We start from the raw sequence: 238,457 nt of genomic DNA, 5'->3' as shown, positions 1-238,457 counted from the left end.
GCGAGTGGGTACTTCAGTGTTTGCCGTGTGTCTGCTGTCAGTTACTGGGAATTGCAAACATAGGGTGGCTGCTTTTCCTCAAACACGGGATGAAACAGATCAGGGGTATGGACATAAAGATGGAGCAGGCTTGTAGGCAAAGACATCACCAGTCCATCCCCAGGTGTACATGACAGTGCTTTACTGAAGGGAATTTCAGCTTCTGCTCCATTTGAGCTCCATTTGTTGTAGAATGGTGGGAGAAAAGCAAACGACCACACCTGTCATTGACATATGATCAGCTAATCTCGTTTATTCCTTGGCTGCATGTACATTTATAATATGGATAATTAGCTCATACATATTGCAAAAGCAGAGCTCATCATTGGTTCCCAATTACATACCATCCCCGAGTATCTTTGCAACTTGTAGTTATCATCCTGAAAGTTACTCCCTTGCTGAGGTCACAAAACCATGGCTAGTTTCTCACCATCACAGGGCATCCTGTTCTTGCTGTCCTTGCAGGTGGTATGGCTGCTTACTTAGCTGCACTCTGTTTACGACCCTTCTCAGCTAACCAGCTGTAAATAACACTCTCTACATTTCCCCCGTTTTCTTTTAGGCTGAAAAGGCTCCATTTACCGACCGACTAATCATATTTCACAAGCAATTCAGTTCATTTGTTCAATTAGTTCTCATGTTGTTTATCCTGCTCCGTAGCAGCTCTGTGAACTCCTTATCTCGATCCATGGCTGCTGCTACATAGAATTCTTCTTGTATTACAACAATTCCAAGATATTGCCTATGGAATAACAACCCTACTTATATTAATAACATAACTATGATAACTCAATCAAGGCCTTGATTGACAATACTCTAAAAGTGAAAAAAGGAGACAAGTCAAATACAACATAACAACATTACTGTTAAACCTACTAAAAAGAACAAACACGTTTCTACTGCAACCTAAGTTTCTGCAACCTGAAAATCAATCAGTGAGTGTCCCATTGTGTTAATCTGTAACTGATTAGGAAAAGTCTTCAATTTTCATATACTCTGATATATTGATTTTTAGTGACCACTAAAATTTGTGCAATAAATGTTTTTAAGATGTTCATAACCATGCTCTACGAACTGAGTTATCCGGGCTAATAATTGAGTAATGATCACGCAATTTTATGAAGTAGCATGTCAAATAGAACCAATTTTAGAGGACAAATGTACTAAAGTATCACTAGGGGCATTATTACTTATTGACCCTTGAAAAACAGCAAACCATGTTGGTGGTGGATGCGACAGGTAGTGCCAGCAGGGCGTCCCCTGCTTCAAGGTGCACATTTCCTCTCTCACCCATCACAGATTCTCTCCTGCATTCAGGGTCTGAAGGATTTCTTCCAGTTGTACACCACATCCGCATGGCCAGTGCGTGATATAGAGCCCAAGTGGAACACCTGCTTGGAAAACAGAATAAACTATCAAATTTAGTTCTATTAGCATGCACTTTTGTCTAAAATGATGCATGGTTATATTTTAAAAATCCCAATTAGTTGGATTTAAAAGAGGTATCTATTCTATGATACAGGCTCATCTCTTTGTCTGGGATTCCTTTCCAGGTTTTGTCTTTGCAAATTAAGAAAAGCTAATTAATAGGCTAATAACATCATAACCAAACAGTACTAAAACATTAAAAGAGCTATTCCTGTAGATTCTAGCATTGATTACAACAAATCCTGTTTAATACACATCTGATCTATTACTAAAATAGAAGAAGCACACAACATCCTAGCTAGTGCCTTAAACTCTAATTCTTGAGACTGCATTGGTAAAACAGAAAATCACACACTATGTCAAACTATTACTAATATTATCTATAACACGGCAAGTTACAAAGCAATACCACTAAGTAAGAAACACACAATTACAATTACTATAAAGGCTGGGTGCTATTTTCTGCCTTCAGATGAGACCGAACATACCATGCTGGAACCCACGTAGGGCCAGTCCCTGTGGAAACACGAGCATATTCATGACCCCAAGTTGTCAGTGGTAGGGGACAGTCCCAAAGTCCTGTGGCCTTATTCCAAACATTAACCATAGGCTGTTCCTTTAGCACTGGGGAAGCCTCAAAATGATGATCCACATAAGCTGTATCTCTATGAACACAATTCAAAAACTTCAGCACAAGCAAAACAAGCAAAACCTTGCATATTTCTTGTAGTGTGTCTCCCATATCCCCCCTTTTTTGTTTAATAATAATAAGAATGGATTTCAATGTTTGATAAATGTGCTCAGTAATAGCTTGTCCAGTGGGAGAATGAGCAATGGCTGTAGTATGTTTAACACCCCTTTCTTGGAGGAAAGTTTGAGTGGCCTTAGAGGTATACACAGGCCTATTATCTGCTTTTGTAGTATGTGGGATTCCCATAGCAGCACAAGCAGATAACCAGTGTTTACGGGCCTTGCAACTGTGTTCACCTGTATGTGCTGTGGCAAATACGTAAGAAGAGTGAGTATCTATCGTTACATGCACATATTTTAGACGGCCAAACTCAGGAACATGAGTGACATCTGTCTGACACAGCTGAAGAGGTGCTGTGCCACATGGATTTGTCCCCATTTGAGGCAAAGAGCTATCATTCAAATTATGTAGCCGGTATTCAGTCATAAACACGGTGTATTGCATAGGAGAGAGGATCATTCTTAACACAGTTTTCCAGTCGTGAGGGGTCATATCTTAACTGTCACTGTTTGCAACCAAAAGATTGTATGTAAAGGCTGACTGAACTCCGTATGTTCTCACTGACTTCCTTAGCTCCTTCACTGCCTCATAAGGCAGGGATTCCCAACGGGGGACCTGATTCGGCTGATACAACACAGGAAAGGTTTGCAACGTGTCAGCATCACCCCTTAATATCGCTTCTTTTCTGCACTGCTCTGAGACACCGCAGTACGCTGTAGGGAAATGTGTCATTCCTGCTCCCTTCAAAGTATCACCAGGAGGAAATGCGTCCGATTCGCTTTCTGGATCTACTGGACCGGGGTCACAACGTTCCCCTGGTCTCGGTCCGTCCGTGTCTTTAACCACGTTCCACCACGAGGGGGGGGCGGCACGGCGAGGCGCAGAGAACGACGTGGGCGGAGCAGAGGGCGGGGGCGCCGTAGAGGCCGACAAGGCGGCGAGCGACGTGTGAGGGGCGGCGGGCGGCCGCGCTGTGGTAACGGCTGCTTGTGTCGGAGCGCGGCCGCTGTTCTTTTGTGCGCTGGGCTGGATGTTTCCCGACCGGCGTCGGCAGGTGACGGTGTTGTGGCTGTCCGAGCGGCAGTTCTGGCACCACACACCGTCGGCTTGGCAATTCCGTCGCAAATGTCCCTTAACGCCGCACCGGAAACACTGAAAAGAGGTTCTTGGGCCTGCACTGGTTACCGCAGACGCTTGTAAGGGTGCAAGAGCTGCTAACACTTGATTCTGAGAAGCCTCAGCCTGTGCCTTTAATCCTGCCCGTAGCTCTTTAATAGCCTCAACTATGAAAGCCTGAGCCCCTGTGGGCACACTCGATCATCTGTCTAACACTTACTCTATTGTCCAGTTACTCCTCAAAGTACTTAGAATGCCACGAGCTGTAGCATTACAGTTCTGAAGTGCACAATGTTTTAGCATTATTTCCCTCATGTACTCTGGTACTCCAGCCTTCTCTATGGCTCCGGCTACCTTATCTATGATAGTAGCCTGTGTGCTGCCTGCAGGATCAGGGGAATACACCCCTGGCAGCACCATCTCTTGCACCACTTCCAACACCTCACCGTCTCCTGCCTCTAAACACGCCACAAGGTTTCACAAAACCATGGCTAGTTTCTCACCATCACAGGGCATCCTGTTGTTCTTGCTGTCCTTGCAGGTGGTATGGCTGCTTGCTTAGCTGCACTGTGTTTACGACCCTTCTCAGCTAACCAGCTGTAAATAACACTCTCTACAGAGCTCTGCGCAAATCACAAATGCCGCCCTTACACATACAGGAAAAAATGCACATCTTTTTCAGCATTTATTTCTCTAAGGAAAAAAAAAAAAAGAAAAACGGTGAAAAGCCCTCAAAAATGTATATCAAAGTAGAACCCCGGATTTACTGTGTTAGTAAGGAAAGCAGCGGCAAGCCTTGCAGAAAACCAGTGTTTACCAAGATGCTTTAATGACTGCTAGTAACCTAATGCCAAAGCAGATGATTCAAATTGGTTATTTACAAGAAAGCCTCCTGAGCACTAAAACAAGCAGTGTAAACTCAGTGGTGCTGGGGGTGGGAATTGGGATTGCTGGGAGCCTTGTGGTACCGCAGAGCTCCCATGCTCTTCTGGTGCCAATGTCGGCCCTTCCCAGTTCCCAAGAAACTTAGGCTTGCTGCAGCTCCCACCTACATGCACCTTGTACCCCAGCAGCCCCAGGAGGAACATCTCAACCAGAATGTTGCTAACGATGGGTTTGAGGTCTTACGACTCTCTGTCTCATCAGTTCTGGGTTAAACGTCTTTTGTCGTCGTTGCAAAGGTACCAGCTCATAATTGATGGTTTCTTGAATCGTCGGTTTGGGGTTTGGGTGCTCAGGGACACAAAACTCAGAGCGCCCAATGGCCTTGAATTCTTACATCAAAGAGCTAAAATACAGGAGAAGGATTTAATTCTGTAGTGAGTACAGAATATTAGCTTTCCTTTGCCTGTCCCACAAAGCAGCATTGTGTCCATGTGTGCAGGGAACAGCCTTCAAGTTCTGAAACCAGGCAATGGCCAAAAACTGAGTTATTGTGGAGCCGGCCTGCAGCAAGGGCCCAGCTCCTTGTCACTGCTCCCCATGGATGGGAAGATGGTTCATCCTTGCATGCTGCTCATGGCTTTCCTGAGAGGTTTGCTGCTTTGGCTGTGTTTTGAGCCACAGATGGGTTCTAAGAGCTGCCTCAGAGATAGCTCTTATCCTTCATCAGCTTGGCTCACAACATGCCTGGCTCCATTTTGCTGCATGGTGCTGAAGGTTTCACTTCCCTACGTGAGCGAGGCCTGGTGTGGCTTGTCAGGGCACAAAGAAGGCACATGTAGGGCCCTCAGTGTCCCTGCTTAGTCCTGGACACAACCACGGAGGCCAGCCCTCCTCCAAGGCAATCTTCAGGGTGCAGGAACGACGTCTGAAAGGACATACTAGATACCCCTCAGGAGACACTGGCTTACACAAGGATTTGGGACGAGGCAAGAACAACAGAGGAGGCCAAATGGGTGCTGAGGGTGAGTGAGTTCCTCACCCGCCGCCGCCCCAGCATGGCAAAGGACCAGTTGGAGCTGTGGTCCTGGCTGTCACCCAAAGGAGGAGCTTATTGTTACTTATTGTGGTATATTTCCCTTCTCATAATGCGTTAAAAAAACAATTAATGCAAAATTAGTTCTCATTCAAGCTTAATGATGACTGTGTAAGGATATCTCACCAGGCTCCTCCTTCTCTTTCTTCACTTTAGCGATGGTTCGGGGTTGAAAAATGATGAGAAAGGAGGAAGAGAATCCTCCTCGTCACTGTCCAGTTTTGTTGTATCTATAACCACAGAGAATGTTCAGAATAAGATTTGTTCACTGCATATTTTAAATCATCCTTATCGGTTACAGTCAAGATCAGTCTCACAGATACGCCTTTCTGATACTACAGCTAGGCTAAGCGTGTACCATGTGCCTACTATACAAGCCATGTTCCTCTAAGCATCGGAACCTATTATTTCTTTTCCCTGCATAAATCTCAATACCATTACTCTTAAGAGTTCTGCATTAAATTTCTATTTACGGCATAAAACGAGGACTTCTCTTTTGTTTTCTTCTATAAGGTGCGGAACGTGTCATTACGCTGAAAATGGAAATTCCTGGATCCATGCCGCCTCTTATTCTAGAAATGTTGGAGAACTCTGAAGGACACGAACCACTGACACCAACCTCAAATGGAAACACTGCAGAACACAGCCCGAGTATCTCACCTAGCTCGGTGGATAACTGCAGTGTCAGTCAATCCCCTATGGTGCAATAAGACATATTCCAGCGACTTCAGACATTCCTAACACCTTATGTACAGGGATGAAAAGCAAGAAGAAACATTTTTTCTGCTGCTTATTTTCTGGATTTAATATATATAATATATACATGTATATATATAGATAGGTAAAAACTCAACAAAAACCAAGACATTTTCATATGTATCGATATATACTCCTTGCTGTTTAAACTCTTTCAAATAGAAAATGCAAACTTTTGAAACTCTAAATCAGCCATTTCATGAAAAAAAAAAAAAAAAAAAGAAAAAAAGAAAAGAAAAAAAAAGAAAAAAAAGTAAAAAAAGTTAAGCTTCTGTTTTTTGAACATACAAGACTGCATGGTGACAAGACAGATCTCAGACTTTCAATTCTGGTTGCATTTCTGATGACTTTGTACATACAGATGTATGGCTGTATTTTCTGTACTGGATGTTTGGTGCTTTCCTTTTGTCTCTCGTACCTAAAACGATCAAGACACCAACCAGATGAAATGGACCTGCTGTACACATCCAGAAAAGGAAATTTCAAGGACCATCTGATTAGTTAATATGAAAACTACTCTTGGATGCCCTCAGTTTGCATCTCCTTCCTTGTAAAAAGTACACGAAAATCCCTGCACTTGCAGAAAAGACATCGGTGTCAGCGTTAACTGCCAGATCAGTTATTCAGATGTCACTGGTTCCACTGTTAACGTCACTTTAAAATGGAAAAAGTGGTTTATTACCTGGCTGGAGACCTACCTACACCATTAACTACTGCATTTCTACAGCAATGACAGCCTCTACTTCTCAGTGTTACCATGTTTTTGTTTACTTATTCACAAGCCATTAGGGAAACTTCATGGGATGATAACCAGCCGACTCATGTACAGCTTTCGAATGGGTGAGTCCAGGGTATTTCCTTAAGAGTCGACCACCAGGAATGAGCTGGGCTACGCGGCCTTCCTGGTGCTAGGGAAGTACTGACAGGACTTCCAGAAACACAAGGAGAGAATCTGCCTTCTTGGCCTTGTTAAATCACCATGAAGCAGAGCGAAAACTGTGGTAGAATGGTTAACAGATTTAAAGTGCCAGTTTCTTAGGTTTCATTTAAAGCAGTAGTGGATTTTTAATTTTTTTTTTTTTAATTTTTAAATGTTTTTAATTTTAATGTTAATTAAAATGTTAACATTTTTTAATGTTTAACTTTATTTCAAAAAGCAGGTTTTTGGTGGAGATTTAGGTGCCTTCTTCCCATAGTTGTATTCACCTTCATTTTCTGAGTCAGAACCTTTCCTTTTCCTTGCCCCTCTCCCTTTTCCTAGGGGAGAGAACATAATTTCAATAAAACATCAGAGTTCGGCACGCTGGAAAAAACAGCAGGGACAATGCTACATCTTCTCCTGTCTGCGTGTAAAGTTGAAGTTCATTTACAGCTCAAGCTTCTTCTCAACAGGCAGAAAATACAACAGAACAGTTGATTTTCTCAGTTTTATCTCTCTCTTTTATACTATTTCTGGAGTTACCATTCTTTCCAGCAGTATTTAAGCAATCTAAACTCAAAGGCTGAAATCTCTACATAGTAAGTATTGACATTATGGTAGAAAGAAAGAAATTAATATCATTAAGAAGCTGGAAGAAATTCACATCTTCTCCTGCAGTGCCACTGAATTTGAAATACATGAATGCTGTTCCCACTTTTAAGATGATGATGGTGAAGAGATGATGCAAAGATGGAAGTGAAGAATTTGAAAAAAAGGCTTGATTTAGAAGGTAATCCTACACTAACCTTTTTGAGCAGCTACTGTTTGACTCAGAATTTTCTCTGTTGGTTCTGTGTCGAAAAATGATGACAAAGGAGGAAGAGAATCCTCCTCGTCACTGTCGAATTCTGTTGTATCTAGAACCACAGAGAATGTTCAGAATAAGATTTGTTCACTGCATATTTTAAATCATCCTTATCGGTTACAGTCAAGATCAGTCTCACAGATACGCCTTTCTGATACTACAGCTAGGCTAAGCGTGTACCATGTGCCTACTATACAAGCCATGTTCCTCTAAGCATCGGAACCTATTATTTCTTTTCCCTGCATAAATCTCAATACCATTACTCTTAAGAGTACTGCATTAAATTTCTATTTACAGCATAAAACACCATACATATTCTGTAGAACTTGCTAATGGTAATCAGATCAGTGAAAACAATACATTTTTACACATTTCAGAATATTTATGTTACCGCATAAATATAAGAAAGGGGAAGTTACTCAGCAGGGCCTGCCGCAGATTACAAAGGAACTTGAGAAAAAAAAAGTCTTATTTGAATCTAGAAGAATGGAGGCACGTAACTGAAACTTCTCCCAAACATCAGAAGTTGTGCGACCAGCAGGAGCAGGGAGGTGATCCCCCTGTACTCAGCTCTGGCCAGGCCGCATCTTGAACACCATGTTCAATTTTGGGTCTTTCACTACATGAAAGAATCCAGGCCCTGAAGCACGTCCAGAGAAGGACAACAATGCTGTAAGGAGACTGGGGCACAAATCTTATGGCTGGGAGAACTGGGATTGTATGCTGTAAGTAATACAGAATTGTTTTGAAGTATTTCTACACATCTCTTTAGGGAAGAAAATCAGATGAAATACTTATTGTGGTATATTTCCCTTCTCATAATGCGTTTAAAAAACAATTAATGCAAAATTAGTTCTCATTCAAGCTTAATGATGACTGTGTAAGGATATCTCACCAGGCTCCTCCTTTTCTTTCTTCACTTTAGTGATGTTAAATGCTAAGGCTGCAGTATTTACTGCGTCATCCCCACCACTCTCAGCTTGCATATCAAATTCTTCATCAAACTCCATTTTTATTACTACATTATCAGCATCACCCTAAAAATATTAACAAGTTGGTCAAAATAAAGTTATACCTTTATATTTCAACAATAAACTGCAATACAATTTTTAGAAGAGAATAAATTAAAGTAGACTATTATATTGACAATTTTAATAGTATTGGAAGGGAAAAAAAAGCAACAAAAACACTCCAGCAATAAGTAGTCATAATGGACTTTCAAATATAAAATAAGTCCAGCATTAACTTCTTTACACATTGAGTTAGCAAAACATCATACATATACAATGTTGATGGTCTTGATCAGCAAAACAATGTTGTATGGGCACTGAGAGAGGAAAGGCAGTGATGATCCTGATGATGATCTTTAAGTACTTCTGCTTTTGGCATCTTTTGGCTTGGAGGAGGGTGTGGATGATCAGGGTGTAGCAAATAACCATGCCCAGAAGCAGGAGGAAGAAGCCTATAGTGACTTTCAGAGCCAGGACGGCAACTCTGAAGGCCATGACAACGTTGGGCAGGTACGTCATTTTGCAGACCGTCACAGCACCGATCTGCTTGCTCTGGCTGTACATGATCTCAGGGAGGCACAGGCTGACAGATGCCAGCCAGACAGCCATGCACATGAGTTTGCTGCGCAGGATCCGCCTTTTCTTGGAAGATTTAGCTTTTGTTGCTTGAACAATGGTGATGTACCTGTCAAAACTGATGCATGTTAGAAACAAGATGCAGCCGTAGAAGTTGATCTTATACATGCTATTGACGACTTTGCACACTCCTTCCCTATTCTGAACTTTCTACAGAGCTGGCATGCACTAGAACATGCACTGAATTTTAGTTGCACTTGGGAAGTACTGAACAGTTCCTTAACTTCAGTTCCATCAGATGTAAACAGGGTTTCTGTGTACTTTTGTGATGAATTAGCTCTAAACACCTGCAACTCTCAGAGAAGGCAGCTTCGCCAAAGGATCGCTTTGGCTGAGTTTCTTCTTTTATAAGACAAGGGCTTGTTGAATTCTGGTCCTTACTCCACAGTTTGCAGTGAGGCAGTATTTACTTCTAGCATTGCACTGCACCTGCTTAGCATGGAGCCCCCAACATTTTGCCCTCCCGCAGGCTTTGCAGATCCCATCCAGCTTAGGAATTGGGATGTACGTTCCAATTTATAACGCCTTTGTGAGCAAAGCTCAACAGTTCGAAAAGCCAGAACGTTAACAATTTTTGGCTCAAAGCTTGCTCAGTGGCAGCTGTCTGAGATATAACCTGCTCAACAAGCTTTTGGAGTTAATGGTTAATTAGCTTGAGCGCAGTGGTAAGAGGATGAATGTGCTGTTCCTCCTGATGAGCAAGATGCAAGTACCTCAACAGCTACCTGTCTGTGACAAACAGAGCACAATACCCCCGGTAACTAGGGTAAGCAGGAGTTACCCAACAAACAGCCGTTGCCCCGGTAACAGAAAGGATGCAATGGAGGTACCCCTCTGCCCAACTGCATATTAGTGAGATACCACTGACCAACTTGCTGCCTCCCTGCAGACCAACAAGATGCCGCTGGATCCCTGATGGGGACTATCCTTGCTCTGTAAATCATTGCCTAGAATTTTTCTCTTTTCTCGCCAACTTTCCCATCTTCCCATCTGTTGCTTAGAACTTGTAATAAATCAATTGGAAAACATTGGCTTTGTTTGCTGCCTTCATCTTTTTCTGGGTGTATATATATGTGTATTGAACCATCTCCTCCAATAATTGGAGTGAGACACAGACCTCTGAAGGCTTCAGCTTAAGCTTTTGTAAAAACACGTCTAAAATCCTACAGATTTATTCTGTGTCCTTTCCATATGTCTATATACCAATTGAGTGACAAATGACCAGAAGCATTACTAGGAAAATAAGTCCTTATGAACACTGAAGAATATAAAATAATATTTTTCTTGTCATGAGACCTGGTAGGGCCTACAATCTTCAACCCCATTATGCTTAAAGTTGAGCTTGGGGCTTGGATTATAGCTTGCAGCAGCAAAAATATGGATGGGAATACAAATGAAGTTTCTCTTAACAGCATTAGGAGTAGTCAGCAGTTCTTCGCTGACTAATTTAATACAGAATATTCAGGATATCACTTAAGACAATATGTATCAGTCTTAACAGGTTATATGGCCTCAGACATAATTTAAACTAATACAGACCATTCTGTACATAAATAGGCCAACTTTATACAGCCCTGGCATGTATATTAATAGCACCTTATTGTGGGGCTTTTTCTCTCCCTAAACTAGTATCACTTACTGGCTTGCAATCAGGGTAGTCAAATTTGCTCTTCATAAGACTTGAAATTGCACTGTAGTTTTAATTATACTCAGACACTTATACTGTAACTTGCTCAGAAACATCTTCTGGTTTTAGCTGCCAAAGAATTGCAAGTCCCGTTCACATAAAATTTCATGTTCCACATGGGGGAAAGAAGAGATCTGTGTATGCCAGCGTCTGCGCATTCACAGAGGTGTAGGCAGTTACGTACTGGAATGTTTCTTGATGCTTTTTTTTCCTAACTAACCATTAGTGGGTGAACAATCCAACGCTTGGTGAATTCTGCTTCACAATGATAGGAAGAGCCGACATTGAAGGATCAAAAAACGATGTCGCTATGAACGCTTGGCCGCCACAAGCCAGTTATCCCTGTGATAACTTTTCTGACACCTCCCGCTTCAAACCCGGAAAGTCGGAAGGATCGTGAGGCCCCGCTTTCACGGTCTGTATTCATACTGAAAATCAAGATCAAGTGAGCTTTTGCCCTTTTGCTCCACGGGAGGTTTCTGGCCTCCCTGAGCTCGCCTTAGGACACCTGCGTTACGCTTTGACAGGTGTACCGCCCCAGTCAAACTCCCCAAATTCCCCTCAGTAATTAAAAAAGAAAAATAAACTTTATCATCCAGCGTGTATGTCTGCTTTGTGCCTTGTAGGGAGAGCTTTCTCTTCAAGGTAAATCAGATCTAGGCTGGAAGAAAGGTTGGGAAATAAGGAAAAATTAGAAGGCTAGAAGATAAGTTTTGAGTCCATTTATACTGAACGACTGTGTGAGTCAGAGGCAATTCTTCATGTATCACCTCTGCTCCTTGCCTCGGGGGGGATGGAGAAACATCTATGTGCATTTGTGGACTCGACACCATGTAGGCTAACCTGAGCTGCTGGGCCTGTCAGAACAAGGACAGGACTAGGAGAGGCCTGTGAAAGACAGAACTGGTTTTCTTTTGTTGTCTCAAAGCTTGCTTCCATGAGGCCTTTCGGATGATAAGACTGACAGGCAACTGCTAACTAGCTAGGAGGGTGAATGGTGGGTGTTGTGCCACAGTACTTCTGCTTATGATTGCAAAGATAAGCAGAAGCAGGACTAGCAGTCTTCTTCAGGGGTGCTGCTCGAAGGAGCTGACCACTGCAGAAGGCGATAATGCTTGTGTCTGGCAACAGAGACCCCGCTCCTTGCTGGCTTATCTGTGGGCCAGGAATGTCAAAAAGCTGGTTTTAAACCCTATTACAAAGTGTGTTTACCTGCTTGTTTGGAAGTTCAGTGTTTGCTCGAGATACGTTCCCAAAAATGCTGAGTCAAACTTCAAAGAAGAAGAAAAACCCCCACCAAAATGGGGGATAAAAGGCCCTCGCTAAACTGGGGACTTTGGAGACAAACTCCCAAAGACACCTTTGACGGAGAATTCCCTGAGGGGAAAACCTCGTCGGAAGAGCCCCCCGGGACCGGCTAGCTGCGGAGCTCCCTGGCTGTCTCCCATCCCCTGCGGTGATCAGACGAGTTCCTGAGATCCACGGACCTACTGTGTACCTCGCTGGACCCACGGTGGTGACTATCTCTTTTGTTCTCTGCGAAGACTCCTTGCTTCTATTTCCTACTTTCCCTATCGCCTACCTTCCCTTCCCCGTCTCCCAAAAAATATGGCTAGGACTTTAATAAACTGGTTGGACCAACATTTGAACCATTGCTTCTTAATCTCACGCCGGGTATATACACATATCATAGAACCTGGCCTCTCTCCTGCAAATTGGAGCAAGACAAGGCCCCACCACCATCAGCCATCGCTTCTTTTTTTCAGTTGCTGCTTATTTCCATGTCCTCGTGGGAGATTTCTGCTGGGGGCTGCAAGCAGAAGCTCAGAGGCACCCCTGGAATCAAGTCTCAGCCGTGCCTAGCATGGAATACAAGGGAATTCCATGCTAAACGCAAGATGATCCCAGCCCTAATGCAGTCTTACATGGGATTTTAGCCGAGCGTCGATCACGTGGAAGTGGTGACTACGTGTACCAAACTCAGTAGTTCAGGTTTCAGGGTGAATCCAACCATAGCATGTTATTTACTGAGACTTCAAGTGATGTTTGCAGCAGCCATGTCTCCTGGCTGTCCCGTAGTTGCCCTGCTCCCTGGAAGAGGCGTTCCTGTAGTGCCCATCTGTTGGAGGTGGGAGCTGCTGTCAGTTGAGCAGGTTTGTCTGTGGGAAGTGACATTTCCTCCTCTGCTCTCATGTTGCTTCCATTCCTCACACTGCAGACAGGCTGCTGCGATGCTACGTGACAGCCAGACAGTCACAGCCACCTCCGGGGGCCTTTGAGACATGGAATTAATGACAGTTCAGCACTACTGGTGGCAGTTCCCATCATGGCACATCTTTGCGAATCTGAGGAATCTAGGAATGAGGCAGGGGGCTCCTGGCCTACTTGAGGCTCTCAGAAGCCTCCTGTCAGTTCACTCAGACCTCATTTTCTGCAGACAGATGTTTTCTGTGGGTGATTGAGGCAAAACCCGTCTGGCTGACTCAGAGGGCCTCGGGAGCAGCCAGCTGCGCTGCTCTGCTCTCTGGCTGATGAAGTGCCTCGTCCCCAGCTTGGGGCCTCTGGACTGTAACGCTGAACAGGTGCTGAGGGGTGAAGTAATGAGGATGGGGCCACATGCCAAAATGCGATGGGACACACACACAGCAGGGAGGCCTCCGAGGAGCAGCACCTCTAAACCGAGCCCCGCTGGGAGCGCGCACTGCAGGCACTGCCTGACTCAGAGCAGGATGTCGTGACCGGGGGATGACCCGGTGCCCTGACCTGCTGAAAGTTCAGCGTCGTGTCACCAGCCTCAGCAGTTTCACTCGCCGGCCCCACATGAGAATTTTCCACCTCGGTTCTGCTGAGTGAGGGCGCAGCACTCACCTGTGTGCCGAAACGTGAGCGACCCTCATTGCTGCTCACAGCCACCAGGAATTCAGTTCGGGAGCAGGGTAAGTCCTCTTGCTTGAATTAACGCTATAAAGAGCAATGCTGGAGTGGGGTGGGATCGTTTCCCAGGCCCTCATTTCCACCTTTTTCCCTGCAAGTGGAAGATCGGAAGGGGATTTTTTGGGCCTGCTGTATGTGTTTGAAGGAGCTGTGTGTGTTCAAGGAAAGACTGGATGTTGTGCTGAGGGACATGGTTTAGTGGGAGCTATTAGTAATAGGTGAACGGTTGGACTGGATGATCTTTTAGGTCTTTTCCAACCTTGGTGATTCTATGATTCTATGATTCTATGAAGCTGAGGTGGTTTGTGTGTTGCTCCTGTGTGACATCTGATGGAGACAACTCAGGGACACCTGCTGTCTTTACCGCTTACCCTGTGCGCAGACCTCCCAGGGCAGGGCAGCTCCTGGGGCAGTGCTGGGCAGGAGCATGGATGTCCCCATGCCATTGCCCCCCATTTGGGCGAGTGGGTACTTCAGGGTTTGCCGTGTGTCTGCTGTCAGTTACTGGGAATTGCAAACATAGGGTGGCTGCTTTTCCTCAAACACGGGAGGAAACAGATCGGGGGTATGGACATAAAGATGGAGCGGGCTTGTAGGCAAAGACATCACCAGTCCATCCCCAGGTGTACATGACAGTGCTTTACTGAAGGGAATTTCAGCTTCTGCTCAATTCGAGCTCCACGCAAATCACAAATACCGCCCTTACACATACAGGAAAAAATGCACATCTCTTTCAGCATTTATTTCTCTAAGGAAAAAAAAATGAAAAACGGTAAAAAGCCCTCAAAAAATGTATATCCAAGTAGAACCCCGGATTTACTGTGTTAGTAAGGAAAGCAGTGCCAAGCCTTGCAGAAAACTGGTGTTTACCAAGATGCTTTAATGACTGCTAGTCACCTAATGCCAAAGCAGATGATTCAAATTGGTTATTTACAAGAAAGCCTCCTGAGCACTAAAACAAGCAGCATAAACTCAGTGGTGCCGGGGGTGGGAATTGGGATTGCTGGGAGCATTGTGGTGCTGCAGACCTCCCGTGCCCTTCTGATTCTAATGTTGGTCCATCTGCAATACCCAAGAAACTATTAGGCTTGCTGCAGCTCCCACCTACACGTACCTTGTACCCCAGCAGCCCCAGGAGAAGCATCTCAACCAAAATGTTGCTAACGATGGGTTTGAGGTCTTACGACTCTCTGTCTCATCAGTTCTGGGTTAAACGTCTTTTGTCGTCTTTGCAGAGGTACCAGCTCATAATTGATGGTTTCTTGAATCGTTGTTTTGGGGTTATGACAGAAAACTCAGAGCGCCCAATGGCCTTGAATTCTTACATCAAAGAGCTAAAATACAGGAGAAGGATTTAATTCTGTAGTGAGTACAGAATATTAGCTTTCCTTTGCCTGTCCCACAAAGCAGCATTGTGTCCATGTGCGCAGGGAACAGCCTTCACTTTCTGAAACCAGGCAACGGCCAAAAATTGAGTTATCGTGGAGCCAGCCTGCAGCAAGGGCCCAGCTCCTTCTCACTGCTCCCCATGGATGGGAAGATGGTTCATCCTTTCATGCTGCTCATGGCTTTCCTGAGAGGTTTGCTGCTTGGGCTGTGTTTTGAGCCACGGATGGGTTCTAAGAGCTGCCTCAGAGATAGCTCTTATCCTTCATCAGCTTGGCTCACAACATGCCTGGCTCCATTTTGCTGCGTGGTGCTGAAGGTTTCACTTCCCTACGTGAGCGAGGCCTGGTCTGGCTTGGCAGGGCACAAAGAAGGCACATGTAGGGCCCTCAATGTCCCTGCTTAGTCCTGGGCACAACCACGGAGGCCAGCCATCCTCCAAGGCAATCTTCAGGGTGCAGGAACAATGTCTGAAAGGACATACTAGATACCCCTCAGGAGACACTGGCTTACACAAGGATTTGGGACGAGGCAGGAACAACAGAGGAGGCCAAATGGGTGCTGAGTGTGAGTGAGTTCCTCACCCGCCGCCGCCCCAGCATGGCAAAGGACCAGTTGGAGCTGTGGTCCTGGCTGTCACCCAAGGAGGAGCACTGCTCCTGGCCTCCAAGCCAGTAGCAGCCAGTGCTCTGCACCATCCTGGCCAGTGCCATCCTGAAGCGCTCCCCAGCAAAGACATAGAGGAAGGGGTTGAGGCAGCTGTGGAGGAAGGCGATGCTCTGGGTGACCTGCAGCCCAATGTCCAGCCCGTTGATGGTCTGGCAGCTGTACACCGCCCCGGTGTACATGTTGATGGTCTTGATCAGCAAAACTATGTTGTATGGGAACTGAGAGAGGAGAAAGGCAGTGATGATCATGATGATGATCTTTAATGACTTCTGCTTTTGGCATCTTTTGGCTTGGAGGAGGGTGTGGATGATCAGGGTGTAGCAAATAACCATGACCAGAAGCGGGAGGAAGAAGCCTATAGTGACTTTCAGAGCCAGGACGGCAACTCTGAAGGCCATGCCAACGTTGGGCGGGTACGTCATTTTGCAGACCGTCACAGCACCAATCTGCTTGCTCTGGCTGTACATGATCTCAGGGAGGCACAGGCTGACAGATGCCAGCCAGACAGCCATGCACACGAGTTTGCTGTGCAGGATCCGCCTTTTCTTGGAAGATTTAGCTTTTGTTGCTTGAACAATGGTGATGTACCTGTCAAAACTGATGCATGTTAGAAACAAGATGCAGCTGTAGAAGTTGATCTTGTACATGCTATTGACGACTTTGCACATGAAATTTCTGAAGATCCATCCACTGGAGGCAGCCGTGGCCCAGAAAGGGAGGGTAAAAAGGAGGAGCAGATCTGCAACAGCCAAGTGCAGCAGGTAGCGGTCCATCATGCTCCTCCTGAAGCGGTATTTGCAGTAGATGAGAACAACCAAGGCATTTCCCACTGTGCCCACAAAGAAGATGAGCCAGAAAAACGTGGGCAAGAAGGCACGAGCAAACTGCCAGACCTGCCTCCTGTCACACATCAGCTCTGTGTCGTTGGCGGGGCTCCCAGTGATGGACATCCCTGTGCTGTCATTCCTGTAGTAATCCAGGCTGGTCCTGCCAGGGTGGGGAACCTGCGGTGGGACACTGCGTAAATTCACACTGAAGTGGCCCAGGAGAGCATAAATTCACCAGATGTAGCTTAAGATCCCCAGCATCTCCAACCTTAGCTGGGAAAGGCCACCAGTAAAACAGTGAGTTTCAGATGGCTTGAAATGCACCCACTCCCAGGAGAAGGTTCAAATACATAAAAAATCCAGACTTGGAGAGACATGGGGAAGAAACTTTGTATCACTGCTATGGCGGGGAAACACAACTGGCTCTTGGGAGGAGAAAACTGATGGTGGGGGAAGGAAAAAATGAGATTACATAACAACATTTGTATGTACTCACTGTGCTTGCAAGTGCCATCTTTACCCAGTTTTCCCTTGTCTTGAAGGAGATATTGCAGCCTGGAGGGAAAAGATAGGAGCAAAACAACTGATTTGAAATGGCACTGAAATAGGACTGTGACTCTTCATTATTTTAATGTACACCTCAGCAGGATTCTCAGCTAGGCTTTCTGAACTGAAGCTTTTTAACCCTTTTAGATGTGTCTATCTGATAGATGAGCAAACCAAGCAGAAACCAACGTCTCTGAGATGTTTCCATTTTGCTAATAGATGGGCAGAAAAGATCCTTAGTGAAGGAAAAATTAAACTCGGGGTAAATTAAGTCTTCAGTCTGCTGCTGTGCTAATTACACCCTTTGCCTTAGTAGGGTCAGTGTGATTTCATTTTTAATAAGATGTACAGTCCCCTGTACGTACATCAAAAAGAAAGCCATCTGAAAGCACCGTAACTTCATGAGAAAAATTACCATGTCTCTCACAAATTGTCTAGCAACCAGCAAGGAAAAGCACCTGCCTTCAGGGGTGGCTTGCAGTGCTAAACCATTTGCATCCCCTCCACTCTGCCTGCAGCATCTCCTATCTGTGGGCTGCCGTGCACCTTGCTGAGCCCCTCACAGCAGCTTGTTATGCCCCCAGACATTAGGAAGCCTGTTTTCTGCTGCAGATTGCTTTGTACAGGAGTCACGCTGCCATCACAAAAGTCAGATGAGCTGGGTCACATGGCCACCACTGTGCTCAGGCTTTCCCTGGGGAACAGCTCACATTCAGGTGCTTTCCCATGGGTTTCTCCCATGCACCATCCAAAAGTACCATCCCCAGTGTTAACTGGGGCAGGAGCTGATGCAGCGAGCAGGTCACCTCCAGTCATGATGGTTGTGTGCTGCCCAGCATAAACAGGCTGAAGAGAAACGCATCTGTGTAGCACATACATTTAAATATTAAAGACATAGAAATAAAGGCCAGCTGTAGCTGTGTACATGCGAGTGAAGGTGGGCAGTGCTGCATTAACTGGTTGACAATGTTCACATCCCTATCGCACATGGCAAAGCCCTCATCCCCATCCCGTTCCCATCCCCACCTGGCTCCAACCGTGTTGCAGCCCACAGGCTCACTCACATTATAGAAAATGTAGAGGCTGTGGGAAATTGAGCTGGGCTTGTATGGTCTGAGAAGCAAAGCATTGCAAAGTCAGCTTCAAGGCAGAAGAAACACTGTGCTAACCACAGCAGTGGCCTCACACTGGGGTTTTGCCGCTGTGCTTGCTAGAGGTTATATTAATAGTAGCAGTCATTTGGTTTGGGGCATAATGACCATTCAGATGCTACAGCTAGCACTTGAATTTCTCCTGCAGTGATCACCTACTCGCTGCAGGCTTCAGAGTTCCTCAGCATGTCAAAATCTCCTTGCAGAACTGGGAGATTTCACCAAAACCCCCCATGACCAAGCCAGACCTCAAGAATTAAACTCTCAGTGCTCACTGTGCAATGGTGAGTGCAGGGAGCAAGATGCCATCCCCAGGTCTTGCTTCCAAAATGTTGCTCTAGCATCAGCTGCCAGAGATGGTTGGTTGGGGTCACTCTGGGAGCACTGCAAAATAACCGCGTTATCTCCTACTCATCTTCATTGCAATAGAAATTTGCCATCCTAACTTGACGAGGTCAGTGGCTACTTTTCGAAATTAAAGATCCCATTTGTAACATAGATTCCTGTCCACTGAGGAAAGCGAGTTGGCTGAAAGTGGGGCACTCACCGGTGGACGCTGTGGGGAGGTTGGCCGCACCGCTGCACGCCCTGCTCTGCGCAGCAGGCTGAGCCCCAGGCTTTGTAGGCTGTGTTGGGTGTGTGCTCCTGGATCCAGGCCCAATCAGACCTGTGAGCGGCTGTTCTCTCTGTGGTTTGCATGGTTTAGGCGGCTCAAACACAGATGGGTTTGGTGTTTTTTTTGAAATTTATATTTTTTTGTTGTTGTTGACCTTTCTGGTAAGCTCCTTCAATAACAAAGGGGAGATGACTCTATTATCGTGATTTCCAGCCAGCACAGGACAAAACAGGGGTTGATGCCAGCACAGTCGCATCCCAATGAAAAGAACATTCACTGTGAAGAAAAAAATCCCCAAACAAGAATGGGGTCACCCAGGGAGCCACCAGTGTGCCCGGGGACACATTCTTCTCCCTCCGTGTCAGCCCTTGGCCTCAGATGCTCAGTGATTTAGTGCTGCTTGCCAGTGGCACCTGAGTGGATCCAGAGCTTGTGTCTAATGCATCAGGGTGGCCTGGTGTGTGCAGGAGGGTGCAGAGTCACCTCATGAAACCAGGGAAGCATAGAGCAGGACTGCAATTAACAGTGGGATCCTTTTGCTGGTGGCACACTTCGTGGGAGAGCGCAGCAGAAATTGTGAAGAGGAGAGAAGGAATAAGTGGTGGATAAATGCATGAACCTGCACACTGTGTGTCTTCTTCTCTGCAAGCTGGCATGCAAATCACATTTAAGTTCCCTTCTCTATAGGAAGCCCAAACACCCCGATCTTTTCTGAACTGCTGTACGGCTGATGCTGGTTCTACTCTTCCTCAGCAAAATTTCCACAATGCCATTCAGGTCCAGCTTTAATTACCAGCCAGTAATTAAGAGAACAGCAACAACTGGGAAAGACTCTGGACTGAACTCAGCTGTTATTGGTACCATCCATCTGCACTACCATCATTGTGGCCTCAGGGCCAAGTGCGGCCACAGGGAATGACCCAGTGCTGCTGATGCCTTCCACTCAATAGCAAAACCTACCCCAGTGTTCTTCCATCACTAGAAGGAAGAGGGCAAGCACAGGGATACAGTATGTGCCTTAAAATCAGGCGAAGTGCTCGGCTGGTTTGTATCTGGGAGATGAAACCCCTCAGAAAAGCAAACAGAACCAGGGCAAAAATCTTAAATCTCAAGGACCAGAGCATGGACTGTTGTTAATTCTGTTGGTTATTTTTTTTCCTGCCACACCCCATTTATTGTCATTGCAAACGTGACATTTTTGACCACAACAGTGGAACCCGGGCCATACTCGCTTGAACATTACACATCTTGCCTCATATCTGCCGAATCGCATACCCTGTTCATACCCACTCTTAGTGCTGTCCACACATAATGTGCTTCAGAGCGAAACCCATGATTGCCCTTCAACTCATATCATTATGAACTTGAGAACCCCTGCTTTTCTCACAAACATGTTGCCAAACTCCTGCCAAAAGAACTTGAATTGCTGAATTTTTGTTGAACATAAGTTGGAAATAAAGGCCACTAGCATTTCTTACATCTTCTTTCTGACTCCAAGGTGTTTAATTGAAGACACAACATGGTAGAGATCTTTTAACTCCCTGTTTATCCCGCACAGTAGTGACAGAGATGTGCTCTGCTTTATACGCTCATCAGTGCTGGAAAGATGTTGCAGAAATAGAACATACCTTGGGGTTACACCCTGTTCTGGGGCTGACCTCAAAGTTTCATTTTTCACAGCCAAACCTGTGCTGTGCTCACACTGAATCCGAACTGAAATACACACACCTCTCTGGAAAAATATACTGATTTTGCGCCGTGCCCTGCTTGGTCTGCTTAGGTGTCTGAAATTGGCTCTTGGTGAGATAGATGTCCTCCAGCCAGCAGCTGTGCCGTGTCCAGAGCTTCCCATACAGCTCATGCCTGCTGCTGACCTCCACCATGTGCACAGAGTAATTAAAACGATCAGACTTGTTTGTGAGTTAGACATAAATTTTGACATGTTTATGACCTGCCTCTTTGGGTTTTTTTCTCGAGGATGCATCCTGTTTTCACCACTTTCCTCACTAACCCAGTTGCAGGTGGAAGTGCAGGCTGCCTTTCTGTGACTTTCTGTGTAAAGCAACCTGTACCATGTCCAAAAAGTCTCTACCTTCTTTCTATCTACGCATAACGTAGAAACATGAGACTCCTTGGCTGAGAACTGAGTTCAAAAGCCACTTGATGAGTCACTTTGGTTGTCACCACTTTCTCAACACTTACTCAGAACTGCACTCCTCTGCCTCTGCCTAAACTTTTAACCCCCAAGAAGCATTTCTTTTTAGTTTTTAGTAGCTTGGACCGCTATAATGTCAACAAGGAATAAGATAGCCTTCAGCTGGAAAAAAAACAGGTCAAATCTCAGAAAAGTCCATGTGTGGAGGCCAAGAAGAACAACTGCGACTGCCAACACACCTTGCCATTGGATGCTGTGGCCCTCAGCACATCAGCGCCTTGATGCAGTTAGGGATCAGAATAACCAGAATTATGAGGTAGATTCTCCACACTCACAGCTGTTTAAGATCTCTTATCAGGGAAGAGAGCACGTCAAAATGCTAATTTGTGTTGATTTTTTTCTTTCCCCTTCCTTAGAGAATTACTTTCACTGGGACAACGTACAAGTCTTTGGCTTCCTTTGGTGCTACACCATTACATTCAGCCATCATGCAAGACTCTGGAATGTGTAGTAGGTCAGGTGTACCTGAAGGGGCTTTGTCCTAACTCTGATAGCCCTGTTACACTGTGAAATACTCACCTGCTGATGGACCTCGTGTGCCCCACAGTAATGCTCAGATTGCATGATTCTTAAATTGGCAGGAGCTCATATAGTTCTCTGGGACAAGTTGTCTTCTGAAATACAGCCACAAGCTTTTGAACCCCAAACATTAAAAAAGTAGAACACCAGAAAATGTCAGTAAAGTATTTAGCACTGTGAGTGCAAGGAATTACATGGTCTTTAAATATCCCTTCCAATACAAACCATCCTATGAGTCTGCCTCCATGTCAGCTGAATCTCTAGGTGCAGGTATGTGGTGGCATCAGCACCACACTTCTCCCACCGTTGGTTGCTTGTTTCCAGCTCTATTCATTCTTTTTCTGAGAGCCAGATGCTGTAACCCAGATCACCACAAATAATAGATTCTCTTCCTATTTGTAGTGTAACTTTTATGAGAGGTCATCACCTTATTTACCCACTGAAAAAAGCAATTGTGAACTCCCAGATAAAAGGAGTGAACAATACTGAAAGTAAAGTTAACATCTGTGGCTGCATTGGCTGTAGGGCCAGCTCATTTTGCAGTTCATCACAGATTCAACTGCATCCTTCACCTGCTCATTAAGCCACAGTGTGGTTGTGAGATAAAAAGCTTGTGAAACTCTTTCTGTTGCAAGAGAGAAGTGGGGAGAGGGGAGGAAGAGCCCCATTTATGGATGAAGTGACATTTGCTATATTCACACCATCCAGCAGACACCCAGCATATAAAATGAGCATTTTGCTTGACAACATAGAAACCTTTCCAAAATGTTCTCCCTCAGCAGCATCTTCACATGTACCACAGTGAGCTAAAGAAACAGGCTTTTGCTTCTTGAGTCCCCAGGAACTCTGGGGACAGCAGTGTAGCTTCCCAGGTGCATCTATGTGTGGATCTACTCATGTCCATATATATCCTTCACTGTGCAAAATTTACCCAGCAGATTGCAGGAGAAAAACAGAAGAGCCAGGTAAGACTGGGCCAAGATATGAACCCTCCTTAGGATGCTGGATGTACACTTGTTGCCATTCTTTGTCAACATACTTTTGGAATACATGCATAGAGTTTTACTGAATGTTTTCACCTGGGAGTGGAATTGAATTTGGCATCCTGTGCCATCACAGGTACAGAACGGAGTTGTGAAGAACATTTATTTCATCACTGTGTCTTCCACCTGGTTGTAATGATCATCATCAACACGATTTCTGTTTGCCACTTTGGTTTCGTGTTTATTTTGTGGAAAGCAAGTAAAGCAAAGATTTTAGGAGTGTCCAGGTTTCAGTTTTAGTAAGCAACAACCACCACGTATGCATCTGTCCAACACAACATTATCAAGTTCCTTGACAGTTTGGGGTTCTTTCTTAAAAGAGCTGTTAATCCATACTTAAGAGTTACTAATCTTGTGGCAGTTATTCACTGTGACATCCCTCAGTGCCAGGGTCTTGGGCATCTCCAGGGACAGTGCCTGCACCACCTCCCTGTGCAGCCTGTGCCACTGCAGCACCGCTCCCTCTGAGGAGAAATTCTTCCTCATATCCAACCTGACCCCCCAAAAAACTACAGCAGAACATCTGGGGGAATAAACCCCCCCCAAAACTACAGCAGAACATCCCTATGGGCGCAGCACAGTGACGCTAAGGAGACAGCGCCGGGGGGCGGCTGGCGCTCGTGAGGTACACGGGCCGCAGCCAATCGGACAGCGGCGAAGGCGCTCGCGAGGCTTCGTCCTCCATGGCAACGGCCGGCCTGTGGTTCCAACCGCTACAACCGCCTCCTCGGCCGCCGCGTCGCCATGGTGAGTGCAGGGCTGCGGGGCTGCCGCGGGACTCGGAGCTATGGCTGGATGAAAGGCTGGATGGATGACCGACCGCAGAGCTTGCTTTGTCACCCCGCACTGCCTTTGCTCTCGGGCTCTGTGCTCCATTTCCAGCCCTGAAAGTTACGTTGTCCAGTTACAGACCTGTACATGCAGTTCGAGGATGGGCTTATCCCAGAGCTTCCTCTCCACAGAGGCCTTATGGTTCTCATCCCTTACTGCCTTTCTCCTCTGGCTCCTCTTATCCCTCTTTTATGTGTGCTTCCTTCGGGTGCTGATGCCTTTAAAGGAGAGAGCTTATCTGATTACATATGTGGAAATACGGTTATATTTTAACATACTAGTTAGTTAATATTATAACCCTCTGAAAGGCAACTCTTGGCAATACTTACATTCCTTTCTACTTATTTCAGTGTACATTATCTGAATGCTTGCATCCTTATCCGCAGGCAGAGTTGGGCCTTAACGAGCACCACCAGAATGAAGCCATTAACTATATGCGTTTTGCTCGTTTCAAGCGTGGCCTGTGTCTCAAAACAGTGGATTCGTGCTTCCAGGACCTTAAGGACAGCAGGTACCAGGGGGTCTGTGTTGTGTGATAAGATGGAAGGAGTGCAAATAGTACCAACTCTATTGGAAACAACCATAGGTTGAAATACTCTATGAGATGGCTTTTCTTCCCTTACATTTGTATGTTCTTATTGATGAAGGAATGCATTAATGGTTTTAAGTTAAAGCAGGGAGGATTGAGGTTGGATGTCAGGGGGAAGTTCTTTACCAAGAGAGAGGTGAGGTTCTGGAACAGGCTGCCCAGAGAGACTGTGGATGCCCCAACCCTGGAGGTGTTCAAGGCCAGGTTGGATGGGGCCTGGGCAGCCTGTCCTAGTATTAGATATGGAGATTGTGGCAGGGCATTTGGAGATAGATTGATTCTTGAGGTCTCTTCCAATTTGAGCCATTCAATGATTCTATGGTTCTATGATTCTATGAAGGAGAGCACAATAATTTTTCCAAATGTCAAAAATCAAGTCTTTTAAAAACTCAGTTGTACGAATTCTTAGAAATGAACACCTGTAGTTTGACATTTCCTTATACCTTACTTCTGGTGTGTGCATTTCATGTGAGACTGTGAGGAAGTAGCATTTATGATTTTAGTGTTACCAACAGAAAATATAAAGACAACAGCCAGCTACTAATGTTATTAATAACTGCTGACAGTGGACATCTTCAGAAGGACATTGCATTATATACAAGTGATATCTAATGTTGTGAGGTCTCATAACAGTGCAAAATCAATATCTTTGTCAGGGGTAACTTACCTTGACTTCTCTTTTCAGGCTTGTTGAGGAGACCTTCACAGTTGATGAAGTGTCAGACATGCTGGATGGGCTGCAGACCATTGTACACAGTGAAGTGGAGTCCGAGCTCATAAATACAACATACACCAATGTTTTACTTCTGCGCCAGCTCTTTTCACAGGCTGAGAAATGGTACCTTAAGTTACAGACAGACATCTCTGAATTGGAGAATAGGTAATGTATATTAGGCTGTATTTTCCATGCCATTAGATGACATTATCTATTGCATTTATTGCACCTGCGTGGGACTTCTGTACTTCTCGCAAGGATCTTATGTTCAACAAAAAGCATTAGCCTGGTTTGGTTCATTTATGAAATAAATGCCTCCCTTTGCTTTTGTTTTCAAGAGAACTGTTGGAACAGGTTGCTGAGTTTGAAAAGTCAGAATTTACATCTTCAAACAAGAAGGTAGAGTTCTATTTTAAAATACACTCATAATAATATGGAGTCATGGCAGATGTTTGAAACAGTGATTTAATACTGCTTCTTTATGCTTAAAATAGTAAAAAAGATGTTCAAAGTAATCTTAGAAGTCTTCAAGTAGCAGCATTTTACAGTTCAGCATCAAGGCTCACACTGAGTTGTCTCAGCTGTTTCCAGACTGCAGATTCTGTGCACTCTGGGCATGCCTCATAATCCTGATCCCAGAGTCGGCCAGACCAGGGATGTGCTGGAGCCTCTGCTCCTGGGTTCTCTTTCCCTGGAGACTGGGGTGAAACTGGGACAGGCAAGTGTCTGGGCTTTGTCCCAGCCTCACCCAAACCCTGCAATACAGGTGTGACTCTAGCTTATCTTGTATGATTGGCAAAGTGGTTTACTTGTTTTGTAGCTTAAGTGTATATTTGGTTAATAGATATTGTATTTGAATACTTAAAATAGTAATTAAAATTATTTTAACCTCTGAGAATATACAATTTTTTACTTACAAACAATAAAATATATTTTTTCTCTCTTCTGAATTCTTCTGTCCTTTGGTAGTTATGGCATCAGTAGTCTTTTGTACATTCAAGTTTGCATGTCTTCTTACTACATACAGTATTTGTGTTCAGCTTTAGCCGAACAGTGAATATGTGATTTAAGAGCCAAGGTACCACTAAAAAATTAAATTGAAATAAAATAAAAGATGATTCATTTGTTTTGTAAAAGAAAATTGAATGCATTATTTTGCAGACTAAACAAATAGTTCTCTTCCTCCTGCATGATGTAATGGTTTAAACTTTATTATTTGTTTAGCCCAATGCAGAGCTCATTAAACCAAAACTGGCTCCCATAAATGAAGGAGAGTCAGAGCTGCTAAACAAGGTAAGGATTTGTCTCTTGATTCATCTGTAGTTGATGACTTGTCTGTGTATTTGACTGACTGTTGAGGTACTTCTGGAAAGCACCTGTCACTGTTTTAGATGTCACTGTAATAAACCCCAGAGTGTAAAGCAAAATGCTAAAAAATAGATTTTGTAAAGCATCTTATGTTTATTATGTGATGGTGGACTCTCATATGTATTACTGTATTGAACTTCCTTTTACAAAGATGTTTTGGGCTCTTCAATGACTTATTTTCCAATTTAATTAGTGAAATGAGTAGAAATCAGTACATAGTTTATGTTTTAAGAGGCTTACATTGCAACAAGGAAGTAAATTAAAATTTGAGTCTGGCTGAAACAGTTCTGTTATCAAACATTAGCTATGCAAGTCAGTCCTATTTCATTCAGTCCAGCATCTCACCACTCTCATAGTGAAGAACTTTCCTCTGAAATCCAACCTAAATCTTCTCTCCTTGTCCTGCTGTTATCTACTCTTGTAAAGAATTGACTCCCCTTCTGTTTGTAGGCTCCCTTTAGGTACTGAAAGGTTGCAATGATCTGCAAAATATTTACATACCTACTGATTCAAAATACAAGTGAATAGCAGTAGAGAAAACTGTATGTCCAGATGCATAGTTTGGTATATTGGGAATCTTGATACTTACAGGAGAGTGACTGCACCAATCCCAATTCAGTAAACTAAGGAGTAAATTTAAGTGAGAGAACCTGCAGGTTACAGCAGAACTGGAGACTTAGATTTTTTGCTGACAGAGGCAGGAAACAATAATTTGTAAGGTAGCCTTTACAAACGAATCAGTAGTCCTTATCAGCAAGGCCTTTTTTATAAGCATTTACAAGCACAGTTGCTTTCCTATGCAGTGAAACACATTTTCTTACTGGAAGTATTTGGAAAATTCAAAATAGCACAAGTCTGTAAACTCTTTCTGTTTTATTTACCCAAAGACAGTTGCTTGTCTCCAAGAAGAGAATGAAAAATTGAAGACCAGACTTAAGACAATAGAAACACAGGTAAATTTCCTGTAAGCTCGGATGCTTACTGCTGGTGATATATCTTTACAAAATCTAAATTAGAATTGCATGGATATTATTCTCATGTTTTTAATTAAAACACATATACGAGGTGTTACATTTTCCATGTGTTACAGGCTACAGCTGCACTAGATGAAAAATCCAAACTGGAGAAGTCACTGAAGGATTTGCAGATGATCCAGGGAGATCAAAAGGTAAATATAACTAGGATTTGCACTCCAGTCGCTGTTCCTTTACGCTATTGCTCATGCATCTAAAATGTTGGTCTGCATGGTATGTTTCTTTTTCTGGCAGATAGAAAACTACAGGCTAGTATTGTGTTCCTGCTAACATTGTCATACACGTGCTGCTCTGTCAGTCAGCAGATACTGCAATCTGCTGGTTTATCTTATGACATACATTTTGTGTCAAATAGACCACGGGTTGTTCTAATCAGAAGTGTCATTCCAGGTACTGTCAGAAAATAGTATTCCAGAATACATATTCTTAAGATCGATGCCTGTATTAACAGATACAAATATAGCTGTGTGTTCCTTCCCACTTAATCTCTTATATGGCAACAATAAAGCACTAATTCAAGCATTATCACATCCAATATCAACATAGACTTACTTCATCTCAGTTCAGACTTTATAAACCTAAGAGCTTACAGATGTGTCCTGATCCCATATTCCTAAAGATTAGTTGGAGTTTTGCTACAAAAGGCAGTGAGCAGGGCTCAGGTGACAAAGCTTTGATCACCTTTTTACTACTTGAAGTTATTAACCTTTTGTGTAAACGTTGATTCAAACATGGCGATTTTTTTTGCTGCAGAAAAAAGCCTAAAAAGTCAGCACTCTTGTAAGTTATATTTTTATCCATACCCTTATTTTGATCATTAGAATTTTCCAAAGTGTGTCATTTTGCAGTTGTTTCTTAAATCTGAAACATTTCAGTGCAAACTTTTAGCAACATTAGAGCACTTCAATCCCATTGTTTTGAGAGTCTCTTGAATTCCAGCTGTATTTACATTTACAGACTTGAAATTCAGTATCATAAAACATTTCCACTTTGATTTCCTTATTTTAATCTTCATTTCTTTTTATTTTGCTTACTAACTGGTTTATGGTATGTACTTGTTTTTCTTAGTACTTATCACTTATATCTAGTAACTTTCAAAGTCTGTATTCAATAATACTGTTTAATAGGGAATTTGATTTATAATATAAATCAATATATTGAATATATTTTCTTTATGTGTTTCCCTAAGCCTTATATTATTAAAGGTTTACTACTAAAGGATTTTATTAAATCCTGGGCAATGGTACTTGTAGTTTTAAAAGATTGGAAGCAAATCTATTCCTGCTTTTCTGGTTAAATATGAATTTGCCTGAATGTCAGGGCAGCCAAGTACCTGCAGCTTTCATATTCAGACTTACTTCTTATCTGTCACTTTTTTGTCCAGCTCTCACTCTGTGTGCATGTGTATGTGGTTGAAACCAGCTAGGAAATATAGCTCTAATGTATACAACTTCATTTAATTAATGGATGTATTAGTTATTTGGAGAAAATGCTATATTTTATCTTGGACTCGATCTCAAAATTCAGAATTCACTTTCTTCTGTGCAGGTACCATTATCAGTTGGTTTCTTACACTTAATACAAAGGAGCAGAGCTTCCTTAGTTCTAGATTTCTCTTCTTTTTAAGGTGCCAGCAGTTGAGCCTCATCCTGACTCCCTGTGGTTTTGAGAGTACGAAATTTAGCTTTTGTACCTGGGAGTGGTTTTTAAAACGGAATCCACAGAACAGTTACATGAATATGTTTTGTTACCCAGGGCCGATTGCCAGAAGAGTTTGGGTTGTTTCATCTAAGAAGGAAACAAGAAAGCTGCTTCACAGGCTGTGAAGATTCCTCTTGAACAGTGCAGTATCAGTACCTGACTGATAACATAGTCCTTAACACTTCCATCCTTCCCTTCTTGTGAGATGCTTCATTGTGTGGTTTCACCTCACATCTAAAGAAGGGAAACACAACATCTTGAAACATCAGCTGAGCAGAGGAGCCATTTCATCTGTCTTTAAAATGCATTTATTAACAAGTTTTTCCTAGTTAAAAATTATTCAATGCTTTATCCAACTTTGTTAGTTAACTTCCTTTGTTAAATGACTTTCTCACTATAGCACTTCTAGGTCGTGCTTTACAGGAACAGAGCAAATGTAATTCATAAAAACTAAGGCATTCCCTTTTCTGTGGCATTTTGCATCTGATACTTCAAGTATTCGTTTTCATTTAACATATTTTAAATAATTCTTGTTTTGAAGACTGATGGAAACAAGGATATCGTTGAATTGGAGAATAAAGTGGCAGCTTTGAAATGTCACTATGAGAAGACTTTGAATGATTCTACTGCAAACCAAAAAATCCTGGAAGAGGACTTGGTGACAGCAAAGCATGACTTGCTTAAGGCTCAGGATCAGCTGTCCACAACTGAGAAGGTTGGCATTTTATTGTGATATAAAGTTCCTTACTCACTTTTTACCTGATCGATAAGTGAACAAGAACACAACAGAGTTTATTGGGTATCATTTGTAACTTAATTTTCATTGCTTACTGCCCATTTTTGTTACTTCATTGGGAATGTTATGTATAGAACAGCAAAACCAGAGTGAACATCATGATTTTAATGAAATAACATTTAATAATTGCCCCTGTGCCTGCCTGGAAATTTTTGAATGAGAACAGTGTTCTCAGTCTTCAGAAGATTTGTCTGATTTCCATAGAAAATGAGACTTGTGTTTGTCCTTCCCACTGAAGTCTTTTGAATCTACCAGCTGGTTTCTACCCATCATGAAAGGGTAGATAAACAGCAGGACAAAGGGAAATGGTTTTAAGTTGAAGGAGGGAAGATTTAAATTGGATATCAGAGGGAAGTTCTTTATTATGAGAGTGATGAAGTGCTGGAACAGCTGCCCAGAGAGGTTGTGGATGCCCTGTCCCCGGAGGTGTTCAGGATCAGGTTGGATTGGGCCCTGAGCATCCTGCCCTAGTATTAAATAGGGAGGTTGGTGGCCCTGCCTGCGGTGGGGCAGTTGGAGCTTCATGATCCTTGAGGTCCCTTCCAACCCAGGCCAGTCTCTGTTTCTGCATTTGAATAAGGAATAGAACCACTGTTCTGAAACTTGAGGAGGAAAAGGTCATTTAAAAAAAAAAAATGTATTAGTCAGTTTTCCATAATGTGTAATTAATATGTTGGTATTATTATGTAGGAATTAGAGAAGAAGTTTCAGCAAACAGCTGCATACCGCAACATGAAAGAAATGCTTACTAAGAAGAATGAACTGATAAAGGAGCTACGAAGAAGGCTTTCCAAGTAAGTGCTGTTCAGTTGGTCCAAACAAGATCCATACTCTGCTTCTATATATGCTTTTATAAATATAAAACTCTCTCTAAAAGCAGATTACAGACTTTCCCTTGGGTTCCTAGTAGGCTGTTCCCTGATTTTTGACAAGCCAGTCCTTTTAGATAGGTGTTAGGTGAATGGGATTGAGTTGTGCCTGCAAAGTATCAGTGAGTGTGGTAGTTAAGCCACAGCAGCAACACTGAGATACGGATAGGAGATGTACCGTCTACTTTGGCATGGTCTTATTTCTTCCACATATCTTTATGGGAATGATAAATGGCACAGCATGTAAGCAAGGTTAGGCTTATACATGATAAACAAGGATATGTGCTGGCTTTACATCATGTAGAAAACTATCCTTCTGCAAATGGCAAGTGGGCATTGGCAACATGGGTACCTTAGATGTAGATGTGGATGGAGAACAGAGAACAGAGGTAGAACTTCTGCTTGTATTCTGGGATTAGTGTGTAGATTCTTGTTGGTGCTTTCAGTCTTATCATTTAGTAAACTGTCCAGTTTTAAAAGCAGGAAGTAGTCTGGAAATTATATACTATAATATTGTACTGTCTGTGCCCTTAGGCATTTGTTGAATCTTGACAGGGTTGCACCACTAGTGGGAGTAATTCATTACGTGGGTTTCATGTTTCATTTGGAGACCAAGTTCCTCAGCTATTTTCTACTCCGTTTTGATTTAATTATTTTTGTTAATCCTCAGGTATGAGCCAGAAGACTGATCTATCGGAAGCTGACATAGGAAGAATGTGGAGAGTGGTGTTATTTTTTATCAGATTTTGTTTAAAATAGTTTACTATCTGCTCCTAGTGCTTAAAATAACTTCCTATTAATACTAAAAGGATGCTGAAACTTCTACCTTACTTCCTTATAAACCCATGGTTTATAGCTGTTAGTTTCTGCAGCCATGTTTGAAATGAACCATCAGCATTCCTTGAGAAATAGCAAGCAGCATCTTATTGAAGATGTGAGACAATTCTTTACAAAAAAAAAGGAGTTTATTTTTGTTAAGAAGAGGGGAAAAAAAACAAGTATTAGATTTTTAGTGATATCTTTGAGGTGAAAACTGGAGTGGTTGTATTAGTACAGTTCATGTAGCCTTTAAGTGCATTGCTTTTGAAAACTGCATTGGTAGCAGTAAGAAGTAGGAGGGGAGAAAGAAAGAAAGAAGCATGCTGATTCTGTGGCACAGAATTAATTCACACTGAATATCTGATCTCTCTGCAAAATGTGACCAGGAACATTTTGCTAGAGGCTATTCGTTAGGGAGCGAGAGAAATGTGCTTTACAGGAGAAGCAATGGACTCTAAGGGAAAAGAAAACAAACCAAACACTAGTTGGAGCTGTGCTTTTTCACCTGAATTTATTTGAAACAAATGTGAACATCAGAATACAGATTGATTCTTTTTCCAATACTTTTGGTGTTAGAGTGACAATCTGAAAAGGCATGAGGAAGTGGCTTATGGAGCAGCTTTCTTAAGAAATAAGTTATTATAGATACTTCCACATCCTTTCTTGTTGTAACCTCCCTAGGAAACAGTTTAAAGTCTTCAGAGAAGACCTTGTATTTACCTGGCAGCCTCTTTACGGTGCATTGGACTTATTCATTTTTTTTTTCTGTTCATATGTATGTTATATGTTACTCCAAATAAAAACAATACGTTTTAAACTATTGGATCTTTAAGGAGCTTCTTTTGAATAGGATTGCTTTAAATAGATTTTTAAATACTTTTAAATATTTGTAGAAAATAGCAGCAGAAATTGCTAGAAATGCTACAGCCCATCAAACAACTACAAGAAAAGCGTTCCAGTGGCAGGGCTTGGAAGAAGTCTTTGGGTTAGATATTAGCTGACGTTTACAGTGCTTGTCTCAGGAGCTGCTTGAGCTGCAATAGATCCTTTTCCTCACTCCTCATTGGGCAGAGCTGTTAAAGTTGCTCTTGTAGTCATGCTGCAGTCAAATCTGTCATGCGAGTTCTTTTGCTGCCCTTTTCCCCCCAGTGGTTAAGGAAGACAGGAGTGGGATGGACTCCTGTGTCTGCAGCTTATCACTGTGTGATCTCTTCAAATCATATGGAGAACTGTGCAGTGCAGAATGGAAACACCAGCTTTGATAACTTCTTATCTTGCAGATTGCCATTTTAGTGAGTATGAGATTAGTGTGATTGCTGTCATTTGTGTTGCTCAGCTGCTAAGGGAAAGGTCTCATTTGCAGCTCCTGATAGAAAAGTATTTATCTGTCTGCCTGCCAAAGACCCGAGTGTTACACAACAGCCATTCCCTTTTTGCTGAGATAGGCACGATATTCAGAACGTGTCTGACGTTTCTAAAACTTTGCTGCTTTTTCTACTACGTAAATTCCAGCGCTGCTGTTACCAGCCTTTGGAAGTTCATTATAGCGTTCAAGCGTGCACTGTCCATTTCCTCCACTCCAGCTGTGAATCCCCTGGTTATGCCCAAAGGAAATATTTAAGAAGAGAATTTCTCCATAACTGGCTGATCTGCAGGAATCGACTCCCTTTCAAGACAGTTGGGTTTTAATTGGTTTTTGTTGGTTGGCTTTGTGTTTGTTTTCTTCGTAGTCTATTTGGTTTTGTTTTGTGTTGTTTTGTTTTGTATTTTTGGTGTTTTTTTTCTTGCATATTTTCCATGGGAACAAAATCTTGGCAGCTCAGTTTTGCTAGTATTGACTGTGACAGCCAACAAATAACCCAGCGCTGTAACCATGACGTGAGCGCAGCAGTTGGTCATTAATAGATGAGCCAGCAGTGCTGCGTGCTACCTTCCTAATGAGACACTATATTACCCAATGCTCTTTAACTGTTCATAAAGTGCCCCTTAATCTGTTTCTCTCTTGGATAACGCACTTATTTCTTTATGTCATAAAGAGACTAATAGACTGATGTCAGAACAGCTACAACTTGTGCGTTTCCCACACACATTGCTTTGGGAAGTGTAGCAGAGACACAGTGATGAGCTGGAGGAATAATTGCAATCCTGCCATCCTAGTCACTGCCTGGGGGAATAACTGAAATCTCCAGCTACACAAGGGACAATCAACCAGCAGCTGTTGTGGCCTACAGGTTCTCAAAGATCTAGAAATCCAGCAGGATGCTTTCTCGCTCCTAAAGAAACATGGAGCTTAGAGTAGTAACTGTGAACAGTATATCCAAGCAGAAAGACAAATATTCTGGTGTATCCATTCGAGACTTACCTCTGTCCCTCCAGATAAAGCAAGAGTACTCACCCAACCCAAAGAAAGGAAACACAAAGACGATAAGATTTTGATTGCATAAGAAATAGCATCTAGATTATCTGAGGAGCATGTGGAAAGTCCTACAGCAAGATATTGAGCTCTGTTTATAATACTGGCATTCAGGAGAGAGGCAATGACACATTTTGTTGTATCTGAACTTTCTGATCTGGCCTGATCTGTGCCAAGGACACCACACCTCTTTGCCCGCACAGCTTTTCATGTAAACTAGTTTGAAATGTAATGGGGAGGAGGGACATGGCCAAAGAAATGTTTAACTTGATTGTCCTCATCAGCTGCAGTAATCTATTCATACAGAAGCATCCCAAGTGCTAGCAATGGGCTATTTTTAAGGCTCTCCTTCCTGCGAGTTAGTTATTAAATGCTGTAAGTTATTTATAAGCATCATTTGTAATAAACCCCACAGGCAGCAAGGAATGTTTTGTCTTAATCACTTGCAATAGTTTTCGTGGTGTGAGATGGTTAACTATATCTGGGAGTTTCTCAGCAACTCCTTCAGTTTAGTGGCTTTTGGACCTAAATTTGCCTCAGATTTTTCCTTTCAGCAGAATTTGGAGTTATCTACACGATGTATTTCCAGGGCAAGCCATCACCTTGCACATCTACAGGCAAAGCAGGAACAGCAAGGATGCTGCATGAGAAGCATGAGCTCCCTCAGACTATACTGTGGAAAGGCCTGGCAAACCCAGACACTAACCCAGTGACCACTTCCACTTCCAGCAGCACTGAAACACACCATAGAAACTGGTTACATTTATGTGAGATGCATAAATCTCTTGCAGTCATCTTTTGTGGTTGGCTGACAGCGGCCAAGAGGGTGTTGTCTGTAAAAAGGACCTAAAAGTGTCCCAGTCCTGCCCTGAGAGGAGACACATTTAGATATCTGAAAGGAGGAAGCTGAGTCCTTGGACTTGTTCAGCCCTTTTTTATTGCTGGAGACGCTGCTGGTTGTCTCCTTACTGCAGAGCTTGAGCTCAAAGTGTACCTTGGCAGGAGCCCAAGCACACAGGGTTCACCTCCAGGCCTGGCACCTTCAGGCAGCCCAGGGGCCTCCTCGGACCTTCTGCCTCCACTGTGGGCCACATTTTCCCAGCGGTCTCTCTCTGCTTAAAAAGTGCTTTAAATTAGCAGCCTCTCAGAACCATTTCTCTGCAGCAGAGGGGTTTGAGCATGTAGGGAGAAGAGCCTAGGCTATGGCTCAAGGAAGTGCTGGACTCAAGGCTGGGGACCTGCCTGGGTAACAAGGACAGTTCTGGGGCTGCTTCCAGGTGCCCAAGGACCTCCTGAGGACCACGGGCACTTTAAATAACAGCCAGCTCCGACAGCCTCTGCAACCAGCCTTGATGGTGCAGAAACATCTTCCCCGTGTCATCAGATCCAGGCACACAGACACACCCCACAGAGAAGGCAGCCATGTGGAGAAGCCTTTGCCAGCCCCACCATTGCTTCCTTCGTGTGTCAAGTCAGCGCGTGAGCAATGAAAATCTCTGGGCTCGCCTCCTTCCCAGAAGTGCCCATCAAAGCCCAGGCAGCTATTCACCCAAAGTACCAATTTTATAGTGCCGTGTGTGTCTATAATCTATTTACCAGCATTCCTACTTCAGTATGTGCCTGTTAATAAGATTAGTAATTAAAAAGCTTGATAGGAATTGGCAAGCATGCCTCCGCCTTGCCCTCCCCTCACAGCCGGGCTGGCGTGGAGGCGGTGCGGGGTTGGCAGAGCACCTGTGGGCCGGCAGTGGCAACAGGACGGCTGCCCACCTGCAGGACATGGAGAAGGCTCGGCCACTGTGGGACAACCCTTTGCAGTTTGTTTTCGCCTGCATCTCTTATGCCGTGGGGCTGGGGAATGTCTGGAGGTTCCCATATTTGTGTCAGATGTATGGAGGAGGTAAGTGCGGTTTACATGTCTGGCTTTCTGCCTCTGGAAGTGTGATGATGAGCTCCAGAAGCATTTCGTCCTTGTTGACCTCACCAGGGTCCGGAGCAGAGCAGGATGTCAGGTTTTTCTTCTGTGTGTTTCAGGAGGAAAGTTAGTCTATATAAGTATAGTTGTCTCTGGCTTTGTCTGCTTTGTTTTATGTGTTCTTTAGCATAAGATGTTCACCTGACCCTCCCACTGCCCCTACACAGCACTCATGTCTCAGAAGTACAAGGGAACAGTGGGAAGCCCCGTGTTTTGTAAAAGGAATGGAGCAGAGTGAGAACTGTAGGTCCATATGATATTTACGTATTGCCTTCCTGCCTCCTCGAGCCACTCTGAAGGCACCAGAAATGACTTCAGATCCTCACAAGTTCACTGAGAGATAAATGAATCAAGTAAGAGGTGGGGAGATGCTCACACTGAGTTGATTGAAGGATCGGCTGTAACATATCAAGGAGCTGTCATTAATGTGTTATCCTTGGTATGAACTTTACTCCGAGAGGTGATAACTTGGCTCCAAAGCTGCCTTGAGTTTGGATGAAAATCCTCAATCAGCAGGAGTTCCCGTGCTAATGTCCCACAGGGAGCTTTGAAAATAGGGAATGAACGGGCTAAAAATGCCCATCCCTCTCCTTGGTCCAAACTGGGGAAAGATAATATCCAAATCATATGGCATCTGTGGATGTTGTTCCATAGAAATTGAAAGTTGGTCAATTAGTTGACTGAAAAACACTAACAATCTCTTCTAGTATATAACTGCTTCTGGTTTACTGTCATTTACTGAAGAACTGCCTGTGCAGAAGCTGCCTGTTTTCATAAACCATCCCAGTTTTACACTGCTTCTCATGCTGTATACATTGTCAGAGCACTGAACCCATCTTACTCATGCATTAAGTGACATGATCAGTATCATTTACAGTGTGTCTGCTTCTGACTTTTGTTCCTTTCAGGAAAGAAGCACATAGAAATGTTTCAGTTATTTTTTATTCATTTTGCACAATGAACGTTGACTCGTGGTTTGCTTTTAAATCCAGAGGTGGTGGGATTTGGTTCATGCTGCTTGTTGAGAAGCCAGCTCAGTGCCGGGACCACATCACAGCTGCCCTGAGGGAAACTAGATGATCACTATGGTCCTTTTCAACCCAGGCTATTCAATGATTCTGAGGGCGAAAGTGATGGATGGCCGGATTCTGGGAATACTTTTTGAGACAGAGGTTTGGAGAGTAAAGGCTTCATGTCTGACATTGAGCTCTGGCACAACACTCCTGGTTAAACTTCCCCGGGCAGGAGCAGCTCTCCCTGTTGATATTCTAAAACTCCCAACAGTGGGCTTTGCTTCCCCTAATTGCTTCCACTGCCCTCTTAGAAAGCATTGAGTGCCTTTCCAGGGGGCCGTGAGACCCACAGCAAACATAACAGTGCTGCAGGAATTCAAGCTCTGGGTATGCCAGGCACCAGGGGATGCTGGCAGCTGCCCCTTGGCCTCCTCCTTGTAGGGAGCACAGCCAGCTCCGTCCGGCCCAGCAGATCAATTGCCTCCCTTGCAGCATAGGAAGTTACCTAACAGGCTAACAAAGGCCTTGTTAATAAAGACAGAGCCAGGCGGTAGGACATTAATTCCGAGAATAAACCGGATTATTGCTCCGTGTTTATTTCCAGTCTTTTGCTTTGGCTGCTGCCAGAGCCCATTCCGCTGTGCCACTGCACCAAGCCCATTGCAAAGAATGTTAATGCCACAGATTAAATCCTAAATAAGAGATATTTACGTAAATGTTTTGGCTCGCTGTAAAAAGAGAACCAGGAAAAGCTTCAGGAAGAAATCCAGGGTTTGGTCAGTCAGCAGCTCTTTCTTGAAGGGGAAGGATTTTGTCTTCTCACCAGAAATCCAAGCTGATGCACATCCTTCCCCTCAGCCTCCTCCCTCCATCCTGCCAGGCTTCAATACATGACTTAAAATCCTCCATTCAACACAGATATTGCTGTTGCTTTGCTCTCCATCACAGAATGCTGCATGTGAAGCACTGATTGTTTTAGCACCTTTCAGAGGTCAGGCTGGCATGTTGTTACCTGTTAACAGCTCTGCACATTGCTCCGGCCGTTAGTGACCCACAGTTGAACAACAGAAATCACAGCCCTGCCAAACGCCCATGGAAAATTCCTGGTCCTGGCCAGGACACCTGCTGAAACCCCAAGAGATGTCCCTCAGGCTGTGTCGTGCTCCTGAACAAATGAGTTGCTGGGATGGGAGCCAACCAGCCACCACCACTGGGGCAACTTGACTGCTGAGAGGGCAACGTGGTATTTATGGGCTGACAGTATGCTGGACACGGCCTGTTTTCCCTTGCAGGTGGCTTTTTGATCCCATACATCATCATGCTGATCGTGGAGGGGATGCCACTGCTCTACCTGGAGCTGGCAGTGGGGCAGCGCATGCGCAAGGGGAGCATCGGAGCCTGGAAAATAATAAGCCCCTACCTCTGCGGGGTTGGTATGTCCTCTATTTCCATACGTTATTTAGTTGCTTTTTGTTGTTTTTTTTTTTAAGTACTCAAAGAACACAGACAATTTGTCCTTCAGAGATGAAAGCAGGCAGGAGATGGGGTTCCAGCAGGCTGAGCAAATACAGGGCATTTTCCCCCTCTCTCTCCTAACACTGGAGCTGAACCTTGTTCAGGCACAGAGGCTTGAGCCCCACTGCCCTGGGGCAGGCTGCCAGAATGGTGGCGGCCTGAAGATCAGAGCCAAACCCAGACCCAGGCTGCCATGCTGAGCATCAGTCCCATAGAGCAGCAGGATGGGGCTTTGGCTTCCCCCCTGCAGCTTTGTGTTTATCAGAGCTCAGTCCTTGCACCTTTATTAAGACATGAAATCACCCCCATGGCCCAAGTAAGTTTGCTTACATGTTTTGTTGTAATAATAAATTGTATGTTCACTCTCTGGGTGACTGAATCATAGAGCTCAGTTCAGGACAGCCCTGACAGGAGGAGGAGGCCATCTTGCCATGACTGGCTTCTGGGCTTTGCCACTGACCACACACTCTCTCCCACCCACAGGCGTTGCTAGTGTGGTCGTCTCCTTCTTTCTCTCCATGTACTACAATGTGATCAATGCCTGGGCCTTCTGGTACCTCTTCCACTCCTTCCAGGTACGTGGACACCTGGTGGTATGGCTTAGCCCCATGGAGGATCCCAAGGGCTTTGCAATGGTACTGGACATTGCTCGGCTCTGGGACAGTCCACATCATGTGCTCCAGGGCACGAGTTCAGTCCTCTGGGAGAAGCTCAGAGCTAGGAGATATGCTTGTCTCCAGCAGGGATGGTCAGAGAGGTTGGTCATAGGGGAGAGGGTTGGTCCCTGGGGAGAAGGTCATCCCTAGGAGATAGGGTTGGTTTCGGGTAAGATGATCAGAGAGGCTCAGTCCATAGGGAGAGAGAGAGTCATCTCCAGAGGAGAGGAGAGCTGTCCCCAGGCCTTACTACCAAGGGACTAGCATAGAGCCAGGTGGTACAACATAGGGATGAGCTAGCCCCAGGGAAAAGCTTCCCTAACCTCTATTTCTGCTGCTGTCCTCCCTCCCTTCCAGGACCCACTGCCATGGGCCGTCTGCCCCCTGAACAGCAACCGCACAGGTTACGAGGAAGAATGTGAGAAGACGTCTTCCACCCAGTACTTCTGGTACCGACAGACCCTGAACATCTCCCCCTCACTGGAGACCAGTGGGGCCGTGCAGTGGGAGCAGGCGCTGTGCCTGACACTGGCCTGGCTGGTGGTCTACCTCTGCATCCTCCGTGGCACCGCGTCCACAGGCAAGGTGAGGGGCAGGCACCACCCCTGGAGGTGCTGACTGTGGCAGGAGACATCTACTCCTCAGGCTTTGTAAGAGAAAAAGAGGTCTACATGGCCTTTTTGCTTTCTTTTTATCTGCAGCAGAAGTTATGAGGAGGGGGAGGAAAGAAATGTCCAGGGGGCCTTCACTAAGAACAGAGCTGAGTGCTGTAATCCATAAATCGCATTAGACAAGCACAGAAGCCCAAGACTGCAAACTAAGAGCAACCTCTGAAACTTGCTGCAGCTGGGTTTGTGGGCAAAAATGACCCCAGTAAAATAACCAAGATGTACTGACATTGCATAGCAATGGAAGGGGCTCCTCAGTGCAAGAAAGAGCAGCTCCAGTGCATTTGCAGCAACAGAACAGAAGAAGGGTTTATGAGATGGGAACAGGGCTGTCCTGCTGAGGAACTCAAAGCCTTTCAAGACTTGAAAAGCCTTTCAAGTTTTGCTGCAAGGAAGAACAGAAACCCACTTCTTCTGGGAGCAGCTGCCACCCAGCCAAATGCAGTAATGTCAGGTTTCTTCCCTAGCGGCATTCCAACGTCAGAAGAGGTTGGCATGGCTCCATTGAGCCCACCCTCATACTTGCCCCTGGTTTGTAAGTCAGTTTTTACACAAGTTTTTAGATGAATCATCAGGATGTATGCAGAGAGAGGCTGCTTGGCTTCTCTCTCTTTTGTGGTGGCTTAGATTCAGGTTGATCAAAAGCTCCTACAAAACAATTGAAAGAAAACCTGAGTTACACTGAGTGTCTTTCTTTACATCCAAATTAGGATGTTGTCATTTCAGCTTGATTTTGACCCCTTATGAGGTCTGCAGTCCTTTCTCTTAGAGCAGATGTTGACCTTTGATGGGCAAACCAATGTTATTTCACTAAATGCAGAGCTGAGCTTGGAAAAGCTATGAATGCTTTAAATTTGTTCTTAATGAGAAGACCCTTGGAACAGTAGCATGGATCTTTATGAACAAGAATAACCTAAATCTTCAGTTAGATTTACCTAAAAATAGTTGTTTAAAGGGTAGTACAGATAACAAATACAGTAATGGCAGTTCTTCATGTGCACTACTGAGATGTTCCCCCTCCTTCCCATAGGTTGTCTATGTCACAGCCTCCTTGCCATACTGTGTTCTCCTCATATACCTCATCAGAGGACTGACACTCCATGGAGCTGTCAATGGGTTGATATACATGTTTACTCCAAAGGTATGGAAAAACTGCACCGAATTTTTACCTAAATGTTCTTAGTGCGTAGGTCTTCAAAACGTGGCAATGCTGCCTTTCTTCATTATGGAGTTTTTCCATTGGTAGCCCTGGTGAGATGTCTGAAAGTCTCAGCAGTCAGCTGCTGCTGGCCTCTCCGCTACACTGCCCCCACCTCTTTGCTTTCCTGCTGTGAAGGATGCCCTCTAACGCCACCTGCAGTGCACTACTTCCAAACTGAGCACTAATCCTGCCAGAACTATGGCCCTGTGCTAGAAGGGGTGTGCAAAGGGACCCGAGCCAGTTCCCTTCACTCCAGGGTGTGGATGTAACCTCATCACTGTTTCTGTCCCGGTCCCTGTCCCTGCAGTCTCCAAGGGGCCATACAGAGCGTGCAGCCTCACATCCCCATCCTCCCATCTGGTTTTGCAGCTGGAGCAGCTGTCGAACCCCAAAACGTGGATCAGCGCCGCCACACAGATCTTCTTCTCACTGGGTCTCGGCTTTGGCAGCCTCATTGCCTATGCCAGCTACAATGATCCAAGCAACAACTGTGAGCGGCATGCCATCATCGTCTCCCTCATCAACAGCACCACGTCCATATTTGCCAGCATCGTGACTTTCTCCATCTACGGCTTCAAGGCAACGTTTAACTACGAAAGCTGCATAAACAAGTAAGAGAGAGCTGGGTATTTTGTTTACTTGTTTGCCACCAGGAGCCATTCCTTCCAAATTAAAGGGGAGGTGACCAAACAGCAGCACACAGCGCCAGATTTAGGACTGCTCTAATAAAGGTGATGATGCCATTTGGATTGAGCTGTTCTCAGTCAGCACTCACCCAGCATCTTTCACTTGGCCCTGGCAGCTCTGTTCCATCTGCAATGGGCACTAAACCCCTGCCATCCACCACAGGGTGATCCTGCTGCTGATGAATACTTTTGATCTGGAGGAAGGCTCCTTGACAGCAGACAACCTCAGTGAGATGAAGGACTACCTCATGGCTGCCCACCCACAGGAGTATGCCCAGTTGTCACCCCACCTGAAAAACTGCAGCTTAGAAGCTGAGTTAGACACGGTAAGAATCAAGGAATTATTAAGGATGGAAAAGACCTCAAAGATCACCCAGTCCATCCGCCAACCCACTCCCACCATGACCACATCCCTCAGTGCCACATCAACAGGGTGGTGACTCCACCACCACACTGAGAAGAAATGTTTCATAATATCCAACCCGAACCTCCCCTAGCACAACTTGAGGCCATCCCCTCTCATCCTATCACTGTTACCTGGGAGAAGAGGCCGACCCCCACCTCACCACAGCTCCTTTCAGGCAGCTGTAGAGAGCCATCAGGTCTCCCCTGAGCCTCCTCCAGACTGAACAATTCCAGCTCCCTCAGCTGCTCCCCATAAGACTTGTGCTCCAGACCCCTCACAGCTTCATTGCCATTCTCCAGACCTCAATGTCCTTCTTGTAGCAAAGGGCCCAAAACTGAACACAGCACTCGAGGTGCAGCATCACCAGTTCTGAGTAGAGGGAAGATTACATCTGTGCTCCTGCCGTCTGCGCTATTTCTGATACAGTCCAGGATGCTATTGGTCCTCTTGGCTACCTGGGCACACTGCTGGCTCATTTGCAGCCAGCTGTCCACTAACACCTCCTGGCCCTTTTCCTCCATGCAGCTTTCCAAAAGGGCTGCTCTGCACTTTTGTCTGGGCTTCAGTCCCCCTTTTGTCATGTTCTGCAACTAGGAGGATTTTGACCTCCCTCGGTGGCCAAGCCTCCAACTCACTTATTGTTTCCTTCCTGCTGGCAGGCTGTCCAAGGAACCGGGCTGGCATTCATTGTCTACTCAGAAGCCATCAAAAACATGGAGGTGTCCCAGCTGTACTCTGTGCTCTACTTTGCCATGCTCCTAATGCTGGGCATTGGCAGCATGCTGGGCAACACCGCCGCCATCCTTACACCCCTGACTGACAGCAAGGCCATCACCTCGCGCTTCTCTAAGGAGGTGATCTCTGGTAAGTGCCTGCCATGCAGTAGCCTTAGTCACACAGGTAGAGCAGGTATACATAGCATGGTGTCCCACAGCCCCTCAGCATCCCTCTGTCCTCGAGGAGAGAAAGGCATGGAATCACAGAATTGTTAAGGCTGGAATAGACCTCTAAGATCCTCTAGTCCAATAGTCAATCCATCACCTCTACGCCCATTAACCACGTTCCTCAGTGCCACATCCACGCAGTTCTTGAATACCTCCAGGGATGTGACAACCAGCTTCCTGGGCAGCTGTGCTACTGCCTCACCACTCTATGAAGAAGTTTTTCCTAATATTCAAATGGAACCCTTTCTCTCCTCGAGGAATGCCAGGGGTGGCTTTCATGTCATGCATGCTGCCACGTTGCTAAGTACTGAAATGCAGGCCTGAAAATACAATGTGGTGCAGAAGCAATCAAGGGGGAAGTAATTCAGGCTTTCTCCGACTCCTGCAGCAGCATGCACTCCCATGATAAATACTACATGCCTCTCATGTGGTTTGATTTCCAGATATAAGGGAAGGGTCTCTGTTTTATCCATGCAGGTTTTGTGTGTTTCATTAACTGCATCATCGGCCTCATATTCACCATGGAGGCTGGGAACTACTGGTTTGACATATTCAATGACTACGCAGCCACCCTTTCGCTGCTGCTCATTGTGCTGGTAGAAACCATTGCTGTGTGCTACATCTACGGGCTAAGAAGGTAACAGCTCAACACCTCCTTTTCTCATTGCCTGAGTGAGGTGGGAGGGCGGCTGCAAGCCAGCAATAGAAACACCACCTGGGGCTGAGTTTTTCTGCTAGGCTCTGCTCCCAACAAGGTGAAGGGGCCCCTTCATTCCAACCTCACTCTCTAATCCCCATGAAGCAGTTTTTCAGGCAGCAGTTCTTCGCTCATTACCCTTCCCGGCCAAGTGCTGTGCTCTTGTTTCTGTTTTACAACACAGGTTTGAGAAGGACCTTTACACGATGATCGGACGCAAGCTAAACTGGTACTGGAAGGCAATGTGGGCTTTTGCTAGCCCTCTGCTCATTATAAGCCTGTTTATATTTTACCTCACCGACTATATCCTCACAGGAACCCTTCAGTACCAAGCATGGGACGGCACACAGGTAACACAGTTGCTTTGTTTAAAAAAAACCCTCTCATTAATTCCCTCAGGACCAAAGTACACATTACGTGTAAAAAAATAATAATAAACAGCACTATTTTAACTGAACAAAGCTGCTGCTGGCTTTCACAACTAAAAGCTTTCAAGATCGCCACAGACATTTTTCTTCATGGCCAAAATGCATTTGTAAGAATGCTTAACTGCGTGTTTATCCCCAAGGAATGACTACTGGATAAGCAATTACAGGCTCATAACCTTCTGTGGAAATGTTCCTCGCAGGCAGGAACAAATTAAGCGCTTTGTTTTCGTGCCACTGCTTATTTTGGAGCCTGCAGAGGGCCTGCCCTGCTGACCAAGTGTCAGCGTGAGCTCACGGGCCCAGGAGAACGAAGCCACATGTCCATGTGGAGCCACCTCATTAAGAGAAGCAAGACAAAGCCAAAATCACACGTTACCAGCTACAGCAGCTCTGTTCTCGTTATCAGTTCTAAGGCCATGAGGTGGGACAAAGAAGAGCACTGAGGACACTCATGAGCTGTCCCACCTCAGGCAGCAGTGCCCTGTGCTTCTCTGCTGGCCCATTTAAATAAACACATGTGGCCATGCTGGAGGCTGGGCTGACTTTGAGATGTGGCAAACCAGACCCAATGCTGCTTTTCTCCCTTGTAGGGGCAGCTGGTGACAAGAGACTACCCCAGCTACGCCCTGGCAGTGATAGGGCTGCTGGTGGCCTCATCCACCATGTGCATCCCCCTGGGGGCACTCCTGACTTTCGTAAGGAAGAGACTGAAGAGGGAAAGAGTCTCCACTGTTGCGTGAACACAGAGAACTGGATTGGAAAAGACCTTACCCGCACCACCAGTGATCGGGCACTTCTGGATGCCAGCAGCAACCATTACTTGTAGCAGCTACTTAGAGACAGGAGAATCTTGGGTGCTATATTTACCAAAAAGTGCTCTCGGGAGTTCCCTCAATGGTACAGAAAACTCTCCTGAAACAAGATGAAGCTTTAATATGGTCTTTGTAAGAAGGGGAGAAGCAGAACAGCAGCTCGCCAGTGCTCTAGGTAGCATGAATTAACCAATGCCATCTATTAGGCAATTCCCCACTCTGCTGTAGCACTGCCTATCTGGAAAGAGGAGCATCCAAGCAGGCATGTTCCTGCACTGAAGTACAAGCAAATATCCCTGCCATTCCAGAAAGCCAACGCTTAACCGCGTGCATTATATGTCCAGCAATGCAGTTTATATCCAAGCTGCAGAAGTTCTTGTTGCCAGAAGCAGCAAACTTCCAATTGCAGCACACAGTTCTGCCCTGCGCTGTACTTTTTGCTAGGGATGCACTAAACAAACATTACAAATGCCTGCAATTAATAAGCTGCCTTATAAGCCAACCAACACCCATATGCCATACAACTAGCTCTGACAAAGTTCATATCCAAGTGTGCTTTAATTTTAATCATGAGATGCAACAGTCCAGCAGTTCCACAGAACTGTTTCATTTGCCTGTGTTAATGTTCTGTAGAAGTACCGTGCTTAAATTTTAAGGGTCGTGTAGCAGAAAACAGTAAAATCTCATCTATGAACTTGTAAAGAGGTCAGTGAAGAACACAAGAGAAATGCTCACGGGACACAGGTTTTAAATGCAGCATCTTATTTAACCATTAGAAGATGGTAGTGCCTTAGAAAAAGAGGGATTTCATTTCAAACATTCTCAAAGCACATCAACGCAAGTTTATCTCCTGCAAAGAGCAGGAGCTCATTTCACAGCCCTGAGGGGTGGATGAAATCTTGAAAGCCATAATCAACACCAACAGAACACGCTTAGTCTGCAGCTGCCCCTAGAAACACATGCCTCCCTTCCCATGCTTAACTGACAAAGGAAAGACACCTGTTTCACTTTTCGGTTTATTAAAAATGGATACCATAAACAAGACCTGTACAAAAAAAAATCCAAAGTCGCCCAGAATGTGGTTAACAGTTGCATGGGAGAAGTTATCGTCTTGGGCCTCCTCGTCCTCTGCCACGGCCCCGGCCTCTTCCGCGGCCTCGGCCACGACCTCTTCCAGCAACTGAGCAAATGAAACAGAAAGGATGAAACAAGTGAGACCTTGGAACGCTTGGATTTAGATGAGAACATTCTGCTGCAAGCACAAACAACGTAACACCTCATCACATGGAAGCAGTAAGGCAGATATTAAACCAGCTGATTCCCAGAATGTTTTGGACGGTACCATCATCTTTTGTGTTAGGTTTTCCAGTGCCCAGCTTCCACGGGCCACTCTCTGTCTCTGACTTTGCTGCAGATAACAAGGAGTTGAAACATCACCGCTTCCAAATGCTACGGGAAGACCATTCTCTGTTTGATAAAACCTTGTTCTTCAGGAATCAGAAAAAGAAACTGCAACATTTTGCAGCACAGAGTGTTTTGGTTATTACCTATCTCCCTACAAACGTGCTATTTCTTCTTTTTTTTTTGCTGCAGCTCACATGTTTCATTAAGTTCAGCGTTGAAGGAAAATGCTCTAAGATTTGCAAGCCCCCACTCCCAGGTGCTGCACACTAAATGGCAGCATTCCTAAAGGGTCCCAATGGTCCCCTTTCTTTGGAAAGGGTCTTTAAAGATGCCTGTGCCAGTTTCAGACACGATTCCCAGCCCATTGGTTTGCCTCTGCTTCTCAGTGCTGCCTTGTCATGGCACTCTAAAGGAAGACAGAACCACAGAGTGATTCAGGCTGAAGGAAATGCTGGAGGTTCTACCATCCAGATGACAGTAATGCCATTTTAGCCTGTGACGCACACACCCACAGGTCCCTTAATCCATTTTATTAACATAAACAGATTAATTAGGATGCATTTTCAGAGCATCAAAGACTGCAGGTCCAAATAATTAAGCATAAATTACAGGAGAAATGGCAAGCAGTTGCTTTAGAGCACGATTACCTTTAACTTATTTCTGGAAAGACACACTGATTAACACTGCTGGGCAAAACTTTTACTGCCTGAAGACACAAACTTTGTGGAGTTTACTGGATATTAATTGTTAACGGCGCAGAACAAAACCAGAAGCATTCCCTATTCTGTTAGGCTTTAAGGGCTTTATCCACAGGAACACAGCCTCAGCTCCCTCTGCATTCTGAAGCCCCTTCAATTCGGTTCTCCAGCAGATTGTTTGTATCCACTGCCAAGTGAGATTTCAGTCCAGCACCGCTCCTGAGGCTGCTCTATATTTTCTTATTAGGCTAAATACAAAGTTACACACAGAAACCAGGGAAACAGAGCAGACATTTTGAAAAGAGAAACTGTGCATCCCATTGGTGCTGCCTCTGAGAATGCCATAGGTTAAGATTTACTCACACTTAAAGACGTTTACACTTTAAAACAGATGCATGAGAAGCTGTGTAAATAACTTCTCATGAAAGGAGACTACAGACACAATGAAGGTACACAAGGCAGAGTTCGGTACAAACCCTCAGAGATGAAAGCAATACAGAAATTAAGATTTCCAATCACATGCCTTCAGAGCGAGAGCACGAAAACACAAAGTAAAACAAGCAGAGACTGGGAAATCATGCACTCACCTGCTTCTCTTTTCTTGGACTTGACTTTTGGTTCAACATCTACTAGCAAGGTGTCCAGGGGCAAACTGTCTGGTAGGATGAAGTATCGGATGTTATTCCCCCGAATGCTCAATGTCTCCAGCTGTACAGGCTCCCTGTTCTTCAGCGTCATTTTCACAGCCTTGAGATGAGTATTCATACTGACATCCACTCCTGAAATAACACAAGGCTGATTTCAGGGGTGGGAACACACAGGATGACTCCTCTTTGGCTATTATTAACTGTGCACGTGCTTCAAGACTTTGCTAACACACGCTTCTGGATCTGTGCCATTTGTTAATTAAGCCTCTTAAGTGGAAGAAGAAACTACATCTTTTTTTCCTCTATTAATTATGCTGATTTATCAGCTGCTGCCCTCAACACTGATATATTTCCAAAGGAAGAGCCACTTACCACCAGCTGTAGGGATCTGTTCCTAGGTCTTAAGTCATAGCAACACTAAACACTTAAAATGATTCCTCCGGACAACAAATAAACTGCCACTTACTACAAAAGCATAATATTTGTCTTTTTTACTCCTTTCAAAAGAAAGAAAACGAACTTTTGAGTAGAAAAATAACACTGCGTTTCCTTCTAAGTACAACCATGATCTTCTGATCAAACACATCTAACATCAGCATCAGAAGCACCAACTGCAGGTGGCACCGTGGCTGCAACAGGCTTCGTACACCCATGTACAGGGATGACTGTCATTTTAGAACCATGGATGGCACTGCAGGGTTTTACAGGTTCTTAGCACAGCATGAGAGAGACTTTGCTCAACAGCGAAGGCTGTGAGAGTACAAGGGTAGGAGGCACAGAGTGCTGCCACCACAGCCAGCTTCTAACAAAATGGACGGATCTGGCTGCAAAATAACGTGCTTTTAACCCTTACATCTCAGTAGATTGTAACCATGTTCAGCATTTACCATTTATCTGTGCTACCGTTAGAAAAATATCTCTCTGCCAGTGACTCAGTGGTGACTTCTTGATGCAACTACAGTGTACTGCAGCTTTACCAATGAGATCACAGAACGGTTTAAGTTGGAAGGGACCTTCAAGTTCCAGCCCCAAAATGTTCTGAAACATAAGTGGATAGGCTGTATGACCACTGCCCTTTGATACAGCAGTGACACTGTCTCACAATGCCTGCATGCTGCTGCAGTAATTTCAGATTACCACACTTACACCAGCCACGCCAGCACCGGTTTCCTTTACCCCACACAGCTCAGATCAGCCTGGGAGGCTGCTGGCACACCGTACCTGTGATGGTGCCATGCACCTGCGTCCCGTTCTTCAGCTCGATGGTCACAGTCTCGTGACTCAGCTTCATCAGAAACCTAGGAATTAAGCACAGAGTGTTTGCTGTCACACTAAGCCTTATGTCCAACCACATGCTGATACGGGGAACCGATCGATGTACATCCTAACGCAAACGTTCTCAGCTGCCATGAACTGCACTGAAGGTGCTCCATGGGGCAAAGCCAAAGCCCCAAACGGCGCCCAATTGCCAGGGGCTGGAAACGGTGGCACCGGGCTCAAGCAGCGTCGGGACAACGCTTCCAGTCACAGGGTTTGTGTTTTGAGCGCCCTGCGTGAGTTGGGTTCGGGATCCCTCGTGCATCCCGTCCAACTCGGGCTGCTCTCTGACCACCAGCTAAGCAGCAGCCATTTTGGATCTCGGCACCGCGTGAAGGCGCTTCCACCCGGCTCCGCCCCCAACCCCCCGGGGTGGTTTCCCGGGCAGCCCCGCTCGCAGGCCCAGCCGCTCGCCGCAGAGCCCAGGCCGCAACGAGGCCCCGACAGGCCGGGCGGCCTGTGTGTGGGGAGGGGGAGGCGGCCTGCGCGGGCTCCCCGCCGCCTCTCTCCGCGATCCGCCTCCATCCGCTCACCTGACGAGCTTCATTGCGCCGGCGGGACGGCGCGGCGGCCGCGGGGCTTTCGGCGGGCAGCGGCGGCCGCCCCTGGGGGCACGAAAAGGCCTCGGCGGAAGCGCCGCGAGCGCGGGCGGACAGGAACGCGGCCTCCAACGAGCGCACCGAGCCCCGAGAGATTGAGCGGCCGCCGCCGGCTGCGATCAATGGGCGGAAGCGGCGCGGCGGAAGGGGCGGGACGCAGCGCGACTGCGCGGGGCTGAGGGCGGGCGGGCACTGAGGGGATGCGCTGCCGCCATTTTGGAATGGTGGGCTCGGGATTATACGTATCTAAGCACTGTAGCTGTGTGCAAATAGTCTAGTCCGCACCAGCGATGCTTCTACGTTAAGCAGTTGATAAGGAGCTCAGGCACACAAACGCAGCGGCCAGGATCTAGAAAAATCAGACCTTTTATTATCATTGATGAGTACACTGTTGTGATTTCTGCAATACAGACTCTTTTTGTAAAGCACTGAGATCTGGCTGCCCTCCAGCTCTGAGAACCCACGTTAACCCACGTCTCTCCCTCCATCCCTACACACACACCACAGCTCTTCTTTTCCACATGAAATCTGTTATTTTATGTTTTGCTTTAAACAAACCGCAAAGAACCAAGTTTGAGAGGGCAGCTGCCCGAGAGCCGTAAGAACCATTACATACTGAGTTTATGGTGTTCCTGCACTTTGAGTCTATGACAGAGGTGACACTGGTAAATGAAGTCAGAGAGGAGTTTCCAGTTAACCACCAATTGGTATTCCCAGCACAGCATCGAGAAGCAGACAGAGGCATGGTGAGTACTGATGTTTATGTGCAGGTTATGCTCACATAGAACCAGAAGCCTCCAGCAACATTCAAGGTTAAAATGAACAGATAACTGCAAAAGTCTGTACACAGTTTCAGTCACAACACAGTGAAACACTGGAGTATCAGTGCTTTGTGTTCTAACCTCAGTAACAACAACTGTGCTAGCTCTAAGATTCTACACGTTTCTCCCCCCATTTACATTTTATAACTGCAATCTGAATATACAGCTGTACTTACAGGAAATATTAAACAATGTGCAGCGCCTTAAGCAAGTTTCACGGCTGGTTTTGAACAAACCATATAAAATAAGTGACAAAATAGTTTAAAATTGGTCCTCAAGTAGGATTACTTGTTTTTTATACAGCTTGGAAGCACTAAATTTAAAGACACACATTTATTGTTAACCAGCACATGTTATTTTGTAGCTTTTTAAAGAAAAAAACCTTTCCTTTTAAAGTGTGTTACATCATGCATGAAAAGCAAGAAGCTGCTCCCAAGTGCAACATGGCATTAGGGTGACACCTCCTCCTCTGATCCATACTCCTTTTTTTTGTGAGTTATTCCAACAACATCAAGAACAGAAGCAGCTGACTAGCAAAAACAATACCAAATTCACCTTTGCATTGCAACCATTCTTAAAGTGATGGAGAACTTTGGGCCTTTAGCATAAGGAAGGTTTGATAAACCCTGCAAGGAGTTTTACATTCTTTGATTTCATTTACATCCATTGAAAGAAAAGAAAAAAAAACCCAAACCTGTATTTTCAAGAGCTAACTAATGAATCATCATCTGGAGACTGCAGTACTGAAACAGTGCAAGACGTTTGCAACTTCAGGAGCATCCAATTACAACTCTTCCTCAAACAATGATTAGTAGAATATTGCATCAGTCCTAGACAACACAGGACAAAAAGGTCATTCTGGAGGAGCAGTAGGATTCAAGAAATCCTGTATAATTGGTGGAAAAAAACCTCACACATGTATGAAGGTCTTGACTTAACCACAGCAAAAATAATCCAGCTACAAACCGTGGAATAAGACTTCCTGTTGTTATGACACCTTATTTGTTCAGAGAACGCTATTAGAAACTCTTATTACTGCTTTAACATCCAGGTGTTTGGACACACGAACAGCAGAGCTCTCTCCTGCCAAACCAAAGTTCAGCCAGAACCGCTCACATGGACAATGAGCTTAAGCCATCCACTTTATACTCTAGAGCATTCCAGAAACCAAAAAGCTGCCCTTAATCATTGAATTCTCAGTGAAATGGGTGGAGGCCCCTCAACTAATGCAATATTCCAAAGACCATTGCAACTGAGACCATTTCTCTCCCCTCCAGCGCTGCCAATGAAGAATGTCCATAAGACCACTATTTGGTGTGGAAAGCAGGTCAGTAGAGACTCCAGGTATGGCTTGAGGAATCCTCAGTACCAAGCCGCTTTCCACACACACAAATTCAGTCCATTTTCTCTTTCTGGACCAGCTTGGGTGCATCTACAAAATCCTTCCCGTTGTAAAGGATGATAGCAAAAGTTCCAAAGCTTGCAGTTCCCCAGAAAAGCACGTAGGCCAGTGTCTCAGTCCATGTATCACCTGGTAGAAGTCAGACAAACACTGTAGTTCATCTCTGACAATCAGACAGAACAAACAACAAAACATTCAAGCCCTCCCACAGACATCAAATGAAGTTCAGAGTGCTTCACAGGCACTGAGGCCCTTCTTAGACCATTTTCTCTTTCCTTACCTAGAAAGTAACCAGTTAAGGTTGCTATTTGTAAACTAGTGCCATCTGCCACACAGCTGTTAGAGTACTTTAAGTAGACAACTACGGAGGTCACAGGCTCAAGAACTTTACAGGCACAAATATTAGGAAATTAAAAGGAAAAAAAAAAAAAAAGCAGAAAGCCTTTTTTATTCCCGGCCCATCAGATCAAGCTTATGTCTGTATCTCACTTTTCTGATCTGCCTTTGTGCAAAATAAAAATGATAATAATAATAATCTACTCAGGTAGAACTAAATTTGGGGGGCAGTTAATTGTGACTTACCAGCCATTAGCAAACAAATGATGCACATGGAGAAAGCAACCACCATAATAATAGGCAACTGGGAAAAGGAAAAGAATAGTTACACAATACAATAGTCAATGAATGTAAGGAATGTACGTGCTAAGCCTGCAAAACTATTTACTTGCTTTGCCATCAAGTTACTTCAACTGCTGATGTCAGATTCAACCATAAAAGTTTGGATTGTTCCAGAATTTGCGAGTGTGCTCAATAGTGATATTCAGGATTAAAAAACACCTTCTATATATTAAAACAGATGTGACATAAAGGACTTGTTTTTCCTTTAAAAGAAAAAGTGCACCAGCTACCACTTAAACCCCTCGTGTCCCCAAGTCCCATATTGCTACATGAAAGGGGAAAGGGAGAAAAAGGCGGAGAAAAGTTTTCATGTTACAGTCTACGCTTCTGCATAAAGTATGAGAAAAGATCTTCACAAGCTTCTTCTGCAGAAGGAAACAACAGTCACTGGTGGTGACTGGTAGGATTTCTCCCTTCCCACTTGAAGCAGATGTTAAAAACAACAAGCAGCAGTTTTTTCAATACCTCAAGGGCACTCCGCTTTCTGTCAAAGGAACAGCCTGAGTTTAGTCCTACAAGCAGGTATCACAAACACAGCCACATTATAGGGACGCTCAATTACTAAGCAGGTGATTTCTACTCAGTTTTATTGATGCAAGTGGCTTAAATGTTTCATGTGTTTGCAAAAACGTGAATAGAGTCTCTATACTCACAGCTAAGAACTTCCAATCTTTCTTGACGTGTAGAGGGCTAGCAGATTCTACTTCATCCACTGAATAGTTTCCAAGAAAGAGATCAATAGCATCCTGAGAGAGAAACAGAGCAGGAGCTGAAATGCACAGCAGTATTTAACATAGATCTCCCACAGTTAGGAGCCCAACTTACTTGTCTAAATCCATCAGAGAAGTTATTTTTGTAATAACGTATTAATGAGTTCCAGCCATCCATTATTAAGCCCCACTGAGTCCTCTTCCCAGTTCTGCAAAAAGACATTTAAAATATTTATTACATATTTATGCATTCAGGACAAGATTTCAGATACAGTCCTTTCACTGTTCAGACGTACTATGTTTAATGAGTACCTACAGCTCTACTCCAGTTTTGTAGAGCTGCCCCTGCATTATTACCATACACACTTGTTACAAGTTATTTGTAAAGGATTACACTTCCCACCATTCCATGATACAAATGTGCCATAAAGATATGCATGTCTTGGTTTTAATTCTAGACTGCCTATTCTTTGTGTGTACATGAAAGGAGAAAAGAGTTCTTTAGTACATTCCATTCTCACATTTTACCAGTTGAATCAAACCACCACAAAGTTCACTAATAGACTACGCCCCAAATCAATGATCTTTTTGAATGCAAAGACCTAAAGGAAACCCCAAACGTACCCAAGAACCCAGAATGCCTTTACAAGAAAGGCAGACTTGCCTTGTGTAATCTGTCTTTAAGGCACCAGTTCCAGCATACTGTTTGGCACAAGCATTAGCATTATCAGCCCATGCTGTGAACAGGAAAACATGGAGAACATTAAGGAAGTTACGTACTGCTTGGAAAAGCCATTTACTTCTGTTTAAGCTTTATGAGCATCATACCATTTTTGTAGATTTTCTCAAAGTCCGCTTGCTCCTCAATTCTCTGCCCAACATGCAAAACACCCAGCCTCTGAAACAAAGCAGATGGAAGCACGCTAAGAATACGTTAGAAATACTAGGACTTGCTTTCACAAATACCTGTGTGCAGTAAGCTATTATCCGGTCAGTGCGTTTCAAATAAGCGTTACAGTAACTCAGGCATATAAGCTCTTGAGGGGTTTCATTGTATTTCAGTTTCAAATAGAATTCCTTTCTCTTCTTAAGAGCCTGTCAAATAAGAGCTAAGTATTTACCTGAAGCTGGGCTTGAAGAGATCGGCGTGCTAACAAGCTCTGAATCACATTTGTCCTATCCAGGCAGTCCATACAATTACTGCGGAATATTCCTTCCTGATGAGTCACGATTTTACCATCTGAATCTACTAGAAAATAACTGAAACATACAATGTATAAGTACCTCGGTGGATTGTAACAAATACTCCAGCAGCCAAAACACAGCTTCTGGAGCGGGTGAAGAATCACTAGCCATGTCTTTGATATGTGATGCCAACCAGAATTTTTCTCCTCCCTTGATGAAAAGCAGAATCAATACATGAACGTGTAGAAATCTTTGAGCAATACTCACTACTGTCATTCAGACAGACAGCAATATTGAACTACAGGCCAACGGGAAGAGCAGCTACTCATGCAACAACAGTGACTTTAAGTTGTGGATACACAATTACCATGATTACTTGCAGAGCATAAATATTAAAGTAACCAGATCTGGGTCTCTATACCAGATTACCAGCCTTAATCCAGTTACCACAACACAAAGAGTAAAACGTGAGGAACACTTCTTCCAGATAATTGCTCAGATCTTTAAGGCAACTACTGGAAATCTGCTACCAACAGTTCTCATGCTCCTCCTCTCCATTGCACAGACATCTGTGGGAACATCTCCCCATAACAACTACATATCTGAACCATCCCAACCTTTTTATCCAGCTAAACCATACAGGTTTTTGGTTTTTTTTCCCCCACTTAACTGGTATTAGAAAGCTCCTTTTAAATACTGGATTGCATGAAAATATTCTGATAACTGAGCTGAGAAAACAAATACACAAATCAAATGATCAGTTGGATGCATGGATGGGACTGGTCCTACCATAGAAATAAGCTTCCAGTTGCCTAAAGATTTACAAATCCTGTATAAGAAGTTACTCTTATGTAATTATGAGCTCTGAATTCTAACTACAGTATGATCTGTTGGTACCGTACAGCATTGTAAGACAAAACTCACACTAAAGATGCATACAAGCATATTATACAAGCTTCACAGGTCTGTTTTAACCTGCCTTACAACAATAGAAACTGTGAGAAAGCAGTCTTATTTTAATACTTAATTAAAAGAACCAGCAAGTCTTACCTAAACTCATCCTGCTGTTCTGCTAGTTGATCCAGTAAAATCTGAAGCCGATCCCATCTCATCCGACTGCACTCTTTATGGAAGTCAAATGCTATGTATCTGAACAGAGGAAGAAGCACCTTTTTAGCATACTTACTGCAGTGAAGGTCTCAAAAATCCACACATCCACAAAACAAGGCAGTGGCAGAATTTACACCTATGGATCTCATCAGTGCTCTGTAATCTTTCCATGGCTGCTTCCTTAGAGTGCACAGTGACAGTATCTACACTTCTGTAATGACACCATTAGCCTGAGACAACACTAGTTACTCATTTTAAGTTGTGGCTACTATATTTTCTCCCGAAAGCACATAAGAGAAGAAATGCATCTCCTTTCACCTGTGTCACTACCATGACCCTTGAATTCCCTCATTTGTTCTGTTTGTTCCATCTTCAGCCTCACCTGTGCATAAAATCTAAGGGGCAATGGCTACATAAAGGTTACTTCAAATGAACAAAACATCAACAAGTCAGCTGTTTAATAAAGGCCTTGAAAGCACTGATCACTCTGTTTCAGAGGCAACGCTGAGTTTTTAAGCTCACGAAAGTATAATTTGACTTCACGTGTACCTGACCATTCCATTTGCCATGCTAGTCACCATTTTTGCAAACGTCTGCTCCAGAGGCAGCTCAGAACCCTTTTGGTTAACCTGGAAAAAAGGGAAATAGAAAAAAAAATGAGAGCATTATTTATAAGCCTGCTTGAAAGAAGAGCAGCTTTCTCAAGAAGAACAAGGGAAAGCATACCAAGTTAACAATCATCTGCTTTCCATAGCTGATTATTTGAGAGTCAAAGTGTCTTTGGAAGCCATCCATCTAGAAAAGAAAGGAAATGCAATGACAGATTTAAGATCTGATTTACAAGAAACCCCTACAACCACTTTCCAATGATACTGCACACACAGTTTTATAGCACAGTGCTTGTTGTTCTCTACTGTGTTAACACACTTTTACTTTCAGTCCCCCACCCACACCCCCCCTTACCAGCTCTCCTTAAACAAGCTACAAGTATTTTCCAACTACAAAAACAAGAACCAAAGAGCAAACACTGCCCTCATTCAAACCAGGTGTTCTTTTGTCAGGTACTGAACTTCTTCCACAGAACACACGACTTCTCACTGCTACTCAATAATCCTCCATCTAATATTGCTGACTTTCACTCTTCTGATTACAGCCTGTCACACCACCCACCTACACAAGCCCAGAAATGCATTAAAGCCCCAAGACAAACACTCACATACATGATTTACTGACTTGCTGATCTGAGGCTTTGGTTTATATTTGAGGTTTGGTCTCTGAGACCAGAAAAAAGGAATTGATCCACGGGTCTGAAAAGAGAATGTAACAGTTTTAAACAACAAAACTTACTTGAGTTCGTAAAACAGAATGGTTTAGTTAACATATTTTTCAAATACAGACAGATTTATTAACACATGCCTTAAGCTAATCAGCAGTTTATTACACTGGCCTTACCTGAACAAATGATGCTTTGCTCCCCTTGTAATGCACAATTTGCTCTGTTTCAACAAAGTTAGCTGCGTGTCCTTCTGAATCAATACCTGGGTAGGATAGAGGCCTCGTTAAGAGCTCAGAGCACACCAGGACAGCAACAAGGTATGAAAAGGGTTTCTACCCTCAAAGCAAGTATGAAAACAGCAAACCTGCCTCAGGATGGCAAATTAAAAATGCCTCTGGCAGACCTTTAATATGATCTGTATCAAGTGTAGTTACTGAAGAGCCACAATTGTGCTCATCACATTTTGTGAATTATAGTCCTGATTACAGTCCTAGAAACTGAGTAGCTGAATAGGAAATAAAGCAACTGCTTGACACTAATAACTACAATTCAATAGCAAAGGTACTGCAGAAACTGACTTATTCCTTCAAAAGCATGCATTATTGAGACACACAAAACAAGCAGTGCTTCAAAGCTATTTCCCTTTCTAGTTTTTCACCTTTAATAATTAGAGAACATCACCGCTCAGGGCTGCTCTGGCAGCACCAGTGATGCTCTGTTTACTGCTAGGCCAGAAGGGCTGTGCTTGCATTTAACTCCAATCTAAGTGGGAAAGCAGTAGAGCTCCCTTACAGAACATGTACAGTAATCTCCATTTGCTATTTTACCTCTTACATAGTAGCGTACACCAGCTCTGAAACAGCTTCTTCTGGAAACAAGCAGCCAGTCAAAACACTTGCCATTAATAGAACAGGAATGCATAGAGATAACTGATGAATAACAATAAGGAAAAGAAAGCCAAACATTTCTTACATATCAGCAAACAGCCAAAGTGAAGGAACCAGAAGATAACACCCAAAGATGTATTTCAGGACTATAACAAATGTGGACCTGCTTTCAAATCCCCCACACACACTCACACAAATGAGAATGCACACCAAGCCTTCAGCAGGAACTTGAGTGATGTCTTCATTACCCAGGTAAGTCTACTATTTCTTCACACTGCAAGATTGGAACCCCACTCAAGATGCTGAACAAAATATATGTAGGTTTATATAGAAGAAGATCTGAGATTAATTAATTAGCTTGTAGTGAGACTATCACGGTTCTGCTTCAGGTTTCTCCTACCATTTTAATCACACACATGTTTCTTTGAATTCTTGGGCTCTTTAACACATTTGGTTAATGTCAGAATTACAGCACCGTGTATAACTTGTGCTAATTATTTATGTAATGAAAATAGGACAGAGGAAGGTTAACTGCAGAATGCCAATTGCTAATGGCAATCTATCCAGATTCTTCCACCCAGCCCCTGGCAGAGGCAGGATATGGGCTGCGCTGTTTTGACAGTTCCCTTTCACTATCTTTCCTTGACTCTCCACCTACTCCCACAACATTTTCCATTCAATGAAGTCACAGGAAAGAAGGACTGGAGATGTGCCAGCTGCTAACAGTCCTACCAGAACTACTGATACTGCCTGGAAGCCATTCCCCGCACACATCAGAGCAACCCTGCCAACAGAATGCTGCATAAGTTACTCTGTCAAGTCCTGGCAGTTCAAGAAGGAGTGGGTAAGTCAGAACCTGGGACCTGTTGATCACACACTGCTACCAGAGAGCGTTAAACTTGCTTACAAGGTTAAATTTTCTCCTTTTCTCAAAAGAAAACAAAACATCCCACTCAAAACCTTCAAGACTGATTTATTTGCTAGAAAGGTACTGGTGCAGGAAAAGCAGCCAGCTAGGAAGAGAGATCCAAGAGCCTTTTTATTCAACAACAGGAAGATTCACAAGTATTCCTCCAAATCAAAGCTAGTCTACCTTATTTTAAACTCAAAGGAAAACCTGCAAACTGCAGGTTTTCTTATACCAAAGTAAGAAGTGCTAAGGTTGACGTAAGAGTTTGCTACATTCACCCTAACCTTTACTTCCTTGAAAAGCAGTTATGCAAATCATGCCTGTAAAATCAATTACATGAAGCCTTCGAAGTAGAATATTTATACAAGTTAACATGTCAGTGGGCTACCAAATACATAGCATTCATATCTGAGCAAAACACCACTTAATTCTGACATTGTATTCTATGTTACATTACCAATGTAGCAACCCATGCAACAGTCATTTTTGCCACAGACTGCCAAATTCAGTACCGATCTTTACAGCAGGAAAGGATACATCCATGCATCACTGGCGTAGCAAACCTATGGATCTGAAACAGACAAGAAAGCCACACAATGCATTTAGAATTATTAAAAAACAGCAGACAAAAAATGGTAACTAATAATGGTTTCTCTGGAGGCTTTTAAGCGTAGTTTTATATGCTTGGAATTTGCTGCTTTTTGTTTTGGATGCAGTAATTCCTTCAGACATTCCTTCTGTTTTCACCAACCAGCCACTTGGCTTTCTTTGCTCTTCCCACCACAGGTTCTCTGATTTCCCCAGCTCTGTTTGCATAGCACCATCTAAAGCATCTACTCAGTCATATATCTTTGGAATATGCATAATAGCCTTTTGCTACTACCTATCTTCACATTCCAGAAGCAGGGCACAATCCAGCCTTAACAAGTGCTTAACAAGAAAGCACAACCCCACAGGTTACTGAGACAGAAACAGTGTGTCATTCACTGGGATAAATGGCATGTACTGATAAAGAGAAAAGGTTGCTGTAGTGTAGACAATCTAGTAGGCTTAGTGTATTTCTCAAATCTCTAAGTCTGGCCACTGATGTACTCACTACAGGCACAGCCCACAGTCAGGCACTCATTTACTGCACTAAATGAATTCAAATGTTACATTCTGGCAGCCTTAAGTTGAAATAAACTAAAAGAATATGAAGCATTAGCCTTACTTAAGTTTCAGATTTACAACCTGCTCACTAGGCAACCAGTTTAAACTGCACCCACTAAGAAAGATGCCACCCAGCCTTAGAGTATTGTGCTAAACCTTCCTTATACCTAAGGATCAAATACCAGGTATTGAGGATATTGACATAACACTGGAAGTTGTAAAGTAGACTGTCGCTATACTCAGCTAAAAGACAAATAGCCAAGCTATGCTAGAACCCAGCTGCCTGACATAAGGAGAACACTGTATAATTTTCTTAGGAGTACATTCATCCTGCATCAATATAGGCATTATAAAGTTTACCTCAGGTTGAGCAGCAAACTCTCTAAGAAGATGCCCGTTCCATACAAACCGTGGATCTGCCTGCAGCAAAAAAATAACAAACCAGAAAGCCACACTTTTACAAACTCTGTTCCATTTAATTCAGCATAAGGGCAAGTTGGAAGCCATGCATTACGCAAATTTAGGTGGGTAAGTGCATATGGAGGCATATTCAAACCATTGCTAACGATAGCAAGATAAGACTGCTCAAATGGGCACAAGGTAGGAGTGTAAGGAGTCCAGTATGCAATAATCAACAATTCAGAGAACCAAAAGTTAAACAATACTCGCAGTTATAGAGGAAATAATTTATTTCCAGCTAAATAAATGATCCTCAACTTCACATCTCTCCTATTTACAGCTCACCTCAAAGTATCTTGGGCAGGTTGCCGAGCACTTTCTGAAAAGCCACCAGATTAGTCATCAAAGTGACATTTGGTGCAGAGCAGTGCAGGCTCCAGGGAGATGGCACCAATTCCATCTCTAAGAGGAGGCATGCAAGACAACGCATCAGTAAGGACGAGGATAATTCAACCTCAGTGTGAGAAAAAGGATAAACACCTATTTCTGTTGGAAGATACAGCAAGTAGGACTTAAATTACCACAAAAAAAATATGTGATGGATTAGTGACCTAGTTTTGGGGCCCTTCTCTGGACCCAAGGGCTGGAACATCTCCTTTAAGAAGAAAGGAGGAGGAAGTTGGGCTTGTTTAGCTTGGAGAAAGAAGGACTTCAGGGGAGACCTCAATGCAGCCTTCCAGTACTTGAAGGGAGCTTACAAGCAGGAAGGAGACTGACTTCTTAATGTGGTCTGATAGGACAGAGGGGAACGGTTTGAAAATAAAAGAGGAAATTTAGATTAGATGCTACAGGAAGTTCTTCACTCAGAGGGTGGTAACGCACTGGAACAGGCTGCCCAGTGGAGCAGAGGATGCTCCGTCCCTGGATGCATTCAAAGTGAGGTTGAATGGGACCCCAGACAGCCTGATCTGGTGAATGGCAGCCCTGCTGATGGCAGAGAGATTTGAACTAAGTATCTTTAGCATCTCTTCCAATGCAAGTCATTTCATGGTTTTATGAAGTCAAAGGCAAACCATCTTGAATTCCTTTTAAATTCATTTGAAACAGTCATTTCAAAGTACTTCTAACCTGCCTGAACACATCTGACATGACAGCTGAATATACTTTTGTAACATCATGCTGCTAACAAGCTATGAGGCTGAAGGAAGAGTGGACTACTATGACAGCTGCAAACCCCAGCAGTTTCAATAGGACGCCACAGCGCTCAGACTTTTGTTCTGAAGCATAATATATTAGTTACTTCTACTCCTATTCTAAGCACATCAAAAAGCAAACTAAGTTGACTGAATGTACTTAGCACACCTAACTGGCTGCTTCTTTTTCCCCCTACTGTCAGCTTCTTATTTAAGAGAACTACCCCAGTACAACTGGATTTACAAAGCTACAGAGTTTAGCAACACAGGAATAGGAAGAAAAATAAAAGCACCGTTATAAAGACTTACATCTAAGTGACACACAAATCCATTCCACTCATTTAATTTAATGACTGTGATAGTAAAGACATTTTCAGCTTAAGAGGGTCATAAACTATAACACCATCTGCTACAATTTAACATTATTCCATTACGAAACATGGTGGAAGATTTAAGCTTGAGAGCACTAGGCGCACTGATCTCATCAACATCATCCTAAGCTTTTTATTAACTTAAACTTAGAGAAAGACAGCATTTAAATGATGTCCAAAAGAACCTGAGTAAAATATACTTACGTCACACAGAACTAAGTGACAACATCAGAGAGAGATGTGAAGCAACAAGAAATCCTTACCCTCTCCAATAGGCTCATCTCCTGGAACTCTGGGCTGGTGTTGGCTAACCGTTGCAGGGTATGTGTTAGGTCGTAAGTTGTTGAGAAGTAAAACCCATCCACACTCAAAACATGACTAATCATCGATAGAAATACTTTATTGTCCTGTAACTGTTAAGAGGAAGGGAAAAAAAAAAAAGTTACCAATCAAAATACCTTATTTTTAAAAGCTATCATTTCTTTACCCAAAACTATTTTGATTTAAAAAGTAACCACCTGATTGAGTAACTCCTTACATTAAGCAAGGTGGATGGCCAGATGTGAGCAAGGCAGCTTACTGCACAACAGTATAGCTGTGAGAATGATATAACGTGACGAGAGCAGTGGCTTTATGGAGCAGCTCAGGATGACCGTTTACTAATAGACTGCAAAAGCATAGCACTAAAACATCTCTGCAGTACACCATACGGGGAAAGCATTCATTAAGGCCCTCAACAGGGAAAAGATGATAGATAATCAGGAACAAGAATTCGCAGCAAGACAGGCAACTTCATCCTACCATACTGTGCCATCCTAGAAAGGGGAAAAGTGCACGACTTATGGATCAAGATCAGTGGGATTGATATTCCATTGTGTACAATGCTGGTTATCTCAAATGACATAACTTATATGCATTTCAATCTAAATATTCCAATAATACTGTAGTCCAACCAGAGGAAGAAGTACAGTTCAAAAAGGTTCATAAAAAATAAAACTACACAAACTAAAACCCAGCATACTCAGATCCACCAACTTTCATGGTTCCATCAGGCTAAGTTCTGTGGTAATGGAGATCAACAGAAGAATTTCCTCCCCATACCCCCAGTCAACCCACTTCTACCTGAATATCAGTTAAGTGCAGCATGGTCTTTTTGTAGGAGAGGATGTCAAAGTCTGTCGCTTTCCAGATGGCATGACTGAAAATCTCACCTACTTTCTTCTTTTTCGTTATTACAATAAGATACGTCCCTGTAAATGAAAAATAAGCAAAGTTCTCTTAAAAAAAAGAAGATATGCAAATGAAGAAAAACAGTCCCTAACCATATACCAGAAAAAAGAAACCAAGAGGGAAGAGTGAGGTTTCTGCATGTCCCAGATAGAGCTTTGTTCATTACAGCATCAAGCAGCTGGAACAGAAACAAATGCACTTACAGAGGTACATCTCTATGCCAGCAGATCAGGAGCTACTCAAGAAGTGTAAGGAATTCACAGAACAGACAAGGAAAAGAAGCCATATTCATGCTGCAGAGCAAAGGCAGTCCAAGTCTTTAAGGTTTCAAATGTAGCATGCTCAGTGCTTCCCAAATCAAGCATGCAAAAGAAGCCACGTCTGGAATCCAAGAGGTCTATCTACCTTACGCTCAAAAATATATCTGTCCTATTAGGTTCAAAACAGAGCAAAGACAAATGGTTTTGTTTCTTTGTTTTAATAACTTTAAATGGTAAACCTGCCAATTTTGTGGTTGAATAAGTAACAAGCCAAAAAAATACCATAAGGGTATGCTCAAACTAATTGATTTGTATTTGTTGGACAAGAACACAATACAGCTTCATTTCAGTGCCATTTTGTTTCCAAATAAAAGATCACAAAGCTGTATGAGGGCAGAAAAAAGTCATTCACACACAGTAACACCATTAAACATGTAGTTGAAAATTCAGCTGAGTAAAGCAATGAGTGGGTCACTTAAGACAGGGTGTCCGTTACATTACTCTCTCTGTGTAAGATGCAGTTTGGGCTTGGTATGTGAGCTCATTAAGTCTGGAAGTTTAAGAGCCTGTTAGAAATCATCACACTTAATGGTGATACTTCACTTCAGTTGAAGAATACCATAGCGTGACTGAACTTAAATCCTTCTTTTTGCATGGAGGCTTTCATTCACCTCATTTTTACATCACTTTCCAGATTACATTAGTCTGTAGAAGGCTTTGCTATCCAAAAGATAGCAATCTCTTGTTAGATTAAGCCTTATGAGTCATATTCATTTGTGGCAGTGACTACTGACATCTCACAGTAATTGTGGATATTGAGAAAGATCAGCTTAGTCTTACCTTACCCCATAAATCCCTGAGATGCAGGACTGTTCCAGTCCATTCTTTTCCTTTCAGTTTTGAATTTCCTTCATATTTCTAAACTGGCTGGTACACAGTTATTACCTACAGATCTGTACCCACTTACCCAACACCTTGTCACTCTCATTTATTTGCGTATCAGTGTTATTGATTTGAAGTCAAACTGCACAACACATGGCTACTATTTCAAGTCCTCCAACTAAGATGAAAACAGTTACAGAGAACATCATCTACCAGAAGAGCAGATGAAGCCATCTGCATGCTTTTGAAATGCATTCTTAAAACTCAGACTTGCCTTTAGAACAGCTACAAATTTAGGACTGTAATGAACGTACACAATAAACTGTATTTGGATACCTCTGTATTGCAGCAACCCAAAGGAAAGCCAATCATACTGATGAAAGTGTAGTACCAGAGACCTGCAAAGACTATTCTTGTCTTAGCAATATATTTCTCGTAACTGACATAAGCACAGTTCCATTTTCCTTACCTGCCACCAACCGTATTGTTCCCAAAATACCATATATCGGCCTTGTAACAGCTGAAGGAGGAACATCTTTCTTAACTAAAAGACAAACAGAAAACATCCATATGTAAACTTGAGAACATTCTGTGAGCGTACCAAAACTACACTGTCAAAAGCTTCTTGGATAAATCAAGCTTTGCTTGTATTGGAAGGAATGCAATAAAATTCTAAAGCCTGAGATGGGGACAGAAGGGAGTTGAGGGGGGGGGGGGGGGGGGGGGGTCGAGGAGGGGATGTAGAAGCACTCTAACCTGATTTGTTACTTTGATTAATCAAAAGAATCATTCAATTGAACACGTTTAAGCTCAATAATGATAGCTGAGCAAGAAGACTCCTGAACAACATACATTCCTGCCAGCATTCAGAAGCTTGTTGTTATAGAACCATCAAGACACCAAGGACAAACAAGCCACAAATGCTTGCAACTGATCAAACACCACTAACAGAAGCTGATGTAGACCAGCAAAAGACTTTAGATGGCGAGTAGAGATGACTCTCCAGTTTTGAAGGGGTAATTTTGAAGGAGAAATGGAGGTGCTATACCAGGTCACTAAAAACATCAATGGGACAGGCACACTGCTCTTATGTGAACATATCTAATAAAGAGTAAAGGAGTTGCTGCTTTTATATCAATACCAAACAGGCAGATGATACAATACTGCTGAGATTCCAACTCCTGAAGCATCAGAAAAGGGAAGGTGCACATCACTGTAACTTCATGTCATCATTTAATGCAAGTTCTTTGCTTTTTTTTTTTGGTTTTAAAGTGTTGGCTTCACATTCTGAAAGAAATATTCAGCCTGTGAAAGTTGTGAAGACCTGAGCTTACAAGAACCTGCACTGACACTTGAATCCATATTCACAATAGAACTAAGCTTACAGTGAGGTCGTTGCTGGCTTTTGCTATTGTTTCCTAAAAGGTCTTATGAAAATCCAGACTTACTACTAACAACTGCACAGCTAATTCAGCAAAAGCTGCAGGAGCCCAACATTCAGCCCTTCCTTCACTGATCCTGGCCTTGTTGCACCAACCCACATTAATTTGGATTAGTTAGGTCTTACTGTTGTCATAGATAGTATTGCTGGAAACAGACAAGCACCATCACTCTGGACACTCACAAGGCAAATTCCACAGTGAAAAGGAACTGCAAAGTTCTTCACATGGCAGAACACAAAGCATTATTTCTAAACACTAAAGGTCAGAAAGCCCCTCTCAGTATCACTATAAGACTCTTAAGATCTTCTGAGAACACCTAAAACAAGAGAACAGAAGGACAAACAGCCAGGCTTAAGCTGAGGTGCACTGGGAAGGAAAGTACCTGTAAGAGTGACTTCCGTGGAGACTCTGTCAATAGCCAGCACGTCATCTGCTCCATCATCACAGGCTTCCACATAGAACTTCTCCGGTGTTATGTGCCTTTAACAGAATGGAGAGGAACAAAAGAAATTAAGCAAGACTAACTTTATATTTTGCTCTGTTTTCAAGTGGCAAAGAGCCTAATCAGTTTGGATCTTCCTTTCAGCTGCAAGAAATCACCATAGCATTCCCATTGGATTACTTTCTAACAGTCGGTGCACAAGAAGCAAATACAACAAATCAGTTCAAAATCCACGGCCTGTTTAATAAACACCACCGTCCTTCATTACACTGGAAGTTAAAGACACAAAGCTGGGTTTACCTTCACACTGGTCTACTACATAACTCACATAATCTGAGCTTTGTCACTTGAAAAGCCTCATAAGCCAAAGATTGAATGTCAGAAGTCCGATGCTTCCTAATGCATCAGGAGCTGCAGCACCACATCCCTGATGATGGCCCAGGAAACACAAAGCTGTGCTCAAAGCAGTGAGAACACAGAGATAAACCTACCAGAAACCACCCAGGAAACAACTGGAGAACTCAGTCATGCACCAGGGCATTATTCCCTTTAGTTTGATGGCAGATCTTCTCAGGCCGCTTCTCCCTACACAAATATCACCCTCCTTCACATTCCTGTTGGTGCCTGTACATTTTTACCTTTGCCTAAGCCATTATCTCCACAGGCACTTTGGAAACTAACTTCCATGCAGCAGCCTATATTCTGCTTTTGTACAACCTTCGTCTTTGGCACCAGAGCCTTGTCCTTGGCTGTGCCGTCACTGCTATCTCTAACCTGCCAAAACAGCAACAACTCTTCCCATAAATACCTTGCTTCCATCACAGCTCAACAGCACATAAATCCTTCCCAAGATCCGAGCTCCTCTCATCTAGTTTGCATTACAGAAGGAAGGACCGCTGCTGTCAGAGACTATTGCTCGGCACTGCTAAAGAACAATCATAAATGAAAGTATTTGGCACCGACAGCATAACTCATTACACTCAAGAATAAGAAAGATGTCAATGCACCGCAGCCATCAGATTCACATTTCAAGTATTACTCTTCAAATTGCTCTGGAAATTGCTCTTCCTTCCGAAAATCGATAGCAAAACAACAGCTGTCATTGCCCAATCCAAGTCACGAGACGGCACTACAAAAAGCGTTGATCCTTAACATGATAGAAATGTAGAAGGAAAATAAACAACGCTTCTTAACGCCACTTAAAGGGTTGGCTTCACTGACAGCAGAGATGGTCTCTTTTGGTTTGCATATGTTGTGATGCTTCACTTGTTCCGCTATTACATAGTAGTGTTGTATACCATGAATACTAGGCAGAGTTGCACCCTACGTTGTAATTAGGCTGAGCTAACAGACCTATGTATTCCTATGTCCACATTTGGCACGACACAGAAACCATCTCAGCCTAATGGAACCAAAGATAGAACCTCACTCAATACCGCTCCAGCCTTCCAGACCTCAGCAGCCAAACCCTTACTTCAGCGATTGATCCTTTCACCATTAATACTTCACATCACCCTAATGCAGGAAGTTCTCCGACATCAGCCTCTAAACCCTGTGATAAAACAAGCCAAAAAGCACATCCTGAACCACATTTGCTGTGCTCAAGCACCAAAGCAGCCAGCAGTGGGCTATAGGAAAGACGTTAACAAGCTCCAGCTCCAGCAGCACGTTAAGTAACAGTGCCAACACGCTGATGGTTGCGGCACTCCAGAGATTCCAGATTTTCTAGGTGAGCAGGTGTCCTAATTACACATCCACGTTACATATTAGTCCTCGAGCACACACAGCACAAGGAACTGGAACATTTCCCATGGAGGAATAACCCCGGGACTTTAAGAAAAACCACCACCAAACCAACAGAAATACCTTTTAAAAAAGAATTAAGACATAATAAAGGCACAGCCCCTTCATTATTTCCAGTTATCTTTCTCTTCAGATGACAAATAGTTTAATGTGTAACTCATTGTCCTTCCCCATCAACAGCCCTGAGCTCCATCACGACAGATGAAGCATTGGGGGAATGTAGCAGTTCTTTATAGATGTGTTATCCAAGCGCTGGAAGCTCAGCTAAACAAAACCCAAAAGATGCACTTTTGGGCTTCTCCATATGTATGTATGGGCAGAAAGTGATGTTTGTACACTACTGTGGTGCTGCAGCACTACTAACCAGCTCCATAAGCGATGCTGTAACTCAACCAGTTACCCTGGTGGCACAGCAGCTTGGCAGCAGCACCTTAACCTGCACTGCTCACACCTGGCTGAAGATGAAGGCTTTGTGTCCCTGCTGGTGCCAATGTGACGTACCAGAGGTCTGCATTCAGAGCTGGTTCCCAAAGCTGGTTCCACAGCAGGGCCCAGCAGTGCTCACTACAACCTATAGGCTGCATATGCTGCCCTCTGACCTCCCAGAGGTTCTGTACAAGGCCGTATCCACACAAGCGTGTTTCCTTTAACAAAACAAGCCTTGCTGAGAAGGTCAGTGTGTCATGGGACACAGCAGCTGCTCACACAGCTCACCTTCCCTCTTCTGCAGGCAAGAAGGCCACAAGCTCAGCTCAGAGAGCAGCACATGCCATTGAGCATTGCAGCAGTGAGCTCTCAGTCACCACTGGTGGTTCTGCTGCTGGGAGCACCCAGCCACCTCCAGCACCTGCAGATCCTCACACGGAAAGGACCGAAACAAGGCGAGAAGCCCAGAGTGCTGCACAGACAGCAGCCGGTCTGCAAGGGCAGAGCAGCGTACACGTGCCCTGAGCCCAAACAGCCATTAAACGGAGCGGTCAGGTCAGGCCTAGGAGTCGCCCTCACACAGCGCTGCGTTGCCGCAGCAGCGCTGAGCGCAGCGCCGAGCAGCTCGTAGCAGCGGTCAGGAGCCCGGCGCCGCCCTTGTGCCGCACAAGGGCACCTCGCAGCCATGTCTGGCCGCCGCAGCTGCAGCCGAGCGGGGCGGGAGCAGCGGGTGTTGCCGTGCCGGTACCGCTGCGGTTACATAAGCGCTATTGCGGCACGGCCGGACCGCGAGTGCAAAGGTTGGCCCTTCTGCCGGCGGGCCGAGGGGAGCCGCCCCGCCCCGCCCCGCCGCCGCCGCCTCCCGCAGGTGTCGGAGCCGCCCCCCGGCCCGTCCCGCACTCACAGCTTCAGGTTGGCGTATGACGCCGCCGCTGCCGGTCCCGCCGCCGCCATCGCTGCCCCCCGCACAACGCAGCTCCCGCTCCGTTCTGCTCCGCTCCGCTCCCCGCCGGGCTGACGCGGCCTGCGGCGACGGAACCTCACACGGGACAAACCACCGCGAACGCGAGAACAGCCGGGCGCGGCGGCGCCTATGGGAGGTGGCGGGAGGGCGCGGGCCGGCAGAGCGGCACCGCCATTGGACGAGCGCACCCTGACCCCGCCCCCGCGGAGCCGCCCGAGCGGTGACGTCACGGCGGGCGGAGGGGGCGTGGCAGGGAAACGCGCGGGGATTGGGCGGCTCGGAGTGGGGCGGTCAGACACGGCGCGGGGAGACACGGCGGGGCGGGGCCACGTGACGCCCCGTGGGAGCGGGGGCTGCTCTAACTGCGGCCGGCCAATAACGCTGTACGAGCAGGGCCAGTGGCGCAATGGATAACGCGTCTGACTACGGATCAGAAGATTCTAGGTTCGACTCCTGGCTGGCTCGGCTGCTCTTTTTTTCCCCCCATTTTCTACTCTCCCGTATTTTTTCCCCGAGCCCAAGCCAGGAGCGCTGCCCCATCCCCTGCGGCCTCCATCCGAGCCCAGGGGCTGCTCGCAGCTGCCGCGGGTTAACCCAGGGCTAAAGCTCACCCCGCTCCCACAAGCTCTGTGTGAAGGCCGGAGCAATGAGACCTTAGGAAACACCACTCTGAGCACCGCTTCGCAGTACTGTCTTTAATCACTGAAATCACACGGGCCAGGCCGCTGCTGCCGGCCTACATGTAGTATAAACACCCAGCGGCACCAACAGAGCTGTGCTGAGGTGCCTTCAGAACCATGAACCCCGACACTCGGTTCTCCACAGCTTCACACCGTCACTTCCAGTGCTCAGTACATACAGGAGGGGAGCGTTCACACTTAATAATTTACACAGCGCCTCACACCTGGAAGTAGGACAGCCCGCATCTCCTGGTGCTGGGGAGCAGGGGGAGGCTGTCACAGTAACCAGACACTGCGTGAAAGCGGAGGCCAAACTTTCCACTGCTTTGCAGGAGGCTCCTGTGAGACACTGCACTGCAAACTGGGGCTGTATGACAGACAAAAAGAGCCAAACTCTCCAGCCCCTTGCTCCGATAAGTTGATATTATTAATGTGAGCAAATCTGTTTATAGTGTTATAGTGGCTGGACCGATGTGAGTCCAGGTTGTGGGACTGGACTCTAAATCCCACTGTAACAAAGCCTTTAGAATCATCTTGAGCTCGTTCCCAGAGCTCTAAATAAGCACCACTATAAAATGGCTTTGTGCTGAGCAAACACTAAGGAGCGGCCAGGCCGGGGCTGAGCTGTGGGCACAAACCATGCAAACACCAGTCAAATATCTTTACATAGAGAACTTCATTTCCAAAGTGAGCTCTGAGAGCAAGAGCAGGGATGGATTTCCCTCGCATCCATACTAACAGCATCCCAGCCGTTCCAAACATGCACACCGTGGCAAAGCAGATGGGCCCCTGTGTGTTGCTGTGACATTAGAGCAGCAGCTCACATCCAGTCACCACAGTGGCTTAGCCCAGCTCGTTTCAGTTTCTCATTGTGTTCAAAATGGGATACTGTCAGAGGTTGTGCTTGGAGAGCTGGTGCTTCTACAGCCACACCTGATATACCAGAGTTCAGGGAATTCAGGGGGAGCTCTTAGCACACTGTTTTGCAAAGACTCCTTTATTTTCCTTTCCTAAAATATTACTAAGAGAGTGTCTTAATCCTCCTATTAATAATTCGACGTCCTTTGGAGAGTGTGATGAAATGTGCTTGTCAGGAATCACTTAGTAGGTTGATGGAACATTCCCAGCAGGCAGGCCAGCCTCTGGCCTTTTAATTGTGCATGGCATCATCTGAGTTCGTTGGCATGACAGCAAGTTGTGCTTTCACTGAAGAAGTTTCCAATACGAGCCCAAAAGAACCTCCAAGTAGCAGAAAAAGGCACATAAGAATAAACCAATCAGTTTAGATAAACATGCCATGTTCCTGGTCAAGGAGACAGAGTTCGGTACAGGAAATCAACGGAGGGTGGGGAGAGGGCGATCACAAAACAAACACAGTTGTCAGCCACGTCGGCTAGTAGTGATGCTGGTACACAGCTGCTGGGGTTGTGCCATTCTCTATGTGTTTCAGATGACAGGAGTGACAAAGCAAATGGTCATCCAGAGGGTAACAGCGATGGCCATCTTCGTCGTTCAGTTCCATCCCACAGTCCTGCAGGGAGAGGTCATACAAATTTAATTAGACTGTGTTTATCACCCAGTGTCAACTGGGGTCTGTCTTGCAGGAGAATGTCATGACAGGGACAGTAGCTCCTCATAAGCAGCTCCTTCCTAATAAGTTCAATATTTGTTAAGAGCAGGAAAGCAGCTGACATAGGCATTTTGAAGGGCAGCCTTGTATACACAGGTCTTAACTAGTTAGACTAACTAAGCTTTATTTCTTAATGAGTTACATCCCTTTGTGTTTTAAACGTACTCAAGTTTCCTTACGCTCTCAGGTAGGATTTGCCACTTTGCATTCAATTAATTGCAGTTGTACTGATGTGAAACTCACCTGCAGTCAGGGTTTCTTTCCACTGCACTATGAGCACAATGACAGGAGACACGTACATATTGTAATTGATGTTACATAACAACGAAGGCTCTCTGGGATGTCCGCCATGAATATTTAAAAGCTCACATCTCTTGAGATTTATGTGGCAGACGTATTTCCTCCCCTTACCACTGACCGCACATTCACTTCATTTCTAAGTGTAGATAACTTACACCAGACAGGATCACTCATCACCTTAGCATTTCTGAACAGCCCAGCCTGGAAACCAGATACACTAATGTGATCTGGAGCTCAGGGCTTTCAAAGAGCAGCAAGAGAACCTTACTGATTCACTACATCTCCTTCATTAACAAATAAACTGGATAGCAAGCGAACTGACAACTGGACTTTTGTCTGCCATTAATATTAAAGGATTTCAGAATGCAAGGTCTGAATTGCTCATATACAGCACTGGAAGGGAGGAGATTCTAAACATAAAAGCTATTATCACTTTTAAGCACGCACTACTCCCCCAGAAAGCTGCTGACCTACCTCGCAGTGATAACATTCCACGTGGTAATCCTTGTCCATAGACACAACCCGAATGGTCTCATCAGACCCCTGTAAGCATTCAAGCAAATGAGAAGAAATGACAGAGGATTACAGGGGATCAGACACACGCACTCTGCAGATTGGTTCTTGTAACAATACCAGCGTTGAACAAGTGCATTTTGGCCAGTGGTTGGAAATCACAAATAAATCCTGCCACCTACAGTCATTTTTACACTGAAGCTTCATCACTGGTTGACTGCTGATATCCTCTAAAGCATTAACATCAGGAACGTAGAATTCTCTCTGCCTACGGGTCGCATCTATCCTAAAACATGCATTGATGATCAGACAGTTTCAATATATCACATTTCTCGGCACTTTAAATCGGCTTTGACAAAGACCCATCTCCAGATATGACAATGAGTCAGTCCCAGAGGGCGAACACATGAGCACCACCACCATTTTCTGATGTGAAGGAAAGGTAGCCCTGCACAATGCTAACAACAGAATACTAGTGCAGAAGGCAATAAAGTAGCCTGGCTCAAGGGGAATAGGCTGTGTTACCAAACAAAGGAAGGCTCACATCTCAAGGGCAGTGTATGAGCGTCATGTAAAAGTGGAAGTAATTGTCTCTCTGCATCCAGAAGGACACTCATCTTGACGTGGGGTCAAGAGTGGAAGAGAGCAAGACCTGAGACATAATGCTTTCTCTTCAGAAGGGATAAGTGATAAAAGGTTCTCACCTCAGAGGGCAGAATGGGAAGCCCACACGCTGCACACTTTGGAGCTAAAACTCTGCAAGAGGAACAAGAAATTGAAGGCGAGTTATACATCCGCATAAAAAGAGAGGCTTCCATAGGAAAGCTTAACATCTCAAGACCACAAATTCAATTAGGATTGATTTACACTGTAAAATTCCTGGCTGTTATTAAGAAATTTGGAAGAGAGAATGAGGACAAAGTGAGCAGAACTGGCTTCAGAAAAGGGTATAAAAACAATGAGTTGCCTTGCACCACAGCAGGAAATTTCAGAGAAAACACTAAGGGTTTTAACCCTGCTGGATTCCTCAAGGCCTTGTTCAGAAAGTAAATGAAGTTGCAGGGAAATAAGTATCGTTTCAGAACAACAGTGACACACAAAGCACAATATAAAACAATTCCAGGGGCTGTTTGAGTAATACTTATTATCTGTCTGCCCAGGAAACAGGAGCATGTTAGCCAAACAGGCACTCCAAATGTCTGCTGCTCTAATCCCAGAACCACTAGCTAATAGCAGAGCTCTTCTATTTCACTGTCTAAACAAGTGATTTTTCAAGTGGATTCATTAGTCGTGTAATTTAAAGCTGGATAAAGTTTGCTTTGGACGTTCAGAGGTGATTTCTAAAAACATTCTTTGAAACTCAGCCCTGCAGCTACTCCAGAGCAGGTTGCATTGACTTTTCTGTCTTCCTTCAATGCAGACTAATGTCTTACATCACCGAACACTTCATGAGCACTATTTCTCACCTACCTCAAAGACCACAGAACACACTCTGCTTTGCAGAAGGTGCAGCTTAAGCCTGGGGGTTAAGTGACTTCCTCAAAGTTACATGGAAAGTCAATGGCAGGGCAAGAGGAGAGGCATTGGTAACTCATAGGATTTAGCCCCATCCTCAAACTCCTGGCTTCTAATTCTGTGTCTGTTTCACTGATCTATACTTCCTAATTAGCTGAAAAGCTAAATTAGAGGCTTGCTGATTGTGTCTCCTCTGATGTTATTTTGTCCTTACTTGTGGTAATCTCTGACACAGTAGATTTTGTTTTCAGTGTCCACAGTGAATGGGACACCATCCAGACACTCGTTGCAGACCACACATCGGAAACAGCCCGGATGATATGATTTCCCCAGAGCCTGCAGGATCTGCAACAAACCAGGAGACAAGAAGCACGTGAACAGTCAATATGGGTGAAATAACACACTCATAGCTTTGCATCAGACACTGCTGCATGAATTGACTACTGGACAGACAGGTTAGCAGAGCACGGCTGATACCCCACAGCAAGAGAGCACTGCAGAGCCTCTCCTTTCTGCACAGGATTATGAAAACTCTGCCCAGAGAAGCCCAGAAGGGGACAAAAAACCCCAGCTGGCACCATTTGCACTGAAAACAGGGAGAGCAAAGTCCTTGCATCACATGCAGCAGGATGCCAGCTTTGCTTTCCTGCAAAAGCCAACAAAAGGCTTAGCGGATTTTCTTTCTGCTCCCCAGCTCACACCAGGCAGAGCAGCAAATGACAACAGACAGCACCAGTTATCAAAATGTTTTGCTGCTGGTACGTTCTTCTAAAAAGCCGTGGGATTCTTTTACCTAAAGCAATAATCACTTACCATGTCCATTATCAAATGACCACAAATGAAACACCTGTCAGCTGACTGCTGGAAACCAGAGTACTGCAAGGACAAAAAAGAAGTGGCTTAACATTTCACAGGGCTAGCAGAGCATAAGCAATAGCATATTGTAGGGCATTATTTGCTTGGCCTTTTCCTGTACTCCTTACACAAACTAAACTTTCCACTATTTCTACTTTGCTTTGGGTTCTGCACTGTGACACCACGGCCTCCCACTCAGCTACTTGCAGTGCCACATGTGGGCAGCTACTGCATCTCAGAGCTGGCCAACTTGCTCTACCTGGTCTGCTGGTGTGCACAGGAGAAGGGCCAGGCTGTGCAGGAGCTGTGCAAAACACAGGCAGAGCCACCAAGGAGAAAGGCTGTGTGTCTCCCATGGAGGCTGAGACATGGTGGGGCCACAAGGGTCAGCTGTGTGCTTACCAGGAAATCTTCCTCACAGAACACCTTTCCATTGACGAAATAAAAGGCTTTTCCTCTCAGCTTCCGACCTAAGGGAAAGAAAACACAGGCAGAAGAGAAAGGTCAATAGAGAGCAAGGAGAAAATGTGAATGGAAAATGGGCACTGAGAAGTGATAACTGAGAAGTGACCTGCAACAAGGATATCAGAACACAGAAGCCCTACAGCTGGAGCAGAGCCTCCACCTCCAGAATGTCCTCACAGAGACAAGATGACAGTCTTCCAAGAAGGGAATGTACATGTGGGGAAGATCTATATTTACTACACCTTCTGTGTTTATGCTTTGCACCTGCATTCTGTTTTCAGTTCCACATAACTATGGTAATACAGCTCCCACTGCTACTCCTAAATGGAGGCCTCAGCTGGCTTGTCTACAGATGTGGAAGATAGAAGATTTGGACTCACTTCTCAGTGCTTTAGGACTGTGTGGCAGCCTTCGACCAGTAGTCACGGTGGCTGCTGAACATTAAGAAAAGGGAGAAGCTAAGCAGAGTTCCTTCATTAAATTAAAGCTTTTGCCATCTGCTGTCTACACCAGAGGGCACTCTCTGGCCAGGAAACACTTCATGATGTTACACAGGAGGCTCCAGAGCAGCTCCAACTTTTGGCAGCGAGCTCAGAAACATTTAACTTCGATCTTAAATTATGTGATAGCGTGGGCTCTGCTGATCTTCCCAACTGCCTTCCCACCTGTATGCAACATCTCTCCTTAAAGACAAGTGTGCAGTGGTGAGGGAACACACACATGGAGCTGCAGGATGAAGGTATTTCTTTGGGCAGCAGCCCCAACACTGGTGTGTGAGCAGCAGTCATCCAGCAGAGTAGCTGCTGCACCATTCCTCTATGGTGACAAAAGAAGCATTTATGAGGCTTCCTGCACCCGGTGTATTTTTAACCTGGTGACATTCAAAGGTCCAGACTGACGGCGACAGGCCTTTGGAGAAGCCACTGCAGCCAGTGCTGCGCAGTCCTTTGATCAACACAAACCACCGCCCTTTGATACACCTAGGAACACCACAGCATGATTTGTCTTTATCAGGAGCAACCGCTCTAATACATGTCCTACACTGCCAGCTCCTGCCTGCGTTTCATTTTCACTTCCTCCTGAACTGAGCTCATCTCTCACTGAAAGAAATCAGACAGTTGTAATTCTTCAGCGTTTCAACCCTCTCACCCACTCCCTTCCCCAGCAGGTAGTCTGAGCTGCATGCTTTTATGTTCTGCTCCCCCCCGGCCTGACCTACCTGGCTGCAGAGCCTCCAGCATGGCCTCAAGGTCACTCCAGCACCTTACTTCTTTTATATGAGCATGGAGGAAGTCCTCACAGTTTGCAGATGACACTAAGCTGAGTGGTGCAGTTGATACGGTAGAAGGAAGGGATGCCATCTAAAGGGACACCATCCAAAGGGACATAAGCGAGCTCAATAGATGGGCCCATATGGACCTAATGAAGTTCTGCAAGGCCAAATGCACTTGGGTCGAGCCAATCCCAGATACATATACAGACTGCGAGAACTCACTGAGAGCAGACCTGTGAAGGACTCGGGAGTCCTAGCAGATGAAAACCTTAACAAGAGCCAGCAGTATGTATTTATGGCCCTGGCCAACAGTATCCCAGGCTGTGTCAAAAGAGGAGTAGCCAGCAGGACGAGGGAGGGGATTGTCTCTCTCCTCTCTGCCCTTGTGAGGCCCTACCTGCAGTACTGCATTCAGGTTTGGCCCTTCAGCACAAGGAAAATGTAGATCTTTTGGAGGGGGTCCAGAGGAGAGCCTCACTTAGAGGCCAGCACACAGCCCAGCTCAGCTTTGACCAACAGGCAGGTAACCCAGTTCAGATCAAAGTCTCCGTGAACCCGTGGGCAGAAGGACAGGGAAACCTGTGCCAAGAGAGCAGCCCCGTTACCAGTTTCTCTCTCTCAACCGCATCAGCTGGACTGTAAAACTGAAAAACACCCTCTGCACTCTCACCAACATGTCAAGCAGTAAAAACAAAACTCAGAGGTAAAAAAAAACCATACCCAAGGCCTGAAAGCCAAAAACGTGCTTTGAAGCATACAGCAAAAGGTCAGCTGCCCATAACAGCAAAGCAACCACAGGCAAAGGCAGAAATGGCTCTTCAAGGGGAAACATTGCAAAACCACATAGGCCATATAACAGAGCAGCACCTCTTCTTCACTGATGGCAAAGCACTGTGAGAAGATATCTGAATGCTTCTACTTAAAGGGAACCCCAGCATTATTCTCTGAGACCTCCAGCACTGGTTTTTGATCCCATGCTCAGTCAATCTCTGCTCCAGAGACAGCTGCTGTGCTCCGCTCCCAATGCATATGCACTGGGCAGCGGGCAGTGCTCTCCTCCCAGCCCTGCACCAAAGGACAGATATATGCTGGGGACCTCAGGGCCGTGCCAAGCCCTCACAGCAGCACTGCCCTGGGATCTGGCCAGAGGAGGAACACGTAGCACTGCCCTGCCATGGCAGCTGCCCTGCATTTTCTCCTGCACACCAAGTGTGGCTGCTGTGCCGCAGGGGTTTGCACCAGTGAGCTGAGAGCTCAAAGTCGGTAAGAACAAAACAGCATTCAGATTGGAGCGGAAACAAGCGCTGATGCTGCTCTGTCTCCCAACAGCCTGTAGAGCTTGGCACGTCAGAATCTCTTCTGAGATTACTCCTGCTAAAAAATGCATCGTTTCCTGCACAGCCTATCACATGAGGATTTTATTAAAGGGATGCTGAGGGAGGATTCCTGGCAACACCTTACACTCCCCGCTTTGAAGCTCCACGTAGCTGTGCTTAAAAATCACTGCTACACGACTAATTAGCCCAAGCAGAGGGCGATGCTTGCGGTTAAACTGCTGCAATACCTCACTACCTTGTTTAGTAAATGACCCTTGATACCGCTGTGCACCACTACATTGTGAAATGCAGTCAGAGACAGCCAGCTGGTATTATTTCAAACTCTGCTGCTGGAACAGCAACCTGTCACCCTTACACAGACACCAGCAGAGATCTGAGCTTAAATAAAAGTCATGCAGGCACACCAAAGGTCAAACCCTGTCATCTGGCAACATGCAGATCTCCACTTCTCTGCAACAAGGGCACAAAACCTGGTTCTGCTGTAGGTTCTCCCATCTGCAGTTGAATGTCAAACCTTCACTCAGACCACCTTGCAGTCGGTTCTTTCTTTTTGGCTTCCGTGCTCGCCTACTGATTTCCTTCATAGTCATCTCTGACACTTCCCTTGCACGATTTTAGCTTTCAGATTTCCTCTGAGGACCCAGCGCCATGAGCACAAGAACCATGTGCTCCCAAGTGTATGGGGAGCAGAGCTGGAGCCGTCGGATCAGAGCCTGCCTGAGTCCTAGAAAGAAGTACTAAAACAAAACAGCAAGTTAAATGTCATTTATAAGGGCTCCTTCCTAGCTAAAAAGTAAATACCAGCACCTGGAAATACCTGTGTTCTTCAGTGTTCTGAGTGATTACGCAGAACCTTGAAAGGTTAATGCGTAACAAACCAACCGATGAATAAAAATGTTTGTCCAACAAACTGAAAGCAAAGCAATATGCAAGCAGAAGCCTCAGACCTGCAGGAAACAGCTGTCTGACTTCCGAGGGTGTTTTTTGAATCTACTTTCAGAACCTTCAGTAAGGCAGATATTATGCAGTGCCAGAGCAGCAGAGAGACCACATTTCTTCCCCCTCTCCCCCTCCACAGAAAGCTGCCCTGTTTGTGTGCCTGCCTTGTAATAAACAAGAAGATAAACGAGACTTTGATGCCAAAGTAATCATTCTAAATCTGTTGTTTTGACCTCTGAGCCAAATTTTCTGCATTACATGCCTGTGGCTCAGATAATACAGTTAGTTTTTTTCCTGACAACTGAACCCTGTCGCATATGTATAGCTCTGCTCTACCCATTGCTCTCTTCTACCACTTAACTCTGAAGGTACATACAGCAGGAAATAGAGGGTGCAGGCAATTGGGCACCAGGAGGCACTGGTGCACCCACCCCTTCAGAGCCACTCAGCTTTATCTGCCTGGGAAACCAAGGCACCATCTGGATACAAACCCAACTATGAACAAAATTAGAAATCCTTGCTAAACTGAAAACAGCAAGACAGAAGATATAAATATCTGGAGGACAATATGCTTTACCTTAATAGGTAATTTGGTGTATTTTATTTATTGGAGGGGAGATGTTCAGCGTTTCACCAGAGCATGGATTTTAGGATGGAAATCACAAGCAACCTTCACTTCTCAAAGGCAGCCTGCGCTGGATGCTGTCCAAGATGAACTCCACTTGACCCTCAGCACACTGCCTAACTACTTACTTTTCAGATAGAAAGCAGAGTTTCCACATGTGCTGCTTTGCAGCCAGGCAGACGACGCTGTCCAGACAAATGTATATTTTTCTGGCAGTTAGAAAAATCTCATCACATTTACCACAGCGGCTTCACGATGCACAGCACTGAAGGCACTTTACCCGTGATGAAAACCATTTCAATTTGTGCAGGGGGGGGTTTCCTCACAGTGGAAGTCACTCAAAGTCAGACTGGACAGGGCTCTGAGCACCTGATGTAGCTGTAGGTGTCCCTGTTCATTGCAGAGGAGCTGGACTAGGTGACCTCTAAGGGCTCCTTCCAACTCAAATGATAATGAAGGACTCGCAGGAGATGCCGGCAGGCTGACCCAAGCACTGAGCGCACAACAGCACGACAGTGAGAGCAGAGGCCGGAAAGAAGGGAGCAGCGCTCTCAGAAACGTGCAGCATTTGAAGTACATTTCCTTTTCTCTTTTACCAACAAATCGCCTGGGAGCAGCGAGGGAAGGGGAGAAGTCATTTCCTTGATCTGCACAGTATGGACTCTTTGTTATTGTGTGCCTGCCAGCAGCTGGACTGGGAAGGGAAGAAGCAAACACATCCCTGAAGGCACGATGTGCAACCTGGAGAGTGGACACTCAGCAGATTTCTGGCAATCTGCAGCTCTCTGGATTGTGGCCATTACTTAAGAACCGCTTTTTACCACAACATTCAGAGAAAAATCTTTCTGCCCATCCTTTGCAGCAGACAACCACTGCTGCCTGAAAGCACATGGAAAATAGCAGCAGACCCTGAGCATGGGTCAGATGGTAGCACTGCTCTCCCACAGGGATGTGCAATACTTTCTATTCAAAGAAACACTGTTATTACTCCTCCCAACCCTCTTCCTCCCCTCCACCCCCCCCCCCCCACAGTGCCATCTTCCTATTTGAAAGCCCCAACACAGCTCCATAGAGATCACAGAATATCCTGATCTGGAAGGGACCCATAAGGACTGTGGAGACCAACTGCTGGCTCCACACAGGACCACCCAAAAATCAGATCACAGATGTTCCAGATCAGAGATGCTTCACTTATCCCTGGATAAGCAGGAAGTGTAGCTCTGCGCTGCTCAGCTCAGCTTCTTTCCATCCTTCTGGCCTTACCTGAAGCACAAAACATTTCATCCTGCACTGGAAAGCTCTGGAGAGGGTTGACTTTCAGAACAAGCAGCAAACAGTGTTTTTTTTTCAGCTCTCATTAACACACCTTGTTAGATACGGAAGAAAGCTTATTCTTAATCAAACATACAGAAAAAGAAGTGACCTCTAATACCTCTGCAACCACACATACGTCTATAGGGCTCAAGACAATAAAATCAGTTCTAAAAGAACACAAAGCGTTTGCTTCTAAAGCACCAAGTTGCACAGCTGTAATTTTAGACACATAACCCTGCTGCTGGGTTATTTGTCACAGGAGATCTGTGAGGAAGGGCAGCTTGGAGGCTGCTGGGACACAAATGGAGAATGGTCCCCGAAGCTGCAGCCAGGGATTCTCTCTGCAGGTTTCAAGTCAGCTCCTAAGACAGGATAAAGTGACAAGCTGCTGCTGCTGCTGAGCCTTTAGGGAAAATGCCATCCTATGCCAACACCCATTTTCTTGTCAGTTTTCCTGCCTCCAGCCAGATGACAGCAAAGCGCTGCGCTGGCAGCATAGGTGAGGCAGGGCAGTTGGTGCTGGACAGCTGGGAAATGAGCTGCAGTTCAAGGTTCAACTACTATTAGAGAGCACACACATCTTTCTATATTTAATCCTGCTTCACAGCTCCAAATAAAACACCAGGCCTTCCAGTCCTAATGAGTTTACACTTCTAAATACAACACGGGAGAAAAAAACCACAAAAGCTCATCTTGGAAAACCAAACTGATACATACACGAGCACCAGATGGATGATTATTATTTTTACCGCTGCCACATAGCTACGTTCCTAAAAATATGCTACTATAGCTCTAGGGTGAAACATAACAAAACTCAAAACCACCATCTTACAAAGGCAATTTGAAATAAGAAGCCTGGTTTCTCAACCCAGCTCCATAGCAAAACTCCTCTTATTTTATTTATTTATCTTTTCAAACGTGTGTTTTTTGGCAGTGGGGGATGGCAGCTAACAGGAAACTGGGCTGCCCACCACTGCTGCAAGCTGTCTGATGAGGTGGCACAACAGCTCTAAGGTCTGCCTGGACACCAAAAAGCCCTGAGTCCCAGTTAGGGCATCCTTACTGCCACTTTGAAACAAAGCACTCATATAAATAAGAAAATGTGTCTACAGTTGAGAGACAAAGGAATGAAAATAATCTCCCCACACACCAGAAAGCAGAAGACAGGCACAATTCAAAATATCTTTCCTAAATGCATTGCAGGAATCTATTCGAAACCAAACAGCGAGTGCTGCCACAAAGGCACACAGCTGCAGAAGCTTCCAGCTGGCAGACAAACGAATAACCGCATCCTTCTGTTTTCCCCCTGACACCAGAAAAACATTCACCAGAGGAACCCATTACAGGGCTGTGCTCGAGTGGCAACACCAGGCAGGGTTACTTACTGCAGGCTCCACAGGTGAAGCAGCCGTCGTGGTAGAGGTTGCCCATGGCTTGGCAGGCCTGGTTGGCTCCGTACACCCCTTTGCTGCACTTCACGCAGGTTCCTGCAAGAGATGGAGGAGAAGAGAGTTCAGGAGCAGGACTGAGGAGCACGCTGCTCCACATAGCGCTGGGTGCTTCAGTTGTGAGGGTCACCACACCTGCCCTGCACTGCTCGGCTGAGGAGCAGACACTGTGTACGTGACATGGGTGTCAGGACTCCTGAGAAATGCTGCCACTCAGGCCATCCAAACTGTGTCCTCAGTCCCAGACTCTTCTTACAATGAAATGTGGACAGGAAGGAGCCGTGCTAGGGCTCCCAACATATCAGGCCATACGGGCAGGACAGCCTCCTGGAGATCCTTAGTCATGCTGCTTTGCTGCTCTTGGGTATCGCATGCGCCACAGCAATCGGAAAGGTCTCGTCAGAGCTGGGGAGAAAACAACTGGGGAGCAGTGCTGGAAATAGCACCCATGCTGGCAGCCCAGGTTTGGTTTGCAGTCTCTTCCCACTGCCAGGACACTACCCCAAGCCCTGCTATGCCTGGAGCTTGAGCCCACACCAACCACAGCCTCCAGGGAGGTTGCGGAGGATGGGAAGCTGCTCTGTTTTGGCCACATTGGACCTGAGGGGAAAGGCTGGCCTGGCCAGAGGCCCACCCCCACATGGATCGGCATGAGGCTTGTGGAACATGCTCTTTTCAAACTAAGCAGATTTATCTCCGGTATCTATTGAAAGAAACACTTTAAGAAGGCAAATATGATCAGCAATGAAAGATGAGATAAATCATGCAAGCATTACCACGAAAAAAAGAAAGGCAAGATAAGAAAAAGTTGGCTTTTTGCACGCCTGTGTTCTCTCCCAGGCATGCGGGATCAGCTCCAGCCCAACAGTTGTGCAATGCCCCGGCACAGAAGCGAAGGCCAGCTCACACAGCTCCCTTCTGACTGCAGCAGCGCAGAGCTGTGAGCGGAAAAACTGCAGGTTCTGCTGCTTAAAAGCTTCTTTCCATGACATCCACCAAGCTTTCCAGAGAAATGACGTGTTGGATGTGCCTCCATTTTTCCCCCCTCTGTGCCAGGGAGCAGCAGCTGCAGAAAATTATCCGTGTGCTCTGTGTATGAGGAGCAATGAGCTCCCTTCCATCCATCCTGTGCCTGTCCCATTGAGGCTGTGGAAGGCAGGCAGTGGCTGTGTGCAGCCCAAGGGGACTGATGGCCTGGCCATATCCTGCGGCTGCCCAACATCTGCCATCCATACCCACCCCTCAGCTGCCCCATGCCCCTCTCCCTTCTGCTGCCCCTCTTCCATCTTGTGTTTAACCCTCCTGTTCACTATTTAGCCCTCCTGAGACACAGAAATTAAAGACAAGGAATGCAAGGCCTTGGTTACTTCACCACTCTTACATCAGTTTGAGCAGACAGCCCCCCAGTATCAGGCCCCCAGGCTCATGTGGCATTACAGGGGAAGAACAAGAGGTCTGTCCCGCAGCACTGGGGAGGTGAGCCTGGAGCACATGCGCAGCGCCCAGAAATTCACACTCGAGTGCACCGGCAGAAAGGCAGCCGGATCTGGAAAGGGCACGGGATGCAAACTGCTGATTTCAGTCCAATTTCTGCTGGTCGGGCAGCTCAGCCCAAGCAACAAAGAAGCCTCTGTTCCCTGTCACATCGGACGTGTCACGTGAAAGGCGATGAGCCCCCAGGGCACAGCATCCCTGTGTCCAGGGAGCCAGAGCCCATCGCTGCCAGCAGCAAGCAGTGTGGCTGCAGGGAAAGGCTACCAGATACCCAACCTATCTGTCCATCTGTCCAGGATGTCAGTCCCTGCCCCAAAGCTCAACGAGTGGACTGTGCTCCCACAGGACTCAAAGACTTTAAATGAGTTTCCTCTGAGCACTGCTATGCCACATTTGCTGGGAGGTACACACTGCATCCTGCTCACTAAAAACTCAACACAAAGGCAGACGAACAGAAGGAGGTTGAATTTACACTGCAGGACACCTGCTTGTATTTGGAAGAACACCCTGAGCCTGTACACCAACACCTCCAGGATCACCTTTCAGTCTGCCTGGGCACACCACAGCCAACCACAAGTGCAGCCTTTGGGCCCCAAAGTCAACTCCCACCTTGTGCAGGGAGGGGATGTGTGAAGTCTTTAAATCACACCATTTCCAAAACCCAGTGCCACCTCCCTGTGGCTCACCGTAACCTCGTCACCTCTACACAAGACCCCACAGTCAGCACGGAGGGAACATGGCCTTCCTACACACTGCATGCCTCTGCAAGCTGCTATTCCCTGCCAAGCAACCTCATGTCCCATAGTGCTGGTTCAAGACCTGAATGAAACTGAGCACCTGGAAAACAGGGCAGCCTGGCCCCCTCATCTCTTAGTACCATCGCTGACATTGTTACTCATAGCGATGAAGTACCCAAAGAACCACAAGGTTGATAAATGTAATTTTTTTGCCCTATCTTCGCATGAAGCGTGGAACCTCAGCTGCACACAGTGCTGGTAAAGCACAAAATGCCACCAAACTCCTCTGAGACATTTAAAGTACCCTACAGCGATGTGCCAAGACAATGTGATCTTCAGTGCAAAGCAACTGAGACTCCTTATGACTTTCATCCCCACTGCAACAGCATCCTGGCTGGGATATCTACTGATCTCTGTCTGACCTCCTTCTTCTTCTTTCTTTCCTTTTGTTGGAGACTTTTGCTTTACAGACCCAGCTGAGCTCCCATGAGGAGTGCTGCGGCGTGCTCCCAACACAATGCACAACACCAGCTCTACTGCTCACACAGCTTCCAAGCGGAGCTGCTGCACTTGTGACTGGTTCCACCCACCTGTATGCACTGGGGCTCCGGGTCCAAATGGGACTTGAGCTGCTCACCTACAGCTCTGCATCTACTGAGGGAAAGAAACTTGTGGCTGTGTTGAGCAGATGGCTGCTGGATGCTGAGGGGGCAACCCAGTGCTCTGCTGCCAAACGAGATGTGTGAGGTCCTGTTAACGTACCTGCAGCATATCAGCTCTGCTGTGAGCAATAAAGAAGGAAGTCAAAACTTTGCTCATGATAAATACCTGATCCAGGCAGAGAAGGACCAACAGAGCGTGCCTCCAGGCTGCGGCGAGCCAGTAACACAGCAGGGCACATCACTTTTCTGCCAGGGGACAGAAACCTATCTGCCTGCCACAAAGCTCAACTCCATCTCATGCCCTGAGATAAACAATCACAGCAAAGCCCTCTGCAGGCGAATGTACTGCTCCATGCCAAGAAACACACTTACTATGCAATCTGCAACTAAACACTCAGCGTGCCTTCAGCTGCGCCCACCCTGCTGCTGAATCACAGAGCAGCAGCAGAAGGGAACGCTCGCTTCAGCCATGACTTTTTGCCATGTGTGGTATTAAACCAGTTTGGTAGCATGCTCTTGTTCTCCTCACATGTAAGCGGTCTCTTTCCATCACAAAGTACCAACACAAACCTGTTGGCCTGCCAGAGCTTTTGGTCCACAAGTCAACTGTTCCTCCCAAGTACTTACAGCCCACTCATCATTTGAAAGCCAATGAGAACTGACACCTGGGGCAAAGAAAATCTGCTGACTGCAGGAAACCCTCCTATCCAAAGCGCTTCTCTCTGAGTGTGCAGTCAGCTCCTTCAGGGCCATTCCAGAAGCAGCTCCCTTGCAGCTCACACATCCAAGGACCACTGCATCACAGCCACGTGTGGGAGCCTCCAGGGCAAGTACTGCTGAGCACTCATCCTCCTGTAGGCCTGGTTACCCCCATGGCCTCCTGTGGGCCCAGCCACATTCCTGCCCCACATGGCACGTAGGTGTGATGCCATCCTGCTCCTTGGCAGGCTCCTTTCCATCCAAACGTGCTCAGGTAACATATTTTGAGCACGTGAAAAATGGTGAACGTTGTGAAGAGAAGAACCTTCTGAAGGGAAGAAGTTCCCAGCCAGCAAAGGTGGACACTTCCAAAGGCTCCAGGCTGGTGCTCAGCGCTGTCCTCTCATGGCTGCTGCACTATCTGCGCTATGAAACTTAAAGATTAAGAAGAAACAAACATTGAAACAAGAGTTTCCTCTACCTGTGATGAGTAATGGTTATATGAAAGAAACTGAAAAGCCATAACCCAGCAGCAGCAATACTGACACACAATGTGAAGGCATGAACCTGCCAGCACACACAGCAAGGAGCCACCTCACACCTAGGCACGCACCACGTCCTATCACAACTGTGCTTACCAAAGTAGTCAGCCTTGGGCCGCGCATCCATCTCCTGCTCCAGGCGCTGAGTGAGTGCTTCCAGCTTCAGCTCAGCTGCAGACGGCCCCTGCTCTGGCTGCTGGAGGGTCTGGCAGGGCAACTTCACCTTGGCCACGCCGCAGCCCTCCTGGTGCCCGCTGTCAGGATGGAGACTGCTCGTGCCCTCCTTGAAAGGCTGCTTTGGTGCATCTGAAGTCAACGGCCCACGTGCTGCTGCCAAGTGTGAGGTACCCAGCTCGGGGCCGCCGTTGGGCCGGTGGTTGTGGCCATGGGCCACAAAATGACTGGTGGGACTGGGGTGGACGCCAGCTTGCTGGTAGTCTATGCTGGGCCCCCCAGGAGCAGAGCTGGGTGGGAAGGGCCGTGAGCCGCCCTGGTACCACAGCTGGCCGCCATCTGTGGTTGGCCCATCCACGCCGGCCTGTGGCCCACAGGGCTCGGTGAGGGCCAAATGCCCGGGGCTGGGCTGTGCCGCAGAGGCTGAGAAGGAGGACCTGTGCTGCAGAGCAGCTGCTGGCGCCCCATCTGAGGGACCTGCAGGGCCACGCACCTGTGAGAAGGAGGAGGACCTCTGCCCGGCTGGCTTCAGCTCTTGGCCCTGGCTGCTCCTCCTGCTATCACCACCGTTCTCCTGAGGGTCTCCACGAAGCTCCGCTTCCCAGCTGCGCCGCCCAGCCTGGGAGCTGGGGGACGGTGGTTCCCCAGGCACGGGGAAGGCTCTGCAGGTGCCTGTTCGCCCGCTGCCAGGGCCCTCAGCTGCCACCTGGGGCAGCGGGCTGGTGGGTGAGCCCAGGGGCGGCTTGGCACCACGAGGTGCGGGCAGGCCGGGCCGTGGTGCACCCAAACCAGCCCCACCATTGAGGGAAGCGGTGGCCATCAGCATCTCCTGCTGCTGCTGCTGCTGCTGCTGCTGGAGGTGGATTTTGGCCATCTTGGTGGCAAAGACCCGCCGGGTCTCCTCGAACTCCGGGTTGTTGCCAGCCGCTCTGTCCACTCGAAAGAGCCCGTCCTTGGATGCCTCGTACATGTTGAGGTCCTCGATGAACTTGCTGGCCTCCAGGCCCAGGTCGTCGTACTTGTCCATCCTGCCCCGCTCTCCGGCTGCTGCCACCACCACACGCCGGGGACGCGCTGTGCGGGGCGGGCTGTCGGCCCGGCTCAAGTTTCTTTCTCCCCTCTTTCCCGTCCCTCTTCCCGCAGCGCAGAGGACGCGAAGCCGGAGCTCTCGGCGGCGGCAGAGTCACGGCGCGGCCCCGGCTGCCTCCCGCCGCTGCCAGTCCCGCCCGCCGTGCCGGGGGCGGGGGCCGGGGCCGGGGCGGAGCCGGCGGGGCGGTCCCGCCGCGTTGCACTGCGGCCCCTGGGGGCCCGCGGGGGTTGATGCTGGCGGAGGGAGCGGGGCGAGGCCGGGTCGGGGGCGTCGGTGCGGCCGGGATGGGGTGGGGTGGCGCGTGGGGAGCGGGCGGCTGCACTGGAGTGGTTGAGGGCCCCGTCCAGGCACTTACGGAGTTCTCCAAGGATGGGAGCTCCCTCATCTCCTCTGCTTGGCACTGCCCAGCTGCCGGCACCCTGCTGCCCTGCTATCCTCCAGGGCTGAACCACCAGCGATAAGCAGAGTTGTGAGTGCCAAGGATAAGGCAGAGCTGTGAGCTGCCAGGGAAATAGTTTGCATTCCTGGAGCAGGAGCTGCAGGAATGCACTCACCGGCTGAGCCGCCCTCATTTATTGGAGCATAGCACCATCCTGACCTGCCCCGGCTGACAGGCCAACCAAAGACTGAGCAAATCCCTGCTCTGGACTCTGAGGGCTGCAGTGCCCCTCAGTAAATACACTGAAAGGTGCAGGGTGGGGTGCGTGTGCTCAGCCTTGTAACGCTTCCCCAGCACTCGGGACAGGGCCCAGATGTTAAGGAATGTGTTGTGAATCAGGCTGTGACCAAACTGTGTTAGAAACCAGAAAATAATGCCCTCCCTTTCTAACAGCTCCCTTGCAAGAACTCTGCTTAGCAACAGGGACAGCTTGCCCCCCCCCCTCCCAACATGGCACACTCCTTACAGTGAGCTGCAGCCCCTCCAGGGAGCAACGTGTCACCTGTTACAGCCACCGCAGCCCAAGCTGACAGCATTGGATTCACAGAGTGGGGCTGGGGAGCAGCAGTAAATCACTCAGGAGGCCTTCATTGCCTGCCGAGCTTCTAAGTGATGGATAGCACTGAGGCACAAGGGGAAAACAATTCCCTCTGTCAAACCAACCCCTCTATCTGGCCTCTCTGAGCCTTGCTGTGCCCTGAGGAGGCTGAGGGAAGAAGCATCCCCAGGCAGGGCTGTTTTGTGTTCCCTTTGCAGAAAAATCAGCAGCTGAAGTGTGAACTGTGTTGGCCACGACCAGAAGCAGGTAAGGGCAGCTCTGAGAGCGGGGATTGCTAGGCTGTGCTGTGTCAGACAGGGCAGGGGATAAGGAGCTGAGGGCATGGCAGCCCCAGCAGGTATTCTGTGCTGAGCAGGTTTCATCTAGAGCCACCAGAGGCTGACAACAGAAGTAACTGACTCTTGAGTACTCCATCAAAACCAAGGAGCTATGAGGTTAAGCCCATAGAGCAACTAAAGCCTGAGCCTTGGTGTGTGATTGTGCCGGGAAGGAAAATGCTGGCTGCACTGAGCTCCAGGCAAGGAAGAGAGATGCTCAGGCTCAGCTTCAGGTGTTACCACTTTTGTTTTAAATGTTAAAACAATAAAGCAACGGAATTGGTACTGAACAGCAGATCTGCATTTCTTTGAGAGAATAAGAAAACACGACAGCGAGTAGATGGATGGCAGCATAAACCCCACTGCTTTTTTCCTGGGAGGAATTTGTTGTGTGCACAGGCAAAGAGTCATGGAGAAGGCAATCATACGTTGCCCTTGCACCTCTTCCCTCCTGCTCACCCAAGGATGTGCAGCACACCAGGTGAAGTCAGGCTCCTGACCCAGCACGGTGCAGACCCAGCTCACGCCTGCCTTTTTCTTTTCTGCAGACCAAGCTGAGGCCCCTGAGAGCTTTAGGAAACAAACCCTTTGGTGGGACAGAAGTATCACGGAATGGAAGTACCGACTTTGGAATAGAAGTGTGTATTTTCAGCTTTCATAAACAAAGCAAGGAAGAATCTGTGACTTCGCTCAGATCGGGGCTTGTTCCGACTTTCTTTTGTAAGGGTCGTGCACACGTTTTCTGCTGCTCCGTTTTATCTGTGAGCTAACATCTGCGGGATGTTTTAGTGCTGGGCCCACAGGAGCCCTCACCTCAGGGGAAGCAGCCTTCTTGCTGAGCTGCTGCACTGACACCGCTGACCTTCATAGCCATGCAAAGTACATTTCCTTCCTATGCCAAAGGATAAAATCAGCTGTGGGAAGAACAATGCATGCACAGACAACGTGGAAAACCCTGCTGAAGACCTTCAGACACCGAACCATGAAGCTGCACTTGGCCTCGCTCCAGGCTCTGTACGCATGAGCATACGCTGTGGTTATGAGCTCCTGCAGACAGGAATCACAGCCAAGCAACTTACAGGCAAATGTTTTAGGGCCTGATGTGCCACGGTTTAGGTGAGTGTAAAGCAGCAAAGTACCTCTGAAGTTCTGTGCTCCTGTTTATTCTCAGTGGGTTTTAGGCTAGGGGTACTCCCAAGTGAACATACGATTAACTTGAACTTGCTGTCAGCATGGAGGTGTAACGCTACACTGCCTCACACACCCTGATGCTGCAATTAGATACCAGCCCAATTCGTCATAGTTCCTGTGAGCTTTACAGCTCATGCCTATTAAGGAATGAAGGGGTTCACAACTGATGTGATAGTATGAGGCCAAAATGTATGTGCTTACTTGAATCGACTTATTATAAATACAGTCCTTGGAAGAAAAGCCAGTGCTCATCTATTCCGCGTTGGTTCCAATGGGCAAGGCTTATGGATTGCAGTGTATTTGTTCATGCCATATAATGCTGACCACTTGCAGCACAGCCACCCTCTGCCTGAAAGAGCAGCATGAATGCAGGCAGCTTTGTCAGGAGGATGCCATGGGAGAATGGCTCAGGCATGGCGGGGTCTTTCTGTGCAGCAGACGATTTGCTTCCCTCTCCTTGCAGTGGTGTAGCCAGCTTTATCCCTCATGAAGGATGAGGTTGTTGGCTTACAAGTGTTGGGTCTGTGGCTCCCTACAGTGGAGGACTTTGGGTCAGGTGTGTTGTGCTGGAAGGACAACACCGAGGGCTGCTGGGCAAGTATGCCTTGAGCCTTGATAGTGATAGAAGAAGCACTGTCCATTCCAACACAGCAGTTTGCCCTTTTCTGGAGAGAAAGAGAAAACAGATAATTTTTTCCCCTCTTCTTTTTCCTGTGGAAAGCCTTAGGCTCCTCCAGGGGGTGAGTAGTGGAGGAAGGGGGTGGATGGAAAGAGCTGGTGGCAGCAGAGGAGGAGAGGCCAGGAGACCGTGGGGCAGGAAGGCTGCTGCCGGGAACTTTGTCAGCGCGAAAAGGCCAAACCTCATCCTCCACCTTCTGAAAACTGCCGGAATGCAGCTTTTTGGAGACGTTGTTCCCCCTCACAGCTGCCCCAGGGGGCCCTGCATTCCTCTGGGAGGCCTGCCCTGTCTGCCTCCTCTTTCTTCCCTCCATATTTAACCCCCAAAGATCTTAGGCCAAGAAGGGCTTATGCCACCCCCAGCACCCCATGGGCTGGTGCAGGGCCCTTCATGCTGAGCTGCTGCTGTGGGGTGAGCAGTGCTTCTCCACAGACACAGCAGGGCAGGTGAAATTTTGGGCTGTTGAAGAAGTGTCCTGCCTGAGCAGCCACTGTCTGGAGCCGTGTCCTGCTATGCCATGTGTAGCCCAGCTGCTGGACAAGGAAAATGCCTGTGTGTCTGTTTTCACGTGGAACAAAAAGGGAGAAATCACATCACAGGGACAAAGCTGTCCCCTGCCCCAGCACAGCACAGGGGGAGGATGAGGAGGCTGCGGCCCATCTGAGTGTGTGCATCCTGTCCTCAGAACAAGGGCATGTACAGGGCCTGACTGATTTTTTGCTTCCATTACACTACAACTGCCTGTTACAGGGCATGCTCTCTGCAGTAAATTACACTAAGAGCCATTTAATTAACGCTAATGGCACAGAAGAGCCAGTGGCAGCCTAGGGACAGCTTTCTGGGGCTGTAAAGATGCTTCAAGCAGCGAGAGTAGTGCTGGGAAATCACCGAGAACCCAACAGGAGCCCAGGCAGAAGCAAATGCCACGAGCAGAGGGTGTGCAGTGCATGTGATCCCCCTTTGCCCTCAGCCCACCAGGCCAAATGCTTGCTTTTGGTGGCTTCAGAGTTACACCTGTATACCATGGGTGGCTTTGTTGGTTTTCTTCTTCCCTACATCAAACAGTTTGGGGTGGGTTTTTTTTTTCTGTTTTCTACTAAAAATAGCCTTCCATCGGAACAAACACTCATTTGGAGACGTTTCCAGCTCTGTTTCCCTGCTCTTTATCAGCGCACTAACACAAACAGCATGGTGACCTGCTCAACTAGCATGCGTGCCCTTTAGTAATCCCAGGCTGGAGGAGCACCGCACGCCGACGACATCCTGCCATCATTAGTCATCAGCTGAGCGTGGCTTTGAGTGGATACAGCCAGTGCATCCAGCCGCTCCTCTGTGCGTGTCCTAGAAGGATCCCTCTGACTAACAGATGGTTTTGGATGCTCTTTCACATGGGAAAATTGGGAAGAACATATTTTTATTGCACCCGCGCTATTCCATCCAGCCACGTGGATCTCCAGGGATGGAGACGTACTTAAGAAAAATATTCATTTCTGAAAGCTTCTACCATTTTTTTCACAGCACTTTCTTGGCTTAGCCAGCCTAGCAACGCATGCCTGTAATCTTATTTTGCAGCAATTAGTAAAATTTGCTAATTATACCGCTGACTATTTCAAACCAGTTGATTTCCCTTTGTAGCAGCAAATAATTTCCTGTTACACCAGTTCTCTTTAATTTTCTTCCGAAACAAAACCAGGCCAGCAGTGCCAGCAGTGTCATGCTGCTGTTATTAAATCGCTCCCTTTTCTGCCCTGGTTATTTGTCCTGTGTTTATTATTCCAAAGCAGTGCGCCTTGGATCCTCTACAGCTGTTCCGACTGTGTGTATTCAGCACCCTGCTGGCACCATGCAGAGCAACTCCCATTGCTCAGCAGCCTGTGTTTCTTCTGGCAGGGGAAGGTGGGTGTATTGGGAGAACCTTGGACCTTTCACGCTCACTTCTGGCGCATGCAAGCAACTGTTGACAGATAAGGAAGTTCAGAGCCCTAGGTGTGACTGTGGGCTCTTCGCTTGTGCCCAGCCCAGAGGGTGTAGCTACAGAGCCTCTGGTGAGCTCCCAGCGGGGCACAAGGTGTGAAGGTCCAAGTTTGCATCTGATTAGCACCACATGCATGCAAAACTAAGACTTAAACAATTCAAGAGAGCAAGCACAAAGGCACACATTCCTGTCCATGTAACTATATGGATTCTGTTGAGAATTCCACTGAAGATGAGGCTCTTAAAAGCACTTTAACACCCCACATGTCGCAGGCACAAGCATAAAGAACGTGGATATTTAACAGATTCTACTTCAGCTTTTTCTGTTTACATGTTCCTTTGCTGTGTGAGCAATTAGATGGCCTAAAATGGACTGCAAAATTGGCATGGTGCAGGCAGATGAGCACCAAAGGAGAAGTCCCCCATGTTCAGTATTGCAAGGCGTTTTGATGAGATTCCTGTGATCTCTCACAGGTGTGAGCAACACTCAGCTGAAAACCTCCACAAGAGCTCACTTGTCTCTGAGTCTGCAAGCTCTCGAGGACAGTGCAGAGGCAAATATCATCTCAGTCACTGGAGATGGCTATGAACACTCATGCTTAAGAGCACATTTTTCTGGGCTGTGATGTTTTCCAATACATTGCACTGTCCTATCACGGTTTTGGGATGGAAAGCGAGTGATGTGATGCTGAAAATATACCCCCCATGTCATGGACCTGCTCCTTGGCTTTCCTGGAGCAGTTTGTGTTGGGCCCATCCCACTGGGTTTAGCAAGACTCTTGCATCTCCTTTGGCTCATCTCTTCATGGAATGACAGCAGCAGCTGATCCATTTCAATGTGTGGGACAATGTTTTATACTGCCTTCAGCGCGCAATTACATCTGTACCATAACACAAGTAATAACTGTTAAATAAATAGCAGACATCTGTGTAAATTATTTTGCAGAGGGTTAATAACAGCCCACAGCCTCTATCAGCCCAATCTGGGCACAGAACAAACTTGTAAGTCCCAATTATTGTCAGATGAATGGCAGTCGTGCTTCAGATCAGGTCAACATCATGAAAAACGTCAGCAGGTGTCAGGACGACCACAAAACCCTGCAGCTGGCACCTCTGCCATCCTTCAAACACACACTTGCTGGGGGATTAGGCTCTGTCAGACCTTCCACATCATCTCTCACATTCCTTGTTTCCAAAACCTTTTTGTATCCTTTAGACCACACTGAATTTCACCTTACTGTAAACACGCTGGCATGACATCTGACCATACGCTTCAAGTGTGAACGCTGTTTATTACTTTCCCTTTTTTAGTGTCGAGAATCCATTCCGCATTTTTCTTTTTGCCTGGATCAAAGTAACATCTACCATTCACTTCTTCCTCCTGCAAGAGTAAATATAACCAGTACTAACAGCAGTAAACACTGTGGTCTGCTGCTCAGCCCCGTAGTGACTGCAGCCTTTGTTTAAAGGCACCGTAGGGCTGCTGGGCTTACAGCGTCTTTCTTCATCCTTGAAAATATTACGATGTTTTTTGTTGTTTGGTTGGGTTTTTGTTTACACCAAACATGTCACCTTTCCCCACAGGAAATCTCTGTTTGAATGGTTCCACAGGGAGCCTTAAACTTTTATATGGAAAAAGCAGGAATGTGCTTGGGCTACAAACTTTGCTTTAAAAGATCCCTTTCACAGTCTTTCAGGGACTTCTGAACAGGAGTTTTATCAATTTATAACAACATATATGTCAGGCAGACATTGGAATTCAAATTATTTTAACTCCAACTAAAGGCCTGTGTTTAAATGTCTGAATGCATTCCTTTGTGGCTAAGATTCAGGGAGTCTTAAAACTGCAGAGACCGTATCTTCGTTATAAAATATTCTATTTCTTAGTCATTCTTGTGTCAAAGGGCTGATGAAGGAAAAATGTGCACCACTGTGGTCCAGAAGGAAGCAGAAGTCACAAAAGCTTTGTTGCACATTTGGGCTCACTGAGCCTGAAATCTCCATTACGTAGCCAGATCTTTGCTGCCAAAACTTATAACCAAACTGATTTCTGCTACTTCTTAGTGATGACACTTCAAAGAATCTATCTTGACTTTACTTGCTCAGGATCCATTGGACTTAAATATTGTTTTGTGGGATATTTTTGTTGGTTTTTGTTTAGTCTGATACACTGAACGGCTGTTGGACTGGAGGGTTAACAGACCTCTCTATTTGACTAGCTCCTGCTTTAAGTGTCAGAAGGGCTCATAAATGGCCTGTTTTAATGGTTGTAAAGAAGAGGCATGCTCACACAATGAACCCTGCAACTGTCTCCTTTGAAAACCTTCTTCAAGCACTTGTTAAATGCCATAAGCATTTCCATGTGGATGTAACAGTAACAGTGCGCAAATAATATGGCTGGGATGAGGCATGAGAAAAGCTCTGTGTTTTACAGACATCTGACTTTTAGAAATGTGACTGATTGTTCTACTTAAAGAACCCCTCCGAAACAAACAAATGAACAAAAAACCCAAACCAGTGAACGTTAATTGAAGTTTTATGATCTAGGCACAGTGGAAACAAAAAGCACAGCGGCTGCCTTTACCGCTGTGTTACTGGTCATTGACTTGTCCCTTTCTCAACTCCCCCCACAGACTCTAGGATGGCTCATGAGTGGGAAGTCACTTCCATTTGCTCTGTGCAGAAACAATTGTCAGCACATTGTGGAATTTGACTCTCCCATGTATGAATCAACAAAAATATGCTAGCAAGTAAGGAGGATCCTGGCTAAGGCAGGGCTCAGCTATATCATCTGACTGGTTTCTTGGCTTGCCACTGAAATGCATGTGAAATAGATCAACTCAGCCCATTCTGGCTATTTATTATGAATAAAGCCATTAGCCAGTGCTAATTAACACTAAGTTGTTAGAAAACGTTGTTACTGAAAGTGCTGATTAATGGTAGGTTATCTAAGCGTGAGACACGTGGAGCAGAGATGGACTGACACCTGACATCTGGTACAGCACACACTCATGGCAGCTGTTTAGTTCTGGAATCATACTTATGTCTCTGCATTTGTCCAAGCCAGGTTTCAAATAGGATAGATTCCTGAGGCTGACCTAAAACCCACATGCTTTATAGCACTTACTTTCTATTACAATTACTTAGTTCTTTTGTACTTCCTTCTCATTCACCCAGAGAATATGGACAAACTGCATCTTACCATGACTTGATAAGAAACTTTAATTCTGTACATTCCTCCTTGTTGAAACAAATATTCAGCAGCAGCCTAATTCTGTTAACATTTCTCCCCCACCGTTATATGAGATTTAAATAGCCATCATTGGTGTTTTGAATTGCTTTCATCCTGAAAGATTCCAGTTCTCTTTCGCAGCCCAGCAAAGTCTTACTCTTGCACTAAGAAGTTGATAAGGGCAGTTCTTGGAGACAGAAAGGCCTTTTTAATGGTCCGTCCCTGGAGATGCTTGGCTCCAAGTTCACTTTGAAGAACCAGCTCATGGACTTCTGCAAAGTTGCGGGCTGCTTGCTGAGGCACAAAAACTTTGCCGCAGGCTTTGTTATTGATCTGGAAAACACAAACATGAGAACAAGAAAAGACAGAAGTTACCAGACTGATTTATACACTTTCATCTCCTGAAAGCAGTCCATCTCATTACGTGCGCTGAAAAAAAGTGGATCAAACTGTCTTTTGCCTCAGTATGAAATGCTGTAAGCAGAGGATAAGTTTTTCCATACCTCCTGGCCCCCTGGCCCATAACAGAATAAAAATCTGACTCAAAATACTCAAGCAAAATTTAAGTAGGAGCCACAGGAAGTGTTATGTTTTTGAAGATAGTAAGCATTAAGTGACTATGTAATGTGGTCATCTTTTAAGCTTGAAAACAAAATAGTCGCACAGGCTGAACAGGCAACGAACTGAACGGCTGGTATAAATAACACTAATCCTCGATTTTAGTATATAAAATGATATGAAATTTTAAATCCAGTTCAATCAAATTACTTGCTTGCTTGAGAATCTCCTGCTTTGCTGGCTGGACACCACTGTAACTATTTTTCAGTCACCTAAAAGTAACATGTATTGCTTGGACATAAAAATGCACAGGGCTTGTTTTTTTTTAAGTTCAGGATAAGTGGATGCAACATACCATAAATGAGAGTGACCTACTTCAGTTACCTGATTTGTATTTGATTTAATACAAAACAATCTGTGCAGTTCTCTGAGAGAGGAAGATGAAACAGCCTTTTAAGGAACAAGGTGAAGCCTCAGATGCAGTTGGGATGAGTCATTTCTGGTTTCTGACTAGCCTTGACAATTAATTTGCAGTGATAACGTAAGTAGACCTTTAACTATTCTTTCCTGCATCCATAACTTGGTATCATAAAGGAGTGTCTGTCTGTTAAGCTTTGCCTTTGCTACCTTCTGAGAAATAAACCCTTTGAAAAATGAGAGCATTTCATTTTTAGAGCTACTGTGAAAAAAAAAACACACACACAAGTAGTTCTTTTTGACTTGGCACTTCAGAGAAGAAAAATAATCCATGGGAAAAAAAGAAAATGGTCAAAATCAAACTTGGTAAAGCTTTAGTGAGAAGATGAAGCGAGCTTGTGGGACCTGTGGGAACAAGTTGCTAGGATAGTCCGTCCTTCAAAACTAAGCACGGTCAGTTAAATGCCATTACTTTTGTCCATGATGCAAACTGTTCCAGTGGACAGATGCTAGCGGGGGAAAATTGGCACAACTAGCCAAGCTGGTGCTGCTCTCAACAGACAAGACAACTGGGCTAGGTCAACACAGCAAATAAATGACTCCTAGCAGTTGTGTTTTCATTTCAGCACATATTTGCAGAATGGTTTTCATTATAATATAGGTATCCCGGTGCAGAGATAAATATATCAGTGCTGTTTCTAAAAACCAAAAAGCTGTCTGCAGGTTTGATCTCACACTGTATGTAACAAGCGCCCTATTCATATACTCTTCTAGTTGAGGCATTAGATTCTCCTCAGGACATGCATCTCTGGCTCTCTGCATCTCACTACGTCAGCATCGTATCCCTCATTAACGTCAGGTAGAAGCGCCAGCTCAAGAAGTGAGGGTGCTAGCAGCGTTATTTCTCCGAGAAACCTTTCACATAAAATCGCAACCTCAAAAGAGGTTGAGTCTTTTCTTCTGCTCAGAAAGGAAGCTGCTGATTTCCCTTCTGCTTTTTTGTTCTTTTTTTTTTAGAACAGACCCATTTATTCACAATCCTTTGGAGAAGTAAAAAGGAAAGTAAGTATCTATGCAGTTGTAGGCCTTCCTCACACTCAGAAGCACTAGAATGATGCAAATTTAGCTTATGTTCTCAAACAAGCAGTTGTAAGGCAGCAGCTGTGAACAGTTCTGCACCAGCTACACAATGTGAGGCACATTACAAATGCGTTAACAAGATGAAATGTTGTGACTCTGTGTTTGGGTCAGATTTTTCACAGCATTAACAGTGTATGTTAGCATTTAATATAAGTGCAGGCAAATGAAAATTATTTAACTTTGAGATAGTATTTAGATCAACAGGTACATGTGCATCTCCATTAAGATAAGTTTCAATGTCATTCTTGTATGCAGTTTATATTGTACCAGTCAAGGGTGCGGAGAGTTGGTTCATTTTGCTGCCTTGGGTTAAATATGGAAAGACAACTCCAGCACAGACAGGAAATAATGAAGCATCTTGTGTCAAGAGAAATAAAACCATGTCTCAGCAAGCAAATTGCAGCCTGAGGCAGTCGGAGATCCTGAGAAGAATAGGGTTGTGGCCCAAAGACTCAGCTTGTCTGTGCAGCCTTGTGAAGAGACACTGTCTTTTTGCAACTAACCAGTTCCTCCTTACTTTGACTTTCTTGTTTTAATGAAGGCAATTTGTTTTACAGCCACACAAAAGTCCGCAGTGGTCACATGATGGTAAAATATTCACATTTATGATGGTTTGTCACTGCTTCTCTTTATGCCCCTTTTACCTTGCTCTTAACGTAGCAAGCCAGGCACTCCCACACTCATTATTTTTAAGAAACATTCTCAGTCTGTAAGAGAAACTTGTCTCTCTCTTCTTCCATTCACTTATTTTCTCAGGCTTAGGAAACGTATTTACGCACATCAGAATATTCCATGAATTGAGCACACAGTGGCTGATCATTCCCTTATTAGAGGACTCCTACACGAGGCCATAGCTTTGATGAAGTGTGTGAGGACAAGAAACAAAAGTAATTTTCACAATGATTGCTTAAAGCAAAAATGATTTTTATTTTTCCATTTTCTAGTTTTGAGAAGAAAGTTTCAGTGTAAGCAGAGAAATATTAGTAAAGTTTAGCCTTTCTGATGCTCAGTTGGACAGTCCTGAAAGCATCCAGGTCAGAATTCTCTTCGTGCTGTTGCAGTTTTTACTTTAAAAATATATTTTAAAACATTTGCTTTAAACACAAAGAAGTTCCTATAATTACACAATTTCTCATGCATAGCTTCATCGTAAATTGAATCTTCTATGGCTGCTGCTAAGGATACACATCGAGCATCAGAGAAATTAGCGCTCTTAGCAGCATTCTGAACCATTCCGTTCAAGTGGACTGGACATGAAAGAGTTTCAAGACATGAAACTGTTTGCAAAGACACTTTTGATTAAGGAAATGCACAGCAAAACAGCTTCCCCTAAATCTAACCAACTTCTCTCCTTCTTAAAAAAGCCAAAAGAGCTAAACACAAATAACTGCACAGCCTATTTCTTTTACCCAAATGAGCTAAAAGAATACAACAGTTAAAAAAATCAAATAGAATTCATTGTTTCTGTTTCTGATACACGTAAACATTCAGAGCATGCAGTATTAAATGACTGAACGTCACTTCGTCTGGAGACATCTCATTCAAAGTACAGAATATCCAGACACACACACACACACACACAGAAGCTTAAAAAGTTTAAAGCACTGATGCTGAGACTGTTTGCATGATATATGAAAGACTTCCCTGGTGAGCAATGAAAAAGACAGGAGCACTGCTGATTTGTAAGACTGCTACGTGTCTGCAGACTATCAGAATGCCTGAGCACAGAGGACCTGAATTCAGGCTGACTGAGAATCAGCTAACGGAAGAGCTGAGACACAACCCATGAATCCCACCCACCTGACTCCAAGTCCCACAGTTGCTCTGTGGCCTACAGAGGCACTTGTCCAATCTCCACATGCACTAATATCCAGTCAGTGAAAAAGATTTATATTTAGACTGTCTCCCTTCCAGCCATACTATGTGTCTTTCATATAGGAAACCGTTTTAATTACTCAGCACAGCTTAATTGCAACTTCTGCCCCATCTCACCTTTCACTGAGCCATATAAATAGGGAACTGACTTCCACAAGAGCAGGGATTTTGTCACCTTCTCTGAGCATACAATGCATTAATTAACCCAACTGAAATTAAATGAAAAACTCTTACCAGAACAGACATCTCCACTACATCTGGTGGTTGAAGGTATTCTGGGTCTACTTTGGGCCAGGACTGATGCAGAACATCAGCACCCCAGTTATGATGAGTGCAAAGTTTATTCTCTATATGCGCCAGACCTGGAAAATGAAATCATATTATCATCAGAAGATTCAGTCTTTAGGATCTGTTTGATAAATAGGATCAGAACAAAGTTTACTTTGAAAGCAAATTCCTTCAGGAGGAAATAACGCTGTTTAGATGAGCATACAGCACATTTTAAACAGAAAGATACACAGCTGTGAAAACATTTGCTTTACGCTATATACAACAACTCTAACATGAACATTGGGGGTACATTTTAGATTAGAATTAGTATCCTTCAAAAATCTACTTGAAGAATTCAGCTGAAATATCAACCTAATTTAAGAAAACAAGCAGGGAAACATATAAAACCCTCCTGTTGAGGAACTCAGTCAAAATATGGCACAATTATGGCTTAATATTTTATCGCCTGTCATATGCTGGGTGGTTTCCTGCAATGTGCTGGGTAGTTTCAGCTGCAAGTCCAGCTACTCACAAGATGTGAACAATCTATTTACTCACAAATTAAAGGTTCCATGTAAGTATACCTTGCACAGCTTTCTTTCTTATTTCATGTACATGCTGAAGTAGTTTATCCTTTGACTTTATTTAAAAATACTCTTAAAATGGCTATAAATGATCTCCTTCTATTAAACAGACTTTGCACCCCTGGACAATTCATTCCTGATTTACTGAAGTACCAGTGGAATTAGTCGTAATTCATTCTGAAGCCACATTCTTTAATGGCAGTAAAGCTTCTGAGCAGAATTTATGTTTCTGTCTACTCCAGCTGCAGGGCAAAATAAAAAGATTTCACTGAAAATGCTGTCAAACTGTACTGACAAGAATTGCTGTAGTGATTCTTTCCCACAAATCCAGTTGATTTTTAAATTAAAAACATAAGGATATGGATTAAAGTTTTTTCTTTTTGTTTTAAAGCATATGCTTCCTTCAGAATTGCAGAACATAACAATCAGAGAGTATCTGAAAACTCATCTGGTTTGAGGAAACTCGAGAAGATAAAGAAAGCACGGCACAATAGCGGACACTGCCAGCAGAAACATACACCATGCATAATACACCAATTTATTTAGTTGGATTGTTTAGACTAATAGGGCGAATAACAGCAAACAGAAACATAAAAAGAAGGCAGCTTCCTCCACAATGAAATCCACCAGATACTTGTCAGTGCTTTTTCAGACAAAGCACTTCTGTAAAGCGACACACAATCTCGTTTTCTGAAGCACTCAGAAAGAGACTGTGGTGGACTGCTGGGAGCTGGTTCCAATGGCAAGCAAGAATCACACAGAACATGCACATTTCCTAAGAATAACAATGAAGCCTCAATCTTTTTAGGTAAATAATTGATTAAATTCTTCAGTGCATCTGGATTTGTGTGTTTTTCCCCTCGTAACAGTTGCTCAGAAACTGAAAGAGCAAAAGATAAGAAATCAAACAGAAAAAAAACTAAAAACCCAACCCTTCACGCTGGTGATTCATTATCACATTGACTTGAAAGATGACAGCTGCTAAATTCTTCCCCTTTTGGCTTTCAAACATACAGATGAGCTCATCTCTTTCCAACTGATCACATGCCTGGTGGCAGCAGCATGCACACTGGCCACTCCTCACTTTCCTGTTAAAGTGGGTTCTTCCAGCTTTTAAAAAAAAACATTTTCTGATAGAAGTCAAGATCAGGGCAGAAGCAGGGTCACATTTAATCCCTGTGGAGGCTGTTGGTTGTAGTAAACTTAGTAATCAAAAATAATTAAGATGTATCCTGAAGCAGATAAAGTGTGGTTAAGGACCTTGTCTGGTTGGTTTTCTTACTATAAAATGGGCTATGAGCTCACCCATAAAAAAACTGCAAAAGTCAACAGAACTTGTTTCAGAAAACAGCTTGACAGGAAACCAAAATGAAGGTTTTACTTAGGTTGCCTGTTTGGCTTCCTGCCTTAAATTCACATTTTGCAAGCTGTACAATGCAGAAAATACAGTCGTGATTTGTTTGGCGTTTTCAAAGTGCAACACACAGGACCAGAAAGTTCACTGTCTTAATCTAGAGCATATCTGGATATCTGATACATTAAATAAAAGCACCGTTGCTGATCCTAAGAACCAACAATTTCACAGACTCTTACTGCAGAAAAATTAAAAACTTGGGATAATATCTTGTACTGGAAAGCGCCCACTGAAGCGCACGTTATGAAGCAGTGTGCATTTTGCTTTCTATTTATTGTCTGGTTTTGATTTTTCAGCTCTATCTTCTTCTGCAAACACAGGACAGAAAGCCAGCTTACACATACAGCCATTTCTGGGGTCAGATCTTGTGCTTAATCCAAAGACCTGATCCTGCAGTTGGATCTGTGTCAATGGACTTTCACTAGCTGGCAAGCTAACGCTGAAACAAGTTTTCCCCAGCCAGTAACTCACTGGACTGAAGCCTTCATTAACACTGCAGCATATTATGCTACTGTAAATGAGTGAGCTGACAGGCAGAGGAGAGAGGACAAGTCTAACAACATTTAAGCTCACGGCAATGTTTTATTAGCATTATGTGAGTCATTAGTATTTCATTAAAATAATCCTTCCCCTGAGGTGCTGTTTGGGTGGAAGAGCAGACTGGCAAAATAAGGAGAGATTTAAGAAGAACAGTGTGCAATCGTCTATCATGAAGGCAAGGTAGGACAGTAAAGTACTTCTAGTCTTAGAGGAAAAAAGCATTAACATAATGAATCTGTTAAGTTCCAAAAATGTTGCACATAGTTTGACATGGAATTATGTATGCAAGAGAAAAAGACGTGATTATGAAATAAACGGAGGCATGGCTGGTATGGTGAGGGACAACGGCCAGCACTGAGAGCTTAACAAAGGAAGGCAAGGAAGACGGAAGTCTTTATGGGAGATAAAAGGAAATTAATTAAGGCTTCTGAAACTATGCCACTATCAGTTTTTATTTTCTAATAGGGGATGGAAGGAGACCAGAGGAACAGCAGACGGTGACTATGAGGACACATTACCCAAATGCTGATAACCTTTGGATTTAGCAAAATCAAAACAGATTCAGCTTACAAGTAGCTCAGAGCAGGAATTTCCAGCACTAAGTAGAGATACAATCTAGACCAGTGTCTTCTTGGTCTCTGCAGTCCCTTCCATGGACTGTTAGTTTTTACTTCATTCTTCACACGCTCTTTTACTTTTTAATGAATCTTCCTATTTGACAGACTCAGACAAGATGAATATCAGAAATACCTTTCTGGAGCCCAGAAGGACAATGCCTGCCTGTCACACATTAAAGGGCCTGCAATCTCAAAGAACTTACAGCAGTACAATAACAGCTATTTGCGGACAGCTCTGAGAGAAACTTTATTTTACAACTGGCAGCACAAGTCAGAAATATATAGATTAATTCAGTACATTGCTTGGGGATTCATTTTGTTTATTTCTTAGTGCCAGAGCACCAAAGAGGGTTGTGAAAAACCCATGTTACTAAAAGCTCACTCTAGGATGCGTTTCCAGTTCTGCAGATTCCCTGAGAATCCCTTTAATCTTCTGAAAATGATCTGCTTTCCTCCACTGGAACAGACTTATCCTTCATTTTGCATTACTCTTAGAAGGAAAAATCATTCTTAATTCCAGGCTGGTCTTATTCTTGGATTTGTGCAGGTTACTTTGGGGGACTTCTGCATTCCACTTTTCTATGAAAACCTGCAGCATCCCTTAGCTTCCCGTCTATTCTTCAGGAAAGCCTTGTTGGGCACGGACTGAACCCAAACACAGAAATACTTGCAGTAGAGCCACCGTAATGGTAGTTTTAATGTCGCTAAGACAATTATACCATTACAGTTTCCAATAATTACGTTTCATCTCAATGTATCTTAAGATGCATTTATCACGGGTATAAATCTTTCGTGCACCATCACTAATAAAAATGTAATAACTCACAATAAGCAGTTTCATATCCTCGTGTGGACAGCAAAAACACAGTACTACTACAGACAAACAAAAAAACCCCACGTCTCAAATGGTGTCTGTATATTCCTCAGATACAAGGCTTCAGGAAGGAAACAGATTTCCTCATCCTGTTAGTGTTCATAAACTGCCAAGATATCAGGCGGATGAACTCTTCCCGCACTGAGGGGCTACAGTAGCTTTTACATTAATAAGCTGTAACACAGCATCCACATTACACAGTTAAGACCATCAGGGTGATGCATCAAAATACTGACAGCGTCCTCTTCTAAGCAGCAGAATGAACTACTTCACACACAAAATAGCAAAGCAGTCAGTTACAGCTTTTTGGCTGCTGGAAGGTGAGGCGCTTATGAAACAGTGTTCAAGCAGCTTTTCCCTTCCCTTCAAACTAGAAATATTTGCTGCCAGTACTGAAGTACACTCTTCAAACAGCTCACAAAAAAAAAGATCAAACTCTTTCTCCAACCTGATGCATGAAAACAAGGTGGTCACATTTAAACTGAATCCCATGGGAGAAAAACTCCCCAGATGCAGAAGAGGAGTTGCTGTATCTTGAATCTACACAATTTTACCTTAATTATATTTAAAACCTGAGTGCTACATGATGTCCTTGGGATATCAGACTGAAGTTCTGAGTTTGCAAGGCTCATCAACCAGCCAATAAAGAAAGCAAGTGGATCAAAATGCTAACATTTCAAATGAACTCCAATTTAATTCTTACATATAAGGATAACATTATTATCATCAGAACAGTGTACATCAAAGATGCCGGTTAGTCATTATTTCAAATGTCAAGCAAAACATCTTTAGTTACCACGTTAAAATGACTTTTTACATTTTCCTTATATTGTCACTGGTTGGTAATCCTTTTAGACTGACTGATCTGCAATTACGTCCAACTGCATTTAGAGAAGTTTTGTGCTACCAAAGAGGATAAACCATACATAGGTTACTCCAAAAGGAATGCCTGCCATTTACTGCCAGGGAAACTGCAACAGGTACAAAGAGCACAACATCATTATCTGATTGAGCAAATTCTCAGCTATGAAACAGTGTTTTTCAGCACAGTCCTCACCATTAGCTATGCATTTGCGCCAGCATGAACAAGAGCCTGCACTCATGAAAATCTGCACCATGGAGATGACCCACTATTTCACAGCTGCTACAACTGCATCAACTGCGTGTTGTCCATGAATTCCATCTTTCATTGGCCTGAATGGATGCAATTCAAAGTGCCAAATTCAGACTGCACAGTGGGTGTGATAGGACAGTGCAGCCGAGACTGGCAATGTGCTCCACAGTCTTCAAACTGGTATAAGGCCTTGTGTTATTGTGATGGAAGAGAAAGGTTGAAAGAGAAAGTTTGAGATTTGTCAGTGTTGTGATGTAGGGGTCAGAGCTGATGATTTGTCCTGGCTCCAGGAAATCCAGGAGAATTTCCTATCCCACAAAACAGTGCACTATGCACTGAGGGCTGCATCTTGAACATTTTCTTCAGTGAGGAATCATGTGTCACCACTCCACGTACTGCCACGTTCTGACTCTGCCTCATAGTGGTGACACCATGTCTCATTTTTGCTAATGATGTGATCCAGGAAATTGTCACCTTCAGCCTTATACTGACTGCACAGGTCCTGACAAACTAGCATATGGTGTTCTTTCTGTTCCTGTGTGAGCACCTGTGGCACACACCGGGTGCAAACTTTGTGACATTCCAGTGTTGTCACCGTCATTTCCAATGCATGGAAGCCAATATTCTGCTCTATACACAGTTCCCTGGGTGTAATCCACTGATTCACATGGATGAGCTGATTGAGACACTGTTCATTTCATGGTGTGACAGCTGTGCATGGCCATCCAGAATGTGGCTTGTCTTTCATGGTACTGTTGCCACTGCTGAAACGTACCACTGTGCTCACATCCATGGTTTGGTCTCCATAAACAGTCAGGAAGTGTCTGTGAATGCCAATGGGTGCCATTTTTTCCTTGTGGAGGAATTCAAATCCACACTATTGATTCACCTGCACTTTCACACCAGACATCATTGCGTCAGATTGCTCCTCTGCTGCCATCTGTCACACAGCAACAACGTGTAATGGAATACTGGTGGGAAGGTTCAACCTCTACTGCCATACCACCACCATCTGCCTCTGATGTTGTGGGCCAGTACAACAAAATAGGAGGTATTACTTTTTGAAGTAGCCCTCGTAGTTGGAGATTTTCCACCAGAAGTCTCAATCCCAGGACAGAAATGCTAGATGTTGGTGATTTCTAAATAATACTGCCCTCTTACTGAAAAACAACAGCTAAATGAACATACATTCTCTTAATAAAATCATTTAATAATTTTGATGCAGTGCAATGATTACCTTCCTAAAAGAGACTGTATTTTTCCATGTTCAGTGATAACATTTCTCAGGTAATAATCACCAAAAATGTGTGTTGTTTTTGTTTTTTTTTTTATGCCAGGGGCACTGAATTATAGCATGCAGTATTTGGACCACGGAAGTAGAATTGCATTTTTAATTGCAGCCAGCAGCTGAGGACAATACAAACCTAATTTTTATTATACATTCTTTCCATTCTTACGTCAGAGAGCGTCACAAAACAGCAAGTGTTCAATATCCTCATTCTCCAGTGATTTTGGCAAAAAAAAGGAAAGACCCCCTTCTGTTGCAGTCAAAATGATCAACAGGATTAAGCTTAACATTCAATAAATCATGCTAGTTAAGACATCTGAGTGATTTCCTGTCATGCTGTGAAACGTATTTGACAATTCTGTATCCCTAACCAGCATTTGAATTTCACAGTTCACATGGCACTGCATGTTTAGGTAATAAACCCAGGCCACTTTTGACTCCATCTCAAACATTGTGAAAAACAAAATCAGAGCAATTACTTCAATTTAAATGAAATATTAACTAGATGGAACTTTCTGTTGTAAGACAGTATTGACAGAAAGTAGCATTTTCCAAGTGAATTGCATCTGATGCAATTGTTCTGTTCTGAACAATTAGACATTCTGAGCAATTAGATTATTCCAAACATCTTAAAAATACTGGAAATGAAAACAAAATAAGAATCCCCCCCATCCCCCCACCCAATAGGTCCTGTTCTTCCCAGTCTGTGCTACTATGATACTACTATCAACAAAAGCAGCCTTTCTTTGGCATTTAATAATAGCTCACTGTCACATGCGGCTCTGCAATATGAGCCATTTAATCGTTCTATTCTGTAAACACTTGAAAACGTAAAGTCCTAAGATGACTGTCAAAAATAAAACTGTTAAAACAGCATCCAAAAGCTAATATTAGGTCCAAAACCACATAGCAGTTTGTGGCCAGCCTTACACAGAACATATTCCTATCTTCCCACATATATCTTGGAACTTCTTCCAATAAACCTTAAAAATAACTGTTGAACTCTCCACCTACATCCCTTATTCCACAGGTTTTAACTATAGTAACGCTATGAAATTTACCCACTTGGGATTCAGACCTCAAGGCTTACCACTGTGATGGATTTAAGAAAAGAAAGAAAAAAAGAAAAAAAAAAGGTTTTTTTGTCTATAATTCCCACTTCCCAGAGGAGGTGTATTTACCATATAGCGACCATCAGTCTCTGGACAGCAATAGAAAGAGCAGTTTTATAAATACCTTTCCACATCTCTGATGCAATGTGTGGAGCCATAGGTGCAACCATAATGCAGAGCGTAGCCAAAGCATCTTCATATTCTGCACTGTGAAGAACAAGAGGCCAAGAAGCTTGCTAAGTGGGGGAAAAAAAAAAAAAAAAAGAAAATGAAAATAAATTGTAAATATGAATATTTGGGGATGGGAAGTAAAATAGCTTAATTAAGAAGAACACGCAGTAACATTTCATTAAGATCTCTGCTGGCACAGACTGTTACGAGTGCAGCACAGCCTCTTGTCCATTGCTGGAGAAAACTCTGTTTTGACTCTGACTGATTACATCCCATGATAAGTTCAGATTCCACGTTTAATTTATGATTCATCATCCTAATGAAACTGTGCAGAAGAATGTTGATACATGCCAGGTTATGAGCATTAGTTGATGGGTGTGACAATCCCCAGACCCTGCCTACTAGAAAACTGTCCAAAACCAATGATTGTTAAACACAAACTACAGAAGAGCTGACAGATGACAATGCCTTGTCACTGACACTCATGAGGAAAGCAAAAACTAGATCTGAATCAGTTTTAGTAACTACTATCTGTTTTTTTAATATAGAATTTTCATCCATCTCTCCACTTCCTCCTTTGAAATGGGACCGAAAGAGGAAGTCTTGACATGCTATAATGAAATTCGTTCTTGAAAGATATTGCACTGACTTCCTTGATCATGAACACATATATCAGCGTTCAAATATTTACCTGTCTGTAGGACACTGATTTTTTAGATTATTTTTTTAAATTCACCAATTTCTCAAAATGCCGATTAATCACTGAGCTGGAAATAGAGAACAGGGCATCACCTTCCCAGCACCTCACATTATCCCAGATTTTCATTATTTTAGTACAGTACTTGCACGTGCCCTACTTAACTTTTTCTTATATTCCTTGACTTTGCCAATAATTTCCGTAGAATCCATAAGATATGAAATGGTTTATCAATGATGTAGTCAAAAAATCCAGACTTAAATTTTATGTTCAACACGACTTCTGGAATTCTGAACCTATAGTTCAGACAGCTCTTGCCTTCTAGAAATACTTCCAGGAGTAATGACTAGCAGAAAAATATCTTTGTTCATACGGCATACTTACATGGAGTACATTAGAAAGGCTCATCAGTCGAGAAATAGCTGCATTAAACAAATGATCCTTTGTGAAGTACTCTGTTACCTTGAATTAAAAGAAAAGCTCTGTCATCAATTAGTTGTAATATTCAAAAATGGAATAATACCTTTTACATGGAAATCATATTGGCACACAAAGACATCAGATATACAGCCACGTGTGTGTGAAGGTCCCTTGCCACAGGGACTTTCTTCAGAGAAAGTTTAAGCATAGGAAAATATCTTAAGCTAATTTTGCAGATATTTTCACCTCCTCCTGAATCATGTGTAACTGATTTGACACTAAAACACAGTATCAGACTTAACACATAAGGAGAGATCTTCAATCGTTTCAATAATTTTTAAGGAAACACTGGTCTATTTTTTCCAACAACTTTTTTTCTTCTCATTTTCCATGAAACTAAAGGCACGATAATGAGGCATGAAGCAAACAGATCTAAACAGTTTATTAGAGATATTCTGCATAATTCACCTATAGCTATGCTGCTGGAAGTGTAGCTATTTCAAACCCAGACTGATATTTCAATGATATTTCATAACACTTCATCCTTTAAATAAGGTATAGAGTAGATAAATTTTGCCAGTCTAAATCTCACTCTTGCAAAAGAGCTCTGTCCCGTGAAATCTCTATGTTAATAAAATAACCTATACAGAGAATATTTTATGTAAGAATGATTTCACGATTTACTTGTCTGTGGGAGAACTCTTGGCTCTCTAAGCCAAGCACACAGTTTTTGCATAAGAAATAAGTCTTTTATTCATTTACAAACTGTTTCTTTTTACCTCAGAAATTACAAGATTCTTTTGCTCCCAGATCTTTCTGGCTTCAGCCTTTTCTTTCTTACTCAGAAGCTCAGGATTGGGCATGGTTTCCGAAGTCCTCGCCTCGATAAGTTTGGTTACAAGTGTCCAGAGGCGAGTCTGCCATCTCTGAACACCTGGCATAGCATCAGCTGAGATGAATGAGAGATTGCAGAAACAAATGGATATCAGTTGCAATGAAAGAAGACAAAACTCAGAAGCAAAAGGGAATGTTTTCTAGAGTTTAACTTAAAAAAAAACCAACAACCTGTAAACCCTCATATTTTACATGAAAAATGTAAATGAAATTAAGAATGCCCTCAAAAGTAATATACTGTTGCTGCTTCAGAGATTCAACCATGCTAATAACTATCATTATGATTCTTATGATTCTTGGTACCATCTTTTTGACAGAGCTTAGCTTGGGAGGACTATAAAGCTCTTCATCCTGAGTTTGAAAGTACTAGTCCTGCTGCACGGCTCTTCACAGAACTTAACCTAGGAACTGTGATACAGAGAAGTCCAAGCTAATGCCACTCACAGCCAGCTATTCCATGTGGTGTATTGCTGAGCCTCTAGGGAAGGTACAGCTTAAGCTTCAAGATGGATCAAGGCTCTACTAGACTGCACATCCCTACATCACACTGCACGAGTATCTAATGCAGTTGCATTATCCTACTGCACTAGGTAAAAGATTTCCTGCTCAACTGGACAGTAAAATACAACCTGATTGATTATGTCATTGTGATCCTCAGAAGTTCTCTTAAGTGGGATATAGAATACAGTGCTCTCTCCAAACTTTTCATCTGTTCCTACCATAATCTTGTACACCATCTAAACACTGCAGGCTTGGTATTCTCCAGACTGTATTTATGCTGTAATAAGCTGTTTATGTGTTTGGCTTTATCTGGTTCTGAATGCTCTAGAAGTTTGCTTGCCCTCACCAAGAGAGAGAATAACATGGGATCTTGCCATCATGTCCACCAGTGAAAAGATGAGACAGCACAGACTCAAATCCTGCACCCAGTCACCATCTCCAAACCAAACCTTTCCTTGACAGATGAAGTACCTGATCTTTTATAGAGGGGCGTGATTTAAAAGGCTTAAAGAACATCACTTATTTTGTTAGCTTGCTTTGTAAACTTCTAAAATACCAAATAAAAGCACAGGATAGGATACTGTTAGAAACAGCATCAGAATTTTTGTTGGACCCCCAAAAGATTACATCAACTGTCTTCCCTTGGTGAAATAGATGGGTAACCTTGTCATAAAAGGAGATTCACTTGGCTAAACAAGACTTTCCCCTCATGAACCAATATTGGCTGTTGACCAATGACTACATTTTCTTTCAGCTATTTTTCAGCAACTCCTAAAATAAACTTCACTATAATATTAGTGTGAACATGACAGGCCTGTAATTATCAGGATCTTCTTTTATTGCCCCTTTTGAAAACTGGGACACTGCCAGCTTCCAGCCAACTGAGATTTGCCAGATTCCCAATATTCTTTAAAAATAATTGACAGAAGCCTCACAATGACATCAGCCAGCTCATTGAGTGTGCTGGGATGAATCCCATCAAGCCCCATTTTGCTGCAACAATTTTGGGGTTGGCTGTGAGTTTATTTGCTTAATGTTAGGGATCTTAAAATAACCATTATCCTTTCATATTCCTAGATCTGTGCTGTTGTGATTAGATGGTGACTGAAAGCCAACAAGAAGTCATAAAGCTCACTCCTCCAGTATATGTAAATGAATGCATATGAATTTAATGGGTGACAGATATCAACTGAAATTGTGCTTAGTAAAGACTGAACTAAGTAGCAAGAAGACAATGTAAAAATAAAGACTTACACATGTTTTAAATCAGGCATGGGGTGTTTTACTAAAGCTTCATGCAACAAGAAGACTTCATTAAAGTATATGCATTGAGTCTACATTAAAATGTATGAGCTACAGGAGACATTACGACCTGTCAGTATGACAAATTGCATGATGTCAGTGAATAAGTGTGTAGGAGGGTAAATCTTGTCTTATTTAGGAACTAGGCTCATAAAGGTATGTCCTGTGTACAAATATTAGTTATTAGGGACTCTGATAAATGACATTATTTCAGGAGGTATTTCATGGTCCACCTTACAAAAGACATTGCACATGTCTAAACAAATTGAAAAAAATAAGTAAGAAAAAAAAAAAAAAGCCAAGTTTGATTGGGAATCTGACACAATTCCAGCAAAGGAAAGCATCTTAAAATAAAGAAATTAATTTGAAAAGAATCATTTTCAATCAATTCTAGCTAATAAAAAAATAAGAGAAACACCATTTGAGGAATGTTTTTCATACATCTCTCCTTTTTCACATCTTGTAATATTCCTGCAAGTCTGCCTTGCAGTGACAGATTTTGTGACTCCTCTCTTAAAAGAAAAAAACAATCAAAATTGCTTATTAAAATTTTTTGTCTCAACTATACAAAAACTTGGGCAGCAAGAACTACTTTAATTTTTGTGTTAAAATACACTAAGAAAAAGAAAACCTATAAAGTATGACTTACTTTTAGTATCCCATAAAATATCTTGTTCTGGAGGAGCAGCAAACAGAATGTAAAGACGTATGGTGTCGATGCCATACTCCTTCATTAGTTCTTCAGGATCTATTCCATTGTGCTTAGATTTGCTCATTTTTTCCCAAGTGACTTGGACTTTCTCACCAGATTTCAGGTGAACAGGTTCAGTGCCTAGGTATTAAAGCAAAGACAAGCTATTTAAACAAATTTTGCCCATCTGAAACTAGAATATTAAGAAAAAACTACTTCAGGTGATTTGGACAGGGGTATTACACAGATAAAGATGCACTTGAGCAAAAACACTTGCAAACTTTTCTTAAACAAGATAGGATAACTGACAATGACAAGTGTAAAAGGTTCATTGGTAGTTAGGATGTTGGTGGGGATTTTTTTGGCTTTTTGTTGTTGTTGTTGTTGTTGTTATCTTATATTATTTGTATGCAGGAGAAAGCAGTGAAAACATGGCTGTGTGAGAGGTTCCTGAAGGAGGGCAAATTAAACCAAGCCTCTCTTGTTGCTACAGCTCTCCAGACAAGGGCTGCTGATCCAGCTTATGAAAGTGAAGGCACTGGCAAGAACTGAGAAACAGCACTTTCTCCTACTCCCATTATACATCCCATATGTGTCTAATATTTATTGAATATACTAACAACTGTGTTAACTTTGCCACAGTGTTCATGTAGGTTGCCCATTTGCTGGTCACTCAGCAAGCTGCTGAGCACTGTCTTTATAACACTTTGGATTCTTTGGACTACAGCAGAGCTAAAATAGTATCATAGCACTGCTGCTGTATGTGGTCGCAATTAAAAGTTGCTGGATTAGTGGGGTTCTGTACACTCAGCAGCGGATATGAATCTCAGCCTCACAGAAGAGACTCTCTGGTTTAAATATTATTATATATTATAATATTATATTATTATATATATAATTATATTAATATTGTATATATTATTATTATTATATATTACAAGGATTTATTTTTCCCCACCTAATTTTTCCCAGCACTGAGACCTGTATGTCCCTTTTCAACTGAAATAGTCTCTGACTTTCTGGGTGCGCCTGTATTGGTTTTCTCACACATCCTCTCTTACCAGTGAGATCAATCTCCTCTCTCTTCAAATATTGGCCTGTTGTTCTTAGTCTGAATGTCTGATTCTTGATAAGGCCTTGAACCAAAAGCTTGTGGAAAGGCTCCCTAAGGATGGAAGGAAAAAGAAACTTGCAGGTTGAAAGCAGCTGTGAAAAGAATACTTGAGATAAGCCTCAGATGTCAGTCAGGTGTAGTTACTTAATGAAACAGGAATTTCAAGTTCATTGCATAAATGTCTGGCACCTTAGAAAGAGCACTTTCTGCATTTATTCACGGTGCCTCGATGGCAAGTGTAAATATTCATTTGTATTTTGTACACATTCTTGCATTATGATTTAGTACAGAATTATTACACTGTCATTTATCAAATTAGCATAAAGATAATACACGAAAGTTCCTCGCCAACTGGGCAAGTTCCCCAACTCTAAGCTAAATCCCCATTTGTAAAAGCGAGCAAGTATGAACTGTCACTTTTGTACAAATATTTAGATTTAGCTTCTCTCTGAGAAACGCAGTATTGTGGAACAGATCAAATTCTTGCTGCACATTTCTTTCTATAAACTGAAAAGACGGTTTCTCCAACATAAGCATCTGCATGCTCAGACATGAGGACAATGGAAAAAATGAACAATAGGGCAATGCTAGAAAGTTCACCTTAGTGGATCTATTTATGTTTAATAATTTATATAAATATTTTATATTTATTTATATTTTTATCATCTTAAACAGTAAAACTCTACCTCTCTAATTTATATCAGGAAAGTTCTCATTAAAGATGTGTACCATAGAGATAAAAAGAGCCTTAAAAGCATCAGAGACAAAGGCTCACTCAGCAAGAAATAAATTCTAAGTAAACACTTTTCTAGTTGATAGATATATTATTGCTGTCACCTTCCTCCAATGATCCCATATTTCTAATTCACCTAGTCAGCTTTCTGTCATTGTTTTCACCTAAAAAGGACAACAAAGCTAATCTCTACAGGAAAGCAAAAGCAACCCCATGAATGCTAGGAGTCAGAATGAGACCCAAAGGGCATGGAGTCTGGGGAGTTTCCTCAAGGGATCCTCAGGTAAAAAGACACTGGTTACCATCATTTTGGAGGACATGCTAGTCAGCGCTGCTTAGTACTGACCTGTACTTCCTAATGCTCACATGCACTCAACATTAAGCAGTTTAAGTCAACCATAATCCTACCTAACAAAGGCCCACATATTTGCCGTAACACTTAAGAAGAAAGGATAACTTCATACATCTAAGGAAGAAATAGTAAAAATAGGCTTTCACATTTTACTTCACATGTACCAAAAAAAATCATAATCCAAACACTACTGAAGCAGTACTGTAAAAAAGCAAGTCTTCATAGTTAATATTCAACATATTCATGTCTGAACAGGAGTTTCCTTCCTCGCATATCTTTCATACTTTCAAATACCGTCCAAGTAGTGGCCCACAGTGTATCATTCAGTCACCAAGCAGCACTGCTCTCTACCATGCTGCCTGGTTTTATCAATGATTCAAAGTAAGAGCATCTATATAAATATTTTCTATGCTTGCATTTGAACGTAGTTTGCCTGATAAATCATGTTATTTGTAAGTTGAAGTATCTTAGGTAGACAAAAATTCCCATCAAACTTAAAGAACAGAAACAGGAAAATCTATTTTAAATACAGAAGGCAATCATCAACTCCCATCTCAAATCATTACCTAGAACTGTCTAAGTCAATTAAGAGATGAAAAATTAAGAACAAAAGTCTTGCATCCTATCCAAAATCAATGAGTATAGAAATACTTCAGGAGTGAACTATTTGAGATAATGCTTTTTCTACAAACTAAATAAATTACACTGAGGAAAAACTAAAACTTTTTTTCTCCTATAATTGAATAAATCAGCCAGTCTAAGAACTCAATTTAAAACAGCTACACTTGTTGCTATCTAAAGCAAAGCTAATGAGGTAGCCAGAATATCAAAATCAGATAAAACCGTCCACAGGAAGTGATTCTTCAAGGAACGCTTATTTTTAATGACATATTGCTAATTCAGATCATACGCCAAGTTACTAAAGGCTGAATGAAGGAATGAGCATTTCCTATTTTTGTTTATGCTGACAGAGGCTATAAAAATGCAATACGAAATACATTACCAAGTATGGGGAGAAAAAAAACACAACAATATTTGTTCCTACTGGGAGACCGCAGGAGAATGGAGAATTGCCCAAAACAAGAGAACCAAAGTCTGTCTAATAAACACAGAGCTCAGAAACAAATTGAACCCCTTGCTGTTTTCCCTGATGTGCAGTGCCTTTCTCAGTGTTGTGATGGCTCCATCATATGGTCACATGCAGAGTTACACCGCCTGTAGCTAGCAGTGCTGCCCAGGGGTCAGTACTAGGTGCAGTCTTGTTCAACACCTTTATCAGCAGTCTGGATGAAAGGCTGGAATGCACCCACGGCATGTTTGCTGATGATACAAAGCTGGGAGGAGTGGCTGTCACACAGAAGGCTGTGCTGCCATTCAGTTTAACCAACAGGTTTTCCTCCCTTTCTACGCTGCCCTAGTGAGGGCACATCTAGAGTACTAGGTCCAGTTCTGGGCTTTTCAGTTCAAGAAAGAAAGGGGACTTCTAGAGAGAGTTCAGAGGAGGACGATAAAGATTTTAGGGGCCTGGAGCATCCCCCTTAGGAGGAAAGGCTGAAGGACCTGTACCTGTTCAGCCCAGAGGAGAGGAGGCTGAGAAGGAATCTCATCACTGTTATAAAGATCTGAAGTGCAGGAGTCGAGTGGGTGAGGCCAGGCTGTTTTCAACTGTGCCCAGTAGCAGAACAAGCAGCAGTGGGCACAAACTACCTAGGAAGTTCCATATGAACATGAGGGAAAAAATTCTTTACTATGAGGGTGACAGAGCACTGGAACAGGCTGCCCATAACCTCAAGACTCTGCCTAGACACTTTCCTGTGTAAAGTACCTTACAGAACCAGCTTTAGCACAGGTGTTAGACAAGATGATCTCCAGAGGTCCCTTATAATCCCTATAACTGTGATTCTGTGAGTCCACAAGAGCAATAAATACTGAACTCAGGATAGCCCTAGAAAAGGAGCTTACTGAATGTGTTTGAATCCCACATCTTTAGAAAGGTTGGGAGAGCCCAATACCATGCCCTAGAGCTAAGGTGACCTAGGTCAGTCACTGGCAGATGAGTTCAGGAGGTTATGAAATGTGCAGTTAGTTCACATGTACCGGCAATACTGTAGAAGGCCAGAACAGAAATGAAAGAGGGCGTTTGCAGGGACATTATTTCAGGCTGAAGAAAGATCAAACGATATTGAACATTTAGATTTTACAGTCAATAGTCGAGTGCTTTTACTGAAAATCAATAATTGTGATAGAGTCCCTAATGTACCGTGATTCAGTTCTGATACACTTCCTTTATAGAACAACCTATTTCTGACATACAGCTATCTTCTTTTATTCTATACTGCAGCTAAGTAAAAATAGTGCCTTCTTATTCCACACAATTTGCTCTCTATCAAAGTCAAATCTGCTGCTTAATGGCAACAATAAACTTTTTTATAGCTTTATAATCCCTTGGAAAGAATTCGTTAGATTCCATTTACAATTATTCATCTGACAGAGCTGATTACTAAAGGGAAGAGACAAATTCTGCTTAACTTTTACTTGTAATAACATAGTCGAGCAGGTGTAACTGAGCGTGTCAACACACTCACCATGAAGGATTAAGCTGGAACAGATGAGGCAGTTGCTGGCCCCAGCTGCCTACCTGGACCCTCTCCCAGTGTTGGTTACAAGTGGGAGGGTTGACTGGCTTGTGAATTAATTCCAGATCTGCTGTTGTTCACAGATAGCTAAAACAAAATGGAATAATTTCAGCTTAATCTGTCATATGTATCAGTAGCCAGAGGGTGCTACTTATGCTGACTTCTCATCTCCATTTCAATGCATTAAAATATATGTAAAAGATCATGCTCTATCTCCAGAGGATATTTAAACTATATTTATACCTTTATAATTATAGATGCCAAATGTTGCATTTGATATGAAAGCAACTGTGACATCTGTAACTGAAAGGCATATAACATTTATACTGAAATAATGTTTACCATATGTAAGGAAACTGTTTTTCAAATCTGAACTCTGAAATTTTTAACTGTTGTTTTCAGTGTCATCATTATATTAATGGTCCTTAGTATAGAATTAAAGACTAACAGGAAAAAATGTCAATAAATTTGAAAGTAAGGAGATTAAGAAGCAAACAATGAAGATTTTAATAAGGAAAGCCCATCAACATGAAAACTATTACAGAATAATGGAGCAATCTCAAACATTTGACCAAATGCTAGTTAATACTTTAAATGGCAGCTCTCATTAACTGAGATGTCACAGAATTTTACTAATTTGATCAGGGAACAGAACTGAATGACTAGAAAAAAGTCTAGAATGCACAAGAAAGCAGTGTTTTTTAACACATTATTTTCCCTCAGAGCTGTGGGTTTCGATACCATGACTTTAAGCTTCCTACTGGTAAGCTTGTTTCTGATCACCTTTTTGGTTTCTGATATCCGCCCTTGAGCAATCCTAGCAGAAGACTGAGCAAAAGTGGCTTCTGACAAAAGCTAAAATGTATTCAAGACATGTGGTACTATTGATAGAGGAGTTGCAATTTCCATATCAAAACAAGCTGATTTGACTTCACGGCTTAGAAACACCTAATGCTTTAATTTCTGTAGAGCTAAAGCAAACAAGCAATTTTATGTCTGATGAGGAATTCGCTACAGTCTCCTTGCATTCTAAATACATATATGAGCAGTACAAACAACAGATCCTGGGGGCAATGCTGTAACCTATCTTCACATGTACAAGTTCTTGAGCTTATGTATGACCTCAGTGGAATTCTCAGTCTTGAAAATTATTTCTATATAAAGCAGGTTTGATTTTCTCTGCTCTAGACATGGTCAGTTCTTCTTGTGCATTTTTTTTTTTTTTGGCATCGAAGTTAGAGTTTTCCTCTGAAATTTACCATGTTTAGACCAATTTACTTTACATAGTTTTGGTGCTACTGCTCTATTACAGCATTTCAAATTAATAAACCTGTAGGTCTGCAAAGCCTTAAAATAATGTAGATTGAAAGGGACCTTTGGAGGTCATTTAGTCTAATCCCCTGCTCACAGCAGACCTAATTTCAAAGTTAAAACAGGTTGCTCAGGGCCCACTGAGAAGAGTTTTGAAAATATCTGATGATGGAGATCACAGAAACTCTCTAGACAAACTGTTCCAGCATCTGACCTTCTTCACTGTCACATCTTTTCCTTCAGTGCAGTTCAGGACCTTGCAGCATCCTGTGACTGCTACTCCTTATCATTTCTCTGTACACGTCTGAGAAGCAGCTGGTTCTGTCTTCTCCACAATCCACTTCTAGGAAACAGTAGGCTGCAGTTATATTCTCTCCTTAGTTTTCTCTTCTCCAAGATGAACATGTCCAGCTCCCTTTGCCTCTCTTTGTATGCCACAAGTTCTACTCCCCAACCATCTCAGTGCCCCATCACTGGACCTTCTTCAGCGTGATAATGTCCCTCACAGTTGGAGCCCTGAAACAGGACATGATATTCCAGATGCAACTTCCTGAGTAATAAGCAGAGATAATTACTTCAGGACATGCTTTTGCTAACACAGTGTTCTATATTCTCATACCTACTGCTTACTACATCCAATTTGTTTTTCATCCCACAGAACTTTCTCCATAGTGCATTCTCCTACATAACCATCTCAGTCCATGCTGTTTCCATATACAGGACTCTGCCTTTGCCTTTGTTGAACTTCAAGAGATCCCTGTTAGCACCACCCTCAGTATGCAGCGATCAATTAACTTGTGGAGGGTGCATTTTGTTTTGTTGATGAAGATGTTATGTAGGATCTGCCTCAGCAATGACCTGAGGAAGACCACTTGTAAATAACTACCAGTGAGATTTTGAACCATTTCCCTTTTGAGCCTGGTGGTCGAGAGAGTTTTTCCATCTGTGTTGTAACCTACCCATTCAGTCTCTATCTTGCAAGCCAAAACACAAGAATCTTGTCTAGAATCTCACAAGAGCCATAATAAAATGCTCTTTCTTCATCCACAGATGGAATCATCTGATCGTAAAAGGAAGACAGATTAAGTTGGGCATAACATACGCTTAGTAAATCCATGCTGATACTTCCAGTCATGCTGTCTTTCATGTTCTGAAAATTACTTCCAGGAAGGCTTGCTTCAAAATAAACCTGGAGACCTAATGATGCTGACCAGGCTTGTAAGTAATCTGGATCATCTTTATTATTTGTTCTTGAAGATGAGCTTTACATCTGCCTTTCTCTACTTGCTAGGGGCATTCACTGATTTATCTTATTGCTAGTCATCATATATTTCACCACAATATTTCATGAACAATGGGTAGCACCTTACCGTGTTAAAGGGTGCATCCCATTTGGTCCCATGAACTTGTGCATGTTTAGATTTCCTTAATCCATCCCTAATTCAATTCTACTCTGTAGTGGGTAGTAATTCTCTCCCTTAAAACTGTCCTACTTAACACAGGCCTTTATAACAAAGACCATGGTGATGATTGTCCTTTGTTTACTAGTTTGTTAATCTGTTTGTTTAATTTTGCATCAGACAACATTTTCCTTGATATTCCCATCAATGTATCTGCAGAAGTCCTTACTGCCTTCACATTCTTCACATGTTTCAATTCTAGATAAATTTTGGCTTTTCCCTATTACCCTGTGCCTACCCAGTCAATGCTTTTACAGGGGCAGACAATCACAAAATCATAGCATCATAGAAAGAGCTTTGGTTGGAAGGGACCTCAAGGATCATTACATTCCAACCCCCATGCCACAGGCAGGGTTACCAACCGCTATATCAAGTACTAGATCAAATTTTCCAGGGCCCATTCACCTGGCCTTAAACACCTGAAGGGACAGGTTATCCACAACCTCTCTAGCCAGCTGTGCAGGCACCTCAACACTCTCAGTAAAAAACTTAGCCCTGACATCTAATCTCAATCCCTCCTCTTTTAGTTTAAAACCATTCCATCTTGTCCCACCACAGTGCCCGCTTCTACTCTCCATGTACTTATTTTTAGTGCTTGAGGTCACTCAAGAAGTCCCTTGTCTACCAAGCTGTGCCCTTTCCATACATTTTCATTTTCTTGTGCATTAGATTGGAGGACTGCTTACTTTGCAAGCAAACCTCCTTTTCCTTGTGGTCTCACTTTATATTAGCAGTACTTTAGCCACCATAGTTAATGAGGTAGAAGAATCTGACTAGCAGAATAACAACTATTGTGTTACAGCTCCATGAGATGGCAGATAGCTCAGTATTGTAAAGTAGTTTGTAGCACTAATAAAAGCTGAAATTACTTGCAAAGAAAAGCTCTGAAATTCTCTGCTAGAACAGTGACAGAAAGGATCAACTTTCAGAGGACAGATCTTTCCAAGAAGGATTGCTTCATGCTTGCCGCTATGCAAGCTGGAGACAACCGAGTGAAACACAGGTACAGAAATCATCCACACCAAAATTTCACATAAATGAAATAAAAAGAATAAGTGATAAAAACTCCATAGTCTATTTTCATTAAATGATTATGAAATAACTCAGGGAAATATTCCAGTGGCTCCATTACCTACTCCATCCTTCTCTGGTGCTCACCTACTTAAATTCTAGTACTGTAGTGAAATTACTATGTCATGTGTTCATCATGTTCCTCTTTCACATGGTGTTTGAGAAGTGGATACTAGTAAAGAATGAATGCACAGGAGCTGCCAGCTCAGAAATTGCCAAGCAGTGGTTCTCATGAGATCACTCATTCCAACTTAATCTATTCAAACATCTGTGCTGATGGGATAACAGGACAGAAAACGGGTATTTCACTGTTCTACCACTCATATCCTCCCAGACGAGGCACTCCTATGATGGCATTTTGGGGTACAGTGGCTGCAGTGAATTATAGAGTATGCATACATGGTTACTCTGAAATTAATGGTGTTACTGTGCAGAAAGTTACCTCATTTGAAACAAGAGTACTACTCAGAATGCCTGAAGTTTCTAGCTTATGTATGTATTTGCAGCAGAAAATCTACATTTACAGTAACATTTTATCACTTGCTCTGACAGAAAATGCAACAGTCTATAAGACTGACAAGCAGAAAAATTCAGGTTTATTCAAGGTGATCGCAACAGTGTTCAGTAACACTTCTGCAAGGTAAATGAGATCTGAGAGATTTTTATAGAAATATATAAGGCTTACTTGTGCTTGGTCATCTTTAGATCATGGCAAAAATGGCTGAAAAACCTCGCATAGAATAAGTGCATAACTGCGTGCTCCTTGCCTCCAATGTACAAATCCACAGGCATCCAGTAGTCCGCCAAATCACGATTAAAGGGCCTGGAAAAAAGAAAGGAAAAAAAAAAAAAAAAAAGCAGAATAATAGGAAAAAATACAGAAAAAATATTTATATTGTTTATTATTACCAACATCAAGTTTTACATAAAAACAGATTGCTATGAAAGACAAAAGGCAAGTCTGATTAAAAAATAACTTTTTTACTAGAGTTCTGCATTGTTGCCATTAGAGGGCAATGTAGCAGCTTATTACAACACCGCAAAACATTCAAACCGTCAGATGGGTCATCCTCAAACCCAAGGATGCTCTGTGAATTTACAGGAAATGCCTGTGGTTATTTGAACTATCCGAGGCCACCTGCATGGTATCCTAGCCATTATCTGACGCTTTATTAAATATTCCCATATAGTCTGTTTGTATATTCTTTGACCTTTAATTCATGACTCCATTCTAACAAATTTACTTGTTTTGTCTGTTCAATTATTCCAAATGCAATTCTTGTGACAGCAATGCTTTCTTCCTCACAGATGAGCCCAGACACAAATCACAGATGTGAAATTCACACCTTTAGTGCAGCAAGTCTAAACTTAATGTTGTTCACATGGTTCTGAAATAGACAGAGTAATTCTCCCGAATTCTAAGTTCATGAAACAACTTATAGAAATACAGGTTTAAGAATACGTAGTTTAACGGACAAAAAGAAACAAAACCCCCCAACAAATAAATTACATGGAGGTAGAAATCTAGTACAGAAATCTGTACAAATGCTTTTATTTCAGTGTAAAACAGATCTGGCTACACTAAGCTGTTACTTCGACAGCTGGATGTTGCATATGCCTATTTCATCATCAACTGCTGGAAAATTTCCTCTTGTTCATGCACAACAGCATATTTTAAAATATCACTCTGTAACTTAAATGATATTATCAACAACAAATTCACACTGTCACTAGAAGATAATCAGTGTGAAGCAGAAGTGCTCACAGAAGACTTTTCTTTAGTTTAACTGAACAAGTGCTGCCAATACAAAAAAATAACAGGCTAAATCACTTGGTATGTAGTATTTACCCAGGCACTGCTCCGGGCAATAAATAAATAAATAGCCAATCCCCTCAGAGCCTTATATTTGGCAACAAAAAAATGCAACTCTCTCTGTCATCATTACTGTTCAGTACTGTTCCACTAATTCCTATTTGAAGAAAAAAATTACTTGCATATTTTACTCTCATCTCACATAAAATCAGGCAGCCAAAACTGACATTTGAATGGCGTTCTTGATGTGATCTTCTTAAACCATGCAAACTTCATGTATACAAAGACACTTCACATGGACATCAAGAATAATAAAATGGAAATGTCAATAATTAAAGCAAAATGCACCTTATTAGACTTATTCACCAACATGAAGTTTATTATCTCCCAGAATTAGTCAGGAAGACAAATATCATCTACTAGACACTTTCCATTTATCTGTGCAATAACTGAACAATGTATGAAGATTGCAAAGATTCACTGCCATCATAATGCCCTACAGAATGGCTCGCAAAATCTTTAAGAAACAGTATTGGACATCCATTCAACCATGGTAGGTGGCAAACTAATTTGACAGGTGTATGTAAAATGCTTTTGGACAGCTTAGTCAGCCTCTATGCAGGCTGCTTTAATGCTGGTGAGACAACAACCCCAAGGCAATATCACCCATACTAACACAGGCAGACTATGAAGCAGATAAATGGCTAAATAACTACATCTATCTTCCCACACTGTCCAAGCTGCATACACTAATACACAGAACATGAAAAATCTCTTTTTATTAATTATGCATTTAGTCAAAGTAATACAAAGCAGAAGCTTGCTCTTATGCCACCTCACTTTGGCTGTATGCATGACAAAGCAGCAAGACTTACTGGAGCTCTAAAAGAAAGGAATTAAGATGTTGATTAAGGTGTCATTCTCGACAGCTGGAAGTTACACCATACTATATCCCCCCTCTTCCCAGTGGAAAAGAACTACCTGTCTACACACCAGAATACTCCGTGTATTACTGGGGAGGAGAAGCTCAAAGCAACTTATCACAGTCTCAGAGCTGTGGTAGGCTGTCACTCTTGATAGCATCCTCCTCTAACAACCATCTTCAGCTCCTTAGCTGAACACTTTCTCTACACCCTGGCTGATAAAGCCCTTTCATCTTGTACTTACACAAGCAGTGTCTGTACATACTGCTTTTGTAGATCTCCTGGCACAGAACAACCAAATGCCAGAATTTTGGAGCAATTCCTAGTCCACCCTTTGTTTTCTTCAGGCCATAGAGCAGACAAAATACCAGGTTACTGCACAGGTTTAAAACTGACTTCTGCAATGGCAGTTAAGCTAGAAGCATCAGTGGAACTGGCCTGTTTCTTCCCTTCTATCCCATAAGACAGGCTTGCTCACCAGGCAGCTCTGTATCTGGACCCCCTACCTGTCAGTGTTGTGAGGATCTGTGTATCTCAGGTAATACCAAGCAGAATCCACAAATGTATCCATGGTATCAATTTCTCGCCGAGCTTCTGCCTTACATCTGAGCAAGAGAGAAAGACAGCGGCTATTGTTAAGAAAGCGTCAACCTTGTCAAAAGAATAAACACACATGGAACAGTCATGAAGAAATTCAATTTTAAAACTGAAAGAGTCTGAACACTTTGAAGAGTGAAACGTTCAGAAAAACTTCGATGTAAGGAACAGGTGCAAATTCTCTTTCTCCTTCCCTCCCAAACAAAATGCAAAACAAAAGGCTGAGCAGCTGTAAGATGAAGCAACAGCAGACTGTACAGCACATGAAAGTCTCCTCAATCACATATTCCTGTAATTTTTAAAGAAATGGTATTTAGAAAAAGAAAAAAAAAAAACAAAAAAAACCAACACATCTTATAGCACAGACAAGAATATTTTGCCATAGAGTTAATGGGTACTGAATATGTGTCTCACTTGTTAGGCACCAGCAGACAAAGCATTTGAAAAACATTCAGCAGAAGGAGCAGGTGGTTACCTCTCACTGATTGCCTTTACAAAATGGTTTTTTCAGATTCCATTCATAATCTCCAGGAAAAACAATAAGAGAACTTAATTCAAGGTGCATCAAACCTCTTCTAGAATGTGTAGCACAATTTAAATTCATAATAAAAATAATATATGTATATATATTTTTTGCAAGGACTTATACTGGCAGCAATGAGAAATAGTTCTAAAAGATATTCTAGAAGCTCAGGTAATTTTCCTATAGTTTCTCCCTAACAAATAATTTGTTTGTAGGAGTCGATAAGCATCAATCATCACATTTAATGAATTTTCATTTGTTGCAAACAATCTCTCTTTACAGCTTTTGATGCTAAAAGAATGAGATTCCTCTAAAACAAAATTCTGCAGCCTATGGCAAACTTGTATACAATATGCATAGTAAATATCACTGGTTATACGCAACAAAGGTGTACAATTCATAAATGCATGTAAATTTAAATGTATGTATGCATGGAATTAATGTACATAACAAATGAGCTGTTGCTCTTTAATTTTTTACAGCTGCAGTCAAAACCTTCAAGCTTTGTGTTTTTACAGCAACCTGTATCTGCCTTTCTGCCTGATGCTTCGGCTTTGCTTGTCAGGGCGAGCTGATGAGACCACCACCCTTCAGTATTTTCCTCCTTTCTTTCTCTGCCTCACATCCATCAGCAGGATTGTTCAACAGGAATAATGCAGCAAAATAATTTTACTTTTTAATAGCAAATAGCCCTTTTATTAAATTGTACATATGAGCAAGGACTTCTCCAACATAAAATAAAACTGGAAACAACACGGCTTGTCAGTCAAAATCAAGCCTACTTTATAGTAACTGAATCACAATTGTATCTGCCTCATGCCTCTGCTGTCTCTGCAGCTGCTCGTACTCTGAATGGACATGGTGCATCAACACAGAAGGAGCACGGGCATCTTTCAGAATTTATACAACAGACACAATACTGGAATCTGATTAGATGATCTTCAGACAACTAACCCAATTACCTGAACTTGTATAACAATGAATAACTTAGACATCTCTTTCCATTCATGATTGCTTGCATTATTCTAACTCAAATGTGAGCACTCACAGACTCATATCTTTCCATCTCGCTTTCCTTATTAATTTGTGATATTAAATGTAATTAATGAGAAAATATCTTATTACTGGAGAGAAAGACTAAAGGAAGGGATGACATAACATCTCAGAGCAAGGGAAAACAGGAGGTATGGAAGACTGTGCACACATAGGCAACAGATCGAAGGGTCTGAAACTGCAGCAGACACGAATGGGTGATTGATACTGAGGACACCTGTCCGTTACATAAAAATACAAGGCCGAATAAAAGTCAGAATTAAGCTAATTTCAGTAAACCACCACATTCTAAGCTGAGAAACTGATCCTCTATGCCATGATTTCCAACTACACAAATGCCCTTGATCATCCAGCGGAAGGCAGGGTGACCACAATAACTATACAGAAACAATAAAGATTTGCTATACATCAAAATGACATTGTTGCAAAGTTAGCAATAAAATAATACCTGAATTAAGCACAGAAAAAAGACGGGAATGTAGACAGTAACTTTCAATTATATCAGGAAACATTTTCAGATAAAATTAGGGATTTTAGACCAGTGCCTTCCTGGGGACTTGACTAAAACTGAGGATCTTGTTTAGCAAGGCTTCCCTGCAAGAGTCACACTTTGAAATAGGTTACAACATGAAATTTAAACTGGCATATCTGAGAAGAAATGTTCTGTGCAGGAACATGAAAATAAACGCATGTTTGACTTAAAATGCACGTTAACAACAAAGGTCAAAACAGAACCATAGAACTGCTTTGCCTAAGCTACCTAGTCAGAAATGAAAACCATATCAACATTCTACTCTGCAAATGTTAAAGTGAGATGTTGTCAAACAGCTGTATTATCAATGAGAGCCCTACAGCCATTTATGTCTGGTCCTCCTGCCTGGCAGCCTGACAACGTACTTTCCATTTGGTCAGTCTGTTAGCAGTAATAGTGCATTACACCACTGATGAAAAACTTCTCTGGGATAACTCATGTTCTAAAAGTTCCTTCTGCAGAACATACAGACACATCTCAGAGGACACAGAATTTAAGCAGTCCTCTAGATCTGATTCTCATCTGATTTTCATGATATATTTTCTGCTACTTAATTTGATCTATTTCATTTCTTTAGCAGTTGGGCTATTATAAATAAATATTACAACACAGACAAGATGCACATACTTAGTATCTCCTGCAATCTCAATTACATGCTATCATCTATAATGTACAGTGAACGTGATCCTTTGTGGTAAAGAATTATATAGATGATAAAGTATGTACTTTATTGCTGGACTATTATTAAGAAAATGAATATGATGTTTCTCACTGCTGACAGGTGACAGGATGAGAGGAAAAGGCCTCAGGTTGTGCCAGGGTAAATTTAGGTTGGATATCAGGTAAATCATCTTTACAGAAAGGGTTGTTAACACTGGAATAGGCTCCCCAGGGAGGTGGTTGAATCACCATCCCTGAGTGTGTTTAAAAACCGTTTGGATGTGATGCTCAGGGACATGATTGAGTAGAGGGTAGTTAGTTAGGGTACTATGGCTGGGTTGTGGTTGGACTTGATGATCTTAAGGTCTTTTCTAACTGAGTGATTCTATGATTCTATGTTAGTTTTCTCACCAAAAGAAAATAATTCAATAAAATCCACAAGCTGTATATGAGATTTGCTATTGAAAGACAATGAAAATTCTTGCAGTAAATGAAGTGAGGAATACCGGTAAGAAATAGAGGGCATGGACAAAATAATTGTTTTCCCCATTTTCTTTCTTCCAAATAAGAAGAGCGAGGTTTGCTTCAGCTTGTTCATAAAGAAGTACCGGTGGATGTCTGTTGCAAATACTGAGTTTTACAGAGTATGTAAGAAGAAAAATCAACAGTGGGTCCGACAAAACATCCTTCTGGAATAGTATTCTGCGTCAGAGTGCTAAGTTGTCAACACTTACATAGAGAGCATGTGAAACATGCAAGTACAAAGCGATCTCTCCCAGTCTGCAGTACATGCAGCATTCTCTCACCTTGGACAAGCACAGTTCACCCATTCTGGAACAGTTTCTAAAGGTGAGGCTCCCTTCCCTGTAAAAGTGGTTACATTGGGCAGCACCACAGGTAAATCTTCATAAGGCACTGGGACAGTTCCACATGTTTGGCAGTGGATGACAGGAATAGGTGTTCCCCAGTACCGCTGTCGAGATATTAACCAGTCCCTTAATTTGTCACTCATTAGGTCCCCACCTATTCCTTTCTTTTTGGCAAGCTGGGTAAGAGCTTTTAAAGCATCTTGTCGAGTCATGCCTGTGAACTGATTAGAAAAAAGAGAAACAGAAGAACATGAAAAAAATCACACGTTATATCAGTGAAATTGCAAGAATAGGCAAAATTTCACAGAAGTAACTTAAGAAAAATAAAATGAATGTTCCCCTTCTGATTTCTTAATATTCTCCTATCCAAGAGAGTATTCACATACCAGCTACTTCATTTACTTAAAGTCTCTTGCTCTAATGATAATGTTCTTGACAGTCTGAATAGGACATTGCTGAGAAAGACCACTTCAGACTTTATTAGCAGACAATTACATTTATTGCTGATATTTTAATTAATCGCTTTATGTTGAAACTTCCAAAGGTTCACCAACACAAGGTGTAGTCTGAAGAAATGTGAATGGTAAACCATTTTTCTGTGTTCATTTTGGGATACTGTATTTATTGCTTTCAAGCACATCCTTACCATTTAGACCCTACCTTTTATCAGACAGAAGACACAAAGTTCATATTCTACCAAATACATCTTTCCAGTTTGGTCTATTGTATGGCATACCTGCCCATGGCAGGAGGATTGGAATTGGATGGTCTTTAAGGTCCCTTCAAACTATTCTGTGATTGTATGATTCCATGACTAAATTCTTCTTAGAAATTTGATAGCACACACCTACCTTGAGCCTTAAAAAAACAGAAATCTCTTTAATCATGCACTACTTGGCACATTCAAGAAAACAGTTTACATTGATAATATGAAGTTGGGAAAAACTCCAAACTTGTATACTCACCTCCCCAGAATTAATGACTTTCTCCAAACCGTTTGGCAGTTTTTCAATGACTTCAGTGAAAGAAATGCTCAGATTCCTCGCTACCGCAGCATCTTCTGCACTAGTACTAGGAATTCCTAGGGAAAAGAAATATCTGGAATTGACTAACAGGAATATCGATCACAATCAATATCAGTTTGAGGATAAAACATTTTATTTCTATGAAACCCTCCTTATAATGATTTATGTTTGCTCAAGAGTTTGAAAATGTAAGAACAGTAAAAATGTTTTTCTGCTCTTTAAGCAATGAAATTCAAGCAGCAATCATTACAGACACATTTTCTTAGTAATTCAAATGTTAATCAATGTCCTATCTCCAAGCAGGCTGAAAATTAGATAGTTCAGAAAAAGCCTAAAAATAAAGCAATACAATTTAGACAAATAATAAATTTAAAATATAGTTATATTTACTGATTTTAACATGGGTGTATTTAAATAATACAAATTTGAATTCAATTTGCTATTATGACAAACACTAAACAAACAGGTTAAACAATTCCTCTTGCTTTAATAGTAAATGTCATCTCTTTCTTGTGCAATGGGGTATTAAAACTAACCAGAACTCAATTGTCTCTAACAATGTTATCTTGAACCCATTAAGAAACACATGATTTGTCTATAGTCTCAATAAAACAATCTGGATAACACCAAAATTCTATTCAGAACACAGCTAGTCAGAGTGCTTCCTATTGTCAAATGAAGTCCTATAAGACTCTGTATTTAAAGACCCTGATGTTTAACCTCTTTTCACATCTCATTATTCAGGCTGGCCACACATCTTAAATACATGTTCCCCTAACTCACTTCTTTTTATTACAGTAATTCACCAGCATCACAAAATGACATATTATCTTTAAATATTTCTCACTCATATTGATTGATGAGGACATCTTTCCTCTGATTTTGCTGCAGTTATTTTAGTTAGTTATTTTTTTCTACTTTGGAGGACTGTCTTTCAGAATGAGTAAAGAAATTTCTTTATTATTTCAGAATAAATCTGTTAGTATCAGATGTATTATTTCCACACTGAGATATGTTGTGCTGAATATCTTTTCCCTTATAATTCACTTAATATTTTGAACAATCTTCACAATTATTGTCACCTTTAAAAGGCAAAGAAGCTTATTCCAACAATCCAGTGCAAACACCAGGTTGGTGAAAACTGTAATAACTCTCAAGATATTGCTAAACACATTAGAATTATTAACATACAAACTACTTGATTCAAAATCAGTTTACCAAGCATCTTCCTTTAGGCAGTGAAATTTATGTTATGGTAAATTTGTAAACATATAAACTGTTAATACACAGAAATTTGGAAGCAGAAAACCAAGCAAAGTTCCCCTATGGCATGTAACTAACTAACAAAAGATAAATTCACTACTTAATCTTTTCTGCAGAGATAAGCTCTAGTAATTTAAAGGCTCCGTTACAGCACAATCTATGTATCCTAATCTGTCAAAGAGCCCTGCAGTCTACAACAGCTGGCATCACAATATGCTCTACAAGTGGGAAAAAAAAGGATATCCCATTTTTTGGTGTTCCTTCTGCTGAAATGATGATGCTATTAATGTACTTTCACAAAGCTCAATAGCTGGCATCCAGAACTTCCTGCAAAGATCTGGGCTGTTTCCAACAGACACAAGGCCAAATTACACGCCTGTGAACAAGCTGGAAGCCTTTAATGAAAAATAAGATTAGTTATCTCAATTTTTTGGCTTCTCATACACAAAGGAAGATTCTAGTTTTCAAAAACAGATTAACTCCTAAAGTGAAAGATGTGGACATATTGTAAGGAAGGCATAAAGCCCAAGTGGCTGACTTCCATCAGCCTTGTAGCGGTCATTCAAGATGCTTCTCCACAATGTTCCCAGTAAAAGCAGCACTTAATGGCATGGCACAGACACCTAAGTGGTTCTTCACAATCAGCTGGTTAAGCTGTTGTGCCACAAAAGCCAACACTGGCAGTAGTGTAAAGGAAACATTAGTAGAACCAGGGCAGAAGTAACAACCACAGGGAGGCAACTGAGGAGAATTAAGGAATTCGGAAGGTAGTGTAATGAGGGAGGGCAAAGTGATAAAGAAGTATATCCTATTATTACTGGCACAGAGCGTTGCTTGTTTAATTCAGCTGAGAGAAACCATAGCAAAAACCCAACAGTCAGCAAAAACCTTGGTGTCTACTATTGATAAAGATAAACCTTGCAGATTAATATGGATGTAATTAGTAAAACTTAGTACAATCTCAATTTTTTTTACTTAGAACTGTTGTCATATCACCTAATCATATGTACTTACCTGTCTAGATTGAAGTACTAGGCTCCCTGTGCAGGAAAGGAGTAAAACTGGCTGCTTCATAGGACAACTCTGAGAAGACCATTTTAGTAAATTCAGATTATCCTCTACCAATGCCCTTCTTTATCTACTTACAAAACGTACCTCAGTCTTGGGGGGACTAAAGTTATAGGAATAGTTCCTTTAGAGAAGGGACCTAAGGTAACTGAACAGGACTATCTGAACAGAATTCTAACCTATTCTGAACTATTCTTCTGATCTCAACACAAATATTATCAAATACAAGTCAAACTTGGAAGTTTTGTATGCTTACTGGGCGAAGTCTCTTTGAAAAATTTCTCTTTAAATACTCACATAATTCACATAAATATATGACAATTTTTAAATTTTTTTTTAAGCAAATAATCTGGGTTGTTTGAAAAATATTTATGTCAAACAACAGTACAATTCTGTTTTAAGAATGGTAAGAATCAAATACACATTTCCTATAGGTAATCAGCCCTCTAAAGATATACAGATCCTTAAATTTAGCTAATTAAATGTACTAATTTTATGATATTTACATTAAAATATATCATCTTGTATATCACTCTCCCAGACAGATTCTACATAGCTACTTTTCCCATCTTTCTTCATTAATGAAGAACAGTAATAAAGTACAGAGTTCTAAAGTCCATAAAAGAATCACTATGTTCAAAGATTTATCACAGAGGCATTTGGTGCTCCAACACAGAAACTGAAAAGCTATTATATTCCAGTTACACAATAATTGCTGCATACCTATTTTAGTATCAAGATAATTCTCAAAACTTGTTTTTGCTGAGATCACTACAGGAATCTCTTGATCGGTAAGCAAGTTCACAGCTGTCACGGATGTGAGCGAGTCTGAAAACAAATGATCATAGTAAGTAACATATGGCAGAAGACACGCTAAGAACACTACTTACTACTAAAACTCAGTTTTCAGGTATTAAAAGTTTCACTAACTGAAGATTGTCTAACATGAATTTTCATGACTAGAAAAAGACTAGAAAACATATCAAACATCTGAATCTGAATAAGAAGCTAACTGAGATTTGGACTAAAATTTAAAAAAATAAAAAAAAATGGAGTCCAGACTTGCTGCGAAGTTGTAAGAATTTACTCAACCAGGCAACCAGGTTGCGAATTGCAGAGTCATGAGCATTACTTCAAAATTCAGCAAGAACATTCAGTTATTCAGATGGAACAGATGGGGAGCATAGATACGCTTATGACTCTTCTACACAGTGGTGTCCAATGTAAGAAGAAAATCTACATAACCCATTGATTTCAAAACAGAATATTCACATTGATATTACAGATCGGCTTATATCAACATCTTGGAATCAAATGTCTACAGGGAAGGGAGAGACAGAGAAAGAGAGAACGAAGGGTGAGAACAGTGATAAACTAAATTGACACTGAGTAACTTTTCTGTCCTGCTAAGAAGAAAATCTAACCTGAATGCTCTAAACTGGGGGGGGGGGGGGGGGAGGGAGGGGTGGACACTCAAAACTGAGATCTCAATTTGGACACATTTCTAAAATTGTAGTGCCTTTACAGCTTAAAGTAGCTCCCAAACTAATATATAAAGAGATGATGCTTTTTAAGCTCAATTGTGTGTTAACAATTGTACATCATGCTATACAACAGTAAAGAAAGCCAAAGGCTCTGTGCTAATATGTCTGCCCCTGGTAAACAGGGTCTCAGGACTTTTAGTGGTCAGTGAAAGCATAAAAGGCTTCACTTCTAAAATCTAATTGTAGAGATTTGCATACGGTAGATGAAATGAATTCTTATTTTTCAGGAATGAGGTACAAAATTGCTGCTTCAGGGATCTGACTCAATGTGATAACAAAAATACAGACCACTGTGGAGTTTTGTTTCACCTGTCTTTGTGGAAAATCAAAGTCTGAGGCTTGTATTGCTATGCACAAAGTCTTCTGTAAAGCACTATTATTTTATCTCAAGAATAGGCTTACTATACCTCAACCATCCTTTTAACACAAACAAAATAGTTACTCTGACTACTACTTTTTAATTTTTCAGGTCTGTAAGATATCCATATTCTAGAGAAAATTTCTTATGTTCAAATTGCCGCACTTAGCTTTCCTCTTCTGTTTAAAAAAGACATAAAAAAGTACTTTCTCTTTTTAAAAACAACTAAGCAAACAGCATCATGAACAGGAAGCAGAGTGGGCAGGGTAGTTGGCTTTTAAAATTAACTTTTCTCTCCCACACAGCAATAACTTTGATTTTATGCTGGAACCCAAAATAATATCTTCCAGTTTACATAGGCATTCTTTCCTCTACTCACCTGCTCTCATCTTTATTACAGTAGTGATAAAGAAATGAAACTGCAGTTACAAATGTAAGAGAATGTATGTCTAGTATTATAGTGAGTTAATCAACAATATAAGGGTCACGTCTTTATCTCAGACACCTCACATTGGTAAAACTAGGAGATTTACCACATTCTAGGTTAATACATATTTTTCTTGGGTAAAAAGATGAAAACTGGTTGCTCACTTCTATTTAAATGATAACTGAGATAACTGTAATAGAGAAAAATAGCTCTGATAAAATACAAAGCTAGACTCCAAGAGCACAACTATAAGAACCTTAAGTTACTTTGGCATACTACATCCTTTTTTTTCTCACCTAGAAAACATAAAATCATACCATTCCAATTACTTAAATGAGAACATACAGTCAAGAAAGAAAGGGCAAGATAGCAACAAACTGGAAAGAAAGCAAGACTACCTCAGCTGAAAAGAAGACAATAAAGAAATAAATATATATCATTATAAAATATATCATTATTATTTTTTTTCTAATCTAGTTTATGATGAAAATATGCTCTACCCAAAGCCTACATTTCTTCTGACTTCATGTCTAAATGTCATTGTAGGCCCTTCATAAGTAGTACAACTGAAAAGCAAACCTGAAAATCCATGTAGGAATTCTCCTATTTTATGTTCTCTTCTTTGGAAAATATCATTCTGTGCCTTTGAAATGCTCAAGGAACTGCACAAAGTATCAGCCAATTTGAAATGAAGAATGCATGTAAGTACAAGTAGAACTACATAACAATAGTAATGATTCTGGAACTGTTTCCCCTTCAGAGACACTTTTTCAGCGTCTCATGGCTATTATGCTGGATGAAAGTTATTCAACATTGCTCAGCCAAAAGGTGAAGTTCAGTGTTGAGAGAAACCAAAAAATATCTTTCAAGTATTTCTATGTAAAATTAATATAAAAATATGCTGTTGGGCCTTACTAAAAACAAGCTTTGCACTTACAGCAAAAGATGTATCAAAGATATATGCACATACATGAATGTGCATTTTTGAGAATAGAGCTTTGATTTTCTGAACTAAATGAACCAAAATTTGTTATTTTATTCCTTAATAAAAATTCCCCAAGCTTTGTTCAGCTCTGAAACATTTTTTTTTCTGCTATCATGCAAAATTCATTGAGATTATAGAAATGAAACATGCAAAAATAAAGCAGGTTTTTGCAACTCCAATAATTTTCTACAATACTCCTATTCTGTTTACTATTGCCAGTGGATGTCACATAGACAATGAAGCCACATTTTCAGCCACAATTTAGAAAATAACAATAGCTTTAAGTGGAAACAAAACATATTTAGTATACTTTGTATTAACTCTTGTAACTTGCAGGCTTTCCAAACAATAAAAAATAGTATGTCAAGGATGCTGAGTACGGAATATGTGATAGGAACATACAGGAAACCAGTTAACACTAATATTAATGAAAAGAATTACCACTTGATTGCATTTGTATGCCAGGACCTACTGTAAGGCTACCCTGAATTTACTTAGTTGGAATCTTGTATTAAATGTGGGTCTCTACAGCACAGTATTACTTTGCTGCATATCAGTGATTCACTTTGCTATGCACTAATCATCTGAAGTCCTCTGTATATTCTCTATGCAGGGAAAAGACCATTGCTCATGCAAGAGACGGTTCCAGTCTGTGCTAATGACAAATTACTGCACAGCAGTGAGATTTGCAATGTGCTCACATAGTCAGATTTTGACTATTCACTTCTATTATATGAAGAAACAAGAATCTGTTCTGTTACTTTTAAACTATGAAGTTTCACAGACATTATAAAGAGTAAGAATTCGAACATAGCTACTGTTACCATACCTAAAGTCAAGACAGGCTTTTGTGATACTATCTGACACATACAAAAGATCAAAAGGAAATATTCGCTCTCAACAGGAACAGCTTATGCTCAGCTGCATTCACATTTTCTGAAGACCATTCTCTAAGACTGATACTCTTGTAACAAAGTGCAGAATGAGAAAAACATCACCTTTCCCTGGGATGAACTCCCTCTGAAAGACTTCCTTCAAACTGCTATTTCCATGCAGCAGTCTGTGGCTTGGTAAGATATGTAAGTGGGAAGCGCCATAAACGGCTTCAGGAGTGTAGGTGTAAGCAGCCAGCTTCTCTCCCGTTACTTCACCGTTAACCTGAAAAAGAAATGAAAATGTCCCAGATGTTTTCTGCTACATTAAAAGTACAGTGGTTTTAAATTCCCCTTCCTACTTCTGCAACTAACACATTTACAACATCTTGTAGAAATATGCAATTCTAAATACCAAAGCCAGACACATTCCTACTACACGGAGTTTCCAGAATCAAATTCTGACAAGATTTACTTCTAAGACATCGAGAACATTTCTTTATAATTTATTTGAATATAAGTTAAATATTGTAAAATCGTGTGTCACATTTCATTATACTATTGAACCAGATTTGATACATGCTTAAGTCTTTCTATTCACTTTTAATGTGCATGCCCTGTTTCTGACAAATGGCAATAGCTAAACTCACCTAAATGAGACACACATATGCTTTCCTAAGAAGGACAACAAGGAATATCACTTCAACAAACAAATGTTCTTCAGGAATCAGTGCAGGTCTGAGCATGAACATACCATATTATACTTTTGTATGTTTCAAGCTTTTTAGATCTGAAAATCCATCCCATCATACATTTCAGGGGTTATCTTCAACATAGATAGATGGCAGCACTGAAATTTCTGACTCACCTTCAGCAAGAAGTCAAAAGAGCATCCAACACAGTCACCTATCCAATTTGCTTGCATTTCTTTTATACCATACCACTCAGGGAGGTCAGACAAAGCATCAAACATAGCCTGAAGCAATAAAAGAAAAAAGAATATGATGTTCAACTCTTATAAGCATGCAAATTAAGACTATGGGTTTAATCATAACTAACAAAAACAATATGGTGCTGGTAAAAGACAGGAAGAGATATTTTTATACTGACTGAAATTAATATCTCAGAGAAAAATTAACATGGAACAAGTCAGAGGTATGTCCAACAGATATCCTATCTTTACAAAGAGAAGACATAATTTTGAACAGATTCAACCTCAAACACTGAACCCGTGAGTGAAAATAAACACAGAAAACATTCCTAATGTTTGTGAACTGTAAGAACGGTGAGCAATTAGCTGAACACAACTGTAGATGAATAAGATACATGCTTGCAGGTATGATGCCTACAAATGGATTAGTTGTTCTAGACAACAGTTTGGAGATGGTAGTCAGACAAAAGACATTCATATGTCCTGAAATTTTCAAGGTCAAACTTAAAATGGAAAGACATTTTCCAGCTGCCTTATCCACTTTTCATATTTCTTGCTGATCTTTTATTGAGCACAATAGGCTCTAAAACTAAGGAGGATCTTCAGACTGATGTGATGCTGTACAAGTAAGAAACTAAACCATAATAAGAAGGATTTATATTGCATTCAAAATATTAGGAAAGCTTTAAAATAAAGAGCAAAGAAAAAAATGAAAAGTTGGCTCGTTTGTTAGCTAGAATGTCCCAAAGCCAGACCTGCAATCTCTGTGACCATCTGTATTCAGAAAGAGAGATTCATCCATGTGCTTTCTAGTATATGGTATGGAAGGAAGATAGACTACTCCAACTAGTATTTGCCTAAACAATTTGAACCAGAAAAAAAAAAAAAGAAAAGAAAAATCAATAGAAAATTAAAGAAGAGGTACAAAGGGTTGGATAACTTAAAGTTCATCTCAGTTTTCACTTCAAAACACTTGAATTTTTTGTTATGAATACTCCATAAATGTCCGAAATCTTTACTTTGGCAGAAGTACAGCCAGAGGTATGAGTCACTAGGACAGATGGTAGATATGCTGAACAATTACAGTTAAAATCTCAGAATAAAGCAACATGTTGAGTAATTTTTCCATTAGCTGTGACTCCAACATCAAGCATACACACTCTTTATATCTCATTGGCTGCTAGCAACCCACAAGGATGGACACTACATACTACATGCTGCTCAAAGTAAATTGTTGGAAGGATGATAGTTAGTGAATATAAAATTCATATTAGTAAAATGAGATGCATAAAAGATGTTAAAAGGATTACATCCAAGTTAATACTCCATTTTATGCTCATCACTTAAAGTAAAATAAAGGATATATGTTTCATAAATCATGCTATTACATCATCATTTGGGATTAATATAACTTTCTACATCCTTAAGAATCAAATTCTTTCTCTGGTGATTTATAAATAAAAGCATGGTAAAGTTTTGAAATGCTTTTAATCATACTGTAACCTTAATGAGCTTTAGTTCACAATTGCAAGTGCACTGAATCACAGAGATTGTCCAAATCTCCTTATTCTCATTCATTTCAAGGTCCCAGAGACAGCTGAGATTTATTTACTGCAAATAATCCCCACAGAAATTTATCTACCAAACAATAAGAAATATCTGGTTATATATCTGGTTACTATAATTGGAGACGTGCTTTGGAAGAATTTTATGCAACTTAGAAAGAATGAAATTGGACCAATACACGGAACTGGTTGGACACATTAAGCAGATTTTTATAAAATCTCTATGTGGATATTCTTCCCAATCTACATTTCATTTTTGCTGGCAGAAACACTGAAGTGTGCATGTGCTCTGCTGAAGCTGTATGGTCTATAATTGTTTGCCAAAAAAACTGCCTAGATTTTTCACTGTAGGATTATTACATCAAGATCCTTAATACCAGCGTGTTAAACCATTTTAATTCTATTTCACAGGCTTGATTAGGAGCTATAGGCTATCGTTTGCCTGAAAGCAATTATGAATGAAAACTTTTAATCTTCAGCTGCATTATGCTCTGCAAAAATATCAGTGTATAGACAGACTGTTTGGGTATGTGAAACTCCTTAAATTGAAGCTGATCTAAGCCAGCACATCACTTCTTAGTAGTATAAACTATCTATCTTTAGAAATGTTAAATATTGTCTTCATGAATCTTGTTTCCATGTTCCACTTTAGAAGTCATTGATGTATTTGGTATAAACATCTTTCGAATTAGGTTAGCGTAATATTGCTATCAATTATTATTTTGCAATCACTGGCATGGTTCCATAGACAAACGTTCTGATTCCTGGAGGCAGGTATATAGCCCAAGACCCTGAGCTACAAGATCTCTTAACTCAGTAGCACAGAAAAGACAAATAACAGGAGACTGAAGATGATGCTGTCCTCCTAAACAACAGCTACGTATATTGATGCTCTGCTTACTGAGACTGAACACTGTTTGCTGATGGGAAGTAATAAAACAGTTTTCTCTCTTTTTGATTTCAGACTGCCTTATTTCCCCCCTCTTTCTTTTTTTCATTAACTAAATTATCTTTATCCCTGCCTGTAGCCTTTTTTTTTTTTCCCCCATCATATTTTCTCCCCCCCACCCAATCTTCCTTTGAGGAAGGGAAGTGCAAGAGGTTTGGAACGGTTTAGTTGGCCATTAGGGTGAAATGACCACATGCATAAATACATTCTGGAAGTCTTAAGAAAAAGAAGAAGAAAAAGAAAAAGAAAAAGAAAAAGAAAAAGAAAAAGAAAAAGAAAAAGAAAAAGAAAAAGAAAAAGAAAAAGAAAAAGAAAAAGAAAAAGAAAAAGAAAAAGAAAAAGAAGAAGAAGAAAAAGAAAAAGAAAAAGAAAAAGAAAAAGAAAAAAGAAAAAGAAAAAGAAAAAGAAAAAGAAAAAGAAAAAGAAAAAGAAAAAGAAAAAGAAAAAGAAAAAGAAAAAGAAAAAGAAAAAGAAAAAGAAAAAGAAAAAGAAAAAGAAAAAGAAAAAGAAAAAGAAAAAGAAAAAGAAAAAGAAAAAGAAATGAAAGCTACATTCAGGGCTAAGAACGTCCTTCAAATCTTCAGGAAAGACTGACTTTGATACTACAGAAGCTGAAGAAAAGACAAAATGCTCCACAGGACTGTTTTACTCTTTCAAAGCAACTAGAAAATTCTGGTGTAGCTAATAGATGAATGTCAACCAGCACAGATGATCATAGAGTTGTAAAACCAAGAGAAGCTTGCTGTGAATTCATCATGGATAATGGCGACCAAGTCTAAAACTAGAAATAAGGCATCCTAAATGAGGACAACCAATTTCACATACTCCACTGTTTGGTCTGTTGAAGATTTATTGAGAAACAACTTCTAGTTGTTTAGTAATCTTCAGACAAAGGTTAGAACATTACAACCAAACAATAGAAATATTTTATAGTTTCCCAAGAGCACCTTACTTCCTTAAGTTCCCCTGCTTGTAGTTCAAAAAGGGTGAATTCTCATCACCAATTCTGACTTTGGGAAATAAAAATTCTAATACGAGCAATGCCTTCCATTAATTTCAGGCTGAGCAAGAGTATTTCAGCTTTTCTGTGGTAATAAATGCAATAAAACAAAACATTAAAGTTATAAAGCGAAAAATGTACTATACTTTCAGTGAATTCACTCTAATGAAGTTTCACAAATCTGCATTTTAACTGAAGCTTCTTACACGAAAACTAAAAAAAAAATAGACATGTCACAGAAGGTTTTATTTCAAAAGCATTCAATTAAATAGCGAAACAAAACTGTATTTTATTAAACAAAACTAAAATTAAAAGCAGAAGTATTTTTTGAAGGGAAATTAAAAAAACAAATAAATTCAAGATCTGTTTGGATTAAAACAAAATTATTCACATCATTTGACCAAGCTCCCAAAAGAATATCTAAATATAAACTAAAGATTACAGAGATTCATTTAATAAAATGTAATATACTAACTAAAGTACAGGAAATTAAATTTAAGCTGCCCACTACTTTATTTTGCATTCTATTGCACAGTTCCAATTGTGATTATGTGGTACAGCTTCTGTTGGTAGTTTGAAATCCCTTCTTGTTCTGCTTGCTTTGTTGTCTGTGATGGGTTTTTTTAGTTGGTTATTTTCTTTTCACCTTCAGTAGTTACTGTCTGTAATGTCATAGGTCACTCTCAACCCTTATTTCCCAGGTGTGAAGTATACTGATAACACATATAAAGGAGTAATAGCACAGATACTGTATATGATTCCAGTTCTTCCTTCTGCATGCCTGAACTGTCAGCACTTTTTCTTTTATGTAATTCATGGTCAACACACACCTCTGATTTTACTACATGTAACTGAGGTAAATAACTGACATCTCAAACGCCAAAAATAAAGCCAGTGTTCTCTTTCACAGTTCTTCTCAGTCTCATTGTAGCAATGCCAAAGTGAAAACATTCTATTTCCAGCACAGTGTCACGGGTTAACCAAAAAATCTACCTGTGCCTGTGATAGCAAAGTGTATCTTTGGGAAAAAAAGTAAATGAGTAATTGATTCTTGTAAATATGAAAGCTCTTTAAAAGAATTGCTAGCACTTAGCTCTTACTGTTTGCATCAGTCTCATACCAAAAGGAAATTAAATTCATATTACTGTAGCACTACATGATATGCTGCATTTGTACAAGAGTGAAAGCCTGGCCTGGAAATCCACAGAATACTTTCCTGTCTTGTCAAGCAGACAAAACAGGTGTCATTTCTTTATTAATGATGAGCTAAGAAATCTGTGGAGATGGAGCTCTTAAGCCCTGGCCAAGAGACAGCTCTCAGCATGATTCAAGAGGAAGAGTCTCAAAGCGAGTTTTATCAAGCCCATTCTGTTAGAAGAAGAAAACTGTGAGCAAGACTCCAAGTACAGGAAGTGAAAAATCACACATACAGCATGAAGAACTACGGAGCCAGCATTTCTGTTCTCCTCATCGTGATGAGGCATTACCTCTCACTGTGAAATGCAAAGTACTGTCAATATTCTGAACGTACTAAAATGCAGTACTTCAGTTTCATTACAGGGTAAAAAAGTAACCATTTTAATAAAACGGGGGAAAAAAAACCCACAAAAATCAAGACTATTATGTAAAAATTCAAATTATATTCAGACAAAAGAGGCTGTCAGATGAAGCGGTAACCCAGAAAAAAAAGCTGGAGAAGAACTAATAGATCTTCCGGTGTTTTACCCTTACAGAAAGTGAGAAGGACTTGTCTCTAAATGACTGTGAAAATTGAATAATTAAGAAAAGACTGCTGTATGGCAACTATAAGAATTTGGGCAGAAAATTGTAGGCCTTGTCAATTTAAACTATCTTAATGCTGTGCAAAATGGGAGAAGATTTAAGACAAAACTTGGAGTTGCAAAGTTGCTTCTATTTTATTTCTTTCTTTTTAATATCTCTAGTTATTTGAATCATTTTTTTAAATTGTTTCTGAAAACCCAGAAAGTTGGGTAAAATATAAAAATATGCATTATATGCAATTCTTTAGAAGAACAGGTGCAATGCAAACACTGACCTTACAGGTCCTGATTTGTGGACTATGCTGACTGTGCTTTAAAAAACTCACCCCCACAGTAACAGCAATTTACAGGTACACAGGGAACAAGCTAACATTTCCAGATCGATTTTTCCAATGACTCTGCCTACCAATTCAGTGGGGTAGCCATAGCAACTAAATGTTTTAGCTTAAAGCATCTTAAATGCACAGACAACAATTTGAATAGTAATGCCATCAGTTAAGGCATTATAATTTTATCAAAGGAGTCTGTCAAAAGAAAAACGACAATTAAAACGTCCTTTGAAAATCCACACAAGCTGATAGACCTTTTTATATCTACGTGGCTCTTTAAAAAATGGGTCACAGTTACTTCATAACTTTATGTAATCAAAATACTTCCCGCTAATTGTTTAAAACATGATCAGTACTTCTGCCCTCCAAAAAAACCCACACTGCCAATGGTAAGTTATGTGACTAAACACTGCTTTGTCTGTTTGCATTTTTTTATTTCAAAGAACAACTATGAGCAAGCGCATAAAAAATAAAGAATTCAAAGCAAATCCACTGAAGACGGTTCCTCTGGACACAACAGGAATCTAAGATACTGTGTGCATATAAATTAAACACAGACTACTGTGAGCACAAAAAATGATTTCACCACCCATCACTGATCAGGTAGTGCCTTGTTGCTACCTGAGTAGTAAATAGAGCGTGCAGATGAAGACTAATGTTCCCAGTGTTTATTTTTATTAAGGTTGGGAGAGAGAGGGAAAAAAAAACAGAAAGACAAATGGGTGAAAGAGAAACACAGATGACTAGAAAGATCATCAATATGCAATATAAATAGGTTGTACAGTTACATCAAGATAATTTGTGGATGCTCCAAATAGAAAATAAATTGTATGCGTCCATATCATTCAGTTATTATTGCTAGCTGTTAATTCATGTGAAGAACTAAATAATAACAGACTCATTAAGAATATTTTAAATGGATCCCTGTCTACAAAAAATGCTTCAGAATAAAAACCAGCAAAACTTCCGTGGATGATAGAAATATAGCTATACAACTCACTGAAAGCCTGATCCACTTAGCCCTGCACTGCTAGCTTTACACAAAGTTAGTAAGAACAGCTTATAAAAGGAACAAATAAATCTTCACTGTGCCAATGAATTAGTGAGATACAGGAAATACAGGGGCAGGTGAGTGCTGACAGGAATTCTGGTGGCATGGCTCAAAGATCTAGAGGTTGGTTTACTGACAGAAAATGTAGGTCTTTGGATCAGAATTATTTGGACCTCATCAATCTGGAACCACCTTGCTTTTGCATTCTCGTCCCTCTGAAAAGAAGCAGAAATGGACGGAGGTATCTCAAACAATTGGAAAAGAATTGGGAAATGAAGATCTCAAGTCCAGGTGAGGTCTATTTCTGTGCTGGTTTTGGTTTCTTGTTCTTTGAGACAAAAAGATTAACCACAGAAGATGTCTAGTTCCAATAAAGATAATCTTCATAATGTCCTCTCAGATTTCCCTCTTACAGCAGCATGGCATATTAAATACGACAAGCGATTATCATCATCTCAGTCCAGCTTGGATAAGAACACCTTCTGCTATTGCAGTATGCTGGAATATGAAGGCTCACTTCAGGTTCCTGAAAATAACTGCAGGGAAGTTACTACATGCATATTAATTGTGAACTCCAAACAACTGAAGAAATGAAAGGGAAGGGATATCTATAAAGAACCTGCTATTTTTCTAAAGACATATACTCATTGATCAATTGTAAGGTAAAGATCAGAAACTATTTGTTGTACTCATTTATAATTAAAAGCACATGTACCCAGAGTTTCTGAACATTAAAGAAGTTGTACTGGTAGTAGTTCTCATTCATGATGTAATCCAGGTAAATCATTTAATGCAGATGAGTGCCTTCAGGAACAAAGATAAGAAATAATGCCCCCAGCAGAAGCGAAGGAATTCTTATCACTAATTTTATTATCCTAAAATCATCTAGGTGTTAAAAAAGTTTAACTTCTTTGAGTCTAAGAGGTATCTTTCACTCATAAAAGGAGTAGTCATATAAAAACCCCTTGAAAAGTACTTGGAGTGAAGTATCCTGTCAGTGATAGCTCAGAGACCATCCTCCTCACATGGGCAATCTCCAGTTGCAGTCTGCAGTTCACTGGCTGTGAAACCCACCTACCATCAGTTATCAGATAAAAAAAATTCCCCTCAACAATCAAATGTACAAAGCCCTTGCCAAAAGAAGCAGAGTGAAACTGTGTAAAATGCGCCAGGACCACAGAAAATAAAAATGGGAAAGTAAGTGAAGAGAAAAATCCGAACCACCTGCTAATAACTGGCAGCATCTGTCATTACACTGAGAAGCAGTAGCACATGAATGCAATGCTTGCCAAAGCACTTGAGCTGGGAGCAGTACGGCATAATTCATTGACTTGTTTGTATGAACTACAGAATATCAATCAAGCACAGAACAAACTTTTGGGAAGCTTTAAAGGGATCTGTAGAATACTCAACTTTCCTCTGTACTAATGCTTAAAGGTTTGGTGTATGTTAACCCAAACATTTATCCCTGAATAAGAAATAGAAACAGCTCTCACTCATGATGGGATGTTAAGGAGCATTTCTGCACCATAACTCTCTACTATCTTCTTGTAGGTAGGGCATACAGTAGTCTCTTAAGGTGACATCTTTTGCAGGGAAGTAAACAGTTGTGGATGTAAAAGATCCTCTTGGCTTTCAGTAAAGCCTACTTATTGGATAATTAAATCTGGGAGACCTGATCATCCACCAAGCTTATGTCTTCTCTGTAATGATATTTCTTAAGTTAGAGACTAAAGCAAAAAGGTAGATCCTCCTCCCTAGAGAAGGGTGGATGAGCACAAAGTAATAATCCTGTAAACCAAAGGTGTTTTAAGGTTACTGAAAGGTTTCTGCTTCAAGATTGGGTTTGTTTTAGTAGAAATTTAAGGCTGATTCACCTCTCTCAGTGGGAAATAAAAGCCTGCTAATCTGGTCAAGCATGGATACAACCCAGAAATATGAGTCATTACTTCCTATAAGCTCTATAAAGATGATAGACAAAAAGTGTATTCCTAAGAGTAGAAACTCTGGAGAACTTCCAGCCTCAAACTGAGGCAAATGGTATGTCGGGGTAGTCACTGAAACATGATGGTGATATGAAGTCTGATGATGACAGCACTGATAAAGAGCTCAGAGCCTTGTGATCATTTTGTGATTGTACAGACATATTCAATTTTTTCTTCAACTACAGCAAATGTTCCCTCCTTACTGCCAGAACGATCAGAAAAAAAGTACATTTCAAATGTCTTCTTTGCACAAAGAGAATCAAAGGATCAGGAATGAAATCTTAGGTCTTCTCTTGATTATGAATGAACCCAACATGCGTTCTCCCCAAAAGATGGTAGAAATTTGGTCTCTTGAATCTGAACTTCAGGATAGGGGTTAAAGATTAATTTTTAATATTTTATTGCACATAACTTTCTTAATCTATACTTGAGTTCCCAATACACAGAGCACTTCAATGGAATAAAGATTTCATCCATGTAAAAGAGGAAGTTGACACTTTTTAAGAACTCAGATGTGGAAGATATGCTGTATGTTGCAGTCCAAATTCGAGCTCACAACAAAAAAGGACAAACCATATACAATTATATTATTACATATTATGCAAACATGTAGACATAGAAGACCACATTCAGTTAATAAACATTCCTGGAAAAAGAGTGATCCACTTAAATGCTACCACAAATTTCAAAAGCAGGATCCTCATACCTTTGCATATGCAGTAGTTTTGATAAACCATTGTTTGAGGTACTTCTGTTCCACTTTTGCTCCTGAACGCCACGAACAACCATTGTCATCCACCTGTTCATTAGCTAGAACAGTTTGATCTACTGGATCCCAATTGACCAAGGCCTAAAAACATTTCAGGAATAAAATATTTTAATCAGCTACTAAAAAAGAACAGAATCTTACATTTTACATAACAGAAGAATTATCCAGAAACATTTTTGGGGCTCCTATTTTCTACACTTTGATAACATTTATTTTCATCAGCAATACAGACTCAAGTGAGCATATTTCGAACATTCAAAAGAAAAAAGCAGTTTGCAGCATTTGCCTTGTTTGATGGCTAAGTGTTCCAATTTATGATACTGCAAATTACATAGTTTGATGCTTAAAAGTTATCCAGCACTAATCCAAGGTGTTGAGAGTGAGACTGAAGAAGACAGATGACTGAGGATATACAACACGAGAGGAGATTGTCACACAGAAGCACTGAAGTGAAAGACTTGTTATTTTCCACACATTTCTTGTCAATTGTGTGAATTACTTTTGCAATCATCTTTCCCACCAGTTATCAATACAAATGCATTAACGTTTGAAGTGAATTAAACGCTAGTGTTTAACTGAGTGTTCAGACATGGTGGAGAGCAAAACTTCCTCCTCACAGTACTGAACAAGTTAGCTGATCATTCATGATAAAGGTTTTAAGATTACAAAAAAAAATAATCCTAAGAGCACTGAAACAGCCATTCCAGAAGTATCATCAATGACAGACACTAACTTGAAAAAATGAACAGGTAGAAGAGATGGTCTATTAAATTGAGTTTTACCTACTATTTCAGCTAAAACAAAGTTAAGTCAGCTGAAATAAAAAGAAGTAGCACCAGCTCCACTACACTGAAATACATTACATGATATTTGAAATGTTTATATTCTTTGGGTACTGGGAGAACTTACTATCTCAACCTATACATATTCTCGGCTTTTGTATTATTCACATTTCATCCATCACTGCCGACCTTCTGAAATGTCTCGGTTTCCAATTTGATAATGCTTAATTTTATATATGCTGTGTATTCTTAGAAAAAGTAAATACAACAATCACTTCATAAACATTTTGGTGAGGATGGAAGACAGATGCACAGACCATATTTTTCTGAGCAATGCTGTTGCTACTTTTGTTATCAGCATAGCTTACAATGAATTTTGTGTAAATCAGTGTGAGAGAAGTAATTAAAGTCATTTTCTATAAAAACGAACTCATCTTCAAATCAAGCTTGAACAAACTCAGTATATCAATGGAATTTGAATTGTATACAGTTTGTCTACCTTTCATCTGTTTCCCATCAATAACATCATACAGTTTTTACAACAGTTTTCAAACAGTTTATTGGGAAACTGTAAGTGATCAATATATTCTACTGTTATAGACCTGTACAGCTGAGTGGTCTTATCCATGAACTTTTAGGGTTTTGCTCCTTCCATCTCTCAGAGCCTTCTGAGTAATATGCAAAACCTGGATATTAAATTAAATCCTCAGATCCTAATTCTACGTCATAGAGGCAACTTTGTAAAAACAACAGCCTCAAATGATAGCTCCAGGACATAACTGAATTCTACCAATACAAATAAAGCACAGTGAGGAAGACACATCTCACACAAGTTATTTAGATCTGTTCTCTACACCAGTGAAGGTCATAAGCTTTTAAGGCAGGATTCAACCTCAGATGTCATAACCCTAGATAGCATAAGCATCTATTTCCAGGTTTGCTGTCTATGGTACTAGACTGCAGATACCTAATCAGAATAATCAATACAGTCTAGACAGAAATTCATCTCAAATGAAATGAGACATGCTCGGCCAAGTCAATAATCTCTACAGTACACTGATCAGATCTGTACTGTAGGAAGAAGAGTGAGTATTTTGCTGTGGTGAATTAAGACGCACCATCTCCAGAAGCCGCAGCATCCAGACAGGCACTGTTAACTCTCACTAAATCCAGCTCCCAAACACAATGAAGCTGTTTCCCAACTAGAGAAACTCCTAGCCAGACACACATACTCCTGGAGTGCTAACTACAGTAGCACTTGAAATGTATCATTCTTATCTCCATAGTAAGGCTATGAATTATCTCCTCATGCCTAAAAGAAACTGTAAAACAGGAGGCTTCAAGTTGTGAGAAAGTACTGCCTAATGTATATTGCAGGTATGCTGAAGACACAGGATAGATGTATGCTTTAAGGATACATGACAGCTTGAAGAGACCAAGGGTTACGGGCTATATCTCTGCCATCTGCTTTCTGCCAAAAAGCAACGGGTTTATATTCAACAGAGATTACACTCCCTACAGGATGACAGATGCTGATTTAAGTTCTTAAAGCACATCCAATCACTGGTACTCAAACACCACCAAAATCCTACCATAGTGGGAGTCTGCATGTAAAACTGCTTTTGTGCATCTCCTACAGAAAATGCAAGACTTGAGCTTTTCAGATTCACCTCAAAAATATATACATCTACAGATAAAAATAAGTTTGTTATCAAAAAGCTAGGGTTTACATTTATATATATATATATATGTATATATATAAATAAAAGTAAAGGAAAAGAGAGCAAACAACCTAACAAAAAGACCAGCACAACCCAACTCTGCATGCTAGGACATACCAAACATTTCATCTTGCTAACTGTCATTTAGGATCTCTGAATCTATCTTGTTGACAGAAAAGTGGCTTAAAATACCTCATCTTTCCTAATGCAACATTCCATCACCAACCTCTATCTCTGGGTTCGTAGCATAACTGGTTATATATCCTGTAGGATTTTCTGGTTCCCATAAAATACAATGGAAAGCTAATTTATTAGTTTCCATTTTTCGTAAGGAACATTTACTAAATTGTAGCTTTGTTTAGATGTAGCTCAGCAGTTCGGGTTCAGGTATTCTGGAACCGAGTTTCTTCAGAATGCTAATTCAGTTCCTTTGTTTTACCTCCTGCTTAAAGGTTAACTGAACTCCTCTCTTTTGAGATAATCTCATATGTCATTTATAAAATACTATAAAGTCCAGAATTTATTCATGTACTTCTAGCTGAAAAACAGCTGTGAGAATCTTACAGCATCTAATATTTCTGTAATATTTTACAGGTCACAAACAGAGTTCAGGAACTAGACTGTTAGACACATAATGTCCTATTATCCTTCCAATTCTATCAGTTCTGAGACAGCATCACAGCCCTATAATACAGACAAATAATCTCACTGCTGAAGAGACTCTTCACAATCACATTATCTTTTACATCTTCAGGAGAGGGAAGTTAAGACGTAGAAAATTCCATACTGAAGCCAGAAAATAAACTAATTGTAGCTACGTTCTGATCCTGCATTTCAGTGTAAACGACGTGTAAACATTTCTGGTCTGACATGCTGTAATACCCATCCACATTCATTACACACAAAATTCATTATAGTTTGCAGTGTTTTAAAACCAGAGAACCATAAATATCTAATCACTTAATGAATGCAAATGGATGATCCAGAAATGCATCCAGAAACACTGATCTAATAAGTGATCAGAGCTAGTGCAGTACAAAATGTAATAGGCCAAAGTTTGTACGTACCTCTTTTTGATACACTATCCCAGATTCAAAAAGCTTAAGAAAGAGGTATTGCGTCCATTTGTAGTACTCTGGTAAACAAGTGGTTACTTCCTGTAGAAATAAAATGAAATAAAAATACCTGAAGCTATTCTTAGTAACTTCTCACAGCATTTTAATTTAAGCAATTAACTCAGAAATGTATAGTATATGTCAAACAGAAAACAAAATGCATTTTTGGGTAACATTTATTATGAGTGATATTCACCTGTACACAAAACCAGAGAACATGGGCCTTGGGCAGCTTTGACATTGCAGAGCAAAGTTTATTTGTTGACATGGAATAGAAGAACACTGTAATATCAATGCTGATAGAAAGGAGAGTACTTGAACTGACCAGCCAAATTAGGGGGAAAAAAAAGAAAAGAAAAAAGAGCTATTCAAGAAGTCATCTCAGGCATGATGGCTTTTTCTCTGCTAAGTACTGAAAAGAGGGAAGAGCCACTCTGGGCTGTCCAGAGGCAGCTCAGAGCTGGCTATGTAGAGAGCAGAGCAATCTGCAGCTGAACTGGTGCCTGTAGAGGACAGAACAGAACTGAGGAAGTGATGGTGCTGACAGGAGATAATGCTGGGCTGGCAGGCAAGGACCAGGGGGTAAGGTTGACTCCAAACTTCAAGATGGAAGAATTGTGAAGGATATCTCACAAGAAGTCACAAGTGAAAGAGAGAAATTAAGACAGATAAAAATAAATGACAGCATAAAAAAGAGGAGTGGGCGTTGAGGAAACAGCATGTAAAAATATCAGAGACAGCACTTGATGTCACTTACAGGGTCTTCAGTATGCCAGCTAAGTGCAAACTGAATACATTTATCAACAAATAGTACAATATCTTTCACCTAGGCTTTCTCATCATGTAAGCTTCCCACCCAAGTCCCTGTGACAGATGACATCAGCAATAGCCTCTGCAGCTTAAATGACACCTGAAACACCCTAGTATAAAAATTTCAGTATTTCTACAACTTTATATTCCAGAATATGAATACAATATTCATGAATATGAAATATTGCTTTGAACAATTAATATGACCTTTGAGTAGATATGCCTCAAAAGTGAGTTGAAGAGGCTTTCCAGACCAGAGACAAACACTTAGTGGCTAGTTTTCAGCACAGCATGTGAAGGCTTAGCCATGAAAAGCATCTGCTTGATTAAACCCTGCTCTCTGCACTTGAAAAAATAATTTAAAAAAAAGTAAGAAATCTGGTTTATTTCTATTCAACTACACATTATCATATGTACATGTACACACATACACACACATGTGTATGCAAATATATTTTGTCTCCACAAAGTTAGTTCTGTCAGTGTGATGCTGCTCAGGCAAGGGAGTTTCATCTCTTAATATCAGACATCCAAAAGAACAGAGACCATTCCTTGCAGTACAATGTAAGATTATGTGAGCAACAGAATTGACCTAACTGAGAAATGCAGAGAAGGGTTTGTATAAAGGCTTTACAAAACAGCATGATGGCATCCATCCAGCCCTTTAAAAAGATATCTGTGAGCTGAGCACTAGCAAAACACACATTTATAACCCTGTATCATAAAGCAGATCGGTGAATATACATAAAAAGGATATTAGCGCATTTATTCCAAAGATGAAATATACACTAAAACCCAGAACCTCTCTTACATATATGAAACATATTGCTCTGCTGTCAATTGCATGTGCTCTTCAGAGATCCATGACAGATTTAGTGGCAACCCATCGCCACAGCACCTGAGAAGGTACCACAAAACCATGAAGAATGATGGCATCTCCTCCCTCCTTCCCACCCATTTTCTCTTTTCCTCCTGTCAGGTTCCTAGCTAAAATAACTATCTGCTGCTGTCACCAAAGCTGATCTTTACCACTGTTCACTGTTAATTCTCTTTCCTCCAACATGAATGACACAATTAAAATGAACCACCTTTAAAAGTGGCCAGCTTCCAAGAACAGCAGATATTGCTGAAGTACAGTGAGGAGGACCCTTATCCCCACACCAACAACTGCCTTGTTTAATCCTTTCTACCTCAGCACAGCAATCTGTCCCAGACAAACAGTGTGAGGAAAGGATTAATGTTGCAAGCTGGTATCAACATGCAGATACAAAGGTATATTTCTTTTCGCAAATACATTCTCAGCTACAGATGTCTGGCATTCTTACTCTACTGTGACAGCAGTGAAACTCCATAAGCACCTGGTTCATGTTAAGGTGAAAGAACGAAACACTATGAAAAACCTGATACAAAACTGCAGCTGTCAAACAATGGTAAAGCCAGCAGGAGAGAATCTTCAGTAAACAAAAACAAGTTCTGCATGGCAAATTTCTGTCATTAATAAAATTGTTCAAATGCCCCGTCTTAAAATTCATTATTTGTTTTAAATCTGCCACATTTACAACTGCCTATTTTGTAGCTAAAGGTTCTATCTTCAAGCAACTTCCACAGCATTGTTTTTTTAATATAAATAACATTTACAGACTGCATAGAACTATTTACTTGCTGTAAGATCCACTTGTTTGGGGGATAACACAGAACCAGAGATAATTCATTTCCTCATTTATTACTTATCATTTTGTTTCTAGTACTTACACTGTACTGAAGACAGCCATATTACACTTGACTAAAAAGACAATAGGGAGAAAAACCTGAAATGGATTTTTTCAAGATCTATCTGGGAAGATTAAATATCTTTAATTCCCCATTTTTCCATTTTGGTATTAAAGGGCACACACCACCAAGCTGCAAGGATAATTATTTAATTTTTGGAGGCTTAGAGTTTGACTGAATGACATTTCTAAAGTCGTTTGAATATTTGTATGTCAAACGCCCTCAGTTTCATGCATTATTGGCTGCAAACACTGTGCAGTACTTACATTTTGGAATACAGATATATTTCCTGCTAAAAAATAGCCTTATATCAATGGCGCCTTTTTCTATTCAATTACAAGTAGGGTGACTGATTATCGGTGAGAGGTGGATAAGAAGAAAATCTAACAGTTAAATCCCTGTCTGCTGTAACAGTTTTATGCATGCATGCCCAGGCAGAATGACAACTTCAAAACAAAACAGAAAAACATTTGAACAATGAGAATTTACCAAAAGCTTCTTCTTTTAAAACACATGGTGCAGAAGGGCAGCGTTAATCACACTGAAAAATGCTGGCAGTACAAGCCACCTTTTAGAAGAAAGTTACATAAAACAGTGGTAAAGTGGTGAATGAGTGGTTAAGGCGCATTCAGCCTGATGGCACTGCTGAGCAAAAGAAAGGGAAAGTCATTCGCTCTCCACCCCTCGGTGCTGAAGATAAGAATCTTCAAAAAGTGCAATTAACGATTCTTCTGAAAATAATCTGTAGCAGAAGTGACAGACAGCTCGCAGTGCTGTCTGCCATGGTGTTCTGGGGAAATCTGATCACCAGGAAAGGCAAAATTGTTGTTAACTTAAAAATGAAACAAAAATGGTCTTCATTTTCCAAGTGCTTTACTGTCTCTCAAAGACACTTTTTCCATCCTTAAACTGCATCTTTTTAACCCTGGATCTGTAGGTTCACAATAGAAACGTTTTCTCCCTTACTTAGCTCATTTTTTTTTAATCTTCCTCCAGAATAACAATGTTTTCAAAAAAAATTACTATCTGACACACTGAAAATATCTACATTTCAGGGAAATAATGTCAGAGCAGTATTAGTATTCAAGCCTCCTCTAAAGCAAAGTACTGACAGAGCTTTTTAATGCATTTAATTACATTGTAGTTTGCTTACATTTTCTGTTTAGCAGAAAAATTTCCAAGTGCCTTTGTAACCTGGCTTTCTGAAATAATCTCACTAGCTTTTATGCAGTCTTTGTTGAGCTGTGCTGGTTAAGTAATTTCACTGACTGTGACGGCATACAAATCAAAACCAGAAAGTACGTTTAAGAGAATACAATGAAAAGAAACAGATGGATAACAGGAAACTTCTATTATCCAGGAGTGCTGGGATTTGCTCACAGTAATTTTACCAAGCAAAAAAAAATTAAAACTAGGCTTCATCCTCCTAGACAGAACTTTCTTGAACACCAGACATGACTTTGTAAGCAGTCAGCTTCCTCAGCACATCTCCACACTCTGAATATTCCAAATGCACTCTTCATTCTTTTCTCATCTTTTTTTCCCCCTAAAGTTTGTAAAATGGTAAAATGTACTTCAGTTTTTCCCACATTATCTTAGCTGGCCATACAGGATTCTCTGGCAGCTATTACAAAACTTTGGTGCTTTATAAAGGCAGTTCACCCCACACCCCCACACTTAAATAGGGAACTAAGGTAGGAGAATGTGTTTCCCTTAGCAGGTACTTGCTAGATACTAAGCTTTAACCGAATGAAGGAGCACACTGGAAAAAGACCAGCGGAATTTGATTAAAAACCAACTCATGTTTTGCACAACAGTCTCAGTTAATTAGACTAACTCATATAAAAGGTGTTTTTTCCTCATTTTTCATAGGAGTCACTAACACTGCTGGATTTGTTTACAATGCCACAGTATTTAGCAAGCCACTGATTTACTGCCATACAAGTATAGAATAATAAGAAAATATTCCTTACCTCAAGGAGCTCACTTTTAAGGTAAGTACCTGCACAGCACGGTGCATTGCTGTGCAAAGATGCTCGAGTTAGCCCAGCAGCAGTACAGCCGAGACAGTAAGATGCTCTGCTCAGCCTAATTAGCCTTGCAGAGAAGCAGACTTTAACAGCCTGGACAATATACTGCTGTAACTTAAGCCATTCCTTCCCAAAGACATTCTTTTACCTAGCTCAAACATCTGTGCATTTAATATAATAGTATACTATAATACAAAGTACAATAGATATATTTCAGGTGTCATATATTTTTTGCATTGATTAATCATCTCACTCTTCCTACTGGCTACCATCCAGGTTACTTTCAACGCAATTAATAAGGCAAGCTTCCTAGGTAAAATACAACTTAATTATTTAAGGAGTAAAAACACAGACATTGTGTTTCAAAGAAAATATATATCCATCATTTTAAAAACTCATCTTTCAAAAACACAGACTGTGTGCCTCTGGAGCATTCGGAATTATTTGAATTATACAACTGTTAAAAATGAACTTAGTTGTACAGTATTAATGCCCACTCCAAATATATTCAGAAGCTTCTGAAAGCTCATTAACTATAACACGGTTTGCTAGGAAAGTGGCGGTAGGTCTCAGAGAACAGGCATGAGGATGACAAATGATCTTTCCTTGTATACTTATACTTTCTGACATGGTTTTCATTACTATCAGTTCTCCATCTCTTCTTCAGAACATAAGGGCTACACAAAGGTCTGCATACCCCAGTGAACTTTCCCAGTTTTCTTGAAAGGCACTCTAAGACATTCCGTTCCTGTGTGTTCCATATGCACATACTGATATGCACACATGACTGCACTGTTGTGTGCTATTGCTGTACCGCACATAAAGAAAACCTCCGAGATAATAACACTTTAAGAAAATAATTGTCAAGAATGCATGAAGTGAATCTGCCACAGAAAAGAATTCTTTTCAGAGCAACTTTTGTTACCACAAAAACTACAATCTTAATGAAAAGGCTCTTACTGAAAATCTCGCCATTTAAAAGATACGACAAAGTATTTTTTTTATTTTAATGTAGAAACATACAAAAGAAAAAAACTTCACCTTCTCAATTAACAACAACAGATGGCAGGTCTCATACTGCCAGAAAATTAATCCTTTTCCTTTTCAGAGCTACAAAACTGTAATAAAAATTCAAGATTAGCATCTCCATCAGGCTATTCAGAATCATATTAAGGTGATAAGTAACGATTATTGCTAAGAATATAAAGTTAGTGACTGTGGCTGATTCACCAGTTAATGCAATAACCCTACTATGATTGCTTCAAAAATTAATTTCTTTCATTTTTATCTTGAAAGCAAGATTAGCTACGTCTGGTTGTGTTGGTAAGGCTTTTAAGGTGAACGTCTGACTCTCAAGCATTAGTGTTTTAAATAGAATTTCTAGTTTCCAAAGCAGTCATAATATGGACAACAGTGATAATGCAGGACTATCCTTCATGTTTAAAAGAACATAACCAAATTCACATTTCAAGTCATTAGCTTTAAACTGCTGACTATATTACCAAACATATGCACTGAAAAAAAAACTCCTCCAAAAAAATACATATAAACCTTAACAGAGATGTATGCTGCTTCAGAAACACCTGTTTAGACTACTACCTAAACTCCTAACAAAGAAAATTGCTACTCTGAAAGCAGCAGAAAAGCAGAGAAATATCCAAATGTAAACACAAAGTAAAAATGAAATCACATTAAAGAAAGATTCTCCTACAGTTTGAGATGAACAGACTACATTACTATAATGAAAGTAAGAGAAGTTTGATAAGAAGTACCACAGAAGGTCTATTTACCACTTCAATCAAATGTAATTTTATAGCTTACAGCATCAAACTAAACTGGTCGCTTTCAAGGCTTCTATGTTGTCAAGTTTAAAATCTTAAAATTCCAGACTTTTCAGAACTCCATTTTACAGTAAAACAAAACAGCAGACACTAGTAAAGAAAATCTTACCCTTTCCCAAGTGAAAGACAGACCTAATGCATCAAACTGTTCCCTCATGTGTTGAATATTACTGCAAAGAGAAGAAAAAGAAGTATTCACTTACAATTATTCGTATCATGTGACTGCATTTAACATCAGGTTCTTATAAAATTCTGAGAAATCAAAAGTACCAGTTAACATCTACACGCTATTATCTCACTACCAATCAAGTACAATAAACTGTCAGAATACTCATCTTAAATAATTTTAAAAATCACTATCCTGGTATGTATTCTGGTTCCATTTCAATGGCTGTGTATACAATTATTCTGCACATATTTGGATGCAGTTTTCTGATATACCCAACAATTCCTTTCTGTACAACATATCTTTCATCTTGTATTGCTAGAAGTGCAGAGATCCACTTAAACCTGAAAAGGTTTCCCAGAAGAATAACATCAGTACAAGCAAACAAGTAAGTCTTACAGTCACAACTTCCAATAGGGGAAATTGTACCTTCAGTAACACTGCTTATAGTAAATTCCTACCCAAATTTCACCTACTTAAAAATATCAGATTCCAGGGTATTCTCACAAAGTTTCTGTCTCTACTCTGATTTTTGCCAACAAGGTCTTCTTTAGGTTTCATTTAAGCAACTCCATCTTCATCAGTTTTTTCCCCTAACATAATGAATATAAGGAGTAATAGTCAATTGGAGCTCATTTTTAAGTCACCTCTTCAGAGCATGACGATGATCTGAATTTGGTTATTCACTCCTGGATCAAGCAAGCTGTGATGCTTATGGTGTTTCCCCTTTCAAAGGGGTGTCAGTCTCTGTTGCATGGATGACTAAAACATGTCCCATATTACAGCTCCTCATACATCTGTCATCCCTGCTGCAGGCTTCAGAAACATTTACGACAGGGGACAGCGGATAAAATGGATGTACTGACTTCAGTGGTCAGAATTTATCCTGCCTGTACTATGAACCAACTTCCTTCCTTTGCAAAATCACAAACACACGCCCAAAAAAGGCTATAGAAATGATTGTCTTGCTCGGATGTTATAATCGGTCCCAATGAACATAGCCTAACTTGTCTTAATTGTTGCTATAATGTTGCTAGTTAACTCTTAGACAGCTATTCTTTCCAGTACTAAATTTTAAAGGCAAAAATTTACTTCCCATATGAAATATCTAGCACATGTAATGACTAGCCAAATTGGTTTAAATGTATGAGAAAAATAAACAGAGGGTCAGCTCAAGCAGTACCCTGCCACATGTTTCCATATGATCCTTCTTGGATGAGGCAAGTTGAGCTGACAGGCCAGCTTACTATTGCCCAGTTTCTACCCCACAGGCTCACCATTTTTCTGTTGAGCTCATTCAGCTCACTTAATCAGCAGAATGGCTTTCTTCTGAGCCAGTTCAACAAGATGTCCTGAGTACCAAAGCTACTAAAACACGTGAGAAGGGAGCACGTGGCAGTGAGGAGCAAATCCTGACCCTTCTGTAGTCAACAAGTACTCCTCAGCCTAGTTCCCTCCGGACTACAAACTTCAATCTTTGTGCCTCATTTGACATGTAAATACAGATCACAGTAATGTTCTTTCTGGTGAAGACTCTGACAAGATAATAGAGTTAAAAATGAGCCATTTGGATATAACAGATATGTGGATCTAAAAAAAATAAAATAAAAATTGCAGCTTAGCTACAGCAGGCTTATTAAAATTAGACAGAAATCACCAGCTTACCCACCATATTCTTCAGAAAAATAATAAGCTCCTTTAACAAAAGTAGTGTATTTGTCCAAAGCAAGGCACACTGGTAGCAGAATTTTTTGCTGATAGTCCAGGCAATGTTTCCACATAGCCACAGGTTTGTGAATTCCTTTTTGCTAACTTCACATATGGTATAACTGATGTCACACAACACACTGCGCACAGTGGCTTTCCAGGCTTGCTTAAAAAAAAAACTAAAACAGTGGTTTGGGTGGTTTAATTTTCATTTTCTTTCTTTCTTTCTTTGGTGGTAATGAATATTTTCATACCAAGCCAACAAGAAGAAAATTTAGAGAATTGAGCATAAATGACAAAAAATTTACATGCACTGCATTACATGCATTTTCCTTAAGCAAATTCAGTTGCCACCATATTTTAGCAGGAAAAGTAGCAAATGATCTTAACCAAGAACTAGAAGCATGCAAGAACTTAACAGAAACAGCATTATCTCAAGGTCAGTTCTGGGTTAGGGTAGAGTTAACTCTCTTCCTAGAAGCTGGTACATTGCTGTGTTTTGAATTTAGGATAAGAATAATGTTGATAATATGACATTTTAGTCATTGCTGAGCAGTATTTGCACTAAGTCAAAGTACTTCCTTCCTGCCCTGCCCTGCCAGTGAGGGGCTGGGGATGCACAAGGAGCTGGAAGAGACACAGCCAGCACAGCCCACCCAGACAGGCCAAAGGGATGTCCCATATTCTTTCTATCCCTCCTTGATAAATTGTCTTTATCTCAGCCTTCAAGTTCTGGATCCTTCCAGTTTTCACTCCAACCAGCTTGGGAGCTAGGGGGATGCAGAATGAGCAAACAGCTGTGCGGTGCTTTGCTGTGCGCAGGGATAAGCAGCCACAATGAGTCCAAAAAGATACCACAGCTTCAGCACAACAAACAACTTCACTTTGAAAACCAGTTTCTGAGTCTCGCACAACAACAAATCTTGAGGTCTAAAGCACAAAATTTTCTTAGCAATAATGGCTGCTTATCATTTTAGATACTCGGTCTCCAATGAGAAAATTAACTTCTTTCTCACACTACTGAAAACTGCTGGTAAACCTAACCACGTAGGTTTCTCAACTGTGTATTCTATACTAAAATTTAACTCACTTTAACAGAATTCTGATTTATTTCTTATTCACCGCTTTAGACATTTGGGAAATGTCACTTCTTCAATATCCTAGCTGTTTACAAGTAATTGAGAAGGAAGCCCTGAAAATCATCTTGACACATCAAGCTTTTGAAATTGAGTCACCTGCACAGTTCTACAAAACAACAGCAAATTAGCTTCTTCCTATATTGCATTTCTTCTACACTGTTTTTGCTCTGTTTTGTTACTTTCTGGGCTCTATAGTACAGACATTTACACTACCAATATTCATTAAAAATCACCTTTGTGTCCAGCTTGCAGGGTGAAGACCATGCTCAATTGCTGCATTTTCTGCTGGTAAACCAAATGCGTCCCATCCCATTGGATTTAGCACCTGCCAGCAAAAAAATGAAAGACACAATCTTATGCAACTTTCTGGAATGACATTAGCAACACACACAAGCCTCAAAATAACAACCGTGGTTTGCATTTTAGCACTGCTTTATCTGAATTGAACTTCTTCAAAGCATGCCCACGAGGGCTACGTCTGTTTTAAGAGATGAATATGAAACAAACTGGCTATCAACAATTTGATGTTAGAGGGAGCTCACAGCATTATGCAATAAATCCTCAAGACTATTTCAATACTGAGTTGGCAGTGACAAAAATCAAGCCTTTGTAATTTGTCTTGTGGTCCAAATTAGCAGTGGATGTTACAGCTACGCAGAATCAAATATTCACCCTACAGAAAACAAGAAAGCAAGCAAAATTATTTGAACCAAGGGTTTTATAACTATATGTGATGTGCAGACTACTAATTGCTTTTCCTTTTGCTGAAGAGAAAAGATAAAACCACAACATGCTCTATAACCTTAAGTCTGTCAGATAAGAACGAGATGATGAGGAAATATATTTTGGTCAAGTTTTACTTAAAAAATCTGTTGTAAATACAGACTGCAGATTGACACAATGTATTTCAGGACTTCAAATAAATAAAGGTTAAAAATGTTTAACAGATATATAGAGAGCATAATTTTTGTTGAATATATATCTTTCCTGCTAACATGAGAATTATTTAGAAACATGACTTATCTAGCAAAAAAAAGTAAAGATTCAAAAAGCCTCTTTAAGAACTAGGAGAAGCATGGTCAATGTTTAATCCACTATCATTAGATACACTCACATGTTAGGTAAAAACCAGTCCCGTTTATCATACCTACAAATGTGCAATAAATTCAAACAATATGATTATAGTTATACAAGCTTAATAATACCCCTTAAGTACATACTTACATAAAGAACTTGTTCTTTAATAGCAATTCAAAAAGCAATGAGAAAGCAAGCCCAGCAATATTAATCTTATAAGCTAACTCCATACAGAAAAAAAACTGTTTATTACTGATGTATAGAATCTCTTTTTGTTTCTGGTTTGAACTACTTTTATTCATTTGCCACATCCTCCTAAACCTCCGACTTCAACTGATTCCTTCATAAAACATATTTTATAGACACATTTGTAAAGGTGCCTTTGGCATCCACTGAGTTTAATAGCAAAATATTTTAACAGATATGACTCCTAAGTATTCTAATTTTTAATGCTGAGCTTAAACTAAACCTACTGCATATGATTAAGTAGACGGTGCAGCAATAAAAGAGGTATTCACCTGTGATCGGCCACATCTCATGCCAGTACAGCAAAGTGTCTACACAAACCACAATTTTGGTGTAAAACTCTAATAGAAATCAAAATGCTATAATGTCTTAGAAACGTCCCCTTTATCAGAGAAATTATTCCTCACATTACAACGTCAGAAAATGTCAGACTTGAACATCTCACCTCCTCACATTATAAACATTCAGTGGAAACATCTCATTTGGAGCCTAAGCTACAAGAGGTTCCCTGCTGATGCACACCTGCCCACAGCACTCCCCGCTTCCATACCCCCACCATAAACAAAGCCACTGGTATAAAAGGGAGGAGAAAAAAAGGTAAACTTTACAGAAACTACAAACCTCAGGAGTTTTGTAAGGACATAGTAAAATATTAGTTTGTATAGCTCAGTTTGACTGTTACTAGTGCTGGCCAACTGGCTACGGACAGAGATCACCACACAAAGCAGGTATTTTTTCTATGTAGTATACAGACTTCCTCTTTTCTAAGCCCCATTTCTTTAGCTGAACATGCAGATGCATCCCCAGAAATGTTTTCTTTTACTGATGCATATTAAGTGAGATTAAAACAAAAATTACTCATGGCAAATGTCTGTAAAATCTGGCTTTGGAATATCTCCTGGGTGCAGATGGATAGCCAAAACCAAGGCGCAACAAAGCCATTTCTCATGCTCACGAGCAAAAGGATGAGGAAATGACAGCTTCACTCTCTGTTGCAGACTCCTTGAACGGGCTGACTGATGCTCAGACAGCTTAGCATGCAGACATTTTATCCCTGTACCATCAGTGCTAGCAGGAGATCAGCGATAGCAGGACTTATCTGCTCACACAAATCTTCCCAATTCTACCTTGTGTATTAAAAATATCACATGATGCATTCACTTATCACAGTCAAATACAGTTCAATTTAACAACCAATAGCATTCCTTGAGTTGAAGGGCTGAAGAAATACACTACTTCAAGATTCAGGAAGAAACCTGAATTTAAAGAGATTAAAAATATCCTCAAATTAATCTCCAGGATAGATCTATTTATATAGTTGCTATAGAGATGAATGTAACATGCACGGTGGTTTAGAAAATGATTTCAAGTTCATTGTCTCTTTTACTTCTGTACCGTGAATGGATGTGAAAGGTCTGTGAAATGCAATTGTCTAAACAATAGGTCAGCTTCTGGCTGCAAAGCGTGTTACCCATCTACAGCTAAAATGCCACAGTCTTCATGCAGCACTTGGCATTATGTCTTAAATTGACTTAACCAACACAAAACAAGGCTGAGATAAACTATATTGCTCTGACAAACACAAAAAATCTCAAGAGACGTGGAAGAGAAGAAAAAATACACTACTAACCTGTCAAAACTTGGCACAAAGAATAAAGGAACAGTTCAATTCCCCTGCTCAAAACAAAGTAAAAATAGGAACAAAGCAATCTGGAAGACCAAAGGATATTCCTTAAAGCTCTCTAGGGCTTGGTCAAAGTTTCTAACTAGCAGAAAACATGGCTGCTCCCTCTCACATTACAGATGAGCAGAAAGAAAGGAAAAAAGAGTCATCAACTTTCTTAAATGCTGACTTGATTGCTTCTGACAGTGGCCTTTAAACTTTATGCAGTCACGGGATCAATTCTGCTCACTGGAGTGACCTGTTCTTCCAAGCATCACTTCTCCATACAGACAGGATCTTCTCCAAATCACTTGGAAAAAGAAAGACAAATAATGAACCTATCTTGTAGAAGAGAAGCCTACATAATCTGAAGATGTCTGTACCAGGTAAAGGAAGGCAGATTATAGCCCCACAGCCATTTTAAGATGGCAGAAGCTGTCCCCACAGCCAGCTGTGTTTCTGCAGTCACCCTTTCCTTGCATGAATCCTCCCTTTGAGGAAGCAGGCACTGGTAGATTCTCAGAGTAGCAGTTACTTACACTCTGCCCAGTTAAAAGCACCAGTTAAATTTTTCACACCAGTGACATACCCTAAGATCCTCAGGAGCTCACATGATCAGGCGGGGTTGTGTATTTTCTGCCACTCAGTGCTCTACATCTTGCGTAGGACCATGAAGTGATATATGGGCAAAGAGAAAACTTTCCACAAGCAGGTTATTAAAAAGGAAAACAGCTGCATCTTGAAACACCTAAACCCAAAGAGTCTAAATTCATATTGGGTTGTAGCAAAGGACTAAGGATCATTTAGAAGAACAGCCAGAAATCTGCCATTAATGATGGCCGGAGCTCTCAATATGACTGTTGGAGTAAGCAGAAGAAGAGACAGTTAACTTCCACTCTGAGAGCTCAGCTCTTCCTCTCAGAAGATTTCCATCTGCCATGACAGCCAGCCTATCATACTGACACTAGTGGGTGAGATCAGTAAGCACGATGTAACACAATGATGACAATGATCTTTTAACACTCAGTTCTATGCTTCCATCAGCATTTCTAGGTAAAACCAAGCAGTGAATTGTTCTTAGTGTTTGTAAAGAAATAAGAAACCTGTCTGCTTCCCTGAAGTGCTCAGTGTGCCTGAATGCTATGAGCAGAGAGCTGATACATCTTTCTTAAATCTAGATTGATGCATTCCAAATTCTAAGAAAACAAACACAAGTAGCATCAAAAATGTCTGTAAATGAATATATTTATTTACTAAGAGTCTGTGATAAGACAAGCAAGAATGCAAATGAGAAGGCCTGCTGACTATGTGCATCAATATAGCAAAGCCTGCACACAAGCCTCTAGTTACAGTGCCCTGACACAACTGATGGAAACTAATTCCAAACACTGATTAAATAGATGATCCACAGCTGCAAGTTCCATCTTCCAGAAACCACCCCTGGCTTCAGTGGTAACTTTCTGTCATTCTTCCTGCACTCAGTCTCACAAATGTGCACACACAAGTGAGACAGAGGAATTGAGAGCACCCTCAGCAAGTGTCAGCAGATGACACCACGCTGTGGGGGGCAGTCAACACACGTGAGGAACAGGATGCTGTCCAGAAGGACAAAGACAGGCTGGAGCAATGGGCCCAAGAGAACCTCATGAGGTTCAACACTTCCAAGTGCAAAATCTTGCACCTGGGTCACAGCAACCCTGCTATCAGTACAACCTGGGGGATGTAAGGATGGAGCACAGCCCTGACAGAAAGGTCCTGGTGGTACTGGAGGATGCCAAGCTGGATATAAGACAGCAATGTGCCCTCACAGCCCAAAAAGCCAGCTGTAACCTAGGCTGCATCCAAAGCAGTGCTGCCAGCAGCGCAAGGGAGGAGATCCTGCCCCTCTGCTCCGCACTGGTGAAGCATCACCTGGAGTACTGCATCCAGATAAGGAGTCCTCAGTACAGTAGAGACAGAGGGAAGATTTAGATTGGATATAAAGGAAGATTATTTTACAGTAGTAATACTGTAGTACTACTATACGGTAGTGAAGAGCAGGAACAGGCCGCCCAGAGAGCTGGTGGATGCCCCATACCTGGAGGCATTGAAGTTCATGCTGGACCAGCCTCTGAGCAACCTGTTATTTAAAGGTCCCTCCCAACTCAAATGATTATTTGATGACAACAGCCAAAAACCACCACTACCACGAAGAAGAATGAAGAGACAGTGAAAAGCTGGAAACAGATTAAAATAATGAATCTGAGAAGCGAGCACAGTCTAGAAAGAAGTATTTCAGTGATTCTTTGCAGTAACAGTTCAGCATTTTGATAAAGCACTTTGAAATTAAAAAATAATCAACCCACACAGATTTTAATCAAAACTCAGTAATGCCGCTTACATAATGCTCTCATTTATTTCTCGTTCCCACAAGATACAAAATACAAAAACTTATTCCATGTCCCCACACTGTCGCTAACATTTAGAAAACAAAGGTGTCTCTCTCCTCTGTAATCTCTCACATTCTCATCTAATTTAATTGCATTTAAGATAGCATCTCATTTTCTCCCTCTTTCTTTCAAAATGTAATAAAGTGAGCTAATTAACACCTTTGGTATTTGTTAAACTTCAATAAGGCTCAATTCACGTAGGATACCTGTTATATTTTCCACATGATTTGTACCACAGAACATAATCTCACCAATAGCCACACCAACTTTACACACACAAAAAGTGGTGTAAAATACCAGCTAATGTTGACTGGAAAGTAGGAATGTATTGAAATAGCATATCCTACTGATGAATTCATTATGAAGTTTTAATTAAACTTGCCTCTCCGTTCACTTTTGCAATTTCAAGAGTATTAAGATTCATTGCTGGAAAGCAAAACAACTAATGAAAATACATTCAATTAAAAAACAATAATAACTTTTTTAAAAAAGATGTTCTGGATAAAAAGAAAATGTTCCTTAGGTCACTTGGGGATATTGTGGAAATATGACTGAAAATATTCCAATCTCATCTATCAGGAGCAGTCTGAGCATAAATGACAAAATCCAATCACAGTGTACCAGAATTTCACCAGAACTATCCAACAACCACTCGTTTCTGTACCACTCATATGAGAGCCTCACGGTGGTATCAATTTCAATTCAGAATTTTATTAAAAAGATATCACAGGAACTATTGAGCTGAATCACTCTGCTTACTGATTGCTAAAAGAATTATCTTCAATCCTCCAAGAGGCAAAAATTATCCACTTCGGAATTTATCAAAGACATGATAATGATAGCATGATAAAGTAATGGTAAATACTTTTTCCCTGAGCAGTGGCTGACTGGAAATACCAGCCATGGTGAAAATCACCATGACTATCTCTAATTTGTACTTGGCACTCTCAACAAAAGAATAAGAACTCTCTTAGCTTCTTACAAAACCCTTGCATTTGAATTCACAATACACACGTATGCTCACAGAGAAAAGAAAACCATATTTTAGCTCCACATTTGTTTATTAACAGATATAAAATTGTAATTCAAAACATGCAAGTTATTTTTTGGAAAGAGTGTGGCTCACTACATTCATGCTAAGTAACCTTGACTGTTTACAGCTACTGCATGAAGTCTCCAAACTTCACTGTTAGTAATTACAATGTAAACAAGTCATCTTCTAACAGATGTACTCTAAGTGCCTAGCCAGCATCCTAATACAAATGCACAAAGGAGATTGCTTCCCACACGCTACCCACGGGCATTTGAGAAGTGCTGGACCAACAGACAGTGCTCCATTGGTCAGATCTTCCAGTATAACAAACAAGACTTTGGTGTCCATTGGTACAACCCAAGGTGCTGACCCCAAGGATACAGTGCTGCTGACTACCTCAGTGCTGCCTCAGGAACGTTCCTGTAGCTCCTACAGCTCATCATCATCAGGATGCTGAAGCAGTGATTGCCTATTGTGATGTTACCTTTGCATTAAATCCCACCCCTGCACACCACTTAGTAAATCACTAGCATTTATGCATCACAGATAAGGCTGCTGCTCATTCGGTTATCTGTATGATTGCCCATTTTCAGTGTTGTTTGTCACTAATATCATCTATGGCTTTATGCCGAAGCAATATTTATCTCAAAAATGGAGGGAAAAAGTGCAAAAAAATGCATTTTCCCATATGAAATATTGGCCAAGTACAGCTTTCTGGCAGCTCAGAGCATGTATCACCTCTCTATTTTAATTGAAACAAAAACAGATTCTATCCTGCCAAGAAAAAAAAATATTAATGTTCCATTACTAAAACGATTGAACCCCTTCCCAGCTAAGATATCAGACTACCACTAGAATGAAGAAATTCCACGAACACACTCCAAAGAACGGTTCCAGTTTACTGCAGGTAATCTGGAAATAACAGATTAGATAACTGTGAAAGCATCACACCTAGAGGCTGATAAAACAACAGTGTGAATAAAATAAGTTACAAAGACTAAATTTAACTGATGGAGAAATTAGCGTGACTAATCATTTTTTTTTCCTAAAAAAATCAAGTTTTTAGGCTAAATAGAAGTCTGAGCAAGTTAATGTGCACCACTGGCACAACAGCTCTTAGTTCAACATACTCAGAAATGATCTGAGAGACCTTAAATGTTTCCTTATAGTACAGTATAGCAGACAATCATATACCAATACTCTAAGTAGTTAACGCAATGGAAGATAGAACTTTTAATAGAAATTCAACATGTTCTACAGGCACTCTAATAGGCTTCAGTAATTTTCTTTACTTTAGCTGGAACAAGGGGAAGGATGTTCTCATTTCCCGAACAGAAAATTAGCTGATATCTCTGCCATTACTGCTATGACAGAACCTGTGTTCTGAAATGGCATGTCCAGTGGTCTTGATCTAAGGTCTCATCAGGGTTCCAGTTGGCTATATTTTTTAAAAAGAGATCTGAATTCTAGTCATTCAGAGAAGTTAGGACAGATTATTATTAAAAGAGACACTGGTTGTTGTCTTTTTTTTCCTCTTTAAAAGTCTGTGTTATCGATTCCTTTTTCTCATAATTTTAAAAGCATGAGAACACATTCCTGTAAAATAGGACATATTCAGTGCATGGTAGTTCCATCATTGGCATCAAATTAACAGTATTTGGAAAGGCAACACACTGACTTAATTCAGTGACAACACCTCTGAAGTCTCATGGACTGTAATAAATCCATGCATCTCTGCATTATTTCTAGCAAGGAGACTGCACTTAATACCAACAACTAACATTTATTTCTCCATTTCACCTTCATTTGCACTCTGAGGTTTCAATTCCATTTTTACTGATCTTCTCTCTAATACATTCCTCTCCGAGACTTTGGTTTTTGCCTAAAGTGATTTCTGTTGTTTTTCTCCCTACTCCAAAACAGAATATTCCTTTTCCATGTTCCTCTTTCCCACATTCTTAACAAATACCCCCTACCAAATATTTTCTCTCCCCTTAACATGTTTGTCACTCAGGACTCAATTCTACCTAAAACAATCAAATCCCATACATAGGCTGCAGGGACCAAGTTCCCAACTACATCTTCCACTCGCTGGAGGAATGGGGGGAGTCACAAATGGTGTTGGCTTCTGAGGCTTCTCAGTTTTATGTTGTCAGCAACAGGACATGAACTTTTTCTCAGGCCTTCAGTCTGCTCTCATAGAAACAGTGTGGCCCACACTTCTCACTGACACTGTGCCATCCACTAACAGATAACGGCATTAACTACACTGTTAGTTTCTAAAGATCACTTACAAAACAGTGAGCTCTGAAGATCACATTTTTTAAAAGCCTCAAATATTCAAAAGTCTAAGCGTCATCACCTATGCATTTGTAGTATATATTCCAACTAAACCTCCACCTTTGTAGACTCTGGAAAATACTAACTTCCTATCCAATTATATTGACACATTCATAAAACAAAATTAAACAGAAAACAAACAAATAGGAAACAAAAAACCAAGCCTACTGTAGATCCTTTCTTACCTGCATCCCCCTCATCTTCTGGAACCGAGCAACAGTGTCACTGATGGTGTAGACACGAACATGACCCATGTGAAGTTTTCCAGAAGGATATGGGAACATAGAAAGCACATAAAATTTTGGTCTTGATTTCTAGAAAGGAATTGTTAGAAAGTTTTAACCACAAGTGAGCATTTCCCTGGAATAAATACACGTGTAGATTACAAACTACAAATTACCATGAAAAGAAACAAAATTCAGATCCTTAATTAAAGTCCTACGATCATATTCTTTGGGCCTACAAACAGAGATGTTTTACCAGACTTTGCAGTCACCTCATCAATTTACACTGATAGTTATATGGTACTTGAAAAATCACATCTTTAATAAACTTTTACTCAACATTGACAGCAGCTAAACAAATCACCATTCTGTACCATAGCAGCTGTATGGCATTACCTGCATACTCCTAATGATTTCAATCAATTAAAGAAAATTATAGTCAAGGCAATTCTCTAAAGTTTTGTTAAGTGTTTGACATTGTATTTAAAATGAATATGGAGCTCCCAGATGGCCAAGTTTGTGAAACATACTGAGAAACTTGTAATCTTATAATCTCACTTGTAATGGCAAACATCCACTGAAGTCAAACTCCTCTGCTTTATTCTTACACTCAATTACAAAGTAGCTTAAAGTAGTACCCAGAAACTTAATTTAGTTTGGTTTGAGTAAACTGACAAAAGTTACAGAGGAAATCAAACACTGCATCTCCCATAGATTATTTCTAAAAATGTTTTGATTGCCATTGATTTATCTTCAATACATGCTTGAAAAGGTATTGCATTATTTTTCTTTTAACAACAATGCAAGCAACAAAAAAAGAAGGTGGGGATTTACTATTTGGAACTGTACAATATATTTATCATACTGCCTCTTAATAAGAGATTTTCTACTTTAATGGTGAGGACAAAACAAATACATACTTTGCATTGCCATTCAGAACTTAGCCTACATATTATATGTATGAGCTATCTTACATATACGTGTATTATCACATAATAAAAGGAAAAAGGCATAAGTTAATTCCTTCCCTCCTAGATATACACAAAAACACTATTTTCATCTCAGTTTTCTTCATCAGAGAAAGCAAGCCCCCTTCCTGGAGGTGTTCAAGGCCAGGCTGGATGGGGCCCTGGGCAACCTGATCTAGTAAACATGGCCCTGCCAGGCAGGGGGGTTGAAGTTTCGTGATCCTCGAGGTCCCTTCCAACCTGGGTCATTCTGTGATTCCTGTCCTTCATGGTTGGATAGCACTGACTTATTTATTTTTGCTCGAGACGGGGCACATTTTAAGAGAGAAGAACATGGAAACAAGAGGGGCCAAAAATAAGTTTTGATCTCTATGTGACTGAGCATAACTGAGAAATCAGAGAGTCAGATACAGAAGCTACAGTTGTTTTTGACATCTTTCGTTGCATGGGAATGTTTTTTTCTGTATGTTACTCATTATTCCTAACTCACTGCAAAACAGAAGATATTGTTTAAAAAAAAGCAAATCAACTGCCTGCAACAAAGACCACAGTGCCTAATATAATAGCTTCTGTCACAGCCACAGAGAACATTACTTCAAAAAGTTACGAAAATAAAAGATGTTTCTTTTAATGCTTTATAATTATATATATATATATAACATATATATATATATAAATAATTCCTGAATGCGATACAAAATTGGAAGAAATAACTGAGTAAACACTGTACATTTCCAAGCTCATGCTCTGCTGAACATCATGTTCTTCCTTTTTTTCCCCCACCTACTGCAGTGTTCGCTTTTAATAGTCTACTATTACATAAAAATATTCCCTTCTCAACTACAATATACACCTTATCATTGTAAGCTCATTGCATTCAATACTTTTGAATTAATTTCATTTTAAGAAAACAAAAATATCGAACGTAACTTCCAAATTTCTCACAGTGCTTACATCTGTTTCTGAAATTCTGCAGAACTGCTCCTTTACTCTTGGGAACCACCAGTTTTCCACTCTTCTCCTTGTCTCCTGCCCATAGTTTTTCTCCCATCTTCCCGTCTCACTGTAAATAGTTCTGACACAAGCAGGGACCAGATTCTTCTGCCATTTAATGAGAGCCAAGAAGCCATTCAGTTGTCTGTTCAAACATGTGGAACAGGCACCAAATCTCTGACAAACCGACTGCATTCTGAGTGCTACGGTGTCCATTCTGAAAAAGATAAAAAGACATTGTTTGGTCTCCAACACAGAGCAGTATTTCAGAGGTTATTAGGATGATACAGAAATTTGGTTGCTCTGAAACATGTTTTTGCTCAATTTAGATTACTTTGCTGTTTTCTATTTGCAATTTGTTCCCATGCATTTAAATTATACAAGCATTTATGTTCTGTCTAAGAGAACAAACTGTGGCCCTTGCATAGAACAACAGTGTTACGACAGATTTCTACTCTAGCATTCCAACTCCCATAAAAACAGCATTAGTCACTGAAGACCCAAGGAACTCAGCTGACTAAACAGAAGTGGGCTAACGGTGTTAGTAATCATTTAGAATGAATATAGGGAGAAGAGGAAGTTGGATGAAATTATTCTGTAAAACTCCTGAATTTGTCATCAAGGATAAGATATGGGGGAGGATTACTATAATTGGTAGATTTCAGCTAGGTATTCTAAATTAAGTATCGTGCTAAGGGCTTCTTTGTCAGTATAGCTTCCAGCTAGAACTACCCGGGAAACTTATACAATTCAGAACAGGTCTGATTTAATAAGGTAAGAAAGACTAGTTCTAGAGTGATCTATTCTCCTCCTACTGAAAACCCTTATGTGCTTCGGAATGAGTGTTCCAAAATAAAAATGACTCCAATGTGAATAAGATCAAGTAGTGTTCAAGCTCATGATTGGTTTCAATAAGATACAGAATCATAAAATCACTACGGCTGGAGAAGTCCTCTAAGATCACCTTGTCCAACTGCTAATCCAGCCCCAACACGCCCACTGACCATATCCCTCAGTGCTGAATACACACAAACACACAAGTCACAGCAGTGCCTTGAACCTTTTCCTTGCTAAATCTCTACAATCATTCTCAATTGCAATAACAAATCACAGAATCACAGAACTGTAGGGGTTGGAAGAAACCTCTAGAGATCATCGAGTCCAACTCCCCTGCCAAAGCAGGCTCCCTACACCACGTCACACAGGAAGGCGTCCAGGCGGGTCTTGAATATCTCCAGAGAAGGAGACTCCACCACCTCCCTGGGCAGCCTGTTCCAGTGCTCCGTCACCCTCACTGTAAAGAAGTTCTTCCGCACATTCGTGCGGAACTTCCTATGCTGTACTTTCATCCCATTACCCCTAGTCCTATCCCCACGCACTACTGAAAAGAGACCAGACTCACCACTATGGCTCTTACACCTCAGGTATTTATAAACCTGGATCAAGTCCCTTCTCAGCCTTCTTTTTTCAAGGCTAAACAGACCCAGTTTGCTTAGTCTCTCCTCATAGGGGAGATGTTCCAGGCCCTTCACCCTCTTAGTGGCCCTCCGCTGAACTCTTTCCAAGAGATCCCTGTCTTTTTTGTACTGGGGAGCCCAGAACTGGACACAGTATTCCAGATGAGGCTTTACCAGGGCAGAGTAGAGGGGGAGGATCACCTCCTTCAACCTGCTGGACACGCTCTTTTTAATACACCCCAGTATGCCATTGGCTTTTTTGGCTACAAGGCCACACTGATATATAGAAATACAAATACAAATACTGAAATGCAGAACTGGACTCCGGATTCTAAGCACAGTTGTGTGTGAGTTACTCAGAAGCCACTCCATTTCCTAGCCTCCACAGTCACACTTATGCGTGCAACTTCAAATTAGCAAGAACTTTTTAGCACTTGCCTACTTGACTGTAATTTGTATTATTTCTTTATTTATTATTTTTCCTGTTACTTCGGCTTTGTAAGAGAAAGGAGCTCCATCCTTCCCTCCAGAAGCCACTTCCAGCACTGAGGTGAGGGCTGGGCTCTCCCCAAGCCCCCTCATGCCTTGTAGCACAGAACACAAGCACTGTACGTGCACAGGTGGAAGACAAGAAAAGTGCCACATATACGGACAACCTCCCTCTGCTAGGAGCAGGCGGCAGGCCGAGTATCTCACACACAGCAGCTTCAAAAGAGCATGAGGATGGACTAATAGAACGCAGAGGAACACAGCTCGAGACTCTGCATCGCAATGATGCTGTAGCACACAGGCAAAAGAGCCTGAGAGGACCGGCAAGGCAGCGGAGAAGCTGAGGGAGAGGGCAGACAGGGCCGGGCGGAGGTTGGAGACGTGCTGCTGGTGGGAGGCGGGGGACGGTTACCTGCGCTCCCTCAGCTGCCGCCTCCCACTCTGGGCGCCGCCATCTTGGGGTGGGGGGGGCGCGATCGGGAGGCTCCGCGCCTGCGCCGCCCTGTACGCATGCGCAGTGCGCGGCGGGGTTGGGCCGTGCTCTATGTCTGGACTACTAAGGATCAAACATGAAACATATTGACCTGTATTTCTCAAGGCCTGCCATCAAGATTAGAGCTGATTGGGTTGTCAGACCTTTGTCTTGTTGTTTTTTTTTTTAATCCATTCATCTCACTAAAAGATTGCTTTCTCATCCACGCAATCTGCTTATAGATTTCATTGGCTTGAAGCTAAGGATAATCTGTTTAGATGAATACTAAATTAATTGCCATCTTAAATGCCTCCAAGGAAGTTAGATGGATGTCAGACAGAAATGCAGGCCTGCCATACCTTGGGAGCACTTAGAGAATGACAAACACAGGTGACTGGAGTGCAGAGGTGTAAAGAGTTGCACTAGAGAATATTAAAAATAATAATAATAATAGACTTCATTATATAAAGAAAAGAAAAAAAAACCCACAACCTTCTCTCAAAGCCCTATCCCCCAACTGAGACCAGATCTCAAGGAGAAGAATTCCTAATGATTCCATGAAGTTAAATAAATAGAACCTTCATTTATCCAATAGGGTTTATTTAAAGGGCACTCCAATATTGCAGTAATGGAAGAATAAACTCTTGAAAAATACAGAAAGGTAGAGTTATACTTTTGGGGTAGAAGGGAATGGATTTGGAAAAGACACAATACTAGGGGCAGAGCTTAATCTGTTTGTAAGAGTATTAAGTGATATGGTTGGTGCTTCCTCTGGTGGGAGACTGATCTTGGTCATGAAGGAAGTTCTTGTCATACAAAGCATCTACATCACTACAGGTTCATCATCTCTTGACTTTGCAAGATGAGTAACTTACACCATGCATAAATGGGAAAAGAGATAAGCTGAATAACAAGTAAATACACTCCTCCCATCCAGGGGGCTGTTCTTCACAACCAGGATGGTCCCATCTAGTTAGAAAATCCATGAACCTGGGCCTGTCCGAGTGCTACTCATCCTGCCACAGAGTGACAAGGAAGGATTTTGAAAATGTGCAAGATCTAGGCTTAGTGGAATCATCAGCACTGTTTTGAAAGGCAGATGTTGGCTCCAGACATGGGTCTGGGTCCTATTTAAGTCCTAGGTCAGCCTCATTCTGAGCGCATTTTGTTGAGCACTTATATTGAGGTGGGTGACTACCTGGGGATGTGTTGAACCCAAAATGCACATCCTGCTTATTCAGACCAGTATCTCTGACAGTCAAGAGCTTCTTACCTATTCAGACCAAAGTTCGCGAGTTAAGTGTGTACCTGTAGGTGAAGAGAAGTTTGCAAAATCAATACACTTTTGGTTGTTGTTTTTTTCCCCCTTCATCTACTACCCAGTTTTCAAGCTAAGTAAGCCCTGCTCTTTATCCACCTTGGCCACCTTCTAGTTCACTAGCATGGTTCTGTTGTTGTTCATAGCTAGTTAGACACAGCAAAGAGCAAAATTACACTTCTGCAACATTCATAGCTTGATGTTTCTTACCTTTAATCTGAAAAAAAAAAAAAAAACCCCAAAAAAAAAAAACAGATTAAAAATGTTTTAAAGATAGTCATCTGAACTGTCCTGGTGAGTTAGTGGACTCTGCTAGTGGTGATATACTGTCACTAAGTTGTCCACAACTCAGATGCATCTGGGAGTGATAACCTCTTTTTTTACATATAGGAGTGTAATTTTTGGAGACTGGCCACAGAGTAGGACAGCAAGGAAAGCAAACAGTTGCCTGTCCCATCAAGGAGGTGAATTGGCTTGGCAAAGGGCTCGATGAGTGCCAGAGCCAGAATTAAGCCAGGGATCATCCAGTTGAGAGCAGTGTAGGGATGTGAATGGAGCAGGAGAAAAATGGTGGAACCAGTCCCTTTGGGTTGCCAGGGAAACTTTTGGGCTGTCTCAGCCCCTATCACCCTCCTTCACTGTAAAACTGTGTTTGACAACAGTGTGCACTACCACATCAGAGAATAAAGAGTTAACAGAAAGACATGCATTAATGAACTCCTTGCTGTGTGATGATGTTTCTTTTGTTAAGGACCAGGCTCTCATGTTAAAATAGGTGCAGAATGGACACTTTCCATTCAACTATAACAACTGAACCTGCTTTTTACACTGATGGCCAAACTTCATCATAGCAATTATCCAACATCTAGACTGCACTTAAACTTTCTAATGATATCTGACAGCAGGAAACAATCTGAGTGCTGGATAAAATCATCCTGCACACCAGGGTTGTCTTTTTAGCTGTTAGCTGGCTCCAGGAAGGACTGCAGTAGAACAGGATGAAAATACCTCAAAGTCTTAAAATTAATGAGAAAAAAGAGAGAGAGAAAGAAAAGAAAAAAAAATCTGCATTATGTGGAAAAGTTAAAATACTAATTTATACTAAAAAGCTCATTGCAGCTTGGAAATTGTTGTATGTGCATACTTAAGTATGTGTGTATACACTGTCTGCATATTTAACTATATAACAGACATATGCACATGTATATGTGTATATGCACAATTTATGTTGATATAAACATGCCCCACATGGAAGTAAATGAGATTTAGGTTTTCTCTTACCTGTTTTTCTACATCCAGTGTAATTACTAAAGGAAAAAGAATGATTATGTTATTCCTGCTAGTTGAACAGAAAACAAGATGAAAGGAGCCCATGTTAACCAGGGGAGCACAATGCTAGAATAATCTGATAGCTTTCCCTAAATGAGATAATGGATTTTCCAAAATTGAAAACGTGGTAAATTTCATTTGGACCTTAGTAAAGCACTTGATACAGTCCTAAATGGCAAAATATTAATGAAGCAAAAGAAGCTGGAAATTACAGAGGACATGAAAAGCAGGGAGGAATTGACTGATGGAAAAGAGCAGAGGAAAGGGAAGAAAAGACGAGAGCCAAGAAGCAAGATACTGCAAAAGTTACTCAAGGGTCAATTTTAGGACCAGTGCTGGTAATATTTTTATTACCTACACTGGCATATGAAGTAGGTGTGCTATTGAAATCTGAAGATGAAGGAACACAGCTCATGCAGAAGACAACAGTTGTATATTAAAACCTTTTTGACTTTGGCTGGTACATAAATGGGAAGCAGTGCTTGATTAGAAGACAATGTGAGGGTGCGCACTTCAGGGTTAATGAGAAATTTCTTCTCTACGTGAGAAGAGAGATGACTCAGGCAAACAGAATTCTGGGTATCAATGATGATCACCGGATAACAATGAATCAGCTGTGGAATGAAGCCGTGAAATAGGTGGACATGCTCATGGCACACTTCAGACAAGGTATTTCCAGCAAAAAGAAAAAGTTTCATTGTAAAGGCATGGATGAATGCACATCTGCAACACAGTATGCAGCCTCTGTCACATTTCTGTAAGAAAGGTGAATTCATCTGCAACAAGTGCAGAGAAGTACACAAAGCGTGTTATATGAGAGGTGACATAAAGCACTGCTGAGACTCAATAATAAAGGCTATGGCAGGATACTGACATTTCTAAGAATGCGTTGGTTGGGTTAATACCAAGAACAGGGAAGAACCACTTAAAGGAACTAATAATAAAAACTAGACATACTGCATTTAGACTAGAAAGAAAACTGGATTCTCGTTACTGCATCAAAGAAGCCCTGTAACAACTTTCCACAAGGGTGGAAACAACCTCTTCTTCCAAAAATTCAACACTACTTTTAGGACAAAATTCAACTCATTAGCAGGAAAGGTGATGGACATGATCCCCATGGAGAGCTGGGGTCTGGTCTGTGTTTGATAATGGAGGTGGCCCCCTGAAGTACTGTAAGTTATTTCCCTGGAAAAATTCTGACTTACCTTCTGAAGTGACCTTGCTCTATGGATGTGAGGTTTGAATCATAGAGCAAAGCAGATAGAGCCATGCTATTCATCCTGCAGTACAGTGGGGAACCTGAAGGTCCAAGAGGTGCAAAGCTGTGAACTGTTTTCTTCTGTCCCCTCAAAACTGCTTATGTTTTAATACAAAAGTTAACTTTTGACAGGGGGAATGTTCTTTTGCATATTTTTTCAGCAAAAAAACCACCTGCCTGCATAGCTTGCAGGCATACCAGATGTACCCGATAAGCTCATTCAGCACTCCTTATTTATGTTGAAAAGATGTGATGGAGATGGGCAGGAGAGGATGTTCTGTGCTTTCCTGTCCCAAAAAGAAGATTCAAGCAAAGGAAATGCAATTTCAGCAAAGGATGTACCTTCATTCTTTCCTTATCGACATAAAATCTTCTGTTCATGCAAGAATGACCTAAGCCTGAGAACAACGGTCATGGACTCAAAGCCTTTCCCTATTAGCATTTTTTTACAATTGAACCATGACAGCATCTTGCTGTTGGAGTGATAAAGGAGGCATTGCAGAGCAGCAAAGGGCAAGCAGACAGTTTTGTTGTGCTAGGACACTGTGCCCACTTTACAGCTAAGGCAGACAGCTCACCTTCTCTCTGGTCACATGAGGAGCCATGCACAAGAAAAACATCAGCCCAGACCATATGGAGCCCATGTTGGGCATGGCTCTGGGAGCAGAGTTGGCCAGGGCCTGTTTTAATTGAGGACGGTTTTTCACTAAGGGGGAAAGCTCATCCAGTGGCAACACGGGGTATCAAAGTCAGAGCCTGTGCTCTTCTTGGGCTTCATGGAACTAGCCTTGCTTAATAATCACTTTTGTGAATGCTTTTGTTTTCAGCTGCGCCCTGTGGGCATGATGGACTGTTGTAACGTTGGCTGCAGGATACCTCTGCATTTTAGAATTATTATTTTATGTACTAATCTGCTGTTTCTCATCGTGCCTGTGTGGGGGTGAGAATCTGCAGAAAGACCAGCAATGCAGAAAGAACAATTCTGGTGAAAAATTGTGTGATGTTAATACAAGTCTGTGTGCCACACTACTGACACAATAAGGACTCTGATCAAGAAACGCAGTAAATGAAAAATGTGAGACTTCCAAGAAGAGTGCTAATAATCTCTTGTCAGATATCAAAGCAGACAGAGGAAACAAATGCCAGTTTGAAAGCCCCAAGTGCCAGAAAGGGGTTGGACCAGCGGTGCAGTCTGCAGTTGGGGGCACTTGGACAGCCACATGGCTGCTCCAACCTGTACAGCTTGAAAGCCTCAAGAATCCCACATCTGGGAATGGTGACGGCTGCAAGAGGCCAACAGAGACCATTGTGCTGCTATAGATTGCTGCAGATATTGCAGCTGGAAAAGTTATGATGCTATTATGATCCCCTTCTGTCTCATACAATTACAGATACTTTCTATCCTTTATTAGAACTGTTTGCAGCTCTGAGTCCTGCTAAAGGAATTTTTAATTTAATTTTCTTGGGAAAGAAAGCAAAAAAGATTGCTGGAGCATTGTACATGCCGTTTAAAGTCTGGTAGTTTTTCCTAATGATCATCTACTACGACTTATCTTTCTTTTTTTTTGCTATTGTTATTAATTTATTGATGTTGCTATCAAACAGCTCTATCTTAATGCCACATAGGCTACAGAGATAATAAGTTCATTTCATAGAGTGATTGTGGTTGTTAGCTACACTACATATGCTATTCAGATCTGTTAGATAGAAATCCTTTTGCTTCCCAAGGATAAGACTACTAATAAGAGAATCAAATGCTCTGGACTGTAATGCTTCCATACCAATTAACTCCTCATTTTCAGGTCTTGATATTATCAAACCTGCCACTCATTTTCTAGCTGAAAATAAAGAAGAAGATATCAGAGGAACTATACAAGAAAATGGAGTATATTGCTGCTTAATAGAAGATGTTTGAGATTTATATGCTACATCTAAAAAAAAAAAAAAAAAAAAAAAAAAAAAAAGAACATATAAATCTTAAGCACTTGTATTTCTCCAAAGGCTTTTTACATGGCTGCAGTTTTTTAATGGTTGAGAGTGTCTCTTTGGAAAGCAGGGCTCATTTTAGATTCTGTTCTCATAAATAAAGACAAATTGTCTTCTGGAATTCAAGGCAAATTTGCCTCTAGGTGTGCACATCCACAGTGATGCTCAGGTGACCTGTTGGAGTGTCCTGGTGTTGTGCCCTGTGTAAGGAATTCAGGGTTGCTTCAGCAATCAAATCAAAATTTCTTTAGTTCAGCCTGACCTTGTGAAAAACAATTTGTACAGAGTGAACAAGATGCCAAGACTCCATTCAGACACTCTGTATATGAAGATGTAGATTCCTACTTTTAAGTCTTCATACTTCTCCAGGCTTTTGTTTGTTTGTTTTTGTCTGTATTATTTCCTGCTAACAGTGCTAAGTCTAAGCAGTACAATAAGGTTCACAGTTATGACATCTTTGCAAAGCCAGTGCTTAAATTGTAACCTTACACTAATTTAAACATTGATTTCTACTCTTTACCATATGGAAGCCCAATAAATGAGTAACAAATAGAAAGCAGCTTAATACCTAGAATCATTAGCCCACATTAGCACTGCTTTTGCATTAGTGTGGTGCTCAGATTCCTTAAGGATTGTTCAGGACTTCTAGTGCTTGTCTTTCCGTAAATCTGGAAAGAGTGATAGAGAAATAGGAAGGTAAGAAGATGTATAAGAAGTCTGCAGCATGCCTTTAGACATGCCATTAGAGAGAAGGGATGAAATTCCATTTCTTATAAAAGTTTAGAAACTCTAAAATGGCCCATAATGCATATGCAAAAGGTAATTCTTGGGCAGTCCTATGGCTCAGTATCTTGTGAAATACCAGATGCTCACTGAATGCTTTATATCCCTTAGGAAAGTAGACAGTCTTCACATCCTAATAATATAAACAAATCCTTTCCTGCTTTAGTGCCTCCAAGGATTCTCTGTCTCAAGCTAGACTCAGTTTCACTTCTGTAGATTTACTGTTCAGGGGCTGCCAGTAAGTGTAGTTTTTGGAGATAAAATTCATGTTTTAAGAAAGAAAGATAAATATTTTGAATGTCTGGCAAGCCCGGCATATTGTTCTGTACTTTCAAATTGTAGCTACTATTTGTAAAATGTTGGTGTGAGAAGCTACCATGTGGCATGTAATTACTGGGAGTCGTTTTCCTAGAAGTAAGGAAGCCACAGGTACATGATAGAGTTTATTGGTTATTTAGCTGGTTGACTAATTACCTACCCACTGAAAAGAGACTAAGAGTGCTTTTTGTTCTAGTCTCCTGGATATCACATGGTTAAAACAGATCACCAGGCTTTGTGAACAATTAGTCATTAAATTTACAATTATAGAATCACAGAATCACTTGAGTTGGAAGGGACCTTTAAAGGTCATCTAATCCAACTCCCCTGCATCTACAGCTAGATCAGGTTGCTCAGAGGCTCGTCTCCAGGGACAGGGCATCCACCACATCTCTGAGGAACCTGTTCCTATGCTTCACCACCCTTACTGTAAGATTTTTTCCCCTATATCCAATCTAAATCTCTCCTCTTTTAGTCTGAAACAGTTTCCCCTTGTCCCATCACAAAGACCCAGCTAAAGAGTCAGCCCTCTTCCTTATTACAGCCCCCCTTGATAAAAAAGGCGGCTCTCAGGTCTCCCCAGAGCCTTCTCTTCTCCAGGCTGAACAGCTCCAGTTCCCTCAGCCTGTCCTCACAAGGGAGGTGTTCCATTCCTTGGATCATTTTTGCAGCCCTCCTCTGGATGCCCTCCAACAGGTCCATGTCTCTCCTGTACTGAGGACTCCTTATCTGGATGCAGTACTTCAGGTGAGGCTTCACCAGCGTAGAGGGGCAGGATCTCCTCCCTTGCCCTGCTGGCTGTGCTTCTTTGGATGCAACCTAGGTTATGGCTGGCTTTCTGGGCTGTGAGGTCACATTGCTGTCTTATATCCAGCTTGGCATCCTCCAGTGCCACCAAGACCTTTCTGTCAGGGCTGTGCTCCATCCTTACATCCCCCAGTTTGTACTGATAGTGGGGGTTGCTGTGACCCAGGTGCAAGATTTTGCACTTGGAAGTGTTGAACCTCATGAGTTTCTCTTGTGCCCACTGCCACAGCCTGTCTTTGTCCTTCTGGATGGCATCCCATTGCTGAAAAACACAGAATTGTGGTGATTGCACCAGCCACGAAGCCCAGTGTTTAGATTGGATCCTCCCACTTATTTTGGTGCCCTTAGCCACTACAGGAAGCAGAGAAGAGAAGATGACCTGTGCCCTCAATTCTTTCGGCATCCTATTGAGAAGGAAGTTTGCTGGCTTCTTCATCATTACAGATCCCCTTTCTGTTTCCTTCTTTCCCCCTAAAATGTAGCAGAAGCAGCAGGTTTTCTTCACCTGGACTCAAGCAATTAAGGAATACTCCATGGTTTTCATGATTGCAGAGATCACTAAATAAAGAAGTAAGAGGTGTTGGGTTTTGTTTTGTTCTTTTCATTTTACGTAAAACCCTTTATTTAGAAGCTGAGGAAGGGTAGCGCACTATATAGTGTCTCAGGAAAACTAGAGGCTTTCCTCAGCCCTGCCAGTAGCCTGCTGGATGATCTTGCATTAGTTCCTTCACTTCTGGGTTTCAAATACTTGGTTCCCTTTTACCCCTCTTCTAAGAGGTTCCCCATATCCAGTGACTTAAAGCTGAGAGGTGAGAATCCATGTAACATAAGAGAGCGAACTACTCTAAATTTCAAAGCTTTCATTGAGTCCACAGCAACAGACCTATGCCTTTACCAGCCATCTAGATGTCATAAAAGCAGATATTACTGGTACTAGAACTCATCAGAAGTAATTCATCGGAAAATACTGTATACACAGCAAAGATTCTCAGCCATAACAGGATTTCCCTTATGCTCTAGGAACTAGCATATAAATGCAAATGCCATCTAGTCTCCTCTGCAAATCTGGGTTCTCACAAAGATAAACATGGAATGATAACTTTGCTTCTGTCCAAACTGGCAGTCTTTCTTCCCCATTTTTTTCCCCCTGCAGTCTCTTACCTCCTCACTAAGCTGCTCTTTGTGTTTTAACCTGGCAGGTGGCACAGCACCACACAGTCATTTGCTCACTCCCTCCCCTTCCCAGTGGGATGGGAGAGAGATTAAAAAAACAACAACACACAGTAGAACTTACAGATTGAGATAAAACTATTTGCTAAGACAGAGAAAAGGAAAAGGATAATAATCAAGACAAATATATGCACATATGTGAATGTATACAAGTGATGCACAAGCAATTGCTCAACACCTCCTGACCAATGCCAAGCTGCCCCCCCAATCAGCACTCCTATCCCTTTCAAAACTCCTTCCACGTGACATCATGTGGTATGGAATATCCCTTTGGCCAGTTTAAGTCAGCTGTCCTAAATCTGTTCCCTCCCAGCTCTTTGGCCCTTCTCTGAGAGCCAGCCTTGGCTCTGTACAACACTGCTTAGAAGGCAACTATAAAGAGAGGTGTGTTATCAACATTGCTTTTCTCTTAGAACCAAAAGATAGCATCACATCAGACACTCTGAAGAAAACAATTCTCTCCCAACTGAAACTAAGACATGCTGCACTACACCTTTTCCTGCTCTCAGACCTTCTGATGACTCTGTACTTCTGATGTTCATGATGAAAAAATATGATAGGAAGATGCTACCACACAGCAATATAGGCTTCCTCATGAGTAATCTAAAGCTGCAAACAAGCAGTGACAGTGTCTTCCCCAGAGATTATAGCTAGACATGGCAGACCAAAGGAAGCAGTGGTAGTGATCTTCTCCTTAACAAATCTGAAGCTACAAGACAGAAGATTTACAAGGTCCACATGGAGGAGGTGTGTAGCAGACCTCAAAACTGAATCCAGCTCCCCTGAAGCCCATGCCTATGGCAAAGCATCTCTGCTGATCACTATTTCTTTCTGACTGCCAACATAAAGGTCTAAATCCAGGTATAAAGAGCTGAGCACCTTCAGCTCCCAGTGAAGGAGAAAGGACCAAGGGGTGCTCAGCCCCTCATAGGACCATATTGTCCTTTGCAGGAGGGCCACGCCAGCTCTTCTCCAGGCAGGCCAGTACAGTTCAACCTCCACCACCCCCAGGCTCTATTTCCTGCCTGCGTCAGAGCCTTCTTCTCTTATTTCTCTTGTCTCTAATCTACCAAAAGCACGTGTGGGAGTATCTAAATTAAAAATAGATACCTAGGGAAGGAAAAGGAAAAAAGGGGGGGAAAAAAGCACTTGGAGAGCTGATTTGTAGCTGAATTATTCATTCTCTGTATCCCCAGGATGGTAGGAGGGCTGTGCAGGTATGGCCTGGCTCAGGGACTGAAGATGCTGAGGATAGACAGTAACCTTGCATCTGTCTGTCCCCTTGGTCCCATCAGCAGGCAGAATTCCCCACACCGGCCAGCTCACCTGTTTTTTGAACCAACAATTTGTTGAAAACACTTTACAGCACTACCCAGCTCCACTCTATGCTGCCATTCTTTGCTTCTCCCCTTCCCCCCCCCCCCCATCTCACCCCCCATAACAGGACTAACACAGCCTGGTCCTCGCGAAGACAAACAACTGAATTAGCCTAACCTTTTAAAAGGTTATTGGAACATCCTGTTCCATTAACAACAACCCTTACTAGAGAAATACATGAAAAACTGTTGCACTGCTTTTATTGGCTGCATATGAGCACCGGTGCTTTGGTGTTTTGCCAGCACACTAAACTGCAATTTGTGAGAGGCCAGGAATGATTTTCCCCATGTATCTGCAGGAATAGTCCTCAGTTTTATTCAGTCCTCTGGTAGCTCTGACTGCAGCGTACCTTACAAATATTGCTGGCAGTTAATTATCACTTCTTTGCATGGAATTTTTGTAAATGACATTTTCATTCCCACTAAGAATCATTAAATTACCAGAGCTGTGTTAAAATCAAATCAAAACAAAAACAAATCTCAGAACATCTTGAGACATGAAAGGACAAAAAATCAGAACTTAACTTCAAAGTAGTCTCCATGGTTCCTCTACAGCACCCCAGTTCCCTTGCATGGTGTGATGTTTGTGCTGGTACAGACTTTGACTTGGCTGGAGCTTTGCGGGATCCCAGCTCAGGTGTCCCCCTGAGGATTCAACCCTGCTGTGAAACTCACAGTACACAAAATCTGACATGGTTAGGAAAAAAAACAAACCAAAACCAAACAACAACTAGGCATTTGCTAGTGCCACTTTGCTCCCAGCAGACAAAAACTGCCAGTTTAAGTAGTGAGATAGGCAGGATGTTAAAAATTTGGCTCACACAAACTCAGCCTAACTCCACTGGGCAAGGCTGGATGGCTTCCATTTCTGTGTGCTCCCCTCCTAATGCTTTCCCACTGGCTCTTCCATCTGTGGGATCCCAGGCCCAGGTTTTTCCTTCCACAGTTTCTGTTGGATACCTCCACAATTGTCACATTCCCTGTTTCATTCCCACAACCTGGTGTCTCCCATCATCAGCTCACTGACAATCCAGCTGCAGCTGCCTTGGAGGTGTGCTAGTGTTTTAGCACATTAACCTTCCCCCACAAAACGTCAATGGCTTCATTCTGAATTACAGTAAGTTGTAAGTTCTCAGACTTACGTAATGACGAAGAAAGGAAGGACAGTCCCACCTCACTTTGCAGGCATTTGAAGAAGAAGATGCCAATGGCTACAATAACGCTTTCTATCCTCCCCTGGTCCATCGCATCTTTTCAGCTTCTATGTCAGCTGTTGACACTGCACGGGTGGAGGAGATACTCCAGCCAAGGTACCAAGGGATTCCAGCAACCAAGAGCCATGGGAAAACTCTCTTGCCCAGCAGCTGTTAGCCAGGATCTTCCCAAGGAAGCATCCACTACCTGGACAGAAATGTTACAGTCTCTTACATAAATTTCTCACTTACTTGTGCAGCTCAGGGATACAGGAGGCTCTGCCAGATATCAGTCAGTCTGGAAACTCATCTCAGTGTTTCAGCTTTGGCTTCTTTTACTACTTGGCACCAGCAGTGCCAACCCTTCACAGCAGGCGATGCTGCTGGGAATAGGCCTGCTAGCTGTATGGGCCTGAGCATCCTCGTCTGGTCTGTAATGCCAAGCCATTTCCAGAACAGAGACAGAAAGAAGCCCTCCAGTTTTCACAGCTCTCCCTCTTCCTTCTGCTAGATTTGTTGTTGCCTTGCCTTTAGCTGATAAATCTCAGCTGGGAGGCAGCTGTTCACTACCCACTGAGATGAGGCCAATTTCTCCAAAAAGGACCATTCAGTGACAGCCCTGCTACTTTCTGTATTCATGCATATCCTCCATACACTTCATTTTTTGCAGCTAAACATTTAGCTTCGTGTGAAGATTTGATGAGCACTGAAAGACAGAACAGGATGGGAGAGAACAGAGACAGAGAATGCAATTTGTGTGATGTCAAAAGAGCATCAGACTTTAGTGTTACTTCTGATGAAATGCTGAAGGGCAAGGTGAGAAAATGTACATTTGTTAGTCCTGATCATAGTCAAGGGGATGGACTCACAAAACAGCAAGGTCTAAGGAGAAGATTGAGTGGCATTCTGCTGTGTATTTTAGCATGAATCATCCTCCATCTATTGCAAATCTCTCTCCCTTTTTTTTTAATGTAGTTGAATTTTCATGAAGGAATGTATGAACTTTGGCTACAAGAGATGTCATCTTACAGGATGTATTTTTTATATCTGACTGTAGCCCCAGTATAATAGGCAATGCTGGGCTTTCATCTTTCACCACTACTAGCTATAAAATGCAGAACAGATGATGATTAGCATGCATTACTTAAGAGAAGTTCAGTGCTCAGTGAGTCAGGGTACAGACCAGGAATTATTTGTTGAATAAATTCAAAAATAATCCACTGAAGCACAGACACATTTGAGAACACTGCAGTCTGTTCAGATTCCAAAGAGCCAGTGCACAGGGAAGATAGCTATGTTAATGTGTTCACCTGGGCTTACTCGGAGCAATGCAGAAGGATTTGGGGGAAAGGCAGAATAAAGGTGACTGGTGGGCATATAGCCGGGCTCTGGATAGACAGCTCATAGGAACAGACAATATCCCAAATTGGAAAGTACCTATAAGGATAATTAAGTCCAACCCCTGGCTCCACACAGGACCACCCAAAATCCAAGTCCAATGTCTGAGAGCACTGTCCAATCTCTGAACTCTGGCACTTGGGGTTGTGCCCACTGCCCTGTGCAGCCCATTCCATGCCCACTGCTCTCTGGTGCAGACCCTGTCCCTGACCCCCAGCTGCCCCTCCCCTGACACAGCTCCATGCCGTTCCCTCGGGCCCTGTCACTGTCACACAGAGCAGAGCTCAGCACTGCCCTCCGTTCCCTAGGAGCTCCTAGGAGCTCCATCAGCTCCTCTGCTCTGCAGGGAAAGTTCTGGCATGCCGCTGGGATGAGGTTTTGGAGCGTGAGGGGGAGGTTGGATGGTGGCAACTTGCAGCTCCAACTCCCAACTTCTGGCTGAATTTCCACAGGAAACCCAGCTAAAATTGGCTGAGGCAGCTGCTGGAGAGGGGAGAAGGATCAAGCAGAGCACAGGCTGTTGGGGCCCTTCGAACAGGCTGCTTGGGAGCAGGCTTCAGCTTTCACAGCCTGTCAGTATGGACTGAAGCACCTGCAGCAGGGCTGTGGGCTATGGGGAGCATAAGGCAAGCTTGGAAACACAGCTCGAATGGAGAAGTGTGGGCAGGTGCTATGCCCACAGCTGCAGCCTCATCCAGGAGCAGGGGCTGCGGCTGCAGCATTGCTCCCTGTGTGACCGCCCTGCTGTGCTTTCCTTCAAAACATTTAAATCTCTCATAACAACTGTCTTCATGCATAGCCTGACCTCTGCTGCGCTTTCTGGATGCTGGGAGTTCTTTGTTGCTATTATTATTCGCTCTGCCCTTTATGCAGTGCCAACACTGCTGCTGATATATCTGCTATATTTCAAGGGCCTCTTCCAAGACCCTAGTTTTCCACGAGAATAATTCCCACTGATTTATATGAGCTGTAGTGGATCAGGCTGTTAGAGACAGAAATGGTCACGGCCTCGGGCTGCAAGCTTGCACAGCCTGAAATGAAATGGCTTCCCCAGAACTGTGGGGCTGGGGGCCAACGAATGGGTCCAGCCAATGTAGACTGTTTCTCTTCACACAGAGCACCTGGTATAAGTGGTGTCTTATTGTTTTCTGTGATTAGATCACTGCTTTGTAACGATATTCCTTTTGACAACTGGTCATTGTTTTCTTCTGTTAAATTTCCACCAATTACTGCCAGCTCTCTCCTGCACTGGTGCTCACCAGATGTGCAGGCATCTCCCTTTCTGTTGTTTTCATACATTTTTGCAGGCTGGGCAAGCCACAAGAACCAAAGCAGATTAAAACGATTTGAAACAGCACTAATTTAAAAGTGTGCACAGCTCAGAGTTTGCCATCTGCCATCAGAAGCCCTTCATCCGTTGTACACAGCTCCGATTTGGTATTGCTGCCCAGAGGATGCTGTGCAATGTTCAACAGCTGTGCATGCAGCAAGGCAAGCACAGGCAATGCACCAAGACTGCTTCCCTCAGTTGGCAGCAGGGCTGCTCCCCCCTGCTTTGCAGAGTCCCTATAGGGAAACTTCTCCATCCTTTCTTTCTGAGATTGGAGCTAGAACATGCATACAGGAAAGGACAGCCAGTATGTTTCCTGCTCCCTGAAGGCAGAGGAATATACACATTGTGCTCACACAGTTGCCTAGGCCCATTAGAGAGCTCTTGGGAAGCACTTTTTCTTCACTCCCATCAGTTTCTTTGCTGTGAATTAGAAGTGGATTATTTTAGATGAAAATGTAGAGTGAGCACAAAGCAGAGGCTGAGTGACATTTTCTGTGCCCTACCACACATGTGACTTGAGCAGTTTGGACAGTAGTGACAAAAACCTTATTATCAGAGCAAGTGTATTAAGGAGCCGATGTCATTTGTCTCTTGGCAGCACAGAAGACCCATTGCTAAGAGACAGGAAAAAGCTATCCCATGTTACTTCACTGACATCAAGCTCTGATTTACTCTCTTGCTTAGCATTTACAAAAGAGAGCCTGCCAGACCCTTGGAGGAGGCAAAGGCTGTGTGGGTTGGTCCTCCAGGATGAAGAGAAGGTCTAATGCTGCCCCTCCACCTGGTCCATGCTACCTTCCCCTTCCCACCCCAACAGCTTGCGTGCCTGTGCCATCCCTCTGCCTCTTGCTGATGCAGCTCCCCTACACCATGTGAGAAAATGGAGCTTGGGGGGAAGATTTGAGGGCCTCCCACCCATGGTGCCACATGGGACTCAGGTAAAAGTCTGCCTTTGGGCTGGCAGGGGCTTAGCACCCTCCACCATAGCCATGGTGCTGGCCTTACAACACAGTCACAGATGTAGGTTATTCTCTGCCACTAACAAGAATTGCTTTAAAGCTCCTTGTCACCCTCTTGTTTCACTTTTAAGAGACGGTGCTTATTTTTAGAAGCAATTACTGACAAACAACCAGGTTTTCCTGGTCACATCCACCGATAGAAATGTCTGTATTGCAGATGGCAGCATTTCTAATCCCCATGAGACAAATTTCCTGGAACCAAACAGAAGACAAAGTGTGAATATCACAGCATCATTTAAGTAACTTGCCTATTTAGTAGAAAATCAGTCAGCAATACACAACAATTATTTAAGAAAGCACTGCCTTGGCCATCCATTTTGCATTGAGTGTAAACAGCTCCATTTTTTCCTAGCTAGTTCTGGTTGCAAAAGGAAAGCAGGGTAATGAAAACACTGTTTTGCAATGGGAATTAATGACCAAGTTCTTTGATGAATGCAGACATGTTTCTTCACAGGCACAGCCCAACACCCTTTGATTTCTTTCTTTCCCTTCTTGAACCACTATAATAATAAGACAAAACAATATATATAGCTTTGTTGGGACTTACTAGTTCAGAATATACATGCAATCCAGGGAATAGAAGAACAGGGTCTTGAAGGGCCTCCTGTCAACTTTATTCTTTAAGCTGGGAGGGCTGGCTACAGGCTTTCATAGATGAGCAATCAAAGAACAAGAGAGAAACACTGCAGCTCCAACAGGACATGCTTATTAGAGAAAGGCAATACTTGATGAGCAGAATGTTTTCAGATTAGCCTTTGCTCTGTAAGATTATTGTAGGAAAAAAAATATGGTACAAGCAATATTGTACTGGAGTGAAAAAGTAGCAGAGAGATGAAACTGAGAAGAACGCATTTAGTATTTGTTCAGAAAACATCCCGTTCAACCCTTCTGTATTTCATGTGTGGAAAAGGGTCTCTTCTGGTCATCTTCCCAATACAACCCATTACTTTCAGAAAGAATATGTACTAAATGCTAACTAGGTACAAGCTCAGACCGTGTAGCACTTCCACTGACCTACACAGAGCTATGTGGCAGGCAAGCTTTAGGAAGGAATTGCCACCTTGTGGTAAAGCCAGCAGAAAGAAGGAGGAAAAACTTGTCATACTTATCTACACATCTCAGGGAAGACTGAAGTAGTTGTTTTGCTTTTTCTCTCCTGTATTTACCTCTTCCACTTTCTACGCAATAAATCTGTTTGAAAGTTCTTACAGTCAATTTAAATGAAGCTCCCCTCTTTGCTTTCCAGAAAGCAGAAATAGGCTGATAGGTTGATGTCTATGGAGCACACTTTCTTCGCTGGACCAGGCCTACCCTGCAGGCAGAGCGGACCACTGGCCCACAGCCTCACCTCTGTGGGCTGCACAGTCTCCTGTGCAAGGTGTTGCTCTGCATTTCAACTCCAGTGCAGAGAAGACTCATGCCCACTCCCTCTCACATTTTTTAATGAAAATAGTGAATTCAAACCATGTTTCTTCCCAGACCAGAGTGTCTTACTGTTCTTATATAAATGAGCTATTACAAGGCACTCTTTCCAGAGGAATAGCAGCTCTGCTAGTCCAAAGGTTACCTTACAATGCATTAATCATCTGTGCCTAAATTCCCCTGGCAGTTTGTATCACTGTGTGAGAGTCTCTGGAAATAAAACCTTTGGTGTCGAAGCAGAACCAAACAACCCTCCTCATGCCTTCAGTGAGTGGATCGAAGCATTTTAACAAAGGAATTGACTAAAGCATTTCTGTCTCCCAAGCCCCAACTGCTTCTGCAACAAATTGGCCACAAAAAGACCCAAAGCTACGCTGCATGTAAGGATAATAGCTGTCCTTTGGGTGTCGTTGGCCTGATAACAATAGCACCCACAGCTCCTGAGTGGTCACCATACCAGACCTGGCATTTAAATGTGAGATTAAAAGCAGCTGTTTCTTTATCAGTGTGAAGATGGATACAGATGAAGCGGAGGGTATAAAAATAAATTGCAGCCAATCATCACCTTCCTTGTGGGCTGTAACCCACTCCAGCAGCAGCTCTTGCTGGAGGAAGTAGCTGCGGCATCCTCACCCATAGCACTGTGTATGTAGCCTTGGTCTGGGCTCTACTCCTGGGGAATGTGTGCAGCTCTGAGGCTGGGACAGCTGCCTCTGCAAAAAGGCTTTGTTTGGAAGGGCTGAATGAACAGCTGGGAACAATGCTTGGGGCTGAGAGGAAGGGCATTTAGAATCACAGAATTATAGAATAGCCTGAGTTAGAAGGGACCCTCAGGGGCTGTCGACTTCAATTCCTCGCTCCATGCAGGACCACCCAAAAATCAGACCTTATATCAGAAGCATTGTCCAGACACGTCTTAAGTCTAGCAAACGTGGTGACATTTTGTTTTAATCTCAGTGTTATACTTCTGTAGTAAAAAACCATCAATGTAACTTGCAGCTTGGGGAAGAACAGTGAGGATCTTGCTTCCAGCCTCCGCTTTGGGGGCACCCAAGCTGATACCACCACCTCTGCAACACTGAAAATCCTGTTGTATGGGCAGGACAGGCAGAACTTTCTTGACAAAAGCAATAATGCAACCGTTGTGATGGAAACACAAACTGAAATATTAAAAATAGCTGATTCTAATATGCCATCGTGTGGGTAAGCTGTTTTCTTTAGAGCATAAAAAAGGGGTTGCTGTTTCTACTAGCTGTCTCTGTATAAAGAAATGAGAACAGAATAGAACACTTGGCAGATCATTTTCTAAATCTTAGTCCCAAGAAAGGGTAATACTAAACACCACTTCTTATTTCTGCAGTAGGGTATCTAGCATCTATTAACATGTCATTAGTTTGGAAAAATCAAATTACTCAAACTAGCTTAACAGAGAAATTCATCTTTTAATGAATGAAGAATATCTATGACTATGAATATATCTGAATGCCATCGTTAAGTTGCACAGTGAAGCATTCATTGTTGGCCCTCAACATTTGAAACTGTGAGCTGCCTGTACCCTCCTAACTCTGTGCCTTCTCCAGTAATGCTGTATTTTCCCATCAGGAATCTGATGGAACACACAAGACAGCACCCTGATATATTCATTCTTCGGACTTAGATATGAAGCTGGAATGAATCTGAATATCCAAAAGGAATCGTTTCTGGGAAGGGACCAAGCAGTGAAAAACCCTCTTCCCCAAAGCGATGGTGTCGGAAATTCAGCCAGGAGCCCCTCAAAGCTGTGGGCTTTTTAATAGAAACTTCCTGAACTGCAGATGCCTGATTTGTTTTATGTATGATCTGATCATCTGCCTTGAGAACGTATCACCACGAATCGTAAGTCATAAATATTTAACTGCATCACTGGTGAGGGCTGTTTTTTAGAGAGCTCAATTAATTATTACCAGATTTCTAGGTAATTGACTGTCTTTTAGCTGGCACTTAAGTAATTTATTAAAACAAAACTGGCAGGATTATGTCAGGTAATTAAGAGAATGATATTTAAGTTCTCATTTTGGTTCAGTTCTTACGCTGGCCTTCATTTGCTTCACTCCTTCTGAAAAGTCATCAAATCTCCAGTTCCCAATTTTAAAGATATGTGAACAGGCATCGCTGAAGTTTTATATGCCATCATTCTGTAAGAATCTGGAGCTCTCTGCTCTGTCACTGTAGGACGGCCACAGAAAACCCTCCTGTGATCTCTATAAAATAATGGAAAGCCATGTGGAATGTGTGTTAATCTTTGGCCGGAACCATCAAAATAAGCAGAGAATCAGGCAGAAATAATGAATTCCCCAAAGCGTGAGGGATCTCAGTCATTCAATTCTTCATAAACTCCAGCTTGCCTGTAAATGAGATTTACTGGAGTGACTTGGTGTGTAAAACATACTAACGCCATCAGAAACTGTAGTCTTCCTTATTCTCTTATTGCTCTCAACTAGTTAACAAAGCTGCAGCCATAAGAAGAGAACAGTTTTCAGAGCACAAGCAGATCTCTTTGCACACATTTTGGCCTTTACAGTAACAGTATTATGTCCCCGGAGAGGCGTAGTACCAAAAAATGGGATACACTTTTGCCTTCTATTTCTTTGGTCCCTCTTCAATTAGGTGACCTAGAGCAGGTTTAAACAGAGTGAACACCTATTAGCTTTGTTACGCGTAGCATAAAAAATGTATCACAAACCAGCTGAACTACCGAGGTTTGATTACCACTCACATATTTATGCAGATCACCCTGATGGCTTCTGTGGAAGTGGCACAAAGCAGAAAGGTTTCTTACAGTTTGTCTCTGAAGGAGGGGGGTCCTTGTCCAATCAGACCAAATAGGCGAGGACATCAAGGCACTTGCTGTCAGTGGGACACTGCATCTCTCCCACTGGGCCATGCCCATCCTAATGAATGCCAGCATGCTCTTTCCCTGCAGAAAATTGACTTCTCTGTTCTAAACAGCGCATTTAGCCCAGCATTTGCTCGGCGTCTAGGGAACGTCATCTCTATTCTTTGTCTCGGTTCCTTTCCTGCCAGGTAGACCTTTATATGTGATCAAGACTGCATCTTAAAATAGCATGCTGGAGATAGTGCTGCTCAGCACACTCCAAACGTTAACTAATTGCCACAGCAGCCCGGCACAGCACACGCCTGGGATCTGTGCTCTGCACTGATTAGAAATTCTCACACATGGGGAAGTGTGGGGGAGAAGGATGGCAAGAGGCTGTGGTAAAGGACAGGAAGATCAAATCAGGCAAGCAAACAGAGAGAGCAAACAGTAGATTCAGCTGGGAATGGCAGGGACGAAGGCAGCAGCACCCAGAGGATGCACAATTGTTACAAACTGGAGGGCTTGATTTTTCTGCTCTGAATGCTGTTCTTGCCAGCTACTGCTGCAGTGTGATACTCCTGCCAGTGCCAACGTGCATGGTGGCTACTGCAGAAAGGTGACAAGACTACTAGAGAGGACAGCCACAGATAGCTCAGACTGGGGAAGAAACAAGGGAAAAGGACAAATATCTCTGCAGAGACCCCATGGGAGTCAAACCAGACCACACAGCTGTGACCAGTCCCCTGCCTCCATGCCTTGCCTTCCCATTTGGGCAGAGAGATACCCAGACAGCCTTCAGACACACCACACTTTGACTGTACCCCCCTCTGGGCCTGGGAAGCTGGATGCACACACCTCACTAGATCTCCCACAGCTCCATGCTTTCCTGCTCATCCATCCCATACTCACAGCAGCATATTCAAATTTTATCAGTTCTCACCTGCCTTGTTGACAACGTACTACACTAATAATGCTACACATTGATGTAACTTGACTCTTACTAATATAAATTAGGCATATGGTTAGTATTGAAAGGGGAATAAGTCACAGCTTCAGTCTGTTTTGCATACTTACTGTTTGGATTTTTGCCTTCTTGAAAAGCATAATCACAAAGCTCTCATTGCCTTTTGCTGAGGAAGCCACCATTTTGTTCAGATACAGGCAGCAGAGCAGCTGTTGGAGCTGTCTGTGTTTCCAAGGAGTGAGCTATTGAATCAGTATCTAGAAGAGGCGAGAGGCCTGAACAGACAGAACTACTCCCCTAAAATCACACTTTCAGGAGCCCAGGCCAATTTTGCATTATTACAGTGTTTCGTAAGAGTGGAATTAAGCTGCACCAGCACGATGGAGCAGGGAAGCTCTAAGTTACTGAAAAACTCCCCCATGCACCTGTTCCTGTAGAAATTGAGAGAAAACTCTTTGAAAAGATGAAAGATGAATGTAAAGCATGACATCACCAGAATTCTCTTGCTCGCTCCCATAAGCTGAGAGAAGGGTACAGTTACCTAGCAACTCCAGCAAGCAGCTCACTTCAGTAGCAAAGCACTGGGGTTTAAGTGGTAGACGCATACCTGGCTCTAAAGCCCCGGTTCTATTTGTCAGCAGAAGTCATTGTTTATAAATCAGAGAGAAAAGAGAAGTACTGAAGAGCTCCACCACAGCCTCCAAAGCTAACCTCACTGCAGGCCTGTTTGGTAGTGCAGCAAATGATGGGCTTTTCTCCAACAGAATCAACTCTGAAAGACTAAGTAGGACACGCTGGTGAGACAAACTGATAGGGAAGAGAATGAAGTGTTGCTTTTATTATGCTGGGTATTGATATCCATAAATTGCCCTCTGCAACTCTGTATTGATCCTAACCCTGTGTGTCCAGCTAGTGCACACACCCTAGGAAGGCAGCTGGTTATAATTGGAAGGCACCAAGCACAGAAGGATTGGTCATTTCCCAAGCTGTGCAGCAGGGTGAGCTTGCCTGGGAGTGCCTGTACAGTCACCAACAAAACTGATGCAGAAAAGCCTGAACAAACTGATTATTGGCATTACAAACTGATTACTCCATGCACTTCAAACCTATCACCACCAATTCAATCGAGTGAATCGCATACTTGTTTGTCTTTACATTTGCAAAGACCTGCTTCTCAACTTGCCTTTTCCAGCCCAGTTTGGCATATCCTGAACCATTCACGCTGTCGGGATTTCACCCCGCTTTGCCACAGAGATTGGGATCTGCATGTCTGTGTCCAAACTGTCTCATTTATGAGGGAACTGAGAGATAGCCAAAGTCTGCGACAGATAAGTGGTGAGCTGACAGCAGTCTGTACTGAAGAGCTGAGGAAACATGAATTGCAGGAGCGTGGTGTAACGCAGTATGTAATTTTATTTATAATCTCATCAGGCTTTTCATGCCTTCAACTGCTTCCTCTTCCAATTGTCATAGATTTCAGCATGACATTCATGGCTTCTATTTAATATTGATTTTTATATTTTTTTTTTCCTGTTGAAACATTGCAATTCTGTGATATTCATCTATCACTTAGCTGTCTGATCCTTTTGATGGACAGTTCTCCATCAGTCTTTTCATTAAAAAAGGGGGGAGCCACGATGTTCCTTTTTGCAGTACTTTCATCACAACCTCCTCTCCTGCAAGGCTGTCCTCTGTTACAGGATATTACAGTCTCCACTAAACCAGGGCCTGTGCTGGGCTGATAAATACAGATGTAGATAAACTCCCCAGCCCAGAGCAGAGTGGTGCAGAAGAGGAGCTCTGTGCACGGGAGTCTTGGCCCACCAGGAGCACCCACTGACACCACTCCTGCTTGCCCACTGGTCTCCAAGGACCATTGAGGACTGATGTACATAGATGTACTCTCATGTAAAAGGAAGGCTTTTTGTTTTGGACTTGTAGCTATATAAGAGTATGCTGTATCACTAAAGGCCTTTGATGAGTGAATCTGGGGTCATACTAAAGAGGTGGATGATGAGGGTGGGGAGGCACTTGCACAGGCTGCTCAGAGAAGCTGTGGTTGCCCTATCCCTGAAGATGTCTCTGGTCAGCCTGGATGGGGCTTTGGGCAACCTGATCTAGTGGAGGTTGGTTGGTTGGACTAGTTGGTCTTTAAATATCCCTTCCAACCTAAGCCATTCAATGATTCTGAGCTGAGCTATTTATGAATGCACTGGCTAATCTTGACCACTGTTTAGTAGCTTTGTATGTAACAATGCAGAAACTACTATTCAGAGGCAGGTGAACACTCCACCCATTGCCTTGTCACTGGCTGCTTGCATTCTCCATTGCTGTAGAGGAAAGTGATGGAAAACCTAATATTAAACAAATAGGAGTTCTGCCTTCTTCTTACCCAGACACTAGTAATTTGCTCTTTTGGAAAAACAGAATCTAATCAGCTTATAAAAGATGGGATAGAGAAAGTACCATGCAAACACTTTAATCATTTATACAAACATCCAATCTGTTTTAAAACCATGCTAAGTTCTTGGCTCCAGTTTTAGGAGGTTAATTGTACTCTTTAAAAGATTGATTTCCTTTTATCTGATTTCAATTTGTTGCCTTTAAGTTAACACCTTGTTTTTGTGTTATGTGAAAGACTAAAGAGGGTCCACCTAATATACCTTCTCCGTGAAGCGCATCGGGGGAGCTACAACTCTGCCATGTCCTTTTTATCCTCTCTAGATTCAGTGCTGCTAATTGTTCCTGCAAACACTGTTCTTGTGCATTGAGGCAGTCTTTCAAGATATGAGCCTGCCGTGTTTCTTTGCAGTGTGGTGATCAGAGCTGCAGGGCACTGAGGGAGGATGTGCAGAGAGGCTACTTGCCTTTTGAGAGCTGCAGGTTAATGCCATTGGGGCATCTAGTTCTGCTTCTTGGGGAGGACTGACTCCACCTGGTGAGGCTGGAAGAAAGTTTGCTTCACTGAAGAGTCCGTGGTTGGGTTCCCCTATCAAAGGATAAAGTCAAAATGAATGCTGCAGTCCTGTCTAAAGACTTCAGCAATCCTAGAGAGCAAAAGGACCGATTGTTCTTTAGCCTTCCCTTTTCTTCTCAACAAACTGTTAGGAAAGAGTAGGAGCTGCTAAAGAGATAACAAGAATAACAAAAATCCCTGCAGTGCAAGATGTGTGGAGGCTCTGAGAGTCGTGGTACCATCTGTGCCTGTCTATTTACAGCCAGAACAACTAACGCCCAACTAATGGTGAAGAGAAGCAAAGCACCATGTCATGGAGACAGCACTCTAATCTTACATAAAAGCAGCTTTCTGAAAAGCTTGAAGTGTTCAGATGGAGAAAGGAATGGTCGCAGCTTACGCTTAGGAGGGTTTATTTATGGAATGGTGTATACCTATCTCTATTTCAGTCATGTCCTTTGAACAATCTCCATCTGATACTCACGGGCAAGTTTGTTCAGCATTTTTTCAGCAATACAAAGTGCAATACACACAAAATTCAGCATTACAGATAGATCCATGGTTACAGCAAAAGATCGGTAATGAGGGGAAAAGCAAGTAAACTGTGAAAGCAGTCTGTTTGCTTTGATTCAAAAAAAACATTCCTGCATTTGGTACATACAGCTGCTGTGTGAAAAGAATAGGTGGGAGCCAAAAGGAATGAACAAGCTCTTCTGATCATATTTTTCCATTAAAATACATTTTCTAAACAAGTATATTCATCTGAGATTTAAAAACAAAACTAAATCGTTTTTGAAATACAAAGTAAAAGGCAGAGTTAAATTCACTGTATTTACCTCAGTGGAGTTGTCCTCTGGGATTATTTTAGACCTTCTGATTCAATTTGACTCCAGCAGGGATAAGAGATTGGATTGGAAGAAAGTACCGTTTTCAGGTGACATGGCTGCAGGGAATTATCCACCTAATGAATGGGCAGAGACAAGGTATAATTTGTAGCGGGAGACACACCCAGGGAGATGGACAATCTAGAGACAGACGGACATGAATGAAGGAAATATGAAGCAGAAAGGAAGGAAAAAGCATCTGAACTGAAGAAGTAAGTCCCTGCACAAGGGAAGAAAGGTTCTACGTTTCTGGTTAAAAAGAGAAAAAAGTAGATAGGGAAACAAGTTTCACTCAAACCTCAGCTTTAGAGGAACTGATACATGTAAAGAAGTATCTGAATATCAAAGATCTCTTTTTGCATTCACATAAGGTATGCATTTAAGTGCTCAACTTTTGCCATTGGAGATTTTAGGTGCTTATGATGAATAAAAATCAATCTAAATAACATCTGGTGAGATTAAGAGTATCAGAAGGTCCACTAAATTTGCTGCTGTTCTGTCTCCAATGACTTCTGTGAAGCAGGGAATTACTTTCTCTGTCCCTTTATGTATTATTCATTTATTTACTTACTTCAGAACAGACATTTAAACCTCTAAACACTCATAGAAGTAAAATAGAAAAGGGAATAAAAAGCACAATACAAGAGAAGAAGGAACGGTCACAGCCAAGACCAGGTACACTCAAATACAGTCACACAGTGAATAGAGGTATACCATTACCATCATCTTATCAAATGTTCTGGAAGAAAAGATGAGCTTTGTTGCATTATGTTTGCTCAAAGAAACATGCTCCTGCCAAGAGGCTGTTCTTTATTCCTTCTGAGTGTCAAGTTTCAAGTGGAGAAGAAAAAAACCAACTCATTTTGCTGATAAGTTATGAGGCTCCAAAAATGTTCTGTGGCCATCCAAATGGCTGCCTAGAAACATCTCGGGAGACTTCCACCAGTCTCTGAATACTCTGATATGTACGGCCCAAACCTGCTAATTAGCAAGAGAGCCTCTGAAGATTATACCACCAAATAGATGCAAATTACTCTTCCAATTTCTTTCTTTATTACATTCCTTGTTTCCTTTGATGCTGTAACGCCTTTTTCTCCCCATGACAACAGACTAGCAGTGGCTGATAACATCTTCAAAGTAATGGCTAATATTTGAAAGTTTATTTTTCAGCTTCTGTCTTTTAGGGACTTTTCTTACACCATATTTTGGATTCCATCTTTCCTGGCAGCTTCCTCCAGTCTTGCAAGAATTGATTCCCCCCCCCCCCCCCCCATCAGCATTAGGGAAGTGATCATCCCTCTGCACTCAGCCTTGGTGAGGCTGCATCTTGAGTGCTGTGTTCAGTTTTGGGCTCCTCACTCCAAGAAGGACATCGAGCCCCTGAAGCATGTTCAGAGGAGGGCATCAAAGCTGTGAGGGGTCTGGAGCACAAGTCTTATGGGGAGCGCCTGAGGGAGCTGGGATTGTTCAGTCTGGAGAAGAGAAGGCTCAGGGGAGACCTGATCGCTCTCTACAGCTGCCTGAAAGGAGGCTGTGGCGACATGGGCTTTGGCCTCTTCTCCCAGGTAACAGCGATAGGGTGAGAAGGAATGACCTCAGGTTGTGCCAGGGGAGATTTAGGTTAGACGTTAGGAAATATTACTTCTCCAAGACAGTGGTCAGGTGCTAGCACAGTCTGCCCAGGGAGGTGGTGGAGTTACCATCCCTGGAGGTGTTCAAGGAATGTTTAGATGCTATGCTGAGGGACACAGTTTAGAGGGACATATTGGTGATAGGTGGGCAGTTGGAATGGATGATCTTGGAGGTCTTCTTCCAATGTTGGTGATTCTCTAAGATTCTCTGATTTATTTATTATACAAGTCAAGATGTCCATAACTTTCCAACTGTCTACTTTTTATGTATCTGTGTTCTTGGCAGGAATACATCTGGCATCCAGCAAATATTCCTGCTTTTGGCATTTCTTGGTTGTCTCTCCTTTTGCAAGCCAAAGATAAGGACACTAAGCGCAGGAAAAGATTCATACTTTTGTTAATGTTCAGAATTAAGCACAAGATGAAGCACTGTGGCATAGCTACCCAGATTCTACATGGGTGTGTGATCAGTGGAACTGAATGTCCTATGTGGGATAGTGTTGAAGAATGTTTCAAATAAGGATACTCAAATTGTGCTATAATTTTTCTGTGGAAAAGGATGCAAAGATATTTCTTTGTTTAATGGGCCAGAATATATCAAGTGTATGTTATAAATTTAGTAACACCAACTTAGATTTCAGCATACTGCCAAAAATATACCAAATACAATTACAATGGAGAGAGAAAATAAAAACAGAACATAACCCGATAGCAAAATGAGATACTGCCGTATCCATCCAACTCAACAATTTAATCTCTGAATAAAACCAAAATAATTTGTGACATGTACAGTAAATATTTGCTTATATATACCACAGAAGAAGTCACAGCATAAAAAAGATGCATTATTGCAAGAGTCGACATAAAAAGCAGTAGCTAAACTTGAGAAAATGATCAGGAAATTGTAAAAGAGATAGATTCAGCATTTAGCAAATCCCCATAAATACTGGTGAACGTTTCTGAATCATGCAAGTCCTGAGTATTGCCATGAACATGCAATTTGGCACGATGAAACAGAGCTGAAGGCAGACAGACACCTCCAGATAGCAGGTGACTGAGAGCTCCAAGAAAGCCATGAGAATTGATGTTGTCCTTGGGTGTACTGGCTAAAGACAGGAGAGAAGATCTGCCCAAAGCTGCAGGCAGATATTTGGCATCCTTGACACAGAAGATGACTGCAGGCTCCATGTACTGTTGGTAGCATCTTGACCACCCAACAGTAATGGCCTTTTTTGGGGGGGAAAACTTCTCCAAGTCAAACCTGGAGTACTTTAAGTGATCTACTTTATCAAGCTGCTGATCCGTTTGTGAGCAGAGACTCAGAATTTGCAGTCAGCCCTGGATCTGAATCAGAAGGACGATATCTTAACATGAGTCTCCTCACAGAAAAAGCATGTTGTGTAATCATTGGTGTTTGGGGATTTTTTCTTGTTTGTTTTTTTTTTTCAGAGCTAAGGTCTACCTACAGTGAACACACAGGCTATCTTTGATTTCCCTGTCCTTACATATTTTCCCTTTAACCAGAATCAATGTAATTTTAGACTGGATTCCTCAGTTGTGTTGTTTGCATTGTTGAAAATCTATTGTTTTATAACGTTACCGCATAAGTTTCCAACTTACTATACTATAAATAGAAAGATTTCCTTGCTGTGTCCTGTGCAGTTACTGTAACTGCTCAAGGTTGAATGATTGGTGGTATGAATGGAAATTCCATAGAACAGTATAAATACACAACAAGAGAATCACAGTGTAGGAAAACTCCAGATGTGCCCATCAAATAATGCACAAATATAGGCATGTTTTGAAGTAGATTATTGCTGTTCATAGTTCTGACGACACACAAGAATTTACACCTGATGGCAGATCAGAATTTTTGCTTATTATAGATGCTGTTTCCTGCCCTGAAGAAATGGACTAAAGTTTATGGATACATCTATAGTGCTTTATCCCAGCAGCAGCTCAGAACTATGCAGTTGCTTGTTCACTCCCCCTGGATGAGATGGGGGAGACAATCAGAAAGGTAGAAGTGCAAGAACTTATGAGTTGAGATAAAGAAAGTTCACTAGATAAAGCTGAAGGTGCACATGGAAACAAAGCAAAACAAGAAATTCATTCACTGCTTCCCATCAGCAGGTAGATGTTCAACCACTTCCAGGAAAGCAGGGTCTATCAAGCATTTCTTGGGAAGACAAATGCCATCACTCCAAATGTCCCCCTACTTCTCAGCTGTATTGTTCAGCACAACACTAATAGGATATAGGTATAGGATATCCCTTTGGCCATTTTGGGTTAGCTGTCCTGGTTCTGCTTCCCTGCAACTCCTTCTGCACCCTGAGCCCCTTGCAGTGAGAGCAGCATAAGAAGCAGAAAAGTCCTCAGCTCTGTGCTAGCACTGCTCAGCAACAACTGAAATACTGGTGTATTATCAACACTATTTTCATCAAGAACCCAAAACTCAGCACTAGATGAGCCTCTATGAATAAAATCAACTATCCCAAAGTCTGCACAGTGTCTAAAGGAAAACATCAATGTGTCATTGGGTTTCACCACCTTAGAAGCCTTGCTAAAATATACATACTCCAGCTGAATACTGTGACTCTTGTCATTTAATGGCCCAAGACACATAGAATCATAGAATTATAGAATTGCTCAGGTTGGAAAAGACCTTAAGGATCATCAAGTCCAATCACAACCCAACCATACTACCCTATCTAACAACCCTTCGCTCAATCGTGTCCCTGAGCACCACATCCAAACAGTTTGTAAACACATCCAGGGATGATGACTCAACCACCTCCCTGGGGAGCCTATTCCAGTGCTTAACAACCCCTTCTGTAAAGAAGTGTTTCCTGATATCCAACCTAAACTTACCCTGGTGCAACTTGAGGCCATTTCCCCTTGTCCTGTCACCTGTCACCAGTGAGAACAGACCAACCCCGTTCTCCCTGCAGTCACCTATGACTTGATGTCTCTGTGTGTCTCCTTTTCCTTAAAAGAAATAAACAGCCCTAGTTGCAGCTAGGGCCTGCTGAAAGGCTGCAAGTCTCAGGCCGTGAACTATGGCATTTCTTGATGGGCAAAGATACAAGAAGGCTCTTCATCTCCCCTGCTCTTTCCATGGATTTTTTTCTCATCTGACCCCTCTGCAGCAGTAAAGCAATCAAAGAAAATGAGGCAATAGGAACTAATTTAGACTATGAGAGTTGATTAGGAAGTTTAGGAGCGAGAAATAATTTGACAGGGGGAACGATTTGATTGGATTTAAAATTCTGCACCATAATGGGCTGTGTGGGGGTTGTAATTACTCCTGAATAGTGGGGATATAACCAAGCAAGGAGAAAAAATCCTGCACAAACACTACCATCTACCATCCATGGTGGTATCCCTGGTACTGGCAGGAAGCTGTGCTGATCCACAAACAGCCCTTACATCACCAAGTTGCTCTACCTACACAGCCTGCTCCTGCTCTGCAGCAGTTTGCAGTTGCTGTGAAGGCATCGTACAGTCTCAAGTGTCTTTTTGAGACTGGCTGGCTCCTGCAAAGAAAGCAACACCAGGCTCTGGGGTTAACCAGTCAGTATGGGAGATTGTACCTGTGCTGCAAGGAGCACCTGGTGATTTAATTTCAGTGCAACTCCACATTCAAACCATGTGATATATATATATTCGTGTGTGTGATATATATATATAAAACACACATGTTTTTTATATATATATATATATATTATAGTAATTATCCTCATAAAGTGTCATGAGTGCGGTATTGGACTGTATTCCAATGTTTGGTGTGACAGATGAGCTACAGCTGTTTAAACAGCTGGATTTTCACAAGCTCAGAAGGTTCATTCACATTCAGTTCACTACACTAAGCATACTATGAGAACACAAATATGACTCACGACCAGATCCAGGACATATAGGTACCATCATGGATGCTTGTCTCTCTCAGTGGTGATGAGGTCTCCAGAACAGGTTTTCTTTTGAAGATCATGTCAGCAGGTAAATGACAGATAGCTCTAGAGAAGAAATAATGGCATTAAGACTGGTTAATTCCTAGCACAAGCATTAATGTTACACACTATATCCAATTTATAAACTAATATGCTATATTGGGATGTCTTAAAAAAACTGACTTGGCTTTCTTACAGGTACTGGCACTGACTACTGCTTAATTTGGCCACTATTAGCAGCTTAGTAAGGAGTCACTCAGGTGGCAGCAGATTATCCAACACTCAGCATTTAAATCATTACAAAATTCATTACAAAATTACAACATAATTTATCTCGCTAAATACTCAGCACAGTATTTCTACTTCATTTTCAGTGGTTTGTTTTTTTCTGCACTACCTAAAGAAACTGTGGCTACTCATCTCTGAGGTATCAGGTTAAGCGTGAGGAAATTTAAGCTAACAGAGTCTTTTATACTCCATCAGACAATACTGTTCCAGTGAAATATCATTCTTTCCTCTTCTCTAAGTCAGTAACAACCAAACACAACACATTCTATGACCTCTTTTCAAAACACTGACTTAATTCAAAATTAAGAAGATGCCAACATTCTTGAATTAGGTAAACAAGTTCAGGCTGCAGAAGTTGTAAAGCCTTTCCATGTCTAGGACTACTCAGTTAATAAATACCATACTGGACAAATTTGACATAGGAAACTAATACAAGCTGAGAGAAATCTGGGTTCAGATTCTTATGTTACCTCATTCACTCTCCAGAGTTCAGCTCCCAGAAGCTCAACTGGGAAAGGGACTGACTGACTGAACTGTTATAACACACAAAGCTCTGCTCGTGACAAGCCCTCTGCACATTATAGAGAACTTCAATTTGCTGTGGGGCTCTGACGGTGCTGCTGAACTGTAAGAATTCAGTTTGGAAAAAATTCAGCACTGAAGGGTCAAGTTCTTTTCTTGAGATATGAGTTCAATTTTTGTCATAAACCCATTGAAGAGGTAGAGCTATAGGCGATCAATAATAGAACACATAGCTTGAATTGCAGCTTGAATTTTTGGGAAGAAAGGTATGATCAGAGAGAAAATGCTCCTTATTTTATGGGAACAAGTGTATCCATATGTCCACAATGGATGCTCACAAAGAGGCTCTTCCTCTTCCTGACCAGACACCCGCTACCTTGCTGAGGGATACAGGTTTTGAAGGCCCCTTCACACCTTCCCATTGGGTTACAACCTTTGAACAAAACTTCACGTCAAAACACATATTAGAAGTGGAATAAATATCGCATGATAAAATGTTTAAATGACACATCTGAGTGACTGCAATGGCAGTGTCATCTTTTTTAACCTTTTAAACCCAGGATGTTTCGAACCATACACTGAAAAATATCACTTCCAGTTCTGCTGTACCACTGCAGTGCTTGCCTTTCACCTTCTGCATTGCTGAGGTGAAAGCAAATAAGATGAATCTGTTTTGGTTTGTCCGTGGGATAACCACATGAGCCTTGTGTTAAGTATGCAGAAAATGCCCGTTTTATTTGATGTTTTGTTAAGTACTTAGATCCAGAAGAAATAGGACAGCTTCAGTCTTGTTTCTGAATGACCTGGGTACCACTGTAGCCTCCACTGGGATAACAGCTCAGTTGCTAGATACAGAATTCATTTTTATCCTGCCCAGTTCCAGAAGCATGCAAAGGTTAAAAAAGATATAATTAGTCTGCTCTGTTCCCACCTCTGGCCCACACAAACCCTGTCTTTTATTCAACCTGTCATTGTTAGCAGTATTATCCAGGTCTCCTGAAAAGAGACAGCAATGAAAAAAATTATGGTAATTTAATTCAGAATGATATTTCCTTTGTAGTTTGCACATTACTTTTGAGATCCGTCTATTAATAACCTGTAGGAATCAGCTTCTATTTACGTAGCGCTTTTCTTCCCAAAGGGTCTGTAAGCACTTTGCTAACCTTAGGGATCATTTCATTCTTTCCTGACAGATAAAGCTCAGTTTCATCTTTATGGAAAACTTCAGGCAAAATATAAGGACAGAAGATTAGTGAGCCAAACAAGTCCTGCAGAGCATCACAGCTCCCAAAGTGGACAGCTACTATCTAGCAGGAGGTGATGCTGTTCTTTTACAGAGCAAAATGTGGGGCACATTCCTAGGTGTTGTGGTGATAGGTCAAGGATGGAGGAAGCAGTGGCAGAGCAAAGCATCCTGTTTTGCCTATAGTAATAAGTCGTATTAATCAAACCATTAGGATTTACTCCAGGGCTTGTTGTGATGGCCCATCCACTAGACTGTTCCATGCACAGAACCTGGAGGGCAAGCAATTGCACTTTTGTTCAAAGCTCTAATGTTACAATGGGCTTAAGCATACTACATGTCTGAGTCTTCAATGGCAAAATGAGAGAGAAGATGGTGGGTGGACAGTTGGTGGGTAGGTGGACAGTTGGGCCATATGATCTTGGAGATCTTTTCCAACCTTGGTGATTCTGTGATCCTATACAGTTAGACTGGATGATCATAGAATCATACAATCACCAAAGTTGGAAAAGACCTACAAGATCATCCAGTCCAACTGTCCACCGGTCACCAATAGGTCTCACTAAACGGTGGCCATCAACACAACATCTAAACATTCTTTGAATGACCCCTCCAGGTTCAGTTAAGAGGAAAGAACAGAGCTGATAGGCATTTACAGAAAGAAGAGGATGGCAGCAGAAAGTGCTTATGCTTCTATTTGAAGAATACCTCTCTCCATGATCTTGGAGGTCTTTTCCAACCTTGGTGATTACATGATTCTATGCGGGGTCATCCTGCCTCAAGTATAGCCTGTCAACTCAGAACAGTTTAGTAGCCTACCTATACATGAGATCACAACCAGAGTTACCATCCATTGGCTTTTCTAATGCCTTTCATAACTTTTCCACAGTGAGCTGCATGGATCCAGATGCAGTAATGCTGCAGGCATACCTTTTAGACAACGATCTTTTTCAGTACTCAAGTAACGTAGCTATTCATTCAAGGCTGATAACTCATATAGGACTTCAACTTTCTGTGAAACAAATACTTTTTGAATTTATTTGACTTCAAAAAACAAATTCTAATAGCTGAAATAAAATGACCCCAAAAATCACTAGTGAAATCATGGAGAACACCATTATTGCAATGGCCATATTGCAATCAAATGTATGGTGTCATGATTCACCAGTCCCATACGTCTTAATCAGAAGCAACTCTGTCAAAATCAACAGGATTGTGTTGATGGAAACCCCGCATTCACAAGAAAATCTGACCTTTGGTTAGCATTCATATTCATATGTCATTGTAGTCTTAGCACACTGGAAACAGTACATTAAAAGGGCTAGAATAATCTGACCATAACAGAGTGACCAAGAGTGAAACTTCTATAAAAGAACTTTCATGCAGCACTAATAATCAGTGTGGTGTTGGGTATTTAAGTGAGCTTGAGGTCTGTAAAGTTGGCACAAAACATAGCTTGGCCAAGATCAAACCTTTCTGTCATAACTTGTCACTTTCCAGTTTTGATTTAAATGACATAACCCTCTCACTCTTTTAGGGTTTCTCTTTTGTGATCTTGTAGAAATGCTTAGTTTATTACAACTGCTTTTGATGGTTTTGCTTGACATTGGCTTTTGTGTGCATTATCTTCTGCATTTTGTATTAAGTAATACCAGATAATATATAACAGAATACTGCAGACATGTGACATCTGGAACATTAATTTGATGGAAAGTCTTAGCAAAATTAATCAAGATAATACAGTTGGCAGAAGGTAACTTTTGTTATTGACATACTAATAGTAAGCTAACTCTTTAAAATCCATGCCTTGATAGCTTGGAAACAAACATCTTCAGAATTTTAATATCCTGAAGGATTTTACTTTTCAGTTCTACTTCAGAATGATTGTGTATTCATTTAGTTAATGTCAGAATTGTCTGTGGAAGATCTCTCAGTGCAAACCAGTTCTGATTACAGTAAATAAGAATTTTCACAAAAGAAGCTCCTCTGCCTTGAAACTATTTTTGGACATTGCCTTTGAAGATCCCATTTGCAAGCATACCTCAAGCTCCTCTTTGTTATTAGCAGTCATACAAGAAATTCCAGTTCTGCTCTCATGTCAAATTTCTTTCCAGCACAAAGCACTGTCACAGGGCCTTGTGTCAGTTAAACCTCAGATAAGAGTTACATGAGTAATTTTGCTTAAATTATATCTTTTGTTTTTTTACCATTGGGAAAATCTCTATAACATATCATATAAATGTTTGATACTAAAGAGACTATCTTGAATAATAAAATAATGCTAAATTATTAATCACATTCATCTTTGCCGATCGGCAGAACCTTAATAAGTCCTGTTTATCAAGCTCATTTTTGTTCCTTACGTGTGAACTTGAGGGTGTAAAATTATGGAACAAAAATAACATTGGCATTTGTGAACTCTCTAGAGAAAACCAGCTGTTGGTGTACATGACAACAGGGAGAATGGATGGAGAGCCTGATACCTACCTCCTCCAACCACACAAAACCCAACCATTCTGGCAGACTTACAGATTTACAACGCTCCTTGCTTCTCCCTAATTTTGTCACTATAAAGTAGTTTTCTCTGAAGGCACAAACATCTTTATTTCTTTTAATTTTTGGTTTACACGTGACTCTAAGCTCTGCATCTTCTCTTGTACAACTGCCAGCTGAACGAGCAACTACCTTCACTCAACAGTTCTGCAGCTTCATTATTATTGTTACCAACATACCAACACACCGAATCTCTCTATACATGAGAAGCAGGTAGAAAAGAAGTGAGTCCCTAAGCTGAAACTATGCTCCTTGCCTCCTGTGACCTCTAAGCATGAGAACCAAGGTCTAGCCTTCTGAGCAAGGATTGGACATAGCACAGTAAAAAAACAAAACCTGGTACAGGCTGAGACAGAAAACTGAAACCATTGAAAACTTATATATTCTGTATGTTATGTGGCACTGTACATTAAACAAGGATTTGCCATTTATTTGAAGGAACCTCACAACAAGTTATGATCAATGGATGGTCGTCAGCAGACGTCCAGCATCAAGAGGTACAAACCAAATTCAAACAGCAAAAGCATGGAAAAAAAGATGAAAGGGAAGAAAATTGAAGAACTTCTAAATGTGGAATTTCTAGAACAGAATGTTCAGGTGATCTTGTAGATTTTGTAGATCTTGTAGAAATATGCTCCTTTTTCCTCTGGCATTGTGCGTGTGTATTCAGTAAATCTGGGAAATCAGATTCTGATCTAATCTGCTATTTGCAGATGGTATTGATCTGGCATGAGAAGGAAAATTTAGCCAACGAATATTTTATAGTAGGAATGAGAACTAATTCAATATTTACATACACAGACAATACAATACAATAGAAATTATACTCTTGTATGGTATTAGGCTACTTAAAATATTACAGTCTCTCCATTAGGTTGTCCTCTTTATTCTAGTGGTCCACTGGTGTCAGCTTCCCTGACTGTCATTGAACAGGAAAATCCCATAGAGACTAATTAAATTTTCCTGACTTGTCATAAGAATACAGGGGATTATTTTTAAATCCTATTTTTACCTCTGTGGTTTTATCTAATCACAATGGATACGATGTGACCAAAAGCACAACCATACCCTGTGTTACCTTCTCATAACCAAGTCTTTCTCTAGGATTTGGGAAGTATATACCAGAGCCTGGTATATATACCACAGCCTTTTTATTTGAGTTTCAACTGCAATAGAATAAGTCTGGATATCCATAGCATATAGGTATAGGACTGAAGAGAAACAGTGGCTTCATTCATAGCTTGAGCTCAAGAGTCCCGTATATGTTTTTAGACAGATGACAACATGCCAGTCTTTCTGAGAAGATAAAAAGGCAATTGACATCTCTAAATGCTCCACACTGATGTAGAAAAAAGGGCCAAGGAGAAATGCAACAATGTGGGTGATGGATTTACATTTATGAGTAACAGCAGCATTTGACACAAGAGCGTGAGCAAGAGATCCCACTGCCTAACTTAAGATGTGCATCTTAGGGCTGCGCCCAGGCCTGGGGCCCCCAGCACAAGAATGATGTGGAGCTCTTGAAGTGCATCCAGAGGAGGGTCAATAAGGTGATCAGAGGGCTGGAGCACCTTTCCTATGAGGAGAGGTAGAGGGAAATGGGCTTGTTTAGCTTGGAGAAGAGAAGGCTCTGGGGAGACGAGACCTCACTGTGGCATTCTAGTATTTGAAGGGAGTGTATGAACAGGAGGGGGAATGGCTGTTTTTGAGGGTGGATGGTGGTAGGACAAGAGTTTTAAACTGAGACAGGGGAGGTTTAGGTTAGATATTAGGAGGAAGTTTTTCACTCAGAGGGTGGTGATGCACTGGAGCAGGTTGCCCAAGGAGGTTGTGGATGCCCCATCCCTGGAGGCATTCAAGGCCAGGCTGGATGCAGATCTGAGCAGCCTGGTCTGGTGGTTGGCGACCCTGCACATAGCAGGGGGGTTGAAACCAGGTGATCATTGTGGTCCTTTTCAACCCAGACCATTCTATGATTCCACGTATAGTTAAAAAAAAAAAAGCATTCACACCTTAGAAACTTGGTTATTGAACTGGAGAGCCAGGCAGACAGCTATAATCTCTACTTGCTCCATGATTATTACCTCACACAATGTGTAGGTAATGCTGACTGAAAATCAGTCTGTTAGAGAGCAAGCTGCTGGTACAGCATGTATTTTCTACATAACTCCTGCTTCAGAATATTGAGAACATTTGCATGAAAACAGAAACTTTTCCTTCTGAAAAGCCCCTGTTTACTGCTTGTTCCATGTATCAGGTTTAAGGACTCAAATCTGAATTTGTTCTTACTAGTATAACCTCTCCAGTATGGACTTGGTCTTTGATATCATACAAAACTGCATTTAAGAGTGCAAAGGTCCTGCTGAAAACAATCAGTGGCCTTGTTCACATGCTAGCTTTGCTGGATTAGGACAAAAGGGCATTGGAAGTTAGAAATTAAATCTCTGACTCCCTTGATTTCCAGGGAGTTTAGTAGAGATATAACAGAAATGCTGGAATGCTGTTCTTGGGTTTTGAGCTCCTAATTAAAGCTTAGACAATTGCTCCATACTAACGGTGGCCATTACTGGGGAAACAAGTAGTATGAACTAGAGAGATCTCTAGAAATGAAGGAAGTTTTATTTATTTTTTAAAACCCAAATGCCATCTAACCCAGAAATGGCTGCCACTTTTTCAGCCTGCCACCTGAAACTCAATCTGTTTGCAAATCATGGTGATGACTGACTGATCAAGGAACAGGAAACATAACCACCTTCTCTTTGACATTTCAAGACTGCTTCGCAGTTCAAGCCATCATGTTTGCTGTGTGTGCTTGGATGATTCAGCCCTACTCTCTGGCATTGGCTCTACCAGAAAGAGTTAATGTGGTTCTGCTGACTCATAGAAGCATATGAATCTCCTTTCCCAGTTTGACAGACAGTCACAAGCAAGAGATCCCAAACAAGGGCACGCACGTGATCAGTATGCACATCTCTGTGTGGTATCCAAGCGCTGCTTGAGAACATGAGGGTCTCCAACTGAGCACAACAACAGCCTGAGTAGTTCTGGGAGCTCAAGGCTAAGGTGTGGATGCACAATGTGGAGACAAGAAGGGGTCTAGTTTTCGCTGCTAATTTATTGATGATGTTGATACTGTTGTGCTTTAAATATCACTGATCTGTCTCATGCAGCATCTCCAAAGTATTACAATTCCTCTCAGCTTGTTATGCCAGAGCTCCCAGCCAAAGCCTGTACATCTCCCTTATTGTAATTTCTTCTCTGTCTAGAGCACCTGGAACTGTCTCAAGTTCATTTATTTGGGCACATCATTTTGAGTTTTCCACAGTTCTCTGTCACAATCCTCTTCCATCTGCAAACTCCTTGTTCTCACTTTCAAAGCCCTTCACAATTCAATCATGCTTCATACCCCTCCTGGTATTTCTTACCCTTCTGGAGTACACACCCTTGCTTTGTCAATTGCAGCCTTCAATGTTGCTTCTCTAGCTTTATTCTACACTTCTCCATATGCCTGAAGAAAAGTTCTTCGGGATACAGACTGTCATGAACAACGTTTTGCATTTGTGCATCTTCTGTGCAATACAGTAAATAATTCCTTAACTACCTCCTCAATAAGGTGAACAACCTTGTCTTCCTCTCCTATGCAAAAGGATCACTGTCCAAGTGTCTCATAACCTCAAGGGCAGCATGATTTTATATTTTATAGCTGTGCTTTAAAGGCATGAAGAAATTGAGGCAACACTGGAACCCCATAGGAGTGCCAAACCCGTACCTCCTTAGTACAGACCAATACCAGATTTCTGCGCCTGTCTCCCTTTCCAGTACAGAGATAAATAACAGTAAACACAACCCCTAGGGCCATATTCAGAAATGGCTGGGAAACACTCAAAGTATTTGCAGAACTAAATGCTTTCTGGGGAGCTATTTTTCAGTGTGTTGTTACAGTAAATGTTTAGATTTTCCAAAGACAACCTCATAAAACGGTCATTAAGCAGTGCTATTTTATGTACAAATATTTTGCAGAACAATTTAATATGTAATCACACAAAATGTTCTTGCATGCCTAGCACCCTCACAGCATCAGCATTAACTACCACTTTAGCTAATATCTCTTTTACTTCAAGAATAGCTGTGACAAACCAGGGGTTGCTCAGATCAACAGATGTTCAGAGGACAGAATCATAGAATGGCCTGGGTTGAAAAGGACCACAGTGATCATCTGGTTTCAACCCCCCTGCTATGTGCTGGGTCGCCAACGACCAGAGCAGGCTGCCCAGAGCCACATCCAGCCTGGCCTTGAATGCCTCCAGAAACGGGGCATCCACAGCCTCCTTGGGCAACCTGTTCCAATGGGTCACCACCCTCTGTGAAGCATCTGAATTATCTCCCTTAATGGAGGGGAGGGATGGATTTGTGCTTCATGAACACACAAAGTTTGACACGGGGTCAAAACTACCCAACCGTGGCCTTTAGCAACCTGGCAGAAAGTAGTCCCAAGTCCTGCCATGTGTATACTCTGCCTATGTAGACCATTTAATTTGGATTCATCACCTTTATCATCATAGTAGATCATACAGTTGCCAGTTTCATCCAAAACTCCAGCGCAAAGATAGATTTAGTGGTGAAATAAACACAAGACCAAATAGTACTTACAAGTACAAACTGTACTTACAGTCAGGCTTCACCAGTAAAATTTAAAATAAGCAGGTGCGGTAGTTACAAGACAAAATAAATACAGTCCAGATATAATTCAGATGAATCTTCCCTGAACTTGAGAAATTCAGATGTGAGAAAGCCTCATGTGAACAAGAGCTTTATTCAGCCTCCTAGTGGGAACAAGGCATGAACGGGAGCCCAGACTTCATAGAACACTGCTTCAGGTCAAAACATGTCGTCAAAATACTGCACCTTACAACTGAAACAAATGAAAGTAGAGCATCTGTAACTCCACAGGCAGACAAGATCTAACCAACCTACATTTTATGATTACCTATCACCTATCTGGTCTAGCGCTAAGATCACCTGCAGCCATGGAATTGCAAAGCTTGTTCTTTGGACCACATCCCTCTTACGCCTATTCCCACTGATTTCTTTCTGATTTAACTTTGTATAAAAGCCTCAACCTATATACAGCATGCTAGGGAAAAAAAAAAAGCAAAAAAAAAAAAAAAAAAAAGCAATGAAAGTCTATTAATACATTCCCTTTAGCATTCCCTGCATATATTTCACACCTAGATTTGAAGCAGTCTTTTCAGTCTGTGCTAGCACAACGCAGTCTACCAGAGCTCTGAATACGAGTTCCCAAGTACTTCTTAAAGCTTACAGAGGCCTCATCCTGCAGCCCCACTATCTCACTGATACCACTTCATGTTCTGAGCAATGTTTTCCTGATTTCTAGCAAGTGTATTTGCAGCTGGATTAGACCTTGCAGCAATTGCCATGGATAACTTCATCATGGATTTGGATTTCTGATGGTAGCTGCTTTCTTTCTGCCTCCCTCTTCAGCTGCTGTCTGTGACATTCTCCTTACTTACCTGGCACTTTCTCACAGACTGGTAATGCGCTGCTGAACCTACTTGCTCCCAACATCTTTTTTTTTTCCTCTGTAATGACAGTATGCGACTTCCCACTGAAAACTTTGCTTGGTAACGTATAACATATATCTGGCATCCAAAACTCCTTACTCCCTGCTTTCCCATCTCTCCCCTTTCAGAAATGACAACCTCAAAAGAACACCTTTTGTCAAAAAGAGTTCCACAGCTCTTCCATTTCCTCAGTGCAGATCAGGGTAAGTGTGGCCAACTGAGAAAGAACGTCTGTGATCACAAACTGTTCGCTTGAATGCAGTTCTGTATTTGCCACTGTATCTTCTTGGGTTCAGTTTCTACTATCTGCGCTGAGATCCCCATGAGATGCAGTTTAAACTGCACTGGGGCAGAAACATTTAGTCCTGATTTCATTTCACAAGCACCACTTTAACAAAAGTCCTTTGCAACACTGTTATTAAAATGACTCTCAAAGATTCTGATTGTCCTTTGCTATTAGTCTTCATCCTCCCAACAGCTCTGCTCTCTGTCTCATGACACTCCTACTCCCTTGTTACTTTATGATTCCATCCTAAGATTTCACGATTATAGCCCACTTCAGACCCCCTCTATCACACTGACAAATGCTGCTGTGACCTCTGGCACATACCACTGCTGTAGGTTTATCCACAGCATCAAACCCACAAGATCTACGACACGATCTGTCTCTGACTTGTGGGTCACCTTTGGCAACCCAATTTCTTTATGCTTCTGCCTCCCCAGCCATAAAACAACTGTGTTCTTTAATGTTTATGGATGAAAACCACAGAACAGAATGTACTACTTAGAAGAAGTTTTCAAGTGTGCTGCAACCTCATTGAACGACTGAATCCATGCCAATATTAATTATATCTGATAGACCTATCAATTAAATATTTGCAAAGGGTCCTGCTGGACAGTGGCTATCACCTACTGATCTAACACACTTTATTCTTGTACCCGCTTGCTCAATTACTCCTTAATGAATAGAGGAATAGATCTGAAGCACCCATGCACTTCCAAACTCAGATAAACAGCCCTGTTTTAATCCTTCACCATGGTAGTCCAAGTGATGCTAAATGGATCTAACGTTCCTGTGGCAGATTATCTTTCTTTACGAGGAAAGAAATACAGCTCAACTCTTCCTTCCCAAACATCTTCTCAAATACCCCTGGCAGCATTCAGTTGGGTGCTGGGAGTTCTGACCAGAAGTGCTGAAGCTCTGCCTGAGAATGCTTCCCACCCACACACTGCATGTGTTCGGGAGCCAATCTTGTTTATGAAGTTTAGTTTCACTTCCAGTCCTTTGTGTCAAAATCCCAATGAGATGTGATTTATACACAGGGCTGGTTGGGGAGGGGAGGATGGGGGTTGCAAAGGCAGATAAAAGAATCATAGTCCTGGACACTTGCTAGGAAAACGTAACACTACCCCCACCTCACAGCCAGAGGTAAAGGCTATGAAACGTTCATCATTTGTGACATATCCGTGGTGCCCCTTCCCAAGGCTCTGTGTCAAGAGCAACGCTACAGCAGCACAGAGCGACGAAACAAGCCGGGGTACCGAGACTGACTGCAGCCTCCCGATTAGAAAGCAGCCTTCTAAACCACGCACGCGAGTCCCACAGCTTGCTTAGCTACTCGGTGCCTCTGTGCTTCTTGCTTAAATCTCTGCGGCGGGGACCGGCAGGGCAGGACGCTGCTGGGAGCGCCACGGCCGCCGGCTGCGGAGCGGCTCCCTGTTCCGAGCCCGGATCAACACAGCAACGCGGGAGGTGCCCGAACACCGTAGAGTATCCCACGGGTTAACGCCGCGTTTCCTCTGAAGAGGAAAAGAAAGCGTGTAAATTCGTTTCCTAGATGCGATTCCTTCCCACCTGCTGCACCCACCCCACCGTTCGCGTAGCAGCTTCTTTCCCCCTCCCCTTGCTCCGGAGCAGGGAAGAAGACACCAGGTAGGGCAGCTCCCGCGAAGCTGCCCTCGGGGCCGGCAGAAGCGGAACGAAGGGACCCACGAAGCTGCCCGCCCGCCCTCCGCAGCCCAGCTCCGTGCGGGGCGCCGGGAGCCTCAGCCGCCCGCAGCGGACGAGAAGGGCCGAGGGCCGCCCCAGCCCGTGGGCGCCGCCCGCGAGGCTCCTCCCGCCCGCCGGGAGCCGCCGGGCCGGGCCGGGGGCGGAGGAGGCGGGGAGGGGGAGCCGCTGCCGTCACCGAGGCTCCCGGCTCGTTCGCCTCGCCGCCGCGGCAGCCCCAGCCCCGCTCCCACCCCCTCGCCTGCCCCCACCCTCCTTCCCTTTCTCTCGCTCTCTCGGCGAGAGCGGCGTGCCTCTTCTCGCAGGTGGCAGCCGGCAGCGCCATGCGACCTCCCGTTCCTCCTCCTCCTCGCCTTCCTCTCCGGCGCTAAGTCAATGCCATGCTGCCGCTGCTCCTGCCGGCGCTGCTGGCCGTCTGCCTGCCGCCCTGCCAGGGCTGGAGCCCCTCGGCGGCCGCCGGCGGGCAGGAGGAGCAGGAGCTCTTCTCGCCTCTCGCCAACTCCTCCCTTTCCCCGACCGGCCTCGAGACGGACCTCGACGGGGCAGCGAGCAATGAGGACGGCGGCACCGCCAGCCCGAGCACGCCGGCGACCCCCAGCCGAGAGCCGTCCCCTTCTGCCCCCACCTCCTCGGGGCAGCAGCAGCAGCAGCCGCGGCTCCAGCAGCCTCAGCTCGCCGAGGACCCTCACTGCAATATCAGCGTGCAGCGGCAGATGCTGAGCTCGCTGCTGGTGCGCTGGAGCCGCCCGCTGGGCATCCAGTGCGACCTGCTGCTCTTCTCCACCAACAGCCACGGGCGGGCCTTCTTCTCCGCCGCCTTCCACCGCGTGGGGCCGCCGCTGGTCATCGACCACCTGGGGCTGGCGGCCGGCGGCGCCCAGCAGGACTTGCGGCTCTGCGTGGGCTGCAGCTGGGTGCGGGGCCGCCGCGTCGGGCGGCTGCGGGGCTCTGCGCCCCAGCCTCAGCCCGCAGCATCCTCGCTGTCCTACCCGCCGGCGGCCGAGCCCGGTCAATACTGGCTGCAGGGGGAGCCGCTCAACTTCTGCTGCTTGGATTTCAGCTTGGAGGAGCTGAAGGGCGAGCCGGGCTGGCGGATGAACCGTAAGCCCATCGAGTCCACGTTGGTGGCGTGTTTCATGACTCTGGTCATCATCGTGTGGAGCGTGGCCGCCCTCATCTGGCCGGTACCCATCATCGCCGGCTTCCTGCCCAACGGCATGGAGCAGCGCCGCAGCGCCAGCACCGCCGCCGCCGCCAACAAGTAGCCATCCATCCCGGGGACCCCCATCCTTCGTCGTGTGCTGTGAGGGGTCGCGGACGGGCCGGACGCTGAGCGCTGCCCCTCCGGGCACGTTTGTTCTCGTGTGAAACGGGTGAAGGTGCGATGAGCGAGCGGCCGCCCGAGGGGATGCGCTGCCCCTCGGCCTCGCCGCCGCCACGACCGGATCCTGTGTGCTCGTTTTGTATCTTTAATAACCGTTTTAAACGAACTTTTTAGTAAAAAAGAAAAAAAGAAAAAAAAAAAAAAAGCGTTCCCCTCCAAAATCTACTCGGAAAATAAAAGACCCCTCCCGTCCAACCGCATTTGTTGTGGTCCGCGGCTTTTCTTTGTGTGTATGAGTACGGTCTGAGAGGGTCTTCAAGTTACTTACAGCGAGGGATGGCTCCTGTTGGTGGGTCTAGGACTGAAGCGGTGTGTCTGTTGTGAAAGCTGAAGCTGAGCGAAGCTTTTCCGCTCTATTTCCCTGCTGAGATGGTGTGTGTTTGTGACCGTATCTCCATGTTATTTGGCTCTTAATACAGAGGTTTCCTTCAAGAGCCTCTTAAGACTTTTGTGGGTCTGTTTCAACCAGGATGGATGTGAGAGTTCAGCCAGCCTGTCTCCAACCCGTCCCCAAAGCTCATCTTTCCCCACGAGGGGCTGTTACCGGGGTTGGTGGTGGGGAGCTGTAAGCCCTTTCTGAAGGGTGTTTGTCCTGTCTTTGCAGCACCGTGAGGTCTGTATAGCTACACCAGGGTGAGGTGGGATGAAGAATGTGTTTGTTCTGGAGGTCCTCCAAGGGGATTTGCTCGGCTCAGCCCCAGAACTGTGGCTTTCTCACCAGTTAGAGGTTGGGTGGTGCTGGTCCTGGGAAGATCATTACAACGTCTTTGAGACGTTCTACAAGCAGTGCAGTTGGTGAATCTCATGACTTCCACCAAGTGCATTCCACAGCAGCTCAGAAACAGCATATTTACCGAAGGGGAGGCAATAATGGTGCATCTTTTTTCAGCTCCTATTCCATAGTGTTGCTCATTGAAATCCTGTTGAGTAGAGAGAGAATAGAAAGTGGGGGTTCAGAGCTAGATTACAGCTGCTGGTGTGCAAGAAGAAAGGTGTGCAAGATTTCTTCTTCCCTGTCCAAGCAGACAGTTGCACAGCGTGAAGGGTCTCTTGGTGCATACTTGGAACTCTTCAGCCTTACAAGAAGTTGTTTAGCTTGTGCTCTATGTACGCGATAACTAATGGAAGAGTGGCCATGCCAGGACAGCACTTCTTGTTAATGAGGTGCATATAGGCAGTTAACAACTCCTGCTAAAGTGTTGCTGTGGTGCATAGTACTCAAGGTTATAATTTCTTCCTGCTTATCCTGGTTTCACCGGTGATGTGCCGATATTTTCTTTCTGAATTGCATCAGCATAAGCAAGGGAGCGATGGTGCTGTCAGGAGCAGGCAGCTTCACTTATGAAAGGCTTTTTATTTGCTGTTCTTATACACCTACTAAGAACTCTAAAATTGGTACCGTCTTTGAACATCTGCCAACATCAGCTTGAATGCAAACCGCATAAATAGGCACTGCCATTGTGGGATGCATTCAGGGAGTGCTGATCTTGGAAACAAAGTGAGAAGAGCGCTTCTCAGTTAACGAAAGCTGTTTCCCTAAGCTGCAGGAGGGTTGTGCACATCCCCTTTGCTGAGAGGGCAGGTATTTCTTCCCCTTGTAGTGAGGACTGCCTGTCACAACAGAAGGCACAGAGCACTGCCTGCACCAGGTGTAGACTGACGTCTCCCAGCCTCAGCTGGCAATGAGGTGGCAGCTCTTTCTCTTGGGGACAGTTGCACAGTTTGGCACCTGCAGCCTTTCTGGAATCCTGGTGATCACTGACGGGCCAGAGTTAACCCAGCAGTGAGTATCAGCAGCCATGGGCTGGAGTGGTTGTTGTGGAAATGCATTACACAGAAAGTAGTCTTTCTCTGAGCACTGCTAGGGTGTTCTAGCATCAATCAGTAACCCTGATTCCCGAGCTGTGGCTGCTGCTTTGCCTCTGTGTAACCACTGCTTGGGGGTAACAAAAGACGGTGTCCTTTCTATCACCGCTTTCCTCTGCATCCATGGGAGTTTGGTCTGAATTAAACCTGGAAGAGTCAAGCCCAGAGTGATGTGAAATTATACAACTCAATGGCAGCTAATTTTATATTCTATTTTATATTCATTTTCTCTTTCAGTGGCAGTGGAGTTGTATTGTCGTTTTACTGAGGATGATTCTAAGCCCATTTTATTCGCTTGGATTTATTTTTAAAGCCTGTTGACAGTGTGGCCAGCATCAGAGCAGGACCAGTCATCCATATATACTCCTTCGTATACTCAGGGTGGACATATGTGTACATATGTATAGATCCGAGAACTTATTCAGGTCAAAAAAAAGGGGGGGTTGGGAGAGAGGAGGGGGAAAGGGCAATGAGAAACAATACTGAACAAGTAGCACTGGATTTCCTTTTCTAACTATTTGTCTGATTGTGTTCAGTTGTGTCTGATTGTTACATGAGCCAGAGTTTATTTATGTACGTACTTGTTGGAAAGTAAGGGATACCTGGAAACAGAGGTAATTTATCAATTTCCTTCTTATGTAATTCAACTAAAGCGGATTATTATTATGTTTGCATTCCAAGAACCAGGAACTCCCTCTAGAGAGAGCTTCAGCACTAGGAGGTACTCAATGGCTCAAATGCTGCTGTTAAGACTGGTTCATTTTTTTCCCCTCCATATTCTGACACCAGAAATAGATTTCTCTTTCTCACATATTTGCTCAGTTATGTTTTATAGACGTATTAGAAGCATAGAGACGAATGTGCAGCTTTAGCATTGATACAGTTTTGGTGTTATTCGGTTTCACACATGTTCCTATAATACGAAGATAAAGATGTCATACAGTGCAATAGCAATTGTGTATTTTGTAAGTATATTACAGTTCAGTAGGCAATTACTAATCAAGAGCAGTTTCTATATGTCAGGATACATGTGAATATTTGGGGCAAAAATCTCTGTGGTTGGGTAAACATGAGAACTGTCATTTCTTCAGGGCTCAGTTCATTAGTGCTCTCAGTGATTAATATGCACTGCAACAATGCTACTATTTGTGCAGTAAATATTACTCAGTATGAGTAAGGGCTACTGAATCAGGCCCTAAAAATTTTAATTAAATGCCTTGCTTGTCTGAGTAAGTATTATTCATTGTGACCTCAGCTTGCTGAATAAAAGTGTCTTCGGGGCTTACATTACGTGATCCCAGGGGCTGAACAAAAGCCTGGTGAAATCAAATGGTTAAGTTAATTGAGAGTTACTATGACTGAAGATCAGAGGGGCTATTTTAAAGATGTATATCTAGGTACAGGAGTAGGTGGTGCCTTGTTGTTCCTCCCTGTTTCTTACACACATCATTTCTAAGAAGATCAGGAGTGTGTGTGAGTGTTGTGCAGAAATGATATTGTGGGAAAGATAAAAAGATACCTTTGTAATCCCGTATTGGTAGTCATGTTGCAATTACAGCATTCTCTCGCATGATCTGGAATCAGTCACAGTTTGTGACAGATGAAGAACTGCCTTTCTTGATGCTCCTTCATAATAATTCTGGTTCAATAACTTGTTGAAAACAATTGCAAATAAATAATAATAATAATAGTAATAATAGTAATAATAATAATAATCTAGCCTAGTCTGCTTGTTTTGCGTCTTTTCTATATGCCAAGGGAGGGAGCAGCCTGGAATACAATTTGTGATTTACTAGAGATGTCAGCATTGTGTTTCATTAGATCTGTAGCCAGACTAGATCTCACAATCCAAACATGTTCCAATCGTCATCAGCATAACAACCAGAGGGGTCTGTGGATGTGCACGTTGGGAAAGCCAGTCACTAAAACCTTCCCTCTGACTTTGACTTTCTTGTTGTCTCAACAAACTACTGGTGTGAGAATAAAACTGTGAGACCCACATATCCTGTGAAACTCCCCGTGTTTCTCTGTGTTTGACTTGTTCTTAACTTTCATGGAAAAACACCTGATTAATGGAGCTAATTCTAGATCAGTGCTGCTCTGAACAAGTGTATTTACAGGGAGCACGAAGTTAAATTATGTTTTTGTTCCTTGTATGGTGAGACTTGCTAGAAGCAATGGGACCTTACCTTGCTGGTGTCATTCTGGTTGTTGCTAAGCAACATGAAGTGGTTAAAATGAAGATGCAGAAGAACACCGAAGAATAAAGGAAACCAAGGAATAGAAGAAGCATAAAAAATTGAGTAAATGTGCCATCACATTCTGCAAACAAGTTGAGAAATACCAACTGGGGGAAAACCAAACAAACCAGTGATGAAGATTGTAGAGCAAAAAAGAAAGCTGTTAAGGTGAATGAAGAACTTGATTCCATGCTTTGTATTGTATCAAAATTTGCAGTGTTTTACCTGGAGAATGGACAGCGGTTTTGGCCTGAACTGACAAAAATGATGGTTAAAGAAAATAGGAACCCGTGAAGAAGTGGGAGACTAAAGGTAAATGAGGAGCAGAACCTAAGTTTCACTCAGCCTTTTCTTCTGTCATTGAAAATTAGTCATTCTCAAGATCTGCTCCTTCTTATTTACTCATTTATTGCACATCCAGAGAAACAGTGATCTCACTTAGAAATGCACCAACCAAGAAAAGCTGCATTGAGCTCAGGTGTGCAAGTACAGTGTCAGGAACATTACATTTCACTTGAAGCTTGAATTATGCAGAAGTGGAAGGCCCTTGCATGGATAATATAGTACATGGAAGAATTATACAAACAGAGGGGCTAGGTGGATTCTTCCAGTGCTGGTCTAGCAGTGTTCTGGCTTTACTGGTAAATGACTGTAGCCAGGACAACACAGTACAGCTCTTCTTTTATGAAGTGATACATATGAACCATTCACTCTGATGTCTATGAGCACTTAAGCCTTCTGAAAACAGCAAGTCTGTCTGTTTCTCTATCTGTAGAGGAAATAATCACCCTTCTCAGATTGGTAGTGAAAGGATTCATTTGCTAAATCCCATATGGCATTTTTAGCATGCAAAGGACAATAAAAATACAAAACACAACCATGATTTTATTCCTGCTCTCTTCCTTTTCTCACTGAAGAACAATGTTTCAGCTTCAAGTTGTTAAATTAATTCCACACAATTTTATCCACAATTTAGCCAGGCAATAGTTGTGTTCTGGAAGTGTTTTTCCCATTGAAAGGTGATGCTGTGAGATGATATATTAAAAACAAATCATTACTACATGATGAATGTCACTGGAAGAGATTCTCATTAATCCTCGAGTATATGAAAGAATCCCCCAGTGTGTATGAAATACTTTCTAGGAGGTAAATATATGAAAAAAAATGATGTGGAGGTAGCTTGCAGAGATTTAATCACGGGGCTATTTCATTTCTTTTCTTGCACTACTTGTTTCATCACAGTTTCTCTGGGGAATGTCAGTTGAGCCTAATTATGCCAGCAATATAGCTGCTCCTAAATGGAAACTGGAAACTGTTTTCTTCGGGCAATATATACCATGAATTCTTCAATTTTTTTCCATTCCTCCAGGACATGTAAAACACTTAACAATGTCAGGTCAAATCATTTTCATAACCCAGAGAAACCCACTTTTGGATCATGATATGTCACAGCATGTCCAATTCTGTCTTGCAGTACCCTATATTTTCATAGAATGAATCATAGCATTATAGAATGGCCTGGGTTGAAAAGAACCACAGTGATCATCTGGTTTCAACCCCCCTGCTACGTGCAGGCTCATCAACCACCAGACCAGGCTGCCCAGAGCCACATCTAGCCTGGCCTTGAATGCCTCCAGGGATGGGGCATCCACAGCCTCCTTGGGCAACCTGTTCCAGTGCATCACCACCCTCTGTGAAAAACTTCCTCCTAATATCTCACCTAAACCTCCCCTGTCTCAGTTTAAAACATGTTTTTTACAGATGCCCAAGAAAAAGAAATGGACTGATATGGGAAAAGGCGTCCATTATTTGAGAGAATACGCTGTGGTGAAAATGCTACATAGCCCCACTTTCATTCATTATGAGCCAGACCAAGAGCATGATCCTGAGAGAGTCAGGTGTACACCAAACATGTGCCGTATTTTCACAAAGACTGCACCGGAAAGGTATGCCAGTAGTAATGATGTCTTGCTTACCTCTTACGCTGAGGTGGATGCCAGTCTCTATTCTTGGGTGACAAGGGACAGGGTGAGAGGAAGTTCTGAAGTTATGTCAGGGGAGGTTTAGGAATTATCAGGAAGAATTTCTTCATGGAAGGCATTGGAACCTGCTGCCCAGGGAAGTGCTAGAGTCCCCATTCCTGAATGTATTTGAGAGACTTGGAGATGGCGCTTAGGTTAAGTTGTGGAACCTGGTAAGTAAGGTTAATGGATGAACTTGGTGATCTTGAAGGTCTTTTCCAACATAGTTCATTACAGAATGCTACATACTGATGTCTTTAATGTGTAAAGAGAATTTTCCATGCCTTTTTGGTAAGTTCTATATATTTTTTTCCAGTGTTTTACTATGAATTATTGATACTACCTTGAGAATGCTCCTATGCCATGCAGATTAAATGTAATTCCATAGGATTTGCTCTGGCTACACCAGTGTGAGAATGGATTCCCCTGGCAAAAGTAATCGCTTACCTGCAGTTCTTCACTGGAGATTTACATCCTGTGCCATCGTAACACTTACATGCACTAGTCCCTGCTGCTTTGAAGCAGAGAAATGCTGCTCTCATTTTCCTCCTATGACTGGAATGTTTTGTGCCTGTGGCAGTTTAGCGTTCCCTGAATTCAGACAGAGAGATTGATAATGGTACTGCCCAATGCTAACTGAAGTTCAGTGGGTGGAATGGGTCACAGGGATTACTCTCCTCCCACTGCTAAGTACAGAAAGAAAACAACGTTCGCTGATCTTTCTTCCTGCATGTGCAGGGCACAGCGAAGCAGACATCAGTGGCTTTGCAATTATAAGAAAAACAAAAGTCCTGAAGCATGAACTCTGAATGAATGAGTTTTTAAAATACAGGTCTGAGATCTGTGCATGCAGCTCCTGCTGACTGCCATGAGAACAGCCCCAGCATAGCTGTAATTGGAAGGTCTTTTACCATAGTGACAGGAATATGATCCCTTTTTGAACATTTCCTAATTAAGTTCATCAGATAATCTGTGATTCAGCTGAAAACAGCACTATTTTTAGTATCTTCTTGGCTGTCAAATTGTCTCCGTTACTATCTTTCTTTCATCATATAAAAAAGGTAGTGAGAAGCCTATGCTAATGAATAACAGAAGTTAATGTCATTTCCAATTAAAAAGCAGCTTAAATTCCCAATTAAGTCTTTCTAATGCTGATATTCATGGAACTGGTAAGCTGGAAAATATGGAAGAGTTAATGTTTGTCTGTAATACATTCAAAACATCAAAACCCTCATTGTGGAAGACTATGGGTTGATTGTAGCAACAGAGAACATCTACCCCAAGCTTCTCAGCATGCACCGTCTGCTGTTATTTGGCAAATAATAGTTATTCTTAAATACTTCCAAACTCCTTCTAATCCCACATTCACAATAAAACCAAATATTCATGAGAACGTGTGTGAATTCCTCAATGATACAAGCATACTTTATCTGTACGCCTGTCTGGAGGATTAGGGTTAAAAAAAGTCCCAAATGTTTTCTCCCTGAGCACATCTTCATTTTCTTGCCTTTATTTCCTACAGCTGCTGTACTGCCTGTTTTTGCTTAGCACGCTTACAGGTTGTGGTTATCTAGGCAGCAATGTAATATGTGAACAATGCAGCAAAAACTTGCTACGGGCAATGCTGATCCTTCTAGGCTTGAAGATAGCACATGAACAGAGACTGATGAAGGTTTCCTTACAGTAAATTGTGTACTGCAATGATTTGAAGAAATGGATATTTCATCATCAGCTATAAAGCACTGAGTAGTCAGAGTCTGGATGTAGTATAAGGGGAGGAGGATGCACCTGCTCCTCTGTTTTTAACAGAATCTTTTTGCCATTCTTAGCACTTGGTGAATGTAACAAATAAATGTTGAGGATTATGTTACTACACATCTGTAGGGTTTTGTGCAGGGTAGCCTTTACGCCACTTGGGAGGCAGAACCATGCAGCTGTGGCTGTGGCTCTATTTGACCATGTCAAAACTCTCTGTAGGGAGTCATTTTGGGAGTAAATAGCTCACAAAGTTAAACAAAGCAAGCGCAAAGTCTAGGCAGGCCACTACAACTTAAGTGTGTGATTTCTCTTAAGATACAATGGGGAAGAATGGGACTGAATACAACCTGTACTCTCATGGGACGCAGAGCCTCACAAGTACGCAGGTATGTGCAGGGCGCATCTATGTTTGCTGCTCAGTGCTGAGGACTTGCTTTAGCAGCAGAGTGATTTGTGATATAAACACACTGCCTAATGATGCTATCAAATTCTGGCCTGTGCAAAATGAACAAGAATGTCTCATTGGCAAGTTAGATCACAGAAATGGGATGCAAATGCACATTCGCTGTCCATCCCATTATTGCACGGTACCATAAAGTGTCATTAACATTCAAGCATACCCAGGATGAGTAGATTTACGCAGATGAGTGTAGACATACCTGCTTTTGCTTGTTAACCGGATCACAGAGCCAGCAGTTCCCCCTGGAAGGAGAGCCATGTCCTGCCAGAGCAGCACAGGTGGTTATGCCAATAAGTCAGCATCCAGAAAGAATCACCTATTTGTCTTTAAGGACTGACTTCTCCATGATTTGTAATGAATTAAGAAATGATAAATGTTGTGAACGTGTTACAGTGCTACCAGCCTACCAGGAAAGATATTAAAAGTGGCCATGCATCATTTGTTTTATGGTCTTAGGCTCTAGTACAGTCTGCACCAAACATTTCTTTCTTTAATGAAGTGTCCCTCCTACTCTGTTTGACTCTGCAGCACAGCGAGAATGGGATCCTCTGAGTGATCAATAAATAATAAGGAACTGATTCCCCTGTAGCCACTCTGTCTGTAATGCTGCCATCCCAATATGGGGAAGCTCTTCCAAAAGCAAAAGAAACTGGCACTGTCTGCCTTTTTTTAAGCAATTTTAAGCAATTGCTTAAAAAACGAGGGACAAGCCATCCTGCAGAGCAGATCCAGCAGCCTGAGCAGGCCGGGAGGCAGCTCCAGCTGGGAAATCCTCTGGAGGGGAGGCTGTGGGACTCCTGCTGACAGCCATCCATCACTCTCCTGCTGTAGGAGTTGGCCAGCAGCAATTGGCAGCACGAAATGGCTCAGAGGTGCAGACAGCCAAGTGACTCCCATGGCTGAGCTGTAAATTCATCTCTGTAGCTCAACAGCATGTTCTGCCCACTGATAGCTGATAAATAAGTCAGCTGCGGAGTGAGGTTAGTATTTACCTATGTGTCTCAGGTTGAGTTCTGAAGATGGAAAGTGTTACAGAAGTACATCATTAAGCCTCTATGCTGGCATATTTACTCACCTGTAATAGCTTACAGAGGTGCAGTAGTACAATTAAACTACAAGTTATCTATAGCAACTTGTCTCCTGATAACACCTTAACTTCTCAACTATTGATTTAATGCCTCTGCTAGTGCTGTAGCAAATGTTAGCTGTGTTGTACAAGTAGCAACGTGCTGACCTGATTCCTGTGTACTGACCCTGCTCATTTCTTTGGTTGGTATTTATTTATTGTATTTGATAAAATATACAGGAGCTTGCCAGAGTTTTTTCTCTAAAGACAACAATAATGTACAAATGTTCTCTTTTATTACTGCCCACCATTAGCTCTTACCAGCATCCGTGCATTTTTTGTTGTAGACTTATCAAAGGAAGAGAAACAAGGAACACATATGGGGAGTGTGGAGTGTTGGCTCACTGCAAGGAACAAAATTTGCTGCTGGCCTTTCGCATAGTCAATAATGAAATAAAGCATTACATGAAAAGAAAAGTGGTATTTGTGGCTCAGATCTCAACGTGGTGAAGGGAAAGTACTGCTTTGAGAAATGTAATCATTTAATTTATTCCCTTCTGACAACCTCAGCTAAATTTTGTATATAAATCATGGTCGTCACGTACTCATGCTTCACATCTCTGAAGCTGTGGTGCTCCACAGACACCTGTGCCATGCACTCAGCTTGGAGAGAAAACCTGTTCTTTTAGCACTGTGACATTCCCCCTTCCTTTCTCCCCTTGATCTTCATGAAAAGACACATGGAAAGCATGACACAGGGTTGATTCCCACTGAGTGGCAGCAGGAAGCCAAGACTTTTCCGTTCTGCATGGAGTGTGCAGTCTTACTAACCCAGCCATTAAGGTTCCCAGATACATGCCACGACTGTTAAACACAGGCTGGTGGTCACAGCATTAATTCGATGCAGGAAGAATACAGTGGGAATAGAATGTAACAGGAATTCCATGGAAAATTAATTGCCTGCTATCAATCCCAGAAGTAATTCAGAAGCACACTTGACAGAGATATGTCTTGTAACAATGAGAGCAGGTTCACAGTCAAAGCCCTAAAATACAGTGTTGTGTTTGCTCAGTATCTAACAAAAGTGTTCAGCAGCATCTTGAGTGTCCACATCGTATCTTTTCTGTTCTCAAATTGCCTACAGCAAAGCAATAGGAAATAATTGATTTCATAGGTTTGGTTTCACGCTATATTCAATTCCAGCATTTCCTGGAGTGACTTCGGTTAACAGTATCTTAAATTTATACTGACTGCTCAGAAAGGAAGGAGCTGGGATCAGCGGATGTCCTGCGTGGGTGACGTCAGGCACACATCTAATTACCAGGCTATAGATTTTCTTATAGCTGTTTGACCTGAGATGCCACCGGAAAGCCATCCCTTCCTCTGACAAACTTTGCTGATAGAGGTGGAAGCCTTGCCTGACCCTTGAGGACAGCACACATCACACCTTTGTTAAGCTAGTTCCCATGGTTACAATTTCTTGCTCATTGAACATCATTACGAACTGTAAGAAATACGAACTTTGCGGTTAGCTTGTCCTTAGGTTTGTGTTGACCTCCTGTTCCGCACAATTGTTCTCCTGGGAGATACGGCTCAGGGCAAAGCAAGGGAAGCAGCCTGCTTCGCTGTCACTGTGCTAGCAGCTCTTTCCTTTGTCTTTTCATCTCTGGATTACAGACCGAACTCTGTAAATATGAGTAGGCATGGAAACGTGGCACAGATATTTCTGTCTCTAACACAAAAACAAGGAAACTAAAAATGACTGCAGTTGAGTGTGGCATCTCTGCCCACAGCAGAGGGCTAGAAGTAGATGATATTTAGGGCCCTGTGATGGTACAGTCCTTGCCCCCCCCCCCCCAAGGTCTAGTGCTCACGATGAGATGCAAAATATCTTGTCCTTGGAGCTAATAACAATCAAGGTTTCACCACTGGTGCCCTGACACCTGGTTCAACAGAACCATTTCTAGGTTGTATGACTGTGAGTCAATCATCTTACCCCATAAATAGCAAGCAGCCCAAGAACCCCGCTAAGAGTTCCTCCTGCAAGCAGATGTCTGCAAACCAGAATCTCTCCTTGAGTACAGAAACCTCTTGAGGTTACCTAATGCATGCATGGAGATTCACCTTGTTCCTTGAGAAATTCCAGAGTGGCACATGCCCAGGCACAGCATCACACTGTTAGCTCTGGATACTGAAGGGTGATGTGGTCATATTTCTCCCCCACTCCCATAAAAAGGCTGCATTGCTATTTCAAGTGGGACACGCTACGTTGGATGCATTTTCTTTCTGTTTAAATATTTGGTGTTCCCTAAAAACTACTGTCCATATCTCCTCTCCACTCCAAGGCAATTAAAAGCTGTGGCCAAGGCTTGTCTCTATCAGTGTCTCAAATAATTCTTTAATGAAGAGAACAAGGATCTTCTCTCCTTGTTTTCACACTGGCTTAAGTTCAAAGCAGATTGCTGGAGGATAGCATTTAATTGACCCCCTTGATGGAGCACTTGCAGGACATCTCCTGCCTAGCAACAATCACCAGATAGTAAAACTTTAATAACTACTGGGACTTGGAAACAGGAGTGTGCTGTAGTGCAGCCATGGTACAGCTTCCAGGCAGCCCATGAGAGAGCCAGCAGTGCAGGCCAGCTCTCTGGATATGCCCTTGGCTGGCTTATGGGGTAGCAGCCCTACGGTGAGAAGCTGGCTGCTGCACACAGCAGGAGGCTGCCCTCAACCTCGTGGCACACCCAGATCAGCTCTCTTGCCTCAAATCATAACAGTGAGTCCAGCCAGGCTCTGTCTTGCAAGCTGCAAGGATGCAGGCAAGGATAATGCTGTCACATTGCGCAGGACAGGAGGGCAATGTCGCACCTCACAGCACCCACCAGTAGGAGGAAGCTGGAAGGTTTGAGTGTCTCTTTGATGGATAATCTGGGGCTGTCTGGACAGGGTCAGTTCACTCCACCGTACATGTAAGGCATGTTTGTGTTTACATGCATTTATAGTTCCCATGCTACTCTGGTGTATATGGCAGTCCAATCCCCTTTCTACACTTTCTTCCCCCAAATCCACTGTTTTTCTTGGTGTTTTTCTTCAAACCAGCCATATATCTTGCACCAGACATAAAACACACTGGGTGGGTTCTGCTGCACTCCCAGCCCTACCTCCTCTTCCCAGAGCATCACCATTCTAAGGCATTCGGGGCTGTTTGCAGTCCTACAGTGACCTCAAACCAAAAACTGTGTGCACAAATAAAACCTCACCAGAATGCCAACAAAATAGAGTCTTCCAGGTGCCTTGCTGCTCTCTGCAGAAGACTTCTCTGTCCCCACCTGTGTGAGTCTGCAGCTTGATGAGGACTCTCTGATCTGACAGCCCCGACATCTGTGCCTGTGCTGGTAACAAAGAGGCCATCGGTGTGGGGTTTTTTGGATGTGGACACAGAAACGAGACCTGAAATGAACTTAGACCACCTGCTTCTTTGTCTTAACAAAAGCAGTGGAACAAATAGTGAGAGACTTTTTATTCCCAAAAGGTTTGTCCTGTGAAGACAAATCTCATTTCTCCGGGGGGGGGGGGGGGAAGGATTATCGCTTCCCCTTAATGTTTGTCTCCATCCCTTCCATTACCTTCCATTCCCTGCTTCTTTTCATCCAACTTTCAGCTCTCCATGTCTGTTTTTTCAAAGCACAGAACTCACTAACACCCCAAGAGGGTTATTTTTAATGGGCTAGGAAGGGAGACTAGGGAACACCAAGAGACCGAGGTGGAGATTTGGGGAAATCAGAAGATGGACATTAGGAGAAATAGATATCTCAGAGGCTCCCAGGGCATAATTCTTCTTGATTTACAGTCAGCATAAGCGACTGTATTTACCAAAGCCATTTGAGAAATGCATAATGGAAAGTTCTGGGTCTATCTTAAGCAATCAAAACAGTGGAAGATCTGAGCTACAGTAATGGGAATGCTAAGAGCATTCCTCAGGATCATTAGCTGGAGGCCCACTAATCCACACTGTTCACTCAGTACAAGGATGCTCTTCAGAAAAAACACTATAGCTCTCGTGGGGTGTCATGCTGCATAGGACATCCTCCTGCATCCTCCTGGATGAGGAGACATGCATTGAGTGCTTTGCAGAGCAGGGCACTGCTGGTGAATTCCTTCTGGTGTGAGGATAGCAACGGGCACATTACTGTTGTGTCAAACAGCCCCCTAGATTGTTAACCAAACAGAAGAGTGTTCTCTAAATTGATCCCAATTTCTATTTTCAAAAAGTAAGACTGACGTCCATGATGAGCCAATGGTATCCATTTATACAGAGTTAAATATTTACAGTGACCTTTTCATATAGCTGTCAAAAAAGTGTCTCTCTCTCTTTGCATGGATATTTAGGCATCTTAACTGTGCTGATGTGGGTGGATTTTACCTGGGCTCATCCCATTATTCCTGTACAGAACAGGGTTACAAAGGGCTCGTCCAGGCTCTGCATTAGGTCTGCCTTGCTTCGTCTTACCTGCCAAGTGATACCTGGGTGTTATCACAGAAACCTGACTGTATTTAGCTACTTGAGCCAGAGCTTTGACACTAACAACAGTCAAGGCAAAAATGATGCCGATCCAAAACATGAAAATGGGCAAACAGCAGGCAGACAGTGGGACTCGCTTGGCTTTGTAGGGCAGCGCTGCTTATCAGCCGTGATTAATGCTGGGAGATGTGCCAGCCATACTGGATCCCCTTGGAAGGAAGCACAATGGAATCAGTGGGGCAGGGCTTTATCAAGCGGATGTTCAGTGGTGAGAGATGGAAGGGAAAACAAAGGTTGGGCGGGTGAGTAATACTTATGGGGAAGCAAAAGGCTGCAGAGAGAGACTGCCCAAGGGGGAGGGTGGGGACAGAGCCTGCAGAGAGCTGTGCTCCCATCTGGGGTTCCACAAAAGCCAGGTTTCTGCAGGAATCACTTTTCCAAAATGTGTGAGAACTCCTATCTGATAGGGTGGTGCGGTGGTGGATAAGTCATTGATGGATAAATGGCTTTAGAGTCAGATGAGTAAGGCTTTCACCTGCCGCTAAAAAGTCTGCTGGCTCCTAATAAAATACTGGTTTTGACAAAAAGTAATGCCATGTGTTAAAGATTCTTTCATTTTCTTCTCAAAGTGCACAGTGCCCCTAAACTGCAAGTTGAGAGAACCATAGAATCATGGAATTCCAGAATGGTTTGGGTTGGGAGGGACCTCAAAGCACATCCAGTGCAACTCTCTGCCAGGGGCAGCGTTGCCAGCCACTGTATGAGGCACTAGGTGAGGTTGCCCAGGGTCCCTATCCAATTTGGCCTGTAAGAGGTTTTTTTTCCTTTGAGAGTTTTTTCTTTGTTTTACTAAAGAAATGACTTCACATCAAAACCGTTTTATTCTGGCATTGGTTTTAAGTTTTGTTATATTGGTTGTGTTTTTGAATTATTGTATTTTATTGGGTTTTGTACAGATTTTAGTAACACTAAGCACCTAATGATTTCAAATCACAGTCAAAACTCTTATGATGAACAGGGTTAATGGTAGTAATTATGCTTCAGCTTTTAGGAAATGCTAACCCTTAGGTATTGGGGCAGTGTTTCTGCAATGACATTGCCAGGAGCTTTGTGTTATGACGGGCTCTTATGAAGGACCAACCGCAAACAAGAATGCAGCTGGCTCCTAAAGGCAGCTGAGCCCCTGCGAGTGGAGTAGAGGCTGCTCTTTGCTGCTGGAGGACAGCTGAATCTTAGGGCAAAGTGACCATCTGCGAAAAGCAGGATTGGATCTATATGTCACTAAGGCTGAGAATTGCTGGTATTAGAGCAGACCAGTGTGGTCTGGCGGCACAGTAGAAGGAAAGCAATTTGTATTTCTCATTTCGTACTTCTTGCTACTGTGAACTGGATATGAAAGCACTCAAATGCCTATCAGCAGTACAAAAGGATGGTGTTTGTCTGCTGGGAGTGTGTCAGAGAAAAGAAGATGCTAGAATTCAGAGAGAATAATGCGTTTTATAGCCTGATGCAGAGATCTGTGTGCATCAGCTGCACTTGAAGAACCAGAGAAATTTGTAGGGATAAACAAACCCCAGCCCGATATCTATCTGAATCTTAAAAACATTCACTCTGGGTGTGCTCTCACATCTTCTGTGTTCATTTGCTTACAAATATGTGAGAAATCACAGTTTCCAAGTTCAAATAAAGCGGGGAGAGAATTTTCCATGTTCGCCTGTCTGCTGGTTCAAGAAAATAAGCTTTGTATTCGCAGTTATGAATACTTCTATTGCAAGCACCCACAGATTTATTCAGCTGGGGAATAGAAGTGGCATCACTTGATTTATCTGACTAGCCATTAGAAAACAAAGTCATATTAACGAATGTGAATAATTGCATAAAATTAACAGCCCATCAACAGAAGGGTTGGATCATTAGGATGTATGAAATAAACTCAAATAAGGAATAAATTCCAAAGAAATTTGTGCTCCTCTGATGGCTTATTTTTTTTGTAAATGGAAGCAAAGACTGCACTAATTGTATGAATTATTCGCTTTTAATTGCTTGATCAGATGCAGTGACTGTTGAGAACATTATGTCTCAGGGAGGAAAGAACAACGACGAACCAACCAGTGGCTTTTGTTTATTCTCCTTGCAGTGGCAAAGTAAACAAACCTGGGGAACAAACTGGAAGGTCTGGGAGCATTTATAGGTGCATCGGGGAGCTCCTGCTCTCTGCTTTTTCTTCTCCCTGCCTTCTTTTTGCCCTTCTACATGGCACAGCAAGCCTTTCTAATAGACATGCTTTTTGAAAGCCTGATGGATTAAAACATTGGCTGGAAGAAGGACTGCACATAATAAAGCCAGCTTTGATCCATGTAAAGGTCAGGTGACAAATGGCAAATAGACTCTCTACAGAAAGTACGTGCAGACATGGCTTTGAACAAAACCTGCACTAGGCTGTTTAGTCATTCTGATCCTCTGCAATAGGTGCACAGAAACGCGTGGTGCTTTGGGGTGCCAGGAGCATGCAAGTAGAAGGGTGCTTCTTGCACTCCTCAACATGCAACCTGCTGCTTTCAAAACATAGGTGGCACAGCAAATTTCAGCACAAAGAAAACAGTTTCAGAGGAGGAAGCATCAGATGGTCTAAAGCAGAGATGCTATTCCTAGTTTATGGCAGGTGAACACTGTATATCCTGTAAAATGCCATGTATGCTATTATGCATTTCAGTACCTCCTGTGGTACAGAGCTGCTGCTTGTCTGCCCTATCTCCTTCCTTCAGGATTGGCTGTACACATCTTTAGGTGTTCAGCATGGGCTTACTTTTCTAAAGCACCATATGCCCTCAGCAGACCCAGTGTTGGTCCATACTGCCTTTATAGGACTGTTTCCTTCCGCAGAGGAACGTTTGTGCCATCACTGTGTGGCCAGGCAGTGCCACTGGCACAGAGGGATGCTGAAAGCTGCGACACCTTGTGTTCCTCACAGAAAATCTATCTGACAGCACAGCAGATATTCAAGGATATTTCAAGAGGCAATTAGCATCTGTGCACTGAATGCGCTCATGTGGATATAATCTTTTGGAACATTCAGCAGCTGTTTGCTTCTAGACCTAGGGAGATACATTTACTGCACACTGCCAGGAAGGAGGAACAGCAAAAACAAGCTGACAAAGGCATCTCACCCCATCATTTGTCCACACGTACTTGCACTGAAAGCCTCTCTCCTTAATTTATCTGTCTACATGTGGCTTCACTGTGTGCAGCACCTCTGCACACTGTGCTCATTGCACAGCCTTTTGTGCCACAGCCACGTTGTCTGAGCAGGACACCAACTGTGCCTGGTTTACCAAGGTTTTGCAGAATCAAAGGTGCAGCAGTTTAAGTCCAGAAGGCCAGAGCACCTAAGAAAGGGATAGCTGAGATTTGTGTACCAGGACTGGTCCCTGCTCACTTCACTGAAGGTGAAACGAGCTGATGTAACAGTTCACAGACGGCTTATGGCCTCAGCAGGGAATGGCTTTGTGCATGATCCCTCTGCAGAGGTGACATTTACATTCAGCTGGCTCTACCTGCGTATGGCAGCAGGGATATATGACAGCACAAAGTCAAAGGAGACCAAGCACACACCAAGTGCTAACACTGTGTCCTATTGCAAAATTATATTGGGATGTTGTGCACAAACTTTTCTCAAAATGTTTCTTTCATGTGGAAGATGTGGACCTATATTTTGCTAACAAGAGCAGCTGATTTTTGCATTTAATTCTTGGTACAGTCACAGTATCCTAGAGAATACATTCTCTCCCCTCCTGCCTTTCACGTGGCTTTCACCAGCTCTGCCTGCACAGGATCGTCTGAGAGGGCTCGGTGCCCTCTGCTGAGCTCAAAAGCACAGGCTGTGAGTGGGAAAGAAAAAGTCATTGAGCCTCTACTGAATCTCACATGTCCTGCCTTCACTGTCACCTTCTCCTTGTCCCATAACTGGGATATTAGTGAAGTTATGTCCCCTGAGCCTGCATTCCTCCCAGGGATTTGATAAGCCTTCCTAGGATAAATGAGGTGTTCTCTGAAGTCCAGCCATGGAGAGTAGTTAAATACAGTTTGATTTGCAGATCCCACAGCTTTTTTATAATCACCATAGAAAATATGTGGCAAATATCTCCTGAGAAGTGCTGACTTTCTAGCAGTGATGGCCATCCCGCTGTTCACCTGAGTTTTGCTCTTTAGCATATAAACTTGAGGACTTGCTAATGCCTCGTCTCCGTGGCAGGAACACAGTGGGAGGCATTACTAAGTTAGCACCTGAAATAGCAGCAGATGGTCTGAGGACACAAAAATAGAGCTAGACTTGGCCCCAGGGGCTTATATTCTCAGTGCTAACAGGTTTGACACAAAGTTTCCCTTTCTGCTTTCTGCTGACTTGTGCTGTTTTAGCAGCCAGGGTGTCTGTCTTCTGCAGGTGTCCTGAAACCCAGAGAACAAAGCAGACTCTTCTCCAGCATATTCTGAACACATGGAGTCTGTAACTTCAACTGACAGTAATAGCTCTCACACTCAACGCAGTCCCCATTTCTACAGCATCTAAGCAACTTTCCCCCAGTCCTGAATTGGCTTTTTAATATCGTAGAATCAGAATAACAAAATGTCCTGAACTAGAAGGGACCCACGAGGGTCATCGAGCCCAACTCTCAGCTCCACACAGCACCACCCAAAACTCAAAGCCAACGCCTGAGAGTGCTGTCCAAACACTTCCTAAGCTCCAGCACTCAGGGCTGTGCCCACTGCCCTGTGCAGCCCGTTCCATGCCCACCATCCTCTGGTGCAGACCCTGTCCCTGACCCCCAGCTGCCCATCCCCTGACACGGCTTTGTCCATACAGATCTGAATTAGGATGCTGGGCCCACATACCCCAGATTCATAGAAAGATGAATTCAAATCTAGAGGTAAAGCTTCCTCCATGGTGTTACTTGGACACCTCATGGTATAACTAAAGCAAAAAGTGAGATGCAATAGGATTGTCACACCCAGCTCGCCTGGGCTTTGGTGAGAGCTGGATCCAAGTGACAGATGTTGGTTATAAGAAAAACTGCAACAGTTCATGTTATCCTGTTGGGGAGAAACTCACATCTTTGATACAATTTGTAAAATCTCAAATACCTCCAGCAGATGCTCACTTCTTACTTGTTGAGCATTTCCAGGCAAGCTTTAGCTGTTTTACCTGGGGAATAAGAACTTTAGCTCCAGTTTCCCGGACAACCTGCTGTAATTGCATCTAGATTATACACCTCCACAAAACCCCATCAAAGCCCACAGCTGGCAGTAATCGCTGACCCAGTCCTTTTCTTCCACGCTCACCTGCGATGGCAAATGTTTTGCAAGAATGAAATGACTTATGAGTGACAACAGCAAGCCCTTGGGTGCAGCTCACCTCCCTGAGATCTTTATGAGTCTGTATCAGGCACAATCAGTGTCTCCGTGAATTGAATCAATTCTGTAACTAACATAACCCATTTTCAGAGGCAGAACAAGATCCAGCAGGCATCTGATTTGCCTTCCTAGCAAACCTTTATGAAGGTGGGGGCGTGTTGGACAACATGTACAACTCGGGGAGGAAATCTCAGTGTCTCCAGCTCTTTCCAATTGTATGTTTTTATCACAGTAGCTGATAGTACAGGTACAGCACTAATAGCCCCCATGCACAAAGGACATGTACACGCCTCACACAGTGACAGGAGTGCCAGTCTCTCCATGGAGCCCATTATGTGACTCAGGCTGTCTCTGCAGAGGTTAAGTATACATAAAGACACACACGTCATTAGGAAGCAGTGTCCTCTTCTACAAATTGTTTGCCACACATACTATTTATATCTTTTGTTAGCAGTGCTTGAGCATCTGTACCAGATATGCCTGGGTAAACTGACAGATACCAATGCATGCAATAAATAACACATCCCTTAGGATGTGTTAAGGAATGCTCCTTCTGCTAAGCTGATTTGCTGTGATTTCACTTACAGCTAGATAAAATTATGAAATATTACTTCTCCCAGACAAGAACTTTGGTTTATTCCTGGAGGCACAGAAGCAGACAAGCTTGGAGCCTCACCTTGCTGCCTGCACTGCTCTGCAATGCATGGCAAGCACTGCCTTCACAACAAGCTGAAGAGTCCTTCCCAGCTGAGATGCTGGATGTCCTAAGGCTGGGGGTCTTACACTGAACTGCTGCAAGCCCTGACCACCACTCAGAAGCCCGTAGATACATAGCAGTTGAAGATCAACTATTACATGCTGATGCTTTTATTCTCCCCTGCATGTTGCTTAGCACAAAATGAAGGGAGTAAGCAGGCCCTCGTGGCATTTTGCATTTCTTTTCCTGGGTAAAATCCCTGTAAATCATAACCACGAAGTAAACAGTAAATAAATACCAAAGACAAAGGAGACACTCTGGAGGCAGCAATTTGTCTCCCATTCTGCTGCAGCACCACCACATTATTCACACGCAGCTTCACAGGAAAATTGTCTGCTATCTGTTTACTGAAGTGTGCCTGGTGATAAATCCTGCTCATCTCCAGTACACGAATGAGCGGCCCTCCTTTGAACACACAGTGCAACCAGGGCAGAGCTGCCATGCAGTTCCCTTTGCCCTCTGTCCAGCCCCAAAAGGAAGGAGCACAGACTGCAGGGTAAGAGCTCCACACATAATTTGCAGCTTCAAGATGAGCACGACCACCTCATAACCACATAACATTTCCTAATGGTGCTATGATGAGAAATACAAACAGCTTAACTAGACCAAAGGGTAACCCATGTCAGCCTGTTTCTGTTCTGGCCCAAGATGGCTGAACCAGCTGTATTTCTGCACTCACTGCTTGATGTACCTGCCAAGTCAGAGCTATCATTGGGAGTGTTTTGAAAGTGTTGCTGAAAGAAAACTTTCTTTTAGTTACTCAGGTGCTTGGTGGGTGTATATTGAGGTAACAAGCCTTGGAGCAAAGCCATACATATGGGCATTGCTGAATTTCACTTGTATTCGAAATCTAATAAAAGACTGTAGTAAATGCTGCAAGCAGTCCCTCTGTGTGACACAATTCATCTAACCACCAGGAATAACTGGGAAATAATTAAGCTTTTGACCAAAATTATATGCTGCATGACTTCAGTCTCCAGAAGACTAATTTGTTGACTCCAAAGTGTTGAAAGCATCATTATTATAGCTGTGCCTAATTTTCCTCCATTTTCTTAATGATCAATAATGTATATATTGTAACAGATCATGCAGAGCTACATTCCTTATTTAGCATTATATATATATATAATCTCCACTAAGCACTGTAATGGAGTAACTCCCAAACAGGGCACAGGGGTGTTTTGCACCTGCAGCACTAATACTCTGCATCTCAGGGAACTCTTATTTCATGAACAGCCTTAAGCAAATGTCTATCTTGAAAGCAATTGAATTTAAATACATGCAAATAATTGTATTTTATTGTGAGACATTGTATATTATCCTATGCAGATAGACTTAACCCTGTGTCCAGATGTTCAAGTGAACTGGTGTCAAGCAACCTGATGTCAGGAAGGCACGGTTATGCTGATTTTAAACTACCTAAGTATGTACTTCAGTTTATAAGATGAAACCTGACTCTAATGCACTCTGGTGTTTATACCAAACACCTGCAAGAGATAAAGCTAGGAAGAGTCAGCACAGTAGTTAACCAGCAGCCTCAAGTGGACACTCTCACTGGAGCAAAGCATATGTAAGTGTCTCATTGTGAGGCTGAATTTTTCCTGTGCTGACTGTAGGAAGCTGTGCCCATGTTCCCTATACAGTCCTTACCTTAACAGTTTCATTGCAGGTGAAAAAAAGTCTTTCATTAGCAGCTCTATTGGTAGGAACAACGCTGGCTCTTTCTTTGATGCGTTCACTTAGCAGAGTGAATGTGGGGATAAGAAAGCTGAAGTGGGAGATTTGCTCTGTTTCATGATTCCTGGACTTCCATTGAAAACTCTTCAGTGTTTTCTCGTAACTTGCTCTGTGTAATTAGTATGGAATTTCCATGGAAAGAATGGGATTGCCACCAACAGAAGTATTTATGACTAATCTCATGCATGCTTTTTTCTTTTTATCCCACTGTAGCTCTTCCTTGCTAAATTCATATTTTTAACATGATCAGTCTCAACTCTTTCTTGGAAATGCATCAACATTACTGTGTCAGCTGGTCAGGAAACAACACTACTGACTAAACTATACATGACCACATAAATGGGCTTCTACTGAGCACTTGGACTCTTCTAGAAGGTGAATACTGCTAAAGTGACAAATGATGTTCACGGT

At 42.4% G+C, this 238,457-nt stretch overlaps 8 protein-coding genes, 1 non-coding gene and 1 pseudogene across 14 annotated transcripts; 4 read left to right on the top strand and 6 right to left on the bottom strand.

Moving 5' to 3' along the window:
* Positions 1 to 8,418: 8,418 nt before the first annotated feature.
* LOC146762085 (C-C chemokine receptor type 9-like) lies at positions 8,419 to 11,173 on the bottom strand (annotated as a pseudogene).
* Positions 11,174 to 14,846: 3,673 nt separating this feature from the next.
* CCR9 (C-C motif chemokine receptor 9) lies at positions 14,847 to 17,240 on the bottom strand. The gene has a single exon (XM_015854093.3). It carries the CDS (start codon positions 17,122 to 17,124, stop codon positions 16,015 to 16,017), a length of 1,110 nt encoding a protein of 369 aa, XP_015709579.3. The 5' UTR covers positions 17,125 to 17,240; the 3' UTR covers positions 14,847 to 16,014.
* A 6,527-nt stretch (positions 17,241 to 23,767) lies between these two features.
* LZTFL1 (leucine zipper transcription factor like 1) lies at positions 23,768 to 32,633 on the top strand. The gene is made up of 10 exons (XM_015854154.2): positions 23,768 to 23,838; positions 24,309 to 24,433; positions 25,197 to 25,391; positions 25,565 to 25,625; positions 26,451 to 26,519; positions 27,482 to 27,547; positions 27,685 to 27,762; positions 29,871 to 30,044; positions 30,816 to 30,919; positions 31,665 to 32,633. Exons 1-10 carry the CDS (start codon positions 23,836 to 23,838, stop codon positions 31,681 to 31,683), a joined length of 894 nt encoding a protein of 297 aa, XP_015709640.1. The 5' UTR covers positions 23,768 to 23,835; the 3' UTR covers positions 31,684 to 32,633.
* Positions 32,634 to 35,821: 3,188 nt separating this feature from the next.
* On the top strand, positions 35,822 to 45,921 carry SLC6A20 (solute carrier family 6 member 20). The gene is made up of 11 exons (XM_015854150.3): positions 35,822 to 36,126; positions 38,507 to 38,647; positions 39,213 to 39,304; positions 39,743 to 39,970; positions 41,084 to 41,194; positions 41,624 to 41,865; positions 42,104 to 42,266; positions 43,006 to 43,210; positions 43,768 to 43,927; positions 44,172 to 44,337; positions 45,006 to 45,921. The coding sequence occupies exons 1-11, from the start codon at positions 35,841 to 35,843 to the stop codon at positions 45,153 to 45,155; spliced, it is 1,944 nt and encodes a 647-aa protein (XP_015709636.1). The 5' UTR covers positions 35,822 to 35,840; the 3' UTR covers positions 45,156 to 45,921.
* Positions 45,922 to 46,229: 308 nt separating this feature from the next.
* SNRPD1 (small nuclear ribonucleoprotein D1 polypeptide) lies at positions 46,230 to 50,023 on the bottom strand. Its single transcript, XM_015854155.3, has 4 exons — positions 49,827 to 50,023; positions 49,198 to 49,274; positions 47,917 to 48,108; positions 46,230 to 46,407 (listed from the first exon to the last, which is right to left on the bottom strand). The coding sequence occupies exons 1-4, from the start codon at positions 49,838 to 49,840 to the stop codon at positions 46,331 to 46,333; spliced, it is 360 nt and encodes a 119-aa protein (XP_015709641.1). The 5' UTR covers positions 49,841 to 50,023; the 3' UTR covers positions 46,230 to 46,330.
* A 217-nt stretch (positions 50,024 to 50,240) lies between these two features.
* Positions 50,241 to 69,535, bottom strand: SACM1L (SAC1 like phosphatidylinositide phosphatase). Its single transcript, XM_015854151.3, has 20 exons — positions 69,373 to 69,535; positions 66,180 to 66,277; positions 64,825 to 64,899; positions 63,106 to 63,233; positions 62,247 to 62,396; positions 60,381 to 60,440; positions 59,409 to 59,442; positions 57,902 to 58,003; positions 57,251 to 57,336; positions 57,019 to 57,105; positions 56,525 to 56,593; positions 56,348 to 56,427; positions 55,739 to 55,837; positions 54,625 to 54,763; positions 54,332 to 54,401; positions 54,168 to 54,240; positions 53,619 to 53,712; positions 53,447 to 53,539; positions 52,698 to 52,755; positions 50,241 to 52,244 (listed from the first exon to the last, which is right to left on the bottom strand). The coding sequence occupies exons 1-20, from the start codon at positions 69,420 to 69,422 to the stop codon at positions 52,108 to 52,110; spliced, it is 1,782 nt and encodes a 593-aa protein (XP_015709637.1). The 5' UTR covers positions 69,423 to 69,535; the 3' UTR covers positions 50,241 to 52,107.
* Positions 69,536 to 69,824: 289 nt separating this feature from the next.
* Positions 69,825 to 69,897, top strand: TRNAR-ACG (transfer RNA arginine (anticodon ACG)). Its single transcript has one exon. It is a non-coding gene; the product is annotated as a tRNA-Arg (tRNA).
* An 872-nt stretch (positions 69,898 to 70,769) lies between these two features.
* Positions 70,770 to 87,867, bottom strand: LIMD1 (LIM domain containing 1). Its single transcript, XM_015854182.3, has 8 exons — positions 86,557 to 87,867; positions 82,264 to 82,365; positions 75,328 to 75,395; positions 74,884 to 74,946; positions 74,285 to 74,415; positions 73,260 to 73,311; positions 72,517 to 72,585; positions 70,770 to 71,643 (listed from the first exon to the last, which is right to left on the bottom strand). Exons 1-8 carry the CDS (start codon positions 87,659 to 87,661, stop codon positions 71,506 to 71,508), a joined length of 1,728 nt encoding a protein of 575 aa, XP_015709668.1. The 5' UTR covers positions 87,662 to 87,867; the 3' UTR covers positions 70,770 to 71,505.
* A 7,534-nt stretch (positions 87,868 to 95,401) lies between these two features.
* Positions 95,402 to 216,609, bottom strand: LARS2 (leucyl-tRNA synthetase 2, mitochondrial). Of its 6 annotated transcripts, none has more exons than XM_032442390.2 (22): positions 216,479 to 216,609; positions 202,580 to 202,696; positions 170,159 to 170,414; positions 168,198 to 168,326; positions 159,458 to 159,549; positions 156,322 to 156,382; positions 149,714 to 149,803; positions 146,081 to 146,224; positions 136,652 to 136,759; positions 135,910 to 136,069; positions 132,321 to 132,425; positions 129,207 to 129,322; positions 128,179 to 128,462; positions 124,514 to 124,612; positions 121,957 to 122,094; positions 113,656 to 113,759; positions 112,553 to 112,735; positions 109,986 to 110,155; positions 109,171 to 109,248; positions 108,043 to 108,154; positions 100,340 to 100,467; positions 95,402 to 96,448 (listed from the first exon to the last, which is right to left on the bottom strand). In XM_032442390.2, exons 2-22 carry the CDS (start codon positions 202,669 to 202,671, stop codon positions 96,269 to 96,271), a joined length of 2,829 nt encoding a protein of 942 aa, XP_032298281.1. In that variant the 5' UTR covers positions 202,672 to 202,696; positions 216,479 to 216,609; the 3' UTR covers positions 95,402 to 96,268. The 6 variants fall into 6 exon arrangements, with proteins under 6 accessions (XP_032298281.1, XP_085396633.1, XP_015709661.1 ...); XM_085540507.1 differs by lacking the exon at positions 216,479 to 216,609 and adding an exon at positions 197,002 to 197,126 and having other exon boundaries at positions 202,580 to 202,691; XM_015854175.3 differs by lacking the exons at positions 202,580 to 202,696; positions 216,479 to 216,609 and adding exons at positions 173,889 to 173,923; positions 175,215 to 181,131.
* Positions 214,971 to 216,410, top strand: TMEM158 (transmembrane protein 158). The gene has a single exon (XM_085540511.1). The coding sequence runs from the start codon at positions 215,207 to 215,209 to the stop codon at positions 216,089 to 216,091; it is 885 nt and encodes a 294-aa protein (XP_085396637.1). The 5' UTR covers positions 214,971 to 215,206; the 3' UTR covers positions 216,092 to 216,410.
* Positions 216,610 to 238,457: the final 21,848 nt, after the last annotated feature.

Source organism: Coturnix japonica, chromosome 2 (genome assembly GCF_054131305.1).
Source record: "Coturnix japonica strain WE chromosome 2, WE-NBRP24, whole genome shotgun sequence".
NCBI classification, from domain to species: Eukaryota; Metazoa; Chordata; class Aves; order Galliformes; family Phasianidae; genus Coturnix; species Coturnix japonica.
This window is presented reverse-complemented; position numbering and strand designations above follow the sequence as displayed.

What these genes read in the sequence shown, in the direction of transcription:
- TMEM158 (XM_085540511.1), top strand. Translation starts at nt 215,207, where the DNA reads ATGCTGCCGCTGCTCCTGCCGGCGCTGCTGGCCGTCTGCCTGCCGCCC.
- LARS2 (XM_032442390.2), bottom strand. Translation starts at nt 202,671, where the DNA reads ATGATCTTCAAAAGAAAACCTGTTCTGGAGACCTCATCACCACTGAGA. An exon ending in TTATCTTGATACTAAAATAG is followed by an intron (nt 129,323 to 132,320) that starts GTATGCAGCAAT and finishes TCTTTTCCCTAG; the next exon opens with GAATTCCTAGTACTAGTGCA. An exon ending in TAGTGGAGATGTCTGTTCTG is followed by an intron (nt 96,449 to 100,339) that starts GTAAGAGTTTTT and finishes TGTGTTTTCCAG; the next exon opens with ATCAATAACAAAGCCTGCGG.
- SLC6A20 (XM_015854150.3), top strand. Translation starts at nt 35,841, where the DNA reads ATGTGCCTGTTAATAAGATTAGTAATTAAAAAGCTTGATAGGAATTGG. An exon ending in GCACCGCGTCCACAGGCAAG is followed by an intron (nt 39,971 to 41,083) that starts GTGAGGGGCAGG and finishes TCCTTCCCATAG; the next exon opens with GTTGTCTATGTCACAGCCTC. An exon ending in TACATCTACGGGCTAAGAAG is followed by an intron (nt 43,928 to 44,171) that starts GTAACAGCTCAA and finishes TTTACAACACAG; the next exon opens with GTTTGAGAAGGACCTTTACA.
- LZTFL1 (XM_015854154.2), top strand. An exon ending in ATCTCTGAATTGGAGAATAG is followed by an intron (nt 25,392 to 25,564) that starts GTAATGTATATT and finishes TTTGTTTTCAAG; the next exon opens with AGAACTGTTGGAACAGGTTG. An exon ending in AGCTGTCCACAACTGAGAAG is followed by an intron (nt 30,045 to 30,815) that starts GTTGGCATTTTA and finishes ATTATTATGTAG; the next exon opens with GAATTAGAGAAGAAGTTTCA.
- SACM1L (XM_015854151.3), bottom strand. Translation starts at nt 69,422, where the DNA reads ATGGCGGCGGCGGGACCGGCAGCGGCGGCGTCATACGCCAACCTGAAG. An exon ending in AACAATACGGTTGGTGGCAG is followed by an intron (nt 63,234 to 64,824) that starts GTAAGGAAAATG and finishes TTTCATTTACAG; the next exon opens with GGACGTATCTTATTGTAATA. An exon ending in TCAGCAAGTCAGTAAATCAT is followed by an intron (nt 56,594 to 57,018) that starts GTATGTGAGTGT and finishes TTTCTTTTCTAG; the next exon opens with ATGGATGGCTTCCAAAGACA.
- CCR9 (XM_015854093.3), bottom strand. Translation starts at nt 17,124, where the DNA reads ATGTCCATCACTGGGAGCCCCGCCAACGACACAGAGCTGATGTGTGAC.
- SNRPD1 (XM_015854155.3), bottom strand. An exon ending in GGTGCATGGCACCATCACAG is followed by an intron (nt 48,109 to 49,197) that starts GTACGGTGTGCC and finishes GTGTTATTTCAG; the next exon opens with GAGTGGATGTCAGTATGAAT. An exon ending in GTCCAAGAAAAGAGAAGCAG is followed by an intron (nt 46,408 to 47,916) that starts GTGAGTGCATGA and finishes TCATTTGCTCAG; the next exon opens with TTGCTGGAAGAGGTCGTGGC.
- LIMD1 (XM_015854182.3), bottom strand. Translation starts at nt 87,661, where the DNA reads ATGGACAAGTACGACGACCTGGGCCTGGAGGCCAGCAAGTTCATCGAG. An exon ending in TCTGTGAGGAAGATTTCCTG is followed by an intron (nt 74,947 to 75,327) that starts GTAAGCACACAG and finishes TTGTCCTTGCAG; the next exon opens with TACTCTGGTTTCCAGCAGTC. An exon ending in TGTGTCAGAGATTACCACAA is followed by an intron (nt 73,312 to 74,284) that starts GTAAGGACAAAA and finishes TTCCTCTTGCAG; the next exon opens with AGTTTTAGCTCCAAAGTGTG.